Source organism: Vanellus vanellus (assembly GCF_965231255.1).
Source record: "Vanellus vanellus genome assembly, chromosome: 9".
NCBI lineage: Eukaryota > Metazoa > Chordata > Aves > Charadriiformes > Charadriidae > Vanellus > Vanellus vanellus.
In genome coordinates, this window is record NC_138914.1 from 17,686,229 (window position 1) to 17,945,183 (window position 258,955).

The window sequence follows — 258,955 nt, forward strand, 5'->3', positions numbered from 1 at the left end:
GAGACTCCAAATTGTTACGGGAATAAATGGGAAGTGCTCAGGAGTTTGAAAGTGTCCCTGGAAAGAATCTCTCGAGAAGCGATTTAGGCATTTGTCTCTCAAGTAGCACATCCTGTGCTGTTTAGTGAGCCTGTCCTTGAGAAGTGGGAAAATTGCAAAGGATTCAGATGGTGATTCGGAGCCTTAAAAAACCTGCTTTACGCTGATACAGCAAAGAAATCTGTTTATCGCACAGAAGAAAAAAAAAAAGGCAGGGGTGATGTGCTGGGGCCATGACTGTGCTGGGGAGTGCTCTCCTGGCAGCTGGGGGCCAGTGGGCTCTACCTCCTGCCAGCCAGGCCTGGCAGTGCTGCAGCTCACCAGGGTATAATGCCTAAGGCCTTTTACAGTTTTGACAGCAGGGCAAGTCTATCCAGTTACCACTGGAAAAGAAGAGCATTTTCTCCTTCCAGCAGGAGTTGAGTCCTGTTACTTAGTCCTGTTTTTCTCAAAGGGCAGGGCCGCTTTGGGCTTCAAGAAACAAATACACCCTGTTATGGCAAGACTGGATGTGTTTTTAAAATGAGTCAGCTATTCTGAGATAATGGTTGAGTGGCTGACCTCACTCTGCTAATGAATTACCTACTTCTAATAGAAAGTGCAGTAAACAATTAAAATGGTCTCACTCAAAGCTTTCTGATTCAGTACTAGGAAATTACATTATTACAGTTTCACCGCAGATAGGGGTGTCTGTGTTCTCATGTTTCTCCAAGCACTTTCCTTTCAGCCATTCGGCTTCCTGCCCTTGTCTCCAGCTGAACCTGATGGCTGCTCGCTGTGAGAGTGGCACTGGGGAACAAAGCCCTTTCAAGTGCCACTTGGTTGGAGGCAGGTGTTTCCTACCTATCTTATAATGGCAAGATCAAAAATGGGGACTGAAAAGCTATCTTAAAAGTTATCAGGGCAACAAAGCTCAGCGGGAGGAGAAAGGGATTTTAAATGGCTGAAAGAACCTTTTAACAGGCTGAGTAAAAAGGTCTTAGGCTCCACTTGATGGCGTTTCTGTTGAGTAGAAGCTTCTGAACTCTGCATCTCATCAGCTGTGATTTCAGGAGATGTGCTAGGGTGTGGTGGGCAGAACACCAGGGAACCCGGGAAGACGCAGCTAGGGGCGGGAGGGATCCTTGTCCTCACAGTTAGTTAGCACTCCTGACAGCTACAAATATCTGAACTTGTTTAAAGATTTAGGAAGTTGATGGCAACTATCAGTAGCTAAGGTGGGAGGGAATCATTGGGAGAGGGGAGAAGCGGGGGGCAAAGCAAACATTAGCTAGAAAGGAGGGAGTATATGGGACTCTGATGTGTAGAAGAATGGAAAAGCAGAGTGAACACGAACAGAGGGGTTAGCTGTTTGTAACAGAAGTAAGAAAAAAATTGAAAGAGTGTAGGAATATAGAAGTATAGATGTGACAGATGGGAGATGTTGAAAGGACAACATCCTCAAGCCACAGAAGCACGCAAGTGTGCTGAAGTAGTGTTTATTTTAAGGTTTCCTACTGAGTCAGTCTGTTTCTGAAATTACAGAAATAAAGTAGTGCCATTTTATAATCCCCGAGGAATCACCTGGGATTCTTCAGGTCTACCCTCAGCGTAGAGCTGCTGCCTGTGTTGTCCCAAATCTAAAGTACATGACCTATGTACATCTTCCCCTCTGGTCACAACACCAAATAACGTTTGGGCGTGAGAGCCCGTGTGGGGGCTGTGCTCTCCTGATGGTGTTCCGAGGCTTCCAGCCCTTGCCCTTTCCATGGCAGCCCGCTCTGCCCCAGAAGTCAGCTACTCTGGAGAACGCTGAAACAAAACGGGGAATGACAAGGCTGGGAGGCTTTTATCTACTCTGAGGAGTTCCTGCTGGTGTGCTTACACTGGGATCATTCCTTTTCCTGCTGGCACGGCTAATTTTCATCCTGGAATCACGTCACTGCGCTTCTGCTGGCGTGGCTGTATCTCTTCTGGAGCTGCTGCTTCTGCTAGCGCAGCCCCAGCAGCCGGAAGGTAAATAAATCCCTTGGCCATTAGCACTGAATAAGCAGGGTGTAAGATGCCTTTCTGACCGGCAGGCTCAGCGAGAGACCCTTTTTGGCAGGGCTGCCGTTGGAAGAGCAGCAGGTTTAGGGTCTGCTCACCCGCAGCAGTGGGGCTCAGCAGGGGCCGCAGGCTGATAAGGAACAGGCAAAGCAAAGGAGGTCCCTCTCAAATGGCTCAAGTTTGGTGAGTCAGGATTGAGGAAGTGCTGCAGCTCATGTCGAGAAAGATTTTTCAAATGCAGTCAGTTCCTGCTGCCCGTGATCCTCTGTACTCTCCACCTCTTTCAACATCCTGCCTTAATGAGGGAAGTAGTTTCAACTGAAAAATAATCCCCCAAATCGAGCAGCTTCTGCACCAAAGCTGAAATAGCTACCGAAAACATCCTGTTTTTTTCCACCAAACTGTAGTGGAAGTTAAGAAATAACCCGTTGAGGATTGTGCAATCTGAGTTCAAAGCTCTATGACTCAGGGGTAGCAGCAAGCAGGGTGGAGCCGGCTGTAGGTTTTGCCCCAGTGTCTCAAGTCAGCCCTGAGGCAGCCTTGAATGTAGGTACAGTAACAAAGCGACCAGCCAATTGGTGAGAAGCTACAAACAGGGGAAAAAAGAAAAAACAAAAAAATCAAATCCCGAGTGCTTATAATTTTGAAAACAGTGCACTAATGCTTGAAAGTGCTATGTTTTGAAAGCCCAAGTTTCTAGTCTGTTAGTACTCCTCAGTCCAGCACCAGGTTTATACTCAGTGCTACGAGGCATCGTGAGGAGTGGCTTCTAATGAAAATGTGCTCACAGAGCCATTTAAGGAGTGAAAATTTACCTGCAGAAGGACCTGTGCCACTGGGCAGTAAGATGGCAGGTGAAATTCGGCACAGGCTTATGGTTTCCTGGGGGAAACCAATCCTAATTCCAGCCATTGAGCAGCAGGCTGTAAACCCAGGATCACTGCGCAGGAACGACATGTCGGGATTATTGCAACGACCCCATGAAATACCTGTCAGCTCCTTGGTTGGCAGGAGTCAAAAAAGCGTTAGGGAAGGAGTAAAAAGAAAATACTGCCTGAACCCTAGCGCTCACACACTTGGAGTGGCACATGCAATTCCTGCATCCAAAGGGCTCTGAGGCAAAGCGCAGTTTCCGTGGGAGAAGTGGCTGAATAGGCTGGTGTTCTGCACTGGGAACACAAAAAAAAAATGGTTCTTTGTGTGATTCCCTGGGTCGCAAGGTGTTGGGGATGCACGAAGGCGATCCAGGCTTCATGTAGGACTGGGCACATATGTAGAGATCCGTGTTGGACTACCACTGGTGCAAAGCAGGAGAGCCAGGAGATAGCTGAGCCAGCAAGGGGGCAGTGGCTCTGGGACAAGGGGGGGGAGGTGCTGCTCCTCTTCTAGATGCCCCCAGGCATCTGCTGATGGAGGCCAGATAACAAGATGGGCCTTGGCCAGAAGGGCTTTTCTTCCCCAAGCCCTCTGCGGCAGCAGCCCATGCTGCAGAACTGCTCATCTACCTGCCTGAACAGTTGTTAACTTGTTGTGACCTGTTGTTGGTAGCCAGGCTGGGAGTTTGTCAGCCAGTGTAAAATCACCCCCCCTGGCTGTTTGCCACCGTGTCTTTCCTCTGCAGACTAGCCTCAATGAGGTCCAGTAAGCAGTTTGGTGAGGTATTTCTGTTCTGTGCTGTCCTCCTGCTCTGCCCAGCTTGTTACGTGCCAGGTAAGACGCAACACTGATTCAGTTTGCAGACCTCGCAAATGCTGTTTGCCCATCCCGCTGCCATGGGTCTGCGTTCAAACTTCAACCTGACTGCACAACCACGCTCGAGTGCTTTGAGTCAGCCCCTGTGAGCACCCACACGAGCTGATCAACAGGCAACATGGCCGCCACGTTTCACCCCACTCGCCCGGATTTATCAAGTCACAGCCTTAAAGAAAGTACGCATTATTTTTTTTTTATTCAGAGAATCACAGTAAGCTACTGAGACTCGTGGCTGCTTTCCCCGGCATAGTTTCCCAAACATTCGCATGCAACTTTTGAAAACATCAAGTACATTTCAAGAATTTGGAAGATGCACCATCATAAGCAAAACCTGCACGAGACATTGGGATTTCTGCCAGAGCAGCGGCCCTCTGCAAGAAGAACAGGCAGGAGTGCAGTGAGCTGAGCAGGAAGCGAGGGGAGCCGGGCAGTGGACACTGCGGCGCTCCGCTTTAATCGAGAACATTCTTGGGAACCTTCTGCAGAAGCGATTCGATATCATCCTGGATCTTGATGGTTTCGAAATGCCGGCTGTAGCGTTTGAAGGGCACGCCGTCGGGGCCAATGAGGAACTTCTCAAAGTTCCAGGAGATGTCGTTGCGGCAGACGGGAGACCAGATGATGTACTGCGGGTTGGTCATCAGCGAGGAGGGGTCGTCGTGTGGGAAGGGCAGCGCTTCTTTCAGGAAGGTGAAGAGGGGGTGCGCGTTCTTGCCATTCACGTCGCACTTCTCGAACATGATGAAATTGGGCTTGTACCCGTTGCCAGGACGAACGTGCTCCAGCGTGAGCAGGATCTCCTCATTGGTAGTATTTTCCTAGGGGAAAACAAACCCAAAACCACTCCGCGCAAAGCCTGTGAGAGTCAAAACGGGGGCGGGCGGCTCCTCCCTGGTCCCGGACCCCCCTCCCCGTTTCCGGACGCCCCCCGTCCCTCCATCCGCCCTACCTGGTGTCCGAACTGGTTGCAGGGGAAGCCGAGGACCTGCAGCCCGCGGGGGCCGTACCGCCGCTGCAGCTCATTGAGCTGCAGAAAGTCGCGGGTGGTGGTGCCTCAGAGCGACGCCACGTTGGCCACCAGCAGCACCTTCCCCCGCAGCGACCCCAGCGACAGCGGCTCCGCCGCTCCCAGCGGCCGCGCCGCCAGCCCCGCCATCGCTCCCGCTCCCGTCGCCGCCATGGCCAGCACTGCCGGGCCGCCCCCACCGGCTCCCGCCGCCGCCGCCGCCTCGCTCCGCCCCGACCCCTCCCTCCGCCGCTCTCACCGCCCCGTCGCTCCTCGCCTCCGCGCTCACCAGGGCGGCATCGCCACCACCCCCCTCCCCGTCCGCTACCGCGGGCGGTCCTGGGGGGGTCCCGGCTGTGTCCCTGCCTGTTTTTTTCCCCACCTTCACGGGAAGACCGGGCGTTTTTATGGTGGATTAAAAGCTCAGAGTTGGGTGGTTTACACGAGGGTCACCGATTCTCAAGAAACGCTGTGGAAAAAAACAGCCAAAACACAAAGTGGTCCCAGGAGCTAAAACCTTTGCAGTGACAAGACCGCCCGAGTACAGGGACACACACCAGGGGCTGCAGCATCCTCCCAGGGCACTGCTGCCAACGGGGAGAAACACCTCTGCTCTGTGCACCAGGAGGAGGAACAGGAGGTACCCCAAACCCACAGTGCTGTGTCCCAGGAGGGGGCCACAAATTCGGTCTCCTTTTATTAATTTTTCCACCTCTTCGAGGCTGGTAAAACCTCCCTTTACTTCAGCAGTTGCTTTCCCCCATCCCTGGCTTTTCCATTTCTTGCCTTTGGTCTGTTTTAAGGAGTTTTAAATCACGCATTGGGGATTGCTCTTCTCCTCATGGTCCCGGGGCAGCCCTAGGCAAGCTGCACTGGCTGTGCCGCTCCTCCATGGGTCTTTGTGCTGAAACCTTACCCTGCTCCAGAACTCATCCTGAAGAGGCAGGTCCAGGGTCACTCCTCGAGGTGATGTCCCTGGGTTGGGCCAATGGGGACCATGGGGCAGCACAGCTCGGCAGCCACCAAGAACAAGGACCTCAGCTTCCGCACGGCTCCCGCGGGGCGGCAGGGAGGCACTGCTGAGACTCCTGTAGGCGTTTGTGCCAAATGAGCTCCATTCACAGCAGCCCCAAGGTCAGACAGCTGCTTATCAGCCCTGGCCCCCTGCCACAGCAGCCCGGGCCCCAGCGTGTGGCGGGGGGGGTGCTCAGGGCCCCCCTCTGTTCTCTTTCATGCTTGGTAGCAGGGACTGGTCACAAACACCAGCTGTCACTAACAGGCCACCGTATAACACTGCATCTCTGGTCCGGGTTCCCAGGTGACCGCAGAGATCAGCGGGTTCTGCATTGGGCCACTCTTGGCACCTGTCCCCATGGCTGAGAACCCGAGTGGTTCCTGGTGGGCCACGATGAGCTCTAGGGACTCGCCTGATGATCTTGCAGTTTTTGCAGTGTGTTGCCGCACTGATAGCAGGAGCCACAAGTGTCCCACAGCCAGATCAGGCGGGAAGCGGCTGACGGGACAAGCAGAGGCACGTGACCCATGTTTGCTCTTGAGTAAATTGACGGTTACAGTCCACGCAGACTCCTCACCCACCTCTCGGGCATGGTGAGCCACGGTGGCTTGAAGAGGAATTTCTCTTCGGGGGTGACCTCTAGGGCAGTGCCACAGAGGCATCTATCTCTCTGCTGCCACTTTTGACACTTGCTCAGGCTGGCACCTTCAATCCTCAGGCTACACCTGGGGATCCCACCTGAAGGAGGCAGTTTACTTCTGGGGCCCTGCCATTTTTAGACTGGAGCAGGTTAGGGCTTTCCGTTCCTTGACGAGTGAGTTTTAAAGAAAGTGAGTGAGCTGAACTTCCTTGTTGGCTTGGAGCTGCACCCTGTGCCTGGACACATTCCACAGAGCCAGCTGAACTTGGATCCAGAGGAGTGCCAGGAGCTCCCTAGGGACTAAATGGGCTCAAGGAACCCCTTGTGAGGTGTTGTGACAAGGGATGGTTGTCCTACGAGATCAGGAAGTTGCTCTTTAACAGCAACAATGGTGAGTAATCACAAAGGTCACAAAACACACCTTCTGGCCTCCTGCTCACGTCTTCTCCCCACTCCTGGTGCCAAACTCCCTCCCCTGACCAGGGGGCTGGCTCTTGGCCCCTCACTTTTCCCCTGCCCCTTTCACAGCTCCTTGTCTGGCTGGATCGCTCTCCATGAGCACTGAGCTCTCGTTTCCCAAGTCTGGTCTGGCCATCTGCGTCCTCAGTTTCATCCAGAACAAAGGTGGCCTCCAGAGGTGACAGATGCGACAGGAACCCTAAAGGAATCATGCTGCCAGCCCTCAGGAGTAGGGAGGCTGAGGAGGACTGCTAACGTAATAACCACATGCTCCCAAGAAGCATCGCTGTGATGCCAGTGGAACAAGGGACAAGGAGAGGGAGCTGGAGCTTTTGGTGATGAACGGGAAACACCGACTTACCAACACGTCTGAACCTGGAGGAAGGCAGGCCAGGCCTGGAAACTGAACACCAGCAGGTGGAGGAGAGCCAGGAGACAGGGAGGTGGTGCTGTAGGTTAACAAGAACTGAGAGTAAAACCGGGGTAACAAATCAATCACTTCCAGGTGGAAGTGCATCAGCAGATACACGACCCACCAGCTGGTTCTGAAGAACATGCAGACCGTACTCAAAACCCCTGCTGAAGAGCTGCTCTGTAACTGTGACCATAGAGAACTGCAACCCAGCAGCTCTGCAAGAATGAAAACCCCCAGTTTTGCTCAACTGCATCCACCCCCAAAACCACCCACCAACAACAACAAAAAAAAACCAAAAATGGGAACTGCAGAGGAATGTGTGTGCATGTTACCAGGGCAGAGAATGACATCCTCGCCGGCAGCCCCACAGCTGAGAACTTCCTGCTCTGTTCCACCCCATCCCCTCCATGTGGGTGGACAACAGGCACCCAGGAGAGGAAAGGGGGAGCAGGGGGATGGTGCCCCTGCCGGGCCGGCCAGACACTTCACGCTGGGGTGTCTACAGCTGCAGAGAGAGGACAAGGACCAGAGGTACGGGGCAATCCCACAGCCTCAGGCCAGGTCTGTTTCTCCATCGTTGCAGGAAAAGGATACAGGAAAATTGTCCGGGGAAAAAAAAAAAAAAAAAAAAAAAAAGCAACATTGGCATTTTTTAGGACACAATTTGGATGCAGCTAGGTGCTCACTTACATGGATTGTCATTAGGAACTGGACTCCCTCCTCCTGCCCAGCCCTGCAGGCAGAGGCTCTCAAGCTCAACAACAGGTGCTGTAAATCCCAGTGCAAGCGGGGAGACGCACAGTGCTGTTCCCCATCATTTCTGCCCCAGGAGAAGCATGATCTGCTCTCCTACATGGGTGCAGCACAACGGCCCATACCTCGAGCCCACCCCTTGCTGCAGCACTTGAAGGCATCCCTCCTGAAAATGGCAGGTTACATGGAAAACGTGCTCCCATGCAGCACGTGGGGTAGATGACAGCACAGAGCAGCATGCTGCATACCATCACATGCTTCTACAGAAACGCTGCCGTCTTCTCCTCCCTTCTTTCCACACTCCCCTCCTACATAGCCTCCTCCTGCTCTTCTATTCAATACGACAAATTCAGCTCCACCGATGTTCTCTCATCTGGTTTGAATATCAAAAGAGGCTCCTGGGAAGCTTTGCCTCTCACAGCAGGGGCCAGGCGGGGCCAGGGATTCCACCTCTGCTCTGCTGAAGCGTTCAGAAACCGCTGCCAGCAGCAGATGGGCATCACTTGCTGGGAAACAAAAATAAGTATTAATGCACTTGCAACTGCTCAGCGAATCCTATCCCAGCCGTATCAAAAATGGTATTTCTGATTCAGGCTGTCACCCGCTGGGCCAAAAACCCAGAGTGAGGAATACAGACACCAGGATACAGGGAGCTTAGAAAACTGCCTTTATTCTATTAGTTGTTGGAAAAATGAAAATACAGAAAGAGTTTAGTTGGCTGCAGAACAGCAAGAAGTTCACAGGTTAGGAGTCTGATCACTACATGGTAACCAAACTTACACAAAAAGTTTCCTTTTTTTTTTTTTTTTTTTTTTTTTTTTAGTTTTGAAACTGGGTCCAGTAATGAACTTAAGGCAACTGAACAGTTCAGAAGCTTTGAGTGTGAGCAGGCTGTCTTTTCTCATCCCTACAGCATGTCATGGAAAAAAACTCCTCCTGGGTGTGCAGACCACTCGAGTCATTCAAATGGGTCAGACTCTTACAAATGAACAGGGGAAGAGGATCAGCTGCTTTCCATCGGACTTTATTTTCAAATACAGTTTCTTAAAAAACCCAGAACACCTTAACGCAGAGGTTACAAGTAACAGTATTAGGAAATCCAATTATACAAAAAATACTACATCTAAGCTGGGGTAAATAGATTTATTTTTGGTAACATACATTTAAACTGGCACTAATTACACAGTAACTAAAAGGTAACTAACATGAAACCACAGAACCCTCACTTTTCCTTAGCTGAATGGGACTTGGTCATTTCAGAGTGATCACATTTTCAAACTTATGTTTTACACCACTGAGCCATGAAAATCAGATCTTCCTAAATGTGATAGCACTGAAGCTACACTTGATTCCACATACAGCCACGTAACTGTTGTACTCAATTAGAATAGGACGTTAGTTATAAAGTAGTTACAGACCAATCCTCTGTGTTGACAGCTTTTTCTCTTTCTAGAGAGAAGAAAGAAGATAGAGAATTGTCTTCAATTAGCGCCTGGCATATCCTGTGAGTGCAGAAAAGGTTTGTTAGAGGAATGTTGAGGTTAACCTTGGGTGCACAGATGAATTTGATGCAGATTGTTATAAAAATCATGGTTGGCTTCTAAATACTGGTAGCAAGATGACTCGATTTTTAAATCTCTTAAGTAAATTATAGATAATGAAAAAGGCCAGTAATCATACACTAAGATTAATAAACAGCACTTCAAAATTACTCAAGTGCAGGGTGCTGCTTTGGCCATCTTCTTCTGGCCACACTTTATAAGAGAAGGCACCCGGACTTTTTCTTGCCACGCCGGGCTTGCAAAGCAGCTCTAGTGGCCATTTCAAAAACCTCCCTCACACCGTCTTTGGTCTTTGCCGAACACTCCATATACCCAAATGCACCGATGCGGTTTGCCATATCTCTGCCTTCTTCGGGTTTGACAGGCTCCTGTAACAGCACAAAAGCAGCAGCTGAGATAAATCCAAAGCCACACGACGCGCACCCCTGTCTTCCCTTCCCCACCCTGCTCCCCAACAAACACACAGGACTTGCTGGGTTAAATGCACATAATCAATTGGTTAATAATTAATTGGTTCCCTGAGAGTGATCCTTTAAATAATAAAGGCAGATTTAAAATAAAATTTGCGTATTTTCCTCAAGATGCAGCATGCACCTCAGCCTGGATTACACAGCCAGGGTATACATTTGCATACTGAGCCAATGCTTGAGGACACCATAGGTTTTCTAACACCTCTGAGCTTAAAGGCCACAAGACCCTTTAAAACATGAGCAAAAGATCACTTATTTCAGAGGAAACATTTATGCAACTCTGCCACAACTGTAACAAAAGCCTATGAACAAATCCCCAAATTAATGCCTCAGTCTTTGCATATAAACAAACATTATGCAACGGGAGCAAAAATTCCAGGACAGAGCAGAGTATCTGCAGTCCCGTGCCCAAGCCGGGGGCTTCAGAAGTGATCTGAAAATGAAATCTAGTCATAGGCTCAGGACTGAGCCACAGCAGCTGTGGTTACCACCTCAAAACACCTACCAATAAAACTGTTTCCTTTCCCATCCTGAACATACAAAATAAAGAACAACTCGAGTGCACATGCACTTGATGTGTTGAGCTCTCCTAATTAATTCCTTTCTACCTCAGGGATCCAGCTCTCCAGCACTGAGAGCATTTGACTGTTAGTAACCCAATATAGCCATTTTCACTGTTGAGAATGCCTTTTTCTAAAAATTAAATCTCGAAATATGAGAAAAGCAGCACTCAATTTAAAGGCAGTGTACACTTTCCGGTTCTTGTCATGGACAAGTGCTCATTATGCAGCCTATCGGAAGCTGGCAGCCAGTTACGGGTGCCCATTTAATGCTCTGGTACCACCACTATATAATTCCCTCATTTAGTGTAAGGCTATCAAAAAGGAACCTGCCTGCTTCATTTTGGCCAGCTCTCGTCTTGTGTGCTCGTCATTCCTCAGATCCTTCTTGTTTCCTACCAAGATGATAGGCACGTTGGGGCAGAAATGCTTCACCTCCGGGGTCCACTTCTCTGGGATGTTTTCTGGAAAAAAAAAAAAAAAAAAAAAAAAAATAGAAGTATGTCTGTACTAAAACCCACTTCTGTGGGGAGTTTTATTTTAAAGCTTTTACCTGCTGCCCAAGTAGTTTCAGCTTGCTAATCCACACTGATGCCCCTTCTTCTACTCTTAATTTGGGAAGCAAATAGACCTGTTCTGGTATTACCAAAAAAGGACAAGACTGTCTACAGTAATTTTAAGGCTGACGGACACCTAAACTCTTGGCTTCTCTGCACCTCTCGGTAGCTACTTGACAAGGGTTAGCATAAGGTAATTCAAAGAACAGCATGCAGAACTCTTAAGTAGAGAGTTATGGAAAATTTTGCTTCAGGAGAAACATTTTATTTATTTCCAGAATCTAAAAATGGGCACAACCTTGAAGTGTCAGTTTTTACATCACTTCTTCCTTTTAAAAAGCAACATCAAACAACCACTCCAAACTCTCCCATTAACTGTAGCAGAAATGTTCTATACACTAATTACAGATGCACAGAAACAAAGACTTCATGTAAGGCAAAACTGCAAATGATATTTCTCCCCTATATGCAGTGAATGAATTTGTGCTTATATACAAGAAACTTTTTCCTCCTAACATAACTTCCCTACATGACTTTTTTTTTTTTTTTAATGGAGCTGCAAATGGAAGACTTGAGGGCTTTTGAAAGCAAAAACTTGATAAATTCTATATAGCAGGAAGAGCTGAGCAGCCCAAAACATTCAGCTTTGCTTTCAGAAGGTCTCAGACATCTGAGATTCACTGGTGGATGTACCTGCAGGCTACATAACCCTTTTTATCTTCATGAAATTCCATTCAGCTTTTGAAGAGACATTCACGATTATGGCATTGTTTTTTTGCTTGAAAGAAAAACTTAGGCATTTTGAAGCCAGTTTTTGCACTACAGCCAAAACAGCAATTCTGCAGCTGCACCTGGAGTGCTCAGGGGGTGCTGGCCTCTAGACACTGCGCACCTGAAGAGCCGTCTGGCACTTCACTGCTCCCCTCCACTGCTCCGAGGGACACAGGTGCCCTGATACTAGCAAGCAGGAAGGAAGGAGAGGCAGGAAAAAATAGCCAGGATCAGCTATTAGCTGATCCCTCTCCCCCTGCCTCCAGGGTTCCGTACCCCACCTTGTTTCCAGGGGGTGAGGCGAGTTAGCTCTCCAGCTGCCCGGAAAGCAGTGTGTGCAGTGGAACTGGGGACAGCTCAAACCTTGTACGTAGCTGTTAACAGCTGCACCAGGCGTGACCACTGCCAACTAAACCTCAAATTGTTTTGGAGGGAGACAAAGACAATGAAACATGTCTCTAAACATAGAATCAGGTGGAAGCGATGAAGGGAGAGATCAGGATTTCCCAGATACCAAACTGGCACTGATTTTTCTAAAAAGACACTTTCACACCCAACTTCCTGTTCAACAGCTGCTACCCTTCGGAGGCAAGGCACGAAATGAGACAGAGGAGCTATCAAACACCACCCCAGTCAGACTGTAACACCACGGTAACATCTTAAGGAATATTTTGTTTGCTCATTTAGTCAATCCTCCTGTGAATTGTGGCAGGAATGGTATTTTTCAACCATTGTGGCAGCTCTGTTCAGGACTAATCCCTCCATTAATTGCATTTCTGTGCTCCCTGGATCCTTTTTGTCTCATTCGTATTTCTTCCTAAGACACAACTCTGGGAGGCAGGGTTCATCCATAAGATAGATCAGAAGTGTAGCAAAAAAGCCTCTCTAAGGAGAGCTCGCAGTGACTGTGATCATCCTGGGAGTGGAAAACTCCAAATGATTCAGTGGTTTAATACATTTAAGAGAGAACTGGTATCCCATTTATGAGCACCAGTTAAAATAATTTGACACCTGCCATCAACAGACAAAGCAGAGGGGTCTCCTGCTTTTCCTGGCTGGGAGCAGCCCAATGCACAGACATAATTTTGATCAGGTACAAGTACCAGTTAGTCACTGTACAGAAGGTTCTTGTCAGAGTACAGCTGGTCATACACATGCACACAGAATCTATGTGCCTAAAGATCTACCTTAACATTATCTGCATTCAAATAAGAAACCTCACAAATAGCCACTAGTGAACAAATTCCATGTGTGAGAAGTCGATAAGGGAATTTTTACAGAAATTCACTTGTTTAAGAAAGTGCTACCACGATGTATTTGTTCAAGAGACTCCACTGGATGGAGTAATGGAGTAATTACCATTTTAAAGGGACAGAAATCAATGTGACAGAGACATTGAGTCTTAGACATAAGACTATCTCTATCTCCTGCTCCTTTTCCTCTTCAAAACATCTTTGTAAGATCAAATGCATTGATATCTACGCATCAGACTTATAAATCAATCAGTGAAGATTTCAGTCTTGGATTCCACACAGAAGACGTGCCCATCTAATACATGGATTTTTGAAACATGTTTTTGGAGCTCAGAAATCATAAATTGGGCAACTCTTTTCTCCATTACAAGCAGATATCAGTCAATGGAAAGCAGACTAAGACAGTGTAAATCTCTAGTCTCTGATCATTTCCACCAGTGAGACAGCCTCCCTCCAGTGTGGTTCTAGCCCATGTTTGTAACTCACCAAGCAGCAAGCAAAAAACCCCAGGCTATTTGGGACCAATAACTCAGTGTTTCAAGCTGATCTCTCTTGATTAAGTGGTGGGGGAGGGGGGAAAGGGATGAAAACACAAAGCTAGCTTTCCTATTTACACAAAAAGGACATTACTCTATTATCAGAGCTATAGTGTGGTCTCAAGTGTATAAGAATCTGCGATTTTCAAGAAGAAATTTAAAAAAAGTCAAATAAAATCCAACCTTGGGTGGGCCATGCCACTCAGTGGACATTTTATGTACTCACAGGGTTCCCGGATACAGGAAAGTGCAGCTACAGCCTTCCTGCTTGCTTGGGGTCACCAAGGCAGCACCTCCCAAGGGATGGGTGCACCAGGACGCTGCCTTGGCCCACCAGACAACACTGCCGGGTTGGGGGGACTGATCTAGGCCAGGGAACTGCCTCCCTGCTAAGTGTTGCTCAAATTATGCAGCAGAGCCCTGGGTAAACACAGTGTGCTGCTGAGGCTTTCAAAACGCCACTCAGCATTGTTGAAGAACACAGGTTCCTTTAAGATCTTAATTTTTGAAAAGTATAAACGAATTTTGAAACTAGGAATGCTCTCAATCACTACAGCACATGAAAATAAATTTTATAGCATGATTTCCAAGGGGAACACAGCAACAGAGAGACGTAGTTCCGATTCAATTAGTGATCTACTTACCTAAACTATCAGGACTATCAATTGAAAAACACATAAGTATAACATCAGTATCTGGATAAGAAAGCGGTCTAAGTCGGTCATAGTCTTCTTGCCCTGCTGTATCCCACAAAGCCAACTCAACCTGCAGAATAAAGATCAAGGCAGTTAGCCAGATCACCGAGGAAGTTTTGATTCAGAAGCTAGTAACCCAAGAGAAGTGGATAAAATATTTAAGTTAACACCACTGAAAAGGAGACTACAAAACAAACCGCTTTGACAGGAGAACTATTAGAAATTTTACATTCCGTAACTCCAAAAATCAATTTATTGCAGCTTGTGAGACTTTTCTTTACGTCCATGACCAGTGTCAATTCTCTGAAAGGACATAAAAGCTACCAGCAGAAAAGCAAGACAGAATTGAAGGGAATTGGCTCCAAAGGGCTGAGAATCTCTGTGATAAGCATTCCAGAAATACTAGTTTTCAGTGAAAGTGGACTCTCTAAGTATATGCTTTTCAGGATTATGCACATTTTCAATTGGTTTACAGCTGGAACCTGTAGTAACTAAGAAATGTCAAGATTGCACTTACTTGTGCACAAATTCATTAAAACTTCATCACAGCAGAAATTTACACTTGCAATTTGCTTTCAAATAAACCTGATTTGTGTGTAAAACTTCTTGTTACTAAGAACTGAATAAAGTAGCTAATGTTATCAATATTTCTACTTATGGTGGAGCTAGGGGAGAACACCCCAATAGGATTGTTTAAAGCTGTTGAAGAAAGAGCCAACATTTAATCTAGAAAATTTAAAAATGATAGTCAAGCTCTTAAAAGTACACTCTTGCTTGAGATTATCTGATGCATCTGCTTTTCCAACAGAGTGGGTTCCTTCTTGTTTGAACTCTTACATTCAAAAATTCCAGGACAAAAGTCCACAACAACTCAGATAAAGACAAACGGGCAGAACTGAAACCCAAATTGGAGCTTGAACGTGCAATGAAACTGTTTGTTTAAATTGCGAAGATACAAAGCCTTAGTTGCCTGCATATAAAAAAAAAATATCTGTATTTCAGTTATAAATGCTCCTCCTCTCAGAGTCACCTCTGAATTTACAAATGTGAATTTTGTGACAAATGTTCATATTTTTTACAGATATGTCTGCTGAGGGTTCCCTCACATGACACTGGAATGAGCTCCTTTGCTCTACCTAAAAAACCCCACATCTTGTACCATTGCTATTTTGTCTTCACATGGCTTCTGAACGTTTCTGGTAATGCTTTTCTAGGCAGACAGAGGCTGTCAAACAGAACAGTCTTAAGCACTGCTCTTCTACAGACTTTTGTAATCAAGTTGTCAGAAGACAAAGTGCTTAGATAAAGTATGTCATCCAGTTACAAAAATTTCAGCTGACATTTCCACAACAGGAAATGCACTGCTCAAGCTGCTCATGCAATTTTTATTTGGATACAGGCTACATACAGCTGATAGGGCACGACTCTCTGTTCAACCCATTTAGTGATGCAGGCAGAAGGGAATGAGGAAGTTTGACTAGGTGATAAGAGAGAAATGGATATCACACATATTTTAAAGAATAGTCCTTAGAGTTTAAGATACAATATAGAAACTGCAGAAACTGTCACCTGGGGGGTAAACCGTGTTCTAGTACTAGTCTAAAAGGAAGGGGTCTTTTTACCCATTCATATAATGGGAGAGAAAAGCTCTTTTTAGACTCAAATAGCATTAACTATCATGACTAAAATCACAAACAACCCACACCTGTAACAATAGGAAATAAAATTTAATATGAAGCCCAAAACTAGCTCATAAAGTTTTTGTTCAAATTGGGATCAAAACTGAGCAGCTTCAATCAATCTGTCACTGCATCTGAACTAGAACTGACTGAAAGATGTTCTGACTGTACCTGAACCCAGAGTAAAGGCACATGTCACAGCAAGGGGCGAGACAGGGAAGCTCAGGACTGTCAGTATCAAAAACATGCTTGACATGAGGACCCATGGCACTGAGGTCAGCTCTGTGTGGTTACAGTAACAAAACAGACATATGCCATGGCTGCCTAAAAGGGTTTGAAAATAGTTAAGCTTTCAAGGTGCAATGTTTCTGCTTTGTGTGCTTCTGGAGTATCCTGGAAGGTGACAATTTTACACATTGCACACTACCCTTGCGTGACATAAATGCAGGAGGCAACTTATCCAGCATTCAGAGAGCAGCCTTCTGAAAACTGCCTCTTGGAGCAGGTGTCTGGCACGTTTGCTTGTTTGGCAAACAAAAGGACTCAGAGGTCACACAGATTGAAAATGGATTTTCAAAATATTTAAAACTAAAAGGATGTAATTTAATGAATAATTTACTGAAGTATAAACTAAAATTGAAGCTTAGTAAGCTGTGGGTACACTAGGCTGTTAAGAATTGCATTTCTTCAGACAAGTGGGACAGATGATGCTGATGTACGCTACAAAAATCAAACCCCTTTGAAGCCTGTCAGCCATCTCTTCTGAAGAGGATCCCGCACATTGCCAGGAATGCGTATGAAAAAAGACTCTCTACAGGAACTAGTCTTTGTTAACCACAATACCAGGTCCCTATCAAAACAGGGATTCCCCTATGCAATTCCAAAGACTAGTAGCCCAGTGTCCTCAACGTGTAGGCACATCTTTTATTGCTCTACCCCCTCCCACCTACTGCAACATTTTACTTCTAATAACTGTAAGTTTTTTAGAATCTCAACTTGTGTAAGGTTAGAAATAGGCTGTTAAACAGACATTGGATATGAGCAGGTACCAGTATTTTTTCCACAGGAACATGCTTAATGTTTAAAAATATATTTACAATGTAAGCACTAAGCATGCATACTAACCACTTACTAAAGAAGTGTAGAGATCTCCATGCTATTCTGAATAAATGCAAGTTCATTTTGACTGTTACATAAGTGTACACATACCTGCTTTCCATCCACTTCGATGTCTGCTACATAATTTTCAAAGACGGTGGGAACATACACTTCAGGGAACTGGTCTTTGCTAAATACAATCAGCAGACAGGTCTTTCCACAGGCCCCATCACCCACTATAACCAGCTTTTTTCGAATGGCTGCCATAGCTGAAAAACAAAATGACAACTTATTAATTCTTCCACTGCAGCTTTTAACTGAGATGCTAATAATTAACCACCATTAAGTTTCCAATTAATAAGAACTTTTAAATTGGGTCTACATGTCCATTAAAGACACAGACAGGTATTTGGAATCACACGAGTTCAAATTCCCATCCGTTTGAGAAAAACATTCTCCAGGACTTGTCAACACACTGGTGAGCCACTGGATACAAAAATAATAGAAAGGAGAGGAGAGCAGCCTGGTTTAGCATTTCTTTACCTATTCTAAAGGTTGAGATAGGAATGTCTGGAGACAGCGAGTGAGCAAGCAGCACTGTCCTAGAGAATCTTCTGAAAAGTCTTTCAGGTAATCGAATGAGAGAAGCTTCAGTTTGAGGGAAATAATGTTTTCTTGTCACACTGAGTTTTGGTAACTATAAAGTGCCAGAAGCCATGTGGAAATCAACTGGACTGGGAGCACTCTGCTGCCACATCAGAGCACTAACAGAAGGATCTCAAGGTAACCAGCCTGTTCCTCGAATTACAACCACCACATCGCAAAGGATTTTGGAAATACACATCCCACTCCTCAATCCACTTTCCTGGACATCGCTGTTACCAGGTTATTTTGCCCGTTATCAGCTTACATTAAGTAAAGGGGGGACACAGAGGGAGACACCACCATGGTGCTCCATACAGCTCTCTGCTGTCCAATGTATTGGTATTGGCAACACAGAAACCAGTGTGAACAGTGAGCTGACAGTTCGTTAAATATATGAACTTATTCCAGACAGTTAACTGTAAATATATATCTACTAATGCACACAAGGAGAAAAATTGTCCAAACTTCAGATTTAAGACATGGGGCTCACTTCATGAGCAGTATCTTGGGTCAAGTATCAAGCTCCTGGAAACATGAGCTTGGTAGCAGTCAAAAAGAACAAAATGAAATAGCAGGAACTGCTAGGAAGGGAACAGAACAATTACATGACTGCTGTACAAATCCATGGCTTGCTCACATGAAACTTTGGCCTCAAAAAGATGTTATGAAACATTGAACAGGTTTAGTGAAAGCCTAGAGTCAGGGTGCAACTGAAAGAGACGATGGTGTTGGGTTTGGCAAATTTGTACAAAGTCAGAAGTAGCCCAAATAGTATGGGTAGGGGCTGATTGTCCATCATCACTTCCCACGAACAAATGCAAGGGGGGGGTGATACAAAGATAGCAAAAAAGGGTTCAAGCCCACCAGAAGGCAATTCCAACAAGAGGATGTTATGGACACAAGAAATTTATACAGGCCTTTAGGAGACTGGGCAAGTACATGGAACAAGCTTCCTACGTGAGTTAAAGAATGCAGAAACTACATCTGCCTCAAAAACTCTCCATAGTAAAACTACTTTGACACAGAGAAAGTACTTTGGGAAGCAATATATATGTGCCTGCTCTCTTCTTTTTTTTTTCCTTAGGCATTTGTTTGTGACCACTGCAGGAACAAGCCAGAGATTTAGGGAGGGACCTGGCTAGAAGGGACTGGAATGAGGACAGACCCATAACTACTTTCTTCTCCACAACATGAAGGCACTCCAGGGGAAGCCACTTAGTCATCCCATGAAGCTTCCTGGAAACGGAGCAAACAGTAACACCACCATAATACCTACTATTGCATGACCAAAATACCACACAGAAGGAGCACCCTTGTGAGCTAACTTTTGCCATGACAATCCCAGTACAAAGCTCTGTGAGGATGACTAGGGCTGCTGGCAAGGGGAGGAGGGCTCAAAGAAGCACAAAAGATAATTAAAAGGCATAGCAAAAATGTTTTCTCCTTTCTGCCTTTCCTTTTGCCTTATGAGATTAAGTAAAAATGTAAAACTAACCATCTAAAAACCACATTTAGTGCTATGAGATGGTGAAGAAGCGGTGGATATTACACAGATTCTGTACTGCTGCTCCAGGTACAAACAGAGGACCATTGCAGCATATCAAGCAGCACGGGCTCAAGGACTTTCAGAGCACAGCTTTGTCAGACACAACTGCCCAAGTAATCCAAATCTATTTCTAAAATGTGCTTCTTTCACCTTGTTAATATATATGTACATACAGTCAAGTTATTCACCTTAGGGATTTGGGGTTATTTTTGCATTTGTGGAAGGTTTAAAACGGTCCAAGCTTTAAAAATGGTCTTCTTTCAGTGGTTTTAGATGCTTTTGAATACTTTATAGCATTGGTAATATTTGATTTTTACAGAACTGGAAATGATCTGTCCTCTGTATCAAGTCAAGATCAACTACTTACAAGTTCTACCTACTGTCAGCTTTATCTAATCTGCCCTTAAAAACTGTAATGCTGAGTCCTACAAAACCTCTGAAGCCATTTACTCCTGTGCTCCACAGTATTTACTATGAGAAAATATCCCCAAAGTGTATCCTCCAACTTCTTTGATGTAATGTAAGCCCACTACTCTTAATTCTATTTGTCATGGGCATAGGAGAATAGATTATTCCCTTTCCGTCGTGCAGTTGAGAATACACGCCTTCATTTAGTCTTCTCTTCAGGCAAAACAATTCCAGTTTATTCAAGTCTTCTGTGTAAATCATATTTCCTAGACTTTCCTGTTGCTCCCTTCTGGGTGCAGTCCAATTGGCACAAATTTACCAAAGCGTGGAGCCTAAAAGCTGAATCCAGTATTTCACCTAGGGCTTTACCAACATTAACTAGAGCCGAAGGATTATTTTGTTGATCTTCCAGGATATACTGTTGCTTAAACACCATACTGGAAGTGTATGTCTGGTTTGTTTTGTTTTCTCCCCAGAAGACAACACTGTTGATACATTCAGCTTTTAATTCATGATAACTTCCAGATCTTTTTCATTAGGACTGCTACATAGTAAGTTGCTCTCTCTTCACACAACCGAATGCTGTACTGTCGGGCTTTTATTTATCCTTCCTCTGAATGATGTTTTATTCTACCTTCTAATTCTGTCCTCCAGCTTAATCATAGCCTTTCTCAGATGCAAGTTTAATAATCATTCTCCCTTCTGTGCTAGTGGCTGGGGCTCTGGCCCTTGATCACTTGTGTTACCTGCAATAGGACCTAGTGTAGGTGACCTTTTTGGCATCACCTATGGATAACTGTCTTTTTCTGTGGATTATCAGATCAAGTCTTTCTTTATCTTCCTTTAAATACTTCCGTCTCTCTAGATTTTTTTTTTTGTTAAGTGTTCCTTGCCAGTTGAATCTCCTTTTATGCTTTGGCTTTCTACATACTGATACCTAAGGTCTACAAGAAAACTGCAATTCTGTAAAAAACCTGTCATTTAATATAGTGCTTTCTATAAACCTTTCTATAAACCCTCCCCTAAAAAAACAGCTTGAAAATTTTATCTATATATATGTATATAAAATTATTTCAGGAGTTTTATTTGAATATCTCTTTCCTGAGAAAGAAAAATCGACAAAAATCTCCCTGCCTGAATCTTTCCTGAGACCTGTTGACGCTATTTGGACCCAATGTGGAAGACCACCCTCTGTCAACCAAGGTGCCCTTCAGCAGTGTATGCTCAACTGCTTCTCCCCAGTGCTGAGGACCCACCCCATAAGACTCTCCGCTGCTCACAGTCTTTTATATGCAGGACAGCCACCAGGACATCTCAAACCTGCTGAACAGTCTAGTCTAGTACATCGAACATGTAGGTAATTAAAATTCCCTCATCACCAACTTCTAGAGGATCCTGCCAAGATGCTCACAAAATGCCTCAACCACCTTATCTTTTCTTGGTGACCTCATCTTTTTTACTTTAGTTTCACCTTCTAGAGCATTACTACAGAAGAATTCCCTCCACATAACATCCTTGGAACAAATGTGTTATATAAAATTCAATTCAGATTGCAAAGATCATGACTTATATCCTTCAAGCTTTCACTTCTTTCCAAAGTCCTAGGAGTTGCTTTTGATTTGCTTACCTCAAGGGTTCCCCTGGGCACGCAGCACAGGCTGAGGCTAGTTTGTTTATGGATCTGAACAAATTTTCAGAAACAACACAGATTATAAATGCCGGGTAGACAGAGATGCCTCAGGATGTCAGGCCTGATCACCAGATAGACCCCTCCATCGACCTTGGAGGAAGTCACCAAACATCACAACCACTTGTTTCTTCCTGACATTAGCGGTTACAAACTTTACAGCTTTATGGTACTTGAAGTTTCTTCTCTACTGGTGAGACTGAACCCTCACCTGCTGCCCGAACAATATACTTCACTTCTGTTCAACGTGTGGGTGTTCAAGGATGGAACTCTGCTGCTGAGCCTGCAGCTAACTTTCTTCTCATAACAGATTCATCTTGCCTGTATCACTGAAGGTGTCCACGTGTACAGAAATTGCTGTAGTGGCACTACCTGTCCAAAACCTCCATATTTGTTCCTCAGATTTTAGCAGATATCTGGCCACAGCTACAGCATTCTGTAATCCATGCATTAAGCATTTTTACAATAATAATTTCCTAATTTAGTAGATTCAGTGTACAGATCAGCACCTTCTAGCTAATTAGCTTTAGTTAAAATAAATACATCCCTATCCAGTGGGTAGCTATAAGGGGTTTTCAGGGCTGGCAAATACTCAGAAAAGTAACATCTCCATAGCACAATAGAGAAAAAAATTGACTGCTTAGAAAGGAGCCACATCTTAGTGATGCATATCACAAGTACAACACTAACAGCATCCACAGCATTTGGGCCTTTCTGATGCGTTTTGACATGCTCTGGTTTCCTTAATCAAGTATTCTGAAGCCTGGAAATAGATGAAAATTGGACCAGCTGTCTGTTTTGAGAGGAATCAAAAAGCACTTTTCTAGCCTAAAAGTTATGTTACATGCAAGTTAGTATTTGCTGCAGTACAGCCTGTCACCCGTGAGAATGTGACTACATTTAGACGTTAAAAAAATTATATGAACTACCTAAGAGGATATTACAAATAGACCACATCCAGACTGCCACTACCTCACTGTAACTGAACACAAGTACTACACATTCATCCTTTTATGTAATGCATAGAGCAGGGAGAAACCAATAAATCCAGAAAGCTGCTGGAACAGCATCACTGATGATGCACACAGAACATTGAGCAAGAAATACTCTATTCTAATTATTGTAATAGATTGGCTTCAGTGATCTTCTAGGGGAATCTGTGCCATCTTCTGCAGCAAGACAACAAACAGATCTGCAATTTTTCATACTCTTAAATGAACTGCTCCTCCCACTTTTGATTTTATAGGATTCTTAAAACCAGCTAGTCTGCTAGATTCAAAGTGGAAACTCTCACAGTATGACTCAAGTGACTCATCTGAATGGAAGAGATTCAATTATGACATTTCCTCAACCTAGGCCAGTGCCTTTCACAGGTATTACAAGAGCTTTAGACATCGTTTACTCAATCCCACTAACATCACAGGAGGTTACAACACAAGGAGCTCCTGTTTGCTGAGAGTTGCCACACTAATATCCTTGTTACATGAGGCTGCTATTTCTAAGTGCAGTGACGCTCCAAAACTCATGCAGCATAAAGTGCTGCTTGTTAAGTGAATCTAGCTAATACTCCAGAAGAATGAGAAATAGGGAAAATATTTTTTTCTGTTTTAAATGTACTCCCCCCTGACGTATTATTGTTTACTGCAATGGAATTTGCCTCTTCACTTCAGCACGCTATTTATTTTTCCAAGGAAAAACATTTCCAGTGCCTCCTCTCCTGCAAATCCCAAGGCCACACAGCACGAGTGAGGACTGCGGACACGCTGTTGACATTCTGAATTTGGATAAACTGGTAACAAACATGACAGGTTTGCATGTCTCCCTCTGGATCTCATCCTGGAGAAAGTAATAAGGTAGAAGAAACAGCCCTTTACCATCACATAGGTATCCCAACTAGATTTAATTTCAATTACTAATCAACTACTACCAACTTTAATATTGCCAGCTATGCCATACAGGAAGATTCCTTGTATAATGCACAATTTTGTCATAAAAGATCTGGGTTACTGCATATGTTAGCAAGAACTCAGCAGAAGCAGTTCAGAAGGACCATTAATGATGTTTCTGATGCTGAGGGGGAAACATCCTTTAAATTCTTTCTCACCTAATCTTGCTGAAGTCCTTAAAACTAAAATGTTGGAAAGTGAAGGTTTTGAAATATTGTAAAGACTACTTTGCTGCTGACTCCTCCACACTCAGCACTTGAATAGGTTGCTACAGAGCAAATTATAGCCTGGCACTCTTTTCACTTACTTCATTTCCCCCTTCACTCAGTCAGCCCTGCCCTGGGCCATCAGGAGCAGTAAGGGCAAGGCTGAGAGACCAGAAGACAAAACCCTACTCAAGTGTCCCCCATCCCGACTAGACAAGCCCTGCCCTCTACCTACCATAGCAGAGAACTGCCTCTGCGCCAGGACCCGCATTTGCTCTTCAACTATACTCATTTTTGTTCAAGTTTGAGGGGAGGAGGAATGAGTTTCCCCAAACGCTGCAGTGATGAAGAGGGCATGGATGAGCAGGTTTTTCCCCACAGTTTTCTTCTGGCTGTTTAGCAAGGTCTGGCATCGAATCTGAGGAGTACCTGAATTCTCAAAACAGTTTGGAGCAGAAAGCAAACAGGTCTGCTTTTAGGGTAGCTGTATACAGATAGTGGAGAAAGTGAATACAGAGCACCTAGGTGGGGGGAATGTTCGTAAGACCATGAGCAGAGAATGAGGAGGGGGCAGGCAAACAGGCCAGGAGGAAGACAGCAGAAGGATGTAACTGTGCAAATCCACCCTCCTCTAGAGCAGAATCCAGGATTCCCATTGCCCATTTTTGTAATTTTTTTTTCCCCACTACGCTTTTCATTAGTGAAAGTATGTATAAACAAATGTTAAACATTGCAGTTTGCTGTTGAAATGCTATTCACGCTACCTTGAATCAGCTCCTTTGAGCTATCATGCTATTTTTTTTTCCCACATAACCCATACAGGAGGGGCTATGGTCTTAAATAGCAATAGTTCTGAAGTAAAGGAAACTATGACCCCAATTCACCTCCTACAGAAGTTGCAAAATGGGTAGCAAACAGCTACAGGACTGCAATAAGAGTAAGACAAAATAAAAAAAGAAGAAAGGTGATTCAATCACATGCTTCTGCTACAGGGTTCCTAAAAGATCTTGGAAGAACTACATACCTCACAACATGCTGCAAGTGACCACTTATTTATTGTCTTTATTTCCCAAGACATCCAGAGTAGAACTTACCTGTACAGCTGCACTGAAAGTAAAGCCAGATGAACCCCATGCTCAGAGCGATCGTGCTTATTTGGTACCATGTACAACTTGAAATCAAGTATTACTGGGGTAGAAATACCATTCAATTACAACCACTATGAAGAGGACAGTCCACATATCTTATTTCAGTAATTGAAACTTGCTTAATTCTGTGCAAATTTGCCTGTGGACACTTGCATTCATAAACTGATAAGCCACATTATTTAAAGCGTTGCTAACAAGGCCTTTGGGAAACAACTATATTTATATTCCTTACATCATCCAGCACATAAAGCAGTTTGACAGTACTGCAAAATAGACCTATTTCCAACTACAGTGCTATGTGGGAGCAGTTGGTAAGAAAAAGATATCTGCTGGGGTTGTTTTGGAGGGTTATATATCAAATTTAACACTTGAAAAAAGTCCTAAAGCTGGCAAAGCACAGGGCAGCCTCCTGATGTAGCACATTAAACGTAATCCACAGTGAAACAGAAATTTTCTATTATAAGATTGAAGTACAATTAAAAAAAAATTACACAGAAGGTCATCGTATAATCCAATGGGATTAAAATACTGGACAGAGGCCCTTCAGGAAGGTTCACCTTCACCTCGGACAGGGTGAGCAGAGCATTCAGCTTTCTGCTAACAGTTTATTCAGACTATGTGTTAACCATGCTCACTCAAGTCCAGCAAGTTCTACTAGTTTGGGAAAAGTGCTTTGCAAACATAGCTGTACACTTCCAGAGCCACCTTTAAATTGGGAGCAGTATAGCTGTGTTCCAACCCTAGCTAATAAACCTCACCAGGTCTCGGCTAACTCCACAAATAACCAGCTCAAGCCTCTTTGTACCACATCACCAGAAGTGGGAGCAGCGTCAGCTTAACTGCATTAGGTCTTAACAACATTGGTTCAGTGCCAGTCCTGGTGAACCCTTAATGACTGATGAATTTTACACTGTCACAAAGAGTTATCCAAAAGTACAAAATTGGTGTTTTATAGGCATGGACACACAATGCGTCTCAGTTAAGCAAACAGCGTGTTGTTTATGCTGCCTCTATGACGGCTGCGATAGGGCAGGAGATACCTCATCCAGCATAAAGCCTGCCAGCGCAAAGTTTTTCAGGAAACCTGAATCGGCAGTCAGTACTAGGTCCGTGTTGTGTGTCATGTGGACATAGTACGTCTAACCTGAGATATCATGTGAAGCCTCAAAGCTGGATTCATCCTATCAAATTACAGCCTTTGCTCTTGCTTTCCTCTTCAGGATAAATCCTGTATGACAACATACAATTCGTCTGACTCTCAAGGAAGAACATTGCTTTGGATTCTGATAAATTTTCTTGATTTCTAACCACTACAGGAAAGAGCAAAACATTTTGCTTTCCTTTCCTTTCCTGTACAGCCCACCTGCCCATGCTTTACAGGAGTGATGCCTCAGCACGATCAAACACTCTGAGGTGCACAAAAACTATCTTTTGTTAATATGCCCAAGATGTGATCTGTGCAACCCTCTACACCCAGCACTGTGTCCTGCAAGCACATCCAGTACAGACACTGACCAGGGGACCAACTTGTCCCTGCAGCTAAACTTACATTTGCTACATCTAGAGATTCACAGGCTGTCCTTCACTACAGGTCTACACACATATAAAGCCAGGTACACTGGCTTGGGACTCAGGTTTCTCCACCTCAGCGCCTGCCATTCAGGACCAGTTTAGAAGGGGATTCCTACAGAAAAGCAGAAGAGGAACAAGGAATGAGAAGCCTCCCTCTCCATGCTCTCCAGCCTCCAACCGCTTTCAGCCCAGGAGCTTCTTGGGTCAGATGTGGCTCCCATGAATTTGATAACCTCGAACAGATTTCTCTTCCATAAGCTTGTCCAAACTCCCTTTGAACCCATGTAAACTTCCAGCACTCACAACATCCTGTTGGAGGGAGTTCCCACAACTTAATTACACATTGCGTGTAAAGCCACTTCCTTCAAATTAAAGATTGTCCCAATTAGTTTCTTTTACTGCCTTGTCACTCCAAAAATGGAAAGACAGCGAACAGTTTACCTCACTCACCCTCTTTCTGCTGCTCATCTAACAGACTTTCCAGACTGAAGCATCCTAACATAGAGTTGGGTCTTTTTGATTGTTTGGTTTAGTTTTTTGTTTTGTTTTGTTTTGTTTTTAATACCTTTACACCTTTGACAGTAGCAACTGGCTGATCTATCAGCTGGCTACTCCTAGCACAAGGAGTAACAAAGTGGTAGAGGTGTCGTGGTGAAGTGCTTCAGCCAGGATGTCCCTGGGAAGCCCAGCAGCACAGCACCTTCCTGTCCCACATCGTCCATCACAGCCCCAAATGCACCAGGGATGCTGCAACACAGGCCCCAGGAGCTGGAGCCCAGAGACACCCCAGTTTTGACAAGCATGTGCCCATGTTATATCCATTCACACCATATCAGAGAACCACACCCTGAGCTGCATTTCAAGTGCAAACAAGATGCAGCTTGGTCGTTCCCTGATAGGCATTTTCACCCCTTGAATTAACTCAAGTGCAGACAATCTTGACTTTAAAATAGGCAATAACAGAGAATCCCCTGCCATGCTTTTTGCTCCAGCAGTTAGTTATATTTTCTGCATTAGCGATGAGGTTTTATTTGCCACTTCCTCATTTATTTGGTTTCTGCAAATTTCTACGTACTGGTATTTTGTGTTTCTTCCAGGTGACTGGTAAGAAATACAGCCCAAGAGCTAACTCCTCCATGTTCTCACTAAACACAGATTCACTTGAGTCTCCCCTTGCCTTTTAAAGCTGTCCTCTTCCTATTAAATTTCATACAAACCGTATTGATTTTGTACTGGCTTAGTTTCACACTGAAAATGACGTGCAATTACTGTCAAGTTCTAACCAAAGGCTAAGATGAACACCTGTACTTAAGAACGAAACTGAAACAATTAACACTAATTGTTTCTATTTCCCCCAGTCCAGGTTGAGTGACATTGCCTTAATTCTTTCCTCAACGCTTTGTTACTTATTCCATTATTGTACCTGGGATTGATGTCTTAGTCTGATGGGATTATAATCATTAAGGTTGTCCTACTTCTCTTTATTATTACTGCATATTACCATTCTTTCTAACTCCTTAAACTGCTGCAGTATGTAAAGACCTTTCTGGAAAAAAAAAAAGTTATATAAAACCCCTCTATTCTCAGGCCAGAGATATTTAGAGCTGAGATATCTATCAAAACAGAGGTGTCAATTACCAAGTCTGGTCAGATTAGGCGTACAATACCATTCAACTTTTTTTTTATTTATTTAAAGAGATAATCAAAATACCCGATTACAGGAAAGTTCCCAGTGTACAGATAAATAACTGGCAAAAGATAGGAAACCAGATGGAAAGAAATACTCAGCTCTCACAGAAGACCACCAGCGGAACACGCACAGCTTGACATTCCTAAATGACCTGAAAAAGCGAGGAAAAATAGCAACACAACAAAATTTACTGGTGATGCCAAGATGATCAGGTAATAAAGGCAAGGGCTTACTGTGATGAATTTCAGAGCCTTAAGAGACTCTGTGCCCAAGCAATAAAATTTGAAATAGATAAATGTGAAGTGATACACAAGGTAAAAAACAGACTCAACTTCCTATATGAAATGATGGACTGGGAGCTGATCACTGCTACTCAAAGGCAGTATTTTAGGGTTATATAGTTAATTCCTTTAAAATACAAACTCAACACTGAAGAGCTAAAAAAAAAAATTAAAATGCAAGTATTAAGGACTAGGAAAAAAAAGAACAAAACAGAAATCATTAAGCTGATGTAGGAATCCACAAGCACACCTGCATCTTTTGACTCTGTGCGCAGTTGTGATCCTCCCCATGTCAAAAGGCTGTAAAGGAACTGGAAACGACTAGAAGCAGGGCAACATGGATGATTAAACTATAGAACAGCATCCACATGAAGAAACACAATGGCAGAACTGAAAAAAGGACAATCTCAAAGAGATGCAACCAAGGAAGAAAACAACTATGGACACTTCTCTAATAGGATCCTAAGCAGCAGTGTCAAATGCTGGAGCCTGAGCTCAGTCTCTACAACAAGGACAAGGGCACATGGGATGAGCCAGGTTCAAAGCAAAGGCAGGCAGGCCTCCCAGCAGGGCACATAGCAAGGCTTTGCTGATTTTACCACATTTCAACTTTTTAGATCCACAATTTCTTAGTCACAGGTTTCTCTTTGAGCTCCCTTTTCCTCCCAGTTACTTTTCATGCTTTTGAGCTTCTGTGTTGTATTTTCTACTTTCAGTTTCTACTTTTCTCCCATTTCATCTGTAGGGCTTTCTTGCATTGTTTTTTAAGTGCAAACAAAACTTCATTTCCTTCATTTCCTTTCCAAGTCAGGTTATTTACTTAGCTTTCAACACTTGATTGTGGAAAAATATTGCAAAAGGAGGTTCCTGAAACATCTTTTTTAAGCCTGTTTAAGCCAAAAATTGTTAGAAACTAAACCAGCAATATGTGCAAGCAAAACTCTCTGTCTTAGCATTGTCACCATGCATCCTGTTTGCAAACACGAAACCTAACAAGAAGGTCCTCCTGGTCTACTACAAGGTTTCTTTGTTCTTGACTATCTGCAAAGTTCACCCCTATGCTGGTCACCTCCCTATTTCTATATAATTAGTAAATTAACACCACTTCAGAACCCAAGGCAGACGACTAATTCCAGCATTTCTCCCCTGCTCATGGCACGTTCCTCTCCAAGGCTGAAGGCAAAGCTGGGGCTGAGGGCAGAAAGCAGTATTTTGTCCTCGGGACCTGCCGCTGCCATTGCTGTCCTTCCACATTCACTTAACATTCTTGTTACTTTGCCCCTACTGAGTAGATCTTTGTTATCTGTAAGTACAATGACTTACGAGAGCACTTCTCTTATGCAATACCAACTCCCAAGATTACTTTACATAAAATGAGATTAGGGCTTAATATTGAGGTAATTATAGTAGATCTGTGGATTTCTACTCGTGTGCAATCTGCAAAATGCTTTGCATTTGTGACATTTTTTTTCTTGGTATCCTCTCTGCCCAGACACCTCCAGCATGTCAAAGAGGACATGGGGTGCCCACGCACTGAACAAGGCAGGTTCTGCTTGGGCGAGATCTCTGTCTTTAGGCACCCACCATTACCAGTAGAAGCACGAACGGACAAGAGAAACTAACACTAACTCTTCCAGATAACCATCTTTCTGTACCCATAGCTGACACTCTCACCTGTGTTCCTCCTCTTCTCCCACCACAAGACATCTGTTGAGACTGCACCGGTTCAGATCAAACACCCACCATGTCCAGCACCCTGCCTGACACAGGCAGGTATCTCAGATGACTGAGGAAAAGAAGGAGCAAATGCATTGATACCTCTGTGACTGTATTTTCTCAGTTCCCAGCTTGGGGGTATTCTTAGGTTTTTTTCTAATCTTTGTGCTCAACAGCCCATTTGATAGCATTTTCTTCTGTGATTTCATCTGTTTGATTCTGAAGCCACGTAAATCGTCATTCAAAGCACTTTGTGATGCTGCAGTCTGTGGTCTCAGTACTCAGTCTCAAGCACTATCAACTTTGATCTAGACCAGACTGTGGTCAGTCATGTCTTTGCCAAGCTGAAGGGTTCAAACCTTTTTAAGCATCCCTCATATAGAGTCCATTCCTTACCCCTGATCATTCTTCTCAGACTCCTCCTTGCTTTTCCAGTTGCATTGTACCTCAAAGTCCATCTTCCTTAGTGCAAAATCACAGAAATCAGCATGCTAAGAACTGAGCACCATGATGCTATCCTGTTTTCTTCTTTATTCCTTTACCCAAAGCCCCTCATGTGCTCATACAATCACAGTTGAACATTAAACTCGCATTTTCATAGAATTATGACAACCTTTTCCTCCTAAGTGGCGATAATTAACTTTCACCCCATTGGTGCACAAAGATTTCCCCCCCACAACTTTGCATTTATCTGGAACAAATTTCATTTAACATTTTACTGCCTGTAATTCGGTGTCAGAAGGCTGATCTGCAATTCTCCCTAGTCAGCTCATCTTTTCTTCCCTTACTACTCAACACCTTTCTTACCAGATCATTTATGAGTATGCTGAACAGTATAGGTACAACAAAGATCCCTATACTTCTCTTGTCCCAAGCCTCCCTTCTCTCTGCTTGTCAAGTCATTTAAAAACCGGAGTAAATTTAAGCAGCAGTGTTTCCTTCGCAAAAGCTATGTTGACTTTCTCCCACCATAAATTGTTAGTCCATCTGTTTACTTTTATTTCTTAGAATTTATTTTTTTAAAAAGGCATTAAACTGTGTGATCTCCTGCTGAACTGTCTTTAAGAACTGCTACCTTGTAAGCCATCTACTTCTCTGGCTTCAAGGTATTGAGAAGTTACATAGCATAATGAATAATTCTGTCATTTCATCCCTGAGTTTCCTTTGGAACCCTTGGGCAAGCACCATCTGGTCTTGGCATTTTGCAACTATATTTATCATTTTGCTCTAAACACTTATTTGCTGACACTTCAAGCAGAGACAGATCTTCCAATGAGTCCTGTTCCACATAAAGAGAATTTCTGGCATAGGAACCTCTTTGGACTCCTCCACAGTAAACAGGAATGCACATAAGTCAATTAACTTTCTACTGATGGCTTCATCACCGAATATTTCTTTCACTTCTTCATCATCTATTGGCCCTCCAGACTCCAGCACCTTACTTGCTTCTGATGTACTAGTAAAAGATATATATGTATATTTTTTTTTTTTTGCAATTAGTATGATGTTGCTCAGAGTCTTCTTTCTGGCGGGTCCTTATATTTTTCATCTGACTTGCCAGCATTCATGTTCATATTTACTTTTCAGGTCAACTTCATGACTTGAACTTTCTGAAGGCTGTATTCTTATTTCTAATACTTTCTTTATCCCAAACTGCATGCTCGTTCTCATCTGTCAACATTCCACAGTATAATTTAAAATCTTCCCAACAACATTTTCAATTTCAAGCGCAGAAGCCTAGTCCTGCTGTGGTTTACATGGAACCCAGCCTTTCCAAACAGCTTTTGGATTGAGGTTCAAAAAATGAGCCAATTCACTTTGTCAGTACCAAGTCAAGATCCTACTGTAAGACAGCCTTCTCATCTCACAGAATTTCAACAGAACAGATAGAAGGTAAAGAACAAAGAGCCTCCAGGTGTAAAATATAAGAAAAATGAAATGTTAGCAAAGAATGCAAACAGAGACAACTGGTACTTGGAGAGCTGCTAGTTCTTTCAAACCACTGACACACACAGACAACCTTCCTTAAAACTGTGAAGATGATGAGGTGGAATCACTTTGTACACATCCACACTAGTGATCTGCTCCAAATCTGACAGTTCAATCAGTCAGTACACAGGCAGGTGAGACAGAACTATTTATTGTTGCAAAGCAGTGCTAATTAACTGGGCAGAGAGATTGAATTCAGCCATGTTTCTGATTAAAAACATCAACAAAAAAAAAGCAAAAAAAACCCCCGCAACTGTCAGAGCTTGAGGAAAGAAAGACCTCATATTCGTTGTGGCTGTACTGCCCCATTTTACTCGGTATACTAGTGACTCTCCATCTGTTCCTTCTACTAGGGACCTTGGTCAGGAAGGCTAGTCAGAGAAAGACAGTGAACCTTATTCTGATTAGTTTAATTAGATGATTCATTTAGGAAGGACTGGCTGTTAGTTGCGTGTACGCAACAATGGATGGTAAATATCTTAATTAAAAGGTGGTCTATGGATACCTTAGTTCTTTTACTGTCTCAAATGCCCTTCTCAAGTCAAAACATGGTGATAGGAAAAGGACAGAAGAGAGAATGAACAGATCAGAGTTTCTCTACCAACACCAACTACGCTTTTGATAGCTTTTGTTCACAGTTCAGAATGAGGTGGGAACAGAGATCACATTAAGGCCAGAAGGCACCCAGACACCTAACAGTGGTATAAAATGGGTTAAAGCAACAATTACTTAACCGGTGTACCAGAGACAGTCTTTTGGGATATCTGTGCTCATTTTTGAGATGAACCCAAGCAAAATAAGCAACTACTCCTTTCTACATAGCTACCTATCTACTTATACAGTGCCCAGGGTTGCAGGAGAGGAACACCAATAGGCAAGGAGCGCAGGATTTTCATTCAGGCGTGCGCATTTGCATAGCTGTATCCTTGGGAATGAAGGTAAGCTGCCATTAGGTGCATTTATTTTGCACAGCACTGTTCTATATTATGGGGTTTCACCCTTACTACTTGTTTACTAGAGCAGACTCATCATGGATCAATTTAAGATTTAAAGGGCATGCTGGCTAGCCTTTATTGACATGCTAACTTCCTCAAACTCACTGACTAAACTTTTCTTCCACATTAGCTAAACCGCATTTGAATATAAGTCATAAGACAACAGAGAGTTACATGAGAGTTTAAATGGATGTGGAATAACACGAGCCAGATTATAGTATAAAAGGTAAAAGATAGTGTCTGAATGGAGACTTGGAAAGAACTTAATGATATCACAGCAGCAAGGAATAAAATGTTAGAGACTGAATAAGAAGATACAATAGGCTAGTGAGGAGGTTGTAGTCAAGGTCAGAAATTTCTAGGGCTGAGTGGACCACGGTGTAAAGAAGAGCCATCAGGGTCTGGGGCAATGTAAATACACTGAGAGAAAGAGACAACGTGTAAGAAGTAGGAAAAATAAGAGTTACTGTAAAAAAATGAGGAAAGGCGATGATATTTCTAAGCCCCTCCAAACTATCAAATTGTTTTTATTTGGAATTTGCTTATCTGGAGAGCCATCGCTAGTCCTACATCCTGGTGGCAGTTAAGATCATTTAGGATGTTTTTACTGTCAATTCCTGGCTCGGAGAACTCCCCGCCTCTGGCGCTCAATTGTTGTGGCACTCAGCCAGAGCATGAGTTTGGTGAACTAGGAGGGATAAGAGTTGCTTGGCTTAGCTCTCCGACTGAATTTCTTTTGCCCCTTGTGTGAAGGTGCATTTAGGTCTTGAGAAATTATCAAAAAAAAACCCAAAACAACCCCAAAACAACAAACACATATTCTAGTGCTAAATGATACATATTATCCATTACAATTAATTTATGTCAAGCATTTATGCTGAATATGCTGTTAAGCATTACAGTGAACTAATTAAAATGAAATAAGGCTAATGGCAATTTTTCTTTTTTTAAACATGCAACCTTGGTCCAAATCAGAGCCAGAATTAGCATGCATATTTGAAACAGAAATGCTAGTGCTATGTGGCTAGAGACCTGGCTAAGGCCAGAACAGGGCAGGAGGAAGGCACACAGGCAGATTAGGAGAGCCTTCAACAGAAAATAAGTTATTTTCACAAACAATCTTTTCAGGGAGGGAGAGACTTTATATTTCCCTACTGAAAAAAAAAAAAATCCCCCAAAAAATCCATTTGAGAAATTAATACTTTGAGTCACAAACAACATTTAGGACAAGTAAAACTAATTTTTGAGATTTCTGAGACAAAAAAAAAAGGCTTATAAAAGTTTGCTTTTAGAATAATTTTAAAAATCACACAGACAACAGAATTGTTACCTAGTCTAAGCTCTGGGGCAAAAAAAAAGCAACAACAAACCTAACGTTCCTTATGCAGGTCTTAGGATTTGGGTTTCCCTGAATCCTGCACCACATACAGAAAGGAGGGTGGGAACCACTGCTCATGAAGGATTCCCTGCCACAAACAGGTGAGTTGTACCAGGAGAGAAACAAAAGCTGGATATGAGGCAGCAACTAAAAACAAACAAACTCCCGGTTCCAGACACCTCGCAGACAGACTTAAAGGGATATCAAAGTAGTTAAGGCATCATTTGACTGGGGACAATACTTTTCCCGAGTCTCTGTAATAACTTTAACTCTGTAAACCTCTATAATAAGTATTTGGGTTTTTTTTTTAGACCCAAACTCAACTGAAGTAGTCTGGAGGCTCCTCTTGCCCCTGCAGGGACGGGCTTCCTGGCAAAGAAGGTTTAGGTAGTGTATAATTTTAAACTGAGCAATTTTCAATCTAAGGTAAGGCTGTTGTGCCACACGACGCCAATCGCACTAACAGTCTGTTTTAACCCAAATCCGAGCTCTTTGCTACATGCTTGTCCACGAGCCCTCGGCCTGCTGAAGCTGTATCGGCGGCAGTAAAAAAAAATATATATATATATATAACCACGATTAAAAGTTTGCAGTTACACCCCGAAAGGCAGTTTCTTCCCCAACCAGAAGTTTAAACGCTAACGAAAACCGGGAGGGATTTCCGCCGGACCTGACGCCCCCGGCCCGGCCCAGCGCAGCCGGCGGAACGCGCGGTGGGCCCGTGGGCGACCCACGCGTGGCGGCACGGCCCGAGGACCCGGCTCCCCCCCACCCCCCCTCCCGCCGCCCGGCTCCGCGCTCCGGCGTGGCGGCGCCTCCCGCGCGCCCGGGTGACGTCACCACAACAAGCTGCCAGTCAGCCGGGTCACCCCCGCCGCCCGGTGCCCACTCCTGTCACACCCCACGGCGGGGGGGGGGGGGGGGGGGGCGTGGGGGGAGAAGACGGGACGGGACAGAGAGCGCCACCTCCGCGCTGCCCACGGCGGAGCTGGCGTGAGCGGGGTCCCCGCCGCGGCCCAGGCGCCGAGGGCCGGGCGAGGCGCGGGCAGCTCCAGCGGGGGGAGCCCCCGGGGCGGCGCCCGAGGCCGCCCGCCCCTCCCCTCCCCTCCCCCGCTCCCGCCGCCCGGAAAAGGCCCCGTTACCGGCCCCGGAAACTTGGGGGCTCTCAGAGGGGGCAGCTAGGCCGCCGCACACGCCCTCCCCTTTTGTGCGCGCGATGCCGCCCGGACGCGGCGGCGAGAAGCTCGACCGGGCCCGTCCGCCCCCGCCCGCGGGCTCCCGGCGGAGGCGGGTGGGCCCCACCCGGCGGCGGCGCGAAGGGAGGCGGCAGAGGGGGGGTGGTGGGGGGGGGTTGGTAAAGCCGGCGAGCGGACCCCCCTTCCCAGGTGACGGAGAGTCCCGTCCCCCCCCGCCCCGGTACCTGCGGCCTGCGCTGGGTCTCGCTCCCGCCGCTTCCTGCTCCCACAGGCCCGAGCTCGAGCAGCGGCGAACGGAAACGGGCGGGGCGGGGGCGTGCGCGCTCACCGGCCCGGCGCGACGCGGCGCTGCGCTTCCCTCAGACCGGCCCCGCCCGGCCCGGCTCCGCCCGCGCGCACGCACGCTCACGCGCCCCCGAGTGCGCGCGCGCGAGCGCGTGCCCCCCCCCGAGCCCCGCCCTGCGACCAATCGGCGCGGCCGGGCGCGGGTGCTGCCGGGAAGGGGCGCTATAAAAGCCCCTGTGCTATTTACGCCGCGCGGGTTGGGCCGTTGCGTCTGCGCAGCGCGGGTGCGCCTCCCTCCCTCGGCGCGGGGGAAGGTGTGTGCGCGCGCTTCCTCTGCTTGTCTTCGAGCCGGGTGAGCTGCGGGGCTCGCTTCGGGGCTCTCCCTCTGGGGGAGCCACCGGTGTTAGGAAGTTCGTTGCTGTGCACGGGTGCCCAGCCGGCCCTAGGGCACCCGGGTCTCACTAGGCCGCGGGGGGGTAAAGCGGCTGTGGTGGTAGAGGGTTGTGGTATCAGGGTGCTCCATTTGCTTCCAGGCCTTTCAGATGAGCCTGTTGGGGCTGGGAGCTGGTTCCCCGTTTCTTCCAGTTGAGCAGGTAAGCTTTTGACAGAAACTGAGCAGAGGTGGAGGGAGCCGAGGAGCTGGCAGGCAGTGCAGGAGAGAGCTAGAAGGGTCAGACTGTGCCAGGCCTCGCCTCGCTGCCAGGATCTTCTGAGCATGTCTCTGGTGAGGATTGCCTCATCTCAGGATGCAGAGCCCCCATGGTTGATGCAGTGCCTCCTTTGTGTCCTGGAGGAAGGGTACTGTGTTGTCTGTTGCCTCATTTCCCTCCTTGCCCACCTGAGGAGGTTGAACAGGCGGAGCCAGCATTAGGGGGACTCAGGTGTCTCCTCACATATGGAGGGGATTGATGACAGCCAGCCTCTGCACATCTCTCAAAGTTCCCTTGTGCAACAGGCACAGTAGCCTTTAGCTGGCATTTGAGGATAGTCTATTTAATCCAGGTTCCCTTGAGGGAAACTGGGTGCTGTGCCAGTCCTGGTATGTGATCCTGGTAATAGGTGCCTCTTCCCATTCCCATTCCCTCCTCATTTAACAGCATTTGCATTGCTGGCTAACTTTAGACTGACCTTTTTATGGACAACTCTCTGGTGTCTGTGGAAGAAGGAGCTGCTTAACCCCTGTCAGTAAGCATGTTTCTGGGACTAGCTCATTCTGTGGAGCATTTCAAGGAAGATGACTTTTTTAATCAAGCAAATACTTGATACAAGCTGATAAATGTTTTTAATGCGTACAGCTTGGTACTGATTCTCAACGGACAGTTGGCAGTGTGCACAGTCATGAGGCCCCATAATAGTTTGTCCTGTAGGGTGATGGGTGCGCCTCACCTCTGACATGGGAACACTGAGACAGAAATTGATTTGTTTGAAGTCAGTAGTGAAATTACCTATGTGGTTTGGACATGAGAGTGGTGGGGCTCTAACCACAAATCAGTTATTCCTAGGTTGTAGGTTCTTTTGTTAAGCTCTTTTTTAATTATTATTCTTATTGTCTGATAAGAGATCCTTGTGGCCTACTACTTTTTTTATGGTCCATTGGGAAGTTTGGCCTTTGTTTACAAAACATTGCCAGGTGTTTTGATCACAATGTGTGTGTGCTTCTTTTCCTAGAGCAATATCTCCTTGCCCAAGGCAGAGAGCTCTTTGGATTTGGATGGGTCTATGGCCCCAGGTCCTGTTCTCTCAGGTCAGCTCTATTCAACTGGGTATCATGTTAAAGTGCTTCAGGAGCTGTTTTTCAGGAGCTGCTTTTTCCAATTTGATAAATGGATAGCTTTTAATTGATTGAGACCTTTGATTTTAATGAAGATGGTAGCCAACAAGCTCTACTACCAGCTATGAGGATCCTCACTCTAATTCTCTGTAAACCACACCTTTTGAAGGTGTGCATAGTGCTAACTTGCCACATTCTCTTATCTTTGTCTCGTATGTGTGTCATGGTTCAAAACAAAGTCTTCATCCTGACTTTCATGTTATGTCCAGGACCCCACTAGGTGTGAGCTTCAAGGATAGAGGGTAGTAGAAGAGTGCAGCTCTTCTCACATGACATGGAGTGTTTGTTTAGGAGTTAAAGCAACATATTCTGAAACAGTTTGGCCATAAGTGTATCTCTGCTCCCCTCCCCCCCCCCCCCAATTTATTGTTTTTGCCAGGATAAGAGTCCATACAGGGAAAAAAGGTTTCTTCACTGATAGCCAGGAAGAGCTGAAACATCTCAGAATATCTTTTGCAGATATTTTTCTTGCAGAGATACATTTTGGAATCAATTCCACTTGTGTCAGGCAGTCTTTCAACTGTGTTTACAGCTATCAGAAAAAAACAACAACAAAAACTGAGAGGAATAGGAAGTGGTAGCTGATAAGATTTTCTTAGGGAATGTAACATGGGTTATATTTTTAGTCAAGCTATATATACTAGATTGAAGAGTAAATGTAGGCTCTGTGCCAGGAGAGCTTACTTCTAACCACAGAATGACTATTTAGCAAAAGTCCTTCTGTAACTTACCCACCTCAAGTGTTTTCTGTTAGTTCACAATTTCTGTTAGCATCACAGTTTGCTTTTGTAAGTTTTTTCTAGCCAGACCTGCTTACCAACATAATAAGTTGGCATGTCAATGTTGTCTTTGCTTTAGAACTATAAGCTCAGCTGTGTTGAAGCATCTGTCTACCCCAGTAAAAGTGTACTTGTATGGTGGTGATGTGTGTGTTGTTTAAAAAAAAAAAAAACAACACACAAACACAAACAAACAAACAAACAAAACCAAACAAAACCAAACAAAAATCCCCAACAGCTTATCTTTCCAAGCTGATTTGGTTATCCAGCTCCTCTTAAAGTCAAGAACTTTCATCTGAACCCAGGCTGATCAGATTCATAAAGGATCAAAATTAGCAGGTCAAACCCACCCCAAACATGTTAAGTGTCTTCCTGGGTTCCTCATATGTGGCCTAATTAAGCAAATGGGAACTCTCCCAATGGTGCCAGCATAAAAAAAAAAAAAAAAAGTAAAAGCAGCAGAGTCTAAGCCAAAACAAGATTTATTTCTTCCATTTAGGACATCATTCTTCCTCTTTCCCCAGTCTACACCGCATTTAGGCCAAGTGCAGGCATTGATGAAGTCAGTTTTTGACCTCACAGGTAAAGAAGCCTGTAGGCCAAATTGCCTGTCTGAAGTCCTAAAGGAAGTGGCCACCTTGAAAGCCAGTCCTTTAGCATCGTCCTTCCCTGTTGCTGTAGCAATTAACTTGCTTGTGTCTCTCCACAGGCGTCTGCGTACAGATGGATGCATGTTGATCAGTGTTGCTGTCACGATAGCCCTAATGAGGCAGAGAACTCCAGTACTCTAGACAGGGGATTTTCACAGAACAGGGAGCTGACCTTCCTCAGGGAGAGGGAAATACAAAGCCTCTGAAATGCAGAGGGGGAGCAGAAGCTCCAAAAAGTTGCTGGCCTCTAGTCAAATACAGGCTCTTAGACATGGTTGGAGAAATTAAGCCTATGAGCCAATGCTGTTGAAGTGTGTGACACTGGCATAGGTTTGCCTGTGGCATAGGCACCTCCTAGATGGCATTGGTCAGGCTTCCCTAGCCCAGGGAGCAGCGAGCTCCTCTGTTGCAGGACTACTGGAGGAGAAAGCAGCTCTCTATTCCCACTGAGAGAAACCCTGGTACAGAAACCATCGAGGTTCAGAGGGACATAGGCCTTCCAAAGAACAGCTTGTGTCTCAAAGCTTATCTGCAGCCTCCCCAGATGCAGCAAGCACTCCTTAAAATCCTACAGCGAAACGACCAGAAAGCTGTGTGTTCTGTATTCCCTGTCCAAGTGCGGGATCCTCCTGGTCTCCTCATGCAAAGGTGATTTATTACCTGAACCGAAAATTCCTCTCTCATCCCTACCTGGGAATGTATATCCAGAAGCCTGTACCTCTTAGAGGGCCTGGCTGGCTCTTGGGCATGACAGCTCCAGGCAACAGTGACTTTCACAAGCTCATCCCTTAATCCTACTGTGACCCACCTTCCTTGCTTTCACAAATCGGGCGCAAGCAGCTCCTCATGCAGTCCTGAAAGTCTTTCCTATATTTCACTGTCATTTTCTTTTTGTTGCAAGTAATTTATTTTTCTGCACAATTCTTTTAACTTGTATCTCAGTTGAAAGCTGCTTTGAATTTCAATTCATGATTATTTAGCTTCTTTTACACTAATGTGGCGCCTTCACTTTAAGCTGTATGTGGCTTTCTGCTGTCTTTAAGTGCATAATAGCTGCTATGGCAAGAAGATGCAATGTAAGTGAGTAAGTTTAATATGTGGTATGCGCAGACAGACTTAATTGAATTAAAAACCCTATCAGATAAATCTACAGTTTGACTAGCAGGCAGCAAGTAAGATCAGTGAAGTTCAGTTTATGCTCAAAGACCAAATTTATCCAGAACTTTGAGTTTTTAAATGGAGCAGAACTGACAAAATTTGGAGTTGTTTAGTAAGATCCAGCAGTAACTCTACTATATAGTATTTGTAATGCTTTGTAAAACATTAGAATATAGACTAGAAAGGGAATAGAAGATTTCAATTGTACAGTAAGGCATTTAATATTAATACTTTTTGTGCAGTTTAAGATTAACAGATTGTTTTCTTCCTATTTTCTGAATGTAGAAATATTTGGAAGAGCTCTAGTGAATTATACTGTGAGAAAGTGAAATAAAACCTGTTTCCTTTCTTAGTTTTAGAGGGTAAACTGAACAGAATATGTTGATGCAACTTGGTCCTGAAATAATTAAATTTCCCCACCATTTTACTAGTATTTCAAAAATCTGTCAAGTGCCTCCCCCAGTTCTGGTTTTATTTCAAGAACCAGCAAAAAAGCCCTCAAACTATTTGCCCCATTCCAGATTCAAACTCTGCATGAGGCACAAATGTACAGTATATGCAACACTTCACTTATATCCCAGCCTGGCTTGTCAGCAAAGGGAACGCATCGGGGATAACATGCTACTGGGACTAAATTTTCATATGTAATTTCAGCCTGCCATTAAATGCTCAGTAAATCCACTGTTTTTCTTACATGCAGAAGGGAAGGACTGACGGATACCACCTCAGAGTGAAACATGCTGTGGCTGAGCAGCAAGGACAGACCTGCTGGTGACCGACAAGAACTTCCAGTCTTGCCGGAGCGGACAGTGCCTTTGCTCTGCTCCCTTCCTGCCGTCTGCTGCTGCGTTCTGGAGAAGGCAGATCACAGAAGGACCAGACCAGGACACCAGGCGTGTGCTTATACAGCTGGAAGGGGAAGGAAGTCCTGGCCATGCCCTGCTGCTGGCTGTAAGGCTTGCCCAAATCAGCTGCAGCAGGGCAGGATGAGAACTGAAGCTTTAGTAGCACTCGTGCATTTGGCTGGGGTGTCCTGTACCACCAGAAAACTGTCCTGGAGACTCCCCCTACCTACATGCAAAAAATGAGAGAAAATGCATAATATCCTCCATTATTCAAGTCTCCTGCTCCAAGTGACACTAGGACCGACAGATCTTTAGGCTGCTTTTAGTGCTTTCTGACAGAGGAGGGAGCTGTCAGCTCACCATTGAACTGCTCAGCAAGCGAAGATGCCCACCTGGCAGCTGGTTAAGCTTTCGGGGTGGCCTGCCGAAGGAATATGTTAAGCCTGACTTGCAGGAGGTGGACGCTAAACTGAAAAGCGCTTAAATCTTTTTGCTTTAACTGCGTGTATGGGGTGTTTTGTGTCCCTGTACAATGAAAACCAAAATAACTGGTCTGTGAGGACAGTGGGAGCAGCAGGCCTGACAAGCTGTTTGGAGGTGGAACATTTGGCAGTGGGGTCTTGCACTTTTTGTTGCTGTAGCAATTCCCCACTCTGTTGCACCAAGAGCCCCTGGAAAACTGCAGCCTGTGTAATACCTTCCTGCTAATGTTTAGAGACAGAGCACCCTCCTCTGTGTCTGAGCGATGCAAGCAGCTCTTTTATCTGGGATACCTGCCAGGCAGCAGTAACAGGCAAGGAAAAAGCTAGGTTAAACTGGTCTGAGGTTGACTCAAGCCAATGTGGACTGGTCTGAAGTGGAATAACAACCTGATCCCATCTGCCGTTTCTCCTGGTAGAAGTCGTCAGTAGCCTTCCTGCTTCAGCCAGTAGCAGTGTGACAAAGTATGGCTTAATTACAACCTTGAAATAAAAAGAATTTCTTCATTAGATGTTGCTTTACGGCTGCATCACTTGTCTTCTGTCCAGCTGCTCTTGGCAAGGCTCCAAGTGGGCTGAATCGTGCTGGTTTGGCAGGTATGTGGGGGGGGTGGTGGTGGTTTGAGTGTGCAGCTGGGCAGAATGGGCCTCTGAGTCAGAAGCTCCTGGTGACGTTGCTAAATTCAACTTGCCACAAAGGTCTTTTTCTGCTTCATACTGGAGCTGTCTTTATGCAGTCTTTCTGCCTTCAGAAATATGGCTCAGACCCAATTCTTACGAGTCATAGGCATTCATTCGTTAGCCTTTGGAAAAAGGCAAGTAAGAAAAAGTGGTGGCTGTGTTACATGTTTGTGGACTGGTTTCCACCACGCTTGTCTTCTGACAGCAGTTGGGTGACAAAGATTGAAAGTCAAGGCAGCCTGTCTTCCTGCCCAGAATATTGTGCTTTATTTCTCCAGCTGTGGGGATAATCCCTATGTCAGATGACTTCATTTTAAATTGTAGTGAGACCCTGAACTGATGATTTAGGAGCACACACTGTCTTTCTTGTGGTTCTGATTTTGGTGTGTTGCTTTGTGCCCAAGAAGCATGGATTGTTACTGGGCTAAAACTAAATGAGGTGATACCAAATGCTATATGAAATGGAATCTCTTTTCAGTCCCAGTCAGTCCTCCAAATCCTGTTCCTCTTTCCCCAAAGTACTGGTGCTAGAAATCAGCAGCCTTTCCTCCACCTCAGTCAATGCACCAGCATAAGCTTAGTGTTAATGGTTCTGAGCTGGTCTGAATTAATGGTAAATCTGTGCCTTTTACAGCAGTGACTGACTGACATCAGCTCACTTGATCACTTATTCCAGGAAAATAACACTCAAATTTGCCAGAGAACTGTCCTAGACACACTGAAATATTTGTGAATTCAAAGCTTTTGCGACTCAGAATAGAGGAAAATGTCCAGAAATTGCCGAAATTGTTCATATTGAAATGTGGGGATTGTACAAAGAGCCTTGCTAGACTCTTCAGTTTGAGAAAAGTTTGAAATTGATCACTCAGACCAACAGGTTCCTTTGTGTCAGACAACTCATCTTAGACTGATGCAGAGTTGCTCAAAAACCTCCCTGAGAAAAATCAAGGCTTAGACCTAGGACTTAATCTCTCCATTTTATGCTGAGTTTTTTTAAAGAATATTTTAGCCTCAGTAACTCAGTAAAGGGTCATATCTATCTGGGAAAAAGCCCTGGACTTAATGCAATCCTTTTATTCCTTTTATGTTCTCTTTTTTTTTTTTTGGGGGGGGGGGGGCGGGGCAAAAGGTGCAGGAGCAAATACTGCAGAGGCATAAGAGTTCCCCTCTTGTATGGGAGAAGCAAAGGTTTCCATAGTTAAATGGCAAAAAGGCTTGCTTTTAGGCTTCTGAGTTTTGGCACAAGTTCCTGTGGGATGCACATCACTGGCCCTCCACAGCCTCAGTAGTGTTGCATTTCTTCACAGAAATAGGACCTTTGCTGGTGCTGGAGTAAAGAGAGAAAAACGTCGGAGATGTGCTTGGGGCAAAGGGGAGCAAACTGGATGTCATGTGTGGATGGCTTGGAGTTCAGTGTTACCACTGTGTACCTCTATCATTTCAATATGCTTAGTAAGGCCATATCCTAGGGCTGAAGACCCTCCTGCTCCCTCAAAACTCTAGAGGGACTCTGTAAGACTAGCTCAGGTGTCACTAGACTGACCCCTAAATGGCAGCAAGGACCAGTTAAATCTCAGAACTCCCTCATGAACTTCTGAAATCTTAGGAAATTGATTGACCTGCAAAAGCCAAGACAAAATATGCAATGTTGAGCCAAATTATAATTTTGTTATTTGGAGATTCACCTCCACTCAATTTCTGACTTCACAGATGAGAGCAGCAGTTTCTGAAAAAATAGCCTGGTCAGAAAAGCTGCCAACTTTCAGCAGAAACTGCTTTAGCAGTTTACATGCATTCTGCTCAATTGGTCCCTTGTGTTCAGGCTGTTTTGCACTAAAGTGTCAAAAAATACTTGTGACAACCTGTGACAGATTTGTCCACCATTGCTCCTCTCTCTTTCCTCTGGACTGCATCTCAGTTCTTAACCTTTTCTGGCTTTGTCTATTGAGACTGCAACAAAACCCAGCAATTCTGAGCTGTGATCTGCACCCTGGGTAGATTTTTTTCCAGCAGTCACCAAAATGGGTGGAATTCTCTCCATTTTCCTTAGGTATCTGTGCCTGAGTTAGTTGTCTAGAGTCCTAGTGCAGAAAGGCAAAGATGAAACTGAGGCATGGTTTAACTCAGCCTGCACAGAATTTTGGCCTGCAAGGGCCTTTGTGACTGAACTGGAACCAATGTAGCTGCACCATCACCTAAGTCGATGGTCTACCTAAAATTCACTGAGTTGATGCCAGTCCTGGCTCGTGCAGCTAGATGGGAAGTAGCTTGTTCAAGTCGCACTGTTTTTACTGGTCTCATCCCTGAAGAGCACAGGTATCTTGTATGGAGGTCTCCAGTTCAGAATTACAGACTGATTGAGGTGGGAAGGGACCTGTGGAGGTCATCTTGTCACCCCCCTTGCTTCAGCAAGGTCACTCAGAGCTGATTTTCCGGGACCGTGTCCAGATGGCTTTTGAATATCTCCAAGGATGAAGACTCCACAACCTCCCTGGGCAACCTGTGTCAGCACTTGGTCACCCTCACGGTAAAAAAAGTGTTTCTTGATGTTCAGAGGGAACCTCCTGTGTTTCAATTTGTGGCCATTTCCACTTGTCCTGTCACTGGGTACCACTGAAGAGAACCTGGCTCCATCCTCTTCGCACCCTCCCTTCACCTATTTATATACGTTGGTAAGATCTCTCAGAGCCTTCTCCAGTCTGAACAGTCCCAGCTCTCTCAGCCTCTCCTCATAGGAGAGATGCTTCAGTTCCTTAATGACCTTAGTTGCCCTTCACTGGACGCTGTCTGGTATGTCCATGTCTCTCTTGTACTGGGGAGCCTAGAACTGGACCCAGCATGCCAGGTGTGGCCTCACCAGTGCTGAGTCAAGGGGAAGGCTCACCTCCCTCGACCCACTGGCAGTGCATTGCCTAAACCAGAGTTGAGACCAACATCAGCTGTGTCTGGAGTGGCTCAGACTCCCCATCAAACAGCTGTTGCTTAAGAGCGAGCCAGAGAAATCGTGTGTGTGCTTTTACCCACTGGAAATGAAAGCACTGAGATTGAGCCAAGGAGGGGGAAGCTGTATTATGCAGAGGAGGGGAATGCAATTTCTAGTGGTCATTGCTGTTCTGGTTCAGTGCAAGGGTTTCTCACGTTATCCTCTCTTCCACAGCAGAAATAAAAGGTTCAATAAAAAGACAAGAACACTGCAATGCTTTGTTGTGACACTCCCTTCTGTCTCCTCTCCCATGCTGGTGGTAGGGCTCTGCACTCAAAATTCAGATGCGGATCACATTTGGCATTATAGCTGAATAAACTATAGGATTAAAAATATTCCTGGATCTCCCTTTAAATGGTTTTCCTTCTTGCTGTGGCATTCTTGGCATCACTGGGGATGGGATTTGCATTTCTGTGCTCTGTTGCTGCAAAGTTAAGCCTGTGTCAGCGTTAGCAGTTCAAGCTGTCTCGTCAAGGGAAGGAAAAGAGCAGCCACAGGAGCCAGTTCAGGTCCCCTGAAGAAATTGGTTCAGCTGAGACAAGCTCTTCGTAAATATGCTTGTCTAGCAGAGCTGCAGTGGTGGGGTTAGACGTGGTCCCGTTTGAACTGAAGCAATCGTTGGCATGGGAGCAGTGCACCCTGCTCTGCTTGCAGGTGGCCTGTCCTGACTTGGTTGTAAGTTGAGAGGAACCAGGTTGGGCTTAAAATTCAGAGGTTTGAGTGCAATTGGAAATGTTTCCACACTTCTGCAAGTCAATAACTGTGGAGAAATGCACTTGTGGTGGGTGGTAGTGCAATAGCAGGCAGTGATGCTTGTAGGAGGGAAGGGGGGTCATGTTGAGGTGGAATAATGTCAGAAATCACCTGTGTCTAATTGCTTTTATTATGAATGGTGTGTCTGCTACAACATGAGATAGTAGGAAAATGAAGGGAAATATGAGAGTATAAATAATCAGGGCTTCTGAAAGTTCTTTTGGAAGAACTCCCTCTCCTCAGATTTACAGCAGCTCCCCACAGATGTTCTTTAATTGGAAGAGTCCCGTGAAGTATTTTTTCAAGACTTTTTTTGCCAGGAAGGAGATTAAAATCTTGAAAAAAAAGTCTTTCAACTTTAAATTTGGAGTTTTTATTGTAATGTAATTCTTTACTCAGATTCCAGAAAGGTTTTTAAAAGTGCTATTTACACACGTGTATTAAAAACAGGAGCACAACATGTCTATAAGAAATTAATTTCCTGGTTTTGAACCTGGTGATTAAGGTTGGGACAAACGTTGATGTTTGTTTTTCCTTCTGCAGTCACTCTTGTAAAACTAAAGGAGAACCACTGACATGAAAGCTCTGTTGGTGTCATTACCGCTGGGCTGCTTGGCTTTGTGGAATGTCAGCTCCTCTGGTTAGAGTGCAATTGTGTAAGGCTCTTAAAATCCTGTTGAAATCCCTGAAGCCTGTTAGGGGATCCCTCGTTAAAAATGCTGGATGACAGTCTAAAGTGTCACTCGCTGTAGAGAATGAGCTTGTTGACAAGACCGCATTAAACCCAGCACTTTTTGCAAGTGCAGTTTGCAAACCCAGACAGACAGTAGCGTGTTTGTGCTTTCCGTCTTGTTTCTGTCTGGATGGAAAACGGAAGAACACTCTGGGTAAAATAGCTCATGTTTTCAGCAAGAAAAAAATCTAAACTTAATCTACACTTCATGTACAGCAGAGGAGGTTAAAAAAAAAGAAGAGCCTGGTTTATAGATGTGTATTCTGTAGCTCAAAGATCATCTTCAGGATGAAGAAGTACACAATCGCTGCTAAGACAACAAAAGTTGAAGGCATGCCACAGGAGGAGAAATTAAGAGATTATTTCAGTATAAATGTCCCTATAAGATAAGTTTTTCACCAGGAAAAGATGTGTATAGCCCCACTCTTCATGTGTGTCTGATACACTGCAGTAGGAGGTACAAATATTCACAGCGCAGGTAAAGGGAGGTGCTCCTGTCTAGATTGAACACAAACATCTGTGAGAAGCATCGCTACCGATTTGAGAACAGGACACGGCTGCAGTGGAGAGATCCCTTCTGAGCACTGGCCCCTGCCTGGCATCACAGGAGGAATTTGACCAGACCTGTTTGGTCATGAGTCAAAGTTGCACACCCTGGTTCCGAACTACTGGAGCTATAAACAATTTAAAATTATTTTCAGGGGAGTTCAGGATGAATAATGCATCCCTCCAGACTCATAAGTGATCTTTTATTTACAGAAAATCAGAGGTGTACAAATGTGATTGCTGGCCTTGAGGAAGGGAGTCTGAATGTCTGCTTATCGCTCACAGTAGCCACCAGAGATGATGTGACATCTGAAAGGAAGAGATGAAAGCTCCATCACAATTTGTTAAATAAAAACCACCTTAATATCTTGCTAAATAGCTGATAATCAGAGGTGCAGAATTCTAATCTGCTGTTCAGTGCTTCAATAGCAAAAGGAGGAGCTCAAAATTTAAATTTAAATTGAGACCGGGCGGATCTGCATACCCCATCAGAGATGCGTGGGGCCTGTGGGGCCCAGCACAGCCCAAAGGAGTCTGCTGAGAGCAAATGTCCACCATAGCGGACACCCAGGACCCCTGCTGGAGAGCTGGCCTGGCTGGCTGACACCATCAGAGGCCAGCGGTGGGTGTGCAATGTGGCTGAGCAGGTGAGGACAACTGGGGAGCCCACCAGAGAGCTCATGTTTTACATCATTCTGCCTCTGCTTTTCTTGATGTACTGTTTCAGAGTGAAGGTGTGAAGCTGTTAAATGAGACCCAAATTTTAGTGTTTGCTATTGTAATGGGAAAATGTTTGTGTCAAGTATTAAATGTGTGCTGAGTTAAATAACTTGCAAGGCTGGGGGAAAGAGAAGTGTCTGATGGCCAGAGCTGGCAGTTAAAGGGCTTTTGAGTTCTGTTCCTCTTCCTGCCAGTGATTCACTGCATGGCTCCAGGCAAGACACGTAACCAAGCTGAAATATTTTCTTCCAGCTGCAGAACTGTAACGCCAAATACAGGGAGGGCCTCTGAGGTTTCACTAATTCCGGTCTACAGAAAGCCTCGAGATCCTCACTAGGAAGCTGCTGGAGAAAGGCAAGTATTACAGTATTTCAAACTACTGTTAGTAAATGAGCTCTTTGGCTTCACATTGGTGAAAAGCAGTGCCTGGAACTGTCTCTGCAAAGAGCCCCGACAAAGGGGGTTGGGACGTATGGGACACAGATGTGAAACCATAGCAGGAGAGACAGCAGCAGCCTCCACTCTTTCTTGTCGCTGCATCTGGAGGTGGCTTGGTGATTGGAGGTGGCAGGTTATTGGGTGTACCAGTGGAGAGCAAACTTTCCCTGCTAAGGGAGTTGAAGAGGCTGAAGAAAGCTGGGTGTAAAGAGAGAGGTGTGAAAGTTCCTTTTATACAGGGGGAAGAAAAGAAGGATGGGAATTAAGTCTGGGTCCTTCTAGCATGTTTATCTTGAAGGAGGAGCAGGAAGTGGGGAAGGCTGCTTGCTCCTCTCAGGTACTGTGCTTCGTCCCATTTCTTGAAAAGAAATGGAGACCCGAGGAGTTGTCTGAGAAGCAGCAAAGGCTGTGGGCCGAGCACCAGCACTCCGTGGTGCTGTGCGCTCTGCGTGGGAGCCGCAAGATGGGGCACACTCCTGAAGGTGTCCTGAGGTGGGAGTGGGCTGTGAAGTTGCCTTGTGACAGAAGTTGTCTGAGCACATCAGAGCTTTGGGGTGCTGGGAGGCATGCAAGATGGTGGTGCTCCTGACCAGCTCCTGTGCTGTGGCTGAAGTTTTGTGGGTCTTCAGCAACTAGTTAATGTGGTTCCCCTTTGGGTGATAAAGCCCAGCTGATGGAAAAGAAAGTGGTCAGCCTCCTGCTGCTTCTGGGGAGTGCCCCATGCCTGCACCAGGCTGAGAGAGACAAACGAGCCGAGAACACCTGGCCCGAGCCCCAAAACCCTTGAATGAAACAAACACCTAACTTCCTTAACTCTACTGGTGCTCCCCGTGTTGGCTAGTGCTGTCCGTATCTGCTGAGCTATCTGGCTGGTTGTCCTTCCGGCTGGGCAGTGGGAAAGCCCGAACATGGGCAGAAACCAAGCTGTTTCTGCCAGGTCGCAACAGCCCCAGTGATGGGCCTGTGGGAACCTGCGAGCTCAAAGCCCTTGCTGGGTTTGGTGCAAAGGGCCCCGGAGCTGCAAAGCAGCTCTGCTAACTGCCCCGACCAGCCAGGCCTTGTGGTCAGGCCCGTGACGCGCGGCTGGTGCATCCTCTAGCACCGTGGCACCTGTTTGTCCAGTGCCCGAGGGACGGAGCCCATTAACCAGCTGTTAGAGCCTGGAGCTCAAGGTGGGTCATCCAGCCAGGACACGTGCTGAGCTGCCACAGCCCTCGCACAGGGGAAGCTGGAGGACACGACATCGTTTATCACTCATGTCCAGCTGTATCTTGGACTGAGAGTGGGCTGTGAGGGGAGAGCTGTCCTTACCTGGGGACTCAGGGGCGAGCTGGGCCCTAGGCCTGCAGGCCCTTCACCCACAGCCCTTCTGTGCCACGCAGTGAGGGGCTCCCGGGCTGGGGGCTACAAGGCTGTGGGTGCCCTGGGAAGGGCCGGGAGCGGTGTCGGGCCCCGCCATCCCGCCCGGGAGGTACGCGGCCGCCGGACCCCGCTCGGCGGGGGTGAGCATTGCTGTCACCCGCCCGCCCGCCAGGGGGAGCTCTCCTCGACAGGGCCCTCCCGCTTCCGCTGTCCCGGCAGGGACAGCTCCGCCCCCCGCCGGAAGCCCCGCCTATTTTCCCTCGCTCCGCCGGTGGCACGGCCCCGTGCCCCGCCCCGCCAGCTGGCCCCGCCCCCCCGTCGCGGTCCGCGCGCAGCCGCTGCCTGCCGGAGCCGGGGCGGGCCCGGCGGCCCCGCGCGAGCGGAGCGGGGCGGGGCGGGGCGGGGCGGGGCGAGGCGCCGGGATCGCTCCGGCCCGACCGTCACCGGCGAGCCCCGGGTGAGGAGAGCAGGGGGCTGCCGGGATCCCTCCGGCTGTCGCCGGGGCGGGGGTGGTGGTGTGTGCGTGTCTCTGTGGGGGGGTGCGGCGGCGGGACCGGGCAGGCCAGCGCCGCTCCGTTCCGGTCCCCCCAGGCCGCGGCCTGCTTGCAGCCGGTGAGCGGCGGCCGGGCCTCGGCGGCGGCTCGGCGAGTCCTTCCCTGCTCCGGCGGCCAGACCGGGGTCAAGCTGAGGGAGCTGCCCGCCGCCGGGCAGGGCCGGGAGCCGCGGCTCCGGGCAGGCAGGCCGGGTGCCGCCCGCCGCGGGCACTTGTCGGGGCCGCTCGGGTCAAACCCTCCCCTCTGCCCGGGCACGGGCACCGGGGGAGGAACGGCTTCTGGGCCGGGCGAGCTCCACTCTCGGTGCCCGTGAGGAGGGCAGGTAGGAAATGGTCTGTGCCTGCCGCCGGTGGGAAATGACCCACGGGAACCGGGAAGAATGGCCAAAAATACCCTCTTCTCCCCTGGGGCCAGCTGTCTTTGGGGCCCTCAGGCCCGGTGTTGGACTGGCAGCTCTGTGAGAATCACCACAACTGTGATTTGAAGTAATAAATCTATGTTGGTTATAGGGAGGAGGTGAGGGGCTGCGGGCAATGGGGATGGACGTATAGCGCCGGCCAAGCTATAGGTCCGGGAGTGCTCAGCTGCGAGGTCACCCGGGAGCAGCTCAGGCGTCCCGGGGGAGCCCGGGGTGGGACACACCAGCAGGGACAGCTGCAGGACATCGTCCTCCATCACCTTTCCTTCCCAATTTCTGTCTTTCTCGGTGCCTGTGCATTCACCCACAGAGTTTTGGGAAGAAATCTCAGCCTGCAGCGTCCTTGGGACACCCCTCCTCTGGGGAGCAGGTCCAAGGTGACTGGACACCTTTCGGGTGCTTTCTGCTGTGACTTTGTTTTGCTTTTGGCCTTGTGAGTTTGAAAGGAAGCAATGATATTTATTTTTTCCTGCTGCAGCGCGGCGGATCCCACACCCCTGTGGCGCAGATGTCGTGAACTGTTTCTGGGCTGAGCTGGTTTTTCAGGTGAGTAGGGCCGTTGGCGTGATCTGGTCCCCGGCCTGGTGCTGCCGTGGTGCTGAGAGCAGTGCCGGCTCTGCGGGGCTTGGTTTTGCTGTAGCCCTGCTCGCCGGGGTCAAGCAGTGCCTGCAGTTCCTACCAGGATGTGGCTTTTCTCTGCCGTAAATCTGAGCAAGCAGCAGCCACCATGGGCGACTTTTTTTTTTTTCTTTTTGGACAAAGTGTGTTTATAACACAGAGGTAAAGGTGAATTGTTTACTTCAACCTTTGCTTTCAAACCTAGCTCCCATGAAAGTCCCAGCGGAGCATCGCAGCCAATCGTGACCAGTGCTGTGTTTCAAGGGAGGATAAAACACAAACAACTCCCCTGCGCTGGGTTGGGTTGCAAGTCCCCCAAGCGGTTGCACTTGGTGGGTGAAAACAAGCAGGAGGCGTTCGCCAGGCTGCTGTGTCCCGCAGTCAGCATGAGAGAGGAGACAGCAAACAAAACAGGAAGCCTTGGTTGGGGTTATAAAAACTCTTTTAGGTTAAAAAAAAAAAAGCAGCCATCTAAAAGGAATACTGCTAATTAATTCCACCTGAGTGCGTTGGGGATGCTTTTTCTAGCTGGGTCTTCAGCTTCCTCTGAGCCTCTCTGGGTGCTTGGATCTGGATGCGGGGCTCAGCTCTGAACCGGCGTGGTCCTTGTTTGGGTCGTTAAAGGCCTGAGCTTCTAGACTTTTTGGCAAAGGGGCTGCCCTGGTCACAGTGACAGGTCTGGTGTCTATAAATGATAAATTATTTGATTACAGTCCTCTGGTCCTTAGCCCAGTGCTGTGTATCTGTTGATCTGTTGGGTGATGCGGGCTCCCGGAGTGGTTTTCGGTCTCTCCTGGATGCAAGGCTGGACACGAGCGGTGGGGCTGGTTCTGGGGAGATGATCAGTTCCTCTCCGTCCCCCCCTCTGTAACCACCTAATTCCCAAGAGGCGCTGAAGCAGTATAATTTGTACCTGGTGACCAATTGGAACAGGCTGATGCAATGTGGGACTAATATACAGGAGGTTTCTGGGGGATTTCCACTGTCTTTAAGCTTCACGCCTTAGAGGAATTGGTAGTGGGTGTGTTTTGCTGCAAATAAATAGCTGTAGAGAGTGATTGCTTGTCTGAGTGCAAGCTTAACTCCACTCCTTTTTCTTCTCTCCTCTTGCTGCTAGTGCATCAGGAAGCATGGAGCACCAAGTGTCCATCATGTCCGACTGGGTGCTCCTTGGGCTGATTGCGGCGCTGGTCGCGCTGCTGCTGCTGACGGTCTTTGGTTTCGTTGTCTACTCGGGGCTCTTCACGGAGGTGGTTGTGAGTGCTGGTTCCCCGCCTCTCGGCAGCATCACACTGGCCTACAAGTTCAGGGTAGGCCCGTATGGCGAATCTGGGCAGCTCTTCACGGACGGTTGCAGCATCTCTTCGAAGCTCTGCTCCATCGGTGTCTACTACGACAACCCTCACACGGTAAGGTGTGCCCAGTGGGGCCGGCAAGCTCTCGTGGTCTGCACCTGGGTTCCCAGCTCGGGTTGCTTCCTGACTGTATTGCAGGTGCTTGCAGCTCATCCTCTGTAGATGAGCACTGAGGTTCACAAGGTCTCATAGATCTGCAGAGGATGCTCCGTGGGGAAAAGCACCTAAAAGCAGATGGTTTCTTGGATAACCCTAACTGGAAGGCATTGGCTGAGCAAAGCTTGGTATCTTCTGATAGTTCTTGCTGAGCAGGTTATCAGCAGGATAATGAATCTGGTTATGGAGCAGAGAACAATATCTGTGACCCCAAGGTGAGGCATTCCTTGGCAGATCCCCTGGCTGCAGAAACTGCAGCCAAGGCTCCTTCTGGACTTGCAGCTCTGTGGTTGAAAGCAGATGGTCTCTTCAGCTTGCTGTGTCCTTATCCGTACTCCTTCTCTTGTTTCTAGTGCTCTCATGTATTTCTGAGCTTCCCTGTAGTCCTTACATCCCCTGAGAGTTCTTAGTGAAACCTCAGGTGGTGCATGCTGAGGGCTCCTGTCTGATGAAACAGTTACTCCATGATGCTGCTCAGGCTGAGAGGTGAGCAGAAAGTGCACTGCCTGATGGCTGCCAGCCAGGGCTAACTACTCCAGTGGGTACAGTCCAGGACAAGGAGCAGACAAAAGTGCATCAGAACTTGCTGGGGGGTGAGGAGCCTGGCTGTTTATGCTCGATGGCACTGGGGTCTCTAGATAATGGCATGTGGGCATTTGTCCATGGCAGACAGCCTGGCTCCCCAGTAATTCTGCAGTAGTTGGTGTGACCGTGGAGGAATGCCGTGGGGGGGAGGGACAACGTGGTGGCTGGCAGCCCTGTGCGTCTGCTTGGGCACATGTGCGGGGGGCTGACATGGGGCACGGTGCTTGGGCTGATAGCTCTCACCCAGTGCTTCTGCTCTGGAGGTTACTGTCCCTGCTTTAGGAACCCTCATGGGCCATGTAGTACCTGCCTTTGTTTCATTGCTGGCAGGATAGTGCTCCCAAGGGTTGAACCTGCTTAGAGGGAACTTGTCTATGAAAATGTAGTGCTGAGTGGCTCCTTGGAGCACTGTGGCAGGAAGATATCAGAGACGAGAAAGTGCTGAGCCAGCTGCTCAGTGGAGCCTGGTGCACTCAGCCACGTTGTGTCTCTGTATCCTGGGACAAGCTGATTTATCTTTGCCTTCCAGTTTTCGCTTCTGGATCATGAGAGGTAGAGAAGAGCCACCCTGCAGTGTCTCTACCTGGCCTGGGAAGGAGGGTCGTGAGGAGGATGTGTCCCTCCTAGTCCAACCTTGCCTCTGCCTGGCTCATCCCAGATGTGCTTGAACACTTTTGACCACAAGAAGTGTTGCGTTTGGAGCGGGTGAGGGATGCAACTCGTGGGGAGTGCCTGGCGTGCTAAGGCCCATGTGGTGAGAGTGGCCAATTCCCCTACCACTAATTTGTGTCCTTGTGTCGAGATCCTCTTCTGGAGCTGAGAACCCCAGTGCTGCTGCTTCTTCCCCCAGCATCTCTGGGCGCACAGCGGGGCAGTTGGTGCTGTTGGGCTCAGCGTCTGTGCTTGGTGCTGCCCTGCTCCAGGGATATGGTGTGGACATGCCTGTGGTTGCCCTGCAGACCTTCTGCTTGGGCATTTACCTCTCTGTCTGACGAAACATGGGCTATTGAAAGCTTGTACTGCTGAGGCCCAGAGATACTGATGAGGATATTTGTGGTGGCTCCTGCCATGGCTGGCACAGGGAGTGCTTTCCCTCGCAGCGTCAGGCACGGCTGGGAAGGACCAGCTCCTACATGACCCTGGAATGTTGGGGTGTCTGTGTGGGATGAAGCTCCCTCCTCTTTCTGGTCCTGTCTCATTTCTCTTCTTCCTGCAGGTGTCATGTCTCTACCCTCACACTGCGGTTGGAGCAGGTAGTGGGGCTGCAGAACTTGTCTTTGGATCTCCAGTGGCCATCTGGGGTTTTGGAAGCCATCTCTTTCTTCTTTTGCAGTCGGGTCTCTCAGAAGGGGAAGACCTTCTCTGCCAAGATGGCTGAATGGCACCTGGTGGCCAAGGAGGCCCACCTTGGTGTTGGTGACTGGGGGAGGTTTCTGTGGATTCAGGGCTCAGCAGGTGGAGGCAGGTCTTGGCCTGCTGTGGTCAAGGCACTCGGACCTCTGCCTGGTGGCCCACCTGATGCCCAGTCTAGACTGGAGCATGCTGCTGGATCTGGAGACCCTCTTCCCTCCCCTCCCGCTGAGGTGTCTGTACTTGCTTGCCAGCAGCCTGGCCACTGCTCTGGTGTGGGGTGCGAGTGCCTTCAGCTGGTGTGTGAGGGGAGCTCCTTGCATGGGACAAGACACTGTGGGGAGCTAAAGTCTATGGTGGGGCCCTTGTGAAGGATGGCAGTGAGTTCGTATGGGTCTCTAGATATTTTGGAGGTTGCGTAGCTCCAAATCTGTGGGTCAGACTGGGTGATCCTGGTGGTGACGCTGGGCAGGGGACTTGCCTCCCTCTTGGAGCCTTGCTGGACAGGTGGTACTCAGGATGGGCACAGCGAAGGCTCTGGGCCCTGCACGTGTGTGAAGCGAGCCTGGAGTGTGTGGAGACTGCTGGAAGCTGTTGGGGACGAACAAAGCCTATAATGCATCTCTGTGACCATGTGTCCCAAGCTCTGGAGGCTGTGTGGTTGGCTTTTGTGATGAGAGCCTAACCTGCCCTCAGAGGCTTGGCAGGCAGCCCCGCAGATCTTGCCCTTCTCTGGAAGGGCGGCCTTTGCTCATGACATTGGGCAGGTGACATTGACGTGAGCCTCCTGCCTCCATAGGTGCTGTGGTGGCTGAGGCACAGCGGGGCCGTGCAGGATGTAGCTGCGGTGCCTGGGGCTCCACACGGCGGCAGGAGCCTCCTCTTGCCTGACGCCCCTGGGATTGCCATCAGACCTGTGTTCTGCTGGAGGAGCTGGGGTGCTGGTGGGACCTTCTTCAGGCTGATCTGTGGCTCCTGAATTGGTTCCTGTGGAGACCCATGTCTCACTGACAGACAGGCCAGGCCAGGCAGGGTGCTGGGAGCGAGGATGTCCTTGGGCAGGATGGGCAGAAGGCTGCCTTGTCTCCAGGCAGGTAAAGAAGGGGCAGCCTTGGATGGGTCACTGGGCTGGCGGCTGCAACGCTCGTGCCTGGTTGTGCTGGCTCAGGTGCTGAGCGCCCCGGTGTCCTGTGGGGTGCCCCTGTGTGCTCATACCCACTGTAGCATGATGGCATGGGAGGAGAAGATGGTGTGCACTGCTGGTTCCTTGTTCCTGGAGGTCCAGCAAGGTGGGATTGGTCACCCAGGCTGCCTTTCCCCTGGGAGGAACAGATGACCTCCTCTTCCTCCTCATTCTCGGTGTTCTCCTGACGTCGGTGAAGCATCCTCTGGCAGAATTTGGTCCCCCCAGAGCTGGCCACCCACCGAGGATGTTGACTTGTCACCAAAAATAGACCTTTTGTCATCAGGCAGCAGAACGTGCTTGCTGCCCGCTGTGCCCTGTGGTGTCCCTGGCAGAGCACCAGTGGGCTGTGGCCTGGCAGCTGCCTCGAGCCCGGCTCTCAGCCGCCGGCTCCCGGTGGGTTTGGTGCCCCCGGTGCTGTGGCAGGAAGGGGCTGATGATCGGCAGGTGCCAGTGTGGCATTTGCTATGCTGGTGGACTCATGGCCAAAGGAGGCTCTTGTGAAGAGAGAGGATGGGGATGCCACAGCTGGAGAGCAGCGGCCATGTGCTGGCTCTCGGCGGGGAGTGGGGCTGGGGGCAGCCCTGTGGCCTGGAGTCTGTGGGCTGCCTGGGGGTCACCCCAGGCCTTGGGGCAGCTGCCGTCACCTGCATCCTCGGGCTCCCTGCTGGCTCCTGGCACGCTGGCGTTCACACAAGGATGCTCCCCGAGTGCTGCCAAACTCCTGCCAGCAATGTTTTATGTGTTTTAATGGGCAAGATTAATATTAATTTGCGCTTTTTTTTTTCTTTTTCCTTTTTATTTAATATTTAGCAGCCCAGAGGACTTCTCCCTCCTTTTCCCACCTCTGGCAGGAACAAAAATAACTCATCAGCAAGGACTGGATGTGGCAGGCGGGTTTGTGCTCAGCTCCAGCCAAGCGCTTCTGCTCACATTTAGCTGTAGGCACGTGCTACAGCCTTTTGCCTGCAGCACACGTGTTCGCGCGCTCAGCAACCGGCCTGCGCCCAAGCATTGGATGGATGAGGCCAAAACTCTTTCCGAATGCAGGAACGGGTTTTGCTCCCGTAGGCAAAGCTGTAGACGAATAGGTTAACTAATTGTTTCTAAAACATCTCTGTTGGGGTGCTTGAGGGAGCAGAGGCCACCCCAAAAGGATGGATTTGTTAGGGAAAGGCTGGTTTCAACCAGGGTATTTCCTTCCCTCCCTTGAGGGAAGGAAGGCAGGGGAAGAGGCAAATCTGCCTTGCTGCTGCCCTTGAGAAGGCGCCTGTGGGGCTGCATGCTATGAAAAAGAAAGTTAAAAGGAGAAGGGAGGAAGCAAAGGTGCCTGGCACGAGTGGTGCTGCCCGTTCTGGCAGCTCCGGTCCTTTCATCAGCTGCTCCGGGGCTGGGGGTGAACTGCCTTTGCTCAGGATGTAAATGGAGATTTTGCGTTTAAAGGAATTTTATCTGCGTTTCCCGTATCTCCTTGCTTCATCTGGGCCTTTTCCCATGGATGCCTTTTACTGCTGCCTCTTGCTGTCTTTGGGGTGGATCTGCTTCTCCTTCCTGGCCCCAAAGCAGCGATGCTCGGCACAGCCGTGTCTGCAGCTCCCTCTTGCAGCGCAGGAGGGCAAGAGCGAGCTGTCAGGCATGCCGGTCCCCACCTGATGGTTGCTGCTGCTTCTGGCGGTCTGTTTTCTTCCTTCCTACTTATATCTGCTTGTGTTTCCCCTCCAGGATGGTCCTGCCGTGCACCATTAAATGGTATTTAAGAGAAAAGGAGGGCAAGTGCGGTGCGGGTAGTTGTGCTGCAGGAGAAGACGTTGGTGAGCACAGGCAAAGTTAGGGATGAGATTGGGGAGCACAGAGCAGAGGTCCCCTTGGGGAGCACATGGGGATGGGAAGTGGTAGCATGCTGGCTTTGTGTACACCCTCTCTGCTTCCCACCATCCCTGTGAGAGCTTTGTGGTGCCAATGCTTGCAGGGTGTCTGTCTGTCTTGCTGTCACTGTCAAGTGTTCTGGCAGGTCCTGTTGAGTTTTGCCTCCTTGTGTGGTGGGAGTTTGAAGACTTTGGTTCTCAAACCCTCATCAGAAGAGGGTGGCAGAAGGTGGCCAGACTTGTGCATCTGCCACTCCTGGTTGCTGGCTGCCACATCATCTTGTTATCCAGCAGGCTTGAGAGCAGGTTGCAGGGAAGCATGAACACTCAAATGATGGTCTCTTCCTTGGTGTCCCCTGTACCCCCTGTTCTTCCTGGACTCATTTTTTAGGCCGGTGTGCCCTGGGGGAAGGAGCCTTGTCTCTGCCTGCTGGTTCCTTCAAGCATCTTGTTAGGGGTGGAAAGGACAGCAGCTCTGCTGGGGACCAAGGAGGGAGCTTGGCTCCAATCTCAGCAGTAGGAAAGCACGTTGTGCCCTTAGGTGGTATTGGGGGGAGCTGCTGGGCTCTCCTGCCCACTGCCATGTTCCCGCCTAGTGCCATGCGTAAACGTGAACTTGAGTGGTGGGATTTTGTTAAAAACCAGAAATGAAAGCTGTCACCTGGGTCAGCTTTGGTGTGATGATGGCCGGAGTCCCATGGGCCATCACTGTGCCAGGAGCAGAGCCTGGAACACCCCCCTTGCTGTGCTGGGAGCCCTGCAGCCTCCTGTTTTACCGGGAGGCATCCCCAAATCTGGAAAGAGAACGTGTTTTATGTTTTGCGTGCAAGGAGATGTGTTTTTCTTCATGTTGCTACAAACAGCTTGGTGACTGCATGCAAGTCTTATGTGCTTCAGTTTCCTCACTCCTAAAACTGTGCTGGACTGAGTGTGCCTGTTTAGAAGGTACCCAGCAGCCTCCGGATTTCTCTTTGGCCTAGTGCTGGTGGCCCATGCTGGTGGGTTGCATGTCCAGGCAGCTGCTAGGGGCAGGTGCCCCTGCAGGGTGACCTCTTTGGGGGTGGGATGGAGGCAAGCTGGGCAGGTTGTGGTCACATCTCTTTTTGGCCTCACTCCGGAGTTGCAGGGATGTCCTTCTGCAGATGAGGATGGCGGTGAGCACATCTCAACAGTCAGGTCTCAGATGGGGAGGGGGTCAAGAGAGACACTTTCTGCAGTGGCTGTCACCTGGGGTGGGTTTGGGTGAGCAGCCTGGTGGGATTTGGTTCTTCTTTGCTGCAACTCGCTCTACCTTCCAAGGAGGGGAGCAGCATTTCCCCACTGGGCTGTGAGCTTAGCCTGGGAAGAGTGCGGACAGTTTGGGCCTGGATCAGCCTTGGTTAGGAGCAGGTACCTGGTTTGGTATGCCTGATCATGCTGGGCCATAGCATTTACCCTGGTTCATAGTGGTCTCCTGCCTCCATGCTCAGCAGGTTGAGTTTTTGGCAGGTCTTAAGCCTCTGTCTTCTTCTGACGCCGTCTGTCTGTCCCCCTCGATCAGGTGCCTCCAGAGAAGTGCCGCTTTGCCATAGGCCGAATCCTGAGCGAGGGAGATGCAAAGCCTTCAGAAGAGCAGATCAAGCGGTTCCAGAAGTATGGCTTCAAGATCTTCTCCTTCCCTGCTCCCAGCCATGTGGTCATGGCAACCTTCCCGTTCACTACGCCGTTGTCCATCCATTTAGCAGTCAACCGTGTCCACCCAGCCCTTGACACCTATATCAAGGTAAGCAAGTGTGGCATGAAGAGTGTTGCATGTGTTTGGTGGACTGTCAGAGGCTTCTTTTGCTGACAGCTGATGGGGCTGCTCTGACTTATCATCTCTTGATGTCTTCCCTTGGGCACTACCATCAAGATCTCCTCCTTTTGCAATCTGGCAGGTAGTTCCCCAGCAGACATGTCCTCCCGTTCGCTCCGTAGGCACAGGGGTGTCTTTTCTGCTGTTTTGTGTTTACAAGAAGCAAGTTTTCATCTGACAACTTGCTGCTCTTCTCCTTAATGCAGAGATAAAAGCTGGTTTTCCCCTTGAGTGTCTTGCTTGTTGTTAGGATCTGGCAGGTATGTGCCCCTTCGGTGTAAAGCATCGTGCTTTATGAATGAAAATTCTGTTTCAAGTGCCAGCTTCACCCGTGGGGCAGCTGTCTTCTGCAGGGGTGGGAGGAGAAGTTAGAAGCTTTCTAGCCCGTGGGCTTATGAAGACTTGGTTTCAAGCAATACAATGAAATTTGTGGTCCTTGGCCCTGGCTGGACAGCCATCTCCTGTGGGCTGTATCTGCCCTTGTCCCCAAGTGGAGCAGTTGGCCATCCCCTCTGCTTCTGATCTTTTTGAAGCCAGCTCTGCTGCCTTGCGCTGGCTGCCAGACCAGCTGCGGCAAGGGTGTTCCCAAGCAGCGCAACTGACACAGACACCTCCAGATCCAGGCTCTCTAGAGATAGAGGGTGGTCCTGGCCAGCCGGGCGATGGAGGGAAGGGACCATCCTTCCTGGAGGGGGAGGATGCTATGGAGGAGCTGGTGCTCAGCCCCTGGCTTATCGGACTCTCGAGTTCTGATGCTTTCGTTTGTTCGTGTTGAAATGCACTATTTATAAACTTGCTTTTCCTGGCGAAACTCCCAGCCCTGTGGGGGAACCGCGCGAATCCCTCCAGCCTGCACTGTGCCGCAGCGTGGCTGCCTGGGTGCCAACCCCAGAACTTCATCCAGGGGCTCTTTGCTGACCCTCTTGTCCACCCTGGCCTTGGGCAGCTGCTGGCTAGTACCAGCAGAAGATGCATTAACGCCAGCAGTGGGTGAGACTGCTGCTGCTCATGCCCCTGTTGTGCTGGAGAGCTGGTGGAGAGCACAACCAGTTCCCCGTTCTCCTCTTCTCGCTCCATCCTCTCTATGTCTCTTGCTGGAGCTCTGCCGGCTGTTTTGGTGTGGGGGGTATCGGGCACTGCTGCCAGCCCTGTGGCGGATGCGTGGGCGTGCAGGGAGGGGGCTGGCGTGGGTGGGAGCATCAGGTTGGCTGCGGGAGCGCTCAATGGCGCGGGGCTGACGCTGCCTTACTTGGGGAAAGGTCCCGGTGAGCGCATCTGTCGCATGAGAGATGGAGTTGTTAGAGCTAAAAAGGGAACCACGGGTTGTTCTGGGAGCACCTGGCAGCATTTAATGGGAACGGCTGATTTTGAATTAAAATAAATAACTGAAATCGTATGGAAACAGCATTCAGGGCCATGTGTGGAGGGAGGGGACATGCTTAGATCTCTGCCACAGTCCCAACAGCACGTGTGTCAGGGTGCGTGCCTGCATCCATCCCCAAATCCTGCGGCACAGTGTGGCCCCCCTGCCCGCATTAGGCTGACCGTGGGAACGCAGGCAGGGAGGCAATGGGGTTGCCTTGCTGGTGTGGGACAGAGGGGAGTGGGTGCTGCTGATCCCCGCACGCTGCACCGTGGGGATGCCCTGCCTTCATCCCATGTGGCGTGGGGCTTTGGAGGCTCTTTGCAGCCGCTTCTCCCGCATCCCTGCCGCTTCTCCCGCATCCCTGCCGCTTCTCCCGCATCCCTGCCGCTTCTCCCGCATCCCTGCCGCTTCTCCCGCATCCCTGCCGCTTCTCCCGCATCCCTGCCGCTTCTCCCGCATCCCTGCCGCTTCTCCCTTGAGCTTGACTGCCTGCGCCCCTGGGGCTGTGCTGGCACTTCCCAGGGCAGAGGGATGGGGAAGGAGGGGGGGAAAATTTAACGGAAACAGGTGACCTGTGCCCGCTTGGTGGTGGGAATGGGGGTTGCCATGGAGACAGCTTCTCCAAATAGCATCCTTCATCCCACCCCCGGCACCCGGCTCCCTTAAGCAACCCGAGACAGCAGCGAGACAGGGATTTGCTTTATTTATTTATTTCATGCTGTGCCTGCTTTGAGAAGGGTGCAGTTAATGAGAGCTGGGGGTCAGGCCTGCCGAGCGCAAGGTCTCCTGCTGCCCTCCCATCCCGGTGGCAGCGGGGAGGAAAGGGGTGGGATGGCAACAGCCAGGAGCCATGAAAAGGGGTTCAGTGGCAGAGATGAAACACCAGCTCCTGTGGAGAGAGGGAATTAGCTGAAGTGGAAGGAGGATGGCATGTCCACCTAGTTATAGGAAGGAGGTGTGGGAGAGCAGGGGATGGAGAGGAAGGTGGAGGAGGCAGAGAGAGGGGTGGAAGGTGGGGAGGGAGAGTGGAGAAAGCTTTGGAAAAGCTGAAAAATAGGGGAGGGGAATGGGAGGAGAAGGGGACTGGAGGGGATGTGTGGGGTGAAGGAGCTGGGGGTTTGGGAACCGGCTGAGGGAGAGGGACCGTTAGAAGTCTGGGGCAGAGTGGGAGGGAGCTCCACCATGGGTGGCTCTCCAGCTGTGGTCAGGCTGCCCTTGCAGTGTGCCTCCTCACTCCCTGGCTCTTGTGGGGCTCAGGAGCTGGCATTTCCATCACTCTGGGTGCAGCCATGGCTTTCGGGAACTCCATGGAAATGGCTGCAGTTGTCCCCAGCAGGTAAGAGGACATCCTTCCCCTGGGATGGCAGGCTGGCAGCAGCAGCAACTTGCTGGCTAGAATTGCCTTTGGAGAAGCCCAGGAGAGCCTGTTGGCTTGTTGCTCCAAGAATGGGTTATTTAAGGCATAGGCTGGGGTTATTTAGTGTCCCTTGAAAGCATTCTTCCCTAATAGCTCAGGCTGATGCCTCTCCCTGCTGCCAGGCAAGTATGCCCTGCTTTCTCGGTGCGTATGCTCCTGCTCCATGGCACAGCTGCCAGTCAGACCCATCAGTCCTGACTCTTGGGGAGCTCCTGCAAAGTTCTTCCCTGGTGAGGACCCTTCTGACAGCCCTGTGAGCGGGTTATTCCCCTGTAACCTCCTGCCATTTCAAGGATCATTTATTCTGGTTTGGGTGTAATGAGCTTTCCACAGTGGGCTGTGTGTGCCTGCATCTCTATGCATCCATGCTGGCATTTAGTGGGCACTGCCGGGGGGGTGGGCTTGGATCTCCCAACCCTGAGTCTCCTCTGGCAGCTGGAGAGGTGGCTGGTAGGATCCGAGGCAGAGCTGGCAGGTGTCTCCCACTGCAGCCCTAGAACTGCCTGGCTCAACCTCGCCTCTTTTCGTGGGTTTTGGGTCAGTTTTGTGCTCTCTCCAGCCGAGGAGGATGTGCAAGTGGAGGGATGAAGGAGGAGCGTGATGCCAGCATCATCCTGGCTGCCTTGCACCCTGCTCTGAACCAGACCATGAGCTGGCTGGCTCCAAACTCTGACTCTGCCTAACTTGGAAAAAATGGGGTTTAATCTCTTTAGCTTGTATCTTCCAACTTTCAGAAAAAAAAACAGCTTTTTCCCTTCCCCTGGGCTCCATACTAAGACATTCCGCATGTCCATAGGCTTGTGAATCACTGCTTTAAGGTTCACATCTTGAGTAGCAGCAGCTGATATGGGCTCTGTAATGCCAGGAAGGATCTGGGAAGCTATCAGATTGGCACAGGCTGCCATGCTGCTCCCCACCTTGGCCCCTGACTATGGGGTGCCAAGGCAGGGTGCTCTGTAAGGTGCTAGAAAGACATGGCTTGCTCCAGCTTACAGCCAGGGAAACACGATATTCCTTTGGCCACTAGCTTGGAGCGAGCTTTGCTCCACTTGTCAGCTGTGGCAGTTTAGGATGCAGTCACTTCTTGCCTCTGTCATTGATAAGCTAAACATACAGGGCTTGTAAACTCTTTCAGTGGCATATTTTCCAATCTTAATTCCCATATCCTTTTTTGGACCCGTTTTCAGCTTTGAAAGTTCTCTGACTTGTCAGTAGCACAAATGAATGCTTTACTTCAGCAATGGTCTTATTGCTGTGGTGTACAGATCTCTAGTGGAGATCTTGTCCCCTGCCAGGGACATCCCCCGTCATGGGTTTGTTCTGAGCCAGCTAACAGCGACTTCAAACGTGTGCTGCCATCCTTTGATGGAGTTGTAGTTTCTTGATTAAAAATGGGATATGCTACCAAATCCTCTGTCGTCTTTGAGTTCGAATGAATGGCACAAGCGCTGGTTTGTTTATCAGTCAAGCCTGCAATCCCCATAAAAATAAGTCACGTTTGCCAACAGGATCTGACAGCTGCAAGCATGTGTTGGTTGGCATTAATTATGCCGGTCTCCTTTGCTTCCTGGTGATCTGGTCTGGTTGCAGCCATCCGTTTATTTTGCTGTGGCTCAGTCTGCCTGACCAGCCTGTGCTTGCCCAAGACAGCCATTTACCCATTTGAATATTGGCAGGTACAGGCTGCTCTCTCTCCTGGGGCTTTCTAGCATCTCCAGCTGGCCAGAGATCACCCTTTGACATGCGGACAGCTTGTCAGCTGAGACTTCTGCATGTTTTAAATGTATGTTATCTGGACCTGTGAGATGTATGTTATATCTTCCCATGGAAGAGCGAACATTTCACCCGCATCTGCCGCCCGTTTTGTCTTGCTTTGTCCTAAACTCGTTGCAGAAATATTCACTGAACGCTCCTCCCTTCTCAGTGGTGCCACCGAGATTTCCCCCGGCTGGTGTGTCCAGGATCTGTGCCATCCTTCAGACTCTCCTCCCCTACCCAGCGCCCTGAATGGCTTCTTAATGTGAATGGCTTTCTGTCTGTAGGGGACTGGGAACATACACATGGTCCTTTTCGGCAGCTAAACCTCAGTGCCTAGCGCCCTTGTGAGTATGGCTGCACCTCATCTTTCCCCTCCTGCTTCCCTGACCGCTCTGCCATGGCTGCTGGATTTGCTCAGGTCTGTTGATGTCGCTTTTCTCCCAGTTGTTATAAATGACGGTCTGTGGAGCTGTGTTCCCATCCCAAACGGTTTGTGTTTTAACAGTGAAACCATGGAGCAATCTTCTTGCTTGGCCATGTCGAGGGTTGGCAGCTGGTAAAACATTTGCAAAGAGGGCTCAATTATTGGGATGTGTTTCCACTTAAATTCTTTCTCCTGGCTGATTTAGTTTGTTTATTTCGGTCTCTGTGAATGAAGCCTTTTTAAATACCAGCTTGTTGTGTGTGAGTGGTCCAGACTGCGTGTGCGTGAGACTCAATTGCAGCGGCAGCTCCAGCCAGTCAGCTCCTGCCCAGGGTTTTCCTCTGGGGGTCTAAGAGGTACTACAGATGTGCAGCCCTCTCTGCGCAGCCATAGCTTGGCTTGTCCTCATGAACTCCTTCGGTCTCCTGTGAGCTCTGTGGACTAAGTGCTGAAGACCACTGCCCAAGGAGGAGCCCTTACTGAGCCAAGGCTGGTCAGAGTTGCATATCCATCCCTCCAGGGAGGATGAGGAGCAGGATACCTTTATCCAGAACTTACCACCACCAATCTGGGACTTTGCTGCCCTCAACGTCTCATCACGTGGGCCTGGAAGAACTCATCCAGATGACCTTCTCCCTCCTTGCATCAGTGGGTTACCCTGCAGAATATGCCTGTGGCTTTCTGGGAGATGGAGCTCTCCATCCGCCTCTTTCCCTTTTCCTGTGCCCCAAGATGACCATGGGGATTGGTTTGTGGATGTTTTGAGAGAGGTGGTGCCTTGGCTGCCTGGCTAGGTGGGATGACCTTCAGTTTAAGACCACATGCGCTTGAATGTAGGTCTGTAGAGTTCCCAGAAAGATAGGAGGTTATCTGATGCTGCTGTTAAGCGATCCTCATGCATCAAATAAAAATAAGGGGGAGGAAAAAAAGCCCTTGAGATTCTTAGAGGATTTGACGTGCCTAACTCATATTGATGGCAGAGACGAGACCAGAGCTGACAGCGTGACAGGCTGCTGGGCCCTGGGCTGGCAGGGGCTTGGAGTAAGGATACGGACTCTGGGGGAAGTGTTTTGGGAGCCCTTGCATATGTGTGCACAGGTCTCAAGCTGGGCTGTAGGTCAGGTCATGCATGGCTTGCACACTGCAGATGGACCTTGCTAGCAGCTGATGTCCACCAGTTGTGTATCCAGGGGCTGCAGCAGCGGTTGTCTCTTGGTTACCTCTGGTGTGGGTGAAGCCACAGACCAGTAACATCTCCAATGGGTGGTAGTTGGTTGTGGTGGGGAGGTGGCTGATGATGGGAAACCCCAAGGAGGTGTGGATGCTCGGGGTGGATGGTGTAGACTGACTCCTGCTGGAGAGTAAGAGTGTTTTCCTTTCCAGATTTTTTTTTGCTTTTGTCATTTTTTTTTTTTTGACCTCAGCGTTATGGTCTGACTTGGAGTGGGGGACTGATGACAAGCCACCTCACTGGTTTTGCCCCACTGATGATAGCCATCCAGCAGCAGGGTTTGGAAATGAGGGGGAAGAAACAAGACCCATCCTACTTATTTTCCCCTCTTAGAAACAAAACCCAGCTCAAATGCTGATCTGGCTTGGTGTGTCCTATGATGAAGGAAGTCCTCAACGGTGTTGTCTTCGTCACCTATTATTCATAGCCGCAAGTGGTACATAGCGGATTGAGTATCTCTTCTCCTTTAGGACCCCCATTGTGCTTGGGGATGTGTTGGGTGTTTGCAGTTGGTTCCCCAAAAGGGCAGTGGAGCGCAGCCTGATGATTTCAGCATCTCCCTGCAGCCAGGGAAACTGAGGCATGGGGGATGTCACATCCAACCTGACCCGTGCTGCCGAGGTCTTCTACCACTGCTCACGGCCACAGGAAAAAAAGAAGGGAGAGCAGAAGAGGGCAATGTCAGAGATGGCCTTGGGCGAGTGTTACTGCTTGCCTGGGGGCTGGTGAGTGTTGGGGTGTGTAGTGGTGCACATTGAGTCTATCACACTCCCTCCTCTCACCTAGGCTTTACACACCCTGTTTTTGCTTCAGTAAAAGAGGTGATGTAAGTAGATGAGACTTTGGCCTCATCTTATTTTTGGGGAAGACAATTTAAGGATGGAGATCCTAGCAAGCTACATGTCTTTTCCTACCCACACCTGGTTCCCCACCAGCCTGGTTGATGTTGAGGATGAGCACTGGAGTAGCTTGGCCAACAGTGTTGGAGAACGCTCTTGGCTGGTGTGTGTTCTCTGCCAGGACATAGTGAAGCTCTCGATCTTGAGCTGGGCAGGAGGATCAGGTGAGGGGTGGGCACCACAATGCTCCATCTCAAGCCTCTCCAGGGTGACATGCAACTGTAGGAACCGGAGAGGGACCCCAAGGTGTCTCTGCACGGGCTTGGCGCCTTCGCAGGCACATTTGTCTCCTGCTGACCTGCACTGACAGGTGGTTTTCAGCGGCCTTTCTCCAGCGAGGCCACCTGCGTGGTGCTGGTTGGCAACCCCCAGCTGCATGTCACATCACAATAGTTGGCGCATTCACGGCAACTTTTATTTATCAAGTATTTTAGGTGACAAAACCCTCTGAAAAAGTTTCAGCCCTGCGAATGACCTCGCCTTCAGCGCTGCGTGGGGGAGCAGGCAGGGGAGGGCAGGATGCCCACGAGGTCAGGCTGGGAGCTGAGCCAGGTGGAAGGGATTTTTGGTGGGCAATGTCGTTTAATGCCATAGGGATCTCTGGACCCGGCTTGGGGTCGGCTAGCTCAGCAGAGCGGGTCTGTTTAACCCGTGTCTGCAGGGAAACGCGCTCCTCCTGCGCTGCTAATGGAACATATGGGAATCCGGGGCTCTGCGTCACGTCTCCTGCCACTCGCAGCAGGCATCCCCACTTTCCCACTTCTCCAGAGGAATTTGGCAGCCCCAGGCCACTACTCATCTGCTGTCAGTTTTTCCCTGGTCCTTGCGGATGAGCAGTGACTTAGCAGTGACTTAGCACTGGCCGTGCTGTCATGTTCCGTGCTGGCCGCTGCCCTGATGGAACTGGGATGGCCAACTTGTGCCAGGCACGCCAGTGTGCGCCAGTCGGCGTGTGTGCCAGCTGCCCGGTACGTGCCAGCGCCGGACCTGCTGCTCTGCCACCTTGTGCTTGTGCTGCAAGCGCCTTTCCTTTTGCAAGCACGGCTCCTGTTTCGGCTCTGCTGTTCTGTTGCACGGGGGCAGGTGTAAAACTGCAGCTCTGGTAGCACCACCACTTTGAGCAGAAAAGAGGTTTTCTGGCCAGCTTTGAGCTTCGGTAGTTACAAAGGCTCCTTCGCTGCCTCTGCAGCTTGTCTCGTGTGAAATTACAGTTTTTCCCCAACCTTTTGTTGACTCTGTGCAAGCAGCAGGCAGAGGAGTCCTGGTCCCAGGAAGCAGCTGGCGTGGGATGTGGGCTCCCAGCCACTGTGGCCTCCCCAGTTCTAATTGATCACAGAATGGGAACAGCCTAAGTTGGAAGGGACCTGGAAAGATAATCTGGTCCAGCCTTTCATAGGACTGGGAGCCTGGATGAGGTTATCTAGCACCCACTTGCATCTTGAAAGCCTCCAGCGATGGGGACTCCACTGCATCCCTGGGGAGGTTGTTCCAGCTGGCAGCTGAGCCCCAGGTCTCTACCACAGTGGGTGCTTTCCTGTGATGTCCAGCATTTTGATCCTACTACCATCCCAGCTCCTTTTCCACGAGCACTTCCAAGGCAGCTTCTGGAAGGAGAACAAACTTCAAGCACCTGCCTTCCCATGCATGCCAAATCATACAGGCATCCCTGATGGCCAAAAGCCTGACCCAGCGCTGCCAATCAGCGCTGCCACTCAGCGCTGCCCAGTGGTCCTGCTGGGGGGCATTTTCGTCCCGGGAGGGAGCGAGAAGCTACCTCACTTTCCCAGCTGCCGCTTCAGAAAGCTGGAGCTCGCAGCCTCGTAACAACTTACCCAGCCTTGCAAAATTGTCACAGAGATGAATCCGCTCAGACACAAAGATTTGCTCCCCTCTCGCCTTTGCAGCGAGGATTAATGATCACGGAGGAAGCCAGGGATATTTCATACCGCTGTCCAAGGGAGAGAAAGAACTGAAATGGTTTGCCTTGGGCAAGGAGGGAGAGTAAAATACTACAGTGCTTTTCTGTCAGATCTCTTTATCGACTCAGTCTGTACGTGTGCTCTCCCCGGATGTATTTATAGAGAATCCCAGAGGATGCAGTCGGCTCAAAAGGTTTTCTTTGTCAGGCATTGAAAATGGGTCCAGCTCTCTCGAGCAGTGACACCGTCCCAAACCTTAGGGTCTTTCCTCCTTACCAGCTAGTCAATTAATTCGAGGATGAGATTGATCTGCCTCTCTGCAATTATTTTAGCAGGGTCCTAATGATTTTTTTTCCGGGCTGGTTCTTCCCCATAGCCCTCTGAGCCAGACCTTGCCAGCTGTGCCAGGTTTGAGAAACAGCAAAATGAACCCGATCAAATGCGAAACAGCTTCTTAGAAATACTGCTCTTTTCCAGCAAACGCTGTTGGCCCAGTTTCCCTGCTTGTGAAGATCCCACTTTGAAACCTGTGGAGCAGGGAGATAATACATTTGAAAGCAGTGGCATTTTTACCTCCAGAAAAGGGACCATTGTTCTATGACTAACGCACTTTTTCGATGCTAGTTAGGGATAAAATATAGGAAAGGCCCCACTTCGGGGAGGGCAGGAGAAAGAAAATATTTCTCTTCTGCACCGAGTCAAAATATGGATGGATGAGTTGTGAGGTTGGGTGGTGATCAGATCACAGGGATGACAGAACAAAATCAGGTTTTGCTCCTTCCTGTGCTGAGAGCTTATGTGCTGTGGATGAGGCGCTGGCTTTGGGGCTGCATCGGCGGATGGAGCACCGGCGAGGTGGCTGAGCCCAGCTGTTTGCTCTGAAGCAGAGGGTCACACTGGAAGTCCCTCAGGGTCTCTTCTTTCGACAGGGCTATATATATATCTAACCCTTTTGTCTCTGCCGGCCTGCAGCAGCCGCTGCCCTTCGGATGCTGTTTGAGTTGATGATGCTGTGCGCTGGTGGCCTCAGGCGGAGGCAGCAGGCTGGAGGTGTCCTGAGCTGCCAGTCCTCATGATCGTGGCAGGCATGGTGGTCCTCAGAGCTGTTCTCATCTTGGGGAGGCTTTCATGGGCTCAGCGTGTGCTTTTCCTCTGTTTATGCTGTTCCCTGGTGGCTGTCACTCTGCCTGCACCCATAGGGACTCACAGCAGGGTATGGAGAGGTACGATGGTTCGGTGCAGACCTACGTACAACCAGTACATCCCGTCTTGCTTTGAGGAGCAAACAGCTGGTGCTGAACTCCTTGACAGGATGCAGAAAATCATGCTGCCAAATCCTGGCCCTCTTGAACTCCTCCAGATTTGCCAGGATCAGGTTCAGCTATGGTCTCCAGCTGCCTCTGCCACTGCAGGGCTCCGGAGCAGCTTGCAGCCTGGTCTGTGAGCTCCTTGAAAGAGGAAGGTCGAGCTGTGCTTAATTCGTGGCTTGCAGGCTTTTGGAGAGTGCCTGGGACTCCTCAGCTCCAGGACTCCTTTTGTCCCATTTCTTTTCCAGCATGTGGCAGCTTATTCCAGCCTCTCTGCTTCAGCCAAACCAGGGAAAATCGAAGCCTTTAATAAAAACATTGGCAGTTTGTAACTCCAGCTCCTGCCCGGAGCTGGCAGGGATGACTCCAGGTTAGAACTCCCCAAGGCACCTGGTGGAGGTCTGCAGCCTGGTGGGGATGTCTGGGCTTCCTGCACTGCTTCCCCTGCGCTGTCCCAGGTGAGCAGCAAGCTGTGGCAAGCTTCTTCGCCTTTGTGTCCAGCAGATGCCTCTCCTCTTCGTCCAGTCGCGTAGGAGTAAGAAAAGGCGTTCGTTCCTCTGCTGACAGACCACGGCAGGCAGAGGAGGCTGCGGCTCCCTGGGGACCAGCTCAAGGATGAGTCAGTGCTTGTCCTCTGTCACCCTTGAGCTGGTTTCTCTCAGTATCTCTTCTGCGGTGTCTGGGTTAGTAAGAGACCAAAGGTACCTGTTAGCCTCAAGAGTGGATCAGCACCCGATGGACCAGTGCTTCCAGGTGTGCCGAGGCAGCATCCCATTTCTTTGTCCCCAAGCCACCTGATGTTTGTCTTTCCTGGGCTCCTTGATGCTCTGGTGGGCGTAAGGAGGTGGAGGCTCATGCCTGGCTCGAGAAGATGCATTTCTGCTGAGTTTGGAGGTAGGGTGCCTCTGCCCTGCCAGGGCTGGTAGGAGGGCTGGGGCTGTAATGCAAAAAATGATGTGCCTCCAGCACAGAGGAGAGAAACAAACCTAAGAGGGGACATGATGATGGAGAGCCACCTCTCCTTCTGGGTAGCAGAGAGAAATTAGAAAGAGGTTTCTGTGCTGACTTGGAGCAGAGCCTAGGTACAGCTTTTGGGACAGGATCAGATTTCTGTGACTGCCATGTCCACTTACTACAAAGTCCACCTCTTACAGGTGTTCAAAATATGGATCTCCTGGCCTGTGTGCAGAGGAGGAACTGAGGAAGGCTTTCGGAGGCTTTCAGGACTGTGAGAGCAGCCCAGCTTCAGCAGAGTGCCTGAGCTCCGCTCCATCTTGCACCAAGGCAGCGCCTGAGGGATGCTGGCTGCCAGCTGCTCTGAGAGAGCCGTGAGTCCTGAGCCACCACGGAGAGGGGAGGGACTCGTAGCTGGCCTCCTCCGGCACTGGGACGGAAAAACAGAGACGAAATGGAGTCACTGGTGGGGCTTGGGATGTGCTCGTCTTCCAGGCCACTGACATCTGTATTCTGCACGTCCGCATTTTGCATGGCTGCATTCCTCCTAAAGCTCAGCGAGGCTCTGCCGGTCTGAGGCTGAGCTCCAAATTAAATGACACCAAACAGTGCGGCTTTACATTTCAAAGGGTCTGAAGGAGCGGAAGGATGCCTGGGAGTTTCTGGTGCTAGGGAGTAATTGGGGTGATATTTTTTTTTTTTTTTTTTTTTTTGGCGGCTCGTATGATGACCACCGGGTACTCGCTCCAGAGACGGATGGTTTTACCTGTTCATCTTCTGCTAATGTGAGGAATTATAACAACCCTGCAGGGATGAAGGGGGGTGACAGAGCCGAGTGCAGCGGGGAGAGCAGGTTAGTAGCCGCTCTGCATCCCTGACTCTGGCTGCTTACTGCAGTGATAACTTGTGGATGGGCACATGTCGGCGTTGCAGGACCCCTGGAAACTTCTGCTTCTGTCCCCCTCTCCCACACACCACCAGCCAGAAGATCTCCTGGTATATTTAAAGCTGTTACAGTGTCCGTTTCCCCTGTCTTCGCAGCTCTGCGGGGTGGATCCTAAGGCAAAAGTGCTGCTTGAAGGTCAAGGGCAGACCTGAGTGTCGGACTGGGAGTCTCTGTCCCAGCGTGGCACTGGGGGCTGTTGCCTTTTAGATGAAACCCAAAGGAGTGGCCTGGCCCCATGGGGATGATGAGGATGCGCTGTGGCTGTTTACAGGACAGGGGTGTCTGCAGCTGCCTGCCGGCTTCTTGCGTTTGCTGCTGGCTCTGTTCCCGCTCCGTGGAGTTGTAAGGCACCCTGAGAAGGCTGGAGGGAAGGAGACCATGGCCTCATTCCCACTATGGACACTGTCGTTTTCTCCCTGATCCTGGATGGCCGGTTACTCTCAGCTGCTTCTCTGGGTTTTATTTCTGCCGGGAGCTGATGGCAGCTCCTTGACATGCAGAAAGGTAGATATCTATCATCTGCTGTGGCCAGCTGCTCTTCTTTTCACGCTGTGCGGATTCACAGCTTGGGGTAGCGTCCGCCCAGTGGTACAGTAACCAGACGGTGAGTTGGCAAAAGCTTATCAAGAGGTCAGTGTCAGAGAGAGACTTGCTCCAGTACTCTGCGGAGCGTTCAGGAGACAAGCAAAGTGGAAGTGGCTGCAGGAGCTGCCCGGTGCTCTGGGCTCATGGTGGAGGAGCGCAGCCATCGGCTCCTCTCTGTTCTTGCATCCTCCTCCTCTCTCACACACCTCTCTAGGTGCCGTGGTCACTTGTCCCTCCCTTGCTCAGTTCCTGCATCCCTGAGAAGCCCTCGCCTGCATCTCCCACCAGTTCCCTTGCAAAGTTCTGTCTCCTGGTGGGAGTTACTATGGGACCCATAGCATCAGCTCATCTCTGGCTTTCTGCTGTGCCATGGGGCACAGGCCCAGTATCCAAACCCTTCCTCTCTTGCTAGCCTAGACCCAGCAGCATTCCTGGGACAGGGTGGCAGTGACGCAGGGCAAAGTCTGCTCCCTGCTCACGACGAGCTGCTTGGGGAAGGGCAGATGGGGACGGAGGTGCAGAGATGCTTCCCCAAGGTCCTCCTCGTTCTCCAGGTACCCAGAGCTTGAGGGAGGCCACCACAGTGCTGGGAAGAGGAGGGGTGTCCTCTGGGTCTCAGGAGGCACTGATGAGGATCTGGGGCAGCTCTGCTGGCTGGGTGTTGGCTGATGTGCTGCTGTTGGTGATGTTACGCAGGGCTGTGCGTGGTTTGGGGTACCCAGGAGAGCGGAGCAGTGGTGGAGGTGGCTTCCCAGCAGGGAAAGGCCTGGAAAGCTGAGTGGCACGGTGTGTAACTGGAGCTTTCTCGGCTCATGCAGCACCTCTGGGAGCGGTCGGGACCTGGAACGCTGCAGGCTTGTGGAAGCACAGTCAGGCTGGGCTCTGTCCTCACCTAACTCACTTCGATTTCATCTCCTGATTGATCTGCACAGTCAAGCTCACAATCCTGTGCTGGCAGAGGAGCAGTCACCAGACTGCAAAGGTCACTGAAAGCAGCTGCTCCCCTCCCCTGCTGCCTCCGTTGCCAGCAGAAGAGCCTGGCTTTGGAGGCGCTCAGCTTGTGTCCCCGCCGGCACTGCCAGCCATTGCCTCCTGCATGCCCTGGCACACCACGGCGGCGTGCTCAGCAGGCACTCCTCTCTCTAGACCAAGGTAATGAGCCCCCTGGGACCCTGCGCCATGGTCCCTGGTGTGCTGAAGAGGAGGAGGAGGAAGTGGAGGTGAGGGCTGCCAAGGGAAGGCAGGCGCCCAGGTCCTCCTCGCTGCCCCACGCCTGTTCCGGGCAGGGCGGCTGGAGAGGTCGGTCGGCACGTGCAGCCACCGAAATGGTGTGTCCTGGCTCGAGGGTATCTGGAGCTGTCCTGAGATCCCTGATGAATTTGCCTGGTGCCCCTCGTTTGCCTCCCTTACCCCCTCCTCGCCTCTGCCTGCGTTTCCGCCTCCTCCCGCGTCGCAGGCATCCTGCCTGTCTTTTTGCCTTTTGCTTTCTGCCCGCCAGCGCTGTTTGTTTGCGCTGGGGATTTCCTCGGGCGAATCGTTACCGCCGGCGGCGTGCGGTGGCTGGAGGCTCTGGGGGCTTCGTTAGCTGAGCTCACCGGCGGGAGTTGTCAGTGCACCGGGACTCGCCAGGGTCGCTGGCTCTTTGCGCTTTGCCTCGCAGGATTGCCGGCTTTTCGGGGTAGAGGTGCAAGCTCTCGGACGTGGGGGTTTGAAGGCGACTTTCCTGCAAGCCTGCGGGGAAATGTCTCTTGTTCGTTTATAAAAATTCAGAAAGGCACTTGTCCTAGGCTCTGCCTTGCTTTTAAAACATGGGGGCGTCTGTCCCCAGGGCAAGGGAAGGAGAAGCAGGAGCAGGAGGAGCAGTGAACTGAAAGTGAGTGGTGGCCTGCGGGCAGGTGTCCTGCAGCAGAGAGCCTGGGAGGGATCCCTGTCACCCAAGGCAAGCCTGGGCCTCCCTGAGCAGGAGGTCAAACAGTCTTTCTCCCCTGTTGGCTGCACTTAGCCAATAGCTTGGAAGATCCTCCTGTCCTGGAAACTTGCTTTTTGCTGTTAGATTTGCCACTGTGCTGTACTGGCAATGTGCTGATGGGCGTCGTGATCATCTTACCCATTCCTCTTCAGCAAACCAGGCTGAAACCAGCTTGATCTTCCTCTTTGGTGGCCTTCCTTGCCTTCTAAATGAGGCCGATAAGTCTGACATAAGGTTCCTGTCGATGGGGAGGGAAGGACTATTTTGTCTGGGAATCAAGCAGTTGCCTCCCGGCTTTGCTCTGGGCTGCTGGTGGCTTTATCTGTGCAAGTTCAGCAAGGTTAGGTTCTTCAGCTTCCCTTTTCAGCTTTCTCAGCTGCGAAGGGATGGTGTGAGGCTGAGCTTAGCTCATCATGAAATATATTCCATGAAGCCTGGGAGCTGGGGGCGTTGCGGAAAGACAAGGTTGTTCAAGGAGGTTGGAAGGGATGGGGGGTATTTATTCCACTGCACCATATTCTTCCCAGGGGCATTAATGTGACACATGTCACCAGGACAAACTCAGGACGAACAAGAAGAGGAGCAGCTGGAGGTGCCCGTGATCCCAGGAGGATGGCTTGTGGAGCCAAAGAACAAGAGGAAGGGGCTGAGATTTGGAGGGGGCAGCTCGGACCTTGGCTTGGGAGACTGAGAACTCCCACGTGCTGTGGGCACCAGGCACTCCTGCTCTTGCTCCGTTTCTGTCACTTTGGTTTCGCCGCACAAGGGTTTCATCACAGGACCCGTTACGAGTGAGGATGTGTGTGAGAAGGTTGGGAAGGACAAGCCTCCAGTGGACGTCCTTGTTGCAGAAGGGCAAGTACTCAAGCGAGTGGTGGCTCCAGAGATAAAGCCATCAAGGTGGGTTGGGAATGTCCACCTGGATGAGGAGCCCTCCAGGCTCTCAGCTGTGAGTTAGGCATGGAAGAAGTTCTCTCACCACAAGAAACAACCTGTTGTTGGGTGTCTTGGGGAGGGGTTGTACTCTGGGTTAGCAAGCAGTCTGACCAAGACCCATCTTTCAAAGAGGCTCTTTTTACCTGCATGATGCCCTGCATAGGGTGGGAGGCTGCAGTGCAGTGGGCTGCCTGGCCAAAGTGGGACGAGCAGGAGAATGTCTTGGGCGATGATTCCTTTCCGGAAAGGCCCTGCCTTGACAAGAGGCAGAGAAATCGCCACAGCTGCTGCTCCTGGCAACCTTGCTGAGGCAACAGAGCAGGCAAAGCGATTTAGCATCGCTCCAGTCATCCGTGATAGCAGAGATCATTGCATCAACCTCTTCAGCCTTGCGATTAATGCTGAAAAAGCATCCTTTGAGGGCTGGAAGGAGAGCGTTGGTCCCTGGAGACCCACACTCTGAAGCAGCGGCAACCCTCTCCAGCTGTGGTCCTCCCGTCCTGCAGTCTCATCCGTCTCCTTTTGTGCGTGGCTGTTGACCCACACACTCCTGCAGCGATGGAGTTCCTCGAGACGGGAACCCAGGACAGTTCCTCAGGGGAGGAGAGAATATGTGAATTTGCATTAATTTCTTGTCTTATAATGAAAATCCAGTGTTTGAGCTTTCTGAGTGGTTAAAATCAAAGTCCCCGTTAGAGAGCTTGTGTGCGGCAGTGATGGGAAAGGAGGAGGAGAGGAAGGGATGCAGTTGGGGTCGGGTAGGAGGAAGAGTGAGAACATATAGTGGAGCTTTGAGAAGCTGGTGAGAACTGTCTCCCCAGCTGCCTTTGTGTACCCATGGTGGGTACAGGAGCAAGGCAGAACTTGGGGACATGGAAAGCACTGAGTTTTTAGGAAAATTAATATTTTTTTTCATGCAAAAATTGTCTTCACTTCTGAAACTGTCTGCCCCAGGACTAATTACTACCAAATAACCATGACACCGGGGGTGTCACCTCCCAAGCCCCATGAATTGTGTGTGTTTGCACCATCTGCTCCTTATTCTGCAGGTGACGTTCCCATAGTTGGGGGCAGTAAAATACGTCCCTGGAAGCACATGGACTAATGTACCTGAGCATGTCGGGGCTGGCAGCATTGTCCAGGGCTCGTCCTTCCCCCACACTGGGGGCTCTGGCTGCCCATGGCTACTTTCTGAAAGGTTTTATCTCACTGGGACTTACTGCCCAGCTTGTCTCTGAAGATGAGGGATGCTCCTGGATGTGCTGTAGGATTTCTCTTGCAGCTTAGGTGGGTACTGGAAGGGGAGGAGGTCCGGAGCACGTCTGCGCCTGCAGCGAGGTGGGGCTGAAGCTTACTCCCTTTGCTGGGGGAAGGAATCTCCATCTCCATCCTGGAGAGGAGAAAAGCATTCACGACTCTCACCGCAGCTTCCAGCAGCGACCTGAGAGCCTGTGCCTGGTCCCCATCAGCCCTCTCGGGGTGCTAGGACCTCCCGTACCCACCAACCCACCCGAGCTCATTCCTTTGCCTATCAGTTTGTCTGTGCCTGACAGATGCCACTTTGCAGCTCCCGTGGCTCCACCGGGGCGGGAGCAGCTGGGTGATTCGGCCCTGGGAAGCGCAGGCAGGCAGGCGGGCAAGGTGTAAATTGCATGGCGGGTTGCCTTCGCCAAGGTGAAAATGAAAAACTCTCCCAGCTATCGAGCCTGGGGTGTTGCGGCTCCCGCGGTCCAAATGCGCTCCCTCTCACCGTGGCAGAGAGGATCTCAGGGGCTGATTTTCACCTGCCTGTCCCAAAGCCACGGCGCTGCTGTCGGCAAGTCAGTGTCCTGGTTGCAGGCAGGACAGGGACCTGCTGCAGGAAGAGGGGGAAGGATGCTAGTGCAGAGGGCGGGGAGAGATGCTGATAGGTGCCGGAGGTGCTAATTGCCAGGCACTGTATTTTGCTACCTGGAGGATTTGCTGTCCTTTGGCAAGACATTTTCTGCTGCTGTAGTGCTGGTGGTGCCGCTCGTTTTTCCTGCTGGCTGACGGAAACGGCCTTTTCTTAACTGCAATAATATCACCTTCTGTTTCTGAAACACCTCGCAGCCCGGAGGATTTGAAAGTAAAGTGCACGTGCGTGGGAGCAGTCTCAGCACCTCTGAAATGTGAGTTTCTCCAGGCTGGGAAGCAGCAGCTGTTTCGCAGCCCTCGGCAGCCTGGTGTTCGCGGCTGTGCCGTGTGCTGGAGCTGGCTCTGAGTGCCGGCCGTGCCGGGAGGCAGGACCCGCTGGCTCCACGTGCACCCTGCTTGAGCTGCTAGCCGAGATGTTGGGGGTTTCCTTGATGCTTGTGGTATTACTGGTGTCAAAGCATGTCTGCCTGCCTATCCCTCCAGTAACTTGTCCTCCCTTCTGCTCAAACCATCTCTTGGGCCGATGGTTCCTCCCCAGCCCCTGCCTGACTCCTGCCCCTCAGCAGGCAGCTCCGGGCACCCGGGCTTCATCCCTGTCTCCCATGGCCAGGCTGTGTCTTGGCAGGGAGGACTACAATCACAGAAGGGTTTGGTTTGGGAGAGACCTTTAAAGATCACCCAGTCTAACTCCCCTGCCATGGGCAGGGGCATTTTGCACTAGATGAGGTTGCTCAAAGCCCCGTCCAACCTGACCTTGAACACCTCCAGGGATGGGGCATCCACAGCTTCTCTGGGCAACCTGGGCCAGTGTCTCCCCACCCTCATGACAAGACATTTCTTCCTTGTGTCCAATCTAATCTGCCCTCTTTTGCTTTAAAACCATTGCCCTTGTACTGTTACTACAAAAGAAAAAAAAAGTCTCTCCCCATCTTTCTTACAAGCCCCTTTTATATATTGAAAGGTCTCCCCGGAGCCTTCTCTTCTCCAAGCTGAACAACCCCAACACTCAGCCTTTCTCCATAGCAGAGGTGTTCCAGCCCTTGGACTGTTTTTGTGAGCTCCTCTGGACCCACTCTGACAGGTCCACAGCTGTCTTGTGCTGGGGACCCCAGAACCGGAGGCAGTGCTCCCGGGAGAGGTCTCATGGTGCAGAGCAGAGGGGGAGCATCCCCTCCCTCAACCTGCTGGCCATGCTGCTTGTAGCGTAGCCCAGGAGATGCTTGGCTTCCTGGGCTCCAAGTGCACATTGAAACCAAGTTTGAAACCCAGGGAGGAAGGGGTGCCTTTATTTCTGTTGCTGTCACCAGCTCAGACTTGGGACAAAGCAATGTTTAACCTCAAGCTACTGTCTGGGCAAGGAGAAATGGAAACGGGACATACCCAGTCTGGGACTGGGACAGCGGGATGGCCTAGCAAGTAGTCTGTTCCCTGTCTGAACTGGGAGAGTGCCGACGGGTGCTGTGTGCTGTGCAAACTGAATTTGCAAAGCATCTCTGCACTACCTAGCGCCCGTGGTCTAAGATAAGCGGGGATGACACACCGAGCGTGGAGCGTGTGAGGAAGCGAGGAGGATGTGGCACACAGCGCGCTCCCTCCGGTCCTAGCTGGTGGCTCAGTTTCAGCTCTAATTTTAGCAACTGATTTTAGGGCCTTTCGGCTCCACGTGGTTTTGTTGTTTTTTATAAAATCCCTGGGACCGAATTGTCTGACCCCGTCACCGGGAGGAGAGGATGGATGCCTCCGGTTGGAAGCAAGATGTGGGGGAGTCGTATTGTCTGTGCAGACAGGAGGTGCTGGCGTGTGGGGATGGGGCTGGCGGGTCCCCTGGGGGTAGGAGGTAGTGCCAGATGACTTGCTGGCACTAACCTGAGTGGCCCAAGTGCTGGTGGTGGCATGGGCAAGAGAAAGCTCATGGCAGTGAGGGTGATGCTCTGGCTGGCTGGCTGGGAGCATGCTGGTGAGTCCCCCCACCCCCGGCAAGCAGCAGCCCGCAACGATGGGCACAAGCTTCCCATGTGTTTGCACCCACCGTCTGTTCCTCCTCCAGGTGCAGTGGTGTAATAAACGGAGGGAGAAGAGCCCTGGTGCAGCAGTGGGGCTGGAGGGATGTCCCTTAGCATCCCCCCCCACTGTCCCCAGGGCAGGAGCCAGACACCCGCTCTGCATCACTGGCATTTAGCGAAACATACTTGAGGCTGCCAGTTCACTTCAGTAGCGGGACGGACCTGGCTGTAACCCGGCGGTGGGCTGACCCCACTCTCCTGCTGCCCATGGAAACCCCCCTCACGTGGCTGGCATGGCTCCAGGGCCACAGCAGGGTGCGGATAGAGCTGGCCCCATGTGCCCAGTGCCCTTCTGCTTCACTATGGTGGCACATCCCATCGCCATAAAAGCAGAGGCGAGTGGTGGCACCAGGCACGTTGTGCCACACTGTTGTTCAGACAGCCCCTGGTAAACAATCCACAGGGGGCTGCCCGGTACCCCTAAGGTAGAAGAGGGGGAGTGTCTGCCAGGTGTCAGGTAACTGCTCCCAGTGGCTTTTCCAGTCCCGTGTGGGTTTTACAGGCATTTTTTCACATGTTCCAGGCAGGAGGTCCTCCATCAGGAGTGGTGACAGGCGCAGGCGATGGCTGTATATGTGTGGCACAGTGGTGGCGAGAGTGCGAGGTAGACATCTCTGTGGTGGAGCCAGAAGCTGCTGGGCAGTGTGGAGAGCTCAGCCCCCAGCCCTACTCCAGCAAAAAGCTTGGTGGTGGCATGAAAAGCCTCTCCCCTGCTGTTCCCACAGCCATCGGCCCTGAAGCGGCGAGGCAGTGGGCTGGCATGGCTTAACCATCACCCCATGACCCATGCCGGCAGGTCTCGGTGACGAGTCAGGGAGGCTGTGGGGCCAGAGGACTTTCGGCCAGAAGCACAGTGAGGACAGCAGCTGCTTCCCCACCACCTTCCCGGTGACCCTAAAAGTGTTTTGGGGCAGACAGTGGGTTCAGCTGGAGCCTGAGCGCCAGCATGCCCAGGCATGGCGAGGATCCTGAGAGCATCCACAAGGCTCATTTGTTCCTCTCCTAACAAGCTGAATTCTTCCAGCAGTGGGAGATGAAACAGATCCAGTTGGTGGCATTTGAATTCCTGAGCAGTCAAGCCTGACGGAGTGATAGAGCCAGTCCCCGCACTACCCCAGCTCACCTTCTGCTTCCCAGCAGGCACTGAGGGGCACGGCGTGGCATGAGCACCCTGCCACCTCCTTCCAGTTTGGCACAATTCTGCTGGGATTTTAATGATTTTAATGAAGGTCATTTCTCAGCCACCTCGTCATGTGTCTTGTAGCCCTGGGACTGCTCTCATGCCCACCTGGGAAAGTGGGGGCATCCTCTGGCTGGGAGGCCATGCCCAAACCATTCTGCAGGCAGATGATGGGGTCTATTCCTTAACGAACGAGTTGGGAGAGGAAAATCTGTGCTGCCAGGGAGGTGCCACCTCCTGCTGTTGGGGAAGTTCTCCTGAAGCGCTGGTCCGGTGCATAATCCTTGTTGTCCTTTCTGATGGACGAGGCCGGGAGATGCTCCATTCCTAGAGGGATGAGGCCAACCTGGAGAAAGTCCTACAGGGAGTCGGGGGTGGTGGATGATTTGGAAACAACCCAGGGGTAAAGATTGGGCGGGTTGTTATTTCACCTGGGAAAGAGGAGTGCAAGTCTTCCCCTACATAAACCCTTGTTCCTAAGAGGATGGCGAGCAGCACCCGACCATGGCCCTCGGATGGGCCAAGAAGGAGTTGGCTGCATGGGAAGCAGTGGGTCTGGCGTGGCCAGAGCATGTTGGAGCTGCTGTGCATGTTGGAACTGACCTGGTGGGCCCTGGATGCATTGGCCTTTGCTGTAGCTGGACTGTATGGATTATGTGCAATAAATCCCGTGCTTCAGGTGCCTGGTGGAGGGTCTTGCATAGAAATAAGCCTTGTGTGCTGCGCTGCCGCCTCCCTCTTTGCTGGCCATAGGAAGGGCGAGCTCCCGGCGGAGGCTGAGAAGGGAGGTGGCACAGCACAACCTTGCGAAGGGACGAGTCCCCTTGCCTGCCCTACTTACTGGTCCTGCTGTCCTAGCCAGAAGCCTGGCCCCGACACCATCGGCATCCCACTGCTCACCTCTCGCTGAGCTCCTCCGCCCGTGTGAGACTGCATTTGATTTGACTCGAGGGCTCTGCCTTGCGAACTCCACGTCCACCTTGCTGCTCCATCTGTTGACTTAGCTGCACGGTTAGCGAGGGGCTTCCTCCTCAGCTGCAGAGTGTATTATTGCCTGTTGAGCATCTCTGTTGTTTTGCCACGTCATTGAGCCTTTGCTAATTCGCTCTCCACTTAAGCCTTCGCCTTTGGACTCTGCTCTCCAGTCTCTCTGGGTTGTTTCTTTCCGTTGCAGCAGCCTTGCAGCCTTCCTCTCTGCTGGCATAATCCTAAGCCTGCTCTGTCCTATGCTGACACCCGCCTCTTGGTTGCACTTTGCCGCACCTCTGCCTGTGCTTGCCTGGCCACCGCTTGCCTCCTGGTCTCCTTTGGGGTGATCACGAGGGTGATCTCCCTTGCATCCCCTTTTGGATGATGCCCTTATCCATTTTTTTTGGATGATCCCCTTATCCGTTTCTATTGTCCTGGCTCCCCACCTCATCGCCTCTGCCCTTTCAAGTTTTTATGCAGCCTCATCCCTTTGGTCCGAGCCTGGACGGGACAGTGTTCCCAGCTGCCACCTCCCTGCTCCTTTTTGGGGACGTTGTCCTCCCCTGAGCCTGGCTGCCCGTGCTCATCTCTGTAGTGGCCCCGCCAGGAGCTGGGTTGCTCCAGGAAGAAGTGCAGAAGCAGAGGCCAGCTCGCTAGCCTGGCTCCCAGCTTGATTTGTACAGGCATAAATTAGGACCACCAGGCTCTGCTTTCCCTCCATTTCCTTTTGGGGAAAACCCTGAATGGATTGGGAAGGTGGCAAGTATTAAGCATCCTTGTAGCTGTCCGTAACAAGGCAGGTGTTGGTGTTGACAGTGAGTGTCCAGCCACTTCAGCATTGGCCCACCAACCTGATCCTCCGCCGTGGGCTTTGCCTGCAGGGCATCTGGGCTCTCCTGGCTTCAGGGAGACAAAGCTGCTTCCTGCCCTGGCAGGGTGGAGCATCCTCATTTCTCTAACAGGGTAATCCTTGAGTGTGAAGCAGCATTTGGCTCAAGACCCAGTGCAGGACCCTGCTCTTCATACAGGTGTGCATTTTTATTCCTTAAAGAGCCATGATTCCCACATTTTGTGTGTGTGGAGGGGCTGTTGTTTGTGCTTTGTGGGAGTCACTACTATGGCTATGTAAATGGAGGGGGAGTTGTAGCAGCCTAGATAAATTGTAGGGAGAGGGTACAGGCCAGATCAGCTCTTTAGGAATCCCAGGGTGGGCTTTGGGAAGTCAGCTTGGGATGTCTTGGAGGCCGGACTGGAGCCCTGAGGTTTTAGACTGGTTAGAGACTTCGTATGAGTTTATTGAAGGTCTCTTTGCTCTAAGATCCTTTGAGTTGTCCCAGTCTGCATTAAGTGTTGGAGAGCCAGCTGGATGCATCCAAAAAACCTGCGAATCTTGGAGATACCCATCTCTGGTATGTGTTGCAGTAACCTAAAATAACGAACCAAGCTGAAGATTGGCTGATGGGCTGGTGGTTGGTAGAGCAAGGGGCAGAGCGGTGGGGAGGGTTCTCGTCTGCGTTGTCGCTGAAAAAGCAGGAGTGATATGAGCCGCCTCTGCTCTGCTGCTAAAAACAGCCCGGCTTGTTTTTATTTAATACAGTTTTGATCTGCGTGTGTTAGTGTTTCACCTGCCTGCGAGTGGGAACTCCGGGCTCCGTGCGCCTTGGAAGCCCGCCTGCGTCCCTGCGCGTCCCTGCGGCACGGGGCTCGCAAATGTGGCTCCTCTGCATTGGAGGAGGGACTCTGCCGAAATTCAGCCTCGAAGGTGTCGGAATGGGACGGGTGAAGCTTCTGTTGAGTTTTGTGTTTCTGCTGCTGTGGTGCCACTGGGTAAACTGGGGCCCTGCAGACCCAGCTTCTGCAGGCTTTCCTAGGAAAATAGACCCAACATGTGTCACCTGGGATTTTCTCCCTGTCTTGCTTACACAGCATCGTGCCAGCATGGAGGGGGCTCTCCGGGTGGCCTTGCTGCCAGCGCTAGGGGGAGGGTTGGCATTGGCTCCTGTCTGTTGTGGGTTCTGCCTGGTGCCGGTGTTTGGCTGGGAAATAAATGATTCGAAATCCACTTGGTCCATCCCCAGGGGTGAAGGGGGTCAGGAATGAACGGGCTTCTGTAAGGTCATGATTGATGTGTCCATAGAGCTCGTCCTTGAAGAGGGGCCAGCCCTGGCTTTGGAGAGCCCTGGATGGGTAGGGATGCTGCCGGAGGATGTCTGGGCAAGCCGCGCCGGGCAGAACGTGGCAAGGAGGAGGATGAGGATAGCTGAGGCAGGGAGGAAGAGGAGGTTAGTCAGGGCAGGGAGAGGAGGAGGGTAATTGGGGTGGTTGCAGGGTTAAATAAAAACTGTCAGTGATTTGAAAAGGAGAAAGAAAGAGAAAGAAAACCTGCTGAAGAGACACTCTCCCTTCTCACCCGGTTTTTAATCAGCCGCCGCCTCTGCCAGCGAGCAGCTGGCGGGCGGGCGGGCAAGGAGGGGGTGGCAAGAGGGGTCCAGCTGCTCCTCGGCCTGGCCCCAGTGCCCCGAGAGTCCCTGCAGCCCCGGTTTGGCGTGGGTCAGGGCATGGCCTGGGGGGGAATATGCCCCCCATCACAGGTCCCTGGTGGGCTTTGGGGGGCTGAGGTCTTGAAGCGTGCTGCTGGGGGGAGGTGGGGTGAGGAAGAGGAGGAGGGGGAGTTGTCTGAAATGCCAGGGATTCATCTCCCACTCTCCCTGCCCTCGCCATTCTGAAAAGAGCTGCTTAAGCTGTCGGCTCTGGATTATATTAATTAGCGGAGAAGTGCTACGCCTGCTTGCGGGGCCGTGCTGCCAGGAGGAACCAGAGACTTGGCAGGTCCATGCGAAGCAGCTGCTGGGTTCCCCGAAACCCCTAGCTCCAGCCCAAAATGAGCACACCGAACACAAGGCTGATCTGGGGGAGCTGAGTCTCCCAGGGGCTTCAGCATCTCCCCCTTGACCCCGGCCGGCTGCTCAGCCCTGGGGCTGAACCTGCCAGATCTGGCACTTGGGGGGCTGTTGGGATGGGGAAAGCAGCACTATGGTTTTGGGATGGGACCCACTGCTCCTCACTGGATCCCCATGTCTGTGGGTGAAGCGGGTCAGTCTGTGATGCTGCCAGACCGGCAGGTCCACATGGTGGGGGCTGCTGGTGTGGGGGGTGAGGGCACATCCCTGACCTGTGGTCATCTGCTGTCTTTCAGGAGAGGAAGCTGTGTGCCCACCCCCGGATCGAGATCTACAAGGAGGACCGCATCTACTTCGTGTGTCCCCTTGCTCGCCAAGGGGACTTCTACGTGCCTGAAATGAAAGAACTGGAGAGGAAGAGCAGGGCTGCTGCAGCTGAGGCTGAAGATGCCCAGACAGACATCACAGGTATCCATGGCTTACGCATGGGCTCTGTCTTCGATTGGCATCAGCCTTCCCAGAGTCAGGGGTCCTGGTGTCCCTGGTGCTGCCACCTGAGCAGGCAGAGAGGGGCTACCCTGTGCCCACCTGGCTCCCAGCCACTGGGTCTCAGCACACCTCTTCCCCTCACCCCAGGCTGAGATGGGATCTTGTCCCCAAGATGTCACACCGCGCCTCGGGGAGCACCTGGGCACCCCTGTGGCATCGGGGAGAGGGCCAAGCTGCCACCGAGCTGCCAGCCCACTGTTGTCAGAGCAGAGCTGGATCTCGCAGCTTTTGGTTGCAGCTGGGCTTGTTTTTCTCCTTGTCATATACATCTTCCTTGATCTCATCTTCATCTGTTACATATTGGGATTGCGAAGAGCTTAAATACCAGGTTGCTGTAGCTGGTGGTGGAGTTACCCGATAGCATCTGCTCGGCGAGATCTGTTGGAGCCTGGATGTATTCATACAGGAAGGGACCACAATGGCTGTAGGCGCAGAACAGCAGTGCTATAGTAACCCGAAATGCTAGTTGCCGTCGTCGGCCCACGTGCTCACATGTCTGCGAGATGCGGGAGCCGTCTAGCTGAACGTTCCCAGGTGCTGGATGGCATTGCCGAGCCGGCCGCTGGCAGGGGCAGCTGCCTCCTCCTGCCCTGCGGGTCGCCTGCGCTTGTGTAATGGGCATGAAAAAACCATGACGGCTCTCCTTCCCTCCCGGGGAGTTTGGTCATTTGTTTTAACACATCTTCAGGTTTGGGTTGCTTTAATTCTTAATCGCATGCGGCGTAAAAGCAAGCATGGGAATTGCTTTCTGGGAGCTCTGTCCATTTAGCGCTGTGATGAAGAGTCTAAATGGAGCGGTTTTCCAGCGCTTTGAGGTCCCGTGTTTTCGTGGTGCTCACTCAGGTCTTCGCCTTTTTGTCTGCCTTGTGTCGGGGTGGCTGCTTTGGGCACTGGCCCAGGTTGGCCAAAGGCGGCCCGCTCACTCCAGCACCTTCCCAAGGTTGCCCCTTGGTTTTGGAGAAGTGATGGCAGGACACATGTGAGCAAAAGCTCCTTCAGGTTGGTGGCCTCAGCAGCTGTGTGTGCTCCGTTCTGCACCGCTCAGGAGGTGCACGGTCCCGCAGCACAGCCAGGGGATGCTCGGTGCAGCTGCTGCCCTGCACCCTGGCTGTCTTGGTGCTTCCCCTGGGGCGCTGCTGCTGGTGCTCCCACGGTGGGGGTGTCCCCTGCCCTGCTGGAAGAAGGGCTCGGAAGGCTTTTCCAATTTCAGATGGCAAACAATGTTGGGCTTTCTCTTGTGGGACACCTCTACCCTGGGCCAGGCTCTCTGGCAACAGCTCTTGGCAGCTCCTCTGCCACCCCTCCCCTTCCAGTCACACAGACGAGCTTTTGAAGGTGCAATCTGATGTGGTGTCATCTGCTGAGTCTGCACAAAACCAGCTTAAAATAATAATAGCTGTGAGGGGTTGGCCTTGCCTCTGAGACTAAAGAGTTGAGCTTGGATGTTGTTGGCAGTGTGATCGCTGTTGCTGCTGGGCATGGGAGCAGAACCAGGTCTGGTGGGGCAGCACATCCTTGCTCCAGCAAGGGTCGGAGAGGGGCGAGGACCTGGCAAGCCTTTCAGGCTGCTTGAGCTGCTCCTACCTGAGGATCTTGGAGGTCCCCATGATCTGCATCTCTGTAGTGTCACGGTGCCCTGGGACGGCACAACTGCTGTCACCTGGGGCGGGTGGCACCCTGTGGGGAGGTCCACGGCTTGTGCAAAGAGAGGTGGTGCCCAGCAAGCATCCTTGTCCCACCACTGCTAGCCTGCTGGTGCTGGGGACTTGGTTTGTGGCTGGTGGTGCTGCCCCAGCTGCAGCAATTGAGCGGCTGTTGGGCTGCCCCTGGTTCAGCCCCAGGGCCAAAGTTGGGAGGTGAGGTGGGAGGCAGCAGCTGGCCTCCTTGGGCTCCTCATCTCACTGCCAAAGTCCTGCGTGGGTTTTCTGAGCCCCGCTGTGAGAGGACATCCTGCTGGAGGAGGCGGCCGGCAGATCTCCGCTGCCCAGCCGCTCACTGGAGATGCCTTGAAGACAGCACCTTGAAGATGATGCCTTATGGATTGAGACTGGTCCTCCCTTCCCAAGTATTTTCTGTGCTGGGATCTGTGCAGCCACCTCTGAGTTGGAGGAAGAGAAAGCCACCGTCTCTTTTCCCATCCTTTTTTACTCCCTTCTTCCTTGGGGAACCACTCAAGGGAGATGCCCTCAACAGCCTTGTGGGCCATAAGATCTTCATGACCCTGCAGATCCTGGAGTGTCAGACAGCTTTTGAGGTTTCCTCTGCCGGCTGGAGGGTGGGTGCAGCGTCTTCTTCAGTGCGCCCCCCCCCCTCAACCCTGATTGTGTGGATTTTGGTTATTTCTCGATCCACCTCAGTTCTGCCAGTGTTTCAAGTGGTCCTGCCCCAACGGAGGCTCAGGCAGTGCTGGGATGCTCCTGGGAAGATGGGAGAGGGTGGTGGTCAATGCCGGTGGCACTCAGCTGCTCTGGCCATGCGTGAGCTACACAAATCCACATGTGGGGCTCTGACACCCTGCTGCCTCGCAGGGCAAGTGAGGGGGCTGGGGAGGTGCTGAGCTCCTTTATCTCTCCCGAGGCAGCTGAGGATGCTCTATGTGCAGCAGCTTTGAGCTCTTACTCCTGATGTGGCGGCAGATGAAGCCCGCTCTTCCCCTCCCCCCTCCCAAAATGCTGAAATAACAGCAATGAGCATGCAATTTCAGAGCGAGCATTGTATTAAGTAATGCTCTGTGTGGATGCAGCACCTTTCAGTCACGGCTCACAAAACTCCCCGCCAGCAGCAGTATTATGCTTTCCTTGAATTAAAGACTTCAGGAGTTTCCAGCGTAAAGCGCTGCCCTTTCTCCTTTTGTGTCGGTGTGGCCGGTGCCAGGTGGAACCGAGTGACTTGGATTTGCAAGAACAGCTTGGATTTGTTTTCCCGAGCCTCCTGACCTTGGAGCGCATCTCTCCATTTAGGCTGTCATCTGCTGTCCTCCTTGCTCCTGAGCTCTCCTTGCGAGGTGCTAGGTACCTGTGGCTCCGCATGGAGCCAATGGCCATAAAGGCTGCAGGAGGTGGTCCGGGGTCTCTGCTTTCTGCCACCGCTCTGTGAGGAGGGCAGGGGGCTGCCAGCTCTGCCGAGGACACACACACTCGGCACGCAAGGAAGGGGCCGGGGGCTGCAGCTGCCTCCGCACCAATTCCATCCCTTCTTCACCATCATCAGGGTCATCGGAAAGACGGGAAGCATTTTTGGAAGGCGGCTGACGGGTCTCCGGGGGGCCGGTGTCAATCATGATTAGTTGTTTTGTACTTAATTATTTTCTGGGGCTTTGGCATCAGTGCAGCGCTCAGCGGGCCCTTGCTCCCGGCTCGCTCGCAGCAGCGTGATCTCCAGCGTGACCCCGCTGCGGCGTGTGGAAGGTGAAAGCAAACAAAAGCAGCCTCGCGCGACACGGGCTTGCTGGCATGAACGCAGATGGTTTCTAAGCACGTGGCTCTGCCCAGGGTCTCAGGTGCTCATTTTCCCGGAGCTGAGTCTGTCCAGCCGCGTCTGGGTGCAACTGATGGCATCACCCGCTGAGCCTCAGTGCCACAGGAGGGGGCACCTTCCCTGATGTGCTCTGCCTCGTCCCCGCTTGCTTCCATCCTCCAAAGAGCCCTGCCTGTTCTGCCCGCCTGTACCTCCTGAGAAGGGTCTCAGCAGGCAGCTCCTGACGTGCCTTCATGCTGGTCTGCCTGTCCCAGACCCGCTCCTGGTGGCTTTGTGTGAGCTTCGGCAAGCGCAGAGGAACTGTGCCCCTCCTGGCAGTGCGTTCATCCATTATTTAGTGGCAGAGGCGATGAATATTTGATCGAACAGGGGGAAGGAGAGGGACCAGTTGCACCAAGAGGGGAGCAATGCTCAGGCATCAGTGTCCCGCTGGGGCGATACAGGAGGGGAGATGGTCCTCCTTCCCAGGGGGGTTTGGGGATGCCAGTACATCCTGGGGTGGTACAGGGCTGAGCTGACAGGGGGCTCCCTGCCAGGCTCGTTAGCAGCGTGGGGTGAGTGGTTCCCTTTGCACCTATCCCTGGCTGGTATCTTGGTGTTGGCTGCTTGGTTTCCTTTCTTCTTAGGTGGTCCTGGCCTTTGAGGGGTTTCTCAACACCCCGGTAGGGCTTCACCCTGGCCTGTGCCCCTTTTTCCCAAATTAAAACTTCCCGGTTTCCATGTTCCTGCTGAGTGAAGGTGCAGCAGGATGGCTATGCTGTCCTTGGGGGAGCAGAGCGGAGCAGAGGGGGGTTTCCATGGCACAGCTGGCACCTTGCTGCACATCAGAGGGAAAAGCCATGCTGGATCCAGGTGCTGGGCTGGCTCCCGGTGCAGGGACCGGCCTTGGGAAGTGGGATGCAGGGGATGGGCAGAAGGTCTCTGGGGGACCAAGCAAGATGCCTGGGACAGGATGGAGAAGTGGGTGCGAGGGCTGCCGGAAACCTCCGTGCCCATGAGATGAGAGCTGAGCCCCTGCTCGCCCACAAGGCACCTTCCAATGAGGCTTTGGTTGCCCTCTTGGAGCCCTGCTACACTCCCTGCCTGGTCTCTCTGGGCTGTGCTGGGACAGCAGGGGGTTCCTACCATGTCCCTCTGCCAGAGCTGACCCCACGCTGTCCCCAGCAGTAGCGGCTCCATCTCTCAGCCCCATCCGCCGTGACCATGGGTCCCTGGCCAAGCTGGGTGGCCATGCCAGAGCCAGCCTTGTCCTGTGCAGAGGAGAATGAGGCTGCTGAAATGGGCAAATTTGCCAGCTGAGGCTGCTCAAACATGATCAGAAGTGACAGAGCGGTGAAAAAGTGCCTGGCTGAAAGGAAACAGGACTCGATTTATTGTCGCCTTTGGAGCAAGGGAGAGGGAGGTGGCTACTGGGGGTGAGGACAGCGGTGCTTTCCCGTGGTGGCAGCTCAGAGCAGCGTTTGGGTAGGCTTCATCCCCGTCTTTCCCTTCCTGAGCTGCTGCTCCTCTCCTCAAGAGCTCCTTTGGTTTGTGGCATGGGGTTACATGATGGCTTCCTACCCGAAACAGCCCCTGGGGCGATGCAGGAAGGGTGCTGTGCAGGCAGGGCATGGCTTGGGGGGTCGGGGTCACTCTTGTCCTGGGTTTCAGAGGGACGTGAGATGAACATGAATGACGTGAGCTGTCATGAAGCCATGGTGGGAACATGTCCATGTCACCTCAGGCCACCAATTTGACCAAATTGGATTATTTTTTTTTTTTTAGATCCCCGCTAGAGGCCTTGCAAACCCTTAATTGGCTTCAAGGCTCAGGGTCTGCGTGCTCCCTTCCATCCCCCACAGCTCTCCATCTTCCTGGAGGCTCCACACTGACCCACTGCCCTGCTGCGGTCCTGCCAGGTGGGACCGCACCTCCTGGCTTTCTGCCACCCACTCAGTCACTGCCGTCCCCTTCGTTGAGTGCCTTGCCGGCAGCCTGCAGAACATCCTTTTTAACTTAGAGTAAATGTAGTTTCCATGTCGAGGTGCTCCCTGATGCTGCAGCAAAGGCGGTGCGTGTCAGCAGGCGACAGCTCTTTTCTCCTTTTCATGGGGGGGGTCACCAGGCGTTGCTTGGGTGGGCAGCTGAGGGCTTGGCTTGAGCCACCTGCCAAAGGGGTTGCGCGCCATGGCCAAGGCAAGAGGGTGGAGGCTCTCTGGGTACCCACCAGGCAGGATGAAGCCGATATGCCATCCAGGTGGGATGAAGCAGCGGGTATGCTGCATCTGCGGGTCTTTCCTGGCTGCTCCTCGTCCTGCTACCGCGGCTCCGTCCTCTCTGAACAGCCCTCGCTCAGCCGGCAGGACCGTGGGATGATGCCGCTAAGAAGGCAGAGGACTGCCATTTACAAGCAGTTCTGCTGGCAGCTGCCCAGGCCGGGAAGAAAAACAGCAAGAAAAAGGGATTTAAGGGTGTTTGGAAGGAAAGTTCCCTCCCTGGCAGGTCTCCTCCAGGAGATTGGTGGCTGCTGCGCAGCAGGAGGAGGGTGAGCAGCTCAGCCCTGCACACCCCAGCTGCAGGAGCCCGGGGGAGGCTGGAGATGCCCGCAGGAGCCTGGGGCAGCCCTGTGCCGGTGGCTGGGGATGGAGCAGCTATGGCAGGAGCCACCGTGGAGGAGAGGGCTCTCCTTTTCCACCTGTGAGCCCCTCCATGGTCATCACCATCCCCTTTGCCACTTCCTGGCCCCGCTGGTGGCAAGCCATGGTCCTCTGCCAGTGCTGCTGCTGGACGGGACTCCTCCTGGTTTCCCTACTGGTGCAGGATATGATCCTCGCCAGGGGCATCAGGCCCAGCAGGGATGGAGCCCCGGGGGGAGTGGAGGTGCTGCGAAGCAGCCAAGTCCGACACACACTTCCCGCCAGTTCGAGGCAGGCCAGGACGAAGGTGGAGTGGGGAGGGCTGTGATGGAGGAGCCCACCCAGTGTTTGCTGCCGCTGTCGTAATTAGCGATGTGGATCTGTGATGTCATAGTTGACCATGTGGATCTGTGATGTCATAATTAACAATGATTAATGTTTTACAGGAGGGTTTTGTCTCCTGGCTGGTTGCTCCGGCAACAGCATCGAGCTGCTGGTCTCAATCTGACACGCTCATCTCGTTGTCGACTCCTTAATTGTGTTGTCAACTGAGCTAACGAGGCAGGGATCCAGGGAGGGGGCGGTGGGCCAAGGAGTCCGCCCGGGCAGGCAGGGGCAGCTCCCGGGGGCTCGGCCGTGAGAGGGGGTGTGGGCTGGCAGGCAGGTGAGGTGGAGAAGTGCCGAGTGAGCTGGGAAGGCTCCCCCCGTCCTCTGGCACCCCGAGTCCGGTCTGCCACTGCCCTGCCTGCCTTTGCGCTGCTGCCAGAGCTGACAGCTATAGGGGAACCACACAGGGAGTGGGAGTGGGTTGTAGGGGATGCTGAAGGCAGCGTTGAGATGCCCTAGCAGGAGGTTGGACGTGCACCTGCCCCTGACAGTGGCACATCCGAGGGCCTGCCATCCCCTTGGGTGCTCAAGCAATGCTGCAGCTCCCCATCAGCCTCGCAGCACAGCATCCAGCTCCTCGCCTTGTTCCTGGTGCTGTGCCAGGGCAGAGTTGTCCCCCAGCTCCCAAGCCGGTCATTCTCCCTAAGGAAGGGCTTCCCAGGTCCTCGGTGTGTGCATGGAGGGCAGCGTTGGGGCCAGGGCATGGCCAGGAGGTCAGGGCACGGCTGGGAAGCCGGGGGTTGCTTGTGCTGTCTGGGGGGTTCCCTGATTTCAGGGAGCTGCCTGAGTCCCGCTCCTGCTTGTCTTGGCCTGGTCACTTCTCAGAGATACAGAAGGTGACAAGAGGTAGGAGCTGGTCTCCACTGTGGCCTCATGTCTCTGAAGTTTCTGATTGCTTCAAAGGCTGTGGCACACCATCCCCATCACCTCCTTCCCGCAGCATTCACTCCCTCCCCTTCTCTCTCCATCCCAGGGGCCGACACCATGAGTGAGACGAGCTCCATCAGCATGGAGGCCACGACCGACAGCAGAGACACCTCGGTGGCCACCTCCATCCTGCTGCCCTTCCCACCCAGCCGTGGCCGGGAGGAGGCGGACAACCGCAGCGAGCACAGCTACAGTGAGTCGGGAGCCAGCGGCTCCTCCTTCGAGGAGCTGGACCTGGAGGTCACCGTGGACGGGGAGGGAGCCCCAGGCCTGCTGCCCGATGTGGGCTACGCAGGCAACCAGGAGGTCACAGACAAGTGGACCAAGGAGCCCATTGCTGCTGAGAGAGGAGAAGAGTGAAGCGGAGACCTGGCTGCCTCGCCTCCCACCAGGGTCTGAGTTACTGGGAACAGGTCGCCTTTCCCGCCTCCTTCCTCTCCAGCCAAGAGGTCACTGATTCCCCCCAGGACCTGCTCTCCCTCTTTGCAGAACGGGCGTTTGACCATTTCGGGGACTCCAGGAGGCTGGGGGGGCCTCCTGCAGCACTCGGCGGCGTGGGGTAGGTGCAGGCTGGGGGGGGCAGCGAAATGCATTTGCTGTTTGTGTGTCTCTAGATGCGTTGCAAATTCCTCACAGGCGTCTTGGTGGGGGAGGTGGTGGATGGCAGAGTTGTGTCTCCTTGTCTCTGCTGGTGCCCCTCTCACCCACAGCTTCTCTCCGCCGCACCGCCACGTCTTTTCTAGCACCAAAGAGCCGTGAGTAGGGTCGGTTGGGTTTGTTCCCCTCTTCTCTTCCCCTTGCTGAAAAATGGAAACATCCTGTGTAAACCTGATCCTTCTGACACTGCCACGGGCGCTTTTGGGGTCTGTAATAAAGTGGATGCTTTTCCTCACTGGTGGCCGGTGGCGTTGCTGACTGCCTCTTGGCTGATCGCGCCGTCCTGCCCCGTGGCGGGGAGCGGGCTGCGGCTGGAGGCTGCCCGTGGGCTGCCCATCACACTCCCCACCGAGCTGGGGAGCTGCCCAAGGGCTCTGCGTCCCCGCTGCTCGGCTTGCTCCCTGCCGGGGAAACCCAGCGGTTTCTGCAGGCTGCAGAGGGAGTGGGGAAGGGTCCCAGCTGCCATGCCGAGCTGGACTGGGCTGGGCTGGAGGGAGATGGCATCTCTGCTCCTCTTGGGAACCTGCTGAAAGTCAAACCAGGTCCCTGGGCTGCTGTGGCAGGGGGGACTAGCCTGCCTGCGCAGTGCCTCCCTGGCATCCCCTCTGCCTCGTCCTGCCGCTGTGGGGTGCAGGCAGGGACGGCTGTCCATGCTGGTCCCAGTTCCCTGTCCCCCTGATGTGGACAAGGGAGCAGCCTGGACATCACCGCCACAGTGCTCCAGGGCAACGCCGGGGGCCAGAGCACCTCATCCAGCTGGCAGAGCTCAGCCCCTGCCCTGCCGCGGTGCCGCCAGCAGCCCAGGGCTTGTTCCAAAACCAGCCAAAAACCAGGGCTTGGGGTGGGGGGACAAGGGGCAGGGGAGGCCTGGCTGTCCCACCATGGTGGGGACATGTCCTCCCTGGCTTGGAAAGGTCACGATTAGTCCTGAGCCAGTGATTGACATGAGATTGTTCATAAATATTTTGTGCTCTGAGTGATAAAATATTAAACTCCTCCAGCCCACATGGAAAAATATTGCTCTTCCCGGTGTTTATCTTTGTTGCCGGTTATTACAAAACTGCCGAGCCCCCTGAAATATTTATGCCTGGCTGAGGCTGCAGGGGGGTTGGAGCCAGGCAGCAGATCCTAACACTGCTTGTCCCCTAACCCCACTGAAGAGGCGGCCAGGGGGGGCTTTGCTGTCATCCCTCTGCCATCAGCAGTGCTGAAGCAGCATCCAGCAGGATCCAGCCACTGCTGGGTCGCGTGTGAGGCTCACACCAGGTCCTGTTTGCTGGGGGGGAAGCGGGACCTTTGCAGTGCCAGCATCCTTCGGCATGGCATGGTACACCTCTAGCCCTCCCTGGTTCTTTCCCCCACCTCCCAGTAGTGCCAAGGTCCCCCAGCCAGGTGCCCTCCTCTCCCCAGTGCCCTGCTCTGTCTGTGCTAACAGTCTTGGAAGGAGACGGGTTGGCAGGCACTGGGGTCCCGGTGCCATGGATCCTCAGGAGGGACCTTGCCACAGAGGTCCTGTGTTATCCCCCCCAACCCCCATCGGGACTGATGGAGGGGAAGGGGGGGCAGAGAGAGTGGGTCTGACTCTTGCTGCAGTGCCCTAACCTGCAGCCTGCAAGCACAGCAGCCAGCAGTAGGGAAACTGAGGCACGGGGCAGTGAGGTGGTTACTTTGGGGTGGTGCCCCAGAGACACCCCTGGCCCCTGCCCACCCCTGCGGGTCCTGTGTCATTCCCAGTCCTGTTCTTGTCCCTGAGTCACGGAGCTCTCTGGGACAGCCAGGCTGCCAGCACTGGACTGATGAGGATGCAGCATGGTGGGATCCTGGGCAGCCGAATGGCTCCAGAATGGGTTTGGGCAAGCGGTGGAGACCTGGAACGCTAAATCCAGCTGTTGCCTCTGCCTTTGGAGGAGACAGCTCAGGGAGCATCGTCTGAAGCCTTCCCCCAGCTTGGTGCTTGGGCCGACGGTGAGTGCTGGGGGCTGCGTGGAGTGCAGGGGTCAGTGAGGTGATGCTGGCCCCCTGGGTGACCCCCAAGGGCTTGGGGAGCAGTGGGCAGGCTGGGTGGGTGGCTGTGCCGGGCAAGGGGGGGGAACGTCTGTGGAGCTGGAGCCGGGGCTGGGACCCTTCTAGCTGGGCTGGGACTGAGGTGGGGGCTCTGGGGCAGGGGGAGCAGGCGCTGAGCTGTGCCCTGCCAGGTCTGCCGGGGGATCTGGTCCTGCCTCTGCCCAGCCTGGACCTGGCCATCCCTTGCCTGCATCTGGCTGTGCCTTGCCTGTGTCCTGCCTTCCCTGCCTGTGTCTTGCCTTCTCTGACTGTGTCCTGCCTGGATCTGGCCGTGTCCTGCCTGTGTCCTGCCTTCCCTGGCATTCCCCTGCCTGTGTCCTGCCTGGATCTGGCCGTGTCCTGCCTGTGTCCTGCCTTCCCTGGCATTCCCCTGCCTGTGTCCTGCCTGGATCTGACTATGTCCTGCCTGTGTCCTGCCTTCTCTGGCTGTGTCCTACCTGGATCTGGCCGTGTCCTGCCTGCTCTGTCTGTGTCCTGCGTGTGTCCTGCCTGGATCTGGTGGTGTCCTGCCTGTGTCCTGCCTTCCCTGCCTGTGTCCTGCCTTCCCGGGCCTGGCTGTGTCCTACCTGGACCCGGTCGTGTCCCCCCCGGCGTTGCCCATGCCCTGCCATCCTCCCGCCTTGCCGGTGCCCGGCGCGGCGCGGCGGTGCCGGGAGCGGGCAGAGGGCAGGCGGGGCGGCCCCGGGGGTGCCGCTACCCGGCGGGCCGGGCTGGGCCGGGGCTGGACCGGGGCGGGGGCCGGGGCCGGGCCGGGCCGGGCTGGGGGCGGAGCGGCTCCGCTCGGTTGGGACTGGCGGAGTGTCAGAGGCGGCGGCGGGAGGCGGCGGCGGCAGCCGCGCAGCTCCGAGGCAGCCGCTGCACCGGCACCGGCACCGGCTCCCGGCACAGCCCGCCGGGCCCAGGTAAGGGCTGCGGTTCCACCCCGGCGCTCCCGGCCGCGCCCGTCCCCGTGGCCTCGGGCCGCCCCGGCGTCCCCAGAGCCCCGGTGCCTGCGGCGGAGGGGGGACAGCGACCGGCGATCCCCCGCAGCCGTCGAGACCGCCGCACGGCGGGGCTCGGCGGCCGGTGCCCGGAGCCGGGGCTCCTGAGCCTGCGGGAGGGGAGCCGAACCGGGGCACCGGCACCGGCACCGGCTGGGCCGGGGATGCGTGCAGGGCGGGGGGCACCGGGGCCGGTCCCGCCGGCTCCCCCCCTGCCCGGAGCAAGACGCCGAGCCGCGGGGCTCCGGGAGAAGTGCTCGGGGGGTCCCCGTCCCCCCCGATGCCCCGGTAGCACCGACCCCTGCAGTGGGCACCCAGCGGGACCCCACCGCCGCAGCCCCCCCGGGCCCGGGCAGGGGCTGCCCGCGGTCACCGGAGCAGGGAAGCGGAGGGGACCGCCCGGCACTGGGGGGACAGCCACCCCTCGCCCCGGCTGCCGCCCCCCGGTTCCTCCTCCGGCTGTCCCCGACCGGGGAGAGCAGTGGCTCGGGGGGGGTGGTGGTGGTGGTGCTACTGGGACAGTCGGAGCCCGGGGCGGGTTTGGGACAGGATTTGGGGTGGGTCGTCTGAGCCCGTGACCCCAACCCCTTGGGGGGCTGCGGTGGGGCGGGCAGACCCTCCTCTCCCACCTCGCTGCTGGGGCGCAGGGGCCAGGGCTGCGCCGGCTCCTCTCGCCTTCGCCTCCCCGACCCCCCGCGCTCCCCGCAGAATGGGCAGGGGCAGCCCAACGGCCGCGGTGGTGGGGGGCGATGGGGCGAGTGTCGGGGGGGAAGGCGCTTTGGCCCCACAGAGCACCGGGGCTCGCAGGCCGTGGGGCAGAACGGAGGTGCAGGGGTCCCGGAGGAGCTCGGTGGTGGTAGGACCTCCAGGGACTCCCGTGGGAGGTGATGGTGGTGGCTCATGTAAGCCAGTCTCACCCTGAGCCCTCCCAGCATGGCTGCTCTCACACGCGCCCCATGTCACCCCTAAGGGTGCTGGTGTCAGAGAGGGTCAGGTCTCCTGGCAGGAGGTGGGTGGAAAGCGCTCAGGGCACGTAGGAGTGATGGCACCTTCTCACCTGTCCTACTCGCCAATGCTTTTGGGAGGAGAAGCTGCCAGCGGCCAGCAGGAGCCTTCCAGCCGTACTGTGTCCGTTGGGCTGGACTTGGGTCTGCCCTGCTGGGTGCTTCACTTTCCCAGAGGTTCTCCAGATGTTCCCAGGGGGCTGTCCTCCCCCCCGGCACTGTGCCAACCCAGCTGAGCAGCTGTAGGGATGGTCGCAGCCCTGCTCACAGCCTCCCTCTGGGCTCACTGCACAGTGGGTGACGGTTTGCCCTTTCAGGAGAGCTTTGCCTGAAGCTGCCCTTCATCTGGCAGGTCCCGTCAGCGGCCCCAGAAGAGCCGAACCCCAAGGAGACAGGATCCTGGTGCTGCCAGACCCCTGTGCCAGGCTCAGCCTGCCACAAATGGGCTCCATCAATAATAATCCATGTGTCTATGACCTCTTTCCTGCTTGAGGAAATTCTGGGTCCCTCAAAAGCATTTGCTGCCTGGAATAAAGCAGGGACCTTTCCTCGGCTTCTTCTCCAAACTCCTTCAAATTGAGGTGTCAGGTAGGAGATGCCCCGAGGTGGCTGGGGGCTCGTCGCAGGCAGGCAGCACTGAGGGACAGGCACTTTGGGGCATGGAGGAGGAGGTCCGCATGCATCTCGCCACTCCACCCCATTATGCCCTGTGCCACACTGCTGCCCGCATCCCCTGGGCATCACTGCCAGCTCTGGCTGCTTGCCGGAGGGCTCCTCCAGCCACGGGCATCGCCTGCGGGGGGGAACCATGGGGGCATCAAGTGATGCCCTGCTCCTGCTTGGGGAGAGTGGCCTCAGTACCGGCTGCAGGGGGACCAGCACTCTCCGGCATCGCTTTCCCACCCGGTGTCCCCACAAGCACCCTGGCTCTGCCGGGCTGCGGGTGAGCCCTGGGACCCGCTGCGGCAGCGGCAGCTTCCCGTGCCGGAGCAGCCTGAGGTTTCTTGGGCTGTCAGGGGGGTCTCCTTCTCCCATGGCCCCTGAAATGCCAGCCCTGCGGGATTTCAGCAGTCGGCTTCAAATGGGAAACAAATCTCTCCCGTGTTTTGGGAAAAGACAACCGATCTCCGAAGGGACTGCATCTCCTGCCAAAAAAAGGCCTGTCTGCTGCAAAAGCCTTTGATTCCCCCGCGCCTCCGTGCTTTCTGCAGAGGGAGTCAGCAAACCTGGCTCTTACTTTTACTGAAATCTCTGAATTTAGTATACGGGGAAGGAAGGGGCGGTGGTGAGAGAACAGGCTCTGAAGCACCGCGGCTGCTGGATCCTGCCCCGTGTGTCGCTGCGGGAGGATGAAGGCAGCAGCGTGTCCCTGCTCCAGCCCCAGTGTCACAGCCAGTGCCGAGGGCCGCGGCAGGGCGGGTGGGCTCTGGAGGGTGGGGTGGGATGGGGGTTAAACACAGTGTTGTGGGCACGGTGGGCTCACGGCTGACTGCTTTTGGCAGCGCTCGTGGCTGGAGGTTGGGAGCCATTGGCACCCGTGATGCTGCTGCCCGGGTCGGGGGCTCAGCTCACAGCCGGCGTTGGCTCTGCCTGCCCAGCCCGGGGTGTCTGCCCTGGGTGACCTCCCTGGCCCCTTCCCGCCCCCCCCCCCGAGTATTTTAGGGGCCGGCAAGCTGCCCTCCAGCAGGCTGCTCTGCCTGGTGCTGCCGCGGGGGCTGGCTCTGTGCTGCCCCTGCCCGTGCCGGTGCATCCTGGGGAGCGCTGTAGAGGGACCAGACCCTGAGCCCCATTTGTCTCCTGGGGTCTGTGTCATTTGATGGTGTCCTGGTGGTCCCAGGTCGCTGCTGGAGCTGTCGCATGCGCTCAGCTCGCCCTTCTGCAGGGGGGTCCTTCTTACAGGCACCCCAGGTGGGGGTGCGCTCAGGTTGGGGGCACAGGCAGCCTCATGTCCTTGCAGTGGCCCGTGGGGACGGTCCCCAGCCCACCTTGCAGCCCTCAGACCCAGCGGTTTTTCTCTTTACTTTTCCAGGTGCTGAGGGGCTCTTTCGGGGCAGCACGACCTCCCCCCCCCCCCGCTGACGCCACGCCGCGCCACCCCCCACCGCCCAATGCCTGGGGACTGCCTGCCTTCGCCTTGACGGGTGGCAGTGGGTGACAGTGGGCGGCGCGGGTCCCCTGGCCGGCGCACCCCATGGCGGTCCTCTTGGCCGCCTGGCTGTGGCTGATGCGCCTGGCCACCTGCCTGGCCGCTGGGCATGGAATGGCTGGCAAGAAGGAGATCAGCACGGAGGGGGACCTGGTGATCGGGGGCCTCTTCCCCGTCCATGAGAAAGGAGTGGGGAGCGAAGACTGTGGCAAGATCAATGAGCACCGGGGCATCCAGCGCCTGGAGGCCATGCTTTTTGCCCTGGATGAGATCAACAAGGACGGGAGCATCCTGCCGGGGGTGAAGCTGGGTGCCCATATCCTCGACACCTGCTCCAAGGACACCTATGCCCTCGAGCAGTCCCTCGACTTCGTCCGCGCCTCCCTCACCAGGGTGGATGGCTCCGAGCACATCTGCCCCGACGGCTCCTACGCTGTCCACGATGATGTGCCCACCGCCATCACGGGTGTCATCGGGGGCTCCTACAGCGACGTGTCCATCCAGGTACCCCCCAGGCAAGAGGGGCTCAGATGGGGCTGGGGGCTTGGCAAAAATGGGTGTGGGGGTGTGTGTGTAAAACCCCGGTAGCAGTGTGATGATGTTGCTGCCGACGCAGCACAGGGAAGCTCTTGCATCCCTCGTGGCGATGCTGTGGGGAGGGAATGCCAGCCTGGCACCTGAGAGAGCCTTCTCTCTGCTACCGTGGGGGGGCTGCAGCCCTGATGGTGGCCGGGGTCCCCTCGGGGGCTGCAAGGGGCCCCCCACCTGCCATAAGCCATGGGAGCCAAGCCAGTGGATCCGTCCTACGTGGGAACAGGGGTTTATTCCCCTCCCAGGGTTGTGGCAGCAAGCGCAGCTCCTCAACCCAGGACAATCTCGATGCTCAGGTCCGCACTGTCCTCAGTGCCACCAGGCTGCCACATCCCTCACTGCTGCCGGTGGACCTGGATGGTGCGAGCTGCCTCCCAGCATCGCCAGTACCAGTTCCTGGCATGCCACGTCCTGGCACGGGCCTGGAGAAGGACACTGGCCCTCTCCTGCCTGATGTACGCTGCCAGTGCCTGCAGGCACCGCTCCTCCCGCCGATGGGTGACAGCATGATGCCAGCATGCCTGGATGTGGCAGGCACTGTGGGTGGCCACCCCCAGCACCCGACAGACCAGCTACTCCCACCACCAGACCTGGGTGGCCACAGCCATGCCATAGCTGTCCTGGTGGCCCCTGGCCACTATAGTGCTGGGGGGGGTGACTGCTGTGGTGCCCTGGCAGCCAGGGGGTGGCTGTCCCCAGGGGCCATCGCAGTGCGGGAGCAGGGTTCAGCTCACCTCCAGCCCCCATGGGTCCTGTCCCAGTGGGGTGGGTGGGTGGCCAGGGGCAGGAACACTCCCCGGCATGGTGGTGACACTCCAGATGTCAGAATGGCACTGGGGACACTGTGGTGGGGATGTGGGGATGTCACTCCCAGCAGGCAGAGCTGCGCACCGTGAGGGGGCACCATCCCCTCTCCCACCCCAAAACCAGCCCATGAGGTGTGGCCAGCTGTGAGGAGACACCCCCCTCTGAGGGGTTCAGCCACGGGGCAGTGTGGGCACAGGGGGATGCTGCCCCCGCAACCCCGGTGATTCCCATGGGAACAGCCACCTTGAGCCTCAGACCTGGCTGTCGCCCTGGTTTTGGTGCAGCTCCGTCCCCAAAACCGTGGCTCTGCGGACCCAGGGGCCGGCTTCGGCAGGGAGAAGAGCATCCCCTGAGGATGCAGGAAGCCGGAGGGGCCAGCTGAGTCCCAGGGGCTGCCAGTGGGCCATGCGCTCGCTACGATTTAACGAGTCCCCCGGTGTGTGTCAAACCTCATCTGCTGGTCCCCAGGGTCCCCGCATCCCCCTGGCCATGGGGCGGAGGAAGCCGGAGCTGGGTGATGGAGGCAGCACCCTGGTCCAGCCCACGCGGGCGCTTGTCCCTTCCCTTGCTGGATGACCTGGAGTGTCCCCACGGCTGGGGGCACAGTCCCAACCCCGGGTGGCGCGGGCAGCACGGCGGGCTGGCAGCTCCCGTTGTGCGGCGCGGCCCGGCAGCGGCATTGCTGCGCTCGGGGGCCTTCTTGCTATTAGGGGACTTTGTCGTCGAGAACATTTGTCCACGTTAATTAAGCTGCCTCTCTCGCCCGGGGAGCAGCGCGATGTGGGCAGGCTCACCGGCCCCGCTGGCGCGCCTGAGCCTTCCCCCTTGCTGCTCAAGAGCCCGGGTTTTTAACAGCCTCATTAGCGGGGATTTTTTTCCTTTTGAAGCTAACGAGGGCTTCTGCCGAGCGGCTGGAAGGTGCTGATCTCGCTGGGACTCCTGCTGTGGGATGCGCAGGCGCTGGTCCCCAGGCTCAGTGCTGCACACCCCACCTCCCCCCCCCCCAACCCCGGGCTGGGCAGGGGGCTCTGCCCCATCTCCCAGCCCCCAGAGCCCTTTCCCCCCACGCCGTGGTGCTGCCAGGCTCCCCGTCTTTCTCCTTCCCCACAAGCATCTCCCACAGCTCATCCAAGGGGGAGTTTCTGCTTTTGCCATGAATCCATTTATCTCCTCCCCAGTCCCAAATTTCAGAGGGGAAATGAAATACTAAAAAAAAAAAAAAATAGTAAAAGAAACGAGCACATCTGAGGGCTCAGGCAACCCTGTGAACGTGCCATCCATCCATCTGTCCACCAACCAAGACCTTCCAGGTGGGGGTGTCGCTCAGCAGCCGCATGGTCGTGCTTGGGAGCACCATGCAATGTTGGTGTTGGGCAGGGGTTCTCTGTTCTCCGGTGCCAATGTCCCTCACTGGGGTATGTCTTCAGGTGCTCACCTCTCCTCCTCCATGCAGGTGGCCAACCTTCTGCGGCTCTTCCAGATCCCGCAGATCAGCTACGCCTCCACAAGTGCCAAGCTCAGCGACAAGTCCCGTTATGACTACTTTGCCCGCACCGTCCCGCCAGACTTCTACCAAGCCAAAGCTATGGCAGAGATCCTCCGCTTTTTCAACTGGACCTACGTCTCCACCGTGGCCTCAGAGGGCGACTATGGGGAGACAGGGATCGAGGCCTTTGAGCAAGAAGCCCGCATGCGCAACATCTGCATTGCCACCTCGGAGAAGGTGGGGCGCTCCATGAACAAGAAGACCTACGACGGAGTGGTCCGGGCTCTGCTGCAGAAGCCCAATGCCAGAGTGGTTGTGCTGTTCACCCGAAGCGAAGATGCCCGGGAGCTGCTGGCAGCTGCCCAGAGAGCCAATGTGTCCTTCACGTGGGTGGCCAGTGACGGGTGGGGAGCCCTGGAGAGTGTGGTGGCTGGGAGCGAAGCAGTGGCAGAGGGAGCCATCACCATCGAACTGGCAGCCTACCCCATTAAGGAGTTTGCTGCCTACTTTCGTAACCTCAATCCCTACAATAACAGCCGAAATCCCTGGTTTCGGGAGTTTTGGGAGCAGAAGTTCAAGTGCAGCTTCCACACGCAGGACTGTAGCCGGTACTCCCTCAAGACAGGCAAATTTGAGCCAGAGTCCAAGATCACATTTGTGGTCAATGCAGTTTATGCTATGGCTCACTCTCTCCACAACATGCACCAGGCACTGTGCCCCAATGCCACCAAGCTCTGCGATGCCATGAAGCCTGTCAATGGCAAGAGGTTCTACAAGGACTTTATGCTCAATGTTAATTTTGATGGTGAGTCCAGAGATGGAGATGGGGTTTGGCTGCCTAACTGGAAGGGGGTGGGTGGAGGGGCAAGGAGGAGGAAGGAGACCTAGATTTGACCCAAAGCCCTCCAGTTCCTCCAGCCTGCCCACACTGAGGGACCCCTGTGCCATGAGCTGTGGCTGTCCCAGGATGCCAACAGCCCACCATCACCCCTGGGAGGCAATCCAGGCCTTTTGTCCCCAGCGTGGAAAAGCTGGTGACCAACTCCATCTTGCTAGAGCTGGGTGGGACCGTGCCCACAGGAGCCCTTCCAGGAACATGGGTCCTTGGAGACCTCACTTGCAAACACCATGATTTATTCCCATTTCAGGGATTAAACTGGAGGGAAACTGGGTGATTGGACTAGATGATCTTTTGAGGTCCCTTCCAATCCCTAGCATACTGTGATACTGTTGATACCCTTCATCAGGGACCTACGTGGTTGGGGGTGAATTAGAAGCGTGTCCTCTGTGACTTGGGCTGAGCCTGGCTACCCAGGTGTCATTGAGAGCCATGAAGGCTGCAAAATCCACCTCTCTGTCCCTGCAGAGCTGTCTGGGGCTGCCGAGCTGTAAGGCACCTGGGAAGGTAGTTCTCCACTGCTGCTTTCCAGCTCCTAATGCGTGCATAGCCAGCAAGTATGAGAGTGAAGGTGGGGAACGGGTTAGATATTTGCCTGTGGCCATGGTGGGATGTAATGCTTTGGTGCAGCCCTGCCTCCACACCAGGAGCGAGCGCTCTTCTGCCCCACGGCAGTCACCATCTCCCCTTCTCCTCCCTCCAGCTCCATTCAGGCCAGCAGACACTAAGAGTGTCGTTCGATTTGACCGCTATGGCGATGGGATTGGGCGCTACAACATCTTCAACTATCACTACATGGACGGGCGGTATCGCTATCAGAAGGTGGGCTACTGGGCTGAAGGGCTTATCCTCAACACCAGCCTCATCCCGTGGGCTGAGACCTCCATCCCTGTGTCCCAGTGCAGCGATCCCTGCAAGAAGAATGAGATAAAGAGCATGCAGCCCGGTGACATATGCTGCTGGATCTGCATCCCCTGCCAGCCCTATGAGTACTTGCTGGATGAGTTCACCTGCATGGACTGCGGTCTCGGTTACTGGCCCAATGAGACCCTGAATGGCTGCTACGAGTTGCCCCAGGAGTACATCCGCTGGAAAGACGTCTGGGCCATTGGCCCCGTCACTATCTCGTGCCTGGGTTTTATCTCCACCCTCTTCGTTTTTGGAGTCTTTATGAAGAACAATGACACCCCCATTGTGAAGGCTTCTGGCCGGGAGCTCTGCTATATTCTCCTGACTGGGGTCCTCATGTGCTACAGCATGACCTTCATCTTCATCGCGAAGCCCTCCACTGAGGTGTGCACGCTCCGGCGTCTGGGACTGGGCACATCCTTTGCCGTCTGCTATTCAGCCCTCTTGACCAAGACAAATCGCATTGCCAGGATCTTCAGCGGGGTGAAAGAAGGGGTCCAGCGCCCCCGGTTCATAAGCCCCACATCACAGGTGGTCATCTGCATGGCTCTCATCTCTTGTCAGCTGATCATCGTTATCATCTGGCTGCTGGTGGAGACCCCTGGCACAGGCAAGGAGACTGAGCCTGACAAAAGGTACATCGTCACCCTCAAGTGCAACAACCGTGACTCCAACATGCTCATTTCGCTCACCTACAATGTCCTCTTGATTGTCCTCTGCACGGTCTACGCCTTCAAGACAAGGAAATGCCCTGAAAACTTCAACGAGGCCAAGTTCATCGGGTTCACCATGTACACGACCTGCATCATCTGGCTGGCCTTCCTGCCCATCTTCTACGTGACCTCCAGCGACTACCGAGTACGAGCCTGAGTTTTGCGGGGGGTAGAGGGCTTTAATAGGGCTTGATCTGAGCTATCTGAGTGATTTGGGCCCTGTGGGGTTTGTGGCTGGGAGACGTGTGGGCCTGGGGAAGGGTCTTCAGCCATGGACCTGGTAATGGTCACCTTTGCATTGGGGCATTCTTGACCTTGTGAAGGGTGGCTGAGGGGGCAATGAGTCCTGGGGAGAAGACTTTCCCCTTGACAGACTGTTGGCTAGGGTGAGGATGGGAAATCGCCCTGAGACCTCCAGAGACCCCTCAATCTGACCACAGAGGAGTGATTGCCATTGTTCAGCCTCACAACGCAAAGGCACGAGACAGCCCCTGGCCCATCCCAACATTCTCCCCCACCAGGGGATGAATGCCAACCCCAGGGCCAGCATGGTCCCTGGGGAGCTGAGTGGTGCCAGGGAATAGGGAGCATGGGGTGCACCCTGTAGCACCTCAAACTCCCTGGCAAGAGTGCCCAGACACGTTCTTGCCAGGCCTGGAGGACTCAGTGGGGGCAGCTGCAGTCGGGGGCTTCCAGAGAGGACTCGCATCCCTCAGTGGGAGCGTGCACTGGGTTGAGGGGTGCTGGGCTCTAGCCCTAGGCATCGCACCAAAGCAGCACATTGGCAAAGGGGGGAGTGCTGCTCAGGGTCTACCCACTTTGCAAAGGCAGCATGACCCCATGAGGGCTATGCCCATCCTCTGTCCAGGGGTCTCCAGCGGGTCCACCCTGACCGAGGGACCTGGTATGGGGTGGGATGTGCCTGTGGGGTGCAGGCAGCAGCCTCTGCCCGGTGCCACAGTGAGGGCTTCATTCTGTCCCACTCGGGGCAGAGGCTGGTGGCAGGAGCACCTGATGCCCACCCCTGTCTCCAGGTCCAGACCACCACCATGTGCATCTCGGTGAGCCTCAGCGGCACTGTGGTCCTTGGCTGCCTCTTCACCCCCAAGCTCCACATCATACTCTTCCAGCCGCAGAAGAACGTGGCCAGCCACCGCGTGGGCACCACTCGGTTCAGCGTGGCGGCCGCCGGCTCCAGCCAGTCCCATGGTGAGCATGGTGGGGTTGGGAAGGGCTGGGGGGCAGCACCCCCTTCCTGGTGGGGAGGAGGGAGGGGGAAGCACCTGAAGGAAAGTGGGGTGCAGGGTAGGGCATGACTGGAAATGGGAGGGATGGAGGATGCTGTGTCCCCTATGGCTTATCCCTGTCCCTTGTCCCGGTCCCTCATCTCCCACGGCTGCAAGCCCCAAGACAGCAGCATGGCCTGCTGGGGGGGATTACTGCTCCTGGGGGACCACCATTGCCCTGAGGGGACATGGCCAACCCAAGCATTCTCCACCCCAGCGCTGGGGGGACACAGCCACCCTGGGCACCTGTCATCACTCTGGGGGGACACAGCCACCCTCCACCCCAGCCCCGGGGGATGCAGCTCCCCAGGCACCCATCACCCACCACAGTAGGATGCACTGGGCAGGGGGGGTGGTGGTGCTGCTGCCGGACCCCACCTTGATCCTGACTGCTGCCTTCCCGACCAGGCTCAGCCTCGCAGTACGTGCCCACGGTGTGCAATGGCCGCGAGGTGGTGGACTCCACGACATCATCCTTGTGAAAGACATGGAGGCCAGGCCACGGTGCTGCTGCTCCTGTGGCACCCGGCTCCCTCCCCAGGGAGAACAGCGCCCGCAGCACGGCCCGCTCGGGGGCTGGAGGCAGCCGGGAGGCTCAGCCCCTGCCCCAGCACGGGCTACATATCCCACACGTTGGGTCACGGTACGTGTCACCCTTCCCTTGCACCGAGCCACGTTACACATCCCTTGTCCCTTGCACTGAGCTATGGTGCATGACCCTCTGTCCTTGCCCTGAGCCATGGTGAACATCCCCTCCAGTCCCTTGCCCCGACCCATGATGAACATCCCCTCCAGTCCCTTGCACTGAGCCATGGTGAACATCCCCAGTCCCTTGCACTGAGCCGTGGTGCACAATCCCCTCCTCCCATCACCTGCACTGAGCCATGGTGCATGTCCCCCCCATCTCTTGCACCAAGCCATGGTGTATGTCCCCCGTGTCACCTGCACTGAGCCATTGTGCACATTCCCCCATCCCCTGCACTGAGCCCTGCGACGTGTCCACCAGTCCCTTGCACCAGGCCATGGTCCAAGTCCCCCTGTCTCTTGCACTGAGCTGAGGTGCCCGTCGTCCCCCCATCACCTGCACTGAGCCACGGTGATTGTCCCCCCCAGTCCCTTGCACTGAGCCACAGTGCGCAGCCCCTGGACCCCAGCTGTGCTGCACCTTCCCCAGCCTCTGCGCCAGCTGTGGTGCAAATCCCCCGTCCCCCCGTGCCAAGCCACGGCGCGCAACCCGACGCCCTCCTGCCGAGCCACACCGCGTCACGCTTCGCTTGCGGCCAGCCACGCTGCGCCTCCCGCTCCCCCCCACGCCGAGCCTGTGCCCCACCTCCCCTCTTCCCCGGGCCCTTTCCACAATTTCACCTTTTCCTCCTCGTATTCGGCCCCAGGAAAGCCGTCGAGCGCTGCCAGGCTGTGCCCAAGCCCCCCTCCATCCCCCCCCCCTCTCCGCTGCGCGTAGTGCTTCTCACCCCTTCGTGAGAGGGGGCAGCAGTGGGGGCAAATGCCCCCCTAACACCCCCCACCCCTGCCAAGCCCCGGGGGGTCCAGCAGGTGCCAAGGGCAAGTAACAGGACCCAGGTATTTGAGCCCAACCAAGTTTTTAAGAGTAGATTTTTTTCTGTGAGAAACAGCGTGATTTTTTGTTTTGTTTTGTTTTGTAATTTATGTAAATAAAGTGGGTTTGTTTTGTTTTGTTTGTTTTTTTTTTTTTTTAAAAAGTAGACTCTTCCAGAACGCAGGTCCGGCCGAACCTGAGGGAAAGGGGGCAGACCCTCGCAGAGGGCAGAGCCACCTCGTGATATGTCTGGGCACCAGCGACAGCCCCTGCTCCCGTCCCGCTGGCCGCAGGAAGGCAGTTGCACAAAGAACGCGCAATGCAGCTGCAGGGATGGGGGGGTTAGGAGCTGGCGGGGGCTTCGGGGCTGGGGGCTGCAGCCCTCCGCCTCAGCGGGATGATGCAGATGCTGTTTTTGGCTTCTTTGACTCTCCACCACCGGCCGAGACTGTAGATGAAAAAGATGGGGGTCACCCTCTGCCAAGCGCTGGAGGAGAGGGGGCTGCATGCACCCCTGGGCAGCGCTGGGGAGGGGGGATGGTACCGGTGCTCCTGCCCAATGCCTGCCACCAGGAAGTCACCGGCTGCCGAGAACTTGAGGCTGTTGACAAAACCCACCTGGAGGGGACAAGGCAGAAGTGAGGGGCTCCCACAGCCTCCTCCCACCACCTAGGGAGAGTCCCCAGTGAAGGACCCCCCCCTCCCACCCCAGCCCAGCTCCTGCATCCCCAGCCTCCCCCATCCATACCAAGGGGATGTCCCAGAGGGGCTCCAGCTTCCGAAATCCCTCACTGCTCTTCCAGAGCTTCACGCTGGTGCTGTGGGAGCCTGGGGCAGAGAGAGGAGACCGCCATGCACCCCGACTCGGGGAAGGGAGCAGGACACACACCCCCCCCCTGCACCTCCAAACCCCTGCTCCAAAGAGGCTGTCACCCACCTGTAGCCAAAAGGTCACTGTTGCGCAGAGCGGCCACCGCCGAGATCCAGTACGGCTGCTGCAGGCCCTGGGTGTCCTGCATGCCATGTGCCTGCCGGGCCAGCGCCAGCGGCTTCTTCTTCGTCAGCCCCCACAGGGCTACAGACCTGCCAGGGAGGGGTGAGGGGACCATGCGGGCACCGTGTGCCCACCCCACACACCGCGCCGGCCCCGTGCTCACCCGTCATCGGCGCCCGACACCATGTGCTCCTCGTTGATGAGCTGGATGCAGTCAATGGAACCCCTATGAAGAGAAGGGGCAACTACCATCAGTTATGAGCGTGCTTTAGGATCCCATTTAGGAGACAAGAGCTCACCGGGGCAACAGCATCCCCAAGGTGGTGGCAGGCTCCCAGTGATGCCTGGCATCCATACACCACTGTCCTAGCCAGACCTGCCTGCCCACGGCCCCCCTCTCCTGCCCCAGACCTACTGGTGCCCATAAAACACAAGCTGTGACTCCTCGGGGATCTTCCAGAGTCGCACGGTGCCGTCCCGTCCCCCCGCCGTCACACAGCACTCCCGGCTCAGGCTGTCCAGCCCCATGATGACATCCTGGTGCCCGAACCTAGAGGGGGAGACAGCAAAGAGCTGCAGCAGGCATGGCCCTCTGCCACATCGCCTCCCCCAGTGGGGTCCCCCTTCTGGTCTTACAAGGTCTCCACATATGCATTCTCCGCCACGTCCCAGACCTTGACGCAGCGGTCGTGGGAGGCACTGTACAGCTGGTGTGTGCCCTTCCGGAAGGACAGGCCCTGCAGACAGACAGACAGATGGACATGGGAGCAGCAATGAGGGGCACTGGGGAGGACAGTGCAGCCTGGCCCTGCAGGTGTTCCAGCTGATGCCCCCGACTCACCGAGACGGCGTCGTGGTGCCCGGTGAAGACGTGCAGGCGCTTGCATGTGGCTGCATCCCAGATCATGATCAGCTTGTTCCTGTCTCCCGTAGCCTGGCAGAACACAGGGGGTACCCAAGACCTGCCCCTCAGGGACCCACAGCCCACCCCAGCCTCTGCTCCCACCCCATGCGCTTTGGGGGGTCCCAGGGACCCATTCTTGACTCTGGTGGGGGTAGGGGCTGCCTTAACCCAGCAAGGTACATCTGGGCATGAGACACTGCTCCCAAGGACTCAGAGAGGAGATGCACGCCCCACCACCACCTCTCCACCCCATCACTTCTCCGTCCCACGTGGCAGTGCCAGCGACCTCTCACATACCAGGTACTTGCCATCTGATGAAATGGCCATGCAGAGAACGTGGGACGCGTGCCCCATGTGCCGTTCCTCAGTGCCCTTCTTGCCCCCGGGCACCACGCACAGCCTCTTCCCGCTCTCCACCTCCCCTGTGGAAAAGGCATTGCTGTCACCCCCTGGGAGCCTCCCACCACTCCTAAAGCACCAACAAGCCTCCTACAGAGCCCAAAACGATGGACATGCACATCCCTAGAGGGGCTGGGGACCAAGCCACCTCCACAGGGACCTGCAGTCCTGCTGCTGCGGGGTCCCCACAGGGGTCAGGCTGGGGGAACAGCCAGTCACAGCCCCAATGGAACACTTGCATTTGATGACAGCGCCATCCTTGGAAGCGGAAAAGATGAACCTGTCATCTGGAGAGATGACCAGGCAGGTGACAGGCAGCTGGTGGCCCCGCAGCACGCGGATGCTGGCCGGATCTGGAGGCTGCACCTGCAGGGAGAGCGGGATGTGAGCTGGGCTGTCCCTGGCCCCTTCCCCAGATGGGGGAGTACCCGATCATGGCATCCTCCCATCCCCAGGGTACCAGCAGCCAGCACCCCGGGCGGGAGAAGGGCCCTGGTCCCGTAGCCAGCACAGCAACTCAGGGTGCTGGCCACAGACATGCCCAAGTGTCCCCCAAAGCTGGCACCTGCAGTCCGGCAGCCCCCCAGCACCCCCAGTGCTGGCCACTTACATCTTTGGCGATCAGGCGCTGGAGACGGCCCTTCTGCTCAAGCTGGGGAAGAAGCGGTGGGCTCAGCGGAGGCGGCCCCAGCCCCACGGGAGGTGGGCAGAGTCTGCCACCGCCGCCACCACCGGGACCGGGGAGACGCACCCGCCCACCCAGTCGCTCACCACGTCCTCCTTCAGCCGGTCACCGATGAGATCCGCCGGCTGGGTCTCCTCCTCCTCCTCCGCCGCCCGCTCCTCCTCTGCGACGGACATGGGGCGTGAGGGCCCGGCTCAGCGTCCGGGGCCGCGCCGCCGGGGCACCGGCACCTGATGCCGGGTCGGGACTCACCGTGCTGGCGGAGCTCCTCCAGGTAGAGCTTGGCCAGGCGCAGCTTCTTCTCCTGCGGCGTCTCATCCACCTCCTCCTCCGCCGCCTCCCGCCGCCGCCGCCGCCCTAACGACGGGCTGCGAGGACACGCGTGAGCACCGCCACCGGTACCGCCACCACCTCCAACCCCCGCCGCAGATCTTACCTCTCCGGTTCGGAGTCGCTGGACACCTCCTCGTCGACGGGCCGCCCGGACGCCGCCCGCGGCCTCCCCTCGGCGCCCGGGACCTACGGGACGCACAGGTGTGATCGACGGGACGGGACGGGCGCGGTAACACCAGCCGAAGCGACCCCGCCGGGGCCCCCCCTCCTCAGCTCCTGCCCTGCCCTGCCCTGCCCTGCCCTGCCCTGCTCTGCTTTGCCTGGCCCGGCCCGGCCCTCACCGCCGCCGCCCGCGGCCTCCGCCGTCCTGCCGCCCCCCGCGGGGCCTTGGCCCTCCTGCCGCCCGCCGCCGCCGCTGCCGCCATGCTGCCGCCACACGTGGTGCCCGCCCCGCCGGCTGCAGGCGGCCAGGTCACGCCCCCGCCCGCGCCTATTGGCTGCAGGCAGCCGGGCCCCGCCTCCCACCACCCATGCGGCCCCGCCTCTCCCCTTCCCGGGAAGCGCGCTCCTAGCGGTGGGCTGCTGTCACACGGTTAGTGACGCTTGCCCCACGCCCCGCCCCCCTGCGCTGTCCACGCCCCCTCATCGCAAAGCCCCGCCCACTCGATGTGTTGCCCCGCCCCCTCGGTGGGGCTCCTCCGCCGGGGGTGCGTCCCTGCGCCGAGCGCCCTGCCGGGGATGAGACCCTCCGGCCGCTTGGGGGGAGCATCCTTGGCCGTGCCGGGGGTCATGGGTGTCTGCAGGGAGGGGTGGGTGTGGGAGGGCCTGTCCTGGGACGCTCTAAAGAGCTAAAATCTGCTTTTGTGCTGAAACTTCATGTTTGAGCATTCAGTCTCTTTTCTCTTTGGCACCTGGGGAGGCGTGGATGGGCGGCTGGAACACCCTTCAGCTGGTCACTGTAAGGTGACAGGCTCCTTTCCCCAGGGATAAGCAGCCAAAGAATGTCACCACGCATGCCCGGAGCATCCTGGAGGGGCTGCAGTTAAGGTGGTCCCCCTTTTGGAGACTGCTCAAAGGTGATGGCTCCATGGAGGGCTTGGTTTCATGGTGTCACCTCTTGTGACTTCCAATGTCCCTGGGCAGGAACGGTTGCAGGGCCTGTGGGGATGGGTGGCACGGGCAGGAGGCAGAGCTGCCCTTCCTGCTGGAGACATGGAGGGGACAATGCGGCTGGAGCCAAAGCAGCGGTGGCTTTGTAGAGGGGTTGCACCTGCAGGAAGGAGCTGACAGGACAGGTGACCCAAAACTGACCAACAGGGTATTCCATCCCATCTGCCTCATGCTCGGTATAAAAGCTGAGGGATTAAAGGGGTCAGCCCTCTTTCTTCAATGGCCGATGTCCAAGGAGGACTCTGTTTGTCTGCCTTTGATCCCGATCCGTGCATTCCTGACTCCAGTTCCTGAGTTCAGCTCCCATCCATCACTGAGTCCAGTCTGGGACTTCTCCTGTGCCTGCTGGTGACATGATCATCATCCTGGGAGGTTGATATGGTTTTGTATATATTTAATTATTTTATTATTAAAATTATTATATTTTCTTTTTACTATTTTACTATTAATATTTCACTAAAGTAGGATAGTTTCTTTCCAACTCAGAAGTCTCTATCATTCTTCTCTCTCACTTGGGAGAGAAGTTAGGGAGCATCTGCCACTCATTTCAGGGGCCAGTCCAGCCCAAACCATGATGGAAGGCTTGAGTTTCAACTTCAGCTTCGGTGTCAGCCTCTGACTTGGGCTTCTCCTTCCTTTTGTTTCGCAGCCCTGCACAGCCACCGGTGTTTTGTGGCCAAGATGCAGTGTGTGGGCAGGTGTTGCCCTGGACCACTGGAAAGAGTGGCATCCTCCGGAGACCGGCTCCTCTGGGGCTGTTGGATGTTGGGAAGAGGAGATAGCCCAGCCTGCAGAGCGTCCTAGGGCTGGGGCTGCCTCTTCACCTCTGCCTGAGCAGAGTGCTCGCTGGAGGCCACGTGCCCCCTCCTCCATGCCCTCGGCAGCTGTAACCTCAGCCATTGTAGGTTAAACCTCAACGTCAGCCTTCCTTGTCTGAGGATGAGGACTGTCTGAGTCGCCAGGGAGGAGACCAGGGGGCTGCTGTCTTTCCTTGCGCCTTCAAGGACTGTGGGGACAAAGCAGCAGAGGTGAGGTGACAGCCCTGTGTCCTCTCCTGGCAGGGCACATCGCACCCTGTGATCCCCAGGGCTAGAAGGGAGCCAGGGAGCAGCTGACTCGGCTGGAGGCGGCTGGTCAGGAATACCCCCCACCAGAAACACCCCCCTCCCCATAGATGTGCCGGGAGCAGAGCCCCCCTTGCCCGGGCTGGCTGGGGAGCTCTGTGCTGGGGTCCTTCCTCCTCCCCGCTGCCCCCACTCACCCTCTGTGACATACTCGCGCTCATTCATCTGCCGTCCGATGAGCCCTGGGGGGACATAGCGTGTCAGGGACCCCACTGCTTGTGGGGGGCCTCGCTGCCCACCGGGGACCCCACCACCCAGCCCGCCTGGCTGTGCAGCCACTGGGCAGGGCTGACCCCGGGGTGCAGCATCGTGGAGGGGATGGATAAACCTCCTGCCAGCCACACCTGCGCAGGCAGGGGTGGGAGGGGGTCAAGGGGTGCCACACAGGTCCCATGCTAGGACACAGGGACCCTGGGGAGAGGGAGGGACCCCGGGGCCGGTGGCTCACCGATGAACCTGACAGCCTCCCACCGCAGGGACTCCTGTGGGCTCTGCAGGTAGGGTTGGCTCTGGTGCAGGTAGTCCTTGGTCTTGCTCCTTTTCCTGGCCAGCTGGAGAGAGGAACAGGGTGCAGGTCTGGCGCAGAGCTGCCCCCAGGTCGGGTGGTCTCCCCTACCCAGGGCCACCCTTCTCCCCCCCAGCAGGACATTCCCAGCTCCTTGCCAATAGGGCATTGAGGTTTGGAGGGAGCAGAGGGCTCGCCGGGGACACTGGGGTGCCATCCTGGTGGCAGGGTCCCCTTTGGGACTCCGGGGGCAAGGACGGCCTGGAGCAGAGCCTACTCTGGGAGGGTTCGTGCAGCCGTGGGGGCACAGTCCTCCCTCCCCCCACTGGGCATGGGGCAGAGTTCCCCCAGGGCAGATCTGGGGGGCACTGGGGCTGGGCTTACCAGGCACTCGGAGATCCTCCATGCCTGCGCAGGTTCGGCCAGCTGTGCCAGCTGCCCCCACTTCAGAAACTGTCCAGCGCTGCAGAGGGCTTCCTGGGAGGCCTAGTGAGAAGTAGAGATGCCACCACCAGGGGCACAGGTCTCTGTGTCCCCCTCTTGGCATGGGTCAGAGCCCGTGCAAGGAAGACACACCGGCTGGGGACTGATGGTGCCACAAGGATCCGCACCCCAGGGATAGATAAGGGCAGCCACCCTCTCTGGCTGGAAGCCCATCGGGGCTTCAATGTTTTGGCCTTGGTGGCCCCAGGCTGCTGTTGAGCCGTAGCCCAGTCTCTAGGGCTGCAGGGACTCATGCCATGGGCTGTGCAGAGGGAGCTGGGTGGGAAAGGGACCCACCTCCCCATCCATCCTGGCAGCAGTGGGAGAAAGGCAGTTGTGGGCAGGGAGGGGGGTTCTGCCTGGTCCTAGGGACTCAGCAACCTAGACCTCACGGTGACACACATTTGAAAGGTCCAGTGTCAGCACTGCCCTGCCCAAACGACTGGTCAGGTTGGGGATCCCACCTTGGCCACTTTGTTGTCCTGGTCGTGCAGGTGGAAGAGCAGCGGCAGCAGGCTGTCCCACACTTTCTTCTTCATTTTCTTCTTTTTGGCACCCACCATGAGCTCTATCGTGTTTTGGAAGAGACGGATGGAGAGCTCCCGCACGGTGTCCAACTCCTGGGGGAGGAAGGGAGGAGGACCTCAGCACCAAGCCCATGGCGAGCAAGGGGCTGACGTGGAGATGGACATCCCCATGCTGGAGAGGGAGACCCTGCGGAGGGCTGGGGGATGCTGACAAGGCAGGGTGCACATCGATGGGGCTCAGCATGCCTGCCACCGTCCTGCCATCACCGTCCCCCATGTGGCAGGGTGGCCATGTGGAGGTGAGTTGGGGTGAGTCAATGCGGAGGGTTTGGGATGCAGCACAGAGCTGCCGAGGGCAGCAGTGGGGTCTGGGGGGCTGTGGGGCAAAGCATCCCCCTACAGAGCACAGGGGCTGCGGTGGGCGGCACGAATGGAGGTGCCCAGCAAGGGGGGGTGCAGGGGTCTCCCCCACCCTTACATCATCAAAGAGCGGCTGGAGCTTCTCAGCCAGCTCCAGTGCGGTGCGGTTGAACGTCTTCTGCTCCAGCAGCTGGAGCATCTTGCCAAGCACGGGCAGAGCCGCGGCTCTGGCATCACTGTCAGCACTCTGCAGCTGCTCCATGACGTGCGGCAGCAGGACGAGGGTTTTGCTTGCCTGTGGGAAACACACCACCTCCTTTTTGTAAAGCGGTGACCGACCGCAGGGGTGAAATCCCTCCCCGCGACCACCGGCCTCCCCGCCGGCTTCTCAGCAGGCAGTGTGGGTTACGAGGGCAAGGTCCCAGCAGGCAGGGCTCACCAGCACGGCCACGGGAAGAGCAGGGCACAGAGGGGGGAGGGCAGAGAGGACTGGCTCCTTGCCAGCCCCTCGGCTGCCCCCTTCTCCGCTAGACCCCCCAGGCAGGCTGGTGGGCAACCAGTGATGCCTGGAAAGCTGCCTGAGCTGCCAGCAGACCCTGCCACAGCCGCTGCATTTCACCCCGGGGCTCAGCACATCCTTAGACACTCCGGCTGCTGGCTCTGCCGCCGGCATTCCTGCCAGGATGTCCTGGCAGCAGGACCCCATTCCCGTCAGCACTGCTGCCTCTCTCCTTGCATGGCACAGCCATGGGGCAGAGGGCCAGGGAGGCAGGAGAGCTGGCAGCAGCCAGCACAGCTCCCGATGCCCAGAAAAGCCCCAGCCACCGCATTACCCACCGCCTGCTGCTCCACCCTGGGATGCTGTCCTGGCTGTCCTGGCTGCCCCTCACTCACCATGTCGGGCATCTCGGTAAGCCTGAGGATGGCCCTGAGCACCAGGCTGGGCATCCCCAGGCACTGGCTCCGCAGATATATAGGGAAGATTTCCAGGACACGGTCCAGGTCTTCACTGAGGTCAATGCAGTCCAACATCTGAAACACACACAGCAAGAGCTGGCGAGATGTGGTGATGGCTCCGACCATCAGCTCAGGGCAAGGATGCCAGGGCAAGACCAAGCCCGGACAGAGGTGGCAGGGATTGAAGAGAGCCCCCGTGCCCCACACCACACTGGTTCCTCGCCTGCTCCTCCATGGTACCAACCAGAGCCCACCCACTGCCCCAGCTCCCCCCACAGCAGTAGGAATGGGAGAACCGAGCATCGGAGGGAGCCTGGAGAGGTGCCATCAGGCTCACCTCGACGAAAAAGACCATGGCGACCATCTCCCAGGTGGGGTCCTCCACACTGAGGAGCTCTGCCAGATAGCTGAAGATGGTGTAGCGCAGGGGTCTTGGGGTCTTCATTATCTCCCTGGCAGGGGGAAGGAGGTCAGACCTGAGCTGGTTGGGCACATCTCTTTGGGGTTTGCACCAGCATGGACATCACTAGTCTGCAGCACTTTCTCCGAGCAACGGGGACCCTCCTGCCATCAGCCCCAAGGGAGGTGGTGGCACAGGCTGCCTGGTCCCTAAGGAGCGGGGAGAAGGGGCTCTCACCTGGCCACGATGCACACTCCCATGAGGTGGGTCTGGGTGCTGAGCAGGGCGTCCCAGCCACCCTGCGCCTCGATGGCCAGCACCTGGCTCTCAAAGCCCATGGTGCAGAGCAGCACTCTCATGGACTGCACCACAGACCTGCACAAGGAGAAACAGTCAGCTCCCACTGGGACCCCCGGCTTGGCTCTGGGTGGCTGGCACGGATAAGAGGACAGGGATGGAGCACCTGATGGGAGTGAGCAGATCCTGTTGGTGCTCCTTCCAGAAGATCTGCACCTCCTGCAGCGTCATCTCCGTGGTGAACGATACTTGGAAAAGCAGCGCCAGGAAAAGCTGGGGGAAAATCGCGTCCACCTCCCGCAGGCAGGTGGGATGCAGGAGGGTCTCGGTTATCATCCTGGTTGCCTGCAGAAGATACCCAGACACTAAGATGTGCCCGCACCCTTGGGGAGGTCAAGTTTTGGGGTGGGCAGGGAAGGGGAATGGGTGCCCCAGACAGCTGAGAGCAGCTCCGAAGGTCAGTGAGGCCTCATCCGGCAACTCACAGCCAGGGCAAGGATGCGAGGGTTGTCCTTGGTGGAGGTGGAGGTCTTGCGCAGCGACTGGTTCATCAGCACACTGAGCAGCTCCTGCAGCACCTTCTTTGCAGCCTGGGGCTCAGAGAACACCATCTTCCACATGGTCACGGCGGCACTGTGGGAACCCAGGGCTCTGTCAGTGGGGACACCCTGGAGGATGGCCAGGCTGACGTCCCTCATGAGGGTGTTGGGGCTTCTCTCCCAATGTGAGAGGAGCCCCACAGGCTGGTGGGCCCCATACCGGGTGCACGTCGGGGAGCACTGCAGCAGGCTGGTCACCACCTCACTGGGGTATTTGCTGGTCAGCACCAGCAGGACCCTGTCCAGGCTCTTCAAGGCTACCGTCGCCTTGATGTGGGGCAGGTTTCCATAGATGGCCCACACAATATTCAGCACCTGGAGGGAAGACAGGGGTGTGAGTGGGGATGTCAGCAGGGTGAGCGCAGCCATTTCCCCAGCTCCTACTGGGAGCTGCTTCCATTCCCGTTGCAGTATGCTGGCTTGAGATGGTGTCAGGGCTGGCCAGGCACAGACCCAGGGGAGGAATGGTCCCCTGGTGGGCTGGAGCATCAGCTGTGCCACCCATGGGCTACTCACCTGCCTCATCTGGAAGTCAGAGTCTGCCGCAAGGGCGTCCACCATGTGGGAAGCCAAGCCGATGCTGTAAGCACTTGGGGTTCTCAAGCTCTTGATGGCTATGAGGATGATGTCTACCTGGTCGGAGGGCTGGAGGTATTTCATGAACATCTGCAGGATGGAAGTGAGGAGGGGAGATTTGTCACCTAGAGCATCACCCAGAGCATCTTGGCTGTGCAGTGAGAGTGGGACGCAGAGCCAGGCTGTGCTGGGGAGGAGACCGACGGTGGGGGTCAAGGGTCCCGCAGTGAACCAGAGCTCTCTGGGGACCTTTGCCTAGCCCCCGCTCAGGAACAGTGTGAGCCCCCATCATCCCCATGAATCGGGTGTCCCTTCACTCACGCTGAAGATTTTGATGGCGCAGTTGGTTTGCGAAAGCTGCCAGGGCTGCTTTGCTGGCCAGCCCTCCTGGAGCTGCAGCTGCCCTTTGTCGCGCAGCGAGGGCCACCTCCCTGTGGGGGAGCAAAACCGGGGCGCTCAGAGAGAGGGTGCAGAGCTGGAGGTGCAGTCTGAGAGCGTTGGGCAGAAAAGGCATTGGCAAAGAAAGAGGGCACGGGGACAGGTCCAGGGAGCAGATACCCAGGGAGGGTCCAGAGCTATTGCGAGTGGGAGTGAGGGGAAATGGCTCTTCAGACTGCAGGCAGATTGGATCAGGCTTTCTCTCGCCAAGGAGAGCGGCCGCTGGCTGCCCATGCCTGAGGGGACCCAGCCCGACACGGCTTTGCTTACTTAGCTGCTGCACAACAAAGGTGTGCAAGTGATGGAGAGCTTCTGCAGCCTCGCGGCGGGTCCCCTTGTCCTTGCAGGTGTAGCAGAGAGTGAGATGTCCCACCAGCTTCCCCAGCATCACAAACTGATGTGTCTTGGAGCACTGATGTCCGGGGACAGTGGCTTGTGCAAAGCAGGGGCAGACCTGGGGGAAGAGAGGCAGCCCAGGCACAAAGTGAGCCCAGACCCAGGTTCCTGACCATGCCCGAAGCAGCCATGCCCTGGGAGACAGCGTGGAAGAGCAGAGAAAAGACCCCTGCTCCTGACCTCCTGCTGACTGGGTGCCCGGCTTCCCCGGGAGATGCCGGGGCTCAGCGGGATGGGGATGGGGTCTGGGGCTGCCCAGACCAGGAGCTCCGTACCTGCAGCAGGGGACAGGTGCTGATGAAGCTGGTCAGCCTGGCAATCCGTGCCATAGCCCTCTTCTGCACCACTGCTGGCTGGGAATTGGTGAAGGGCAGCAGGAGCTGGGAGGAGAAAAGCTGCTGGTGTGCCAAGGAGGCGGCATGGCACACCATGGCATGGCCAGGTTTGCTCCAGGACAGTGCCTGGGATGGGGCATGTGTGCTTCTTGCCCCTCACAGCGACCTGCTGCAGGCAGGCAGGCAGGTTGCCGCATCCTGTTCCTGCTGCTGCCTCTGCTGCCTTCCACTCACTCCCCTCCCAGAAAACGTCCCCCCCCCCCCAACCCAAGGACCCCAAGGCTTTGGGGTGACCGCCTCCCTGGGAACCTGCGGTGGGGGTCTGGGATATGGCCCGTGGTGAAGCTGGCAGGACTCCCCTTGCCAGACAGGCAGGTCCATCTGGGAGGGAGTGTTGGGCAGGACAGGCAGCGGGGGAGGCTGCAGGGGTGGGGTGGGCTGGGGCAGGAGGGGAAGGGGCTCTGGCAGCAGTCAAGGAGGCAGGGGGCTGGGGGGGGGGGGGCATGGTGGGGAAGGAGGGATGTTCCCGGCCCCCCTCCTTGCACCAGTCGCTGTGGGGAGGGCACCGCTCAAGCTGGGGGTCACTGCCCATGGACACCCTGTGCCAAGGCCAGACCTGAAAGATGTTCTGCAGCTCCACGATGCTGAGGGTGCCGGCGCTGCACACCAGCGACTGCAGCACGCTGTCCATTGCAGCCAGGGTCTGTGAGGGGGACAGAGTCTTGGGGGCAGCCCTGGAAGCCTCGGGGGGTGGACAGCGGTGGCCCTTCAGCACCCAGGAAAGGGCCTCGGAGTGGGGGAGCTCCCTGTGGTTCACTCTGTGTCATACCTTGGAGTAGAGGGAAGCTTGGGGGCCCTTGGTGTGCTGCGGAGGCAGGTGGAAGGTGCTGCAGAAGCAGGTGTAGAGGAGGCTGCTCTTCTTCTCCTGCAGAAGCAGCCCCACTCTGCTGTGGGGACAGAGAGATGCTCTTTGGACCTGTGCAAGGAGGAGGCAGACTCCAGAGTTGGAGACCTGGGCTGATCCTCGTGCCACGGAGGACACCTCAGCCCCCCATGACACTGACACTCTCCTTTGGGGGAAAAAACCCTGGCACCCCTGCCCTGATGCCTGCCTCCCTCTTGGACTCAGGACTGGAGATGCCCCCCACCTGGGACCGGTGCGATTGGGGCCGCCCGACACCAGGGAGGCCAAGCTGGGGGGGGCTGGGGCAGGTACCTCATGGAGGCGATGGCCAGCATGGCTTGCTGTCGCACTGTGGTGCTCAGCTGGTCAGTGGGCTCCTCCTGCAGCAGCACCTGGGGAGAACAGCAGGGTGGGACAGCTTGGGACAGGGAAGTCTTCGCCCAGCCAAGAGCCTGTGGGGCTGGCAGAGCCCGTGTGGCCCCATCCTAGCACCCCCTTCCCCACCCAGCACCCAGTGGTCCCGAGCCCCGTGGTGGGAAGGACTGTGCCCATCACAGAGCCACAGGCTGGCTGAGGAACCTGCAAACAGGGGTCCAAGCCCCGGATCCAGCCCAGCCACCCAGGTGGCTTTGGAGCATCTGCAAGGATGGAGACCCAGAGCAGTGCTCATCTGCAACCCCTGCCCAGCCGAGCCCTCTCCTGCCCCCAGGGCTGTGCCACTGGCTCCTGCCCCTGCCTCAGCCTGGATGGCCGTCCCCTCACCTCGATGGTCTCCAGCACGTCCAGCTGGCAGAAGTAAAGATTGTTCCACGCGGTGGAGTCCATGCTGATGGTGCTACAGATGGTGCAGACGGAGGCCAGAAACTTCAGCTTCTGGGCCTCTTCCTACAAGCCAGGGAGGGGACAGATGGACATTATCAGGGGTGGGAGAGACAGCCCAGCACAGCCCCTGGCATCTTCTGAGCACAGGATGGGGGCAGAAAGACCAGCTGGGAGACACGGATACAGCCTTGTAGAAGTGGCCATGGATACCTTTGGTCTGCTCCTGAGAGAGGCTCGGATGATGCCCAGGTTATTCTCTTCCTCCCTGGGAACAGCCAAGGTGGAACAGCCCGGATCTGGCTGAGAGATGGCAGGCAGGGCTGGGGGACAGGCAGGGGGGGAACACTCAACTCCTCTGTCGAACTCCTGGGGATGTCACCAGCCCTGGCTTCAAGGCTGGGACATCAGTGTCCCCTTTGTGCCCCAGGAGTGAGGGCAAGATGCTGGAGGGCAGCACGGGGAGGGGTGTCCGGTTGAGGGATGCGCTGGCACCGGGACGGGGGCGGGGGGGGGAGCAGGCAGGGTCCCCTGTCCCAGGGATGCTGTGACATGGCTGGCTCCATGGCTGCTGTGCCATGGCAACCCCGATGCTAGCCTGGCTGTAGGATGTGAGCCTGGGACAGGTTGGGGCAGGGGAGGGGAGGGCAGGGGGCTGCCCCCCTGGCCCACAGTGCCCACACACTCACCCTCCAGCACCGGCTGGACCTTGCACGTCTTGTCGGGCTCCGGCCTGGTGCTGGGAGCCGGGGCAGCTCTGTTCTCCTCCTCCCAGGCCAGCCTGGGGTTGCTTGGGGGTGTCCCCGCCATCCTGCGGGAGGGAGGGAGGGCGGGAGGGAGAGAGGAATGGAGGGAGGAATGGAGGGAGGAAAAGGGTGAAAGGAATATTGCACCAGCGGGGTCTGCTCTGTCAGGGCAGTGGGACACAGGTGGGACACAGGTCGCCGCACTCCTCCCGGACTCTGTTTGGCCCAGGGCTTAGCAACGATGATGTCACAAAGCGCCCCAGCGTCACCCCCTCCGAGCACCCTGCCCAGCCCCCTCCCCAGGACCCTTCCTTCTCCCTGGGGAGACTGGACTGGATCCCTCTTCCTCCTCCTCCCGTGACAGGGGCTGGGGTTCATCTGTACCGGGGGCATCCCCTCTTGTCGCAGGGATGTCTCTGTACCCTGTCCCCTTGGTCCTGGGACCTGGTGCCACCCCCACGTGTGGCCGGCCTGAGCCAGGGAGCAGCCTCTACCCCTCAGGCACCCCGAGGCTCTTCCCTCTCCCATAGGAGGCCCAGGAAAAGGCCCGCGGTGTTCCCCTCACTCGAAGGTTGGTGGGCACATGGGACACCAGATGCCCTCCCATGCACTCAGCCGCCATGACCCACCACTGCTGGGGTCGGCCAAGTCCCGCAGTGTCCTGGTTTGAGCGACACAGCATTCATTTCTCTTTCAGCAATTTTACTTTTCAATAAGGTCTCTTCTAATGCTAGGGAAAACTGCATTTTTAGGAGACTCTAGAGTCTGAATTTGTGAAAATATTTGCTTTATAATCAGCTGTGGCGTGCGGGTTTCAAGGTCTCAGTATTTTCGAGCTCACCAGGTGCGGGGACGAGGAGGAGCGAGACCTGAGCACTTGACCCAAGCTGGCCAACACGTTATTTCATACCATGAACATCACATTCACTGTAAATTAGAAAGTTTGCTGAGGATTTTCTCCTCTCCCTTGATGGCTGCCATCCTGAGACCTTCTTGTCCCCGTGCCAGACCCCTGAGTCCTTCTTCCCTTCCCCCTGAAGCTGCAGCGCTGTGTCCCACATTGGCTGTCCCCTGCTGGGAGCACACAGGTTCCCACGGATAGGATGGGCCAAGTATGGTCCTTGTGTGTTTTATATTGGTACTGGGATCAATATTGGCTCTTTAGTATTGTTAATGTTAATTATTTAGTACTGTTCTATTAAATCTGTTTATATTTCAACCCTCGGGTTTCCTTGTTTGTTCCCCAATTTCCCTTCTCGGGTGTGTAGGGGTCATCAGACGTTGGAGTAATTGCCTGACTGACAATAAACTTGTTATAAGTAGATCCCAAAAAATTGATGTGAGACAGAGTCAATTAAAATTTGAAGTATTTATTAGCAAGCGGCAGCAAGCAAAACAGCGCTGGGCGGCCCGGGAGTCTCACTCCACCGACGACACGCGCCTTCACCCTTGTTAGAGTCCCCTTTTTATAACCCTTTTAATTCCAGGTTGTTGCAGTCTTCTCTGGTTTCTTCTTGGGTTCGGTTCTTTGTTGCTAGGAGGAAGTCACTATTCTTCCCCTTCGTGGTACGGCGCGACCTTCCCCCTTCATAGAGCCCGTTCACTGCTTGCACACCATACATCAAACAAAACAACTTGGTTTACTTAGCTGGATATTGTGGTTATATAGAACTTCAGTTACACCAGTTTCCAAAACTACATCTTATCTAATATATCAGTTTGGCTAACAGTTATAACTAAGGGTCTGAATCTGTTTTACACTATTAACTTTTATAGTTTATATAAAAATACAGCTTGTGCTTGATTATAAGAATACATAAGCCATAAAATCATAACATTGTGATTAAGCTTTTCATATTATGCAAGCAGTTTTAATGTTGAGCCTTAGCTTGAGATGACCTACGTCCAGACGGTTCTTCAGCAATTGGTTGGATCAGCAAATTATCTTCTATCACTTATTACAAACTGTGGCTTCTTCAAACCGTAACACCCGGTCACGGCCGCCGGGGGACAGGGCAGGCTCCCACCAGCCCTCGGCTGGCACCGGGGCCGGGGGTCACCCCCCGCCCCGCGGCCCGGGGCCCGCTGGGGCCTGCGAGGGTGCTGGGGGGCGGCGGCGCCCCGAAGGCGGGGGGACCGGGAACGAGGTGGTGTGGGGACGGGGGGGAACGGGACGAGGGGCCGGTGGGCAGCAGGAGGCGGCGGGGTCGGACGTGGCGGAAGGGTCCGGTGGGGGCCCCGCCACGGCGGCACCGGGCGCCCCGTCGCAGTGCGCATGCGCGCGCGTGTGTGTGTGTGGGGGGGGGGGTAGGCGGCCTCCGGCTGCCAGGGGGCGCGCTTCCGGCGCCGAGATGCCGCGGCGGCGGAAGCGAGCGCTCTACGGCGGAAGCGAGGGCTCGACGGCGGAAGTGGCGGCGGCGGCGGCGGCGGGGCCGGCAGATCGGTAAGGGCGGGACGGGGACGGGGAAGCGGGGGAGAGGGAAGGGGAAAAGGGGAGGAGAAAAGGGGAGGAAGAGAGGGTTCCCGTGATAGGTCAATGATTGTTCATGATGGGTCAGTGATGGATCGATGATGGGGTCAGTGGTAGGTCACTGATGGGTGAGTGATGGGTTGCGGTCCCTGTGTTCGGGAGGTGCAGCCTTGCAGTGGTGGCAGTGTTCGGATCGTTCAGGTTTGTGCACGGTGTGGTTTAGAGTGATGTGGGGGGATGCAGGCGGGGTGGGTGCTCTCTGCGGGGGTGCAGTCTGGTTTGGGTGCTGGGCGGGGGGAGGAGATCTGGGGCCCTGGACAGACGTGTCATTCACACTGGGGAAGCAGAACCAGGCACTGCGGTTGGCCATGAGCCTGGGCTGCTTCCTGCTGCGCTGCTGCACAGGCACCGAGGGCACGGGAGCCAGCAGCAGCAGGCAGGGTGAGTGCGAGCAGGGTGAGCAGCAGGCAGGGTGAGTTGCAGGCAGGGTGGGCAGCCCTGTGCCCCTGGTGAGGGGCTGGAGAGGGGCAGGCATGGAGGGGGGGAAGCTGGGCAGCAGGGTGGGCGAAGCTTGGTAGGGCACCACAGGCAGAAGGAGGCAGGACGGCAGGCACTGGGGGGGACTTCTCCCTCCACTTGCCCCCCTCTGAGTGCAGAGGGCTGCTGGCAGGGTCTCAGCGTGGGTTTGCTGGGGAGACAGAAGGAAGACCTTCACCAGCCTGGGGATGCTGGGTGGTGGGGCCTTGGTCACTGCCTAGCCTCCAAAGCGGGGGAGTGCAGGCTGGGCTGGGAGACAGGGGTCTTGGAGCTGAGGGGGTGGCTCTGGGGGGCACCCCGAGGGTGTGGAGCGCAGGGCTGGCCCTCCACCCTCTAGAGGGGGAAGTGGAGCAGTTTGCTCAACCCCCGCTGGTAAGCCAGCGCGGCAGTTCCTCCTGCCTGCGGCTTCTCCTTCGCAAGGGGAACGGCTGCTGGGCCAGAAGAGGGTTCCACTGCTCACCAGTTGTGGCAGGGGCTCCTGGCCCCTTGGAGGCCAGCAGGGCCCTCCTGAGCCCCTGCACTGGTGTGGAATGGCTGGGGTCTGCTCAGTTGCATGGTGCTGCAGAACCTCTCACAGGTTGGGGGACATGTGTGTGACAAGCTGGCTGGTCTTGGGACCGTGCCCAGGTGGCAAGAGCTGGTGGCAGGTCTGGGGAGGGGGCAAGGCCAGTCCTGTGCCTTCTGCCCTGCTCCTCTGCTGGCTCAGCAGTGCCAGACCTGCTTGCAGGTTTCACAGCATGGGCACCTGGAGCCAGCATCACATGCCACTTCCCCACCATGGTGCTGTTGTTTCACCTTGGACCTGCTGCTAACCCCCATGAACCCATCCAGCCATGCCACTGGGGAGCTGCGCCTGTGCTGGGCTGGGGGGACACACACGGTCTGTCCCTCACCGCCTCTGAGCTGTCGCTTGCTTGGTCTCCCATCAGTGAGAAGAATGGGCTCTGTGTCGGAGGAGCTCAGCCTGGTCCCCCTGCACCGGAGGCCGGAGCTGCTGGAGGCCTGTGCCAAGCTGCTGGGCGAGGAGTGGGGGAAGAGCCGGGCGTCACGGCTCCACACGCTCCAACGCTCTTCGGACGCCTTCCCCATCTGTCTGGTGCTGCTGCGAAGCCAGGGCCCCACCGAGGCCTCCGCTGGCCGGGAGGGTCCCTGCCAGCTCGTGGGCCACGTCCGGCTCTCCCGTGTGGCCAGTCGGCCCCACGACCTCTTCGTGGAGAGCGTGGTGGTGGCCCGGGCGCTACGGGGCCAGGGCTATGGGCGGAAGCTGATGGAGGCCACTGAGCGGTGGGCACGGGCACGGGGCTTCAGCTGCTTACACCTCACCACCCATGACAAGCAGTATTTCTACGCCCACCTGGGCTTCGTCCTGGGTGAGCCGGTGCAGAGTGTGGCCTTCCTCAGCCCAGCCATACCTGCTGAGGTGCTGCGGCTCTTCTCTGCCCCTCCTGGCACCGCCACCACCATCACCATCAGGCCAAGGGTGCCCTCCATCCCCCCACCTCCCCTCCCGCCTCCTGCCGCCCCACCGCCGCCCCCACCCCCACCCCCAACTGTGGTCTGGGCAAGGGGAGTGCTGGCCGAGAGCAGAGGACAGAGCCTCCTGGAGACCTCCCACCGCGATGCCAAAGGGCTACCCATCTTCTGGATGAAGAAGGACATCTGAGGGGCCGGGGCCCTGAGCCGGTGATTAAAAGTAGCACGGGCTGGGGCTGCCTGCTCCGGCGCTGCCTGCCTGCCTGCCGTTCTTGGGGGCTGGCACTAGTTCCCGAATTTCCCCTGGCCCCATTGCTGGGGTGAGGTGGTCCCCACAGCTGGCCGCGTCCAGGCACGCTGGCTCCGCTCCCACCCAGCTCACCTGGCCAGAGCCCTGGGACCAACAGCATGGCAGGGAGCCAGGCCCACCCCAGGCTCTGGGGTTGGGACTGGTCCCAGGAGCGCCGCCCAGTCCCACCAGTGTCTCCCCCACCCAGGGGACTTGTGGGGGGACAGCTGGGGCTGATGGTATGCTGTGTGCTAGTGTGGCTGCCGCTCTTCCCCCTGTGCAGCCTGGGGAAACCAGGGCACACGATGGCTGGAGGGGCACAGGGGGCAGCAGGGGAGGGCAGTGTGGGCTTGCAGGGTCCTCTGCCTTGCAGGGCGATGGGGGGCAGGTGGCAGCTGGCAGCAACAAGGGCAGGAGGCACCGTAGCGGGAAGGTCATGGAGAGCAGCCGGGCCCTGCGCCGGGGGATTAGCGCTGTCCTTGCTGTGTCACGCAGCCCTTGGGCCCATCCCCTGCCTAATCCCCTCACCTCAGGCGGCTGGCTGGCACTGGGCAGGGGCACCCAGTTGTCCCCCCCCAGCCCTGCCTGGGTTGGGGGGCACAGAGGTGCCCCTTTGGCTCCACCATGCCTCTCCGGGGGCTCAGCACCTCAGCAGGGCACCCAGCCTGGATCAGCCCTGCTACAAAATGGGGAAGAGGTGGTCGCAGTGCAGTCACCGTGAGCTGGCAGGGAAACTGAGGCACTGGGGTGCCATGGCTGCGGTAGCACAGGACAGGGCTCTGGGCAGCAGGGCACAGCAGGCAGAGGTGCCCACTGATGGAAGTAAGGCAGGAGGTGTCTGAAATTCCCAAGTTTGCTGAGTCCCACAGGATTTTGGGGTGGGCAGCACATGCCTGTGGGACAGCCTGGCCCCCATGGTGATCCCAGTGCATCACAGGCCAGGGTGGCAGCACCGGCATGGCCGGGGTGCCTGCTGCACCTCCCACCTCACCCCCACCGCTCTCCTTTCCCCACAGGGTGCCAGCCCCATGGGCAGCTGGCAACACAGGATGGTGCCAGTGCTGGTGCTGTGGGCCTGCCTGGCGCTGGGCACAGCCAGCGGGGAGAGCCCGGCACCAGAGCCCCTGGCAGGTGGCCAACCCTTTGCTGTGGTGTGGAATGTCCCCAGCGGTCGCTGCCAGCACCGCTTCGGCGTGGGGCTACCCCTCAGCGACTATGGCATCGTGGAGAACCAGAACGGCCACTTCACTGGCCAGAACATCACCATCTTCTACAAGAACAAGTTTGGGCTGTACCCCTACCTGTCACGGCAGGGTGTCCCCCGCAATGGGGGTATCCCCCAGCGGGTCCCCCTTGGTGCCCACCTCACCAGGGCGGCCATGGACATCAACCTTCTCCTGCGCCCCGCTTTCCGTGGCCTGGCTGTGGTGGACTGGGAGGAGTGGAGGCCCCTCTGGACCCAAAACTGGGGTGCCAAGCGGATCTACCGGGCAGCCTCGGAGCAGTGGGTGCAAGACCAGCGTGGTCTCCTGCCAGCGCGGTGGCGGCTCCGGCTGGCCCGGCGGGAGTTTGAGCGGGCAGCACGGGCTCTGATGGAGGAGACGCTTCTGCTGGGCCGGACCCTGCGCCCGGGGGGACTCTGGGGTTTCTACCGCTTCCCTGACTGCCTCAATGGCAACTGGGCTAAGGAAACCAACTACACTGGGAAGTGCCAGCCAGCAGAGGTACAGCGAAACAACCAGCTGGGCTGGCTCTGGGCCGCCTCAGTTGCCCTCTACCCCAGCATCTACTTGCCACCAGCACTGCCGCCTGCCCTGCGCCACCGCTATGTGCACCACCGGCTGCGTGAGGCCCTGCGCGTGGCCGCCTTCGGGGCCGACGGCCTCCTGCCTGTGGTCGCCTACTCCCGCTTCTCTTTCCGCCGCTCACCCCAATTCCTGGAGTTGGTAGGCACCACAGGGATGGGGTGGTGGGCACGCTGGGGATCCTGCTGGGTGCTGGGACACGTCTTGTGTCCCCCAGCCCAGTGACATCTCTCTCTCTCCCTGGCAGGCTGACCTGGTGCACACCATCGGGGAGAGCGCAGCGCTGGGTGCAGCTGGACTTGTGCTCTGGGGAGACATGTCATACTCCCGCTCGGCTGTGAGTATGGCCCCTCGCTGCACCAGGGCACTGGAGCCGGTGTGCGATGGGCAGCAGGAGGTGGCACGGGCATGGGACGTATGGGACAGCCACATCGCCTGTGCCTGCCAGGGAGGGGTGGCTGGAGGGACCCCAGTGCCAGGATGGGTTCTCACTGGTGCTTCCTCCCCCAGGAGAGCTGTGCCAGCCTGCGCCACTACCTCGTGTCCACCCTGGGTCCCTACGTGGCCAACGTGACAGCGGCAGCCCGTGAGTGCAGCTACGAGCAGTGCCATGGGAACGGACGCTGTGTGCGCCGGCAGCCCCACGACCTGGGCAGCCTCCTGCACCTCAGCCCTGGCACCAGCTCGCCAGCCTCTTTCCGCTGCCACTGCTACCGTGGATGGGCTGGTGAGGGCTGTGCCCGGCGGGTCGAGCCTGGCCCTGCCACCTCCTGCCTGGCGCCCACCCATGCTCATGGCTTCTGCGGGCACAATGACCTCCCACCCTCTGACACCTGCCTGCCACAGGGCACGTGGGGCTGGTGACCAGGGCTGGGGACCACCATGGTCCCCTACCCGGGCACTGCTGCTGCCTGGTGATTCCTACAGTCTCATTAACTTAAATAAATCCTACTGGCACAGCTGGCATGGTCCTTGCAGACTTGGGGGGGGCTCCGTCGTGCTCACAGGCCGGGCTGCTGGGAGGCAGCAGAGACCCCAGTTTGACTCCAGCCAGGCCCACCCGTGCCTCAGTTTCCCCACACAGGCTCTGCCCTGCAGTCACCCAAATCCCACAGTAAGCTGGCAGCCCCTTTACCCTGGGAAGGGGGCATGGGGCACTGTCACAGGCTGCTCTCCCTTTGCCACGTTGGCACCATGCTGCTGGTAGCCTTGACTGCGCCGTCAGACCCCCCCCCCTCCCCCGTAGCTATTTTTATCCCCCCCCCCCCCCGGTGTTTCTCACTATCCTATTTTAAGCGGTGCAGTTGGCGCACTGGGAACCCAGTGCCCAGCTCCCGGGGGCCCCGCAACGCCTCGCTGCCCGCTCACGCCACCCGGGTGCAGGGAGCCATGCCCAGGGAGGCTGCAGAAGGTAGGCAGGGGAGCAGGCTGGGTGCAAGGGGGGCCCTGGCACCCTGGGGGGGACAGGGTGGCACACAGCCATGGGGTTAGGATGGAAGCAGCGGCCAAATGCTGCCGTCCGCTGCAGGGGCTGTGGGCAGAGATGCCCACCCATGGGAAAAAGGTGGTCGTGGAGGGCTGTGGGTGCAGGCAGCAGGGTTTGGGGAGGGGGCAGGCAGATGGCTGGCAGAGCCCCCAGCACCAAACCTATATGCTTGGATGTGCCCCCCAACTATCAGGGAGCGGCTGCAGGGGTGATGGGGGTACCCACAGGACAGTCCCCAGCCAAGGACATGGGACTGGGGAGGGTCTGGGGGTACCCCGGGCACCAGCCGAGGGCCCCCAGCACCGATGCTTGCCAACCCCGCCGGCGGCATGCACCGTCCCAACGGCAGCAGCACGGCGCCACACTGCCCTGCAACACACTGCCGGCCGTGGGAGGGATTTGGAGTGGGCATGGTGCCACCCTGCCCTGCTCCACTGTGGGCATGGCGCCTGGGCCTTGCTTGCTGCTCAAAGAAACACGCAAACGCCCAGAAAAAAATCCTTTCCCTCTGCCACAATGCGGGCACGGCCACGGCCACTTTCTGAGAGGGTGATGGAGCCATGTCTGCTCCCCAAAAACCTCCTTGTTCACTTGGGGGCTGTGCCCACCTGGACAGTGGGCACCAGGACCCCCAGGCACAGCACGCACCCCACATCTCCATCCGTGCACCCCTAAGCAGAGCATGAGCACAGTGCCCACTGGGCAAGCCAAGCCATGCCGCTGGCCAGAGCTGGCACTATCCTGCCCCTGCCCGCCGACTCCCAGCTGGCCCTGGGGAGCCCCAGCTAGCCCCGCGGTGCCTGGGCTACCCGGGCCGGGGCTTGGCACATTCCTGCCCCCAAGCCAGGGCCAGATTCCAGCCCCACTAACGAGGCTCTGGGATCGTGGCCACCAGGTGCCCGCTAACTGCTCTGATGACAGCGTCAGGGCTGGGGGGGGGCACAGCCAGCACTTGCCCGCCAGCGGCCACAGGGCTGTGCCAAGGAAACACCGGCGTTGGCTGCCCGCCCCGGCACAGCACCGGGCTGGTGTCAAAGCTGGGGTCACCTCCGAGAGGATTCTGGTCCCTGCGGGGGTATGCGGGGCAGGCAGAGCGCACGCTCACCCTCTGACTCCGCTCCCAGCAGACAGCATGGGAAGGGCCGAGGGTGCCGCGCCGGCAGAGCCTGGGGACGCCGACAGCAGCGAGCCTGGAGCCATCAGCCTGCGCCCCGTGGAGTCCATCAGCGACCTGCACTGGGCCTCGGGCGGGCACAAGGGCATCGAGGGTGAGAGCAGCGATCAGGGGGGACCCACGCCAGCCCCGGCCGTGCCAGCGGCTGGACTCTGACCTCTTCTCTCCCCTGCCCGCAGGCAACGGCCCGGCTCCCTCTCGCAGCCTGCACCGGCCCCCACCTTGTCCCGCGCCCCCTGGCCCCCTGCCGCTCCTGCCCACCCTGCGCCCTGTGCCCGCCGCCAGCCCCTGCCCCTGCCTCGGCCCCAGCCACCCCCTGCTCCTGGCCCTGCTGGGGCTCCTGGCACTGGCAAGTCTGGTCCTGGCCACGCTGGCCATCTACCTGAGTGGTACGTGGCACCGGGGGTGAGGGGGGGAACTGGGGCTGCAGGAGGGCCAGGCCAACCACCCCCAGCGTGTCCCCATTTTTCCCCGCAGTCCTGCAGAGCCAGTCGGTGCGGGCGCTGGCCCAGTGGCTGGAGAGCCAGGAGGACGCCGTGCGCCAGCTGCGGGCAGCCAGCGGGCAGCTCTGGGCTCGCCTCAACACCAGCGCTGAGCCCAACGGGCACCGCTGAGCTGCTCCCGGCCCTGCCACGGGCACCGGGCCACCACAGGAAGGGGCACCAAAGGGTGGGAGGGGGGAGCGGGCAGCTCTACCACCCCCACGATCCCTCTCAAGACCTGGCAGCATCGCCCCACGGGGCACAGGGGGTGGCAGGGACAACGTGGGCCCCCACCCCAGGCTGCGAGAGAACAGGACAGGGCTGCAACGACAGGCACCCGCCCCGGTGACAGCCCTTCCTCTTCACAACAAGGCAGAAGGCACCCTCCAATTAGCCTTTTAATTACCTCCTGTAATCAAAGTCTTAGAAAATCACCACCATAGACACATTCCCAGGGCGACAGGCACTCCCAGCTGGCGCAGCCTCACGTCTGCCCGGGCAGTGGCCCCCGAGGCTGTATGGGCAGCACTGGGCCTCACCCACTGTGCCACCCCCCCGTAATTAAATTCCCACAAGAGGACTATTTCATATAAAGCATTTGGCTGGAAAAGGGCTCAGAGCGGGCAGCTGGCAGGGCTGGGCAGCGCCTGCCACCCCACACCACTCTGCCACCACCCCTGCGTGCCAGGCCGGCTGCAGGGAGGCAGGGGCTGTGCCTAGGGTGGCAGGGGGGAGCTGGGGAAGTGCTCCTTCCGCAGGCATGGACACCAGGGCCAGCTGCCCTGCAGCCCTGCATGGCTTTGCCCTCCCACCCAGCCCCTCAGGCTGTGCCAGGCCACCCCAGTGCCCCCATGGGACCGGAGAGAGGGGACACGAGCCCTGCCTGCGAAAAGGGCTGCAGGAGCTCTGTGAGACCCCCTCCCGCCGTGCCCATGCAGAGCCCCAGCTGCAGAGCGGGCACACAGCAGCACGCCACCCCCTCTGAGCTCTTCTTTTATCCATCATTTTTTTGGTTAAAAAAATAAAAGAGGCGGCAGCCCCCAGTGGGGCAGCTCCAGGCATTAAATACTCTGCTGTACATGACTAAAAGCCCAAGGGCTGGGGGCACCTGCCCCTCACAGTGCTGGGTCTGCAGTCCAGGTGGGCTGGGGGCTCTGCCCCCCTCCGCCCGTCACAGCACGTCTGCCCGCTTGTCCCGCACCCGGCTCCGGGCTTTCGTGCGGGCTTTGAAGGCAGCTGAGTTGTAGAGGTGCTGGGAGGGGAGGGAAGGAGAGATGGGTTAGGGGGTGCCCCTCTGACCACCTCCCCACCAGTGCCCACCACACTCAGATGCTTGGCTGGAGCCCAGGGTGGCATCGGAGGGGACTGTAGGCACAAATCCGGTGTGGGGGCACCCACCTTCTCAAAGCGGGAGACCTTGCTGGCTTTCAGGGCAGCCGCATCCAGCACCAAGGGGGGCCCGAGGCCGAAGATCTCCCGTAGCAGCTCGTTGTTCTGTGGAAGCAGGGGCCTGTCAGCACCCACCAGCACTGGCCCAGCACCCCTGGTGCAGCCACCCAGCCCCTACCTGGAGGTGGTGGCGGATGCCGGAGCCCAGCACCTCTTTAAAGGCTTGGTAGGTCCGCTGGCGTGCCCAGCTGTCCAGGTACATGCACTCCAGGCCAAATCGGATGGTTTCCTCCTGGTACTCCCCACTCTGAGCAGAGAGAGGCATCAGCAATAACCTGGGTGCCAGCCCTGTGTGTCCCCTGGCTCTCACAGAGAGAGGGGAATCACCAGGCAATTGAGCAGCAGCTGCACAGCCAGGGGCTCAGCAAGGAAGGGCACCGCCAGCCCCCGGTACCTCGATGAAGCGCAGGATGTCCCGGAAGATGGAGCGCTGCTTCCGTCGGTCTGTCTTGGCTCGGTACTTATTACTCTCAGTAGCCAGGACCTTGAGCTGGGCACACAGGAACTCTGTATCTTGGTGGCACAAGCCCTCCTGCCAAAAAAACAGTGGGGTTTGGAGAGGATGCAGCTCTGGGCACTTCCCACAGCTGCCATCGCAAGACAGTGCTGGGGGATCACTAGGGTAGCCCCTCTGCCTGGGCACCCACTGGTGACGCCAGCCTGGAGCGTCCCAACGCTGTCAGTGCCAGCTCAGCCCGGGCAAGGGGAGGGTGCCTGCGCCGGCAGCTCCCTGCCGCTCTGCTGCCCGCCCACCCGCTGCCTCCTGCCACTGCAGCGACCCGCCATACCTCCATGTCCTGGGCCAGCTCAAAGACCAGTGCGATTGTTTCTCCAGCCAGGATGCGCAGTGCAACGCTGCTGCTGGACAGCAGCGGGGGCAGCTTCAGCCAGCCACTGGGAAAAGAAGGCAGGAGGGCAGTCAGGGAGGCCGGGTGCCACCTCAGGGGCTCCCCGCTCTGCAGCCAGCTGCCCCCCACCAGCCCCTTGCACCCCCCCCTTGCCCCACTCACTTGTCCAAGACACTCTTGATGTGGGAGGGGGGACAGATGGTGAGGAGCAGGGACCATGACTGGAGCGCGCTGCAGTGCAGAGGGCCATGCTGAGCGGGTGCTGAACCCCCCTCACCTGTGCTGGCGGTGCTGAAGACACCCTCCAAGCAGGACAGGCACGAGATCAGGTCCTGGAGGGGGCAAAACCAACTGTCAGGCCACAGCTGCCAGGAAGATGCCAAAGCGAAGCCACACACTGGGTACCAAAGGGGATCCACCTGGCCCAGGGGCACCAGGAGCTGCCAGGGCAGGGGGGATTCCTCCACTCAGGACACACCACCTCTGCGAGGTGGGCTCCCACCTCAGCTCAACTCCACACTGCCCAGGGAAGGGGCCTGGACTGTCACCGATGTCCTCGTGCCCCTTCCCTGGCTCAGCTCCAAAGCTGCCCTGGCACTATGGGCCAAGGGCGAGTGGCACGGTAGCCCCCGGGGTGCCCTCCGGCAGGGGTACGGGTGACACCCAGGCGCATTTACCTCGAGGTCAGCAGCAGCAATGTAGCAACACATGCCCAGGGCTGTGGCACACTGGTGACAGAGAGGGGGAAAAGGCAGTCAGAGGTAAGAGTGCCAGGCCAGATCCAGCACCCGCCCGCTTTACCCCACTGCTCTCCACAACACCCAGTCCTGCTGCCCTCCCATGACCACAGGGATCCCCAAAGGCATCGCTCAGGCTCTCCCCACCACCAAGGTGCTCCCTGTGCCCAGGAGGAAAGGGGCCAGGCCTTACGCTCTGCCGGGCACCAGGGCTGGCCGTGCTGTCTGTCAGGACACTGATGAGCAGAGGCTTCAGGCTGCGAAACATCTCTTCCCCCTCCGGGCCAGAGCCCATCTGGAGGCAGAGGAGGGTGAGGACGGTGCCTGCCAGTGCCTGTTCCTCCCCTTTACCTGCGGGCAGCACATGAGACCTCCCTCAGACACTGGTCACCGACCCCGCCACCCCCAGTCCCAGCACCTGCCTGTGCCCAGACCTTTCTTGAGACACTTCTCCAGGGAGTCGGTGAGCGTGAGGCGGCGCTCCAGCAAGAACTCAGAGAGGGTTTTGGAGGAGAAGGCCAGGCGCAAGCTCTGCAGTGCCGCCTGCCGCGTCTTGGCACTGTGAGAGACCGCGGGAGGTCACGGGGTGGGGTGGCCCAGGACAAGGCATGGCCCTGCCTGTGGCTGGCAGAAGCGGGAGGGACGGGCAGCGGGCCAGGCATGCCCACGGGGGGGTGACAGCCGCTCCTCACCTCTTGTCCAGGAGGTTGTCCATGTGCTCCTTCAGCCTGTCCTCTGCCTCCTCCTCCTGGCCTTGCTCACCCGCCGCCTCGCTCCCTGCCGGGGTGGCACCCAGGTCACGGCGGTGCCCAGGCACGAAGGTGGAGGGGGGGGGGTCCACGGGTGGGGGGAAACACAGCAGCAGCACCGCCACCCACCGGGGGACACAGAGGGGGACAGGGGGCAGCCCCCGGGGCTCACCTGCAGCCTCCTCGGCGGGGCTGGCCCCCTCGCTGGCGCTGCTGCAGTGGCTCAGCACCTCGCTGCCGGCCTCCTCCTCGCTGGCGGGCGAGCCCGCCCGGGCGCTGCCGGGGCCACCTGTGGGGAGGGGGGGGAAGATGGCGACAGGCTCCTGTCAGCCCGGCCGCACGGGGGAGAGGCGGCGCGGGGGCCGCCGAACCGGAGGTCCGAGAGCTGTGCGGGCCGCGAGGCCTTTGCGGGCCACCGCGCCCCACTGCCGGGCACGGCACGGCACGGCATGGCACGGCATGGCGGTGCGACCCGACTCGGGCCGGCCCGGCGGTCCCCGCGTCGCCGTCGCCCCGCCGCGGCTCGGCCCTCCCGACCCCCCCGACCCTCTCCGGTCCGCCGCCTTCCCGCCCTGCACCGCGCCCGGGCCCCCACTCACGGCGCGCGGCTCGGCGGGAGCGCGGCATGGCCGCCGCGCGCGGACCCCGCGCCCCTCCCCTGGCGGGAGGCCCCGCCTCCGGCCCCGCCCACAGATCTGCCCCCCCCGGCCCGCCTCCGCCGCGCGGCCCCCTGGGAGTGCCCGTCGCCTTCTGCGCATGCGCCCCCCTGCGTGGGGGAGGACTGTCGCTCTCCGCGGGCGGCGGGGGGTCTGTGTCCTGTCCTTGTCCTGTCCTGTCCCCGTCCCTGTCTCGCCCCCGGTCCCGCCCCCGCCGCTGACCTGTCCCTGACCGGTTACTGTCCCCGTCCCGTCTGTGCCCCTGTCCCTGCCCCTGCCCCTGTTTCCACCCCTGGCCAGTCACTGTCCTTGCCCACATCCCTTTTCCTGCCCCTGCCTGCGTCTCCTGAGGAAAATCTCATTCCCTAATTAGTGTGCCGATTAGTCATTATAGTATGAAATTGTATGAACTTTCTTAAGATACATATATATATTTACATTGTATACTGCATAGTTAACGGTTCAGCAGCCATGGCTACAGGACGCAGGCTCATTGCGAGGAGGAGGAGGAGGAGGAGGAGGAGGAGGAGAACGGCCCCAGCTGAAGGGTGAAGGCCACCCCTGGACTCCCAAGAGAAGGCCAGCACCCCAGCCCCTCTGACGCCCCCCGAGACCCTCCCGTGGCTTGGCCTCACAGATAAATACCTGTAGCAAGATGGACTCCAGGGACACCCGGGTGAGGAAAAGGCCACCGCTGCCATAGAATTGGAGTGGCTTTGCAAAGGAGCGGGGTGGGGGTAGGTAAGTAGGGATTCGCCAAGCCATGCTGTACCCCAGCGCTCGGGGGGGTGTGAGCGCCGCGTGTGACACCACGTTTGGGGTGCCCCCATGTGGCTGGGACACCCCACGGGTGCAAATAAAGAATGACTCTTGTTCTCGCCTTGGTGTCCTGGCCTCGCTCCTCGGGCCGCCAGGGCCAGGTGCGAAATGTTTGTGGCACCAGTCCCTGCCCACGGCCCTGCCCCTGCCTGTACCCCATCCCTGCTGCTGGCCCTGTCCCTTCCCCCCTCCCTGCCCACATCCCTGCCCGTATCCCTGTCCCTCTACCTGTCCCTGCCCCTGCCTGCACACCTGCACCAGTCCCTGCTTCTGTCCTTTTCCCTGCTCCTGCCCCTGCCTGTATCTCTGCTTCTGTCCTTGTCCCGCCCCCTGCCTGTATCCCCATCCCTGCCCAAATACTGGCTCCTGTCCCTATTTCTACCCCGCTCCCATCACTGTCCCTGCCCATAACTGCCTATATCCCCGTCTGTCTCTGCCCCTGCCAATATCCCTGCCTGTACCCCTGCTCCTGTCCCTGCCCACATCCTTGCCCGTATCCCTCCCCCTGTCTGTATTCCTGCCCTGGTCCCTGCCCTATTGTCACCCAACACTAAGGGGACACATTGAGGTAATCAATGACTTTTTTGCCTCAGTCTTCACTGGCAAGGACTGCAGCCACACTGCCCATGACGCAGAATGCAAAGGCGAGGATTGGGAAAATGGGGAACTGCCCACTGTAGGTGAAGATCAAGTGCGAGACCACCTGAGGAACCTGAAGGTGCACAAGTCCATGGGACCTGATGAGATACATCTGCGGGTCCTGAGGGAACTGGCAGATGAGGTCGCTAAGCCACTAGCCATCGTATTTGAGAAGTCGTGGCAGTCTGGCAAGGTTCCTGCCAACTGGAAAAGGGGAAACATAACCCCTATTTTCAAAAAGGGAAACAAGGAAGACCCAGGGAACTACAGGCCAGTCAGTCTCACCTCTGTGCCTGGCAAGATCATGGAGCAGATCATGAGGCACACAGAAAACAAGGAGGTGATTGGTGACAGCCAGCATGGCTTCCCCAAGGGCAAGTCATGCCTGACAAATTTGGTGGCCTTCTACGAAGGGGTTACAGTGGCAGTGGACAAGGGAAGACCAACTGATGTGACGCTTAATATTAGGTTGAATTGAAACTTGAGTGGCTTTTTTTGGCATGACTGAGTGCAGTGTGGAAGCCTTGGGCCGCAAACCGTAACTGAACTTTAGTTGACCCTTTGCTTAGTCAAAAAGGCGAAGAACTGGGAGTCTTGCACAAAGAGATAAACTGGCTCAAGCCTGTAACTGAAGGAAAGGACCTTCAAAGAAAGACAGAAACCTTTCTATCTGAAGTCAACAGAAGACAAATGATACCCAAGTGCAGATAAGACGGGAGGATGGTGAAACTGCGTGACGCGATAAAACTGGAAAGATGATACTCCAGTCATCATAGAGGAAAAGCAGCTATTAAACAAACTGTTTGGACAAAAAGTCCATGCATGTCGTGCAGATGGACACGTGAACCCCTTGTGTAATACATTGTGAGGCCATAAAAGGCACAGGGAAACAACCGAGAGGGGTCTCTCTTCCGACACACCCTGCCAGAGCTGAAATAAACCGACTCCGTGGCACAACCGGGGGTCCGAGCACTTTTTTACAGTCAGAGGCGAAGACTGTCCCCAGCCGCAGCCAGACCCTCTCGGAGGAGGAGTTTAGAAAACGAGGGGGGTCCAGCCTGCACCCCAGGGGGAGGCTGGCAGGGACCGCCAGGGCAGGGGCAGAGCCACCGCAGCGGTGCCTTCGCACTTTCGTTTCCAGACGGTGGAGTCAGAAACCGAAACTGCGGCACAAATCGAAACTCCCGTTTCCCGGCCCCGCCGCAACCGGCGCTTAAGGCAGCGCAGGCAGCAGCATCCTGCCCGTACCGCCCGCCGCACCAGCACCCATGGTGGTGATAGCACCAGCCGTGTCCCATTGCGGGGGGTGACACTGGAACCCCCCGAGTGATGCTGGCACCAGCCACGTCCCATTGCCGGGGATGACACCAGAACCCCCTAAGTGATGCTGGCACCAGCTGGGGGTGACACCAGGTGCCACAGTGACACTGTCACTGGCTGCATCTCATTGACTGTAGTGATACCAGGGCTTCTAGTGACGCGGGCTCCAGCCGTGTCCCATTGCCTGTGGTAACATTGTGCCACCAGCACCAGCCATGTCCCAGCGCTGGCTGCGCCCCAGCCCGGACACGTGAGCCCCTGGTATGGGCACAGGCAGGCGCTGGGGCAGGCAGGGCATCCCCAGACCCAGGGCTACAAGGTCCTGCAGCACCCCAGACCCAGCCTGCAGGCAGCTGCCTTCACTGCCACTGTCGCTGCTGCACCTCAGCCGGGTGCCGGGGTGATGGCCGTGCCGTGCAGCCCCTCTTGCCCCCTCCCAGCCCCCACGGCGGTGGCACCGGGGGCACCCTGGGGACCCCCGGTAAGCCAGGACCAGAGGCCGGGGAAAGGCGAAACCCCGGGCCAGGGCCACCTTAATTTCCCAGCGGTGACGCCATCAGGGTGGTGTCTCGGGAAGGTTTAAAAGCTGCTGCAGGCAGGAGCAGGCAGAGAGTTGCAGGCAGGATTGGACAGAGGGAAAGCAGCAAGTCAGGAGAGTGCAGAGGGAGCCACCACAGCCGGCAGGATGGAAGTGAGGCAGGTGCCATCCACGAACGGGCTGACAACGGTGACTGCCAAAGAGCTGGACACCTGGATCATGGGCACCCTGCAGCCCAGCACGGATTTCAGCAACCAGGTGAAGCAGACAGTGAAGCAGATCTGTGACTTCCTGAAGGAGGACTGCTTCCTGAAGGAGACCAACATCCATGTCAACAAGACCGTCAAGGTGAGCACTGCCCAGCGCGGGGACCGGCCAGCACCCCTTGCTGCCACCCTTCCCTCTGTCCTGCTGCTCCAGCTCATGCCCTGTCTCAGTTTCCCCCGGCAGCCCCAGGAATGGTGGCAGGCGATCCCTGTGCTGAGGGGCAGCTGTGCTGAGCGGGCAGAGCATCTCTCCGCAGGGCGGCTCGGCAGGCAAGGGCACAGCCCTGCGGAACAACTCCGACGCCGATGTGGTGCTCTTCCTCAGCTGCTTCTCCAGCTACCGGGACCAGAAGCAGAATAGAATGGCTATTCTGGATTTGATCAAGATGAGGCTGCACGCCTGCAGGCAGAGCCTGACGTTCACCGTGGCCATCAGCGAGCCCCGGTACAAGGGTCCTGGCAATACACCGCGCTCCCTCAGCCTCACTCTCCACTCCAAGCAGAATTCGGAGTCCACTGAAGTGGACATCCTGCCCGCCTATGACGCCTTGGGTAAGGGCTGCGGGCTGGTGCAGGGCCAGGCTGTGGTGTCAGTGCCGGGATGACTCTCACCATCCTCACCCCACAGGGCAGATAAGACGGGACGCCTGGATGGACCCGAATTTGTATGAGGTGGCATACACGGAGCTTCTGAGAGCCAACAGTGGCCCCGGGGAGTTCTCCCCCTGCTTCACTGAACTGCAGAAGAAATTTGTGAAGCGTTTCCCCGCCAAGCTGAAGAACCTCCTGCGCCTGGTCAAGCACTGGTACAAGGAGGTGAGGGGCTGCCCGGCTTCCCTGGCACCCACTGGGCTCCCACCCCGGCCAGCTCTCATTCCTGTCCCCATCTTCTCTGCAGCGGGTGAAGCCAAGGTACCACAGTGAGGACCTGCCCCCCAAGTATGCTGTGGAGCTGCTGACCATCTATGCCTGGGAGCAGGGCACACGCTCCAGTGACTCCTTTGACACAGCCGCGGGCTTCCGTACGGTGCTGGAGCTGCTGTGCCGACCCAGGGAGATCTGCGTCTACTGGGAGACGTGCTACTCACTCCAGCACAGCCAGATCGGCACCCACGTGAAGAGCGTGCTTCGTGAACCCCGGTGAGTACCACGCCTGGTGGGAACTGTACCACCTGCCCCACGGCGCTGCCCAGGGCTGATGGCAGTGCCCACCCTCTGTGTTCGCAGTCCCATCATCCTGGACCCCGCCGACCCCACAGGCATCCTGGGCCAAGGCAGTAAGTGGGACCTAGTGGCAAAGGAAGCTACCTGTGACCTTTTGCTGCCCTGTGTCCGCACCGTCCAGCCCTGGGCTGTGCAGGTAAGGCTGCCGGCACCTGCGGCCATCGCGGTCCCTCAGCCCCTGCTGGCTTTGCCCACCTGTTCTCCTGCCCCCGCAGCCGGCCCAGCCCGTGACAATTGAGGTGAAGCAGCTGTTGGGCACCAGCCTGAAAATGACCGTCAGCCCGGACACCACCATCAGGCAGCTGAAGGAGGTGATCGAGCAGCAGTGGGGAATCCCTCAGTACAGGCAGCGCCTGGCGCAGCAGGACCCGAGGGGGAACACCCTCATCCTGGAGGATGAAAAGACCCTGGCCACCTACGGCATCTTCTACAGCACCACGCTGCTGCTGCTGCAGACTGAGCCCCAGCAGATGGAGATCTTTGTGAAGGATGACAAGAACCGGACCACCACCTACAGGGTGTGGCCCACCGACACCATCCGGCAGCTGAAGGAGCAGATCCACATTCAGAGAGGGCTTCCCCCTGACCAGCAGCGCCTGACGTACCAGTCCAAGGAGCTGGAGGACCGGCACACGCTGGCGCACTACAACGTCCATCCCAGGAGCACCATCTACCTGCTCCTGCGGCTCCGGGGTGGCACACCCCGGTTCCCTGCCTGCTCATCCTCCTAAGCATCGTCCCCAGCACCAGCAGATGCTCCTATACCTCCCCCTCCCCTACTCCCTACCCCCCCCCCCCTCCCCCATGTTGTACTGGAAATAAATGCCTTGGTAGATCCTCGTGCTGCTCACTGGGTTGGGGACAGTGCCAAGTGGCACCGGGGATGGGGCGGTAAGGGGTGACTCTTGGGATGAGGAGGGACATCAATGCCACCGGCTGCTGGGTCAGAGGTGCCAGCCTGCTGCCAGCTGGACTTCAGGAAAAATCCAGCTCCATCCTCTGCCTGCTCCTGCCTGCAGCGGCTTTTAAACCTTCCCGGGCCACCACCTGATGGTGTCACTGCCACGCCAAGTTAAGGTGGCACCAGCCCTGGGGCTTCACCTCCACCGGCCTGGCTCCCTGGGGGGCTCTTGCCCCGGGTCTCCCCTGGGTGCCCAGCTAGCCAGAGGCAGTGTCCCACCACGGGGACCCTGTGCTGTGTCCTGCCCAGGTCTGGGGGTGCCCTGCCTGCCCCAGCGCCTGCCCATGCCCACGCTGGGGGATCAAGTGTCCCGACTGGGGTGCAGCCAGCGCTGGGACGTGGTGGGTGCTGGTGTCACTGGGAGAACCAGGTGCCACCAACAAGCAGTGGGAGGCAGCAGACCCTGAGGTCACCTCCTGTCACTGCCTTAAGCGCTGGGCTGTTGACAACTGGGAAATGCCAAAGTCAAGTTTCGGTTTTCATTTTCCAGAAATGAAAACACGGGCAGCCGCAAACCTGGGCCAACCCCACGGCCTTGGGAATATCCCTGCGGGATGCAGCCCCCCCATCCAAGCGCTGTGCACCCCGACCCTCTTGGCTCCCCACCATAACTCACCCGCCTGCCTCCCTCCATTCTCTGTGTCATTCCCCCCCCCCCCCCCCCCCGAGTGCTCCCTAGGGCAGACGCAGGACCCCAGGCTGAATCCTCTGCTTTATTGTGCTCAATTAGTACAAGCTCCCCCGCGCTGCTGCTCTGCACCCGGGGCGCTGGGCACCACTTCCGTGCCTCCCCACATCTCCTCCCTGGGCACCCCTCCTCCTGCCGGGCCCCCTGCATCCCGCCAGCACCCATCCTGCCCCTCCGGGGTCCTGCTCCCACCTACAGCCCCCCCAGAACCCGAGGGTGGCCCTGCTGCCCCGTACCCCTGCGGCACCATGCCTGGGTTTGGGGGGGTATAGCCTGGCCCTGCCACCCCCACCGGGGCAGGTTTACATTCATCCGTAACAGTCGTTAATAAATATTTCGGTGACTCTGTGGTGCCGGCAGCTGGTGGGGTCCCTCCACCAGTGCTAGAGCCGGTGGCAAGGGTGGCCGGCAGCCCCTCGAGGGGGGGCAGTCAGCCCAGCTGCCCTCCTGCCCCCGCAGCCGCAGCCCCCCGCCGCTGCCCGTGCCCGGCTCCGGTGCTGCCGGTGGGATGGCTGAGGCCGGCGGGGGGCTTCGCCCCTGCCCGCGGCCCCGCTCCTAGGCAGAGCCCGGTGCCCGGGGCCGGCCCCGGGGTCACCAGGGGGATGCGCTGCGGGGGCCCCGCTCGGCCCGCGGCCCCTCGTGGGTGCGCCGGCGGCGGGCTTTGCGCGGCTCCTCGCCCTGCCCGCGGCCAGGGGGTCCAGCGTGGGCACGGGGGGGCAGCGGGGGTCTCCCCCGGCTCCAGAGCCGCTGGCAGACCCTGTCTGCGGGTCCCAGCGGCGGGCGCTCCACCAGCTGGAGGAAGTCCCGGTACCAGACCTTGCGGCCGGGAGGCCCGGCGGTGAGCTGGGGGTCTCCAGCGGGGGCCATGCCCGCTGCCTGCCGGGTGCCGATCACCTCCAGGGAGAGCCGCAGCAGGGGCTGGGTGAAGCCGTGCTCGGTGGCGTGGCAGAGGTAGAGGCCGGCGTCGGTGCGCTGCACGCTGCGCAGCAGGATGCCCCGCTCCGTCCGCACCACCCGCTCGTCCACCTGCACCTGCGGCACCCGCGGGGACGGGCAGTCAGCACGGCATGGCACGGCACGGCATGGCATGGTCCCGCCGGTGGCACCCAGCCGGGGAAAGCCTACCTCTCGCTGTGGGTCATCTGGGGTGCGCTGGTAGGTCCAGAGAACGTGGGCTTGCAGGGATTTGGGGATGCACTCCAGGAAGGCGGTGCTGCCCTCCACCCCGTAGAGCTGCTTCTGGGGTACGCTGCCCCGCCGGGGGTCTGGGGGGGGGACGACACGGCCTGGCTGTCACCCCGCCACCTTGGCAGGGCTGACCCCCAACCCCCGGTTACGTCCCAGCTCACCTTCGGAGCAGAGCAGGTTGGGGTCACCGTTGCGGACGTCCTGCCGGCGGAAACGCCTGCGGGGAGGTGGCAGAGGAGCAGGGGCTGCGGCAGCAGGGCTTGTGCCCCTCACCCTGGCCTCAGGGCGGGCTAGCTGCCCCAGCACCATGCCGTGGCACCTCACCTACCTCTTGGTGTTGGGCACGTAGCGGGTGCAGGCGGTGCCATCCCAGGCGCAGTATGGGTCCCGGGCCAGGCAGCACTCGGCACAAGCTTTGCCGTAGGCGCCGCAGCGGTGCAGGGGCAGCTGGGCCAGCGCCGTGGTCGAGCCGGCATAGAGCTGTTGCTGAAGGCGGGGGTAACATGGGGCTGAGCACCCCCACGCTGTGGCGTGGGGTCAGGCAGAGACACAGTGGGACATGGGGACCTATGTGGGGTCTCCCCCTTACCCGCTTGGAGGAGAGCTGCAGGCTGGTGATGGGGGAAGCGTCCTGTGGGCAGAGTGTGGGCTGGAGTCAATGGGGGTGGGGTGGGGGGGGTGGGGATGCAGGCATCCAGGATGCCAGCTCCCACGTCCCAGCAGCTGGAGTGCCCTGGCACGACCCGGAGTGTGGGCAGCATGAGAGGGTGCTGGGGGAGGTCCTACTGTGGGGGCACGGAACCCCCCCCCTCACCTGGAAGACCTGCAGCTCCTCCAGCAGCAGCGGCTCCATGCGATGCCAGCTCTCCTTGGGCACCGAGACCACCTTCAGCACTGTGCCCACATCTACGGGCAGGGAGGGGTGAGGCCGGGGGTCCCAGCCTTGGCACCCTCCAGCTCACACCCCCTGCCCCAGCCCCAGGGTCACCACGTGCCTGTGCCGATGAAGAGGACATCGTAGTGGCCATCGGCGGCGGTGACACGGTCCACGGCGATGCGGGTGAAGGTGTAGGGCACGGCAGCTTGCAGGAAGAGGGGGCGCTGGCCATGGGGCAGCACCGGGTTGTACATCAGCGGGTGGTGCCGGGCAAACTGGATCACCTCGTCCGGGAAGTCCTTGGTGGAGCCGAAGGTGCCGAAGGTTTTGCTGGGGCACTGCGGGGAGGCGGCACTGACTGAGCGGGGTCTCGCTCCCCCACCTACCCTGGGTACCAGCATCCCACCGGTGGCACCAGGCGGGACACCCCCATGCCACGTACCATGCCCGGACGGGGGTACGGCACGCGCCCTTGGTATGACACCCACTGGTAGTTGGGACCTTCCTTGTGCGCGAAGGGGCCCAGGAACGCCCGGCGGATGTCGGCCATGGTGTAGACGCAGATGGCTGAGCCCTGGAAAACAGAGCTGGCGGGAGAGGGAGGGGGTAATGTGAGGGGCGAGGGGGGCACCACTGGGCATGGGGGGCTGGGGTGGGGAGGGAGCTCGACCTGGAGGTGGAGAAGACAGCGTAGACCAGGGGGTTGCGCTTGTCCCTTGTCTGCAGCAGGAAAACGTCCCCTACAAGCAGGGAGGGCATCAGTGCTGCCCTGACATGCCGGGGATGCCCCGGCCCCCCCTGCACTCACGAAGCTCATCGAAGTGGGTGTCTGCCCCGTCAGGTCCCGGCACGGCACAGATGAGCCGAGCCTTCAGGAAGGTTGTCCACTTGTTCACCAGGCTGCGCTGCCCGCCCACATCATTCTGCCGGGAGAGGGGGGGTACTGATGTCAGCAGCAACGGGGAGCAGCCAGGGGCACCCCCAGCCCCCAGCCCACCTGCCCGTGGGTGCTCTCACCCGGCAGATCTGGCCGATGCGGGCGAAGCTGGTCTTGCCCAGCCCCTGCTGCCGCTCCACCGCCGTCTCGCGGAAGAAGAAGTAGATCTTGTCATCGTCGGGGTCCTCGCTCTCCGGCACCCAAAAAACAGCCACGAACTTGGGCTCTGGGGGCAGAGGGGTGCTGCCTCCAGTGCTTCCGCTAGCCCTGCTCCCCGGGGATCCTGGGGCACCCGCTGGGGTCCCAGGAGGGCACAGCCCCCCCCCCCGCCCGGCTATGGGGCACAGGCAGGGTTAGGGTGGGACTCCACTGGGCACCGGCAGTCTGCGGGGGGCACAGAGACCCCCCACATCACCCTCTGCAGGCAGCAGAGGATGGGGTGCAACCGAGCCCGGAGGATTCATTGCCCTGATGCCTCCAGAGAGCAGTGATGCCGTGCCAGCGTGCCGGTGGCCCTGCCACCCTCCCGCTCCCTGGCACTGACCGTTGAGCCAGCGGGAGTCGTGCTGCTCGGTGCGGATGGAGGGACGCCGGCCCAGGCTGCGGAAGATGGTAAAGTCCCGGCCCATCAGATCGGTGGCCACCCCGGAGTAGAGCTCCTCGCCTGGCAGGCACCAAGGGAAGCGTTACGGGGAACCCCCTGGCACCTTCCCCCACACCGTGGCTGCCCCCCCAGTGCCGGGCTCGGTTCTCCCTTACCCACGAGGATGGAGGCGGCTGCGTGCCGGGGGTCGTAGGGGCTCTTCCCCTTGCCGTCCTCCGTGCGCCGGGGGTCCAGCTTGAAGACGGGCTCCTGGAGGGCAGAAGGATGGGAGGCAGCAGGGCAGCAGCAGCGGGGGCCGGCAGAGGTGCTGGGGGGGGGCTCACCTCCGCTTGCTGGCCGGCCTCCACAAACGCACAGACCGGGTGGAAGGCACCGGTACCGCAGGCGTACAGGTGGGTCCGGTTGTAGGGGTGCAGGATCTTCACGAAGTTCATACACTCGGCCTGGGGGCACAGGGCACGGGGAGGTGGCGTTGGGGCAGCCCCCTGGCATGCCCTGGCAACCCCCCCCTCCAGTCTCTCCGGCACTCACAGTGATCGGCATCCCCCCGCCCCAGTCCCCCGGCACTCACGGTGATGTCCTTGCCAGCCCAGTTGCACTCTTCCCTCCATTCCACCGGTGCCGGCCAGTAGATCTGCGGGGGGAGAGGGGAACGCTCACAGTCCTGGGGTGCGCCCGTGGCCACCCAGCTGGCGTGTCCCCATCCCTACCCGTTACCTTCCTGTCCTGCTGGCTGATGTCGTCCAGGGCCAGGGAGAGGAGGTGGTTCTGGGCACCGGCAAAGAGGCGGCCGCGCTCCTCGTCCAGCAGCAGGGCCTCGTAGCAGCACGAGCGCTCCAGCGTGAAGAGGCGCAGCCCGTGGCGAGCCCGCAGCTCTGCCGCAACCCACCGGCACTGCTCAGCCCCACCGCAGCACCCACTGCTGCCCGGCACGCTCCCCTGCCCCGGACACACACCCCGGGGGGAACTCGGGTCTGGCCATGGCTCCCCTGCCATGCCACCCCCTCCCCCAAACCTGTCCCACTGGCTTGACTGGGTTCACCGACCTTGTGCCGGCACAGCATCCATCACCACACCAGCCTGACACCCACCCCTGCGCTGCCCAGCACCCATCCCCATGCCGGTCCGGCACCCATCCCCGCGCCCCCCCCCCCCAAGCACCTGCATCACCCACCCCGGCTGCAGGCGGCGGGGGGGAAGGGGCCATTCCCTGCCCCGCGGAGCTAATCCCACCGTGGCGGGAACAAACAGCCCTTTGTCCAGCTGGGAGGAGAGTGCTCGCTGGGACCCGCCGCTGGACAAAGCCCCCCATGCCGTGCCGAAGCCCGCGGGGTGGCCAGCTGGGACGTGGCAGCGGCCCCCTGGTCGGCACGGTGTCCCCGCTGGACATGGCACAGCCGGGACTGGGGAGTGCCACTGCGGTGCACTGCAGGGAGACAGGCGCCTGATCCGGCACATGCCGGGGGCCGAGAGCAAAGGCACAGCCCCAGGGGCTGGCATCAGGCGAGGAACCTGGCAGCCCATGCCAATGCCTGGCAGCCCGCGGGGAGGGCAGCACCGGTGCCGGTGAGGGGTCAGTGCCGGGGTTTCACACCCCTCCTGCCACGCTGCCTACCCCCTCTCCCCAACGATGATCCTGTCCCTCCACGGATGATGCTGGGCGCTGATGCGGCACCAGTGCACCCACGCCTGACCCCGCATCCCCCCACCCTGCCCGTGTCCCACGCTCACCGGGGAAGGCCAGCTTGAGGCGGGGGGTGGCGGCGGGCGGCGGGCGGCCGGCATCGGTGGGGCCGCGCAGCAGGAGCAGGAGCAGGAGCAGCGTGCGGCTCATGGCCGGGGTCTGGCTGGTGGCCCCGCGGCTGGGGCAGAGAAGCGAGACCTCAGCTCGGGTTACAGACCCCCCCGCCCCCGCGTCAGCCCCAGACTGCGACCCCTCCCCACGCTGGCGCTGCCGGTGGGATCCGGAGAGCCCCAAGCATCAGCATAGGGCAAACCCCGCACGGCACGAAGGGACCCCCACACTGGGCTTGACTTGGTGATTGCGGGGGGGGCCGTGGGTCAGCTGCATCCCTCCATGGTTTTTAAGCCCCTGTTAATCTGATCCCGAACCAAACCGACTCTGGGAGCAGCCCTCCCCCTCCTGCCCATGGGGAAACTGAGGCAGCCCAGCCAAGCAGCACCGAGCCCTCCCTGTGCCTGCCTGAGCCCTGCCGGCAGGAGGGCGCTGGGCTCTGCGCGCTCCTGCCTGCAAGCACAGAACTGTCCTGCGGGGACTGGGCAAGCACCGGGGTGGTGCCAGCCAGACAGGGCACCCCAGACTGGCAGCAGACTCCCGAGCACCAGGCAAACTGGCCATTGTCGGAGTCATGGGGTCCCGTGCCTCAGTTTCCCCCACTGCTACAGCCTCTGCCGTTTGGCCCCCAGCCCTCCTTGCATCACCTTCTGAACAGGAGTTGGGTTTGGGGAGGCTCTGGCCGAGCAGGTGCCCACATCCCCTTGGAAGGGCCCATACTGGTGTGCCCACCACCCTCATGGGTGCCTACCATGGGGTAGGGGAAGAGCTCCTCTGGCTCCAGCACTGGCACGCTCTCCCCCAGGGAGCGGGAGGTGATGGTTATCGCGAGCATCACGCCAAGACGCAGCTCCCCACCTCGCCTGCCAGCCATGCCGCGGCAGCCCCGGGCAGCCGCAGGCAGCCAGGACGTGCCAGCCAGCACCTCCCTGCGCCGCGTGCGAAGCACAAGCCCGGCCACGCCGGTCATCGGCCCCCGGCGAAGCCAACAGGTTTCACCCATGCCGCAGCTACCCGGGCCTCACCGAGACGTGGGTGATGACCAAAGCCTCACCGCAGCACCGGGGCTCGGTGCAACCGCCCCAAGTTCTGCCGCCTTGCTCAGGCGCGGTGCGAGCCAGGCTGCGGTGGGTGCCGGGCCAGGGGCGCATGTGTGCGTGGCAGTGCCCGGCACAGATCTGGGCACGTCTACCTGCTGCCCGGCACGGCCAGCTGGGGCTTGCCCTGGGCTCCTGCGGGCAGGGGCAGCCTCGTCCCGGGCTGGCGGGACGGAGAGCAGGTCCCGGGCGGGCAGCGGGCAGCGGGCAGCAGCCCCGGCCAGGCGCAGTGCCGCGGGCTGGGCTGCCCGTCAGCCTGGCGTGAGGGCAGCAGGCGCTAATGGCATTTCCAGAGGTGCCGGGACAAGGCGGGGGGACATGCCGGGCTCTGCCAGACCCCCCGGCTGCCGGCCAGCCAGGGCCGTGGCGGGGACACCGGGGGTCCTCCCGCCTGCCCGTCACCTGCCGGCCCCCGCCGAGGGGCCAGGGCAGACCCCCCCGGGGCACGGACCCCCCCACGCCGGCTGTCCCGGGCCGATGCTGGCGCGGGGGGGTGGTGGTAAGTTGAGGGGGCGGTCGGGCAGCAGCGGCAGCACCGGAGACCCCCGGTGCCAGCACTGCCAGATCCAGCCCCCGTCGCCCCCGGTGCCAATCCCCCCTCAGCTCCGGCACGGATCCAGCCCCCGAGACCCCCGGTGCCAGCCGGGACACGGACGCCGCCGCCAGCTTCCCCCCCCCGGTGCCAGCCCGGGCAGACCCCCGACGGCAGCACACACACCCCGGACCGGGACACACACACCCCCTCCGCGCCGTACCGGCCCCGGGAGCCCCCCGGCCCCGGCAGCTCCCGCACCCTGCCCGACCCCCGGCACCCACCTGGGTCCCGGGTCCCGGCTCGGCTCGTCCCGGCCCGTCCCCGCCCTCCGCGTCCGCCGGGACGGAGCGGGGCGGGGCGGGGCGGGGCACGGCCCGGGGGCACGCGCACACGCACACTCGTGTGCAAACACGCGCACACGTGCAAACGGCCGCCTTGCACAGGCAGCTCGGCACCTTCACACCGAGCACACGCTCGCGGGCACTCACACGCGTGTGCAAACACACGCGCTCGCGCACGTGCAAACACACGCCACCACCACCCCCCATGCATGTGCGAACGCGCACCCACACGCGTGTGCGAACCGACGTGTGCAAAAACACACGCGTGCGAACCCACCCGGGGACACACACGCAGCCGTGCTGCCACCCCACATGGCCCACGGTGACCCCCGCAAGTGACACCCACTGACCCCCCAGCACAGTGCTGAGCACGCCACGCTCAGCGCACCAGTGGCTCAGCACACCAGTGGCGGGGCCACCTCGTCCGTGGGGTGGGCAGCTGCCGGCCTGCCCATGGCGTGGGGTGCCGGGGGCTTTGCTGGGGTGCACTGGGGCCATGCTGGGGGACACTGGGGGGCCGTGCCGGGGGGGCGGCGGGGGGGCTGGTCCTGCGCCCCGCTCAGCTGCAGCCCAGATGTCTGGCCCGGGCCCAGCCCGGAGCAAACAAAATTCCTCCGCTGCCTCCCATTTTCCAGCCACCGCTGCCAAGAATAGCAAGTGCCGAGTGGTGCCGGCAGCGGGGCCACGCGCGCCTCGGCAGGCAGGGCTCGGGGCGGGGGGGGGACACAGGGGCTGTCCTGCGGGCCACCCCTTGCCCTATCGTCGTCCCCCCCGCGCCCCTGGGTGTCCCTACCTGCGGCTGCAGGAGTCCAGGAAGGCAGGTCCAGCATGAGTGGGGAGGCAGGGGTGCAGGCAGCGGGTGCAGGCAGGTGCGGGGCGAGAGGGGAAGGCGGGGGAGTGCAGGCAGGCAGCGGGTGCAGGCAGGTGCAGGTGCAGGCAGAGGGCTGGCGTGGGCAGGCAGCAGGGTCAGCAGGCAGCCGTGCAGGCAGGCGCAGGCAGGCCAGCAGCAGGCAGGAGGAGCCGTGCCAGGAGGGGTGCCCCGGCGATGCCCTTCCGTCTCACTGCTGGTAACCTGCCTGCTGACGGCTTGGGTGCACCGGCGTGCCGGAAGGCTGGTGGCACCCTCTGCCCCATTCCCCTCCCGGTTGTGCTGTGGTGCCAAGCGCCAGCTCAGCATCACAGGCAGCAAGGGGGATGGGGACGGCAAGGGGACAGGGAGCTGCTGGCACTGGTACGGAAGGGGTTACTTTGCCATAAGACTTTGTCTGGGCGCTGCGGAAGGACTTTGGGTTGGGTGGTCCCCACAGGGTTGGGCACGGCGTCCCTGTCCACACCGTCCCAGCTTGCTGGAACAGTGCCCAACCCTGCACAGTGGACACTTTCCCTTGTTGTGCCAGCACTGTGCCTCAGTTTCCCTCCACCCAGCTGGGACCTTTCTACCCAGTGCCACTGCCAGCACACGTGGCAAGGTGACCAGGTGGCATCACTGTCACCCCAACCCCGGAGCCCTGCGGGGACCTCTCCAGCAGCAGCTCCGCCTGGAGAAACCATCAGGCGTCAGAAGGGCTGGGCTTCCATTCCGGAAAAAACGACGCGGGAGGGATGCGCCACGTCACCCACTGGCCACCCCTTCCCACCCCGCCGGGTGTTCCTGGCAAGCGCTGAAACCACTGGGCGCTGGCACGGTGACGGTCCCCAGCTGGAACGGGCATCACCACCGGCATCCCGCCCGCATCCCCGCGTTTGCTGCCAGCCCTGTGGAGGGCGGCATGGCGGGGTGCCAGTGGCATGGCCCCCTGCCAGCGTGGGGGCGTCACCGCCGGCAGCGCGAGCAGGTGCCGGCACCTTCGCTCTTTGATCCCTTCCCTGCCGCCGGCGGATCCGCACCCGGGGATCGCTGCCTGGGCCAAATCTCCCCCAGCGGTTCCGGCTCCGGCGAGCATCGGTAGCTCCGCTGGCAGCGCCTGAGCCCCCAGCGATGTTCACGGTAGGAAACGGCTCCTCTCCGCCTCCGCGGGGCTCCCGGGGACGGCACGGCGGCAGGCAGCGGCCAACGGCTCCTGCACCTCCTGTGCCAGTGGGTGAGCCAGCAGGGCATGGGATGAGTCCATGGCATCAGATGGGTGACCAGGACCAGTGGCTGCTGGAGAACCCACATGGAGTGAGAAGGGCCGGGATGGTCACCCACTAGCCAGCGGGATGGGGACAAATCCTGCACCCCAAGCGGGAGCAGTACCTCGCCGGGATAGCCCTGGTGATGCTGTGGGGACCTGTGCGGTGACACAGAGCGAGTGAAGCTGTGGGGTGTCCCCCCATCTCCCTGGAGGCTGGGGAGCAGCCCTCCGCCCCCCGTGGAGCCATCATGGCCGGGGTCAGGCAAAACCCAGGGGGACAAGGTGAGATGCGAACTGGTGCTGTAAGTGTCCCTGTGCCACCTGGGCGCGGCCCTGCTCCCCAGCCAAGAGATGTGATTGTGCAGCGGGGTGGCCTTCGCCAGCACTCCTGGTGACACTGCCACCTTGCCGGGGGGAGAGGAGGGAGCAGAGGGAGGAGGGGCATCCTCACCCCAGCCTGGCCCAGGTGTGGGGATACTCTCCTTGAGCTGGTACCCCCTGGGCCTGGCCTCCCCAAAAAGCCTCCGGTGGTTTGCGACGGCACCAAAGATGTGGCTTTAGGACTCCTTTGGGACCCCCCCAGCACGGGGCCCCTCGCTGGCATGGGTCCTCCATCCCTGGCCACGCTGGCTCCCTGTCCCAAGCCCCAGTCCCCACCGCAGCCCTGCTGTGCCACGAACACCACGGGGATCTTCTCCTGTGCTGGTGCCTCCTCGCCGGCACACCTGGCTCGGCTGTGTGCTAAGGCAGGGATGTGGCTGCATGTCCCTGTGGCACATGGTGACGGACCACAGGGTGGCATCATGCCTCGGGTGGGAGCCCCGTCCCTGGTGCGAGGGGAGGATGTGTCAGGCAGGGGACGGAGCCCATGGGATGCCATCCGGCCGGTGGGAGGGCTTAGGCTGGCGGCAGGGAAATGCACCCAAGCCAGCTGCACCCTCGTAGTGCGGCATGGTGGCGGTGTCCCAGGGGATCACCAGCTCAGGGCTCACATCCCATCCATATATACACCCCCCTGACCCTATATATACCCCCCTATCACAGCACACTCGTGTGAAACCCCCCATAGCAGGGACCCGCGTGGCCCCAGCGCATTCCTGCCGGGATTAGGTACCGGCTCCCGGCAGCACCATGCCAGTGTAGCCCGGCTAATCCCTTTTTAATTGTCCCCACCCTGTGCCGGGCTGAGCCGGGCCGCCCAGGGGATGTGGGGTGCTGGGTGGGCCACAGTGCCTGAGCATGTCTGGGGTGTCATCATCGTGTGTCCCTGCTGTGGGACCGAGCTGTGGAGTGCATGGTGAACCCTTGGGGCAGTGATAAAGAAGGAGGCATCCATCCTCCCGGTGCAGTGCAATGTCTTTTTGGGAAAGGGAGGGTTCAGGGGCTTCTAGGATCCCATCCTGCTGCCCTGGGGCGACCATCTGCCCTTGGCTTTGTGGCCACCGGCAGCCAGGCTCCGGGGCAAGCAGAGGGGCTGCATCCCATGCACTGAAAACCACTGAACTTGAAAGGTCCTCAAAACCATCCCAGTAGGGCAGGAGCCTCAGTGGGGCCATGGCACGTGGGACATGGCACACAGGCACTCTGCCACCAGCCTGGCCCTCTCTCTATCCTGGCGGGAGGGCAGGAGAGATGCTGGCTGAGCCCCCCTGCCCTCTGCCCTACCCCAGCCCCTCCGGCCACGCTCCCTGCTACACCGACTGGTGGCATCCAGCTTCTCTGGGCTTTAAAAATAGGCTGGTGTCCCTGCCACGAGGTCAGTAATTTTAGCCAGGGCGTATCTCGCTGGGAAGCACGTGGGACCATTCATCTGCTCCCACTGGCCTGGTGACATCCACACCCAGGGCTGATGTCAGCCCCTCACTGCCCGGTTGCATGTCCCCGCACCGGAGCAGCGCCCGGCAGCACAGCCCGGCCGTGGCCACCACGGGCATGGGTGATGCCAGGCGGGATGGCGAGAGCAAGGGAGCAGGGACAGGGGTGCCCGGGTACCCCCTGAGCCCACCCGCTCCCCATCCAGGGCACCTTGTCCCCAAAGCTGGTGGCACAGGGGAGTGCAGCATCCCACTACCACAGCACCCGGCAGCACCCAGCCCGGCGGTGGTGGTGGGGATGCCCTGGCCCCCTGGCCTGTCCACCCTCCTCCTCCTCTCACCCCGGCCCCCCAACACAACAGCCACTTCAAATTGCCTCCCACGGTGCTCCCGCAGAGCCGCGGCGGCTGGGAAGGCTGGGGGGGCCACCACCGAGCATAATGCGGCTATTGACGGGCGAGCTGGCGGCCCCGGAGCGGCACAATAGGGCCTTGTCTGCCGGCCCAGCTCCCGCTCCTGCCCAGCCCGGTGCCCGGCGTCGGGCTCCCCTCTCCCCCGAACGGCTCAGAGCTCGACCAGGTGCCGGCCAGGGCAAGCCCTGCCCAGGGCCGAGCTGGCAAGCGCCCTGAAGGTGCCAGGGGTGGGAGGGCACTGGGTAACCCCCCCTTTCTCATAAACCAGTGCCTTGGGGAAGGGGCATCGCTTGGGAAGCCCCCCAACGCGGCTGTGCTGGCCCTGGCTGCCCGGTCTGGGGCAGGGCTTGGGGGTCCCCACTCCGCCGTGGGGTGATGGGGACGAGGAGACAGCGCGTGCCCAGCATTGCCCCCGCTTCCGTCTGGGGCCCGTGTCTGAGCCCGCCGGCACCCACCACCCACCGAGGTGACACAGGCACCTGGCATCCCACCCGGGGGGCTCCACCGCCCCAGCCCCTGGACCCCCCATGGCCCCCCTCGGCGGGGCAGCCCGGTGCACCGCGGCCACCATCTCACCTGCTATGGCGCGTGGGCTCTGCCGGAGCTCGCCTGCCTCCTCGCCCAGCGGGTAAGCCGGGGCTGCGGCTGCCGCCTGCTCTTTAAACCCCAAATCCCCGGTGTTGGGCGCCAGTGCCGCCGCCGGCGGGGGCGGAGGGAGGGGACACAAAGCCCCGGTCCCTGCTCCCGGGGCCGGCACCAACAAAAGGCGACTGTGTCCCGTGTCCTCCCCGTGCACCCTGCGACCCAGCCAGCCACTCGTGGACAGCCTTGTGTCACCTCGGGGCTCGCTGGGGTGCCAACACCCCCTCCGTCTGCACTGGGAAGGCGGGAGAGGTGCGGGTGAGCTCTGGGTCCTCGATCGCCGCCACGGAGCATCCCGACGTCCCCAAGGAGCCGTCCCTGCCTGCTTGGTCCTCTCCCTGCCTGGAGGGGTGCCAGGGCAAAGGCGCTCGTTGCCGTCCCCCCGCCTCATCTGCTCCTGAGAAGCCCAGCCCAGCGGGGCTGGAGGGGGAGGAAGGGGACATGGCTGCCACCGCGGTTCCGTGTCTGGGGGACTCACCCCGTGGGACCCCGAGAGCCCTCCCCTGCCGGGGCCACGGGGCCGGGTGGCTGCCTGCGAAGCATCCCTGTGGTCCGAAGGCCGGGAGCAGCCTGTGCCGCCTCATTAACGCAGGGTAAATGTGTAACGAGCTCTCAGCCGGGCCAGGGCGGTTAGAGCTACACAGCCCTTCTCACCCACCCGGTGTGCCGGGAGCCGGCGTTGCGGTGGCTTTATCCCAGCGGGAGCTGCGCAGCCAGGGCAGGAGGGAGAGGAAAGGTCCGTCTTGTGGCCGAGGGTGACTTCAGCTGGAAGGAGCAGAGCGGGCAGCGCGCCGGGCTGTGACGGGAACAAACCCGTCCCAGAGGAGGGTGGCCAACCTGCCACCCACGCCTGCCCCTGCCTCCCACGGGGAGGCTGAGGCTCAGCCCAGCTGCCTGCCGGCTCCGCTCCGCAGCGCCCACTGGAATGGGAGACGATGGGCACCAATTTAATAAAAAAACAACACGGGAACCTCCATATAAAAGCAAGAATTTTTTTTTTTTTTCCTGCTGCGACCGTGGCCAGGCGCTGGCACGGCTGCCCCAGGGGCTATGGAGCCTCCAACCATGAAGACAGGCAAACCCGGCCGGGTCAGGGTCTGTGCCACATCGGTGCTACGGCAGAGCCGGGCTGTTGCCTGTGCGGCTGCAGGCCAGGCTGTCCTGGAGCTGACAGGGGTGCGGAGGCACGGCACACCGTCCCATGCCGAGCGGTGCCATGGGAAGCCGCAGGGCACGGTGCAATGTTGAGCTCCATGGGGAGCTTTCGGACAGCCAGTGGCCCCGGGGTGCAGGTAGCCCCCGCTGGGGAGGTGCCAGGCAGCTCAGCGACCGCGTCCGGCAGGAGAGGATGAGAGGGGCCGGGGCTTCCCCATGGTGGGGCGGGCAGAGAACTGGGGTGCGAGTGGGGAGAGAGGGCTTTCGGGGAGACACGGGCCTGGGGAGGGACACGGGCCAGGTGTCACACGAGTGTGATGGGGCGGCAGGTCCCAGGGGTGCCCAGCAGGGCCAGGTGCAGGCTGGGCACAGGCAGGGGGCAGGCAGAGCACATGGAGGGGGCAGGCAGGGGGCAGGCAGGGGCAGGCAGGGGGCAGGCAGGGGCAGGCAGGGCACAGGCAGGACGCAGGCAGGGGCAGGCAGGGGGCAGGCAGGGCGCAGGCAGGGGGCAAGCAGGGGCAGGCAGGGCGCAGGCAGGGGCAGGCAGGGGGCAGGCAGGACGCAGGCCGAGTCCCGGCCATGCCGCCGGCTGCCGTCAGAGGGCGGTCGGGGCCCGCGCGGCCGCGGAGGGGCGAGGCCGAGACTGGGCGGGGCGGGGAGGGCGGGGCCTGGCGTGGGGTGGGCGGGGCCCAAAGCGGCGGGGCGGGGCCTGAGCGCGGCATGGGGCACTCAGAGCCCCGCTTGAGGCAGCCGGGCCGTGGCGTGGGGCGGCGTGGGGCTGGCGTGGGGCAGGCTGGCCATGGCGTGGGGCAGCCCGGTACTGCTGTGGGGCTGGTGCGGGCACTGCGGTGCCAGGGCTCCTGCTCCCAGCCGTGACCGTGGTGGCCAGGCAGGGCCATCACTGGCCATGGTGCAGGTGGCCCGGCCATGCTCCCGGCTAGCAGTGGGGCACGGGTGAGTGCAGGGTATGGGCAGGCTCCCCCTGCCCACACTGTCACGGGCTGGTGGCATCCCTGCATGGGCAGTGTGCTGGGTCACCAGTGCTGTGCCCAGCACATCAGCCGGTGGGAACCGGGAGCGGCTGGCCGGTTGCAGCCATGGCACTGCGCTCACCTTGCCGGCGGCAGGGCAGGGAGTGAGCAGTGCTCTCAGCAGAGCCAGCAGAGCTGGAGCAGCCACCTATGCCCTGGCACCCATGCCCCATCCTCCCCAAGGACCAGCCGGACCTGCAGTGCCAAGAGGGCAGCTGGAAGCCCATGTCCCCATCCCCACCCTGGCACCACCATGAGCACCACTGCTGGTGGGTGCTGGTCATCTCAGCCATGCTTCCTGCAGCCAGCTGAGCCTGGTGTTGGTGACGGTGGGACATGATGCCTGCAGTCAGGGTGGGGGTCCCCAGGAGTGCTGCAGAGCAGGGAGTGGGGAGATTTGGGTGACGTGGGGTGTATGGGGGTAAATGGGACTAAAACCAGCCTCTGGTGTCTCCCTGGCCTCCGACAAGAGCAAGGTGCCCCTCTGAGGTGGGAGCTCCAGGAAGGGGCCTGGGGGGGCAATTTCCATGAAGCACCATGGGGAAGGGTTTCAGGGAATCTGGCTGGGGGGGTAGCCCATGGGGCAGCTGGGCAGGGCCAGGGCACGTGCCCCTGACGCACGCTGGCTGCTTGCCGCCAACCGGCTGGTCCCAGCTGGCCCACAGCCCCTGGTGACTGGCCGAGCCCCACGGCAAACAGCGCTGAACTGGACACTCCGACCCCTGGCCTGGGCAAGGAGGGACTGTGCCATACGTGGGGGCCAGCAGTCGCAGGGCCACCTTGGCTGCACCTCGGCACTTTCCTCGATGCACTGGCCGCCCTGGCACAGCCCCTCTGCCAGCCCGCTGGGTGCTGCTGCCGGGTCCTGCTCCCTCCTCCTGGCTCAGCCCCTGCAGCCCCCTGACTCTTTCCCGGCTGTGGGGTAGGTGGGTCAGTACCGTTAAGCCCCCCCGGCATTGCTGGGCAGGGTGGTGGCACCAGCTCTGCTCGGTGATGGGGGTCCCAGGAACGGGAGTGCTGGGGGGTGCCGGGTGCCTGGCCGTGTGCCGGTGGTGGCGGGGGCCGTCTGGGGCTGTTTTCCTCTCTGTTTGCTCAGCCGTGAGGACGGCCAGCCATGCGGATCAAGGCCGGCGTCCCCCAGGCAGCCAATTGTCGGCCAGCTCGGAGGGGAGGGAGAGGGGCAGCTGCCCCAGGGCTTTCCCAACCGTGGAGGGGGCCACCATGCCAGCGTTGCCTGGCCTGAAAAGATCCCAGGCCTAGCCCACCCAAGCGCAAGGCTGGGCGATGCCGGTGGGCACCCAGTGCTCCCTGGTTGCCCCCTGGTTGGGGTGGTTGCCCCCTGGTTGGGGTGGCCGCCCCCCACATCCCACTGCTGCAGCAGCTGAGGGACCCCGGTGCTGAGGGACATGGCAGCCTCGGTACTGAGCGCCAGCACGTCCTTTTGTGCTTCTCCTGATGAATCCTTTCTCCTGGCGGGCCATGAAAGGGCCTTTATCCCCTCTCCTCCTCGTGGCCGGATCACACCCAGCAGGACCCTGTGCCGCCGTCTGGCCCCGGGACTGCCAGTCGCCCCGGCAAAGGTGGGGACCCAGCGTGGCTCTGCCGGTGTCTCCCGCAGGGAGCGGGAGCAGACCGTGGCTTCACCGGCGCCGCACAACCCATATCTTCTCCTGGGCCATCTCCGGACCGACCGCTGCCGCTCGGGGAGAGGAGGGACACGGCTGTGGCCACGTCTCTGTTTTTGGCAGGGTTATTTATATTTTTTAAACAAGGATGCTACAGTCTTCTGGGCTGAGAGGCGCCCCCGGTCCTCCCCTGCTCCCCGGTCCCCAGCTCCCCAGCCATCTGCCGCCCCACCGCCCAGGCCCGGGCAGCGCGCCTGCCCCCCCCCCCTCCGGGGCTCCCCCAGCCGGCTCCACACTCATGACAGCTTGCTGGGGAGCTCTGGTTTGAACTGGAGACCCCCCCTTTCCTGGGCACTGCGGACCCCCAAACATTGCCCCATGTTTCCTTCCGCTGCCCCACGCCAGCGCCCTGCTCCTGCTCTGCTAAACATTAACTGCTGATGCTCGGCCCTGGACCTGGTGTCCCCGGGGGGTTTGGCTGGGGGTCTGGCCCTGTGTCCAGCCCAGGGGGGTTTTGGGGTGTTGTGCAGCCCAGCCTGGCTGTCCTGCACTGCCGGCATCACCTTGTGCCTCCTCGGAGGCCCTGGGGGCTGCCTGGGCTCCTTCCCCATCCCCAGGGAGCCTGGGTGGCTGCAGCGCAGGATGCTGAGCTCCCCGTGGGATGGAGTACTCCGGGATTCAGGGAGCTGATGGAGAGCAGCTCACGTCACGGAGAACCTGGGGCCCTGTGTGCATGGGAGTGTCCCCTGCCATCTGGCAGGTCCCCCAGGTCTCCCTGTGAGCAGTGGTCCCCCAGCAGAGTGTGGCCCTGGCACCCTCCTGAGGGATGGCTGCCAGAGCATCCCTCAAGTGGCTGGTACCCAGCGCCTCTTTGCCTACTTGAGGGGAAATGCTGCTGGCCCCATCCCCAGCTTTCCAGTGGGATGTGGGGAGCAGTGGAGCACAGCAATTGGGAACACTGGGAAAAAGGGCCAAAACCCAGGGAAGCTGCCCCGGAGCGGGGCACTGGGCACCAGGCATTTCAGGAGCATCACAGCCACTTGGGTTTGTTTGGCTTTAAAGGCGTGTAAGTTGCATTTAAAGGCATTAAAGTCCTTGCTAAGTCCTCGCTTAATTGCCTTAAAGGCATTTAAGCCCTCGCTGCAGGGCAGCAAGCCCACGGGAGCAAAACCCCTGGCCCTGGTGGGGCTGTGGGTGCTGCCAGCGGGGACAGTGGGGACACAGCTGCCCTGCCTGGGTGGCAGAGATGAGCAGGGTGCTGCCAGCACCGCCGGAGGTGACAGAGGGGACGGTCCCCTTACACCAAGAGGAACAGTTTGTCCCCATCTCTTATTGCTCAGGGCATCCTCCAGCCCTCAAGCGCTTCCAAGTGGACTTGAGGCTTAGTGACTGGAAGCTGGAGGAGCCTGCATGGGACCGGTGTCCCCGCGGGGGCTGCGGGAGCTGGGAGGGCCCCGGGACCCCCTTCCAAACCCCACAGTGCTGCGGGGAGAAGTGGTGGGGTTACCCCAGGGCTCGTCCTTGGGTCCTTGGTTCCCAGTGCCGCGCTTGGCAGGGAAGCGATTGAAGGCAGAGATAACCCACCCTTCAGGTCTGCTGAGCAGCGCTTTGCTTCTGGCTTCTGTAAAGTTAATTGGTTTCGAGGTTCCAGGAACAAACGAAGGAGAAAAACCCACTCTCCCGATGTGCAGGATCATTGAATGCTCTCTGGCGAGTTATAATTGCAAATCATGTTTTGAAATCGCATTAACCAATTAGTCCTTGTTGTTGTTGTGCCCTGCCACATGACAGCGTGTGCCGCGAGGGAGCCGGCGGTCAAGGGCGAGGGAGGGGGCCACGAGCTGCCCCCCACCTCCTGCCGCCGCCTCCTGCCCTGGTACCATGCTGCCGGCATCGGGGGGTGGGGGGAGTCCAGAGGGGGCGTCTGGGGGGCGAAGGGTCCTGCCCCGGGTACAGCCTTGGGCAGGTGTCACCCCGGGTTCTTCCCATCCCACCATGCCCACCGTGGGCATCCCTCTCCTCCCGCCACCGGTGTTCCTGGCCCCTCTCATGCCTCACTCACTCCCTGGTGATGGGGTCGGGGGGCATTAGGGGTCTCAGAGCCCCCACCGGGTGCTGGGGGCCTGTGGGATGAGTGGCAGTGGGGACCAGAGGCACCTGCCGGAGTGTTCCCAGCAAGGACAAATGCCGGGAGGCTTCTTACACAAGAGGCCGTGGTGGCAGCGTTGCGGGGGAAACACTGCTTGGGATGCAGATCTAACTGTTATCTCCACCACATCTTCCTGCCATCTCCCATCTCAGCCCTGGGAACAGCGGGCAGCGGCGGGCAGCAGGCGCAGGGACCGGGCGAGGAAACCAAGCGTGACAAGGAGAGTGTGCCCCAGCCATCACGGCACCCGCTCCTTTGTGGCTGGGTCCTGGCCGGCCTCATCCCGCACCGCGATGCTCTCGAGGCTGAGGGGTTTTATGGGCTGACTTTAATCCTCCTGATATCCGAGCGTGGCCAAAGAATGAAAAATAGGGAAGATTTTGGATGGGGGGCTTGGTGAGAGGGCAAACCGCACAGGGGTGGGCTGCAGGCGAGGGCACAGCCAGCACAGCACAGGCGGCACAGCGCTCAGCTCCCCACTGCCGGCGAGGCAGGATGCTGCCGGCGGGATGCGCCGTGCTGTGCCGCACTCCCCCAAAGGCTCCTCACATCTGGGAATCCGGCGTCAAACTTTCCAGCTGGCCGGAGAAAACCGCACTGCTGCAGTTTCGCAATCCGCTGGAGCCCAGGCACAGCCCTGACACCCCCAGAGCCGGCGGCAAAACTGGCCCGGGCTGTGCCAGGGAAGCACCATTCGTTGGGGGTCTTGGGGGGCCGAGAGGGGGGTCTTAGCCCATCCCTCTCCCGGGTAGCGCCCGGCTGCGGTGAGGGGACCGGTCCCCATGTTGGCTGGCTGCTGCGTGGCCAGCCCGGCTGCATGGGGCCGGAGCCACCGCATGCCACCTGCGAGGTGCCGGGACCCTCTGGGCCAGGCTCTGGGAGGTTTGGGGAAGTCTTCACTCCCTTTCCCTCCTCTCCGTCCCACTGCTTTGTTTTTCCTCAAAGCTTCAGCTGGGCACGGTGGGGACGGCGTGGGCACCTCTGCCCAGCTGAAAAGGGGGAAACTATGGAGAAGGGTGTCACACGCAAGAGGACAAGAGAGAGGACAATAAAAAGGGGACATTGTGCCAACAGGAGAAGGGGAAGGGCAGCATTTGGAGGCTGAGGAGGAGCAGGCTGCCTGCACCCCGGCCCCCCAGCGTGCCCACCCTGCCGGCAGGCACTGCACCCCATGCCCCGGAGCTGCGCTGCCTGTCCCTGTCCCCAGCCGCCTGCGCCGTGTTTGCTTACAGGGCGGCAGCTCTCGGCCTCTTTTTACAACCCCTGGCGAGGCACGTTGCCGCCCGTTCCCGTTACGTCCCCACACTGGTGCCACGTGGCTGGCGCCCGCCCGTCCGCACCAGGGCAGGCGAAGGGTTAAGCGGATGGTTTGAGCCCAGCCATACCCATGGCTCTGGGTGCCTCCGACTCCCCCCTGGCCACCCTGCCAAACCTGGCTGCCTCCGGTCCACCCCCCCCGGCGTGCCAGCCAGCGCTGGTTCAGCACTTACGCATGCTGCTGTTATTAGAAATTAGTTAATGGATGTCTCCGGCCAAAGAAGAGCGGCAGTAACAGGAGCCGCGGGATTGCTGGGAGCGCCAGGGCCAAGCTGCCACTGAATATTTAACGTCCCACAACGGCTGGGGTGAGAGGGTGCCGCTGCTGCCGGCGGGGCGAGAGGAGGGTTTTTCCTCCTCCCAGCACGATGGCGATGCTTGCTGCCGGCCAGCGGAGTCGTTCCCATCCCAGGCTGCCGGAGGCTTCCCAAGGATTTATGAAAGATATGCGTAACACAAATAAAGCCTCCCAGCAACGCACGGAGCCGTCCTGCCAACGTGCGGCAGCGGCTGTCGGGCTCCATCCCGCGTGCTGTGCAGGGGGTCCCTGCTCTGTACGGGGAGGTGGGCGCATCGAGCCCCCCACCTTGCTGCAGTGTGGAGCCCAAAGATTTCCCTCCAAAGTAAAAGCCAGGCAGGGCAGAGGAGCTTGGTGCCCTGCCGAGCAGAGCAGGAGGCAGTTTGGGGGTGACAGCCCTTTGGAAGGGGCAGAGAACCTGCGGGGACACGGCTGGTGGCTGACCAGGAGCTTCTGGCTCTCCATGCAGCACGTGGGATGCTCTTGGAAGAAGAAATTTCCACTTTGGGGCACTTTTGTGAGGATAGACCCCAAAATTTTGTCTCTGTGGAAAAAGAGATGTTTCAGCTCAAGCGGAGAAGTTTGGTGGAGACCGGAGGAGGGAACTGGAGTGTCCCCCCTACTCTGGGACACATTGGGATGGTCTCACCTGAATGGTTTGCTCCCAGTGTTGGGAGGTGCCAGAGTGGTCACTGAAGGTGCAGTGGGGATCCCCAATCAGGGCAGCCAGCTGGGGAGAGAATTTCCCAGGCTGGGGAGAGAAACTGGCTGCGGGGGGAGCTGGGGAGGACCTTCCCCAGCTGTGGAGTGACTCTGCCCCTCACTAAGAGGGGAGAAAACCCAGTGCCTGCGCTCGATGCCCACTGGATTTAGACCTTCAGGTTAGATTAGAGCGAGTGTGACAGCTCTGCTGCTTTGAGTGCCAGTGCTCCGAGTAGCGATGCCCGGTGGGGGGGTAGTGATGCTCAGCAGGGGGGCGATGCCTGGGGGGGGGGGGCACTGATGCCCAGTGGGGTGGTGATGCCCAGTGAGGTGGGGATGCTCAGTTCCACCCTAACGCCCAGGCAAAGCTCCTGCCCACGGTGCGGTGCTGGGGCGGAGGGGGGGGTGTTGGCATTGCCGCCTGCTTTGCTGATAATAATAATACCACCAACCCCCAAACCCCCCTTTTCTTTCCCTTTTTTCTGCTTTAATTTTTAACCTCCTATGGGAATGACGTATGTTTCTTAAGGCTGGAAGTTCTGAATAGTGATGCCCGGTGGGGTGTGGATACCCGCTGGGGCGGTGATGCCCAGCCGGGGGGGGGGGGGGGGCGATGTCTGGTGGTGGCGGTGGGCACTGGTGCCCAGTGGGGTGGTGATGCCCAGTGGGGCACTGATGCCCCGTGGGTGGGTGATGCCCTGGGGGGTGTGTGTGATGCCCGGGGTTGGCCATGCCCGGTGAGGCGGCGATAACCGACGGGGCGGCGGGAGAGGCGGGGCCGGGACCGTGTGCGCTGCCGCCCCCCCCCCCCGCGCCCGGTCCCTCCCCGGCGCTGCCCCTGACGTTGCCCCGGCGGCGCGGAGATTGGGAGCCGCCGCGCTGGGGGCGGTCCCGGCTCCGGTTTAATCTCCGGCTCCGCCGGGATTACGGCTGCAGGATAGTCTCTAATCCGCGGCACCGCGGGGCTGTGGCCACCGGGGCCTGCTAGCCCCAAGCCCGCAGCATAGGCACCGCCGGAGAGGACGGCAGGTAAGTTCCTCCCTTCTCCCCCCCGCCAAAGTCGTCGTTTCCCCCCTCCGCCTCCAGTTTCCCCAGTTGCACGCACCCCCGTGCTTCTTGCCTTCTCCTTTGGGGAACTCCGTGGTTGAAGGCTGCCGGGACTTGGACCCCTCGTGTGTGTCCCCCCCTCCCAAATTCTCTCCCCCTACCCCATGCTAACAACCCCCTCCCTTCCCCAAACCATCTCCTTTCGCCCCCCGCCCGGCCCCGCTCTCCTCCCGCAGCCCTCCGCTCCCCGCAATCTCCTCCTCCCGGAGCCGGACGACTGCCCCCCCGCCGACCCCCGGTGGTACCGGGAGAAGGCTCCGGCGGCTCTGGCAGGTGGCAGCGCCCCGGGACTGTTTGCTTTGCTTTTCTCCTGCCACCTCCCTCCCTCCCTCCCCAGCTGCTGAAACCCTCCCACGGGTGGGTAACAAATCCTGCGAGGGCAGAGGGAAGGCAGAGCTCTGCCTCGCCGCCTTTCCACCCTCACGCCCAGGCAAAGCTCCTGCCCATGGCGCGATGCCGGTGGGGGGGGGTTGGCATTGCCACCCTCTTTGCTGATAATAATAATAATAACAATACCAGTCCCTGAACCCCTTTTTCTTTCCCTTTTTTCCGCTTTAATTTTTAATCTCCCGTGGGAATGACATATGTTTCTTAAGGCTGGAAGCGGTCGCGGCCGGGATCGGGTGTCAGGGTGCTGGGCGAGGAGCGGTGCGCGGCGGGGGGCACGGCCAGGGAGAGCGATGCCGGCCACCACGGGCTCAGCTTGGCCATGCGTGTGGTGCTTCCCCCAGGCCGGGGTATTTATAGAGCCTGGCTGGCTGGGATGGCGGTGTGGAAAGGCGAGGCGGCACATTGCATTCCCACCGGCCACGCATGTCCCGTGCCAGCCGGCACGGCGGTCTGCTCTACCCCGGGTGGCTTGCAAATGTCCCACTGGAGAGAAATCTTCCCCAAGGGGAAACTGAGGCACGGCAGGAAGCTCCTGCCCCCCCGGGCTCCCTGTGCCAGGGGCTAGCTCTGCGGTGGCACGGGTGAGCCAGGGGACCCGTCGAGTCCCCGGCAGGCGGGAGGCAGGGGAGGCAGAGCCCTGGTGCGGGGCTGAGCCCCGGCCGGCTGCGGAGGGCATGGCTGCACTGAGCCGCCGCGGAGGAGATGGGGAATTTTCCACTGACGTTTGGATCCAGACCAAGCTGAGCCGTTAGACCTGCCCGATCCCTGCTGCTGGCCGGCAGTGTGCGTTTGCCCCCCACCAGCTTCATGGGGGGTACCACAGAGAAAGCCCTCCGTGCCCTGGGATGCTGTCCTGTCCCCCAGGGACCAAGCACTGACGTGCCCTGGCTCTAGTGGCTGTGGATGCTGGGGGGCAGTGGGGACACTGGGGGTGTCTGGGGGGTGCCGGCACCATGGGGGAGCCTGGTTGAGGTGCAAAGGGCCCCGCAGCGCCCGGCCGCGCTGCAGCTGTAATCACACGCCGGGGCCGCAGCCACGGCAAACAAACAGGCACCGGCAGAGCCTATTTTCCTTGGCGCGTGGGGATGGGGGGAAGGAGTGGGATCCCACGGGCTCCTTTGGAAACGCGGCCCTTGAGAAAACAGAGGCGGTTTAGGGACAGGACGGGCCCCCCGTGCCCCCGGCTCTCCGCGCCGTGTGGGTCTCGGCCGCTGCACGCCTCCCCAGCCGCTGACGCAGGACCGGGACCGTTTGGGTCCCCCATGCTGGTGAGGGGACAGCCAGCGTGGCCCTGCTGTCCCCGTGCTGGGGAGCAGGCGCCAGGCTGGTGGGTGGGGTGGCCCGATGGTAGGCAAGTTGTGGCCCCCAGTTGGGATGGGGTGCTGTGCTGGGGGTATGGAGGTGGCAGCGGGCACACGAGGTCCCTCCTGGTGTCCTCGGTGCTCCTGCAGCAAATGGCAGATTGGATTTTTTGCCATCGACCTCTTGGTGTCATCCCACCAAGGCTGAGTGTGTTTTAAGGAATGGGAACTGCTGGAAAGCACCTCACTTCCAAGGCAAAGCATATCTCCTGAGGTGCAATAGAAAACCTAACGTGTTTTTTTTTCAGGCATTACCTGCCCATCAGTCCCCGCAGTGCCACTGTCTGTGCCCCTGGTGGCCCTGAGCTCCTGATGGGCAGCGCATTGACTTTAAGTTTAAAGCAAAACTCAACTTCTAGCCTAGAGCCGGCTGAGATGCTTTGAGCTCGAGCCACTGTCTCACCCGGACTCCCTCAGAGCCGTGCTGCGTGCCACCAGCCTCGTGCCGTGCTCACCCTGTCCCCATCCCTGTCCCCATGCTGCCAGCCGCTTCTGCTGCCTGACCTTGTCCCACACGGACTCTACCCCTTCATTCCACACCAGGTTGTGTCAGCGGCCGCCGGTGTCCCGGTGCTGGGCATGGTTCCCCTTGCCTGGCCTCAGTTTCCCCGTCGCTCTTCCCATCTCGCCTCGGTACTGGTGGTTGGATGTGGGAGGACCTGGTGTGATGGTGGTGGGTGGCACCCGCGCCACAGCTCCTCGCTTCCCCCATGGCCTCATCCTGGGGTGTGTGGCTGGCCAGGGACTGCTGTGGCCGAGCTGCGCCATGGCTCCAGCACTGGAACTGCCCCCCCAGTCCCTCGCTGTGGTGTTTGGCTCTGCCACCCCCTTCCCCACGGTGCCTTTCCCCTCCCTGGTCTGTCCCAGACCCTCGCACGTCCACTGCTGCGGGACGGTGCTGGGGCCAGTGGCCGCGAGCCAGCCTGGCCACTGGCACGCTCTGCCTGCGGGCACGTCCCTGGGCCTGGGCAGAGCCTTTCCCGGGTACACGGGTGCCACTTGTGCTCTTCGAGGGAAGACCCAGCGTGGACACCGCTGCCTGCATGGTGCAGTGGGGATAGCCTGGAGCAGGTGCCACCAGAGCCCTGCTAGCCGGGACAGTGGCTTTAAGAGCCACCCGCTCCTTCTTGTTGCTGCCAGTTCTGCCCTGGCCAGCGTGCTGGGGGGACCGCCTGGCCGGAGGCTGAGCCGCGGTGTGGTATTTGGGGCTGAGACCCCATGATCCGTGCGCTACGTGAGCCCAGGAGCAGTGACCGTGGTGCACAGCTTGTGCTGGGACCCTGAGTGGGGCTGACTGGCACAGCTCCCAGGTGGGGCTATCTCATGAGGGTCTCCAGCGGGGCTATCTCATGAGGGTCTCCAGCGGGGCTATCTCATGAGGGTCTCCAGCAGGTCTATTTGGGGAGGGTCTACCATGGGGCTACCCAGAGAGGCTGTGCACTGGGCAGGTTGTCTCACCCCTCCCCACTGCTGCCAGTGTCCCCGTGCGCATGGGGGTGCACCCCAGAGCCTTCGCCCCAAAGGTGAGGTGCCCGGCCGTGCCGCTGGGCGGCCGGATTTGTCCTTCTGGGTGCCTGCTGCCCCCGAGGACGATGGCACTGCCTTTGCTTGGCTGGGAGGTGGAAGGCGAGAGAAATGCCATAGGTTTAAAAACAGGTTTGGGGTGCTAATTTTAGGAAGGCAGGTCAGGGGGAAAGCCACGTCTGTGTGTGCTGGGGGGGGGAAGGGCAGGCCCTCCTCCCGTGGGGTCTGGCTGGCTCTGCTCCCAGCGCCTGCGCTCCCGGGGCTGCCTGGGGGGGGAAGTGAGGGGGGGCAAAGAGAGATGTGGAGGGGTCCCCGCTGTGTGCGCCTGCCCTGCTGGGGTCAGCCTCCCTGGCAAGGTGATGCCCAGGGACCCCCGAGGGTCAAGCTGTTGTCCCAGCTCTGTCCCCACACCCCTGTGTCCACGGTGGTTCTGGGGGCTGACCAGGGACCCCAGGCTGGGGGTCACCCCATCCCCAGTAGCAGCCCAGGGGACTGACCGAGGACCCCAGGCTGAGGGTCACCCCATGCCCAGCAGTGATGCTGGCAGTAACCCCGGGGCCGATGGCAGTGTGGGGACACGGTTGGCGTCTGTGCCCACTTGCCCACAGGTCTCCCTGGGAGGGCTCTGCCACCAGCGCAGCCCCAGGGAATATGAGACCTCTGTGTGCCCAGCTCTGCTGAAACCCGAACAGCCGCCCGGGCAGGCGGGCACGGTCGGGGGGAGGGCCTCGTCGCTGGTCCCCCAGCACACACCGGCGGCAGCGGGGTACCTGGCGGTGAGCACGCAGGCCGGCAGCTGCGGCAGGCTTGGCGCTAAAGCCGGATTACCACCCGGAATAGTCCCGCGGCCCCAGCTGGGGCGGATTAGCCGGGATTCATCTGCAGAGGGAGAGGAGATGGGGAGGGGGGGGTGTCTCTGCCCTGCGGGGGTCTCCGGGCTGGGGGAAGCACCCACCCGCTGCCAGACGCCTTCATACCCCGTGGGTGAGAGCGGTGGGTGCCCATGGATGGGGGAACGTGGCGGGTCATCGCATCCCGGGCTGGCACCGCAGGGCGCAGGCGGTGTCTGATGGTCCCTATCTGTGCTGTACTCCCACCGGCATGGCGCGGTGCCGTGCCAAGGCTCCACTGAGGGAACCAGCGGAGCGCAAGTGCCAGGCTTTCCCGGGGCGATACGTGCCCTCCTCGCCATGCTGCCGGGTGCGATGGACCCCCCCACCCCCCATCTGACACATCCCGCTGGCATTGCCAACAGAGCTTCCCCCGTCCCGCTCCCGGCTCTGCTTTGCTCTGAGCTGGGATTTTCCACCTTTTAAATAAAGTGCGGGTAGAAACGAGGTGTCGGGCACCTTCTAGGACCGCATCCCCCACCACAGTGCCCCGGCCCCTGGGGAAGGCTGGCGGGGGGCTGGGGCGATCCCAGGGCAGGGAAGGGATTTGGGAGCCCTGCCGCCCCACACATGTGTCCCCATCCCAGCGAGGGAAAGGAGGCGGGGGGGGGGGGGGCAGGCATCTGCGCTGGCTGGGACGCGGCATGCGAGGCCAAACGTAGCCTGCCCCGGCGCGCAGACGTGGCCGGCAGGGAGGGTACGTGCCGCCCCACGCATACGGCTCAGCCTTCCCCACGGGGGGGCTGCGGGACGGCACCGGCGCCCGCCTCGGACTGCCTGGCCACACCGAAGGGTTGGTGGGGTGGACAACATCCCCAGTGTCACCGAGCAGTGAGACAGCAGGAGCAGCCCCCTCAGGGAGAGCCGGGGCTGGGTAGGGAGAGGCGGGAGGTTTTGGTGTAGCGGGGTTGTCACTGTCCTTGTCACCCAGAGCTGGCAGGCAGCACGCCGGGAAATCAGCGCAGTTGGCTCAGCACCCCTAGGGACATGGCCCCGGGTGCCGCTGTGGGGGGGTTCTGTGCCCACGCATGTGGCTGTGCCCCTGCCACCAGAGTGGGCGAGCGCGTGCTGGGGCTGGCAGTCAGGAGAGGGACGATGCTGGGCGGCACACTGGCTGCCCAGTGCGGCAGCGAGGGCAGCAGCATCCCAGGCGTGTGGCGGCACGGCAGCCCCGTGGTGGGCTGGGGCTCTCAGGGCCGGGAGGAGATCCCTGGGGAGATGCTCTTTGCTCAGAGTGGAGGGTCCCCAATTGAGGTGGGCGCACAGGGACAGGGGTGAAACACCCCCCCCCCCCCCCCCCCCCGGGGCCATCAGCTGCTCCACGTATTTGCTGTTCTCCCCAGCCTTATCGCAAGGCAAACAGCGGCAGGCAAGGCACGCTCTGCCCGATCGAAGCATCTCCCATTCCCTGCTCTTTCATCTCCCCCCCACCCCTTTCCCTGGCCACCACCGCTGGGAGACCCTGGCCGAGGGGCAAAGGCCGGGGCCGACTGGGGAGGTGGCAACGAGTGGTGCCGGGGCTGTGCCAGGGCTGTGCCGGGGCTGTGCCAAACGTTGCCTGGCGGGAGGAAGCGTCTGGGTGGCGGTGCGAAGCCTGGTGCATGCGAAATGAGCCCGGCCGTGTCGCTTGCTATTCCGAGAGGCGCTTGGGGGAAGAAGTTGGTATTTCCTGAGCCGCCCGGGCGAGGTGTAATTATAACCTGGGAGAAGAAAGGGGCTTGCAAGAGGAGAGCGCCCAGCCTCCCCGGCGCCCGCGGGGGAGCGGGGCAGCTGCCGCCCGCCGCCGGTGGGATGCAGAGGAGCCCCTGCCTACGGGCAGCCCGGCAGTGCTCGGGGGGGGGGTTTCGGGGAGGTGATGGAGCACTGGGGATCCGGCGGTCCCCCTTGAGCCCGGCAGCGGGAGCGGTGGGTTGAGCGATGCCTGCCGGCGGCGGCGGGGAGGCGCAGAGTTAACGGCGGCGTTTGGACGTGCTGGCAGCCTTGTTCGTGCCTGGATCTGGCCCAAGCGGAGGCCTCGCGGAGGGGATAAATCATCGCCCAGCGCCCGCTTTGCGCTTCCCTCTCTTCCCCCGCACGGCTGAGCCTCCCTGCTCCGGTGCATGCCGGCCTGCACACTGCCTCAGTTTCCCCACCGGGCTGGGTGCCGTGGGCACGGTGGCCCAGCTGTGTGCCCCCCACTCTGGGCCAGCGTTAGGGGCTTGTCACCCCCCCTCCAGCAGTGACGGCAGCCAGCGTGTGGCCTGGAATGACCCTGCCAGGTCTCCTTGGTGGCCTGGGTGGGCAGGGACAGACAGGGCAGCGGCTCAAGAGCCCGGAGGTGCTGGCTCCCGCACCCCACCGTGGCATCCTTCCCCTGCGTGCCGGGGGGGCTGCTGTCCCTGGCATCTCCCTGCCCCACCAGTGCCGCAGGAAGACTTGCCTGGTCCCCGGGGGCCACCGATCCCCTGGGAGCACAAAGGCGGGCACGTCCCCTGCTCACCCCATGGGGACACCAGACAGTGGGTTGACAGGGCAGCAGCATCCGTCCGGGGTCAGGGACCGTGCCGCATCCTGGCCAGCCCTCGCTTGTGCCGGGTGGCACTGTCCCTTGGCCAGATGTGGCCCCAATGTGGAGCCCTCCCTGGCCGGGCGAACAGGACCCCAGCCCCCCGGGGGCTTTGGGGCTTGTTGGGGGACCCTGCCCCGGCTGCCAGCCTGCCCCAGAAAGCCACCCTGTGCCGTTTCCCAGCGGGGCGGGGAGGGCCGGGGCTCGCACAGAGGCAGCTTTGTGCGGCGTGCCAAGGCGTCCCGCGCTCGGCAGCCCGGCCGCCTTCCCCTGCCAAGGAGCTGTCTCCCTGTCCCGCGCTCTTTCCTGCTCCGTTTGTCCGGCCCTGATGTGCCCCCGAGCCCCCTGCTTTGGCACCCCGGCAGCACCGGCCCCAGGCGGCAGGACGCAGGCGAACCCTTTGCGCCAGGCAGCGCCGTGGGCTTTACGTAACGGTGGTGGCTGGGGGGTCCCCGAGCTCCCCGCCCCGTCCCCGTCTGCCCTCCCAAACGTCTCCATTTGCCTGTCGGAGCCCCTCACCGGGATGGGAAACTGAGGCACAGAGCTGAGAGCTGCGGCAGGGGAGTGGAGGTGGGCAGGCGTTGCAGGCAGGAGCTCCGAGGCTGGCGCCGTGCTGCAGGAAGGGGAGCGGAGCGGTCCCGCAGGGTGGGCTGTGGGACAGCTGGCCGGGTGATGGGACGGTCCCACCTGGGGACCCTTGTGGGGCTGTCAGACCTCCACGGAGCATTGTGCGGTGAGCAGGCAGAAGGGAGAGGTCCAGCCGTGGTGATGCATCCCCATCATCGCTGGGTGCCTCTTCCTGCGGTGCCACCAGTGCTGGTGCTGAGCCTGACTCCAGCATCCCTGGTGGATGCAGAATTTGGGGGACCAACCCCTCCAGTGCTCCCACCCAGAGCCGGACCCCTGTTGCCCCCCTCTTGCAGAGCCTGAGGAGAGCCCGCAGCGAGCCCAGCCACCTCGCCACCATGGACGCGACCGACGTGCCCCTTCAGGCCGAGATGGTGGAGCTGGTGCCCAACGGGAAGCACACGGCTGCGCTCACTGCCTCCGCTGTCCCTTCACTGGCCGGGGACAGGTAGGGACTGTGGGACAAGGGGGGGTGCCAGGGGCTTGGGGGGATCCTCCTGGCTGCTCCCTGCCCTTGCGATGGCAGCCAGTGCTGCCTGGGCACGGGGTGGGCATGGTGGCCCTCGGCTCTGCTTCGGCTTCACACCCCTCCCTCCCTCCGGTGGCCAGGTTTGAGGAGAACCAAGCTGGCGTGGCAGAGATGGAGGAGTTCCTGCCCCACGGCGCCGAGAAGAAGCAGACGCACTTCACCGATGTGAGTATCGGCACGGGCACTGCGGTGGCGGCAGGACAGGGGCAGCTCCCGGTGTCACCAACGCGTCCTCTCCCCATCGTGTCCTGTGTTCGCAGTTCGAAGGGAAGACATCTTTTGGGATGTCCGTCTTCAACCTGAGCAACGCCATCATGGGCAGTGGCATCCTGGGGCTGGCCTACGCCATGGCCAACACCGGCATCATCCTCTTTCTGTGAGTACTGCCTGCCCGCGGGGGCTTGGGGAGGGGGTGTCCGGGTGCAGGATGACTCCTCCAAAAGGATCGGTGGGTGCCGGGGGTGCAGGTGAGAAGGGGGTCCCCAGCTCAGGGTGACACAGGGACCGGTGTGCTGCTGCTTGAGCAATGCCCGTCGTTGCCGTGAGCCTGTCTGCCCCTGCCGGGCTCTGCTCCCCACTGAGGAGGAGGAGGAGGAGGATGATGATGAAGGCTGGGCTTCCTTAATGCAAGACTAGATTTCTCCACGTGTCCCAAAGGTGCTGGTTTCCCTCAGGTGTGGGGACACGGACCTGCAGGGCGGTGGCAGCCCCTCCGCCTGCGGGGTGCCAGCACCCCAGGGACCATCTGCCCTGTGCGGCACCCAGCCAGTGCTGAGGCGAGGGGATGGGTGGTCCACCAGGACAGATGGCTGCCTGCGGGCAGAGCCTGCCCACGCAGGGTTAGCCCCGTGGCTGTGTCTGAACCCAGCGCTGTGACCTGCTGGTGACGGTGCTGTCCTCCTGCAGCTTCCTCCTGACGGCGGTGGCCCTGCTCTCCAGCTACTCCATCCATCTGCTGCTCAAGTCCTCCGGCATCGTGGGTGAGTGCTGGGTCCCCGGCGGGGCTGTGCCGGGGGGTCCCCTCCCAACTCTCACCCTGCCACCGCTCCCTGTCCTGCAGGCATCCGCGCCTACGAGCAGCTGGGCTACCGAGCCTTTGGCACGCCGGGGAAGCTGGCTGCGGCCATCGCCATCACGCTGCAGAACATCGGAGGTGAGGACAGGGCTCGGAGGGGGGGAGAGACGGGGGGGGATGAGGGCAGGGGACGGGACCGGAACACACCGGCGCAGCACGACCTTGCTATGCCCCGCAGCCATGTCCAGCTACCTGTACATCGTCAAATCCGAAGTGCCTCTCGTCATCCAGACCTTCCTCAACCTGGAGGAGAAGACCACGTGAGTGCCTCCTGCCCGCGCTGCCTGCGTGCCTTCCCCGGGCAGGCGCCGGGGCTTCGTCTCCAGCTGTGCAGCCCATGGCAGGGATTTAGTGCCATTAAGCCACTACTATTTTTGATAACTGTCAGTGCTGAATAAGCCCCCGAGTGGGATTAAACTGGGCTGAACTTCCAATCCCCGCTCCTCGCATCCCCTTGGGATCACGCTTTCCTCCTTGAGCGGAGCCCGGGGCTGCAGGGAGGTGGTGGTAGCTCTGACTGGGAATGGGTCCCCCCCCTGACGCTGTGCCCTCATCCCCACCTGGCAGCACGGCGGGGTGAGAGCTGGGCAGATGCTGGGCAGAGCTGCCACTGGGACCTCCACCAGTCCGGGACTCCCAGCCAGGCTTGACCCCAACTGCTCTGGGGTGCTTGACCACATGCGGGACCAAGGCTGGGCAGGGGTCCTGCCCCACGTGTGGCCGGGGGCGGCTCCCTCTTCCTGGGCTGTTGAGGATCTGGCTGAGGCCTCCCACAGATGGTGGTACCCTGGGCTGCCCACGGGCAAATGTGTGCTGAGAACAGCAGTTCTCAGCCTGCCCACAGCAGCTCCAGCCCTTGGAGCTGCGCCACTATGGGGGTAGGCAGGACCCCAACTCAAGAGTCCCCAGGAATGCTGGCCACGGGGGTTCCCAGGGATGACACCTCAGGGGTCCCCGAGGATGCTAGCACAGCAGGGATGCCAATGTCCCTGGGGATGCCAGCTCAGGGGTCCGGGGATGCCGGCTCTGGGGTCCCTGAGGCTGCCGGCTCTGGGGTCCCTGAGGCTGCCAGCTCTGGGGTCCCCACGGATAGCAGACATCCCCCCCTGCCCCCAATGGCTGCCTGTGCCTCCTGAGCACTGGCAGAGCGGGGGCGGTGAGCAGGGCCTCTGTTTCCAGGGACTGGTACATGAACGGGAACTACCTGGTGATCCTGGTTTCCGTCACCATTATCCTGCCGCTGGCCCTCATGAAGCAGCTGGGTAAGTGTGGGGGATGCTGCATGCAGCACTGGGGTCCAGCACCCTGGGGATCCCGCAGGGTGATGGTGCCAGCCTGGGGGTGGTGGGCAAGGAGGGGGCATCCAGCCAGTGTGGGGGTCCTGCCCATGCCCACTGGCCACTCTCCTCCCTCCCCAGGCTACCTCGGCTACGCCAGCGGCTTCTCCCTCAGCTGTATGGTCTTCTTCCTCATCTCGGTGAGCACCTACCTCCTGGCACACACCAGTGGCTCTGGGATGCCGAGCATCCCTTCTGCCGGGGTGCGTGGCTCTACCGATGGTGTGTGACCGGGCTTCGTGCTGTGGTGACAGTGGGAACAACGGGGACAGCGGGCGCTGCAGGCTGCGGAGACGCCGTGGGGGTGCTGTCACACTGCTGGGTTATTTTTGGTTGAAGGAGCCGAGCGCTGGGGAAAGGGGAAGGCAGAGGGTGCCGGGGGCAGGACTGTGCGTATGGCCCCTCCACGTGCCACTGCCCCACTCTGCCCCGCTGCCCACCCTCACGGGGGCACCCCGGGGGGGTCGGCGTCACTGCGGGGCACTGCTGGCACAGGGTGCCCCATAGAGGGGTCCCTGCAGGGGCACTCTCATGCCCGGTTGGGGGGGCGGTGCTGGGGGGGCAGTGGTGCTGAGCGCTGACCATCCCTCTGTCCACCCCCCTCAGGTCATCTATAAGAAGTTCCAGATCCCGTGCCCGCTCCCCGAGCAGGAGGGGAACCTCACGGGCAGCTTCAATGCCACCCCCGTCAGCACCAGCGACTACCAGAATGGCTACACTGTCCTCCAGGCGCCTGACCAGGGCACCTGCACGCCCAGCTTCTTCACCCTGAACTCCCAGGTAGGGACCTGGGGTGTACCGGGGGCTCCGGCTGAGCTCCCACCCCGTGTACCCCATGAAGGCGAGCGGTCCTGGTGCTCAGCCGCCCTCCTCTCCCGCAGACGGCGTACACCATCCCCATCATGGCCTTCGCCTTTGTCTGCCACCCTGAGGTCCTGCCCATCTACACTGAGCTGAAGGAGTGAGTCCTGGGTGGGGGCACCCACGGGGAGGGGTAGGCTTCGTCCAGCGCCAACCCAAACGCAGTGCCATCCCGGTGTGGGACCTGCGCCGGGGCATCGTGGGGAGGTGGGTGATAAGACCTGGGATGGGTGGTACCAGTCCTAGGAGGTGGGTGATGCAGCCTGGGGTGGGTGGGTGGTGGGTGATATCACCCCTGGGAGATGGGTGATATAACTCGGGGTGAGTGAGTGGCTGGTTGGTGTTGGGTGATGTCACCCCTGGGAGGTGGGTGATACAACTTGGGATGGGTGGTGGGTGAAACAACCCCTGGAAGGTGGGTGTGATGACCAAGGGTGGGTGGGTGGGTGGTGGTGGGTGATCCAACTCACCACACAGCCCAGGAAGGGGAACACACAGCTCTGCACAGCTCCTGTGCACCCCAAGGTGCTGCGGCATCACCCCTCCTTGCTGGGTGGGTGCTCGGTGCCAGCGGGTACCATGGGGTGGGCTGCGCCGTGGGGGCCATGCTGAGCCCACCCTCTCCCACAGCCCCTCCAAGAAGAAGATGCAGTGCATCTCCAACATCTCCATCATGGTCATGTACCTCATGTACTTCTTGGCTGCTCTCTTCGGCTACCTCACGTTCTACGGTGAGCCCTTGGGGAGGGGACCGGAGGCCCTGCCGGCACGTCGGCACTGGGGAGGTGGCAGTGCTGGGACTCACCCGGCATCTCCCCATGGGTGCCTGCAGGGCGGGTGGAGTCGGAGCTGCTGCACACATACAACAAGGTGGACCCCTTCGACGTGCTCATCCTGTGCGTGCGGGTGGCCGTGCTGACGGCCGTCACCCTCACCGTCCCCATCGTCCTCTTCCCGGTAAGTGGCCCCATGGGGATGCCAGGTGGCACCGCCACCCCCCCAGCTGAAACAGGACCTCAGCGTCAGGATTTGAGAGGGGAAACTGAGGCAGCGATGGGGCTGAGGCCCAGGGCCAGAGTGGCCGAGATCGGTGGGGCTGCATGGATTGGGGTACGGGACCGGCTGGGTGTCAGGGACAGGGCTGGGGCAGGGGAAGGGGTGGCAGGGACTGGCAGGGCCATTGGGCTCGAGCTGCGAAGGGGCGACAGTGGCCAGTGGTGCCATGGGGACAGGGCTGGGGCAGGAGCAGGGGTGATGGAGACCACTGGTGCCATGGGGACAGGGCTGGGGCAGGGGGTGGGGTGATGGGGACCGGCAGAGCTGTGGAGATGGGGCTCGGAAGGGATGATGGGGACCATCAGGACTGCAGGCACAGGGGATGGGATGGGCCCTGGGTCCAACGATGGAGTGTGACACCCTGTCTCTGTCCCTGTCCCCAGGTACGCCGGGCGATCCAGCAGATGCTGTTCCAAGGGAAGGACTTTAGCTGGATCCGCCACGTCACCATCGCTGTGGTCCTGCTGACCTTCATCAACCTCTTGGTCATATTCGCCCCCTCCATCCTTGGCATCTTCGGCATGATCGGTGTGTGGCAGCGCCCTGCTCCTGTCCCCCGTTGGGCACCGGGCGTCGTGGGTAGCACACCAGCCTGGTGCTGGGCTTTGCCTGACCCCCCTGTTCCTCAGTTTCTCCTTCTCACCGTGCTGGGACCAGGGCATGTGGGGGGGTCCCCATCCCCATCCCCATCCCCATCCCCATCCCCATCCCCATCCCCGTCCCGGCAGGCTCTGGTTCCCGCGGTGTGGTGCTGGTTGCTTGCCGCGCTGCCGGCTGGAGCTTACTCTTCCCCTGGGTATTTCCCTTGGTCCCCCAAGCCGGGCTCCCCCCCCTTAGCACCCGGCTCAGTGCCAAGGCCCTGGCTGCAGGGATGTGTGTGTGTGGGGGGGGATGGTGCCAGGACACGGTGTCCCCGGGTTCCTGGAAGGCTTTGCCAGGGCTGGGGATGGCGGGGCCGGGGGGGACACACAGGACCTGGCCGGGCTGCAGGGCTGGCAGTACTGAGCCGCGGGGCGGGTGCCCCCTGCCCACTCTGTCCCTGTCTGCTTCAGGTGCCACATCTGCTCCATGCCTCATCTTCATCTTCCCTGCCATCTTCTACATCCGCATCATGCCTAAGGACAAGGAGCCGCTGCGCTCCACCCCCAAAATCTTGGTAAGCATGAGGGGCACACAGAGACGGGGACAGGGATGGGCGTCCCAGGGACGGGCTGGGGACCTTGTCACCCTGGCCGTCCCTGACCCGCTTCCCTGTCCCTGCAGGCTGCCTGCTTCGCCCTCCTTGGGGTGCTCTTCATGATCATGAGCTTGAGCTTCATCATCATCGACTGGGCCACGGGGGGTGGGAAGAGCGGCGGCAGCCACTAGCCAGCACCGGGTGCCCACGCCAACCTCCCCCTACCCACCGGTGCCCCAGGGAGAGCCGGCCCCGGGCTCAGCCCCTGTGCCACGGCCCTGCCAGGCTTCCCTGGGGACCTTCCGCCGTCGCTGACCATCACCCCACGGTGGTGGTGAGGGGGCATGAGCCATGGCAGGCGCGGGCACCCCCCGACCTGTGCCCGGGATGGGGCAGCGAGTCTGGGGCAGGTGCTGTGCTCCGGCCCTGCTCTAGCGGGTACCCTCCCTGCTCCGCGCCTCAGTTTCCCCATCTGTAAAATGGGGAGAATAATACTGCCCTACCTCACCGGGAGCTGGCTGTCAGGTGGAGCTCGTCTCTGCACACCCAGAGCCGCCGGCAGCGGGCACTGCCAGGGACGCGGGGCACTGCCCACCATGGGGGCCGAGGACCGGGGCATTTTCCTGGCCCCTCCCTAGACAGCATCGAGAGCCCTGATGAACAGTGTCCGCAGGGGGCTGGAGTCCAGCGGGGTGGTCGGACCCGTGGCAGCACCCGTGCCCAAGCCACCTGCCCTCTCCCCCCTCCCGTCCCCCGGTCCCTGGAGAGGCACCACCCCACTGCCCTGGTGTCACAGGGGCACCCTGGCTCCCCCCAGGCAAGTGTGGTCCTGCCACTGCTCTTGAGCCTTCTGGGGGAGCAGTTGGCTCCCGGTGCCCACGGATGGGATCCTGGTGACCCCCAGACTGTGCATGGGGACTGGCCACATCGCTTTGGGGAGGTGACACCCCCCGCCAGGGGGTTGGCACCCACTGCCATCCTGCCTGTGTTGTGGCTTGGCTGCCCGGAACCTGTCCCCATCCCTGTGGGGCGCAGGTGGGGAGTGTGGGGGGATTGGGGGAGCGAGTGCTGGGGGCCAGCTCGGGGCTCCGGAGCCACCCCCCTGTCTGTGTGCCCAGACGCCAGGGTGATGGGCACCTTCTGCAACCCAAGCTGACATTGCTCGTCTTGCACCCAGGCCCCTGCAGCCCTCTCCCACCCACCCACCCACCCACACTGCTGGGACACCCCACACCATGCCAAAACCCGGAGAGTGGCTCTCCCACCCCCACCCCACCCCAACCTCCCTTCCCAGCATGGGGGGGGGGGGGGAAGCCCAGTAGGGTGGGCAGCACATGGGGGAAGGGGGGGACTGTCCTGCAGCGAAGTACATAAGAGACGTATTTTTTTACTGGGGTGGTGGAGGCTGGGATGCTTTTTATAAATACTGTATATAAGAGTAGATCTTTTTTAATGTGTTGTGTCGCTCTGGGTACCTCTGTATAATGTACATATCTATATGGGGCAGAGGGGGCAGCTGTGACCTGGTGCCGTTGAGGGGCTTGGCGGACCCTTGCCATCGCCCCGGGGCTGCCGGCTGCAGCGTGGCCCCAGTGTCCCCGTCCCCAGCCCGGTTGTTCTGTGGCCACCCCTGCACTGTGCTGGTGGGGGGGTGACACTTTTAAATTATCTGTGGGGGTGACGTCTGTGCTGGCGAGGACGCCGGCCGGTGAAGCCTCTGGCAGCGAGAATAAAGGTATGAATGTGCCCAGATCTCGGGCGTCACTGGGGTGGGCGAGGGGCTGGCACTCGGCACGCAGCATCCCGGGACAGCACGGACATACGGACACAGATGCACACAGATGCAAGGACGTACATGGGGACAGCACATACGGACACGGATGTACATGGATGCACGGACATACATGGGGACAACACGGACATATTGACACACGTGCATAGGCTCAGTGCACACGCATGCACAGACAGACACGGGGACAGCACGGATGTGCGGACACTCCCATGCACCCACGGGGACAGACAGACACGGGGACACACAGAGGGGGATGCCTGCCGAGGCACACGCATGGGGATGCGGGGACAGCAGCACACCGGCGCTGGGGGGGGTGGGCCCGCGGGGACACGCAGGCGGGGGCGCAGGGCTCCGCGGGCGCGAGGGGGCGCTGCGCTCCCACGCACGATCCGGCCCGCGAGAGACCTGCAGTGGGCGACCGGCCCGGCCCGGCCCGGAGGAGCGGGACCCCCGGGCAGTGGGAACTCCCACTTCCCGTGGGAGTGGTACCCCAGCGAAGCAGGACCCCCGGGGATTGGGAAACCCGTGGGAGCAGAACACTTGGGGAAGTGGGACTCCCGTGGGAGTGGGACCCCTGGGGAGTGGGACTCCTGTGGAAGTGGGGCTGGAGGCATCCCATGCATGGTGCCAGGGCAGCAGGTGCCCCCGGTGACCCCCCCAGCACCCCCCGGGGGCAGCCCCAAGCCCCCCAGCCCTCTCCCGTGGCATGGCGTGGAGTGGGCCTGAGCCCCCCCCTGCTCCCCCCCCCCCTCAGCCCGGGCCCCTCTATCCCCTGCCCGCGGGTACGGGGCTTTGGTCCAGCCGGCCCCAGGCCTGGGCGCAGCGCCAGCTCGTTAGCAAAGCCTTATTAGCGCCGAGGCCCGCTCCCACGGGAACAGCCCTGCTCCCTCCACGCTGGGGCCCACGGGGGCTGCCCCACGGACCCCATGGCTGAGCTGCGTGGGAGGATGCTGCACCCCTTTCCTTGGAATCGCAGCTTCTAAATTAGAGCATCCCTCGCTGCCCCCCACCCTGCTCGGCGGGTGTTGCTTTTGGGGGGTGAGGAGGGGCTGGGGGGGCCCAGGCAGGTGATGAGGTTCTGCTGTGGGGCTGGCACACAGCTAGGGCGGCTTCCTGGGCATTGGCCAGCCCCGTGGGGTAGCTGGCACAGCTGGGCACCCTCCTGGGGCTGTGTGTAGGGTACCATTCCCAAGGGAGCCACCCTGGGAGCTGGGGGCGAGTGTTGGGGGTACCCCCTGACATGGATGAGAGCTGCCAGGTGCCCCTTCCTGCCTGGTCCCATCCTGCCCGGTCCCATCCCTTCTCATGGGCACTGCCAGTCCTGGTACCCACCGAGGAGCTCCCTCCTCTGGCAAGGTGGCACGTGGGCCCTGGAGGGCCAGTGATGGGACAAGTATGTGTGAGCCACCACCCTTTGACACCATGTCCCCACAGAAGGTGGCCCTGAGGCACAGCATCCCCCCACACCACCTGCCCTGGGGCTGCACCCACCTCCCTGCATCCAAAGGACCCCAGGTCTAAAGTCCAGCACCCGCACTCCATCTCCCTCACCATGTCTGGCCCATGGCCACTGCCCGCCTGTCCCGGGGCACACCATGGCCCCATGCCGACCTGTCCCGGGACACACCGTGGTGGGTGCCTGCCTGTCCCAGGGCACACTGTGACCCACTGCCCACCTGTCCCGGGGCACACCATGACCTACCACCTGCCTGTCCCGGGGCACACCGTGGCCGGTGCCCACATGCCCCGGGGCACACCGAGGCCCATCACCCGCCCATCCCGGAGCACACCGTGACCCACCTCCCGCCAGTGCCGGGAGCCGCCGCGTGGGGGCACGTCCCGCCGGGCGGGCATGAAGCCCCGCCCCCTCTGCCAGCGGCGGCCCCGCCTCCACCCGCCCCGCCCCACTCGGCCACGCCCCTCGCCTTGCTTGGCCCCGCCCACATACCACGCCCTCCCTTCGGCCCCGCCCCTTCTCCCGCGCAGGGGCGGGGCGGGGCGGGCAGGGCAGAGCCGCGGCCGCGCGCAGGCAGCCGCCGCCGCTGCCGCCGCCGCCGCCGCCATGGGCTGCACCGTGAGCGCCGAGGACAAGGCGGCCGCCGAGCGCTCCCGCATGATCGACAAGAACCTGCGGGAGGACGGCGAGAAGGCGGCGCGGGAGGTGAAGCTGCTGCTGTTGGGTGAGGCCCCCCGGGACCCCCTCCCCGGTACCCCTTCCCCCCCCCCCGCCTTCTCGGAACATCCTTCCCCTCCTCCTCCCTCCCCGCCCCCCCCCGCCGCTCCCCCCCCCCTCCCGGAACCGGGCAGCCCCGCCGTCCCCGCTCCGTGCTGCAGCGGAGCGACCCGGGGTACCAGCCCGCGAGGGTGGCGGCCCCGCCCCGGGCATCCCCCAGGAGTGGGATGCTGGGCCCAGCCCGGGTTTCGGGGTCCCCTCCCCCCAGTGGGGTGTCGGCCCCATCTCGGCCCCCAGGGGTCCCCCCGGGAGTGGGGTGTCTGCCCCGCCCCAGGCTTCCGGCTTCCCCCCAGCCCAAGGAGTGGGGTGCAGCCCCCACCCCAGGCCTTGGGGATCCCCATCAGGAGTGGGGTGCTGGCCCCACCTCAGGCTTTGGGCATCCCGCCCCCGGGAGTGGGGTGTCAACCCCATCCCAGGCCCCAGGGATGCCCCTCTCCCCCCCCCCCCCCCCCCCCCGAGAGTGGGATGCTGGCCCTGCAGTGGGCCTTGGGGATCCCCTCTGGAGTGGGGTGCCGGCTATACCCCAAGCTTTTGGGGATCCCTCCCCCAGGCTTTGGGGGACCCACCCCTGGAGTGGGCTGCTGGCCCTATAGCACGACTTGGGGTTCCACCAGGAGCAGGGTGCCAGCCCCACCCCAGGCCATGGGGTTTCCCCCCAGAAGTGGGGTACCAACCCCATCCCACTGCGGTACCGTCCCCCCAACTCTGTCAGTGTCCATCCTTTGGGGGTGCAAGGGGGGGGCATCTCCTGGCTGAACTCCCCACCATCAAAGGCCCCACAAACCTGGGAACCCCATCCTGCCTGCCCGGGACCCCCCGGGGGGCCCCTCCATGGGGTCCCCTTGCCCCGGCCCCAGGCGGGCTGGGGTGGAGGTAACGGGGCCGACGGACACCCGCTGCCCCACGCCTCCTCCCGCTGGGCCACCGCGCGGGGCCCGATCCCCTCCATCCCACCTTCGCCCTCCCCTCGCTGGGGGGGAGTGGGGGGCTTGGGCAGCCGGCTCTGCCCCGTGTGCGGGTACCCCACGGATACCCGATTTTCACGCCGATAACGGGCCGCTCAAGCTCTTCAAAGCGCCCGGCGATGCTCCCGTGGGCGTTCACAGCCCTGCCCTGTGCCTGCGGGCAAGACAGCCGCTTATTTATTTTAATTTATTATATATATATTATTTTTTTTTAATAACTGCCAGTTGGGGGTTCTTATTCCCTTTCCCAAATTCCCAGGGAGCGCCTCGCTCCGGGTGGGATGCAGGAGCGCGCGGGGCTCCCACGGCACCGTGGGGTGGCAGGACCCGGGACGGGCGGCGAAATCCCCGGCTGCTGCTCGGGGTGCGCCACCGGCAGAAAATGTCTTTCGGCTCCGTCGCCCGTCGGCGGAGGAAGCCGCCGGCAGCAGGAAGTCACGCCGAAATCCGGCAGCCCTTTATTTGCTCAACCCCTGCCTGCCTTGAGAAATACGTAGTTAACGCCTTGAAACGCTCGTTTAGCAGAGCACTTCGGGTTTTTTTTTGGGGGGGGGGTATTTTTATTTTCATTTTAATTTTGCCTGGGCTTGAGTCGTGCCGGCGGCAAGCCCTCTGTCCTGGGAAAGGGGGTGTGTGTGGGGGGGTGGGCAGGGGTCTTCGTCGTGGCGGGGGGCTCTCCTGTTGTGCAAGCTCGCCGCCCCGCTTGTTTCCGGGGAGGGGAGGGCGCCGGCGGAGCGAAACCCCACGGGGTTTGCAGGCTGATGGGGAAACACGTGGTCCCCCCCACTTTGCCGTGAGCCGCTGCCGCGCTGGGCCTTGCTGCCGGCTCAGCTCCTCTCGAATCGCTGCCCGGCGTGAAATAACGGGGCTGGAGAGGGGGAGTTGGGCACCTCCTTTCCGCAGTGCTCCGGGTACCGGCTGGGATGGGCAGCATCACCCCAGTGCTGTCGGCACTGGGTGCCTGGGTTGGGGGGAGCCCGGCTGGCGCTGAGCATCACCCAGGAGTGGTGGGAGGTGGGGGGCGCTGGTTGGTGAGGATCACGGTGGGGGCTGGCTACCCGGCACCTCTTCCCCTGTGTCCCGCTCTGTGCCGAAGCCGAGGCAGGAGGAGGAGGAGGAGGATGGCCGCACTCCCTTCTGCTGGGGACAGCATTTACGAGTGGCATTTCTGATCTCAGCTGGTTTCTAAAGCCAAAAATAGAGCAAAACGTTTTTTGGTTTTTTTTTTTTTTTTTTAATTTTTTTTTTTCTTAATGTTTATTTTTTCCCCCTCACAGCTGTTCAGGTGTAAATAGTGCCGGAGCCTTGGGTCACTACTGCCCATTTCCGAGCCCAGCTGTGGCCGAAAAATCCTCCTGAGGCGGGAGGGAGCGGCTGGGGAGGCGAGGCCGGCGTTGTCCCATGTCCCCCCCAAGGGCTGCTGCTCTCGGCATCCTCCCCTCCACAAGAACCCCTCCAGACAGGGATGCGGTGCCGGGAGGATGCTCCTGGCATCCCCGCTGCCCGCCCTTCCTACGGCTTATTTTTTTTTCCCATGGTCGGAGGAAAATTCAGGAGGAAAAATGAGGGAGGAAAATGGTTCCACCCGTTGTGCCGAATCAGCCCACAGCACGAAGGGGAGATGCCCCTTCCAAGCACCGTGCAGGTTTTGACGGTGATGGGTGCCGTACTGCAGCCGTGGCTTGGAGCTGCCGGGCAGGAGGAGAGCATCGGTCTTGGTGCGCGGTGGTGGCGGTGGGAGCACAGGACCGTGCCGGGCACCGGCACTGCAGAGGGTTTGGGGCTCACTGGTGAAGCCACCTCAGCTTGGTGCCTTGCCTTGTGTATGGCCGTGAGCGCGGTTCTCCCTATCCTCTGCCCTGGTGCCGTGCCGGAGAGGGATGGACGTGTGCCATCGGTATGGAGGGGACAGGCAGGACCGCTGCGGTGGCACCGCATGCATGGGCACAGCACCGATCCTGCCTGCAGCACCTGGAGGTTTTCCTCTGCCGTTTGCCGCCTCCGGCAAATAAGTTGTGTGCCGGATGGTTGAAGCTCTGCTCTCTGATGGGGAGAAGACCCTAATGAAGCAGTCCTCCTCCCAATGAAGCAATCCCTCCCTCCCTGCTGGTGGAAACCAGCGACATCTCAAGGTTTTGGTGCTGGGAGAGGCTGGGAGCTGCCACCGGCACCTGGAGGTCCCCGGAGCATCCACCCCCATGCGTGGGTGTTGCCGGCAGCTCCCAATGCCGCCGTCAGCTCCTCGGCATTGCCAGTGCTCAAACCGCTGGAGTCACCAGCTGTTTCTGCTGGGCAGCAGTGGAAGTTGGGTCCTGCTTGCAGGAGCCGGGATTCTCCAGGGGGATGCAGGACCAGCGGCAGGCAAGTGATTGCCCACCTTCAAAACCCCCAATTCCTTGTATTCCAGTGGAGGGTTAGGAAAGCAGAAGGATTTCTCTGCTGCTCGGGAGGCATTCGAGGGCGGGGGAAGGCGCTGGCGGGTTGATCGTGTCGATCCCTGGCGGTTTTCGGTGCTGGAGGTGCAAACCCCGGTGCGAGGATGCTCTCCTCACACCCCACCCGGGCTGGGTCGCACCGGGGTAAGTCACGCAGGCAGCTGCCTGTACCAGATCCTGCTGGGGCGAGGGCGGCCAGGGCAGGGCTCGGCAGCTTTATTTATTTTTTTTTTTTTTCGGTGCTTGCATAAAAATAGAGGAAGGGAGGGACCAGCTGCGACTTTCGGAGGCTGCCTTGTCCCGGCGCTGCCCTGGGCTCGCGTGCGAGTGGCCGAGTTTGCTGCACTTTGTCTTGTCAAGGGGTTTTGTTTTTCTCCTCCCTCCTGCCCCAGACCGGGGTGGTGGGAGGGGATCAGGTCTGACCTTCGGTGGGGACACTAGTGGGGCCCTGGTGGTGTTTCTGGCCACGGACCAGGAGGTTTCGTGGCGGGGGTGGAGCAGGGAAGAGCTCGGTGCTGTTAGATCTGGGGGGACCCCACAGCCAGCGCCCCAGAGCTGGCGGATGGGATGGGATGGGATGGGATGGGATGGGATGGGATGGGATGGGATGGGATGGGATGGGATGGGATGGGATGGGATGGGATGGGATGGGAGGAAGGAGCCCAGCACCCAGGCCCTGGGATGGGTCACCCCGATGTCCCCGTCAGTGATGTCCCAGGTGCAGGCAGCAGCCCTCCGCTCTGAGATGAGCCTTTGCCCAGGAGAGGTGGCAAGTTTGTATGTATACATTTTATATATTTTTTTTATATATATGCATTAGAAATATATATATATATATACTGCTTTTTGGTATATATATTGCTTTTTTGTACAGAGCAATACACAGATTGATTCATATATATCAATTGAAAAGCATATATATATATTGTTTTGCCTACATATATATATATATATAGTTTTACAGAAGAAGGTCTCCTGTGGGCTGAGCCCGCTGCGGGTGCCGGTAGGTGCTGGGGCCGGGATTACGGTGTGCCCGAGCACCGCTGCCATCGCCGGGGCCGGCTTGGCCTCTCTACAGCCGCTGAGTTTCCTGCTCCGGGCCGGAGCGTGGGTTTCCGGGCCGGAGGCTGGTTGAATCACCGGAGCTGGGGATGGGGGGGGGGAGCGCTGAGTAATCCTCCATCCCTGCTGGTGGAAAACCCAGGTGGAGGGAGCAGGGTGCCGGCAGCATCCCGGCTGTGCCAGCGGGTGAGCCCCCACCCTGACAGGGCAGGATGGAGGGGATGGTGGCACCCAGGTGCAAGGGCACGGCGCTGCCGGGGACAGCTCTCCGGCACGGGCTGCACTGGAGCCGCTCCGGGTGTTTGAGAGGGGAACGCAGGGAACATCGTGGCATCCCTGTACCCGGAGCAGCTGGGTGGGACGCAGTGGGTGATGGTCTTCAGGAACCCCCTTTTTCTACGGCTGAGCCCCAAAATTGATGCTGGTGACCCCGAGCATGTCTGGGAGGAGGGGACGGCTCTCTGCGGGGGCTCTTCCCCAGCGGCCCCGGTGGGGGGCACAGCCGGTGTGGGGGGCGAGGGCACGGAGGCGGCTGGTGCCAGTGGAGGGGGAGAGGGACAGCTCCGGCTATGGCAGGGGCAGAAACAAGAAACAGAGCAGCAAAGTTCCGGCATTCCTGGAAAAAGCCCGGCACAACGGTAGTTTTGTCCGGCTTGTGGACACCAGCGGCCCTTGTTGGCACCGGGGGTACGTTTGCTGTGCTCCCCCCAGGGAAACCATCCCCTGCCCACCTCCTCCTCCCCCGTGTGCTCCAAACGTCCTTCCCGCTGCTGATTTATTTCTATTTCATTTATTTTTGTGTTGTTGGTTTTTTTTGTTTTCGTTTTTTTTTTTTTTTTTTTCCTGCGTCTCCACCGGCTGCAGTGGACAGGGGGGTCTGCGCCTCCCTGGTGCCCCTCAATTTTTGGGGGTCCGGCCTGGTGACATGGCATCCCACCAGCCGCCGATGCACGGGTTCCCCTGGGAAGTGGCCAGCCCTGTGCCGGAATGGGATGGCCCCTGGGAAAAACGCCCTGTGTCGCTGTGGGGTTTTAAAAAAACGCGATTATTTTTACAGCAATTTTCCATCTATTTTGAGTAGGAAAGAAAATGTCGAGGGGGAATCTCTTTTTATTATTTTTTTTTTTTTTGAGTCTTTAGGGTAACTCTGCTTTTAACACACACCTTTGAAAGTCCCGTTTGATGATGGGGACCCCACAGTCCTGAGGGAGGTGGGCTCTGCAGCCGTCCCTCTGTCTGGCAGGGAAGGGGATCGGCAGGTTTGTCTGGCAGTAAAAACCATCAGTAAATCCATGATCAAATAATAGCTGCTCTTTGCCGGGTTGGGAAAACTTGCTGGCAGCGGCTGGGAACGGGTCTCCGGGTGATGGGGATGGGGATGGCTCTGGACCTGCTGGCGGATTGAATTCCAGCTTCTCCCTCGTAATAAGGAAAATTTTCCAGCTGTGCATTGCTTCCATCCGCGCCTGGATATTTGAAGGCATAAACCAAGGTAGTGCGGTGCGGCGAGATGGAAAATCCCCTCTCAGCGATGCGGGGTGAGGTGGACCCCGAAACCTGTGACCAGCTCCTTAAATATATGGCATTAAATATACGCTGGCCGGAAAGCATCTTAAATCACGGGCTGCAAAATATACGTTGGCTCAGTAAATTTTTCACCGCTAAATTAACGGGGATTTTCGGAGCTGGGCAGCCGCTTGCTTATTTTAAATTTTTGAAGATTATTTTTAACAAAAAAAAGGGAGAAAGCAGCCCGAGGGAGAGCTCTCCTATTTTTGAGCGGTGCTGCTTTGGGAATGAGCGCTGCCCGGTCCCAGGAAGGGCAGGAAGCGGGCAGGGCTGGGGGAAGCCCATCCATGGGGTCACCCCATGGCGGTGGGCTTCTCTCCATCCCCCCATCCCCGATGCCTGGCTGGCGCTGGGAGTGTCCCTCTGGCGCTGCCTGCCTGCTGCCTGTTTTGGGCAGGAGGGTGGAAGCTGGCAGCTGGCGCCCTGCCCGGGGATTGTTTTGGGGCTGAATGGACGGCAAACGGGTTTTTTTTCCGGGGATTGGAAACACTTCCCCTCTGCTGTGCTGCCGGGGGGGTGGGATGGGTCCGTCCCCCCCCCATCAGCAGCTGGGTGGGAGCTGGGGGTGCTGGGGCACCCGTCGGTCCCCGGCAGATGGTGGGGGTGGCACGGTAGTGGCCGGCCTTGGTGGCTGCCGGTCACTGCTGCCCGGCTGGGAGCGGGCAGGAGGTCCCCGGGGGCCGGGGGGGGGGGTTGTCCCCCTCCCAGGCAAGGAGCAAATGGCAGATAGGGTCAGGCTGGGGGACGACTGTCTGGCGCCTTGCCTCAGGGATGCTTATAAGCAGGGTCATCACTCGCTGTGTGCCTCAGTTTCCCTGTCTGGGTACCCATCGGGGAAGCGCTGCCGAAACCGGCGGTATGGGGCGGTGTTGCCAGAAACCAGAGATATTTCACGGAAAAAATGAAGGGATACGCTGAGTCCTTCCCCCCACCCCCAGCTCCCAGCTCTGGGCAGGAGTTGCCAGCGCTGACCACGAACGCCGGCCGGCAGCGCTGGCCGGGCTGTGCCGGGTGCCGCGTCAGCATCCCGAGGGCGCCGGGGGGAGGTTGGGTCGGCAGCGCCCGGGAGCCCCCGCCGAGCCGAGCGCTGCCCTCGGGGCTGAGCAGAGCTGCTCCCCCAGCGCATACAGCGTGGGAGCCGTGGAGTGGGGTGGTCATGGCAGTAAATTGAGGGTCTGTGTAGCCTCAACCTCGGGGGGGGCTCTGCGTCCCGAGCAATGTCCATGGGGGTATGTGCCCATCACATGGGCTGCATTTATGCCGGTGGCACGGGCACAGGCAGCGGGAATTTTCTCCCTGCCACCGTGTCTCAGCTGGCATGACGGGCTCTGTTTTTCCTGGTTAATTTTAGCATAATCTCCATTTTTAATGTTTTTTTATTTTTTTCCCTCCTCTGTAATCTCTCTTCCCCCTCTGCGGCCGTGCTGGCACAGCCCTGCCGCTGCCTGCTTGGGGCCCCCCGTAAGGGCAGCTCTATGGCCGAGGGCAGTACCGGGGGGCGACCCCCCCAGAGGGGTGGGAGAGGGCACAGGGATGGGCTCTGCTCCGAGGGATCCCCTGGGATTGGCACCTGGAGGCAGGGACCGCGCCGCTCTCCAGCCAGAGGGGGCTCATCCTGCTGGGGGTCCCAGGGCGAGGCGAGCCAGGCGCTCATCCATCTTGGTGGCACTCCCTACCCAGAGAGGGGACAAGGGACATGCGTCGTCCCTTTCAGCTTCCCCTTTGAGCTTCCCCTTTTCTGTAGCCGGGGTGACTTTGCTCCTTCCCTGCTCCCAGCCCAGGGAGGGAGGGCTGAGCCGGGAGGTGCACATCGCCTTTGCAGCCGGGGTGACGTCCCCAAGGGGGGACAGGGTGGCGGGAGGGGGAGCCTGAGGCGCCCTGGCCATCCTCTCTGGACCCCTGGCATCCTGTGTTTGGATGCTGAAAAATAAACCCACTCCAAAATCCGTTGGCTTTCCCTGCTGGCAGCCACCTCCGCAGCTGGGATGGGGCACGGGACCCGGCAGGCTGGAAAGTGCGCGCTATTTAAAAAGCAGTTCGGGGGCGGCTGATCCCACCGGGAGCCACTCGAGCTGGCTGGCGGAGGCGGCAGCTTCTTCCCGAATTCCCTGGGGTGCTCAGCTTCGGGCACCCAGCCCCTTGCCTGTAGCTGGTGGCCTGAGCATCTCCGCGTCCTGGCCGCTGCTGGCTCCAGCCGTGGTGAGGCTGGTGGTCCATCATCCCCCAGCACAATAGGGATGCGGGATGTGGGATGCGGTAGTGAAGCTCAGGCTCTGCCTGGAGCTGTGATGGCAGGTGTCGGGCAGGGCTTAGTCCCCTGTCACAGGGGGTCCCCAAGCTCAGCCGAAGCCTGGTCTGCCAGTCATCTTGGGTGCAGCGTGCTGACGTCACAGGGCAAACATTAGTGTGTTGATGCCATTTTCCTGGCCCGGAGCAGGTGTCACTTCTCCCCCTGGTAGTCATTGCAAGGTCGCCCCCAGGTTCCCCTTTTTCTCCCCCGTTCTTGGCCCTGGCGTTCCCAGTGCCCATCCAAGCATCTGCCTGGCCAACGCTGGGAGCTCTTCTCCAATGGCGGAGGCACCCGCTGCCCTCTCTCCCTGGGCTGGGGGGATCCCAGTAGGGTGGGGGTCCCTCTGGCTTCAGGCAGCACCTCACTGCTTGTTCCCCCCTTCTCGTTTCTCTGCAGGTGCCGGCGAGTCTGGGAAGAGCACCATCGTCAAACAGATGAAGTGAGTGGTCCCCACACCATCGCTGCGGCCGACACCATGCAGACCTTGGCTGCAGACTCTGAAACCAGTGGCAGCTGGGGAAAGCTCCCCACTGGTGTTGCCGCAGAGCATGTTTGGGGAGCAGCGCCCCAAGGTGCCCCGCAAAGGGCTGACCTTGTCTGTGTCTCTCCCCTGCCCCAGGATCATCCACGAGGATGGTTACTCAGAGGAGGAGTGCCGGCAGTACAAAGCTGTGGTCTACAGCAACACCATCCAGTCCATCATGGCCATCATCAAGGCCATGGGGAACCTGCAGATTGATTTTGGAGACTCCTCCAGAGCGGTGAGTGCTCTCCTGCTCCCGCCGCGCCTGGCAGGGGTGGGGGTTCTCGGAGGGCAAAAGCAGATGTGCCCAAAGCTGGACCGGGATTAAGGGTGGCCCTGCCCAAGCCCTGCTGCTCCCTGCCTGGCTGTGACCTCCCGCCCCTGGCGCTGAGGATGAGGGAACCCAAAGCATAACCCATGGGTGGCCTGACCTGGAGCAGCCCCTGATGGGTGTGCGGGTGCGGGGGTCTCACTGCTTCCCACGGGTCTCATCCCCATCCACCTCCGGAGCTCCTGCCCTGCTGTCCAGGTGGGATATGGTGGGCTCCAAGATTCGGGTCCTTTGGGGCAGAGTCAGTTCAATAACCCCGTGCCAATGCTCGAGCCCTGTTTTTTTTTGGGGGGGGGGGGGTTCCCCCTGCAGGATGACGCTCGGCAGCTGTTTGCGCTCTCCTGCACCGCTGAGGAGCAGGGCATCATGCCGGAGGACCTGGCCAACGTGATCCGGAGGCTGTGGGCTGACAACGGCGTCCAGGCTTGTTTTAACCGCTCCCGGGAATACCAGCTGAACGACTCCGCTGCCTAGTGAGTACCCCTGCTCCTCTCCCCCAGCTCGGCCGGATCCGAGCCCTGCGGGCGGCATCGCTTTTATTTTGCAACGGAAAATCCCCTCCAGGGGCTGCCTGGGGGTTGGTGCTGCCACTTCCCACCCGGCGCTGGGGCTGAGCCGGAGCAGAACTGGGAAGGCGGATGTTTCGAAAGCTGTTTCCTCCTCCGGCGGGGTGCTGCGTCCCCCCGGAGGGGGACACCGGAGCATTCCCCTCCTGCCACTGCCTTGTCCCCGGGGATGCTCTCCCTGTGTGAGCACAGCCAGGGGTCCTGCCCGCCCGCGGGCATGGGCCATGAAGGCAAGGCAAAGCCCCAAAGAAAGCACTGGGGACCCTTATATCTGAACAGGGTGCACAAGAAGGTGTTGGGTTTTTTTTTCCTTTTTTAAATGAGTTTATATGGAAGGACTTGGCATTATGCTGGCATATTAGCCAGCAAACTGGTGTTTAGGTAGATAAATTGCCTGCATCTGGTTGGGTTTATCCCTGAAGAGATTTATTAAATAAGTTAATCTGCCTAAAGTATGATTGCTGGAGAGGGCGGTGCGGCCGAGGCTGCGCTCAGCTCGCACGGTGCCCTCCCGCCTGCCCTCTCTGCCCAGACCCCTCAATGGTAAAGCAGTGCTGGGGGGAGCTCGTGGTGCGCCGGGAAACCCCCACCAAAGCTGGTCCTGCCGGGGATTGAGCATCCCTGGGACTCGCTGCCATCCTTGGGGGGCTACTTGGTGCCCCCACATGCCAGCCCAGCTGTCCCCTCCTCCTTGGCATTGATGGGTCCCTCTTCTGCACTGAGGTCGCTGGGGGGAAGAGGATGGAGGGGAAGCTCCCGGCAAGTGCCGACCCCAGAGAATCTTCTGTTGGTGCTTTCTTCCGGCGCCTACGGCTTTCACTTCCTCCTGCCCGGCACCCACCCGTCCGCCCTCCCCAGCCCCTGTCCCGCTCAGCCCCATGGCTCCCCGGCCAGTGCCGGCGTTTCCCCGGTGGTGCCGCGCTGTGCCGTGGGTGCTGGGTTGGAGGCACAGTAGACCCTGGCAGGTGCCTGGCAGCTCGCACGTACAGTTTGAGCAAAATACATCTGCAAAGCGTCTGCAAATCGAGTATCGCCGTAAGTGCGTTTATGGAGTGTTTGGCACATTGCGGGGGTTGGACAAGTATTAATTAGGAGCCCCCTTTTGAGCTGTTGCTCCAACCTTTCTCCAGCCTCGCGGAGGTGCTGATGCTTCATCCATCCCCGTGGGGATGGTGCTGTGCCCGCAGTGCCGCCGGCACGGGGCACCCTGGGGATGAGGACCCCCCGTGCCGTGCCCAGCACGCAGCCCGCCCGTGCCCCAGCCTCCTCCTCCGCACCCCCTTGGGGTGGCTGCAGCTCGGGATGCCGGCGCCCCGCTGTGCTGGGCGCGAGGTCCGAGTGCTGCCGGCGCCACGCACGGCCCTGCCACGGTGTTTCCTGTTTTTTTTTGTCAGTCGGAGGCCGCGTGTGTTTCCGGCTGTTTTTGAGCTGCTCCGCGGTGGCAACGTGCCAGTTCCACACACACACACACCCCCAACCCTCTCACCGGCAGTGGGGTCCCAGGGCACCCACGGCTCCGGCTTTGCCGCGGCATGCCGGAGGGCTTCCCGGGAGCTGGTGAGCCGGCCCTACTGCCATCGGAGCTGGGGATCCCCGTGGCCTCGTGAGCCGTAATCTGGCTTTCACCAGATTACGGGTCTGCAAAGGCCTTAATTAGTGCAAGCCTAATTTGCTTAAAGGAGCCTGTTTATAATAACCCAATTAAAGCAACGTGAGCTGGAGAAATCGAAACCCGCCTTGATCCCCCCCCCAGCCGGTCCGGCAGTCGTTTGGGGACCGAGCCACCGCTGCCGCCGGCAGCCGGAGCGTGGCAGAGCCGGGTGGGCAGCAGGGCAGGCGATGCCGCCCCGGAGCGGTGGGGGGGGGGGGGGCTGAGGGTGGGCAGCAGCCCCCCGAACCACGCTGCTCCCCATCCCTCCGGCCGCCCGCCTCCCGCTTCCTCCCAGGACGCCGGCCCTTTGTGTTTTTTGACTATAAATGGCACGGCGCCATCGATTGTTTCCGCCGGCGCTGCGGCCGGTTGCCATAGCAGTGAATACTTTCCTCTTGCCGTTTCCCCCCGCCTTCCATGCGAATGGCTGTGGGGGGAACGGAGGGAGCCCCCCAGCCCCGCTTAAGTCCCCTGTCCCCCGACCCCTCGTTGCTGTGTGTCCCCTCGCTGCCCCAACACAGGCAGGGGCGGCGGGATGACCCCGGGGTGCCGATGGGGTCCGGCTCGGTGCTGCCCACCCCGAATGGGCGATGCCGAGGTGTGCGGGCAGGGGACCCCAGGGGCGGTTGTGGGGATGCCCCGCGGGATTTGGGTGGCTCATGGCCCCGTGGTCCAGCTTCCCCAGCGCCTTTCTACTCCCTCCCCAGCTACCTGAACGACCTGGAGAGGATAGCCCGCGCCGACTACATCCCCACCCAGCAGGACGTGCTGCGCACCAGGGTGAAGACCACCGGCATCGTAGAGACCCACTTCACCTTCAAGGACCTGCACTTCAAGTATGTCTGACCCTTTCCCTTTTGCCTTTTTTCAAGGCAAAAAAAAACCCAAACCACCTCCCTTCCTCCCCGGGCTGGGACAGATCCTGCTTGCGCGCTGCAGGCACTGACACCCCCCCCCGGCTTCGCTCATGGCGGGAGCTGCTGCCTCGGAGAGAGCGGAAACCGCCAAAATAGCTGGAGCAGCCTCAAAAACGCCTCGCAGGGCTCAGCCCGGGGGCGGATCCAGCCTCTGGCGAGGAGGGAAGGGGGAAGGCGTCTCCGGGTGCCGTGACGCTGTTTCCGCTGCGGGAAGGGCGCTGGGTGGAAGCTGGGGGGGTCTCGGAGTCGGGCAGCGGTGCTGCTGCCCGCTGGCATTCTGGCATCACTTTCCATGGAAAACCCATGGGAAATAGTCAGGGCTGTGGTTTCCAAGGCAAAAAGCTGACACAGGGAACATCCCGGGGGATTAAGTCAATTTGCAACGGGGCTGCTGGTAGAAAGATCCGCTGGCCTTCTCCCCAAGTGCCAGGGGGTACTCGCAGGGACCCCTGTGCCACGGCGGTGCCATCACCAGGGTCATGCTTTGGAGGTGGCAGCGAGGCAGAGAGGATGGTCCGGGAGTGGGGAAAACACAGCAGTGAGGAAGCCTCCCCGCCGGCCAGGGGCTCGATGGTGGACATGGGGCTGTTCTCCGTGGAGGCAGGGCATCCTCTGCTGCCTGCAGCAGGAGAGGTGCGCGGTGCTCTGGGATCATCCCGCTGAGCCCTCGTGCTGCCCGTGATCCCACTGAGCCCTCAGCCGAGCACCAGTGGCTCCCCTTGGACCGAGGTCTCCGGCAAAAACCCAGCAGTTGCCTGCTCTGGAGCAGGTGTCCAAGAGAGCATCTCCTGGAGCCTCTCTCCAGGGAGCATCATGCTGGCACAGTCTGGGAAAAGGCAGCCTGATCCCACTCCGACTCATGGTGGGGGTTTGCTCCGGATGGGAAATAAGCCCGGACACCCCCTGGGATGGGCAGCGGGTGCTGGGGCAGATCCGCAGCAGCAGCAAAACCCCCGGGGGCAGAGGCACTGCCCACCCCAGTGCCTGTACTGGTGCAGCTCCTGCTCCGGGCAGCTGGGGAAACTGAGGCAGGGGAGCGGGGCGAGGGCTGTGGGGCTGGGAGCTGCCGCCCACCACTATGCTGCCTCCCTGCCCAGGATGTTTGACGTGGGCGGCCAGCGCTCCGAGCGGAAGAAGTGGATCCACTGCTTCGAGGGGGTGACGGCCATCATTTTCTGCGTGGCCCTGAGCGCCTATGACCTGGTGCTGGCTGAAGACGAGGAGATGGTGAGTTGGGGGGAATGAAGCCGGCACCTCCTGGGGGTTGGGGGGGCCTGGGGGAGCATCCCTTCTTCTGATGGCCACTAGTGGCCTGGCCAGCGTGGCCCAAGCCTTGCAGGGCACTTGGTGTCCCCTGCCAGGGCAGGCAGGAACGGGGTGGGAGGTGGGGGGGGGGGCAGCAGCAGGTTGGGCTCTGCCTGGGGGTCTTTGCCCGGCTCAGGCTGCCATCTCCCCTACCAGAACCGCATGCACGAGAGCATGAAGCTGTTTGACAGCATCTGCAACAACAAGTGGTTCACGGACACGTCCATCATCCTCTTCCTCAACAAGAAGGACCTCTTTGAGGAGAAGATCGTGCACAGCGCCCTGACCATTTGCTTCCCTGAGTACACAGGTACCGCGGCGTTCCTCGGTGCCCCCCCCCCCCCCCCGCCGGTTCCCCTGGCAGGAGGAGCGGGCAGTGCCTGGCACAGGCAGTGCAGCAGGAGATGTTTGGGATGGAGATGCTGGGTCTCCTGTGCCCAGGGAGTGGTGTGTTGGGGCAGAGGTGGGGTGCAGTGGTGTTTAAGGTGCCCTAAGGGATGGGGGGGCAGGACACAAGGGGCAGCAGCCCTGGGGGGTGTAGTTGAGGGTCACTGCCTGGGGAGCATCAACTGAGCATCGGAGTGGGGGCTGTAGTGGTGTGGGGAGCCAAGCCGAGCCCAAACCCCTTTGGTGCCGGTGACAGTGGGGGTGCAGGTGTCCTTGGCCAACTGTGGGAGAGTCCAGTGTCTCCTCCTTGCCAGGGGCCAACAAGTATGACGAGGCAGCCGCCTACATCCAGAGCAAGTTTGAGGACCTGAACAAGCGGAAGGACACCAAGGAGATCTACACCCACTTCACCTGCGCCACGGACACCAAGAACGTGCAGTTCGTCTTTGATGCCGTCACCGACGTCATCATCAAAAACAACCTGAAGGACTGCGGGCTCTTCTGAGGGCCGGCGCTGCCCAGGTGGGTGGTGGCCCCCCAGATAGGTGGTCACAGAGCACCCTCTGGCGATGGGACAAGCCCCCTGTCCCTGTCCCCGGACCCCACCTGCTCACTGCCTGCTCTCTCCTAGGACCCCCGGCCTCGCCGGCGAAGGAAGGACCGTGCCACCGCCCCACTCCTGCTTCTCTTCGGATTCATCCCTCCGCCCCCACCCCATAAAGAGACTTTTTGGGTGCCAGCATGGCGGCAGGGCCCGTGTCCCCCCTGCTGCCCCAGCTTGCCCCCACCCCCCCATCTTCCTACTCCTCCTCGGCGGCGTCACCCTTTCTGCCTTCCTGGGGAAAATGAGGTTTTCATCTTAGTTTTTAACCCCCGAACCGCTCCAGCCCCCCGCCCCCCCCCCGTTCATTCGCTCCCGCGCCCTGGCGCTCTCACTGTTTACATTACAAGTGTTGCTGGCACAGGGTGGGGGTGGGGAGGGGGGGACGCGGGGGTCCCCTCGGGGCCACTCACCCGGCCAAAAACACCACCGACAACATTCCATTTAGTAAACCAGAAAAGAAAGAAAAAAAAAAAAAAAAAAAGGCAACCCACCTCCCCCCCACCCCCGATCCCAAACCAACGCAAAAAACCAAACCCAATGACCCACACCACACCGGCTGGGGCCAGGTTGCTTTTTAAAGAAATCTTTTTACCAAACTATTTAAAAGCGTCAAGTGCTACGTGGTGGCGGCGTCCTCCATGGCCAGCCCACCCACCCCCCAACCGTGTGCCTTGGGGGGGGGTCCGCACCCCCAACACCCCCTCGCTGCCCCCTCCACCCCACCCCACCCCCTCCCCCCGAGGGATGGGCAGGGTCTGGGCAGGGGGTTTCTGCCTGTATTCCCCCCCCCCCCCCCCTTCTTTCTAAGCCTAATTTTGTAGGGCTAGCTGTTGCGTTGGGCAAGGAGAGCCCGCTGTACAGAGTGGCCCCCTCTGTGTCTGTCTGTCCCGTCCTGTTCTCCCCCCCCCGCCCCTCCCTCCCCAGCCCGTGGGAGGGGGGGGGCCCTCAGCCGGTGCCCGCGGCCTCGCTTTTCCCACAGGATGTTTTACCGAATTCTTCACATGGTTTGAAATAATAAAATGTAGAAAGGAAAAAAAAAAAAGGACATGGTGACACCCCACATGCCTCCCCCCCCCCTGCACCCCCTCTCCGTGACACAGGGGTGGGGGTGGGTGCTTCATCTCTGGGGGGGCCCCGGGGGTGGGAGAGGGACACGGGATGGGCTGGCATCACCCTGGGGGCTCAGCAGCATCCCCTGGGGGGGGGTGGGGAGGGGGTGAGGGCAGCAGTGGGACCCGTTGGGAGGGAGCTGGGACATCACTGAGCCCCCCTGGGGGATGCTGGCTCAGCAGCTGAGGGTGCTGCTGGGGAGGGGTATGACCACCCCCTGGTCTGGCAACAGGGGGATGGGGGCACTGGTACCACGCAGTCCCTGGGGACACCCAGTGCCCAGGGGCACCCAGTGACCGGTGGCCCCAAGGGACATCTAGCACCCCTTGCACCCAGCACCCCACCCCACAGGGACCCCCAGCTCCAGGGGGCACCCATGGGACCCCCCAGCACCCCTCAGCTCGAAGGGGTACCAGGGACCTGCAGCACACCAAGGGACCCCCAGCACCAAGGGACACCAAAAGACCCCCAGCCTCTCCATAGCCAAGGGTCATCTGGGGACTCCCAGCACCCGTCAGCTCCAAGGGGTTCCTGGAGACACCCCCCCCCCCCCAGGTCCAAAGGGCCCCCAGCACCCATCAGCTCCAGGGGCACTAGGGACCCCAGCACCCAAGGGATCCCCAGCACCCCACAGCTCCAAGGGGTACCCGAGGACCCTCATCACCCAGGGGATCCCCAGTACTGTCCCAGCTCCAAGAGGTAACCAAGAGACCCTCAGCACCCCCCAGTTCCAAGGGTATCAGGGACCCCAGCACCCAAAGGATCCACAGTACACCTCCCCCCCCCCCCCCCCCTCCAAGGGGTACCCAGGGACCCCAGCACTCACAGTCACCCAGTGCCCCCCAGCTCCAAGGGTATCAGGGACCCCAGCACCCAAGGGATCCCCAGTGCCCCCCCCAGTTCCAAGGGGTACCCAGGGACCCCCAGGGTCACCTAGTGCTCCCCCAGCTCCAAGGGTACCAGGGACCCCCAGTGTCCCCCAGTGCCCCCCAGCACCTGGAACGCTCAGGGACCCCCAGCACCCAGTGGTACTGGGTGCCCCACAGTGCTGGCTGGTGGGAGGGCTGGCGGGGAGGGGGAATGGGGCCATGTCCCCCACCCAGGGGTTGCTCTGGGGCTGAGCGGGTCAAATCCCAGGGGTTTAGGACAAGGGGAGATGGTTGTGGAGATGGGGTGGGGGCAGCGGTGGGGCTGGGCCCCAAGGGAGGGGGAGGCCAGGGCTGGGGAGGGGACGCTGGGGCTGGGGCTCAGAAGAGCCCACAGTCCTTGAGGTTCTCCTTGATGATGATGTCGGTGACAGCGTCGAAGACAAACTTGACGTTCTCGGTATCGGTGGCGCAGGTCATGTGGGAGTAGATCTCCTTCACATCCCGCCGCATATTCAGCTCCAGGAACTGCAGCTTGATGTAGTTGCCCGCGTCGTCGTACGTGTTGGGACCTGGTGGCACAGGAGTGAGTGAGGGGGGGTCCCTTCCTGGGCTGGTGCCCCCCTCCCCCCCCCATGGGTGCTGACCCAGTGCTCCCCCGGGTGGGCAAACCTTGCTTGGTCCATGAGCAAGGCTAGTGCAGCACCGCTTGCATGGGGTACTGAGGACACCTGGTGGGTGGCTGCTGCAGGGTGCTGGCACCCAACCCGTCACCACCACCCTGTCACCACCCGCCTGCACCCGATGGGAGAGCTGCTGCCACCCTCACCATCGTAGTCGGGGAAGCAGATGCTGAGATGGGCCTTCTTGATTTTCTCCAGGAAGACGTCCTTCTTGTTGAGGAAGAGGACAATGGAGGTGGTGGCAAAGTAGCGGTGGTTGCAGATGCTATTGAAGAGGTGCAGGCTCTCATGCATGCGGTTCTGTGGAGGGACACAACCCCATCAGCCCCATGGTGGCCCCCCACATCGTGATGGGAACAAAGTGGAGGGGGTATGGGGGGTGCGCCTTCCTCACCACTTCGTCATCCTCCACCAAGACCATGTCATAGGCGCTGAGGGCCGCGATGAAGATGATGCAGGTCACCCCCTCAAAGCAGTGGATCCACTTCTTCCGCTCCGAGCGCTGGCCACCCACATCGAACATCCTGGGCAGGACGAGGGGGAGTCAGCAACCCCCCCCACCCCCTGCCCACCCCCTGAGTGCCAGCCCTCACCGGGGGCTCAGCCCCCACCTGAAGTTGAGGTCTTTGAAGGAGAACTGGGTCTCAATGATGCCGGTGGTCTTGACACGGGAGCGCAGCACGTCCTGTTCCGTGGGGACATAGCCAGGGGTCACTAGGCGCTCCAGGTCTGACAGGTAGCTGGCCAGGCACATGATGGGCATGAGACAAAGACTGGCACCCCCCAGGCCCCCACCCCACCCAGACTCCTCCACCACACGTACTAGCCAGCCGAGTCATTGAGCTGGTACTCGGAGGCACGGTCAAAGCAGGCTTGGATGCCCGCATCCTTCCAGAGCCGCCCGATGATGTCTGACATCTCCTTGGGCATGGTGCCCTCCTCGATGGTGTCTGAGAGGTGCAGCAGCTTGCGGGCATCGTCCTACGAGGGAGAGGGGCTCAGCGGGGCCGGCGGGCTGGGAGGACCCCCATGCCCAGTGTGGGGTGCCCCTCACCTGGCGAGCTGAGTCTCCATACTGGATGTTGAGGGTGCTCATGGCCCGCACGATGGCCAGCATGGACTGGAGTGTGTTGCTGTAGATGATGGCGATGAACTCCAGGCATTCTTCCAGCGAGTAACCGTCCTGATGGATGATCCTGGCCAGGGAGGAGGGCATGGGACTGAGCTGGGCGCCATGGGGTGGGCGTGCACCCATGGGTGCAGCATGGAGCTGAGGTGGGTGCTGTTGGATGAAGGCACCTATGGGTGCCGCATGGGGCTGGGCTGGGCACTGTGGGGTGGGGAGCACCTGTGGGTGCAGCATGGGGCTGAGGTGGCCACCAGGGGGCTGAGCCGGGCACTAAGGGGTGGGTGCAGGCCATGGTTGTGGTGTGGGACAGAGCTGGGCATGGTGGGACAGGGGGACCCTGTGGCTGTGGTGTGGGGCAAGCGTATGGTATGGTGGGACACGGCCAAGCGTCATCCCCCAGCACTTACTTCATCTGCTTGACGATGGTGCTCTTCCCCGACTCTCCTGCTCCTGTGGGGACAAAGCATGGGTCACAGCAGTGCCTGCGCCATGGGTACCCCCAGCTGTACCCCCACAGGGGCCCCCCGGGACCCCTGGTACCTGGCACGGCCGGGGGACACTGGTGGCCTTGCCAGGTCCGCAGCATAGGGCAAGGGGGATTACAGCCTGGTGCCAGCGGGCATTAAGGTTGGGCTGAGCCTCTGTGGCTAATGGGATCTGTGGCGGCTCAGCCGGGGACGTGGTCGGGGACCCAGGGGAGGGGTAGGGGACACAGTGGCATCACAACCCCGCCACCCACCACCCAATGCCCCAAGCCTGTGGCAGCACAGGAAGACATGCCCTGGGCTGGGCTAAGACACCAATGGTACCCATTGTCCCACTGTGTTCAGAGCATCCCTCAGGCGCTCCCTTGGGCACCACTGGGGCAGCTGGGAGGGACTGGGAATGACCTGCAGTGCTGGGGTGGGGGGGCACAGGGACAGACCCCAGGTCTGGGCAGAGGGGTGGTGGTGTGGGCTGCATGGGGGTGCCTGAGCGTGCGTGGGAGCATGGGGGTGGGATGCCGGGGTGGGGTGTTCATAGGTGGTGTTGGTGAAGGCTCTTGAGATGGGTTGGTCGGGGTCAGGAGGCCTGGGAGTGGGGGGATGTTGGGGGGACTGGTTGGGTTTGGGGGATACGTGGAAGCTGGGGGGATCTTAGGGTGGGCTGTTGAGATGGGTTGTTGGGCTCAGGGTGCCTGGCGGGGGTCAGGGCTCTTGAGCAAGCTGTTGAGATGAGCTGGTTTAGGGGAGCCTGGGAATGGGGGGGGGCTGTTGGGGTGGGCTGGTTGGGTTTAGGGGTGTCGGAGGGGAGAGGAAAATGTTGGGTGGGCTTTTGGGGTTGGGTTTAGGTGTGCTGGGCAGGGGTGTCAGGGAAATGAGGGAGGGGGCTGTTGGTCTGGGCTGGTTGGGTTTAGGGGGGCCAGGGAAACTTTGGGTGGGCTGTTGGGTGGGTTGGTTGGTTTTAGGGGTGCATGGGAGCAGGAGGTTGTTGGAGGCACTCTTGGGGTGGGCTGGTTGGGTTTAGGAGTGCTGGAGGCATCAGGGAAACATTGGGTGGGCTGTTGAGGGGTGGGGGGGTTAGGGCTGCCTGGGAATGGGGATGCTGTTGAGGAGGGCTAGTTGGGTTTAAGGGTGCTGTGGGAGTCAGGGAAACATTGGGTGGGCTGCTTGGGTTTAGGGAGTGTGTCTGCAGGGTGTCAGAGGAGCATCGGGTGGGCTGGTTGGGTTTGTGTGAGTGTCTGGGGGCCAGGGGAACAGCAGGTGGGCTGGTTGGGTTTAGGAGGGGCTGTTGGGGTGGGCTGGTTGGGTTGAGGGGTGCTGGGAGGTGTCAGAGGAGCACTGGGTGGGCTGTTGGGGTGAGGAGCACAAAGGATGGGTATCTCCCCCAGGGTGGTGTTCCCTCCATACCCAGCAGTAGCAGCTTGACGGTCCTGGCATCCTTCTCAGCGTCTTCTTTGAGCTTCTTCTCCAGCTCGCGGGAGTGCTTCTCCTCAGCGCTGGCTCCGGCGCCCATCCTCGGCCCCGCGGCCCGACGGCTTACCCGCTCCTTGGAGGTCAGCACCAGGATGGGCAACGAGTTCCAGCCCCCCGCCGCCTCCAGCGCTCGCCTCCCTGCGCCCGCTGCGCCCGCCGCCGACTGCCCCGCTGCCACCGCCGCCACCGCCCACCCAATGTGGGCCAAGGACGGGGCCAAGGTCCCGGGGGGCCGCCCGGGTGGGGTGCTGCGCTCAGCACCCGTGGCTTAAGCCGGGCCCCCCCCCCAACTGCCCTCCCTGGATAAAGCCCCTTAAATCTGCAGCGGGCTGAGCTCAGCAATCCCACGGCTCCCGGCGTCAGCGCTTCTGCTGAGGGGGCAGTGGGGGGGGGACAAGGCCAATCAGCCCGCCCCCCTGCTTTGCCCCCACTCTGGGGCTGGGGACAGTGACCTGGCCACCCCCGGGGCTGTGGGACCCCCCACCCAGCTCTGGCTCTGTTGTGGACCCCGGGGGAGTTGGAGCTGGGGGGCTCTGCTGGGGTCTGGCAGGGGCTGGGGGCAGTGGGTGGAGATGTCCCCGTTGTCCCCAGCTCATGCTGGTTATCCACTCACCCCCTCACCCCCCCGCTCTGGACCAGTGTCCACAGCCCCCCCCCCCCCCCCCTCGTAAGACATCCCAGTGTCCCCAGGTCCCTGTGCCCACTGCCCCCAGGGGCACCCCCCCCCATATTGATTGAATGCCAGCCCCAGTCACCCCACCTTGTGTCCCTTGGGCCCCTTCCAGGACCCTCCGCCAATGACCCTGGCCACCCACCAGTACACTCCCAGTATCACCAAGCCAGCCCAGTATCACCCTCCCGAAGCGTCCCCAATCCCCTTCAGCAACACCTGCACAATATCGTCAGGGATGCCCAAGTGCCTTCCCCAGGGTCTCCAAGCCCCTCCCCAGTAACACTCCCCAGTATCGCAAGGAGAAATCCCAGTATCCCACTGATGTCCCCAAGCAATCCCAGTGTCCCCCCTCCAGTGTCCTCAGGACATGTCCCCCCCAAAAAAACTTCTGAACATCCAGGAGCACCCCAGTGCCACTCCTGTGCTCCCACACCAACCACAGTGACCCCCTCAATGTCCCCAGGCCCCTCAGCGCCCCTCCCCAGTGTCCTTAGGCCACCAGTTCCCCCCTCCCATGTCCCCAGTGCCCCCCATTGCCCCCCCCAGTGAGACTTATTGTCCCCAGACACACCCCAGTGACCCCTCTGTGTCCCCACGCCCCCGCTCCCAGTGTCTCCAGGACTCCCCCAGGTGTCCCCAGTCCAGCCCAGTGTCCCCATGTCCCACACCCCCGGCTGTCCCCAGTGCCCCCCCCCCGGACTATGGGTCTCCTGCAGCGCCGCGCTCCGCCGCCAGGGGGCGAACGGACCCAGCACGGCTGCCAGTAGAGCCCCGCGCCCCCAGTACGACCCTGCACCGCCCCCAGTGTCACCAGTACTGCACCCAGCATAGTCCAGGACCTCCCAGCACCCACCCCAGTGCCTCCCGGGACCGCCCAGAGGAGCACAGTACCACCTCCATTGCCCCAGTACCGACCAGAGTGCCCCCCAGTATCGCACACCCTGTGCCCCCCTGTAGGGCCCAGTGCCACTCCTCCCCCCCGTGCCCCCAGTACCACCAAGTACAGCCTCCCAGTACCAACTCCTAATGCCCCAGCACTTCTCCTGGTGCCCTCAGTATGGAATCTGAATGCCCCCAGTACCACCCAGTACCAACTTCTAGTGTCCCCAGTACGGTCCCCAGTATAGCCCAGGACCTCCCAGCACTGACCCCAGTGCCTCCCAGGACCACCCAGAGGAGTCCAGTACCACCCTCATTGCCCTAGTACCGACCAGAGTGCCTCCAGGATCAACCGCTACCACCTCCAGTGCCCCCAGTAGAGCCACCCCTCCATGCGCCCAGTACCACCAAGTACCGTCTCCCAGTACCAAATCCTAGTGCCCCAGTACTTCCCCCAGTGACCCCAGTACTGACTCCGAGTGCTCCCAGTACTTCCAGTAACACCCAGTACTGGCTGCTAGCCCAGCCCAGTGTACATACCCCTAACACCCAGGCAGCACTGCCATCTCCCCGTGCCCCCCTCCCCGGTCCTGCCTGTTGCCCACCCCCAGCACCCAGTGTCCCTGGCTTCCCAGTGTTCCCAGTGCTCTCCCAGGCTCCCCCCAGCCCTCGCACCCCCGGCAGGGCTCAGGGGCAGAGTTAAGGGGGTTATGTGGTGGGACCAGGTGGCAGCGCAGCCCCCGGCTCCCCGTCCCCGACAGAGCACACGCAGGCGCCCGCGTCCGTCCCAAAACCAGTGTTTATTTGGGGGTGCCCCAGTTGCAGCAAGGGGCACTTGCCTGGCCCCAGCCGCCCCTGTACTCCCCATGTACAACTATTTACAACCCCCCAACAACCACCAGGGTGCCCCAAAGGGGGCGGCTGATGAGCTGAATGCCCCAAATGCCCAGGGGTGCCGGTGCCAGCGAGCACCAGCGGCTGCCCGAGGTCTTACCCCGGCACAGCCCCTTCTCCTTCCCTTCCCCACTCAAAGACCCTGGACAAGCCCCCACTGTGGCCTGGACACCTGGGTCTCATCTTGAGCGTCCTGCCTCCCCCCCTGCCAAGCCCCACAGCCCCCTTCTCCTGGACTTGCCTGATGGTCTGAAGCTCCTCGATAATCGGGTGGAGAAACCGAGGCAGGAAGCTGTAAGGGCTGCGACCGGTTTGTGTGGGGCAGACCTTGTCCAGCATCACCTCTCCCCCTGCCCCCGACTCGTCCTCCCTAGCTGGGGTTTGTCCTCCTCCCCAGGGCATCACCCCCATCCCGCATTAGGACCCCGCTCCTCCAGCCCCTGGGGCGGTGCTGTGCCCCAACCGGGGGGAAGACAGCGGCCGTGGTGCCTGACAGTCCCCACACCCCATGATCTTGGGGTCCCGGGGCAGGGGAGAAGATAGCATGGATGGCCGTGGCCGCCCCGCGGGTCCCTTCTCCTCCCCGGGGCAGGAGGTAGGGGTCGCATCACCCCAGTGACTATGTACAACCTACAAATAAATACCGTCTCCTGTGGGAGGGGGGGAGCGCGTGTGTCTGCGTGCGTGTGTGCATGTATGTATATATATATATATATTTATTTATAGATATTTTTAATATTAAAAGGGGGGAAAAATAGACCACTGTGCTAGCAAAGTCCCTGATGATGGTTTCATGTATGCCCGTAGGTCTCTGGCTGGTGATTCCGGCGGTTCCGAGGCTTCTTCTGGTCCTGCTGCTCCTTGGCTTTGAGGCCAGCCAGCGGCTGGGGGGGGCTGGCGGCCGTATGCCGCCAGTAGCCCTGGCAGTACTGGTCCAGGAGTCCCATTTCAGGCTGGGTGAGGAGCTGCAGCAGGTCCTGGTAGCGGGGAGTGGGGGCACCCGGCAGGCCAGGGGGGGTCTCCGCCTGGACCAGCACGGCGTGGACGGCGCGGCCGCTGAGGACGCGGAGCTGCACCTTGGTCACCGTGTGCTTGAAGTTGTTCTCGGTGGCGGTGCAGGAGTAGAGGCCACTGTCGGTGAGCTGGAGGGCACGCAGCAGCAAGCCCTGCTCCGTCCGCAGCACCCGGCCCTCCACCCGCAGCTGGGGGGGGGGAGAAGCGGCACGGCTCAGCCGACGGGCGCCCGGCCCCCCCGGGGTCCCTCCCGCGCCCCCGGAGCAGCACCCTGCCCTACCTCTTTCCGCCGGTCGCTGTTGTCCTTCTGCAGCAGCCACTTGACGCTGGCCTGGGGCGAGCGGGGCTGGCACTCCAGGAAGGCAGTGCTGCCCTCCACCCCGTACTGCACGGCCTCCACTGTGTTCTTGTTAGCTGCAGGGGTGGGCCACAGGCAGCCAAGTCACACGCGCGCACCCCGTGCCCCTGCCCCACTGCCCTCCTGCCCAGCCCACCGTCTCTCCGAGGGAGAGTGCCTGTCCACCTCCAGCCACAGGTCTGCCTGCTCCCCAGCCACCCAGCAAGTGTGCTCCTCCTCTAGTGTAGCCGTGCTTCCACAAGGGTGTCCGTCTATCTATCCAACCAACCAACCATCCATCCATCCACCCACCCATGTTCATCCTTCTCTCCAACGTATTCATTCATCAATCAATCCATCCATTCATCCATCCATCCATCCACCCATCTACCCACCCACCCACCCATCAGTGCTCATCCTCATCCCTGTTATATCCACTCATCCATGTTCATCCTCCTGTCCAATATATCCATTCTTTCATCAATTCATCCATTATTCCTTCCTTCCTTCCTTCCTTCCTTCCTTCCTTCCTTCTTTCCTTCCATCCATCCATCCGTCCATCCATCCATCCATCCATCCATCCTCACCCTTTTCCCATATATCCACTCACACAAACATCATCCCTCCAGGGCATCCATCCTCCCATGTCCTCCTCTGGCCCTCCCACCCCCTGCCCTCAGGACACCCCCCCAGCTTCCCCCCATGGTGCTGTGGGGCTGTGCCCCAGACCTCACTCACCGTTGGAGTTGTAGCCGCGGCACTGGCGGATGGGGTTGCCGTGCCGGACGTCCTGCCGCCGGCTCCGCCTGTGGGGAGGTGGGAGGTGAGCGGGGCAGCCTGGGGCCAGGGGGGTCCCTCCCTGCCGCTCTCCCCGGCCCCCCGTACCTCTTGGAGGAAGCAGAGTAGCGGGTGCAGGCGCTGCCGTCCCAGGCGCAGTAGGGGTCCCGGGCCAGGCAGCAGTCGGCACAGGCTTCCCCGTACACGTCGCAGCGGTGCAGGGCCAGGTGGGTCACTCCTACTGCCGAGGACACATACAGCTGTTGCTGTTGGGGGGCACAAAGAGGACAGGGTGAGATGCTATCTCCTCCCCACCCTGCAAGGACCCCCAAGAATGAATTGCAGACTCTCAGTACTGGGACCAGCCAAGACACCAGAGCCACCAGAGCCAGGTTGCCCTGCGGCCACCCGCGTGCCTCCCCACCAGCCGCTCTGGTGCTGTGGTGACAGTGGGCAGCGCCATGGCTGGGCCCGTGGTAGGATCTCCCTGGCTCTCCACCACACACTGTGACTCACCCTCTTGGAGGAAATGGTCATCGTCTTGATGGGTGCTGGCACCTAGATGGGAGCAGGAGTGAAGGAGATGGAGAGGTGACCACCTGCCCTGGTGCTGCAGCCCCAGGGTGGGCACCCCAGAATACCCCCCAGGCAGCTGGGGTGGGCAGGGGCGGGCAGGGGGAGCTGTAAGGAGGCAGCAGGAGGACCAGTGCTTGGGGTCCCTCCAGAGCCAGCCAAGGGGTGGCTGGTGTCCCAAGGGGCTGGCTGATGTCCCAAGGGGCTGGGTGGTGTCCCAAGGAGCTGGCTGATGTCCCAAGGGGCTGGGTCAAGGGCCCTCAGCAGAGGGTGGAGGACAGGCCAGCCCTTACCTTGAACACCTCGATCTCCTCCAGCATGAGCTCCTCTGTCTCCATGTCATCCCGGGGGAGCACGATGACCTTCTGCACGGTGCCCCGATCTGCAAGACACAACGGTGCCCAGGTGCTCAGTACCACCCCTGGCCACCCGTGCCCTCCCCTCCTGGGAAAGGGGTCTCTGCTTGAGCTGGGGGGAGGAAGGACATCCCCCCAAGCCCATCCCCATCTCTCCTGCCACATCGGGCAGCTGTGCCTGGGGTGCGGTGTTCCAGCTCATGTCACTGCCTGTGGCTAGGGACTGCCACCATCCAGGGCAGGGTGGGGACAGCAGCTGGGAATGGGCACCGGGGCATGGGAAAGACCGGGATGCATCATGGAGGCTCTGGGATGCACATTAGAGCAGGGGAAGCACCAGGATGGGCACCAGTGCCCCCACGATGGGCACTGGGGCTGGGGAAGGACAGGGCAGGGTGCTGCTGCATCTAGGATAGGGAATCGGGCAGGGGAAGCATGAGGTTTGATGATGGTGGGCTTAGGATGGGCAACGGGAAGCATGAGGCTGGATCACAGAGCCCATAGGATGGGCACTGGGGTTGCAAAAGGACCAGGCTGGATGGTGGCATCCCTGGGATGGGAGGTATCATGCTGAATCGTTGACCCTGGGGACAAGAACTAGGCTATGGGAAGGACCAGGCTGGATGGCGGGGTCTGTGGGATGGGCACTGGGGCAGGGGAAAGACGAGGCTGGAGCCTCGAGGAGGGGCAGGGATCTCCGGATGGGGGGTAGGGTGTCTCAGCCCCTCGCCCCACTCCAGCGTGGCGGAGGGCACCGTGCTCTGGCCAGCCCTGGTGGTGCCCGTGCCCTCCGGGGCCGCGCCGGAGCATGCTGCGTTCCCCGCGGTGCGCGGCGTGGGTACCTGTGCCCAGGAAAAGCACCTCATAGCGCCCGTCTGCTGCGTCCACCTGGTCGACGGCCACGGTGGTGAAGCGGTAGTTGACGTTGGTGCGGACCACCAGCGGCTGGCGGTGGGTAGGGTAGACGGCGTGGTACATCAGCGGGTGTGCACGCATGAAGTTGATCACTTCGTCAGGGTAATCCTTGGTTGACTTCATGGATGGGGTGAAGGTCCCCCCGGGGCACTGTGACACAAATGTCACCAGTGCTCGGTGACCCGATATCCGGACATGGGTCCGAGGGTGATGGCTGCCCAGCAGGTGCCAGCTCACCTCCCCATGTGTGCCCGGGGGGTACTTACGGTGCCCGGCCGGGGGTAGGGCATTTTGCCCGTGTAGGGCATCCACTGATAGTTGGGTCCCTCTTTGTGTGCGAAGGGCCCATTGAAGACCATGCGGATGTCGGCCATGGAGTAGACACAGACAGCAGAGCCTTTGAAGACCGACCTGGGAGAAAGGACCTGCTGCCACCCTCTGGCTTGGTGCTGCCCGCCACCGCATCACCAAGACCCCCACCCAGCTGGGGACACCCCTCCACTGCTATGTGCTGGGGGGGTCAGCACTTACCCCGAAGCAGAGAACACAGCGTAGATAACAGGGTTCTTGGTGTCCTGAGTCTGCTGGATGAAGACGTCCTCTTGGGACAGAAAGATGGGGGTGTCACCATGGGGGAGGTGAGACCCTCCTCATGCCCAGGGATGTCAGGGCAGGGGGGAGAGCAGCTCCGCGTGGGAGAGGTAAGAGGTGGGGGGGCAGCAAGGGGGTCCTCAGCCCTCCCCAGGATGTCCCCCAACCCCGCAGGGGTGCAGAAGGACCCCGGCTCCCGTCTCGCTCACTCACGGAGCTCATCAAAGTGTGTCTCGATCCCATCAGGTCCCGGCACGGAGCAAACGAGCCGGGCCTTCAGGAAGGTACTCCACTTGTTCACGAGGCAGCAGTGGCCCCCGTCGTCATTCTGCAATGGAGGGACCCCTGTGGTCAGCCCTGCCTGCTCCCCTGCCTGCTCCCCTGCCCACCCACCGCTCCACCTACCAGGCAGATGCGTCCGATGCGGGAGTAGACCCCAGGGCTTAGTGGGGCATCGGCCGACTTCTCTCGGAAGAAGAAGTAGAGCTTATCGTCGTTCCTCTCACTGCTGTCGGGGATGAGCTGGGCACGGACAAAGGCCGGGTCTGGAACGGCACGGCACGGCATGGCACGGTCAGCCCAGCAGCATCCCTGCCCCATGCCACAGTAGGATGCTGAGCCACTCTCTCCTCCAGCATCACACCACTCCTCGAAAAGCATTGCCATGGTTGCAGGGTGAGCATGGGAGCTGGACCAGAGCTACAGAGGTGGGATGAGGATCCGTATGTCTCCGGTGATGATCGGTGCTCTGGGAGGGACTTGGAGCATCCCTGAGGTCCCTGGGAACATCCCTGAGGTCCACAGGGTGGAAGGCTCCAGCAGCTCTATGAGCAGGGCGGTGGGAACTGGTCTTCCCCCCGGGGAGGAACCACACAGCCTGGAAGCTTCTCAGGAAGCTTCTCCCTGCCATCCATCAGCCGGTGCCCAGCCTGCGCTGACAGCTCCCCCTCTTCAGGTTACCGCCCCGCCGGCTCCCCGGCCCGGCAGGATCAGCCCATCTGCTCTGCTCTGTTTACTCAGCTGCCGCCCTGCGGGCAGGGTTGCTCCGAGGGGGGCAGGATGAGCGGTCGGGGTCACTGATTGCAGGCGACATGGTTGACATCTCAGCCCAGCAGAAACCCATGCATGGACTCCAGCAGAGCCAGCCCCATCTCTCACCAGCTGGCTGCTCCTGCTGCCCAGCAAAGCTCCCAGCACGTCTGTCACCATGCTCCACACAGCTATCCCTCTGCTCTTCTGCCTAGATTTCCATCCATCCATCCATCCATCCATCCATCCATCCATCCATCCATCCATCCATCGTCCATCTATCCCTCATACACCAATCCATTCATCCATCCACCCATCCATACATTATCAGTCCATCCATCATCTGTCCGCCCATCCGTCCACCCACCTATCCATCCCACACCATCACCCATCCATCCCACACCACCACCCATCCGCCTGCCCATGCTGGCTACTGTCTCTGTCCTGGGAGAAGGACACAGTATGACATGACGAGTCTCATCTCTAGGGTTGGAGCCGTGGGATCCCCAGGGAACCTGGGCCAGTGACACCCAAACTCACCGTTGAGCCAGCGTGAATTGTACTGGTCTGTCCTCATGGCTGTCTGCTTGCCCATGGTGCGGAAGATGGCTGCGTCCGTGCCCATGAAGTCAATGTAGACGCCAGCGTAGAGTTCTTCATCTGCAGAGGGCAGAGAACAGCTGGGGACCCCCACCTAGTCCCATCCACCCACCTCCTCCCACTGCCCCAGGCTTCATTCAGCCTCAGCCCCAGCCGGTAGCCGCTGGGCGACCAAGAGCCACTGCCTGTGGCCATGCCAGAGAGCTCAGGAGGTTGGCACTGGTCTGTAACCAGGACCCTCACCTCCACTAGGCCAGGTGCCCAAGGACTGGGCATCCCGGGTGCCCAGCCATCCCTGGAGCAGGCAGGGGTGGCAGGGGTTGGAACCCATCTCCCTGGGGATATTTGGGCAATGCAGGAAGACAGTGGGAGCAGTTGTCCCATCCTGCCTGCACGTTCCTTCTCCCCAGTGCAGGCAGCACTGGCCCTGGTGTCCCAGGGAGCTACAGGACTCACTTATTAATGCAGAGACGGTGTCTACTTTGGGGTCGTAGGAGCACTTCCCCTTGCCTGACTCCAGCTTGTCCGGCTCCAGGTAGAAGATATAATCCTGAAAAAGGAAGCAAACCAAGGAGCTGCTTAGACTTTTACCCCTCCATTGCTGTGGCACCTTCCAAAGCCCACCAGGAGAGGTGGCCTCCTCCAGGATGGAGCCCAGCAGTGTGGACGGATGCAGATGGACCACACCAGGAGTCTGCAGGTCTCCTGAGAAGCTGAAGCCCCCACAAGCTACTCCTCCGACGTTGCTGGGTGCTTCTCCGTGCCCTCCATTGCTTGGAGACTTGGCTGAGCCGCCAGGCTGAAATGGGACATCCATCTCCCGGGCCCGCTTCTGGGCAAACATCTCCCTCTGGCCACCTCTTTGCTCCGGCTGGCCAAGCCACACATTGGTGCTTGGCCGTCTCCAGGTCATGCAGCTCCAGCAGCTTCAGAAGGCAGGATTTGGCCAGCAGCATAGCTTGGCTGCTGGACCCACTGTGCTCTTCTTGCCAAGACGCATCTTCCAGTGGGCGTCACCAGGGTGGCATCGCGGCGAGTGCTGTTAGCTGCCCCACGCCGTTAGGAGCCACCTCCCCTCTGTCACCTCTGCCTTCCCCGTGGCCATCCCCGGCACCATTACAAGTCCTCAGCCAGAGGTGAGACCCATATGGCCTCCAGAAACGCACGCAAAATCCTCTGCCGGTGCCAGCTGGCCCAAAATCCTCTGCCATGGTGGCCCAGCCAGGTCACCCCTCACCCCGGTGTATAGACCCCCGTGGACAGGACTAAGCAGCAGCATGGGGGACCTTGAGCGAACAAATCGGGCTGGTGGAGCTGCCCGCTGGTCCTGTGCCCTGGCTGTGACACAGGGGCAATGGACACGGTGGTGATCACCCTCTGTCGAGAGGCGAGAAGGGTCCTGGCAGAGCCCCCGGCTCTGGGAAGGGCAGGAGGGGTGGGGAGACGGGATGCTCATATCTCCCACTGGAGGGTTTGCTCATGCCAGCTTCTCCTGGGGCACCCAGAGGATGGGGACAGCCACACTTCTGCCATCCCCATTGCTACACCTTGCTGCCTGTGCCACATCACCGTCACAAACTCCTCTGCTCGGCGCTGGCCCCACTTCCCAAGTTGGGCAAACCAGTCACACCATTTCACCCTCCCAACTGGGCAACCCCCGAGCCATCGCAGTGCCACCACCGCCGTTCTGCTGATGTGTCTGGAACTGCATCGGAGTTGCCAGAAAGCGGGTGCCAGCAGCCCCTGGGAAGCTCCCGCTTGGGGCACAGGGAGCCGCATCGGGGAGCTTCTCCCTGCGGATGGTGGGGTCAGATGGAAGGGACGGAGGAACTGGGGGGCCCTGATGGGACTGCAGTGGCAACAGTGCTTCCCTACTGGGCAAACTGGTAGCAGAAGATGCCCGAAGCCGGCGAGATGCTCGCAGCCGAGCACTGCCTTCTGCCCTCCTACCACCCGCCCTCGGAGCAGTCCCCCTCGGAGCAGAGGGGCTGAAGGGGACACAGGGATGGAGCCCCAGGCTGCCACAGGGTGCCTGCTCCCCACGCGCTCCCCGTCCCATGCACTGACCCACGTTAGTCCAGAGAGGAGAGGCTCGGGGGGGGTGACACTGTCAGGGTGGGCTGGATGCTGGGTGTCCCCAGAAGCCGGGGATGCCATCGCCTCCCCAAGCCCGCTCGCCCACGGGGATGACACAATCCCCTCCCAGGGCAGGGCAAAGCGGCGGCTCAGCGATGTTTTTGTAGACCCTACCAAAACACCTCCTGCACATCGCCTCGTCTTGGCATCCTCCCCTCAACCATCCAGAGCCCCACGGCTCTGCCGACATGTGAGCCTGCTTCCAACGGACACAGAAAGCCCGGAGCCGGGAAAAGCCGGCAGGGGGGCATGGGGAGCAACCGTCCCTGACAGTGTCCCCCGCGGGGGACCCGTGCACGGCCTGGGAGGAAGGAGTTAGTGAAAGAAAGAGAGCGGAGATGCCAGGCCGGTGGCCGGAGGATGCTGTGCTGAGAGGGGAGGAAAGGGCAGGGATGCCCATGGCACGGGGCACCCAGCCCGGGGGTCGGAAGCATGCCGGTGGGAAGGAGAAGGAGCCCGCGGCTCCGTCGTGGCCCGGGGGAGAGGTGGGCACGGCTGCGGCGGGCTCCCAGACTGGTTCCCACCTTGCTTTGTGCTGGTCTTGGGCTGAGGGGGCCGTCGGTGGATCTGCTTTCCCGGCCTCCCGGCTGGCTCGGCGGAAACCCCTGGGGAAAAGGAGCAGGGCAGAGAGTTAGCGCCAGCAGGGAGGAAGGACCCCCCGGGGCGGGGGCGGGCGGGGGGACCCCACGAGCTGGGGTGATGGGTGCCCACGGAGCAGCAGAGCTGCGGTCCCCCGGGCGGTGCCGGCAGGGGTCCAGGGATGCTGCGGGCTGGGCTGGCCTCCAGCAGGAGCTCCTCCGGGACGGATCCTGCGCCCTCCCGCAGAACCGGGGTGTCCCGGCGCGGGGCAGGAGAGAGCGGAGTGGTGGCTGCACGTTAGAGCCGTCCAGGTTGGGTTCATGCCCGGGGACACAACGCTGGCACGTGCCACCCAGCTGGCAGCACCCCGCGGAGAGGAGCAATGCCCCGGCACCGAGCCACGACACGGGGGAAGCTACTGGCACCGTGGGGGTCACCGGGACCCCCTGTCCCTGCCACACCACCACCAGCTCCACCAGAGGGGACACACGATGCTGTCCTCAGTACCACTGGCACCCCTGGTCCTCAAATGCTACCACTGCCCAGTCCGGTTCCAATCCGGTCCCAATCCAGTCCCAGTCTGATCCCAATCCGGAGTGGTCCAAGCAGCATCCACCTCTCTCGGTGCCCGTGCCAGGCACGGGGGGCACTGAGGTAGACGCCTGTCCTCCACATCCAGCGTCGTGCTCCTCCCATGGTTCAGACTGGTGGCACCCGGCCCGCTCCGACCGCAGGAGAGGACACAGCCCAGGACCTGCCACCCTGGCGCTGGGAGATGGACACCTCACAGGGCTCGGGGTCCCCCGGGACACCCGTGTTGCTCCTTGCAGAGCCTGGCTCCCTCCCAGGGCTGTCCCAAAAATGCTCCTCTGTCCATCGTGCATTCAGCCCGGCGGCACGCAGCTTTGATGCCGCCCTCTTGCTGCACAGTGTGGTACTCAGGGCTGGGTGACATCCATCCAGGGACGTCTCTGACATGGCCACACGTGCCAGCACAGCCCCGGACACGGGTCTCCCTGTGCAACACCGGTGCTGGCGTGGTGCCAGGCATCCTCCACATCCGTGGCAAGGGGCTCAGCGGCCCAGCAGCAGGTGAGAAACTGGGGGGAGACACATCCGTCGCCCCGGCAGAGATCCAGCGGTGGCTGCGGCCAGCGGGGCGGGAGGGCACGTTGCCTGGAAGCCAGCATCGGGGTGAAGAGAAGTCCTCGGTCTTCAGAGACGGCTCGGCCCCACTCAGCAGCACAGCACCGTTAGCCACGGTCATCCCTCAGCCTGCTGCTGCTCGCCAACCCTCTGTCCCCCCAAACCTCCCACCGCCAGCTGGCAGAGCCGAGCCGTGCCGCCCCAGCCTCCCGCGCCCCGCCGCAGTCCCATAGCGGCTGCGCCGGCACCGCTGGGCCGGGCACTGGATCAGCCCCCCCACCCCGTCCCTCCCACCCCTCACCTGGGCTTTGCGCCCACGGTTGACGAAAGCGCAGATGGGGTTGTAGGCACCGGTGCCGCACACGTAGAGGTGAGTCCGGTTCCAGGGCTGGATCAGGCGTATGAAGTTGCCACACTCCCCCTGGGAAGCAGAGGAGGGGGTGCCAACCCCAGCAAGGGGACAGGGGCACCCCCCTGCCCACCACCTGCCGGCACCCACGGTGGGGCAGGCACCACGGGGTCCAGCCCCCTGGCATGGGGCAGGAACTGGGGAAGGGAGAAAGCAAGCCAAGGAGCCAGGAAGGTGGGAGGTTGGCAGGGGGCACGGGACATGGCATGGGGACACGGGTTGGGGTGGGCCCACAGGTTGGTGGGGTCATGGGGTGGCATGGGTCTGGGGATGGCATGCAGCCATGGGTGGCATGGGTTACGGGTTGGGATGAGTCACGGGATGGCATGGGTCATGGGTTGACATGGAGCCATGGGTTGGCATGGGACACAGGTGGCTGTTGGGCCATGGCTTGCTGTGGGTCATGGGATGGCATAGGTCATGTGTTGGCATGGCTCATGGGTTGGTACATGGCATGGGACAGCACACGTCAGGGGTTGGCATGGACCACGAGCTGGCAGGCTGGAGGGCTCAGCCCTGGCTGGCAGGAGGAAGCAGCGTGGGTTGCTCGGCCTCCTGCTCGCCCATGAAGCTCTCCAGGAGCTGCACGGCTGGGATAGAAGGAGTGGCAGGACCCCGCGACACCTTGGAGTGCCACCCCATCCCAGCATGGCTGCAGATGCTGCCACACTACAGGGGACCTGGGGATGGCTTTTCCAGGGTAGGACATGAGGACATGAACCCCCCTCCAGTGCTGGCCAACAGCCCTCCCTCCGCTACCAGAATGAGGTTTGTGGTGGCCACTCACGTTGCTGTTCTTGCCCGACAGGATGCACTCCTCAATCCTCTGCTGGGACGCAGGCCAGTGGATCTGCAGAGACACCAGCCCAGGGGTGACCAGGGCTCCCACCCAGCCCCACCTCTTCCCCACCAGCACCAGCGACGCCCATCGAGCTCTTGCCCCAGCATCCAAAATGCCTGCCCGGGTGCCCAGTTGCCCCCCTTTCACCCGTGCCCTGCGATGGCAGCTTACGATGAGGGGCTCGCGGTTGATGTCGTGGAGGTCCAGCGAGAGGATGTAGTCCTTGCTGCCCACGTACATGCGGTCGTGGTCCTCGTCTTTCAGCAGGATGCGGTAATCGCTGGAGTTGAGGAGGAAGTTGAAGAAGTGCGCTGTGCCCGTCGCCTTCAGCTCTGCAGGGGCAAAGGGCCATGCATCAGCACCATGGGGACCCCCGCCTTCCCCAGTGCCACCCCTGCTCCTGAGTCCAAGCCTGGGCCCAGCTGGAGAACCTCCTGTGAGATGAGGTGGGCACCTTCCAGGCCATGTCACCCACCTTCCAGCCCCATAGTGCCCACCTCCCCCTCCATGACTGACATGATGCTGCCACATCTACTTGGGACATGGGACATAGGACAATGACAGAGATGCTCATGGCTGGTTGGAACAACCAAGGGTGGCCAGGGGAGGGGGGAACAGGACCTGGGCTCAGGAGACCTAGTACCCCACTGAGATGGGGGAGGAAAAGGGTCACTCCCTGGCACCCCACGCAAGAGCCCGCAACTCCCCAAACCTCTGGCATCACCCCTCTCCTGCCCCAGTCCCCATGTACCAGCCAGGCCACTGGCTCCTTGGGTGGAGGAGCTGGGACCCCAAGAAGCCAGCTCCCAGCAAGGGGACTCCCCCACCCTGCGCACCCCATCCCCCCTTGGGAAGTTATTTTTAGCTCGAGTGTGGGAGCAATGAGTGAAAGAGGATAATGAGGGTCATGAATATTCACAAGTGCAATGAGGCAGCCAGATGGAAGGCAGAAGTGCTGCAGATGATGTGGGCCGGTGCCAAGGACCACGCAGCAGGGGCCAAGGCACGAGCGACACAGAAGGACCCTACCCCCATGGGACGCCATCCGCCCTGGAAGCCACCTCCTTTGGAGGTGCCACCCCTTTGGAGATGTCACCTCCTTTGGATGTCACCAACAGCCATCAGATGCCACCCCCACAGGGCGTCATCTTCCCTAGTTGCCACCCCTTTTGCAGATGTTACCCCTTTGGATGATACCCCCAGCCATCAGATGCCTACTCCATGGGATGACATCTGCCCCAGATGACACCCCCTTTGGAGCTGCCACTCCCTCTGGAGGTGACATTCTCTTTGGATGCCACCAAGAGCCATCAGATGCCACCTCCATGGGACACGTTCTGCCCTGGATGACACCTGTTTTGGCAGTGTTGCCCCCTCTGGATGTCACCCCCAGCCATTGGATGCCACTTCCACGGGATGCCATCTGCCCCAAATGCCACCCCCTTCGCAAGTGCTACCCCTTTGGAGGTGCCACCTCCTTTGGATGCCACCAACAGCCATCAAATGCCACCTCCATGGGATGCCATCTGCCCTGCATGCCACCCCCTTTGGAAGCATCACCCTCTTTGGATGCCGCCCCTATGGGATGCTGACCCCACGAGCCCCCCGGGGACCCCCCCTCTTCCCAGGCGGGAGCAGAGGATGGTCCCACAGGTCGGTAGCGGGAAGGAGCACATCGGCTTCCAGGCAGGGCCGGGCAGGGCTCCAGCGGCCAGCTGCTGTTCCCAGCCGGGATGCCAAGTGCCTGCAGATCTCCCTGACCCCCTCCCCCTCCCCCGCCTCCCAGCCCCACGGGGAGCTGGCAATGTCCCACGGGTGTCCCCAGGGTCCCTTCCCACCCTGGGGACACAGGGGTCTGGCCCTCTTTGGGGAGCAGGAGGGATGGGGGAGGCTGTGCCCTGCACCCCGGTGGTACCAGGGACCCTCTCGCACAGCCTCGGGGACCCCCAGTTTGGCATCCCGGGGGTGGGGTGGGGAGCTGGCAGGGGGCGAGCGCCTCCGGGGCAGAAGGGGGGTCTCCATGGGACCCCACGCCAAGGGGGAACAGGGGTGTCCAGGCGCGGCCAGATCCGTGCCCACCAGTGTCACCAGGAGAACCCGCTCTGTCCCACGGCTGGCAGCAGTGCCCCCCAGTCCCCAGCCCTGCCGCGGGGACACCTGCAGCCCACTCGGCACCGCTCAGCCACGGCGGCGAGGCCAGTACGTGCCGGGCACCACGGGGCGGGCGGAACTCCCCCTTGGGACACGCTGCGGGAAACGGCGTCACGGGACGTGACATCAACCTCCCCCCTGGCCCGGGTGTCCTCCCGCCCGCCCGCTGGGGCTGGATGGACAGGGCGAGCGCGGTGGGCATGCGGAGGGACTGGCGGTTTGGGGGTGCCCCCCGCCGTGGCAGAGGTGGGGTGGCGCAGCACGAAGGATGGGGGGCTGCCCACCCCACAGCACGCTCCTCCTCCCGCCTCTCACATCTGGGCTCCAGATGCTCCCCGTTGCCAGTGCTGGCTCACCCGCCACCCGTGGCGTCCCCTGCCTGTCCCATGGTGTCCCTTGCCTGTCCCACAATGACCCCTGCCTGTCCCACGGTGTCCCCTGCCTGTCCAGCGGCGCACTGGCTCCAGTCCCTGCCTGCCCCACAGCCTGTGGCTGCCCGTGCAGTGTGTGGGTGTGGGTGCGTGTGTGCGTGTACAGCGTGCAACGTGTGTGCACATGTGCACCCCACGCAGCGTGTGCGTGGCCTACGCTGTATGTGTGTGCGTGCACGTGTGTGTGTGCATGTGTACACGAGTGTGAGCGCAGGTGAGTGCCCCACACAATATGTGCGCGAGATGTGCACGTGTGCCCCACGCAGTGTGCGTGTACGTGTGTGGGCAAGGGTGGGTGTGTGCGTACATGCGTGTCTGCATGCATACGTGTGCATACACACGTGTGGGGACCCACCACCGGCACCATCAGCCATCACGCTTGGGGCAGAGATAACCCCGGTGCGGGCAGAGCCGGGGATGGTGGTTAAACCGGGTGGGAGACCTCATGCCAGGACAGCCCCACATCTGCCATCGCTGCCTGGCCCAGGGACGCCGTGTCCAACCTTCCCCGGGGACGCGGTCCCATCCTCACCCTCCCTTCCCAGCCGGGACCCCGAGGCTGAGCCCAGCAGTGCCAGGACACCAGCGGTGGTGTGTCCTGCGCCAGCGACAGTCCCAAATATCCCACATCCATCAGGACGAACAGCCCTGGAGCTCGGCGGGGGACAGGGACAGCAGCACAAAGGGCCCCGGCCCCCCTGTCGGGAGCCCCATTCAGCTCCCCATGCCCCAGCGATCAGAGGGGTACCCCCAAAGCGGGGCGGTGACGGACCCACTGCCCCGTGACGCCCTCTCCTAAGGGGACACAAGGGGTGGGTGAGCCCCCGCCCCAACCTCTGACCTCCCAAAATGCCACCTCCCCGCCCTCCCCGCCTAATCTCCCACCACTGCGCCTCCAAACCTGCCCCCGGCAGCCACGGGGGGTCCCTAAGGACAGAGCGGGGCAGGGGGTGTCCCCCAGGGCTGGAGAAGCCGGTTCGTTAGCGGATGCGCACTGATGAGCATATTCCCTCCTGCATCCCCACCGCCAACCCCAGCATCAGCGGAGCTTCCCTGGCTGGCCGCGAGCCTAATCCCATTTTAATTGCCCAGCACCGGAGCCAGGAGCCACCCGGCATCGTAGCCGGGGTGGCCTCCCTGGGGACTGTCCCCTCACAGCATCCCGCAGAGCCCCCACTGAACACCCCCCCCCCCCCCCCCCCGCCCCCGGATACTCGCCTCCCCGGCACAGTTTGGTGGCCTTGGGCGTTGAGATTTAATTACCCAGCGCCCTCGAGCGAAGCCAGCGGCCAGGAACCCGTCAGACCCTTGGCCAGTGATGCGGGGGGATGCTGGGCTCTGCCTGCGGTGGCGGCGAGCGGCACCGCCCGATTACATGCTCTGCAAAGCCAAATTGCCCTTAGAATGCCAAATTGGGGCTGAACATAGAGCTCCGGCAGTTGCCCACACCTCCACCCTCGCTGGCTGCCACCACCGCCCCCGTCGGGCAGGGATGAGCGGTCCCTACCCCATCGCCTACGGCCACAGACACTGGCGTTGATCTCCAAAGCAAGGGTGAGATTTTGGGGGAACCCCAAAAAATCAAGCATGCCGGGGTGCTGCTCACCCCACCCCAGTCCCCCAAATCCCCTCGATTTCCCCCCAAACATCACAGGGGTGCCGGCACGAAGAGTTAATGCCATTACAAACCCGAGCTGGTCACCTCCCCAGGTGCACCATCGCCACACACATCACCCCCCCCCCCCCCCCAAAACCAATTACAAGCGCTCTCACCTAATTAGTTTCTAATTATGGGCTTGTAGCGCATTCAACATAATTAGTATGTAAATTACACGGCGTGTTTATATTCAATAACCGCTCTCCCCCCCCGGCTGGCAGCGGCAGTGCCTTTTGGGAACCCTTTCTTTGCATGGAGGTGAATGAATTCACTCCAAATGCCGATGGAGAAGCCCAGAGCTGATCCCAACGCAGCCTGGCCCAGCAGGGATAAATCCCGGCTCCATCCCAAAGCATTTCATCTCCCAGAAATTTAAAGCACGCCCCAAATTTGGGGGATGCTTCCCCTTCCCTCCCCTAATTTTTTTTCCCCCGCTTGAAATCCGGGATGCGGGTTTTTGGGTACCGGGGAGGGGAGAGGAGGGATGGGGAGCGATGCCGGGAGAGGGATGGGGGGCTGGATGCATCCCCTCGCGCGTTTAAAGCATTTGTTGTTATTGGGGCTGATCAAAGAGGTGGGTGGGTCGCCCGATGAAAGCAGAATTGCTTATTTGTTTGAGCGTCACTCCGCTACCCCTTGATGGGTTATTTATGATGTAATTAAGCTAATTACATGTAATAAGAGAGTTTCCGTGGCCCCCAGCCAAGCTCTTTTCCCATTTAACCGATTCACAGGTGGGAGGAAACCGAAGCTGCCTTGCCGGGGCTTGGGAGATGAAATGGCTCCGGCTCCCGCTCGACGCCTTCCACCCCCCCGATCACCCCCCACCAGCTTCCCCCCCCTCCCCCCCCAGCCCTCCAGGAGCATCACTCCCGCGCCAGCACCCGGCGCCCGCTCCGCCGGCCCCCGCAGCAGGGGACAGGTGCCACGGCCACCCGGGTCAAATCCCTCGGGATAAAAGCAGGGCCGGCCGGGTGCTTCCCCCCTCTCCCCCCCCCCCCCAGCACCATCACTACTGGGCCAGTTGGGCACAGGCCAAAAAAAAAAAAAAAAAAAAAAACCACATTTTTTCAGCCGAAACCGCTGATTCATCCCCCGGCGAGCCTGCCCGAAGCGCTGGCGGGGGGACGTGCCCCCACGAGCATCGCGGGCAGGGGGGACCCCGTCCCCACCGAGCATCACTCGGCAGCGGTGACCCCGCTGACTTCCACAGGGGAAGCTGGGCCAGGGGATGCTCCGGCAGCAGGAAAAGAAACCCTCGGGAAGGAGCCCGGCTGTGGAAAAAACACTTTAATCCCTGCAAAAGCAAAGGGCTGAGCTGGGGGGTCCCCACCCGCCACCGTTGGGTTTTTCCTTTTTTTTTTTTTATTTTTTTACATTATTTTCTTCCACGGCCCCTGAGAGCAGGGCAAGGCGGGATGGCAGCCGCTTTTCCCGCTTTCCGCACCAAAAACGCAGCAGGGAAGGCAGCGGCTAGGGGTGCTGCGGGCAGGGGCCGGCGGCAGCGGGGCCGGGGAAGGGGGGGATGACGCACGTCAGGACCCCGGGAAGGGCCACGCTGCTCCAGAAGGAGCATCGCTAGTTTGAGGGATAATGAGCTTATTAGGTCCAGGCTGAGGGGGGCTGAAGTCGCATGGGAGGTTTTTTTTTTTTTGGAGGGGGGAGGGAGGGACACGGGTTAAGGAGCTTATGGATCTTCGCAGCCGGAGCCCGGGGGGCTCAGCCCCAGCAGCAGCCAGTCCTGGAAGGGGAGGGGGGAGCCCTGCCACAGCCCCCCACTGCCCCAGCCAGAGAAATCCTCTTGGGGGGGGCTCAGCCCCACGTCCCATCCCCCAGGGCATGGGAGAGGGGACCGTGGTGTGTCCCCCACCTTCAAGGGGTGGGAGGAGCAGCATGGGGGTCCGGCTCACCCCCCGACCCACACTGGGGTGGGAACCGATGGCGCCGGCTCTCCCAGCACGTACATCCCCAGGGTTGGCTGTCCCCAAACCTGGCTGTCCCCAAGCCCTTGGCCCTGCCTGCGCACCTCCCCCCCCCCCCGTACCCCCCCCATGTTTATCCCAGCCCGCTGTCGCCGAGCGGTGCCCACAGCTGCAGCAGCTTAGGAGGGCGCCGGGGAGGCCCCCGGGGACACCGTCCCCTCGCCGGGCTCCTCTCCAGCCATCTGCCACCCCCAGCCCCGGATCAAACGTGCCGCTGTCCCCCCAGCTGCCAGCAGAGATGCCAGCGGGGAAGGAGGGGAAACTGAGGCACGAAGCGGGGAGGAGCATGGTCACGCAGGAGGCTGGCACCAGTGCCAGCAGGAGACTCCACCGCTTGATTTATTCTTTTTTAAGTGATTTTCTCCCACCACCACCTTCAGGAACTGCCCTGCCTCTCACCCGGCCCCTCCCAGCCAGGGCTGCCCCCCCCCGGCTGGACCTCTGCCGCGGCTTTTCCGAGAGGTGTCGGCATGGCTGTTCCCGTCGCAGCGGGGCACGGGGGGGAGCGGCTCCCCCTTTGAAGCCCCACGGAGAGCCCTGACCCTGAGGGCTTCCCGCGGCGATGCGGGGCGAGAGCCCACCCTTCCTTCCCGCACGCTTTTCCCACGCCGGACGGAGCAGGCCAGGGAGGGATGAATCACCATCGTCATCATCATCATCATCACCTCCTGCATCCTCATGGGGAAAGCACCGGCTAGGCAGCTGACCCCCCATGCCCGAGCCCCCCGGCACGGAGGAAGGTCCGGAGGAGAGGGGGCCGCAGGATGTGTACGGCGGAGAGGGGGGGAATTGTTAGCAAGGAGATGATTAAAAATATCCACCCTATTTCTGGCCAGCACCAGGCTGGGATCTGGGAAGAGCTGTTGGCAAAAGGGAGCGGAGCCGGAGCCGCTCCCAGCACTGTTCTTTCCATGCCGGTCACCTTCCTCCTGCGGACACACGGACAGGAAAGCCTTGAGAGGGATGACAGACGGACAGGGACCACGGGGGTCATGGGATGGGGGGGAGGGAAAGGACTGGGGGTGACCCTGTGCAGTCCATCACCTTGCACCGGAGGGAAGGAGCTCGGCTCCAACCCCTTTCCTATTCCTTCGTTATTTTATATATATGTATTTTTTAAAGCACTCGGAGACGACGGGGCTCCATAGAGGATGACGCAGGCCCCGGGGAGCTGCGACAAACCTCCGGCGCGCGATAACAAGCAAAGGCAAACAAACCCAGAGACGCTCCCGGGGCTGGCGGGGCTCCAGGCAGCGCGGCCGAGGCGAGGCGCCGGGGGGGGGGGATGATGGGATGGGACGAGGACACAGGGACACGGAGGCTCCTGCCAGCACAGCTCCTTCCCCGGCACCCCACTGGGTGCCAGCGCGAGGCCACGGCCACCTCGGTCCCACCGGGCAGTGCCTTGGCACGAGGATGAGGGATGCTGGCAGTGAGGACCGGCACCCCAACCCCGGCGGTGTCCCTCCAGCCATGCCCGCACCAACAGCCACTGGGTCCCTTGCAGTACCACAGCCGTGTCCCTGCCCAACTCATCACACCAGTGTCCCCCAGCCCAGGTCCCATCACACCCAGCTCCACTGCCTGCTCCCCTGCCCTGGGGGATCTGGAGACAGGGATCTGGGTACCAGCCCCGGCTCCCCAAGCAAGACAAGGGGCTGGGCTGTCGGGAAGTGCCGGTGCCACCCCACATCTCGTGGTCCCACGGCTTCGAGGAGGCTGTGGGCAGATTATCAACTTGGGGAAACCGCTCACCAGCAGCTCGGCATGCAGCTCCCGGCTGACCCTCGAGGAAGACCCTGGGCTAGTTCTCCTCTGCTGCCACCGCTGCAAGAAGCTGGGCAGGGAAGGGGTGAGAGGCAACCCTTCCCGATCCCGGTGTGCTTGGATCCGGCACAATGCCGGCATTTCTCCTCCCTGTGCAAGTGTGAACCGGTTTCTCTCACCGCAAATCCCCTCTCTGGGCAGGGGGAGCCCTGCCAGGCCACCCCAGGCAGGGGGAGAAGGACTGGAGATCCCGACACGGGCACTTGGGTGATGCTCCCAGGTCCCCTGGGCATGGCCAGAGACCTCCGCTCCATCCAGACGAGGCCAAAAAAAACCACAACCCCAAACCAGCCCCCACCCTGCAGCACAGCAGGCCTAACCATGCTTATCCGGAATTAATCCCGCTCCCGGGGCATGCTGGCGGCTGCGGGACGGCGACAGGCGTTAACACACACCTCGCCGGGGCTGCGGGTCCAGCCGGGGCTTCGCCGGAGCCTCCCCTCACCGTGGCCACAAGGAAGAGATGCTCCGAGCCGGGGCAAGAGACACATCCCTGGGTGAGAAACCACAGCGGCCAAAGTGCCCTGGCAGCCCCCAAAAAACCCTCTTAAACCACCTTTTGGAGAGGAAAGCGGCGCCTGCCGTGCCGGGAGGAACTGCTCACTCCTTTCCAGCCTGGACTTGTCCCCAGCCGTTTCATACCAGCCATTTTTCCTACTGAAACCAGCCTTCAGCGCCAGCGGCTCGTCCTGCCTGCCCACCCCCCTCCCCGACCCCTCCTGCAGGGCTCTGCCGGACCGGAGCTGACGTGCTCACCGTCAGCTCTGCCACCACATCCTGGGCTCACCGGTTCGGTATGTGAGCGGAGGGCAAAGGCACGGTGGGACGGCTCCGCAGGGGCGCAGGCAGCGTGGCTCTGGCTCTTCAGCAGCGGCTCGTGTCCCCCAGGACCCCAAGAGGAGGCAGCCAGGAGGCTCCGCGTGCCTGTCACCCTCCTGACATACGTCCCCAGGCTGGGATGCATCCAAGCGGGCAGCCAGCCCCGGCAGCGCCCAGGGCGATGGTGGCACCAAATACACCACGCCGCCGGGGGCAATTTTTGTTCCGCTCCTTGAGGTTTGCAACCCCAAGCCCTGTCTCATCGCTCACCCCACCCCACCCCCATCTCAGCATCCCCACGGCAGGAGCAGCTCCGATGTTTCAGCCTCTGGCATTTTGGCCAATCCCTCCGCCAACGTGCATCCCCAAAGCTGACCCTGGGGTGTCCCCCCCCAGCTTCCAGCACCAGCTGGGTGGGTCGGGCAGCTCCGGTACCAAAGGGTTAAGCCCCTTCTCCTTCCTCCCCCCCCCCAGCCCGGCATCCTCCCCTCCTTGCCGGCTCCCTGCCAGCTCCCAGGCGCTAATACCAGCTGGGGGGGTCGGGGCGGCGTCAAGCTGCTGTCTGGACCCTGGGCGCTGCTGTAGGGGGGTGGGGGGGAAGGCGTGGGGGAAAGGGGGCTCCCCACACCTCAGCACCCAGCTTCGCCAGATGGAGGGAGCCACCCAACCGCAAGGGGAAGCGAACTGGGGGGACTGGGCAGGCTACCAGCCCCCCCCCCCCCCAGACTGGGAGCTCAGCCACGCCAGGGTACGGAGCCCCATGGAGATTTCTAGGGGTGCAGCCTGCTGATGCCCCCCCCCCCTCCCCGGGTGAGTAGGAGCAGCCTGGAGCAGGGTACCCCCATTCTTCTCCACCTTCTTGGGGTCCCACCCCGCTCCCTGACCCCCTCCGCCGGGGTCTTACCTTTGAAGGAGAGCTGGACCCTCGGGGTGGCGAAGCCGTGGTCCTTGGCGTGGGTGGCCCGCCAGCCCAGAGTCAGCAGGGTGGCCCAGAGGAGGACGCCGACCACGGGCATGGTGGGCACACGCCTGGGTGCCGAGGTCGAGAGGAGTCCGGAGGGAGGGGGGGGCAGGCTGAGCCTGCCAAGGAGGGTACGGGGAGGGGGGGAAGGACATCAGTTTGCTGCACTCACCACACCCCCGGAGAAGGGGGGACAAGCCCCCCACATCTCCCCATCCTGTTCTTCATCACCCGCCGGCATGCAGCATCCCCTGGGGAGGGCTGGGAGCCAGCCTTGTGGGGGGGTGGGGGGTGCTCTGCTGAACCCCACTTCACAGGCTGGGGGGGGAAGGAGTGGGGGGGATGTCCAGCCTCACCTCCTTGGGTGCCAAGCCAAGCGCGCAGGGTGAGGCGAGCGTGGCGGCGAGCACCGCTGCAGCGCGCTCCTCCACCCGAGACGTCGAGCCTTGCCCAGGTGAGGAGCATCCCTCCTCGCCCCCCCCACCCCCCCCCAAGTCTGCAGCATCCCCACCCCACCAGGCTGGCTCCCCCCACCCCAGCACCCGGAGGGATCCCATCCCCATCCCTCTCCCATTTCCCCCCACCTCTCCTCCCAGCCCCCGGCAAAGCCACAGCGAGCAGAGCCGGGATCAAATCTTTCCAACATGAAGGAAATCTGGACTTCATTATTCCAAGAACGTACAAAAAAAAAAAAAAAAAAAAAAAAAAGGAAAAAAAAGGGGATTTTTTTTTTTTTTTTCATAAATAAAAGAGGAAGAAAAAGAGGGAAAAAAAAAAAAAAGCCCTGCTTGTGTGCCAGGCAGCTGGACTCCCTGGGGCTCCGGCACTGAGTGGAGTCCGCCAAGCTGCCTCCAGCAAGCCACACACGCACCCCGGCACGGCACGGCACAGCACGGCATGCAGTGCCCCCGGTGTGTCCTGCTGCCCCTCCGGGAGAGGGACCGTCCCCTCGGGCCCAGGTCCCCCTCCCGAGGCAGCACCCCCCCACACCCCTCTGGGGAGCTCCAGGAGGCTTAAGGCAGGATTTGGGAGGAGGCCCGTGGGGGGAAGTCCCTTGCATCCCCAGGGAGCTGCACAGCCGGGGTGGGATGCACTGCGTCGTGGTACCCGGGTGGGCTCGGGCATCTGGGGAGTGCCGGGCCAGCCCAGCTAAAGGGGCTCTGCGCCACGGGGACAGGCACTGCCTGCCAGCACGCTGCGCTGGGGGGTCCCCGCTGTGCCACCCCCCCAGGGATGTGCCCTCCGTGGCTCTGCCAGCTGCCACCGCACAGCCCCATGGGGGACCAGCACATGGAAAGGTGCTGAGTGGATGGTGGGGAACCCTTCGGGGCACTCCTGAAGAGGGATGCTGAGCTAAAAGGGGGGCACCCATGACGCCAGCCCTGAGCGGGACAAGGGCAGCAGCATTGTCACCGGCGGGCAGGCAAGCGGGGCAGCCGGGCGGGTGCCACCGCGGCTCCTCCAGTGACACACTCCCTCAGGCAGCAGGACATTCAGGACCCAAAGCGCGGGGGCACCACCGTTCCCTGGGGCTCCATTATTCCCCCCCCCCCCCCCACTCTTGCCTTTGGAGTCAGTAAATATTTCGATTTGCTCTTCTCCCCCCTCCTCCCCCCCCCCCCCTCCATGAGCTCTGCTCCATTGTACTGGCATTCAGTCCCCTTCCAGGCTGCCCCCCCCTCCTTCTCCCACCCGTTCCCAGGCTCTGCCCTTCCCATCAGCCGGACCGGGACAGCCCGAGCCCCCAACCCCTCCGCCAGCCAAAACTCCAGTTGGTTGCAGTTAAATACCCCCCCATACCCTCCATCCAAACCTCCCCCCCTTCTCCCCGGCAGCTTTAGGAAATAATTCTGGCAAATCCCACTATTGCATTTGGATGGAGCGGCGTACGCGTCAGAGACAGGGAGCGAGATGGCAAACAAAGGAAAAGAGGGAGAGGAGGGGAGCGCAGTGAGCGCAGGGCGAGGAGGGGGGAAAGGGCCGGCGGGGAGCTGGGGGCACCCAGGCCCGGCCGGGAAAGGCAAATTCCAAGGAAGCAAAAAGGGGAAACGGCCCACTGGAGCGCACCTTGGCCGGGAAATCTCTATTTCCAGGGTCATCTGCGCTCCAGGGAAACTGGAAACTCCAGGGGAGAGCGGCCACGTTCCTCCCCCCGCCAGAGCACCCGGGCTGGCTGCGGTTGGGGTTTTTTTATTATTTTTTTTTTTGACAATTAAAGTTTGGCCATTGCCGGTGCTGCTGCAGGAAGATCAAAATCCCGCTCGGCTTTATCCCCCCTCCCCAGGCCGGTCAACTGAGCGCGCCGAGCCCAAGCAATTAGGGAAAGGTTTTCTCGGCTGGAATAGGAACTCCTCTGGGGGGGCCGAGACCCCGGGGCAGAGGGGGGAGCAGAGGGGGGGCAGAGGGGTCTCAGGGGTAGGGCTGCCCACACGCCTGGTCCCCGCGGCCCCAAGGACCGAGCAGGAAACCTTTTGGGAGGGAAAAAGAACGGCAGGCAGGATGGGCAGCGGGAGGGGAGCCTGCCCCACCGCCCGAATGCGCGATGCCAGCGGCGGGAAGGGGGAAAAAGAAAATAAGCATTAAAATCAAATAATAATGCTAATCGTCCTCCGCGGCCTCTCGCACCCGGGGAATAACTTTGCACAACTTTGCACCGCCGGCACGCCTGGCCGGTCCCCGGGGAGAGCCCGCTGCCCCCTGCTCCCCGGACCACCCTCCCTGTCCCCCTCCCCCCGGGGCTCGGGGTGCCGGCGGAGCGGGGGGGTCCCACGGGGGCAGGCTTGGGGCTGCCCCGCGCCACCCGCTTTGCGGTGCTGGGGGGGATTCTCTAGTGTGTCCCCCCCACCCCCAGCACCCCCTCCTTGGGCAACTCACCCGCCGCCGAACCCTGCCGCAGCCGCCCCCCCCCCGGCCCCGGGAGCTCCCTGCCAGCCTCCGTCCCTGTCTGCACCCTGCCCCCGGCCCCCCGCCCCCAGCGGGACCGGGGGGCGCCTGCCCAGCCGCGGGCTCCCGGGGGTGGGAGGACCAGCAGAGACACCCCCCACCACCTTCCCGGTAATGCCCCCCCGCCGAGGCGCGGGGAGGGGGGGAGGGAGGGAGGGCTGTAGAGCACCCGGTGTCGCTGCCCGCCCGGGGCAGGGGTCCCGGCACCGCACCGCAGGCACCAGCCCCTCTTATTCCACCCGCCTCACCTGCCCGCTTCACCGGCAAGTTGCGGCGGGGGAGACGCGCACACACACACACACGCACGCACACACGAGTTCCGAACGACGGAAAGTTTTCTCGGGGCGCCCCCCCCGCCGGGCCCCCGCTCCGCCGCCCGCTCCCGCCCTTACCTCTGCGCGGGTCCCGGCGGCGGCGGACGGCGGCGGCTGGAGAGGGGCAGGGGGAGGGGGGGGATGGTGGTGGAGGGCGGCGGGGGCTCAGCGCCGCGCCGGGCACCCGCGGCCCCCCGCCATCTCGCGGCCGCGACTGCCGCCGCGGCCCCGGCCCGTGGAGCGGCGGCGGGGCGGGGCGGGGCGGGGCGGGGCGGGGCGGGGCGCGGGGCGGGGCGTGGCCAGCGGGCGGTGGCGGCAGTCCCGACTGGGCGCCGCAGCCCGTGCGGCTCGCCGCGGGGGGGGTAATTTGCATAGCCACACCTACCACGCCAGCCCCACCCACCCACCTCCGCGGACCGCAGGTTCGAGCCCCGCCGCCGCCCCTGCCGCCGCCGCCGCTGCTGCTCACCTCCGGTTCCGGCCTTTTGTTGCTCCGTGCCGGCGGCGCCCCGCAGTGCGAGGCCTCGGAAAGCTCGGTTGGCCTCCGGCGCTCACCACCCTCCCTTCGGCTTCGGGGACGAAGCGGATAAATAAGCGCCGTCCCTCCTTTGTCTGCCGAGGCGGGCGGCGGGGGGCGGCCCGGGGCGGCGGGAGGCAGCGGGGAGCCGAGCCCGGGCGAGCCGGCGGCTTTGTGAGAGCTCCGGCTCCGGCGAGAAACCACCTCCCACGCACGGCAACTCCTTGGGCATGGAGCGGGGGGCTCCTTCCCCCGGCCCCACCTCGCTCCTTCTGCCGCCCCCCCGCCCCCGTTACCCACCTCCTCCGGTGACCCCCCGGCCCCCAGCCCAGGGGACGCAGGTGATCCCAGCCCTGCTCCGGACCCCTGGCATCCCACTGCCTTAGGATCTGCTGGCCCCTGGGTTATCCCTGTCCAGCACCGATCCCTCAGCATCCCTGTGCTCCAGCATCTGCTGGCCCCCGGGGATCCCTGCCCAGCACCCCAGCATCCCTGTGCCCCAGGACCTGCTGGCTCCCGGGTGATCCCTGCCCAGCACTATTTCCCCTGCACACCATGGCACACTTCCCTCCAAGGCAGCGACTGGCAGGCACCATACAGCTGGGCCCTATAGCTCTGCCCCGGTCCTTCCTGCCCTGAGCTGGGCACCGTGGAGCCCTTCAGATGCGGGCACGTGCCTTAGTTCCCCTGCTCTGCTCCCAAAAGGCTGGGGGCCTCTGCGGTGCTGCCTGCAAAGGCAGGAGCTGCCTCTGCCCCAGCTACGGGTACAATCCCCCTGCAAGCACCACAGAGCTTGGCCCCATGCCCCCCACCCTAGCAAGACCTCCCCCCTTGGCCTCAGAGATCCAATCCACAGGTTTGCCAGCTCTCCTTCAGCTATGCTGCTCCCATGCGGGGTAACGAGGCATTAAGGATGCTGAGAAAGCATAAAAAGGGTGCTGGAGGGAAGGTGCCCTGATCTTAGACACATCATGTGGGTGGGTGGGCCTGGGCTGTCCCTCCTAGGGTGGTCCCAGTGCCTCTGAGCCCGGCTCCCCAGGTAGGAGCAGGGCATGGGCGAGCCAGGGCTGTCCTGGCACAAGAGTCATGGGACGGAGGGCAGTAGACACCCACAAGCAGACCTTGCTGCTGGAACAATTACTCCACCTGATCCGTCCCAGTGCCCCTCCATCCTCCCAGTTCCACCGCAGGGAGAGGGGACAGTTTGCACACCAAGGTCTCCAGCCAGGCAGGGCCACCTTGTCACCCGGCATCCGCTGGGGCTGGTGGAGGAGGCAGAGGGGGTGTCTGCTCCCAGCCCCGCTGCGATCTGCGCCCTGATGCCACCTCCTTTCCCAGGCATGGCTCCTCGGGAATAAGTAGCTCCGTCCTCCACCCTCACACTTCTCCTCTGGCTTTCTCTGAAAAATGAGGAGTTTGTCACCGGCTTCTCATCACCGGCCACTCTGTGTGCGGGAGAGGGCGGCCGTAATGGCCCCAGTCAGCAGTACAAATAAATGGCCCGAAACACGATATGCGAGAGCTTCCTGGGATAAAAGAATTTCTAAGGAGAGGTTTTATTTTCCCCCCAGAGCCCCAGTCTCTCGTGGTTGGGTCCAAACACAAAGGCTGTCCTGAATTTCTCGTCTCACTTTCCCTCCTTGCAGCTGGCGAGTCGAGTGATGATTTGGGGCACCCTCTCCCCTGCGCCGGCAACTCGGCATGCTGGGCTGCGGTGGTGGCGGGTCACCCAGCCTCCCCAGGCTCACGGCATCCCCAGGCCACCGTGGTCTGGCAGAGCCTCCCGGCCCCCAGTTGCAGTTCTGGGGGTGGTGACACACATTTGGCAGCAAATTAAACTGGGGCAGCCGCAGCCGTAGGCAGCACTCAGCCCCCCCCCTGCGGCTACCTGCCCGGTGCTGGGCGGGCTGTGGGTGACCCCTCAAGCTGATGTGGGTGACATCAGGCAGCAGAGGGGGGTGTCCAGCCCTGCCCCAGGCCACCCTCCCGGTACCTGCCCCCCCCAGAATGGGGGTGGTGGTGTCCCAGAGACCTGCAAAAGAGCCTGGGCTGTGCAGCTGGGTCCCCACCGCCCCCTCCCCATCCCCATGAACCCTGGCTCACTGGCACGGAAAGGGTCCTGGCCCCACCGGGTGTATCATTAACCCAGAACTGAGCCATTAACAGCCCGGCTCTCCCAAGTCCCCATCGTTATAAATCAGCCTTCCCCATAACTTCCTTCTCCCCTGCTACAGTTTAAGCCTGTGGCTTCCTGTCCTAATTAACCAGTGAGGTTAATTGGTCTCCAGCCTTTTTACACCTCCAAGGCTCTCTGAGGAGTGGGTCACTGCATTCCCCGTTCATGCACTGACCCTCTGACCCTTCCCCTCGCCACAAGCTCTCCCTAGAGCACCCAGGATAGGGAGCCCAGATGTGGCCCCACTCATGCCACTGCTGAGGGCGGCTGCCCGCCTGTCCCCGCTCCTGTGAGCTGGTTTTTGCTTCCCTGTCTCTTGCCTGCAGGCCTGGGGAGGGCACCCACCCCCATTCTCATCCCTATCCCTGTCCCCATGCCCATTCCTATCCCTATACTTGTTTATGTCCCTATTCCCATCCCTATGCCTATGCCCATCCCTGTTCCTGTCCCCATTCCCATCCCTATCCCCATTCTCATCCCTTTTCCTGTCCCAATTCCCATTCCCATCCCTATCCTTGTCCTCATTCCCATTCCTGTCCCCATTCCTGTCCCTGTCCCCATTCCCACCCCTGTCCCCATCCCCATTCCTGTCCCCATTCCCTCCCCATCCCCTCTCCTCCCCGGCCCCGCTGCACAGCAGTGCCAGAGCCCCCAGGCTGCTCCCGGATGCCTCGGCACAGCCTGTGCCAGCTTCATGCTCCGGCCATCTGTCCTCCGCCTGCCTGCCGTCTCACGCCTCCTCCTCGGGGCCAGGGGACCCGGCTCGCCCGCCCCAGGCAGCGGATGCCAGCAGGCTCCAGGGTGGGTGTCCCCAGGGAGGACGAGGCAGCGGGTGGGTGTCCCCAGGGAGGAGGATGATGCCAGGACAGAGCCGAGCAATGCTGGCAGCCAAGCAGCAGGGAGATGCCCAGACTGGCTTTGGTGGCCCATCCGCGCCAGTCTGGGGACCAACCGACCGACCCCAGGGAGCCCGCAGGGACCCTAGGACCCGCTCGGCCCTTTGGGGTCGTGCCCCACCGCTACAGGGTTCCCCTCACCCTGGCACCCCAGCCTGGGGGTTTGGGTGCGGGGAGCCCTCCGTGCCAGCCCCCCGCTGCCTGCCGGGTTGGCAGGCACTGCCTTCGGTGTCCCGCTGCTGGGGGAAGCATTCCTGCTTTTTATAACCCTGCTGATGCTCCCCAGCTGCCAGCCCCGTGCCAGCCCTGCCTGCCCTGCCTGCCCTGCCTGCCCGCTCGCCCCGGGGCAGCCCAGGGGGCCGTGCCCGGGTAGGGACGGGGCAGGGGGGGACACACACACGACAGAAGGGTCGGGGCGCTGCAGGGCCGGCCGGACCTGCACAGCTGCATAGCTTGTCTCCAGCTATTAAACAAACTCCTCCATCTCTCCCCCCTCCTCTCCGTCCCCTTCCCGCCTGCCAGACGCCGCTTAACCCTCTGCTGCCCCGCAGCCCCGAAGCGGCATCTGCCCATCGCTGTGCCCAGGAGATTTGACTCACGGGACTGACACCCCCACTCCCACCCCCGCTTCTGTCAGTGCCCCCCAACCTGGCTGGGCAGCGCGGGGTGGCCCTCCGCGTCCCCAGGGTGCCCGCAGCCAGGGCTGTGAGCCAGCTTGCCGGGCACCCTGCCCGCCCTCGCAGGGTTTCGCTGGGGCCATGGTGGGCAGCGCTGGGCACCCACACTGCGGGCAGGGCTGGGAGACCCTGCAGCTGGGCGCTGGGAAGGGGGTCACGGGGCTCAGGGGCTGGGCAGGGCAAGGGGGATGTAGGGACTGGGGAATGCAGGGATTGGGGGATGCGGGGCAGGGGGATGGAGAGAACGGGGAATGCAGGGACTAGGGGGATGCAGGGACTGGAAGATGCAGGGACTGGGGGGATGCAGGGACTGGGAGATGCGGGGACTGGGGAATGCAGGGATTGGGGGATGCAGGGACTGGGAGGATGCAGGGACTGAGGGGAGGCAGGGACTGGGGGGATGCAGGGATTGGGGGGATGCAGGGATTGGGGGGATGCAGGGACTGGGAGGATGCAGGGACTGAGGGGAGGCAGGGACTGGGGGAATGCAGGGACTGGGGGATGCAGGGATTGGGGGATGCAGGGATTGGGGGATGCAGGGACTGGGGGGATGCAGGGTGGGGGGATGCAGGGCAGGGGGATGGAGAGACTGGGGGGATGCAGGGCAGGGGGTTGCAGCAACTGGGGCATTCAAGGACTGGGGAATGCAGAGACTGGGGGAGGCCGGGACTGGGGGAGGCAGGGCAGGGTGATGCAGGGCAGGGGGAGATAGAGCTGCAGTGCAGGGCAGGGGGATGCAAGGACCGGAGGGGAGGCAGAGGGGTGCAGGGTGAGGGGCTGGGCCTCCCCCTGTCCCATCCCAGCCCTCTGCTCTTCCCACCCCACTGCGGGAAGCGATGCTGGGGGGTGCCCCAGCGCCCGGAACAGCTCCAGCTGCAGGTCTCCCCTGCAGATGGGGGCCGGTAAAGAAGGCAGGTGAGAGCAGTGGCTATGGCATTCCCCCCAGGGCAGCTGCTCCCTTTCCTTGCTGCTGAGAACGGCACACCTCGGTGCATCGACGCAGCAGTGCCACAGCCGCCCCCTTCCAGCCCAGCTCAGCCTGGAAATTCCACAAGAACAGCCACCATCCCCCAAAGTCCCCCACAAGCTGCCCGCACGCCACAGCTCTCAGAGACGCCAGCTTCACACACAACCCCGAGCAGCTCCCAGCCCAGGAACCGCAGCAGGGGATGCCAGGAAGGAGCAGCATTCACCCTTTCAGGCTGAATCGAGCCCTCCGGAAGGGCTGACCTGGCATTGCCACGCTCTGCTGTCACCATCCTAGGACACTGTGGAGAGGACAGACCCTGCCCGGCCTCCCCAGGACCTCTCCGCTTGCCCTCTGCCTCCCACGCTCCCTCCCGCAGATGTTTGGGATAGCTGGGCGCTTGCCGCTCCGGCCCCGGTGACAAATGCTTGCCTGAGCGGGGTTTATTATTCTAAGAGCCTGGAGGTGGCTCTGGCCAACTTTCCGCCTGGGGCTGAGCCAGCAGCTGCAGGGCACCCTTCAGCGCAGCCACCCTGGGGACGAGCTGTCCCCACCCCGGGCACCCTCTGTGTGCCGTGGCATTGGGGACCGACCCCCTGCCATTGCCCAGCACCCCACGGCGGTGGCGGTGGGCGGGCACCGGGAGCCCGGGGCGAGCCCCCAGTCCCAGGCAAAGGATGGAGCTGGGTGCTGCATCCTTCAGCCGGCAGCGCTGGCAAGGAGGGGATTGCCACGGGTCCCCCCCCTGAACCCCCCAGTGCTTCTCCCTGCTCCGCTCCCTGGCCAGGCTGTCGTGGGCTGGAGCGCGGCGGGCTCGGTGATCGATGGCCGAGGCGTGGGCTTGCCAAGCCCTGCGTGTTTGGAAGGCGTCGTGTTTGTCTTGGCAGGAGCGGGGATGTCATCTCCTCCGCCTCGCACCGTGACGAGCTGGGAAAGCCAACGGGGGGTTGCGCCGGAGCGGGTGCCCGAGCGGGTCCCCTGGAAGGGTCTGCCCCAGATGGGCAGAGAGAGGTGCCGGCGAGGCGAGAGGACAAGCAGAGGGACCCAGTGGGTGTGGCGCAGGTGACACGGGGACAAGCTGAGCCTGTTGTGTCATGGCAAAGTGGGTTTGGCCACCCAGATGTGCCCTGCACCCAGAGATGCCATCAGGCAGAGCTGCCCCCAGCCCAGCCCCTGCACCGGCACTGCCCCTGGGGTCACCCAGCCCTGCGCTTTGCAGGTGGGGAAACTGAGGCAGGAGGGCAGCAGGGCCCAGCAGCGGGTGCCGTGGGGCAGGGGGCCGAGGGGCCGGGATCAAGACGGGCACCAGACAAAGCAGAGTCTCTTGGGCAGAGGACAGCGCGGCTGCGGCTTTTCTGGGAAGGGGATGCGGCGAGGACATGAAAGGTGGCGCCGGATCGATGCCCAGCTCAGCGCTGACGGCAAAGGCGTTTGAAGAGCAGCTCTTGCTGATGACGGTGAGGCTCTCGGCGGATCGATAGCTGCCTGCAAAGGCAGGGGCAGATCCTGCCAGGGGGTCCCCGGTCACAGCAGGAGCTTGTGAAGGAGGGCAGACGGGTGCCCTGGTAATGTCTGCAGCGTGATGTGCTGGCGGGCATGGGGCTGGGGAGAGGTCGAGCCTCTCGAAATGGGAATTGCCGGAGTCAGCGCTGCCCCCAGGACTGGGGTGTTTCACTCCCCAGCTGCACCCCAGGAGGCTTGGGATGGCAGTCACAGCACACAAGCCCGGCCCGGGGCTGTGGGCAGGGGATGTCCAGTGCCGCCCATGCCGAGCCTGGCCACGAGGACCCGTCCTGCCCTGCCCCCGTGCCAGTTTCCGAGCCAGAGGGACAAGCGGGACATCTGCCCCCAGCTGCGGTTTGGGTGGCAGTGCTGAGGTCATCCATCCTTACAGCTCTCCATGCTTCAGATAAAGGAGCCATCACCCACCCTTCCATGGGGGGCAGCCCCATCCCATCCATCCCTTCCCCCTGGCCCCATAGGCACATCCCCGGGCTCTGCAGCAGAAGGAGCATCATGGTGTGCACGGCCTGGACTGAGCATCCCTGGTGCCCTCCAGCCCGCACACACGCAGGACACTGGCATGGGGTGGGACTGCATCCGTGTCACCCCACGTGTTGCCATGGAAATAGGCAGGAGCTGTGCTAATGGAAACCAGACCCAGTATGATGGCCCCAGCTCCCAGTGAGGCGAGTCCTGGCCTCCTGCTTCGCCTTGGGGTGCTCTGGGCATCCCATGCACCTCCCTGTGCCCGGGGGGCTGGTGGAGAGTGATGCCGGGGCACAGGGACGTGCAGGGGGTGGCAGGGATGTGTCACAGTGTGCAGCTGTGCCATGGGGCTTGGCCACGTTCCCTCTGACACGTCCCCATGCATGCCCAATTTAGGAATACCGGTGATTTTGGAGCAATAGCTTTCCCTGCTCAGCAGCTGAGGTCATGGCTGGGACAGCACGTCCCACAGCTGGTCCCTGCCCCGTGGAGGTACTGCAATGACCACACAGGAGGTGGCACAAGGACAGGTCATCACAGCAGGAGTCAAACCACCTGTCCAGAAGAAGCATCATCTTCAGGGTAAGGGCAGCATCGGTGGTGGTGCAGAGCCTCTGGCCTCCCCTCCGCTGCTGCCTGCAGCCATTTTCCAGCCCCCACAAATGCAGGGAGATGCTCGATGTCTCCTACGGGAGAGGGAGAATTGCATAGCTCAACACTTTAAAGATAACCTCCCAATTTTCTGGGGCCACCGAGGGCTTTCAAGAGCCTGGGAAGGCAGCATGGGCAGAGGGTGGGAGCCAGCAGCTCTGCGGCACGGCCCTGACATCCTGGTGAGCCGCGTAAGTGGGTCAGTGGTACAGCCGTGGGCATCGGCGGGCACGGAGGAGCTGGAGAGGACAGGATGGCGGCAGCCGGAATGGCTCAAGGGCTGGAAAAAACTGGGACACCTCCATGCACGTGGGTCCTCCCAGAGAAGTTGGCCGGGGAGCTGGATCAGTGCGCGGGGAGAAAATAGCACCAGGCCATTGGAGAGGATTTTTGGCTGCGGGGTTTGGTGATCACTCAGCTCCAAGAGCCCTTTCTGGGATGCGTCCAGGGATGGCTGCCTTCATCCTGGCAAGGGCAGAGGGATGCTGGCCACAGCCCTGTGCCCAGCACGGCCCAGCCACCCCCAGCATCCCTCTGGGGTGAAGAAAGGACTCTCATCCCAACACGAATCTGGAGCCCAGACTGGGTCTGCAGTGGGAATACTGGTGGAAGGGTTCTCCATGGAAACTGGGAGAACCCCCTCCTGATCCCTGCCGCCGTGCTGCCCTTGGATCCGCTCCCCCCTCTCCCAGAAGCTCAACCTGCCTCTCCCCTTCCCGGCAAAAATCTGTCGAAAAGATTCTCCTGCTCCCGGGTCGCCGTGGCAACCGGCAGGCGCGACAAGGGGGGGGATGCAGGATCCGACCCCCATCGCTCCCCCGACTCCGGACGGCTTCCCGGCATTTCCACAGCCCCATCACCCCAGGCTGGCTCCTTGCTGGGGGGTTGCCCCCTCCCCGAGACTGGGCTCCAGCCGAGGGGCGAGCGAAGGCCCAGGCAGCAGATGCCGATGCCGGCACATGCCTCGCCGGGAAGCTGCCTCCCTGCCTTGCCCTTCACCACCGTCCCTCTCCGCCTGCTGCCTGAACTTCAAAGCCACCAAAGGCCACATGGCCTGGAGCATCTTCTCCGCATCCCTTCCGGGGCGGAGAAGATGCTTTGAAAGCCCCTGGCCCTTTCTCCCCTCCTCCGCAGGGTAATTTCCATTTTTTTCAAAACCCCACAAAAAAGGAGCCTTTTTCCTCTTTGTTTCTCTTCTCTCTCTCATTTTTTTTTTCCCCTTGTCTTTGTCAGCTAAAAATATGCAACCCACCAGGGAGGGCGGGTGGGGGGAGCTGCTGCCGCGCCAAAGGTTAGCGCCAGTCCTAGGCTGGAAAAACCGCCAGAGGGGGATGCAGATGCTCCCCACCGCCTTTTGGGGGGGGGAGGGGGTCCTGCCTCGGGGGAGCCCCCCCTTTGCCCTGGCCAGTGGTCAGGGCTTTGCCCCCGCCGCGCTGAGGGCGTGCGTGGGAGGCAGCGAGGTTTGGAGGCAGAGCCCACTCAGGATGTGGCAAAGGGGCTGGAGCTGGATCCGTCTGTCCCAGCTATTTTCCAGAGGGTCAGGAGATGCCCAGGGATGCTCAGCAGCCGGAGGCGGGATGTCCAGGCATCCGGGGGTGGGGGGGGGGAGATGACCCCGTAGGGCAGGGATCAAAGCGGTGAGGCTGGGGGCAGGCAGGCAGCCCCAGGCTGGAGCGTGGGAGGGAGGTGGGCGGCCACAGCACGGCACCACGGAGGAAGGATGTGATTTACCGAATATCCCTGCTCCACCACGGAAAGGATGGAGGAGAAAAACAACCCCGGGGCTCATCATCTCGGGTAGACGCTGTCAGGGGCCGAGACGCACCAAGCGTTGTTGCCAAAGCGAGCAGGGAAATTAAATTGGGATGAATCACCCGGAGGCAGCAACGTTCACCTGAGCCACAAACCTGCTACAAACCCAGGGAAAACATGTTTCCCCGCTCCCAGGGTTGCAATTTTAAGCCTCGTCCAGCTTTGCAGGAAGGTGATAGCTTCAAAACTGGCTTTTTTTTTTTTTTTCCTTCCCACCAAGGACGGGAAGGTTGCGGCAGGACGTCTTGGTGCGAGGGTAAGGACCAGCCGTGGGGTCCCCTCCAGAGATGGTGACCTTGCAGGGGGATGCAGGAGCCAGGACTCCCAGGCAGGACAGACCCTTGGGCTCCCTGCGGGGCTGAGAGCGGGTGCTGGGTGGGGGGAGGCAGGCAGGAGATGGCCAGGGATGCTGCAGTGTCTGTGGGATGGTACACCGAGAGCGAGGGGAACCCAGCGTGGAGTCAAATTTGTTTGGGAGGCAGGAAGCAAATAGGAGGAACAAATTCCCCAGGCAGCCCCAGGGATTTACTGGTGCCCTGGGATGGAGGTGTGAGGAGCGGGAAGGGGACGGCGCTGATGCTGATGCTAAAGTGTGGGAGATGCCAACGCAGGGGCCACCAGGCAACGCTGCTTGAACTGTGGGGGCTGGCCACCTCCCCATGGTGGCCTCCCTGGCTAGGAGGGTTGGGAGGGATGGGGGCAACCCATCCAAGCCATGTCTTGGCTGCACGGAACAAGCTGGCAGCCCCCAGCCCTGTAGAGCAGCTCGGAGCGTGGGGTGTGATTTATGGAGCGAGGGATTATCCAGGGGAGGAGGCGGCAGCGGGCACACATGGCAGGCGCTGACGGAGGGGAAAGGGCTGCCAGAGTGGGATGGGGGTGAGTCCCAGGTGGCCAAGCTAGAAATTCCTCAGCCTTCCTCAGAGCCTGGATTTACTCCCGCGGTGATGGAGACGGCCCCACCGGGCAGCGCGGGGGCTTGGGCACGTCTGTGCTCAGGAAAGCATCCTGGTGAGCAGCTGGAGGGTACGTCCCGTCTGGGGGGCTGGCTGGACAGACCTCCCCCCACTCCCCCCACCTCGTGTCCCAGGCGCCCACCTCCCCATCCCCAGCGGAGACACCTGGGAGAAGAAGTGTTTGGCAGAGGGTAAACTGAGGCACAGTGGGGGCTGCCTGTCCCCGTCGCAGGCAGGGTTCAGCCAAGATGGGGACTCTGCGGCTCTGGGACTCCCAGCCGCAGCTCCTCCCGGGCAGCTCGCCCAGGGGCCAGTGGGACCATAGGGCTCCTCCGCTGCCTGACGGGCAGGCAGCTCCTGGCAAGGGCCATTCGCAGAGCCCCCACCGCCTCCGCCGGACGGGGATCTGCCCACGGGAGCAAGGACGTCCTGGCTGCTGCCCGCACACCCCGGGCAGGTGGCGTCGGGTGTCCGCAGCTGCGAGCCGCCTTTCATCTCCGTCCAGGCAGGGGCTCGCTTTCCGTCACCTGCTGCCCTCCAGGCCGGAGGCCAAGAGAGCCGCGGGCAGGGCTGATGTGTGAGACATGGCCGCTCTGCCCGCACGTCCTCTGGCTGGAAGCAGGGGGGGGTGGCGAGATGCCCGACACAGGCCATGGGTGCCACGGCAGCATCCCACCCCATGGATACCAATGGAGCCCACTCCCAGCTCCTTGGCTCCGGGTGGGCTTAGTTGCTGGGACGGAGCCTGGCAAAGCCCGATCCAGAGCTGGCAGCTCCGTGTACCTTCCCCGCAAAACTTTCTGCTGCCTTTATCTCCTGCAATCAGCAGGAAGAGCAGGAGCTGGGGTGCAGGCGGGGGGTGGTGTGTGTGTGGGCTGGTGTGGGGGGGGTGTTGCTGGGACATGCGTGGTCAGCAGCATGTGCATGTCCGGGTACGCGTGTGCGTGTGTCAGCACATGCGTGTGTGCTCAGGAGCGTGTGCATCTATGGAGAGAGAGATACATATATATATATACATATGTATATATGTGCATTTCCGAGCCGGCGTTGCACGCCTGTGAGACTGCAGCATCCCTTTGCTGCGGCGTTTCTCAGCGTGTGCAGCCTAATGAGCCGGCACAGCAGAGTTAATTGAGGGGACAGACAAGCAGAGCTCGTCATTAAGGAAAGCGCTGCAGCAGGTACCGGTGACAAGATGCTGCCTGTCCCCCCGGGCTGATGGCAGCCCCCGCAGGGGGACGGTGACAGTCTGAGTCCCTGGGGAAGACGGCAGAAGATGAGCGTCCCACGTGCTGCAACCCTCGCCCAGGGCCGGCTCCATTAGCAAAAGCAGCCAGGGAGTGGGAATTGCTGCCGCCCGCACGGAGGAATAACTCTGCCAGCCCCAGCAGGATGCGGCTGGCAGGGGTTGCCAAGCCCTGGACCTGGTGACTCGCCTACAGCCCTGCCTGCACACTCCACCTTAACGTGTCCCTGCTGGTGCACGCTTGCACAGCGTGACGATGCCCTGTCTGCCAAAGCTGCCCCCTCAGCTCCCACCATTAGGTTCCAGAGTGAACACGCCGCAGAGGGGACAGAACAGCCGGCTCCCAGCAGCGTGGTGAGCCTGTGCCAACAGCCCACGAGGATGAGGAGCCTTGCTCAGGGCTGTCAGATTCTCGCTAGAGATGCTCGCAAAGCTGGAAAGGAGCCTTCATCGCCTCCATAGCCAGGAGCTCCCACAGTCCACCTACCTCTTCCACTCTCTTCCTGGCCATGCCTCCCCCTGGGGGGCCGTGTCCCCACAAGTCGTGTCCGCAGACCCCCCTCAGGAACCTGGCCGTTGCTACAGGCATCTCCATCTCAAGGGTTGGAGAGGCATTGTTCTGCCCCATCCAGTAAGCGTTCACTCTGAAACCTAATAGTGGGGCAAGAGCCTGTCCTGTGGGGAAAGAGCCTGTCCTGTGGGGAGGAGGGCACCTTGCTGGAGCAGAGTCTGCCTCCTCCCTCCCATCACCCCCCCCCCCCCCAGCCCTGCACCCCCCGCCCTGGCCACCAGTGCTGCAGGCAGAATGAAACCCTCCTGGAGCGCGCATCCTCCTGGATGGATTCACGGAAGATGACGAGCTCATTTGGTAGCTGCTGGGCTGCTGTCAGGGGGATCGGAGTGCTTACGGGTTGATAACCTTATCGCAGACACATCCCTAATTAAGCTCGTTAGTTCTTTATGATAAACAACATATGGGCTGGGGCCAGGGGGCTCAGCGGGGCTGCGTACTCTCCAGCAGCGTGCAGCCTGTGGGGCAGTCCGGGCAGGAGAACAGGCAGCCCTGTGTTTGTGCTCGGCTCTCCCCCCCCTTCCCAAAAGGGACCTTCAACCCCGTGGCTTCTCTGACCCTTCAAACCCTAATATTAGTCTTGGGTTTCTCCTCTGGACCGGAGCAGGGCCAGCAGGAGGGGGGCTGGATTGCCAAAGGCTGCCGAGGCTTTGCCGGCACTCCGGGAACCTCCTCCTACGGGGAAGGCCACAGGGCAGCACAAGAGGACCTACTAAGTGTTTCTTGAGGACCGAGAGATGAAGGGACGGTGGAGAACAGCAGCTCTGTACTCTCCTCGGGGAGAAACGAGGGGACTGCAGCTCAACCTGCTGTTGAGTGGGTGACCCTCAGGGTTTACATAGGGCCTGCCACACACCCCAGGATGGTTTCTTCATCCATCATATGGCTGGTAGTCGGGGATATCCATCCATCCATCCATCCATCCACCCACCCACCCACGCATCCGTCCCTCCCTCCCTCCCTTCATCCACCCACATGCCCACCCACTGACTCACTCAGGTATCCTCCACACCATTGCCTTCACCCCACCTCCTGCCCATCTCTCTGCTCTCCCCAAGCTCGGGGTGCTCATGATCTGCACACACCACCCCACCCCCCCCCCCCCCGATGCTCATTAGGTACCAGCACACATGTCCAGGGCCAGGCCTGCTAACGGGGTGCAGGGAGGGCACCCATTCACTCCCCCTCCTCACAGCCCCGGCGTTTCTTATCTCTGAGATCCCACCTTGCTGGCGGAGGAGCAAGGCAGGACGCCGCATCCCTGGGGAACAGCAAGTCGAGCGATAAAGAAATCGCAGTGGCGAGGAGAAATTACCTTGCCTGAATTTTAAAAACTTCTCGCCGAGGTTGCCGTGGTAACTGAAAGGTGCATCACGTTGCTCTGACAACCCCGAAACTGCCAGGTTTTTGCCTGGCGGGCTCCGAAGCGGCAGGTTTTGGGGAGGGGGAGCCCAGTGTGGTGGGGAGCGGGTGGCCCATGGGATGCTCAGCCTTGAGTCCCACCCCAGATGAAGATGTGCCCCCTCCCCATAGCTGCCAGCTGCATCACCACCCCACCCCACCACCATTTCCAGCCTCTCCGCCTCCATCTCTGGTGGAAAACACTGGATGAAGAGGACCGAGGGGCTCCAAATCCAACTGCGCAGTCCCATAAGAAGGTGGCCGGGAGGTGGGACAGGCTCCAGGTTGGTCCACCCTGCTGTGGGTATCCCTAGCACCACATGGGAGCTGCTGGGAGCCCCAGCAGGCAGCCTGGGCACCATCCTTGCGCCCTCCTCAGGGGGTGTTTGGGCACCCAGCATTGCTCTGGGGCCCGAGCCCCCCAGCGAGGGGGAGCAGCATTGTCCCAGCCTGCGTAAATCACTCTGCCACGGAAACAGCCCCAGTGGGTCGAAAAATAGCAGGTGACTCACGCAGAGCAAAGGGTCCAAAATAGCCCCTCCGGAGCGCTCCTAAAATTAGTCTCCCTCCCGGGAGGTCCCGGCCACTGTGTCCTTGCCAGGGCACAGCCGTGGTGTTGAGCCTGCCCGGCTGCTGCTGCCGCCGCGGTGGCCGGGTCCCTCCTGGGGCTGGGGGCGCAGGGTCCCCCTTTGCTGCTCCTATCCCTCCGGGATCTCCCCAAAACCCACCCCTGGGTGCAGCTGAGCCATGCATCTCTGAGTTTCCGGGTGGATCTGGGTGGCTCCTGCGGCCCCAGGCTGCCCCACGCACCGCTCATGGTCCCCAGCAAGGCTGGGGCACCGTAAGGCTGCAGCGCAGGACCCTGGGAGGTAGCGGGGTGCCGAGGGCTTGACCCCCATCCTGCTCCCTTTACCTGGAATTCAGTGGGGAGATGGCGAAGTGGTGGATCAGGTGTTTTCCAGTGACAGCGAGTCCCATGGGAGTTTGGGCTTGCCAATACCAGCTTGCCCACCTTGCCGGTCCCCCACGGCAGGGCAGCACCAGCCTGCCTGCTCCCACCCGCTGCCACATGCGGGTCCTGGGGGGAACACAGGGGGGACACCAGAAGGGGCATCCGCTCCACTGGTGTGGCCGGGAGCGCTCCCCGTGCTGGGCCATCCCTCCTGTGTGGGGGAACGGTACCCGGTTAATTAGAGGAAGGGATGAATAATTCCTTTTTATAATGCAACGTCGCGCGGCAGATGCCGTCTGCCTCGTCTCGGCGCGCCGTGCGCGGGAGCCCGCGTTATTCTGCTCTCAGCAGAGTTATTTATACACTGGGACATTTTTCAAAGCGCCGCTTTGATGGTCTTCCACCAGCTCGGAAAAAAAAGTAGTCCATCCCAAAATAACCCGAGTGAAAGTCACAGCTCTTCATTACGCACATCTTCAACCGGGGGGCTCGGAGAACAAAAACCCGTCACATTCCTCCCATCAAATCCACCCTTTTCAAGTGCATTTCAAATGGGTTCAAACCGCCGCAGCGGCGGCTAGACGAGTGCTAATGATGCTGCGGGTGCATCCCACCCTGATTGGGGCTGGGGAGAGGGATGAAGCTGGGGAACGGGGGGGAGTTTAAGCAGCCTCCAGACCTCACGGATGTTTTGGGGTCCCCAGGACAGGGTCAAGGCTGCAGGGACCACAGTGGGGTATGCTGGGGGAAACGCGCTCCCTCTCTTGCCTGGCTTTTCCTGCTGCAGGAAGCAGTTTCTCCCCCCAAAGCAGGCTTTGGAGGAGGGGAACGAGCACCAAATATTTTTTTCTGAGGAACTGTAGGAAAAAAAACCCCAACCCCCATTTCCCCATCGCACCCGCACACACGCACCCCTCGGGTCTGGTTGCTGTTAAAGGGAAAAAAAAAAAGGGGGGGGTGGGGGGAGATGTTTGTAGGTGGTGACAAATTCCTGCGAAAACGTTTCTGACATGAAGCCGTCTCCCATCCAAGTTCCCTCCCGGCAGAGACAGAGAGTGGCTCCCCCCGCTCCCACGCCTGGCAAAGGGCCCGAGCCGCTCGCCCCCCTCCACCCGTGGGGGCTGTGGGGCTGGGGCCAGCGGGTGCCCCATGGAGCAGCACTGGGGGGGCTCGGGCTTCCCCCCATCGCCTGGGCTCCGGTGTGTCCCTGAAACCCCATGCTGGGGTGTTTTGGTGGGGGGCTGCATGGTGACCCACTCGTGGGGTGGCCTGAGCTGGACCAGGCACCATCTGCACCCACCACCACCCGCTCCCAGTGCCACAGGACCCCCAGCACCGCACGGCACACCGTGGCAGCTCACCACCCTGCTGTCAATCATGCCCTGCATGTCAATCACACACCCCGATTCCCCTCACCAGCCCCTGGGGGAAGACGATGGGGTGTGGGGACCCCTTGGAGCACAAAGCGTGCACTGCACCCTGGGAAAGAGGGAAACTGAGGCAGCCAGGGACACACACATCCTCCCCAGGTGTAAAATGCCCTCGGGGGGCTCGGCTCGCCCTCTGGATCCCCAGGGCCCTGGAGCATCTCCCCTGGGAGAGCCTGGCACTGGAAGATGCCCAGGACGGGGTGAGCAGCCCATGCCCGGTGCTCAGCGCGGCAGAGCCCCAGGGGCCGGCGTACAGCCTGGCACAGGGATAAGCATGCTGTGTGCAGCCATGGGTCCCGGGATCCCAGCCCCCATCTGCTTTTGGTTTCTTCCAACAGCACCAGAGTCCCCTGCTCCACCCCCCAGGGCTGCAAATTGGGTCCACGTTGCTGCAGATGGTGAGTCAATTAAAACCATCTTTTTTTTTCACCCCAGCAGGGAAACCTGGATCATGTGGTTCCTAAGCCAGAAAGGGGCTCTCGGTCAAAACAGCATCAGGATGGAGTGGCTGAGGGATAAGGGGGACACATCCCCTTTCTCACCCACGCTGGTCCCACGGGGCTGGGTGAGGAGAGAGGCCAGGGCCATGGGGCAGAAGGGAGGGCTGGCACTACCTGGTGTGGGATGCCATCACCGCCCACAGGAAGGGGTCACCCTTTGTCCATGCACCCCCTCACCTCAGCTGCCCTCCTCCTGCCCCCGGAGCATCCATCCCCCCCCCAAACAGGCACACTGCCAGGAGGGTCGCAGTGGTACCCGCTACACGCCGGCAGGATGCTGCACCACAACACTGCCCATCCTCCGCACCACAGCCCCATGGCTGAGGCTGGAGCTGGGTGGCCATGGGGCATTCGGGGGATACCACTTATGCGAGGAAGGGAAAACTATTCCAGGGTAATTCCAAAGTATTTAGTAGCTCAGGAGAGGACTGACAGGGGAGGGAGGAGAAGGGGAAGTATCTGTGTTAACCGCCTAGCAGCAGAGTGGGGAAAGGTGATGGAGAGGAGCACAAGCACATGCGCACACACACATAGGTGTGTAAGCACACACACGCGTATGTGGACACACAGGCAGCTGCACACTCACATACACACCTGCGTGTACACACACACGTGTGTGCCTGCACCCCCTGCCCCTCTCTCCACCACCACCACCTCCTGTTTCAGGCCAGCTTTCAGCACCCAGGACACAAACCCCAGGGAGCTGCAGGTGTCTGGATTCGGCCAGCGCTTGGCACGCACAGAGCCAAGGTGATCCCGGCTCTCCCAGAACCCGTCCTGCTGGTCACGGCAGCCTTTATGGTGGTGGCGTGATTGCAGGAAGGTCAACCTCATCCACACCAAGCTGAGCTCCTCTGAGCACCCCAAGCGCATATTGCTCCATCAAGCGCTCCAGACTTGTCCCCCAGCACCCCGGGTCTCCAGCAGCCCCAACCAGCAAGCAAGCACACCTCAGGCTGGCTGTGTCAAACGCCGAGTTCCGCCATGGGTTAGTAACTCCAGCGATTAACGAAGGCCCAGGAGAGAGGCTGTTCGCACTAACGACTTGGCCGGTTTCCTCGCCACAATTAGCATGCAGGAGCTCATGATGCTCAGAGGGCCTCCTGGAAAGCCAGGGCACAGCAGGCTTGGGAGTTTTAATATTAATAAAGCTGAAAGCTAGCCAGAAAAATCCCAAACCTTAAAACCAGAGCGGCAGCGATCTTTAATTCTGCATATTATAGGTACTGGAAGGAGCTGCAGCCTGGAAGTGCTGAGGCCCTGGGAGATCACCCTGCAGCCGGCGCCGTGGCTGGGAGGAGCCCTGGGCTGCAGCCCTGCCCTCACCCTGCTGCCCCCCAGGAAAGGGCACAGGGTCCCTTTAGGTATCCCCCTCTCCCCCCAGCCTGGGGTCTCCACATGCTCTGGGACTCGGAGGCCTTACTCTTCCCCTATCATCCACAGAGGAGAGACCCTGTTGCTGTTTAGGAATAAGGAAACTGAGGCACAGAAGGATTGCAGTGGAGCTCTGCCTGTCCAGGGACTGCTCCGTATCTCCCGCTACTGACCTGTTCCAAAAACCCCTGTCCAGAGCCCTGCTTCCCTCTGCAGCCCTGCTAGGACCCACATCCGCCCCTATCTGGCTAGCACCCTCCGTGGGCAACCTGCATCAGGATCAGGCCACCAGGAGAGGCAGCTCCCCTGACCCCGAGGCAGCTTGGCTGCTCAGCCCCAGCAGGACGGGTGCCCGAGGGAGCTCCCCTCTGCTCAGGGGGGGTCCTGCCTCGTCACTGTGCACTTCTGGGGATGGCCGCATCCCACAGCTTCCCCCCCTGCCCCGGAGGTCGGTCCCCAGGGAGGCAGGGACACCACATACGTCCTTCTGAAGGTAGTGAGCCACAGCGCATTCAGTCACGAACAGCCGCGTTGCGCTGCCTAAATCGGAGGTGGCAGGCGCTGGCGCCTCCGTGCCCTGCTCCAGCGGCCAGCGTGGGGGCTGGCAGGCAGGACAGGCAGTGGGGGGCTGCATGCCCCCCACACCACTGCTTCTCCCTCTCCCTGGGTGCCCAGGGGCTGTGCCTTCCCCCAACAAGGAGGACTTTGACTCATCCACCGTGTTGGGTGGGCTGTGACTACCAGGTGAGTGGGCACCTCCAGCAGTTGTCCCCACAAAGCAGGCAGCAGGGGACTCTGCCACCAGGGCACGATCCCGGCTCCACCGCAGAACGGTACCAGCTGTGCTGTCTCAGCTCCTGGCACTAGGGCAGCACTTTGCCACAGCAGAGAGGGAGAGAGCCTGGCAGGAGCCATCCGGAGCCAGGAGAAGGCTGTGCTGTGCCCACCACAAGCAGCCCCCCCGCTTCTCGCCTGGGACATCACCCCCCCTCAGGAGGATGTGCTGTGAAGGGGATCGATGGGCTGGGAAGAAGCTGAGTTGCACAAATGCACTTTATCGACCCACCGAGCCCACCTGCTGGGAAACAAACCCCCCGATTTACAGCCCAGAGCAGCAAAGCACTTTGCCTTGTCACCAGCCGGGACATATGGGGGAGGTGGTGGAGGCTGCCGCAGGGCACAAGGAGCCATGCCGCAGTGCACCAGGACTGTCTGCCCCCACCATCATCCTGGGGGGGGAAACTGAGGCAGAGCTGGCACTCTTGGGTCATTTCGACCCACCTGGCTTCCTCTGCAGAGCTGGAGAGGGGATGCCGCATCCTGTGACCCAGCCCTGCACCCACTCCCTGCCCCCCGAACCTGGCACAGTGACTTCGGCTCCTGGCTCCAGCTGATCACAAGTCTGGGAGAGCTGCACCCCTCCTGCCTTGGACCCCCTCTGCTGTACCCGCTGCTGGGGCCGGACCCGCGGAGACACTCAGGGCGCCTTGCACGGAGGCAACGCGCGAGTGACCGGGATGTGACAGCCGGGACACGCCTGCCACCTGGTGGCACGGCCCGGGCGACACAGCCGGCCGCGGCCCGGCGACACGAGGAGGGACCCCGTCGTCCCCTCTGCTGTCCCTTGGCACCGGTCCGCAGCCCGCACCAGTCCTGCACGCAGGGGCGGAAGGTTCCCAACCCTCGGCTCACCCCAAGCCGAGCATCCCCCAAAACCGAGGCAGCGGCCAGCCTGCGCCACAACACCCAGAGGCAGGTTTGGGAGCAAGGAGGGGTTCATCCCACCCCACGAAAGACAGCCAGGAGGAGTGGGCCTTAACCCACAGATGGACCTTGTCCAAGAGGTAGTGGAGCTGCTCTTGCTCCATCCCAAACCATTCCTATGTCCACCGGGACAGCGCTGGCGTGGCTGCTCCGCAGGGAAAGAATCCCGGCTCAGCTTCCCTAGGGCAGCTGAGCAAACCCCACAGCCAGAGGCATCAGCAGAGGTGAAGGCTGAGCCCTTCTCTGCTCATCTTGGCTCTGGGGAAGAGAACACAAGGGTGACACCCATCATAGCACAGGCAGAGTAGAAACAACAGTAATGGAAGAGCTGCAGAAGGAAACCCTTGGGAAGGGAGGTGGCTCACCACCACCCAGCAGCTCTGCAGCACTGTGCCTGGGGGACACCAGAGGCAAGCCTAGGTGGAGCACACCAACCCTGGTCCAAGCTCAGACCTCCCCCCAGAGGTGCCACACAGGCTGGCCACCCCCCTCTTTAGCCCACCGCCCACCAGAGGAACAGCTGGTAACACCCATGGGCTCCTAAGCAGGACCTGCAAGCTGCAGAAGATATTTCTACTGGTCCTCTCCTGGTCCCCTAGCTACCTCACCAAGGGATACAAGATCTGGTCCTCCACCAGCCCGCATTCACGCTGAAGCCATGAGAAGGGCACTCAGAACAAGGCACAGTGTAGGGATGGAAGACAGCAGGCAAGCAGAGCGCTGCGTGGAGCAGGGAGACTCCAGGATGAAGTCTCATCAAGGAAGAAGCAGAACCACAGAAAGGACAAGTAGCATTGGCAACTTACTCTTCATTCACCCACCGAGAAACAGAAATAGGATCATTTTCGGATGTATTTCTTTTGGAAATGAGCCAAACTGGCAACTAGAATCAAAGTCTTCAAAAAGTCTATACAAAGATGTATTATACAAAATGTACAGGAAAGTTCTCAAAAAAAAAAAAAAAACAAACCAAAAAACAGACAAACAATACAACAGAAGGAGAGCAAAGACGGTGTGAAACCACAGCTAACAGGTCCTGTCCCTGCTCTGAAGGGCAGAAGCAGCATCTGGACAACACGCTCCAAACACAGAATACATTACACTATATACAAGACCGTATAAAGATCAGCATTCCCTTTGGTCTAACCAGGAGCTCTCCAGCATGAAGTTGGGGCAGTTCAAACAATCTGCTCATGGAAGTGTTACATGCCGAGAGGGAAAAAAGTCCAAGGGAATGAAATGGTCAACTCTAAACCATAATCAGAATACAGCCAGGCCACCAAGGCTACAGAGTTTAACAGTCAGTTCTGGCTAACAAGTGCTTTGCGGGCCAGAGCACGTTACTCCATCTCCGTGAAGCGAGCAAACATGGCTTTCCGCACTGCGTCTTTGTACGAATCTGCAGTGGAGACACCATAGGAGCTGCCCTTGGCTCCCAAGCCAGCTCCTCTCATTCGTACTTGGGCCTGCAAGGGAAGAGAGACACGCTTCAGCTCTGTGAGGGAGAGACCACGCTGCTGAAAAACTCATCAGCCCAGCCCAGCTTCGAGCTCCCCTGGGGGTCCCATGCAGCCATAAATACTGACACCAGGAGATCAGACTGCACTCAACATCCCGCACTTGCCGACTTCACACTGCTCTGACCCCACCCCACCAGCAGCCAAAATGAAACTGCACAGAACACAGTTCCTAGCAGCGTAACCCAGAGCACAGAACCCAGGGAAGCCAACAGCTGGAGGTCAAGCAGCACAAATGCAGGCCTGCTGCTGCAGCACCTCAGGGGCAGACTTCTGAAGAAGGAAGCACAGTCCTGCCTGTCCAAGCCCCAGCTCTGCCCCAGCATCCGACACAACAGATGGGAGCGGGAACTGGTATCAACAGAGGCAGCTTTGCTGTGGATGGCACAGTTTTTTCCACAAGATGAATCTTCAGTAGTGAGTGCTTCTGTGTAAAAAAAAAAAAAGGCACCAAACCTCATCAAGGAAGCATCCGTCTCTACTTACCTCAATGGGTGCTGTGATGCCCTGACATTTTCTTCCTAGTCCTGAACCTTCTCTCCAGCCCATGGCCTGCAGCATCTTGTTGCCTATATTACTGTTGTCAAGGCCATCTTTGGTGGGCTGCTCGTAATTACTGCAGAAAGAAGTGAGTTAAGTTCACCAAACTGCTTGTGGTGCAGTACCAAAGCAATCACTGAAGAACTTTTGGATACGTACACTGTGCCAGCATCATAGACCTTCTTGCGCTTTGGCTCAGGGGGCTCTGGGATGCCATACTTCTCCCGCCTCTCAGCTGCTCTGTCTCTGTATTTCATCTGCATGAGGTAACCAGATTTAGTACTGTTTTAAAGAGTTTTATTCATCTCTGAGCTATGGAAATAAGCTAAATGCTTGATATTATATAAAGCTGTCCACTGCAGCCTGCTAAAAAATGGACTGACTAACATCACAGAAAGGAGAACCTCAAACACGTCCTTGGAGCCCACCAGAACACACACTGCAGTAGGAAGAGCCCAGCACCAACACGTGCTGGATTAGCTGTTGATAGCCACTCAGAGGTTTCTGGTCTCAGTCTGGCAGCCCTGAGCTGGAGGTGGAAGGACCTTGCCCTGCTAATCAGTAGCTGTGGGATCTGGGACACTTCTCTCCATGTAACAGGACAGCTCTGAACCTTGACCCAAGAAGGGGTTGGTTACACAGATTATCTCAGGTGACGTGTGTCAGGATAAGGAGAGCTCAACATATCACCCGTGCAGGTTTTCCATTAGCTACTCATCTGCTCATCTCAACACTGACCTCTCTCTCACGCAGCTCCAAGGCTTCAAGTTCCTGCTCTGAAAGCTTTGATCTCCTATAGATATCCATGTTTTGCTGAAACCAAAAAGAGATTCACATTAACAACATGGAATGCACAACAAGTCTTTTTATCTAAGTAGGTGAATTCTGGGAGAACAATAATCCACTTGCAACTATTTATGCTTCAAGAGGAACGGTTTTCTGAACAACATGTATCACAGCTTTGGTTTACACACTGAATTACAGCAACCGAGTACCTTCCTGACAGCATAGTGCAACTACCTTGTGCAAGTCAGACAGCTGCTGGTGCCGAATCAGAGCATCTTTGTTTGGGAACTGCCTTCTACACAACAGACAAGCCATCTTCTTCCAGTCAGTCAGCTTCTCTTCCTCATTTTCCATTCTTTCCAGTAAGTCCTCATCATTATCACTATCACCACTGTAGGCAGCTACAAGGCCACGCTGGAAAGGAAGGACAGTGTTCAGAGGAATGCAACATTGTCACCACAGTTCAGAGGACAGCCCAGAAAGTGAACACAGAGGCTGTAGATTTGTTTGTTGCACAGGAGAGGCATCCTTCTCTCATTACTAAGGATGAAATGCAACTCAACCACATACTACAGTGGCTGCAAGACTTAGTTCCCACTAGCCAAACAATAATTTGACTACAGTGTTTTGAGAAACCTCAAAACATCAGTTAAGCTCTTGAGGCTGAAAGAAATCACAGCTTTTCTCAGTCACCCAGCCTACTGCACTTGCACTGGACCACTGTTTACCACCACAAATTTCTACAGGTGACACTGTGGAAAGCCAGGTTGGAAAGCAAGTATCTGCTAGACCTCCTCTGAAGTGCTTTACCAGTAACCTTTGGGTATACCTCTGTCAGGTATCTCATACTCACCTTCAGCGGATTTTCATCGTCCCCATTTTTCAACACCTCTGGCAAGATCTGCTGTCTCTCAGACAGAGCTCCCTGGATGAGACAAAAATGCCATGAGCACTGAGCTCTCTGCCATACCACACCCTGCTGCACGCTATCCCCAGCACCTTCACCTTTTTCTCAAAGAGGGCAAAGCCTGCATCTGCAGCCGCCGACTCCTTCCGCTCTTCCTCCCTGGTACTCAGTGGCTGGAAGCTATTCTTGAAGTTCTCTTTCTGCTTGTTCAAACTCTTTGCCCAGCGCTCCATATCTTTAGCAATCTGAAATGCAGAGTGGTTTGCTCAGTCGGCTCTCCTCACAGCTATCAATTTCATATGACACAGATTCAATCTTGCATACAGCTTCCAGAACAAGCCAACCCACTGCCTTTTATTTTTAAATCACAGGACACTGGATGTAGTGCAGCTGTTTCCCTGTATACAGTGTTCAAAGATACCGCAGCTTGCTTGTTTTACTGTACGAACGCTTCTTATCAATCTAATCCTCTGAGTGACAGCTCAGTTATACTCCCACTAGTCCTGGCATGATTCCACATGCGTTCCTCCTATGCAGAGCTTATTTCTGCACTGAAGCCGTGCCAACTCCACCTCTCTTCAGCCCTCTACAATGCCTGCAAATTGCAAGCATGCACCCCATCAAATAACCTAGGACTTCCTTTGCCATGGAAAAGGAGAACTGTTATCAATCCCGTTTTGTCTTGTACCTGTTGAGCTGTTTTACTTTTCGGCTTCTCTTTCTTCTCCTTCACTTCTTTGGTGGTGGTTGTGGTAGTCGTTTGTTGGTACGCGATACCTTCTGCAGCAGGCATGTAGGTCTCCTTTTCGCCATCCCAGTAAAGGTACTGCTGGGTTAAGGCATTGTAGTAATACTGCCAGAGGAAGAGAGAGTCAGACAGTTAAACACCTCATACAAGCCAAGCGCCCAAGGGAGAACCCAAGCAAACTGTCTGATTCAGACTACTGCATCAAATGAGACGGCGTTTTGTAGAATCCAAACAAGTTTTGCAGACTCCACAAAGAAGTCAAAAGGCACAAAGCAGCTGAAGCCTGTCCCCAAACACAGGCATTCTGCCCAACAGCACTACGGAGAATCTTTTGCCTCTCCCACGAGACAACCCACCAGAGCCCAGAGCTAGGTGCGCTTTGCTGGGCGCTCCACAACAAAATAGCTCAATTACAGTGTCTGTGACAAGTGCTAATCCTGTATGTGCCAAACTGGGAAGAAAATTAAGGAGTAGAGAAAAAACAAAGGACTATACCAGATGGAATTCAGGTCCCACCCTACACACGCTGCTGAGAGTTATCTGACAGACTCAGTATTTTGTGCTTCTCAGAAAGTTAATTTCACTCTCATGATATGAAACAGTGAATTAATGGACCTTAACAGTTAAGACAGGTGGGAAGAACTTGTGTTTACCTGGGAATTAGGATCATAGTAGAGCCCTGTTATAGGATCATAATAATATCCTGAAGATTCATCATATTGGTAGGTGGAAGTGTCAGGGACAGCTGTAAAAAAATTAAAGTGTGGGACATGGTCGTTCCAGTCGAATTCAGATAGGTATCTTTCCACATTTCAGGTAAAATTCTGAGATTATTAGCAGCTGTGACAGCAGACGTGTCTGTAAAGGGCTCTTAATCACCCGTGCAGAATATACTCTCCAGGGACAGCTTCACCACTGACATATGGTGATAGAGCACTCAGCCAAAGCCAAGTCTCTCTCTTGCTATATATACAGTGATAGATACCTGTGCCCAAGCACAACGCCCAATTGCTTACCATACTTGGTTCCAGGGACTACGCCAGTCGGGGGAGCTGTTTGTGCCTGAGTGCTAGTGGTAGGTGGTGCTGATTGCGTCTGGAAAAAAAAAAAAAAAAAATCATGAACTTCAATTAGAAAATCTGTCACTGAGGTGCAAGAAAACAAGGACAGCGAGCCAAGGCACGAGCAGCCCGCCCCACGCATACAACAGCTAGCTCCTCCTCAACAGCACACTTAGCACTCACCTTCCACAAAAAACAAAACCATCACAGAAAAGAATTGGCAGGTGACTTATGACCACAAGCACTGTGACTAACCCATGGATACTCAGCAGCTTTGCTGTACCATGCACTTTAAAGAGCAAAGACCACAGCTAAGCCAGATATCCCACATAACCCTGGCATTGAAAGCGAGGAGTAATTAGTGCTGTAATTACCGGAGAGTCAGGTGAGTTTGTCTGTTGATTATATAACTGAGGACTCTGGGACACAACTGCAGCTGTGGTGGTAGTGACCGGAGCTCCTGCCAACAGACAGTAATAATGGATAAGCTGACTAATTTGTAAAACAGTACTTCATCCTAGGGCTAAAATTATTTTGTTTACAGTTTCAGCTCCTAATTCCAGCTCCAGCAGCCAAACAAGGCAATAAATGTTCAAAAGAAGACAGATACACACTGGGTATTTTCTACCCAGACAAGGAATAGTTTCCTTTTCAGGAGGAAATATTCTGCTCCCAAAGTCATTGATTCCTGGCCTCCGACAGCTGCTAGCACTGAAGATCTATCTAGAGCTGCTTACACAGTTCTCATGAGTTCAAGGCTTTTGTCCACAGTCTGAAACAAAGTCTGCTCTCATCTCACAGACTAGAGGTTCCACTTGAACGAATTTGTTATGGTTCTCTAGTAACACATACTCATTCAGACAACCTACGTACAAAATGAGCGAAGTCTCCCTTTACACAGCAAAATAACAGAAAGGCTAAGGTAAAACACTATTGCAAAATCATCATTACAAACAACAGCATCTCCCACATCAGAATTACTACCTGATATGGTAGCTGTGTCTGTGTCCAACACCCCTCCTTGATTTTGGTAGTACTGCTGATAATCCTGGGAGTACTGCAAAGGGAAATTAATAACAACGCAAGGTAAGCAGATACCTAAATTACAACAACCTACGGGTTAGAGCACAATGGCCACTACTAACCTGAGCATACTGTGTGTAGCCATCCTGTCCTGACTGGAGGTAGCTGTAGTCAAGGGTGCTGCCTTCTCCAGTCTGTGGCTGAAATTTGAGCAGGTAATTTTTGTCAGGGACAGAAAAGTTACTGCATTTCAGAATTTCAACACTGCTTAGGCTCCAGCCTAACTGTCAGAGCAAATCTGTCACGGCAGCTTTGGTCAGTTCAACCAAGCAAGTGGCCAGCAGTGAAATGATATTCTCTACTTTTTTATTTTCAGGGAAGCAGGACTAGGAGCAACAGCCTCCAAATCATACCTGAGTGGACGACCACTGAGCTGCAGCAATAGCTGTACTTGCGACAGAGAAGGCGCTGACTCTGTTACCGTCTGGGAGAAGCAAGTCTCTGTAACCACAAAAATCAGGCATCTGAGTAAATGCTGCTTTTTTCAGCATTTGTGTCTCCCTATGCAAGGAGGTAGTCTGCCCTTACGCGTGCATTTCTTGGCAGTCAGAAAACATTCTAATTGTAATGAATGAGCCAAAGTACTGCTTGGCAAGTAAAGAAATTTAAGGTTCATTGTTGTACAGTCAATAACAAGCCACCAGGTCTCCAAGGAAACAAACGTGATGTGTACACAAGCAGTTACGATGTTATCTTCAGAGGACTGGAAACAGGGATGGTAGGAAACAATGCTTTTACTCTCCTCACACAGTGACGAGCAGGATGCATGCAACACATGACACTTAATGGAAGCAAAACTTTGCAGTGACAATCATCTTAATAGAAGCCTGGATGACAACAAATCTCTAAGATAAAAGGGGGGGAGTGTTTAAAAAAGAATAATTAACTGCTATCGCAACTCACTTTCTGGCACTCTTTGCAAAGTCAACACCAATTGTTTTGCCATCAATTTTTAATGGTGGCTGAAGACTTTGTAAAATCTGCAGCAGTTGAGAAGCATCCTACAACAAGAAATACTCATTATTACGAAAGGCAGGTTACTGAGGAGGATTCAGAAGTTCCCAAAGCTCCACCTTTTCACATACAGCCACTGAAAGCAGCCAAAGCTGTAAGAACACCTCCTCTCCTCATACTATACACATGTAAAAGAACACAATGGGACCAATCGCAGACCATGTGCAAACAGTGTGGGGTTTCCCTGGGTCACTGAATAGTAAACATGTTCTAAAAGCTTAGTTTTATAAAGCCGATGTTTGCCCCAAACTACTCCAAAAGGGAGGCTATCAGAGACTGAGATTAGGCACCCTTTTTTTTTTTTTTTCAGAAAACAAAATGTTAAAGCAATTCAAGAGATCATGTTGCTGATCAAGTCTGGTATATAGACTCATAGAATCATTTAGGTCGGAAGAGACCTTTAAGATCATTGAGTCCAACCATAAACCCAACACTGCCAAGCCCACTGCTAAACCATGTCCCTAAGCATCACATCCACGTCTTTTAAAATACCTCCAGGAACAGAGATTCTACTGCCCTTCAGGGACCTGGTGCCAGTATCTTGCCTCCCTCACAGTTAAGAGGTTTTCCTTGTACCTCACTGCAATTTCCCGTTTCAATTTATGGCTGTTGCCTACTGTACTATCCCCATGTAGCCTCAAGAATATGTCTCTCCTCCCACTGGATACACAGAGAGCAGCAAGATGCCCTTCCTCCCCCTTCTCAAGGTGGAAGACACCCAATTCTATGCACCTTCTCCCACATTATACGCCCCAGACCTTAATTTTTGTGAATGAAATATGATCCCAGACCATTATTTTTGTGATCCAAGCATGAAGCTAGCCTCCAACCCAGAACAGCACTCCGCTACAAAAATAGCTTTCCAATGTGCTCACAACATCCCACCACCTTCTTTCCAAACTGCAGCTAATGATGAAAGGCTCTGATAAACTGAGTGTGAATTAACCCTCGGTGAACTGGGGCAGTCCTTCAGACAGCTCAAAGGCTCTAAATGCTTCAGCTACAGAAGCACGTTGACAAGCTGCTTCTCCCCAACACATCAATAAGGCCCTCACCATGGCAGAAGACAGCTGCACAAATGCAAAGCCTCTGTTTTGCTGAGTCTGCTTGTCTTTGATAAGACGAATATTATTGACTGCCAGAGATGCATATGGAGACAAGGCAGTCATGATGGATTCCACTACTGTATGAGGAGCAATGTTTCGGAGAATGATGGCTGAGGAGAAAAGAAAGTAAGACATTAGCTGTGCACATAACAGCTTTCCAGAGTACTTCAAGTTCTTCATTGGGCACTCTGAAGTACAGGAAGGATTTTAGTACCCATGTTTACATTTCATATTACACACTAAGTGAAAGATAACTTACTATCACAGTAATAATCCACAGACTGAACGGCTTCTGCTGCTCCAGGTGGTACCTCCTGTTCTGAATCTTTGTAATAAGAGAAAAATATTTTAGTCACGACATGGCTCATTCAGTCAAACTCAGCATTTCACAAGCCAGCCTAGGACCTACAGTGAACTTTGTTCCCTACACAGGACAAAGTTTCTCACAAAATCAGACACAGCCAAAGAGATCAACGTAACGTACCGAATTTGTCCGCTCCACAGCGGAAGCATTTTAGCCTCCTTCTGAAGTTGTAAAGGCAGCACTACAAGGAACGAGAGAAACCTAGTAAGAACTCAGGTAATTTCTAACAATGCTGCTATTTCCTGTACAATGACAAAAACTAGACATTTACACAGAGTAACATAATGAAGCTAAACCCACCAGAATAACTGAGAACAGAAAAAGCCATCCTTGTCTGTACCACAGCTGCTTTTCAGAACATCCCAGCTACCTCTTCCCTTGTCCTCCTGAATTATTTAGCTATTTTAACTGCGTGGCCTTCAACTTATGCTCCCAGGCATAGTAACTACTTTAAAAAACAAAATGTTAAAATGAAACTCAGGCTGGAAAACAAGCTATCTCTATGGACAAAAAGTGTAGTTAAAGCCTGACAGAATAGCCTGGTCATCATCTTACCAAATCATCTCCACTGGAGGGGGCAGAGTGTGGTGTGTCAAACAAGGAGCGCACAGCAGTATGTAGCGGACAAGCAGCAATTCAACACCAGATTAACTGTCACCTAACAATTTCATACTCTAGTACAGCTCACTGCCCAGTCTCTGCACCTTCTGGGGCAACACCTTTGTCACTCCATCTACTTTGCCACCAGAGCTACAAATCTTTTCATTCCTGTGTCTTAGTAGTCTTACGATGTCATACAGACCAGCAGTACAAGTAGGTGTGAATCATGTATCGCTTTGTTCAAACCACTGAGCTGGTGAAGAGCACTGAAGCTAAGACAAACTTCCTCTGATAAATACACGCGCTGTACCTTGTTGCAAAGCCAGTCCTCAAATTTAGGCCTGGGGTTGCTGTAGTGCATCGCAATCTGCTTCCCTTGAATCACCAGCTTTTTCTGCAAAAAAAGGAGTTTCAATTATTCCTGTATCGAGACACATATGTCCATTTTCCCATGGCAGAGCACCCTTCGGAGGAATCAGTGCTCCTGAATTAAATGGACAACATATGGGGAGGATGTGGAGGACAACCACCGCCACCTACACCCTGCCCATCCAATCCTGCAGAGAGGAGGACGAGGGCAGTAAGAGAATGGGATGTGGAGCAAAGATAAACGGAATCAGGGAGTGTTGAAAAAGCTGCCAAACACTAAACGCTGACATGGAACCAGGAAGTGTCTCGAAGGAGACAAAGTCCTAACCTGCTGCGTTCAGGATTAACACATTTTTAGGAGTCTTTTTGTCCCCACATTTCTATTCACTTCTGGTATAGCACTCAGCAACTTTTTAAACATGTCCTTAGGTGACTGCTTCACTTCTTCCCCTACTCCAAATACCCCAGACCTTTT

The 258,955-nt window shown here is 58.8% G+C and overlaps 16 protein-coding genes across 18 annotated transcripts in view; 8 read left to right on the forward strand and 8 right to left on the reverse strand.

The window, feature by feature from the left end:
- Window positions 1-3,997: 3,997 nt before the first annotated feature.
- Window positions 3,998-5,033, reverse strand: GPX1 (glutathione peroxidase 1). Its single transcript, XM_082487994.1, has 2 exons — window positions 4,769-5,033; window positions 3,998-4,637 (listed from the first exon to the last, which is right to left on the reverse strand). The coding sequence occupies exons 1-2, from the start codon at window positions 4,997-4,999 to the stop codon at window positions 4,272-4,274; spliced, it is 597 nt and encodes a 198-aa protein (XP_082344120.1). The 5' UTR covers window positions 5,000-5,033; the 3' UTR covers window positions 3,998-4,271.
- Window positions 5,034-8,751: 3,718 nt separating this feature from the next.
- On the reverse strand, window positions 8,752-36,077 carry RHOA (ras homolog family member A). Its single transcript, XM_082487855.1, has 5 exons — window positions 35,916-36,077; window positions 17,400-17,557; window positions 14,461-14,581; window positions 11,033-11,163; window positions 8,752-10,037 (listed from the first exon to the last, which is right to left on the reverse strand). The coding sequence occupies exons 2-5, from the start codon at window positions 17,553-17,555 to the stop codon at window positions 9,864-9,866; spliced, it is 582 nt and encodes a 193-aa protein (XP_082343981.1). The 5' UTR covers window positions 17,556-17,557; window positions 35,916-36,077; the 3' UTR covers window positions 8,752-9,863.
- Window positions 36,078-50,353: 14,276 nt separating this feature from the next.
- Window positions 50,354-93,418, forward strand: TEX264 (testis expressed 264, ER-phagy receptor). The gene is made up of 6 exons (XM_082487801.1): window positions 50,354-50,391; window positions 51,385-51,452; window positions 52,642-52,933; window positions 59,559-59,780; window positions 84,868-85,039; window positions 92,573-93,418. The coding sequence occupies exons 3-6, from the start codon at window positions 52,655-52,657 to the stop codon at window positions 92,884-92,886; spliced, it is 987 nt and encodes a 328-aa protein (XP_082343927.1). The 5' UTR covers window positions 50,354-50,391; window positions 51,385-51,452; window positions 52,642-52,654; the 3' UTR covers window positions 92,887-93,418.
- Window positions 93,419-99,422: 6,004 nt separating this feature from the next.
- GRM2 (glutamate metabotropic receptor 2) lies at window positions 99,423-106,549 on the forward strand (the record flags this gene model as incomplete). The annotated part of the gene is made up of 5 exons (XM_082487858.1): window positions 99,423-99,881; window positions 102,229-103,066; window positions 103,863-104,926; window positions 105,816-105,990; window positions 106,476-106,549. The coding sequence occupies 5 exons, from the start codon at window positions 99,423-99,425 to the stop codon at window positions 106,547-106,549; spliced, it is 2,610 nt and encodes an 869-aa protein (XP_082343984.1).
- Window positions 106,550-107,761: 1,212 nt separating this feature from the next.
- RRP9 (ribosomal RNA processing 9, U3 small nucleolar RNA binding protein) lies at window positions 107,762-111,365 on the reverse strand (the record flags this gene model as incomplete). Its single annotated transcript, XM_082487921.1, has 15 exons — window positions 107,762-108,073; window positions 108,170-108,243; window positions 108,374-108,453; window positions 108,563-108,708; window positions 108,783-108,845; window positions 109,035-109,169; window positions 109,256-109,356; window positions 109,461-109,553; window positions 109,821-109,945; window positions 110,162-110,288; window positions 110,533-110,574; window positions 110,694-110,770; window positions 110,860-110,975; window positions 111,044-111,126; window positions 111,282-111,365. The coding sequence occupies 15 exons, from the start codon at window positions 111,363-111,365 to the stop codon at window positions 107,968-107,970; spliced, it is 1,452 nt and encodes a 483-aa protein (XP_082344047.1). The 3' UTR covers window positions 107,762-107,967.
- Window positions 111,366-125,440: 14,075 nt separating this feature from the next.
- Window positions 125,441-127,373, forward strand: NAA80 (N-alpha-acetyltransferase 80, NatH catalytic subunit). Its single transcript, XM_082487626.1, has one exon. The coding sequence runs from the start codon at window positions 125,521-125,523 to the stop codon at window positions 126,244-126,246; it is 726 nt and encodes a 241-aa protein (XP_082343752.1). The 5' UTR covers window positions 125,441-125,520; the 3' UTR covers window positions 126,247-127,373.
- On the forward strand, window positions 127,344-129,125 carry HYAL3 (hyaluronidase 3). The gene is made up of 3 exons (XM_082487624.1): window positions 127,344-128,291; window positions 128,398-128,487; window positions 128,661-129,125. The coding sequence occupies exons 1-3, from the start codon at window positions 127,374-127,376 to the stop codon at window positions 129,012-129,014; spliced, it is 1,362 nt and encodes a 453-aa protein (XP_082343750.1). The 5' UTR covers window positions 127,344-127,373; the 3' UTR covers window positions 129,015-129,125.
- Window positions 129,126-129,530: 405 nt separating this feature from the next.
- On the forward strand, window positions 129,531-131,424 carry LSMEM2 (leucine rich single-pass membrane protein 2; the record flags this gene model as incomplete). 2 transcript variants are annotated; one of them, XM_082487652.1, is made up of 4 exons in its annotated part: window positions 129,540-129,561; window positions 130,764-130,904; window positions 130,990-131,199; window positions 131,288-131,424. In XM_082487652.1, the coding sequence occupies 4 exons, from the start codon at window positions 129,540-129,542 to the stop codon at window positions 131,422-131,424; spliced, it is 510 nt and encodes a 169-aa protein (XP_082343778.1). The 2 variants fall into 2 exon arrangements, 1 of the variants encoding a protein (XP_082343778.1); XR_014269483.1 differs by lacking the exons at window positions 130,990-131,199; window positions 131,288-131,424 and having other exon boundaries at window positions 129,531-129,561; window positions 130,761-130,967.
- Window positions 131,425-131,671: 247 nt separating this feature from the next.
- IFRD2 (interferon related developmental regulator 2) lies at window positions 131,672-135,702 on the reverse strand (the record flags this gene model as incomplete). Its single annotated transcript, XM_082487922.1, is given in 12 exon segments — window positions 131,672-132,544; window positions 132,691-132,850; window positions 132,852-132,988; window positions 133,136-133,273; window positions 133,530-133,635; window positions 133,752-133,921; window positions 134,267-134,317; window positions 134,520-134,677; window positions 134,761-134,885; window positions 135,019-135,103; window positions 135,248-135,364; window positions 135,675-135,702. Coding segments are annotated over 12 exon segments (1,356 nt in total). The 3' UTR covers window positions 131,672-132,463.
- A 3,431-nt stretch (window positions 135,703-139,133) lies between these two features.
- On the forward strand, window positions 139,134-141,369 carry LOC309675416 (2'-5'-oligoadenylate synthase 1-like). The gene is made up of 6 exons (XM_082487730.1): window positions 139,134-139,395; window positions 139,571-139,865; window positions 139,942-140,129; window positions 140,212-140,453; window positions 140,541-140,673; window positions 140,753-141,369. Exons 1-6 carry the CDS (start codon window positions 139,195-139,197, stop codon window positions 141,266-141,268), a joined length of 1,575 nt encoding a protein of 524 aa, XP_082343856.1. The 5' UTR covers window positions 139,134-139,194; the 3' UTR covers window positions 141,269-141,369.
- An 830-nt stretch (window positions 141,370-142,199) lies between these two features.
- SEMA3B (semaphorin 3B) lies at window positions 142,200-156,902 on the reverse strand (the record flags this gene model as incomplete). Its single annotated transcript, XM_082487923.1, has 19 exons — window positions 142,200-143,218; window positions 143,312-143,451; window positions 143,536-143,591; window positions 143,703-143,860; window positions 143,964-144,005; window positions 144,189-144,280; window positions 144,370-144,589; window positions 144,694-144,838; window positions 144,922-144,991; window positions 145,060-145,174; window positions 145,269-145,414; window positions 145,733-145,852; window positions 145,948-146,041; window positions 146,116-146,235; window positions 146,364-146,426; window positions 146,510-146,667; window positions 147,524-147,654; window positions 154,478-154,553; window positions 156,812-156,902. 19 exons carry the CDS (start codon window positions 156,900-156,902, stop codon window positions 142,778-142,780), a joined length of 2,478 nt encoding a protein of 825 aa, XP_082344049.1. The 3' UTR covers window positions 142,200-142,777.
- Window positions 156,903-171,437: 14,535 nt separating this feature from the next.
- Window positions 171,438-178,310, forward strand: SLC38A3 (solute carrier family 38 member 3). The gene is made up of 15 exons (XM_082487859.1): window positions 171,438-171,712; window positions 171,874-171,958; window positions 172,054-172,169; window positions 172,700-172,773; window positions 172,854-172,946; window positions 173,047-173,128; window positions 174,048-174,130; window positions 174,287-174,345; window positions 174,812-174,985; window positions 175,087-175,166; window positions 175,697-175,797; window positions 175,899-176,023; window positions 176,506-176,650; window positions 177,175-177,278; window positions 177,386-178,310. The coding sequence occupies exons 1-15, from the start codon at window positions 171,603-171,605 to the stop codon at window positions 177,488-177,490; spliced, it is 1,536 nt and encodes a 511-aa protein (XP_082343985.1). The 5' UTR covers window positions 171,438-171,602; the 3' UTR covers window positions 177,491-178,310.
- A 2,805-nt stretch (window positions 178,311-181,115) lies between these two features.
- Window positions 181,116-196,971, forward strand: GNAI2 (G protein subunit alpha i2). The gene is made up of 9 exons (XM_082487497.1): window positions 181,116-181,271; window positions 190,042-190,084; window positions 190,265-190,406; window positions 190,812-190,972; window positions 193,424-193,552; window positions 194,731-194,860; window positions 195,095-195,248; window positions 195,640-195,847; window positions 195,957-196,971. The coding sequence occupies exons 1-8, from the start codon at window positions 181,154-181,156 to the stop codon at window positions 195,828-195,830; spliced, it is 1,068 nt and encodes a 355-aa protein (XP_082343623.1). The 5' UTR covers window positions 181,116-181,153; the 3' UTR covers window positions 195,831-195,847; window positions 195,957-196,971.
- A 1,315-nt stretch (window positions 196,972-198,286) lies between these two features.
- Window positions 198,287-201,712, reverse strand: GNAT1 (G protein subunit alpha transducin 1; the record flags this gene model as incomplete). The annotated part of the gene is made up of 8 exons (XM_082487546.1): window positions 198,287-198,477; window positions 198,735-198,888; window positions 198,983-199,112; window positions 199,200-199,328; window positions 199,412-199,569; window positions 199,643-199,784; window positions 200,125-200,167; window positions 201,607-201,712. The coding sequence occupies 8 exons, from the start codon at window positions 201,710-201,712 to the stop codon at window positions 198,287-198,289; spliced, it is 1,053 nt and encodes a 350-aa protein (XP_082343672.1).
- Window positions 201,713-204,825: 3,113 nt separating this feature from the next.
- On the reverse strand, window positions 204,826-215,676 carry SEMA3F (semaphorin 3F). Of its 2 annotated transcripts, XM_082487672.1 has the most exons (17): window positions 215,593-215,676; window positions 215,368-215,430; window positions 214,473-214,592; window positions 212,971-213,051; window positions 210,767-210,860; window positions 210,251-210,370; window positions 209,087-209,226; window positions 208,895-209,009; window positions 208,622-208,691; window positions 208,357-208,501; window positions 208,018-208,240; window positions 207,113-207,201; window positions 206,763-206,804; window positions 206,355-206,512; window positions 206,208-206,275; window positions 205,413-205,546; window positions 204,826-205,320 (listed from the first exon to the last, which is right to left on the reverse strand). In XM_082487672.1, exons 1-17 carry the CDS (start codon window positions 215,659-215,661, stop codon window positions 204,910-204,912), a joined length of 2,142 nt encoding a protein of 713 aa, XP_082343798.1. In that variant the 5' UTR covers window positions 215,662-215,676; the 3' UTR covers window positions 204,826-204,909. The 2 variants fall into 2 exon arrangements, with proteins under 2 accessions (XP_082343798.1, XP_082343797.1); XM_082487671.1 differs by lacking the exon at window positions 212,971-213,051.
- A 33,543-nt stretch (window positions 215,677-249,219) lies between these two features.
- RBM5 (RNA binding motif protein 5) overlaps window positions 249,220-258,955 on the reverse strand; it is a 15,558-nt gene continuing 5,822 nt past the window's right edge. The window contains exons 6-24 of the mRNA XM_082487570.1: window positions 258,422-258,505; window positions 257,632-257,692; window positions 257,407-257,472; window positions 257,097-257,257; window positions 255,931-256,028; window positions 255,381-255,468; window positions 255,090-255,167; window positions 254,929-255,001; window positions 254,319-254,404; window positions 253,900-253,978; window positions 253,537-253,628; window positions 252,824-252,988; window positions 252,234-252,380; window positions 252,082-252,153; window positions 251,463-251,642; window positions 251,181-251,255; window positions 250,602-250,699; window positions 250,389-250,518; window positions 249,220-249,851 (exon numbers count right to left, since the gene is read on the reverse strand). Coding sequence (XP_082343696.1) covers window positions 249,726-249,851; window positions 250,389-250,518; window positions 250,602-250,699; window positions 251,181-251,255; window positions 251,463-251,642; window positions 252,082-252,153; window positions 252,234-252,380; window positions 252,824-252,988; window positions 253,537-253,628; window positions 253,900-253,978; window positions 254,319-254,404; window positions 254,929-255,001; window positions 255,090-255,167; window positions 255,381-255,468; window positions 255,931-256,028; window positions 257,097-257,257; window positions 257,407-257,472; window positions 257,632-257,692; window positions 258,422-258,505 — 1,959 coding nt within the window. The 3' untranslated portion in view covers window positions 249,220-249,725. The remainder of the gene's footprint in view (window positions 249,852-250,388; window positions 250,519-250,601; window positions 250,700-251,180; window positions 251,256-251,462; window positions 251,643-252,081; window positions 252,154-252,233; window positions 252,381-252,823; window positions 252,989-253,536; window positions 253,629-253,899; window positions 253,979-254,318; window positions 254,405-254,928; window positions 255,002-255,089; window positions 255,168-255,380; window positions 255,469-255,930; window positions 256,029-257,096; window positions 257,258-257,406; window positions 257,473-257,631; window positions 257,693-258,421; window positions 258,506-258,955) is intronic.

What these genes read in the sequence shown, in the direction of transcription:
- SLC38A3 (XM_082487859.1), top strand. Translation starts at nt 171,603, where the DNA reads ATGGACGCGACCGACGTGCCCCTTCAGGCCGAGATGGTGGAGCTGGTG. An exon ending in CAAGTCCTCCGGCATCGTGG is followed by an intron (nt 172,774 to 172,853) that starts GTGAGTGCTGGG and finishes CCTGTCCTGCAG; the next exon opens with GCATCCGCGCCTACGAGCAG. An exon ending in CACGCTGCAGAACATCGGAG is followed by an intron (nt 172,947 to 173,046) that starts GTGAGGACAGGG and finishes TATGCCCCGCAG; the next exon opens with CCATGTCCAGCTACCTGTAC.
- GNAI2 (XM_082487497.1), top strand. Translation starts at nt 181,154, where the DNA reads ATGGGCTGCACCGTGAGCGCCGAGGACAAGGCGGCCGCCGAGCGCTCC. An exon ending in GGTGAAGCTGCTGCTGTTGG is followed by an intron (nt 181,272 to 190,041) that starts GTGAGGCCCCCC and finishes GTTTCTCTGCAG; the next exon opens with GTGCCGGCGAGTCTGGGAAG. An exon ending in TTGCTTCCCTGAGTACACAG is followed by an intron (nt 195,249 to 195,639) that starts GTACCGCGGCGT and finishes CCTCCTTGCCAG; the next exon opens with GGGCCAACAAGTATGACGAG.
- NAA80 (XM_082487626.1), top strand. Translation starts at nt 125,521, where the DNA reads ATGGGCTCTGTGTCGGAGGAGCTCAGCCTGGTCCCCCTGCACCGGAGG.
- LOC309675416 (XM_082487730.1), top strand. Translation starts at nt 139,195, where the DNA reads ATGGAAGTGAGGCAGGTGCCATCCACGAACGGGCTGACAACGGTGACT. An exon ending in ATGTCAACAAGACCGTCAAG is followed by an intron (nt 139,396 to 139,570) that starts GTGAGCACTGCC and finishes ATCTCTCCGCAG; the next exon opens with GGCGGCTCGGCAGGCAAGGG. An exon ending in TCCAGCCCTGGGCTGTGCAG is followed by an intron (nt 140,674 to 140,752) that starts GTAAGGCTGCCG and finishes CTGCCCCCGCAG; the next exon opens with CCGGCCCAGCCCGTGACAAT.
- TEX264 (XM_082487801.1), top strand. Translation starts at nt 52,655, where the DNA reads ATGGAGCACCAAGTGTCCATCATGTCCGACTGGGTGCTCCTTGGGCTG. An exon ending in CCCTTGACACCTATATCAAG is followed by an intron (nt 59,781 to 84,867) that starts GTAAGCAAGTGT and finishes GCTGTCTTTCAG; the next exon opens with GAGAGGAAGCTGTGTGCCCA. An exon ending in TGCCCAGACAGACATCACAG is followed by an intron (nt 85,040 to 92,572) that starts GTATCCATGGCT and finishes TCTCCATCCCAG; the next exon opens with GGGCCGACACCATGAGTGAG.
- HYAL3 (XM_082487624.1), top strand. Translation starts at nt 127,374, where the DNA reads ATGGGCAGCTGGCAACACAGGATGGTGCCAGTGCTGGTGCTGTGGGCC. An exon ending in CACCCCAATTCCTGGAGTTG is followed by an intron (nt 128,292 to 128,397) that starts GTAGGCACCACA and finishes TCTCCCTGGCAG; the next exon opens with GCTGACCTGGTGCACACCAT. An exon ending in TGTCATACTCCCGCTCGGCT is followed by an intron (nt 128,488 to 128,660) that starts GTGAGTATGGCC and finishes TTCCTCCCCCAG; the next exon opens with GAGAGCTGTGCCAGCCTGCG.
- RHOA (XM_082487855.1), bottom strand. Translation starts at nt 17,555, where the DNA reads ATGGCAGCCATTCGAAAAAAGCTGGTTATAGTGGGTGATGGGGCCTGT. An exon ending in TGATAGTCCTGATAGTTTAG is followed by an intron (nt 11,164 to 14,460) that starts GTAAGTAGATCA and finishes TTTTTTTTCCAG; the next exon opens with AAAACATCCCAGAGAAGTGG. An exon ending in AGCTGGCCAAAATGAAGCAG is followed by an intron (nt 10,038 to 11,032) that starts GCAGGTTCCTTT and finishes GTGCTGTTACAG; the next exon opens with GAGCCTGTCAAACCCGAAGA.
- SEMA3F (XM_082487672.1), bottom strand. Translation starts at nt 215,661, where the DNA reads ATGTACGTGGGCAGCAAGGACTACATCCTCTCGCTGGACCTCCACGAC. An exon ending in TCAACCGCGAGCCCCTCATC is followed by an intron (nt 215,431 to 215,592) that starts GTAAGCTGCCAT and finishes GTGTCTCTGCAG; the next exon opens with ATCCACTGGCCTGCGTCCCA. An exon ending in CCTACCCCCGGCCGGGCACC is followed by an intron (nt 208,241 to 208,356) that starts GTAAGTACCCCC and finishes TTTGTGTCACAG; the next exon opens with TGCCCCGGGGGGACCTTCAC.